The sequence below is a fragment of the Thalassophryne amazonica genome, chromosome 3 (assembly GCF_902500255.1).
Source record: "Thalassophryne amazonica chromosome 3, fThaAma1.1, whole genome shotgun sequence".
In the NCBI taxonomy this organism is placed as follows: domain Eukaryota; kingdom Metazoa; phylum Chordata; class Actinopteri; order Batrachoidiformes; family Batrachoididae; genus Thalassophryne; species Thalassophryne amazonica.
The window spans coordinates 59,916,927-60,135,486 of NC_047105.1; the positions used below are offsets into that span (position 1 = coordinate 59,916,927).

The following is a 218,560-nucleotide window of genomic DNA, read 5'->3' on the forward strand; positions in this document are numbered from 1 at the left end:
ACAGCAGGAATGTCAACCAGAGCTGTTGCTCGTGTATTGAATTTTCATTTCTCTACCATAAGCCATCTCCAAAGGTGTTTCAGAGAATTTGGCAGTACATCCAACCAGCCTCACAACCACAGACCACGTGTAACCACACCAGCCCAGGACCTCCTCATCCAGCATGTTCACCTCCAAGATCGTCTGAGACCAGCCACTCGGACAGCTGCTGAAACAATCGGTTTGCATAACCAAAGAATTTCTGCACAAACTGTCAGAAACCGTCTCAGGGAAGCTCATCTGCATGCTCGTCGTCCTCATCGGGGTCTCGACCTGACTCCAGTTCGTCGTCGTAAACGACTTGAGTGGGCAAATGCTCACATTCGCTGGCGTTTGGCACGTTGGAGAGGTGTTCTTTTCACGGATGAATCCCGGTTCACACTGTTCAGGGCAGATGACAGACAGCGTGTGTGGTGTCGTGTGGGTGAGCAGTTTTCTGATGTCAGTGTTGTGGATCGAGTGCCCCATGGTGGCGGTGGGGTTATGGTATGGGCAGGCGTCTGTTATGGATGAAGAACACAGGTGCATTTTATTGATGGCATTTTGAATGCACAGAGATACCGTGACGAGATCCTGAGGCCCATTGTTGTGCCATACATCCAAGAATATCACCTCATGTTGCAGCAGGATAATGCATGGCCCCATGTTGCAAGGATCTGTACACAATTCTTGGAAGCTGAAAATGTCCCAGTTCTTGCATGGCCGGCATACTCACCAGACATGTCACCCATTGAGCATGCTTGGGATGCTCTGGACCGGCGTATGCGACAGCGTGTACCAGTTCCTGCCAATATCCAGCAACTTCGCACAGCCATTGAAGAGGAGTGGACCAACATTCCACAGGCCACAATTGACAACCTGATCAACTCTATGCGAAGGAGATGTGTTGCACTGCATGAGGCAAATGGTGGTCACACCAGATACTGACTGGTATCCCCCTCAATAAAACAAAACTGCACCTTTCAGAGTGGCCTTTTATTGTGGACAGTCTAAGGCACACCTGTGCACTAATCATGGTGTCTAATCAGCATCTTGATGTGGCACACCTGTGAGGAGGGATGGATTATCTCAGCAAAGGATAAGTGCTCACTATCACAGATTTAGACTGGTTTGTGAACAATATTTGAGGGAAATGGTGATATTGTGTATGTGGAAAAAGTTTTAGATCTTTGAGTTCATCTCATACAAAATGGGAGCAAAACCAAAAGTGTTGCGTTTATATTTTTGTTGAGTATATGTACGTACGTACGTATGTATGTATGTACGTATGTATGTATGTATGTGTACGAGGTCTATTAGAAAAGAAACTGACCTTTTAATTTTTTAAAAAAACTATATGGATTTGAATCACGTGCGATTACGTCAGACAAGCTTGAACCCTCGTGCGCATGCGTGAGTTTTTTCACGTCTGTCGGTTGCGTCATTCGCCTGTGGGCAGGCTTTGAGTGAGCACTGGTCCACCCCCCTCGTCGGAATTCCTTTGTCTGACTTCTTCCTGAGAGACTGGCGCTTTGCTTGATCAAATTTTTTTCTGAAACTGTGACACATCCAAGTGGACACCATTCAAGAAATTCAGACAGATTTCGGTGAAAATTTTAACGGCTGATGAGAGATTATGGAGTGTTACTGTCACTTTAAGGACTGCCCACGGAGCCGGACGGCGCCCCGAGCCACTGTCGTCAGCCTGTTTCAAGCTGAAAACTTTCAAATTTAAGCCTCTGTTTACCCAGGACGTCGTGAGAGAACAGAGAAGTTTCAGAAGAGCTTGGGATCAGCAGTTTATCCGGACATTCCACTGTTAAAGGAGATTTTGTAATGAAAGACGTGCGGACGGATTTGCGCGTCTGCACCCAGCCGCTCATGGCGCGGCGCCACAGCAAAACACCTCCATGTTGATAACCATTCGTAAGAATCAGGCGGTTTTCAATGGCTTTCAGTCGAGTGAGTATCCGAGAAATTGTTTAACAGCTGGGCATGTTCAAACTTGTCCTGTAATGCTTCCAACGGAGGTGTTTTGCTGTGGAAAACCTCCGTTGGAAGCCTTAAGGACAAGATGGAACATGCCCTGCTGTTAAACAATTTCTCAGATACTCACTCAACTGAAAGTCACCAAAAGCCGCCTGGATTTTACAAATGGTTATCAACATGGAGGTGTTTTTCCTGTGGCGGGCACACCGCGCCGGCTGCGAGCCGACGCACCAATCCGGCCGCACGTCTTTCATTAAAAAAATCTCCTTTAACAGTGGAATGTCCGGATAAACCGCTCATCCCGACCTCTTCTGAAAGTTCTCTGTTCTCTCACGACGTCCTGGGTCAACAGAGGCTTAAATTTGGAGGTTTTCAGCTTGAAACAGGATGACGACGTCACCTCGGAGCGCTGCGCGACGTCCCGCTCTGTGGGAAGTCCTTACAGCGATAGAAACAATCCAAAATCTCTCATCAGCCGTTAAAATTTTCACTGAAAACCAGCTGAATTTGTCGAATGCTGTCCACTCGGATGTGCCTCACAGTTTTGGAAAAAATTTTGATGAAGCACAGCGCCAGTCTCTCAGCAACTTCTCAGACAATGAAAATCCGACGAGGGGGCTGGACCACTCCTCCAACAAGGCGTGCTCACAGGCGAATGACGTCACCGACAGGCGTGGAAAAACTCACGCATGCGCACGAAGGTTCAAGCTTGGTTGACGTAAAAACATATGAATCAAATCCATATAGTTTTTTTAAAAAATAAAAAGGTAGGATACTTTTCTAATAGACCTCGTATATGTGTGTGTGTGAGTGTAATCCCTAAGTACATCCTTGTCATTATATTGGTGGTTTGTATGTCATGTGTTATTGATCATTTGTCCCATTTGCCATTGTGTTCCATTTACCGTGCAGATTTGGTTCCATGCGTTTTGTACCATTTTACACCCTGAACACCACGCACTCACACTAGTGGTGACGGCACTTAGCTAACAAACTAGCCGTTCCTGGAAAGCCCTTGTCCTGTATGTTTTCCACATCATCCTACTCAACTCACACCTGTTTTTTTTTTTTTTTGTAAGTGGTGTCTTCCAGCTTTTGATTGGCTGAGCACATCTGATAGAGTTAATTGCCTGGGAGTGGAACAGGGAGAGTTAGAAAACATGCAGGGCAGGTGCCCTCCAGGAACAAAGTTGGTGACCCCTGATCTAGATGATTCAGAGAAGGCATGGGAGAAGGTCATGTGGGCAGATGAGACAAAAATAGAGCTGAAGCATGGGGGTGGAAACATCATTTTTGGGGGTGCTTTTCTACAAAGGGAACAGTTCGACTGCACTGTATTGGAGGATGGCTTGGGGACAGGTGTCTTTTATACAGGTAACGAGTTCAAACAAGTGCCATTAATACAGGTAAAGAGTGCAGAATAGGAGGACTTCTTAAAGAAAAACTGACAGGTCTGTGAGAGCCAGAATTCTTGGTGGTTGGTAGGTGATCAAATACTTATTTCATGCAATAAAATGCAAATTAATTATTTAAAAATCATAAAATGTAACTGAACATCTCGGGGTCTTGTTCACGAGTGAGGGACGGATGGAGCGTGAGATCGATAGACGGATCGGTGCAGCATCTGCAGTGATGCGGTCGCTGTATCGGACCGTCGTGGTGAAGAGAGAGCTGAGTAGGGGGGCAAAGCTCTCAATTTACCGATCGATCTACGTTCCGATCCTCACCTATGGTCATGAGATTTGGCTCATGACCGAAAGAACGAGATCGCGAGTACAAGCAGCCGAGATGAGTTTCCTCCGCAGGGTGGCTGGGCGCTCCCTTAGAGATAGGGTGAGGAGCTCGGTCACTCGGGAGGAGCTCGGAGTCGAGCCGCTGCTCCTCCACGTCGAAAGGAGTCAGTTGAGGTGGCTCGGGCATCTTTTCCGGATGCCCCCTGGACGCCTCGCTGAAAAGGTGTTCCGGGCACATCCCATTGGGAGGAGGCCCCGGGGAAGACCCAGGAGACGCTGGAGGGACTACATCTCTCAGCTGGCTTGGGAACGCCTTGGGGTTCCCCCGGAGGAGCTGGAGGAGGTGTGTGTGGATTGGGAGGTCTGGGCGGCTTTGCTTGAGCTGCTGCCCCCGCGACCCGACTCCGGATAAAGCAGAAGAAAATGGATGGATGGATGGATGGATGGAAAATGTAATTTTGGGATAATTTTTTTTTTGATTCTGTCTCAAAGTTGAAGGGTACCTAGGATAAAAATTGCAGACCTCTCCATTCTTTATAGGTGGGAAAACTTGTAAAATCGACAGTGGATCAAATACTTATTTGCCTCATTGCGTATATATATATATCTATAGATATATATATCTATAGATATATATATAGATAGATAGATATATAGATATATATATCTATATATATATATCTATAGATAGATAGATACATTGTGTGTGTGTGTGTGTGTATAAAAATTAGATGTTAAAACTCCGCTTTTCTTTTTAAAGAAGTGTATTTATCATTTGCCACTACTATGTTTTTCTTCTTAGGAAACGTTAGCAGCCAGTGCAAATGCAGCGTTCAAGCTCTTTGAGTCACATCAATATGAAGAAAGTGATTTGCTCTTCAAAGATGCAACGCAGTGTTTCGTCCACACAAGTCACCTGGATCTGCGATCCATCCTCGGAGAGGAGTTTTATGCTCACACAGAAACTGTATTCAACTGCACGCATTCTGGTACTAATGTTAGAACAAAATTCACACACTGGCATGCTGTGGGTGTAATGACTTTGTGTTTGTATCTGTTTCCCCTACAACAGATATCTTGGAGTTTTGCAGTCAGGACGTGTGCAGTACAATTTAATGGCTGAAACCATCATCCACATGTTTAATCCAAACCTGAGGACCGTGCAGGTCATCTTGGTCAACACCAGAGATCAGACAGATCTTTGCTTCTGGTCTGCTTATGCATGCACAAGGCCTGGATTTCTCTGCAACATGAAATTGGTGTTCTTTGAAAAGCTAAAAGGTTTTTGTCAGTCATGACTTTTGCAGGATATCAAATCTCACACAAAGACTTTGAGATGCCACCTCGCATTAAGGTCATTTCTGTGCCACAAAAAGAGATGCATGCACTCATATAAAAGTGTGTAAACTAGTTCCGGTATATGAGAAAAAGTTTATTTATTTTATGTGTGTGTGTGTGTGTGTGTGTATATATATATATATATATATATATATATATATATATATATTAGATAAAGCGGTCATGTATAAACCAGTTTTTTCATACCCACATTTGAAAATAAGACTAAAATAAATAACAGGGGTGTACCCTCTGAGCACTTAATTTATATTTGCTGAAAACGAAAATTCAGTCTTCTGAGGCTTTAAAGCATCATTTTTTAAAATATTTTCTGTTGTTTTTTAATTGTTCTGTTTATTTAAATCAATCAATCAATCAATTTCTTTATATAGCGCCAAATCACAACAAACAGTTGCCCCAAGGCGCTTTATATTGTAAGGCAAGGCCATACAATAATTATGTAAAACCCCAACGGTCAAAACGACCCCCTGTGAGCAAGCACAGAAGAAAATTTGAATGAATATTTGTTGAGTCCACCTTCAGTGAAACTGAAAGTTGGTTGGCACTGGATATGTATGAGTACAGCACTCGTCCAGGGGTGGGCAACAAGGGCCAAGACACTGCAGGTTTTCCTTGCATCCAATCACCTCAGCAGGTGGGTTTGCTGATGAGCTTCCCACCTGAACATAAGCACTTGATCATAAATGAAATCACTTGCCGAGGTGACTTGTAGTAAGGAAAACATGCAGCGTCTCGGCCATTCATGGCACGATTGCCCACCCCTGCCCTAGTCGGAAAGACGAGTTAAACATACGGACGCGGGGTAAAGTAATTATTACCATAGTTCCTTACTGATTTTTGCCTCTGGTGATATTAATTTCATGTGAATAGATGTCAGTAATATCCTCTGGGAATGAGATTTTCCACTGTATGCCTGATGTATGGAGGCACCAGAAAGAGCTATTTGGAAGACCATCACTGCACCAGCAGCTGAGATTTTTCTGTTCGCTCATGACTTTTATTTATGCAGAATGTCTGTATCAATCTATTCACACATCACGACTGTGAAAACGCATCATCTTGTCTATGTTAGCGCCTTACCTCTGTGCATTTCCCTACTATGCATCTTTGGATCACCTGCTCTGCTTTTGCTTTACATTTGTTTTTGTACTTTGCCAGACAAACAAGAGTCATCAGGAGAGGACATATCTCCCCGGTCCCCACAAATCAGTAATGCAATGTGCTAGGGGATCACCCCTACACACTTAGACTAAATATGAATGAAATTGGTCAACTGGGTCTTGAGATATTGTGCTAACAAGGGTGGTAATGACATTATCTTGACTATCTTGCTGTGACCTTGAAATTGACCCCAAGGTCACCGTATTTGACTAGTGTCAGGGATCACCCAAGTGCACCCTTCGGCTACAGTAAATATGAATGAATTTGGTCAACTGGTTCTTGAGATATCACACTAACAAGCGAAAAATGACGGAAAGACGGACATGCTGATCGCTATATCACCCCATATATCATACCAGGGGGATAAAAAGTGAAGCCGACAGATGATAGAGGTAGGTAATCCCGGGTTCAAAGGCTAAAAGTCTTGCTATGTATTGTTTCTACTGGTGCACCTAAAAAAGGTGATTTCCCTGATTCGACCTGCTTCAAAAAAATATGTGGTCGGACTTTTACTCATTGAAGCCGGGATGACCCACCTCTCTGCAGATAACTAGACAGAAGTTAGAATGTGGCTGTAGAGACCAATCCATTCTGTTGAGTAATTTTCTGCCTTTGTTATTTGGAATGTGCAAAACAGGTAGCTTAGAAGATAAGGAGCTAGCTTGCCAATATGTTGACCTGGATTCAAATCCTGTTTGTGCTACCTGTCTGTCCTTGATGAGACATTTAATCTGCATAGTCTGTCTATCCAGCTGTAAAATGGCCTTGGCTGGGAAGTAACCTGCGATGGAGTGGTGTCCTGTCCAGTGGGAGTCATGGACTCCTATGCTGCTTCACGCCACATAAACTGGAGATAAGTTCAGGACCAATAAGACTTATTTCTGTTTGAGGTGTGATGGTGATGCATCAGACTGTTTAATAAGTATCCATTCTCATTTCTGTCATTTATACCATGCTTTCTCATCCCATGATGTGAACTTGCCATAAATACAGACATCCCAGCTTGTCTTTTTTGTGTAGAATTTGCATGTTCTCCCCGTGTTCACATGAGTTCCCTGCAGGTGCTCCAGCTTCCTCCTACTTCCAAAGACATGCAGGTTAGGTGAACTGGAAACTTGAAATTTACGGTAGGTTTGAATGTGCTACAATAGTCTGGTGTCCAGGGTGCACCCTGCTTCTTGTCCAGTGACTGCTGGGATAGGGTGTAGCTCCCCCATGACCCTTAATTGGTATAGAAAATTAATTATGTTTGCGTCTGTCACAATAAGTAATAAGTATATTGTACAATTTGTGGGCATGACCATGATCGTTTTTCTGACCAATATAGCCTGTTTTATTTGCATGCATTTGTTTACATAAGATTCTCACCGGCAAATTGACAGAATAAACAGCATGGTTGGTTTTTTCGACCATGGTGTGCCTCGTTTTTTTAAACCCCACAGCATGTAAGATAAATGAACAGAAATTAAATAGACACGTTGCTGTCATTTTTTGCTGTGCTGCTGTTGCTGTCACCTGTTCAGTACTCTGTGTCAGTTTCATGGCAGGTGACACACACACACACAGAGATAATGTGGTAATGCTCATAGATGTGTTCCCGATAACAACATATTAAAACCAAAAACTTTGGAAGAAGTCCAAATGAACTTCATTTCAAACCCCATAGCTGCAAGAATTATTTTTTTTGGGGGGGGGTCACTTAAGAAAAGAGAGCTTAGGGGCAGATGGGTGATGGTACTAGTATACTCAACAAAAATATAAACGCAACACTTTTGGTTTTGCTCCCATTTTGTATGAGATTAACTCAACGATCTAAAACTTTTTCCACATACACAATATCACCATTTCCCTCAAATACTGTGCACAAACCAGTCTAAATCTGTGATAGTGAGCACTTCTCCTTTGCTGAGATAATCTATCCCAACTCACAGGTGTGCCATACCAAGATGCTGATTAGACACCATGATTAGTGCACAGGTGTGCCTTAGACTGCCCACAATAAAAGGCCACTCTGAAAGGTGCAGTTTTGTTTTATTGGGGGGGATGCCAGTCAGTATCTGGTGTGACCACCATTTGCCTCATGCAGTGCAACACATCTCCTTCGCATCATCCGTGAAGAGAACACCTCTCCAACGTGCCAAACGCCAGCGAATGTGAGCATTTGCCCACTCAAATCGGTTACGACGAACTGGAGTCAGGTCGAGACCCCGATGAGGACGACGAGCATGCAGATGAGCTTCCCTGAGACAGTTTCTGACAGTTTGTGCAGAAATTCTTTGGTTATGCAAACCGATTGTTTCAGCAGCTGTCCGAGTGGCTGGTCTCAGACGATCTTGGAGGTGAACATGCTGGATGTAGAGGTCCTGGGCTGGTGTGGTTACACGTGGTCTGTGGTTGTGAGGCTGGTTGGATGTACTGCCAAATTCTCTGAAACGCCTTTGGAGACGGCTTATGGTAGAGAAATGAACATTCAATACACGAGCAACAGCTCTGGTTGACATTCCTGCTGTCAGCATGCCAATTGCACGTTCCTTCAAATCTTGCGACATCTGTGGCATTGTGCTGTGTGATAAAACTGCACCTTTCAGAGTGGCCTTTTATTGTGGGCAGTCTAAGGCACACCTGTGCACTAATGGTGTCTAATCAGCATCTTGATATGGCACATCTGTGAGGTGGGATGGGTTATCTCAGCAAAGGAGAAGTGCTCACTATCACAGATTTAGACTGGTTTGTGAACAATATTTGAGAGATGGTGATATTGTGTATGTGGAAAAAGTTTTAGATCTTTGAGTTCAACTCATACAAAATGGGAGCAAAACCAAAAGTGTTGCGTTTATATTTTTGTTGAGTATAGTAAGCATGAGCTCCCAACAAGAAGTTCCCTGGTTTAATTTTAAAGTGAATTGGCGCTATATAAATTAATAAATTTGAATTTGAAATTTAAAGCCACCTCTGCCCAGACATCTGGAATTGCATCAAGAATGGTAAATGGACTGCATTGATATCTCCCCTTTCCATCTAAAATCAGAAGCGCAAAGCGCTTTATAATGATGCCTCCCATTCACCCACTGTCAGGATGCTGCCATGCAAGGTGCTCACTACACACCAGGAGCAATGCGGACATTAAGGACCTTGTCCAAGGGCCCTTAGTGAATGGTTTGGACTGAGGATCCTCTGGTCTCAAGCCCTACACTAAACCACCTCCCACCAGTCATCCAGTGCAAAATCAACATGTGGGTACCATATGTGCTGTTGTGACTCCAGGCAAAATAGGCAATGCCATAAAGAAAAAGAAAGCAGAGTACATTGCATGAATGAGCCAGTATTGACACTTTAGCACTTTTAAGTGTAATTTTTGTTAGGCCATGGCTATTCGCACACTGGCTGTGTCCATAACTCTCATTTCACTATTTGCATGGTAAGACTCTGGTGGAAAAACTTGGAACTACTTGTATAAACAAACATACTGCATTCAAGATGTCTTAACTCCTTTAATATTTTTCGATTTTGATGATTTTTTTTTTTTATTTGGCCGTGTCCCTAACTCTCAGTATTCGCACGGCAAGACTGGTGGCAAAAGGCCGACCCTATTCGAACGGCGGCCGTGTCCATAACTCTCATTTAATGCAGTATGTTTGTTTATACAAGTAGTTCCAAGTTTTACCACCAGAGTCTTGCTGTGTGAATAGCCAAATGAGATTTATGGACACGGCGGCCGTGCAAAATAGCCACTTCCTTTTTGTTAACAGCATGTCTATTTTGTTTTTGTATGGGGTATTTTAATATTTTTCTAAATCCCACTGTCACCTGTCATTACTGTTTGAAAGGGTCTACTTGCATAAAACAGTCTAAAATTATGTTCACCCACCGCAATTATTTGGAACGCTATAGCGATGCCTATGTATTAAAGTGAAACTGAATGAGCTTTAAAAATTGAATAAATAACCTCTATGGCAATGCATTTTGTAACTCTTTTCCTCCACTCAAAGTACTATACTAACTGAAGGTAATAACCGTAGTTTGTATGAGATAACAGAAATGCATGTTGTATGTATGTTTCACAAACGCACAACACGATCGAAAAACCTTCTGACTACATTTCCCAGACTACAGTGCGAGTGTATTTGGTACACAGAGAAATAGGTTACTTCCTTCTCGTGTTATGTTTCTGTTTTGTATTATTCAACACTCTTCAGTTATTGTCGCAATAACGTCAAACTACTGATAAATCACAGAAAAGGTATGAAATAAACTTGCTAACGTTACTTGGCAGCTAGCTAAAACTAACGTTAGCGTGAGTCAGCTGTTATTTACAGCTTTAGTGTGTCTGCGGGTGTTCCTTGTTGATATAAAGTTATGTTACAAGTAACTCAAAGGTTAACACTACTGCATAATATTTTCAGCGGTAGCTGTTGGTTAAAGATGATAGCGTAACGTTTGTCTGGAAAGTGAAGCTACCTGACCTCCGTGAGATTACTTAGCAGCCTTACTACAAACAAGGCAAACAGGAGCAGATCAATTATGCTTAGGAAATGTCTAATACCAGAAAACAAAAAATATGTTGGTGTGTTTCAATAAATGTACTATTTGTGCAAAGCAAATCTTTCCAGAGTTCAGTTTAAGTAGAAAGGCACTGTAGAGTTTATTTCAGGCTCATAAAAAGATCCTTATTAACAAATAACAGAGGCCTCATGCAAAGACTTGATTTTGGTATTGATCCGATACCAAGTAAATACAGGCCCAGTATCGCTGATATCGATACCGATAGATACTTTTTCATATTTAAGCTTCATAGATCCAAAGGATCCAAAAGATCTAGGATAGAATTTCGCTAAACATTGTACGTGACAACAAAATACTTTATTATCACAACATTTTTGTTTAAAAAAATATCACTCAACACAACTTAAAACAAAATCGCCTGAGGTAGAGGAGAGGGCTGAGTGGGCGGGCCAGGCCTACCTGCATGGTTGTTGGCTGGCGCTGCTGAGCCACGTGACGGCACAACAACAAAAGACCAGAGGGGGGAGGGTGCGCTGCTCCGTGTTGTGTGACACAGCGCAGCGCTGCTCTTACACAGAGCAGACTTTGATGAATCTGCATGCGCAGCAGTCAGTGCGTGCGGGAGAAAAAAAAAGCTTTAGTATCGATCTTTTTACACGAGGATCGTTCAGTATCAATACCAGCGTTGTTATCGATATTAGGATCGATCCGCCCACCTCTACCAGTAAGGCCACTTCCATTCCACAAAAAAGTAAAAATTCATATCTTTATGATGTTAAAATATTAACAATGTTCATGAATAAAGGAGAAACAGTGTTAAGGAAGCGGGTAAAAAAGAAAATGTTTTGGGACAGATCCTCATCCCAAGCAACAGTCAGCTCTTCAGTGCCCAATAGACCAGCTCCTTATAAAGTATCATTGAAATCCAACAACCACCTTTTGAGCTGTATCTTGCCTTCAGATCAGTTAGCAAAGGTAATATAGTACAATTGCACAATGTTATGAACCACCAAGTATTGTACAACCCCTGGCAAAAATTATGATCTTAATCCAATTGAAAATCTTTGGTGGCAGTTGAAGAAAATGGTCCATGACAAGGCTCCAACCTGCAATGCTGATCTGGCAACAGCAATCAGAGAAAGTTGGAGCCAGATTGATGAAGAGTACTGTTTGTCACTCAAGTCCATGCCTCAGAGACTGCAAGCTGTTATAAAAGCCAGAGGTGGTGCAAAAAAATACTAGTGATGTGTTGGAGCGTTCTTTTGTTTTTCATGAATCCATAATTTTTTCCTCAGAATTGAGTGATTCCATATTTTTTTCCCTCTGCTTGGTCTAAAAAAGTAACCATTACTGACTGCCACAATTTTTTTTTCCTGATTTCTTTTAGTGTTTCTTAAAGCCAGAAAGTTGCCATTTGAAATGACTTTAGTTTTGTGTCATGTCTGTGATCTGCTTTTTTTCTACAAAATTAAACAACTGAATGAACATCCTCCGAGGCCGGTGATTCCATACTTTTTGCCAGGGGTTGTACATCATTTTTGTTCAGACTGCTTTTTCACTTGATATGGATTGTCTTACATGCAGTCAGATTCCATTTAGACCGCAGTATATAAAGCTCTTACTATTGTATTGCTTACATATACACGAGAACCCCAAAATATGGAAACATATTGTGATATCCTGACATTTTTTGTATTTAATTATCAATACTTACTTAATGCAATAAAGTTAAATGGCACCACAAGCCTGCACCCTCAAAAATATCAATGAAGAGGAATTGACACCTCTCTGCTACAAAGTGTCACAATTAAAGGATTGTTGGCTTCTTTTATACTACAAGAAGTACAAGTGTGGATGTTGCTCTGGTTATTAAATAAGAAATTCTGAATACATTGTAATGTGTAAGTAAATAAGGAAAGTGCAATATGAAATACCTAAAAGAAATTTTAATAACTGATTTTTATAAATAATCATTAACCGTGTTTCTATCATGATGTAGATGAGGCTACCTTGCTGGACCTTTATGTTACAAACAAGACCTGGAAAAAGGGCATTCTCTGTCCCTGTGGGCATGTTGAATTTTGTCCCTCCCTGCGAAACCACTGATGCTCGTTCACTGGACCTTCTCGAGACTTTTGTGTCCCATTCCAGACACCTGTTTGTCATCAGTGGTGCCGGACTGTCTACAGAGTCAGGAATCCCTGATTATCGGTCAGAGGCCGTTGGGTTGTATGCCCGTACCAAGACGCGCCCTATGCAGCTAGCAGAATTTTTGCGCAGTGCCAGATCTCGCCAGCGCTATTGGGCTAGGAACTTTGTTGGTTGGCCAAAGTTCTCCACCCATGAGGCAAACCCTGCACATAAGGCCCTGCAGCAGTGGGAGGAGAAAGGCAAACTTCACTGGTTAGTCACACAGAATGTGGATGCACTTCATTCAAAGGCAGGACAGAAAAGATTAACAGAGCTCCACGGCTGTACGCACAGGTAAGGGAGCATGTCATGTGATTTTTAATTTTTTTTTTTTAAATAAAAATGATAATTAACTTCCTGATGTGTTTGACATTGAAATAATATTCACAGGGTCCAGTGCCTTGGCTGTGGCACAGTTACAGCAAGGGAGGCTCTCCAGAGGAGGTTTATAGCCTTAAACCCGGAATGGACAGCACGGGCAGATGTTGTGGCACCAGACGGTGATGTCCACTTGGAGGAAGAACAGGTTCTACATTTCAGAGTTCCTTCCTGTGAGGCCTGTGGAGGCATACTGAAGCCAGAGGTTACATTTTTTGGAGACACTGTTAACAAAACAACAGTGCAGTTTGTGCACAAAAGGCTTGCTGAATCAGATGCTGTGCTTGTTGTGGGATCCTCATTACAGGTACGTCTTCATAGAATTATAACAAGGACCTCAACTGGGATTTGGTTACCATTGGCCTAAAATAGAACATTCATTTTCCTGAAGTCATGCATTTAATTAGTTGTCTTCCTAACTGATTTTTTTTTTTTAATCCAAATTTTTCCCCGAAAGGTATATTCAGGATACAGGTTCTTACTGGCAGCAAGTGAAAAGAAAATCCCTATTGCTATCCTTAACATTGGGCCAACAAGAGCTGATCATCTGGCCCATTTGAAAGTGAACGGACGTTGTGGTGAAGTGCTGCCAGTCATTCAACCCTTCTGACTGTCTCAAATGCTGAGGTATTCTACATTTCCAGTGGTTGTTCCAGGTGTCAAAACTATCTCAGTTTTAACCAGGTAATAACTACTTAAGGACAACCACTCTAGTCTTTCAGCATTTATTTGATAATGAAAAAAAAATCCTACTTGAACAGTCATGCATTTTACTCGTTTGTACAGTGATACATGTGAATTGTCTAGGGTGCTAGTCTCAAGCTATGGACTGCTGTAACTATAACACATACTGTTTATGGAACAACTGAATGTGAAAGGTTGCTGTCATCCTGTCAGCATAGATGGACAGGAATGTGCTACAACCCCTGGCAAAAATTATGGACTCACCGGCCTTGGAGGATGTTCATTCAGTTGTTTAATTTTGTAGAAAAAAAGCAGATCACAGACATGACACAAAACTAAAGTCATTTCATATGGCAACTTTCTGGCTTTAAGAAACACTATAAGAAATCAAGAAAAAAAATTGTGGCACTCAGTAACGGTTACTTTTTTAGCCCAAGCAGAGGGAAAAAAAATATGGACTCACTCAATTCTGAGGAATAAATTATGGAATCACCCTGTAAATTTTCATCCCCAAAACTAACACCTGCATCAAATCAGATCTGCTCGTTAGTCTGCAACTAAAAAGGAGTGATCACACCTTGGAGAGCTGTTGCACCAAGTGGACTGACATGAATCATGGCTCCAACACGAGAGATGTCAATTGAAACAAAGGAGAGGATTATCAAACTCTTAAAAGAGGGTAAATCATCACGCAAGGTTGCAAAAGATGTTGGTTGTTCACAGTCAGCTGTGTCTAAACTCTGGACCAAATACAAACAACATAGGAAGGTTGTTAAAGGCAAACATACTGGTAGACCAAGGAAGACATCAAAGCGTCAAGACAGAAAACTTAAAGCAATATATCTCAAAAATCGAAAATGCACAACAAAACAAATGAACGAATGGGAGGAAACTGGAGTCAACGTCTGTGACTGAACTGTAAGAAACCGCCTAAGGAAATGGGATTTACATACAGAAAAGCTAAACGAAAGCCATCATTAACACCTGAACAGAAAAAAACAAGGTTACAATGGGCTAAGGAAAAGCAATCGTGGACTGTGGATGACTGGATGAAAGTCATAGTCAATGATGAATCTGCATTGGGCAAGGTGATGATGCTGGAACTTTTGTTTGGTGCCGTTCCAATGAGATTTATAAAGATGACTGCCTGAAGAGAACATGTAAATTTCCACAGTCATTGATGATATGGGGCTGCATGTCAGGTAAAGGCACTTGGGAGATGGCTGTCATTACATCATCAATAAATGCACAAGTTTACATTGATATTTTGGACACTTTTCTTATCCCATCAATTGAAAAGATGTTTGGGGATGATGAAATCATTTTTCAAGATGATAATGCATCTTGCCATAGAGCAAAAACTGTGAAAACATTCCTTGCAAAAAGACACATAGGGTCAATGTCATGGCCTGCAAATAGTCTGGATCTTAATCCAATTGAAAATCTTTGGTGGAAGTTGAAGAAAATGGTCATTTCTCAGAGACTGCAAGCTGTTATAAAAGCCAGAGGTGGTGCAACAAAATACTAGTGATGTGTTGGAGCGTTTTTTTGTTTTTCATGATTCCATAATTTTTTCCTCAGAATTGAGTGATTCCATATTTTTTTCTATCTGCTTGGTCTAAAAAAGTAACTGTTACTGACTGCCACAATTTTCTTTCCTGATTTCTTATAGTGTTTCTTAAAGCCAGAAAGTTGCCATTTGAAATGACTTTAGTTTTGTGTCATGTCTGTGATCTGCTTTTTTTCTACAAAATTAAACAACTGAATGAACATCCTCCAAGGCCGGTGATTCCATAATTTTTGCCAGTGGTTGTAGATGTATTGATTTTTTTAGAGTTCAAGAGCACTTGCTGAACTGCATTAGTTTTGCATTTGCTGCTGTACATTTTAGTTTGGCAGGTTTTGTAGACTATCATCTTAGTGTGTTGAGATGTTGGTGGTTATATACTAACAACACAACATGGTGTACCATGATGACATGATAATTGCATGACTGTTCACTGACACTGTAGTAATTTATTTTAATAAAAACTATAAAGAGCAATGAAAAAACGTTTAGCCCCTCTTTATGGAATGAGTGAGGCAAAACTGTAAAAGGTTTGAGGGAATGCAAAAAAAAAAAATTGAAAAAAAAAAATGTACTCAAATCCATTGTGCTGGTTTTAAAGGGGTCATATGATGCACAATTGCAAATATGTTTGGTTTTAACCTTCCTCAGAGTCCCAAGTCTACAAATGTGAATTTAGACATTTTCCCCTGTACACAAATTTAAGCCTTAAATGGATAGTTTTACAGTTCATTCGGAAGATATTCATATTCTTCCACATTTTATGTTACAGCCTTATTCCAAAATGGATGAAATAAATTTTTTTTCCTCAACATTCTACACACAATACCCCATAATGAATTCCAAATTCATAAAAAAAAAACCAAAAAAAAAAAAAACTGAGAAATCACATGTACATATGTATTCACACCCTTTGCCATGAAGTTCAAAATTGAGCTCAGGTGCATCTCATTTCTGCTGATCATCCTTGAGATGTTTCTACAGCTCAGTTGGAGTCCACCAGTAAATTCAGCTGATTGAACACGATTGGACAGGCACACACCTGTCTACATATAAAGGTCCCACAGTTGACAGTGCATGTCAGAGCACAAACCAAGCATGAAGTCAAAGGAATTGTCTGTAGACCTGAGACAGGATTGTCTCAAGGCACAAATCTAGGGAAGGGTACAGAAACATTTCTGCTGCTTTGAAGGTCCCAATGAGCACAGTGGCCTCCATCATCCATAAATGGAAGAAGTGAGGATCCACTAAGACTCTTCCTGGAGCTGGTCGACCGTCTAAACTGAGCAAAGGGAGGAGAAGGTCCTTAGTCAGGGAGGTGACAAAGAATCTGATGGTCACTCTGTCAGCTCCAGCATTCCTCTGTGAAGAGAGGAGAACCTTCCAGAAGAACAACCATCTCTCTAGCAATGCACTCTCAGACCATGAGAAACAAAATTCTTTGCTCTGATGAGACAAAGACTGAACGCTTTGGCGTGAATGCCAGGTGTCATGTTTGGAGGAAATCAGGCACCAACCCTACAGTGAAGCATGGTGGTGGCAGCATCGTGCTGTGGGCATGTTTTTCAATGGCAGGAACTGGGATACTAGTCAGGATTGAGGGAAAGATGAATGCAGCAATGTACAGAGACATCCTGGATGAAAACCTGCTCCAGAGCGCACTTGACCTCAGACTGGGACAATGATCGTTAGGCACACAGCCAAGATATCAAAGGAGCAGCTTCAGGACAACTCTTTGATTGTCCTTGAGTGGCCCAGCCAGAGCCCAGAACCGAATCCAAAAAAGCCAAAAAAGTAGAAAAGGGGGTGTTCACAATAATAGTAGTGTGGCATTCGATCAGTGAGTTCGTCAGTTTTGTGTAACAAACAGGTGTGAATCAGGTGTCCCCTATATAAGGATGAAGCCAGCACCTGTTGAACATGCTTTTCTCTTTGAAAGCCTGAGGAAAATGGGATGTTCAAGACATTAAGATAAGAAAAGCCTTTATTCATCCCTCAATGGGGAAATTTCAGTGTCACATCGCAGCATAGAACAGTAGGAATAGAAGGGCATGCAACAAAACAAGCATCTCTCAAAAACAAGAACCAAAAAAAAAAAGCACTGAGTGCCGGGTAAAGCTGAGGCTACCATTGTTCAGTTCAATGCTGCACTGCCGGGATGATATACACCGTCGGGTGTGAGAGTGATCAGGTAAAATGACTTCAGAGTGAAATGTACGACAAGTTACTCTGATATTTACAGTATGGGCAGGTCAAATATAAGTAATATATATATGTAATATGTAGTGTAATATATGTAAAGTGACTTGAGTGCACCATAAGTTAAATTATTGCACTAATAAATACAGCAGGTAGTGACAAGATTATTGTCCTGGTTGCTATGGTTACTACAGTACTAGCATTGATCATTGTACAGTCTGACAGCAGCCGGGAGAAACGATCTACGGAATCTCTCCCTCACACAGCGAGGGTGGATGAGTCTGTCACTGAAACTGCTCTCCAGAGCAGACAGAACGTCCAGCAGGGGGTGACACTCGTGGTCCAGCATAGATTTAAGTTTAGCCAGGACCCTCCTGTCCCCCACCTCCTGCACAGAGTCCAGAGGACAGCCCAGGACAGAGCAGGATTTCCTGATGATCTTATCCAGTCTTTTCCTCTCCCTCTCTGTGATGCTGCTGCTCCAGCACATCCACACCATACAGGATGGCAGATGCCACCACAGAGTTGTTCAGAAGAACAGCGTTGTTTGATTAAAAAGTTGATTGGAGAGGGGAAAACGTATACGCAGGTGCAAAAAATTATAGGCTGTTCATCTACAATGATCTCCAATGCTTTAAAATGGACAAAAAAAAAAAAAAAAACAGACACGTGGAAGAAAACAGAAAACAACCATCAAAATGGATAGAAGAATAACCAGAATGGCAAAGGCTCACCCATTGATCAGCTCCAGGTGTTGTGAAAGTGTCGTGACACGGACCCACAACAGGGGGCGTTAATGAACGGACAATGGATAAGCCAAAAGTAACAATTTAATGTTGTGAATCGCACAACGACGTACAGACAATAACAATATGGTGGACTCTGAATTATACACCACGTGACGTGTGGGCAGGCTCGACGATAGAAGACGCCTGGCGAGAGAAGAGCCGGATCCCACACAGCTTCCACCACCAACGGAGCTGAAGAACACCGGAGTCGCCAAGCCCTGCGCCCCAGGTGGCCGCTGTCTTCAGCAGTCAGACCCGGTACTGCTGGCAGAGAACAGAGACAGTCCTGATGAGTGTGAGTTCGCACACTCAGTAATCCCACAGTCTGTATACAGTTAGGAGGGAGAACCTCCACCTCCAGAAACAATTTCACCCGTGCAGCTCCTGTTAGTCTCTTCCCTGTATGGAGTGAGAGGCGAAGACCATCGCACTCCCACTATCCGCCAATCCAGCTTCAGACTGAGTCCACAGGAAAACGGCTGCACACAGAACAATGTTTAGATACAACAAAATCACAGCAGAGAAGGTTACCTGAATAGTAGCTGATTTCTCGGCGGGGAGGTGGAGTTGCAGTCCGGCCTTTATGGTGGTGGTGATGAGTAGTGGATGAGTGACAGCTGGTACGGATGATGAGTGACAGCTGTCACTCCTGGTCGCTCCGACGCCCTCTCGCGCTTGATGCCCGCACTTCAAGCAGGGCGCCATCTTGTGGTGGTGGGCCAGCAGTACCTCCTCTTCAGCGGCCCACACAACAGGACCCCCCCCTCAACGGGCGCCTCCTGGCGCCCGACCAGGCTTGTCCGGGTGACGGGTGTAGAAGTCGGCCAGGAGGGCCGGGTCCAGGATGAAGCTCCTCTTCACCCAGGAGCGCTCTTCGGGGCCATAACCCTCCCAGTCCACCAGATACTGGAACCCCCGGCCCTTTCGACGGACGTCCAGGAGCCGGCGTACCGTCCACGCGGGCTCCCCGTCAATGATCCGGGCAGGAGGCGGCGCTGGTCCCGGGGCACACAGTGGTGAGGTATGGCAGGGCTTGAGTCTTGACACATGAAACACGGGGTGTATCCGCAGTGAAGCTGAAGCTGCCAGCTTCACTGCGGCCGGACTGAGGACTTTGAGTATGGGAAATGGTCCGATGTACCTGTCCTTTAGTTTGTGGGATTCCACCTGCAGGGGGATGTCCTTAGTGGATAGCCAGACCTCCTGCCCGGGCTGGTATGCAGGGGCCGGGTAACGCCGGCGGTCTGCATGGGCCTTAGCCCTCGTCCGGGCTCTGAGCAGGGCAGAGCGGGCGGTACGCCACACCCGACGGCACTTCCTCAGATGGGCCTGGACCGAGGGCACCCCGACCTCTCCCTCCACTAGCGGAAACAATGGGGGCTGGTACCCCAAACACACCTCAAACGGGGAGAGGCCGGTGGCAGATGAGACTTGGCTATTATGAGCGTACTCGATCCAGGCCAGATGGTCACTCCAGGCCGTCGGGTGCGTGGAGGTCACGCAGCGGAGGGCCTGCTCCAGTTCCTGGTTCGTCTGCTCTGCCTGCCCGTTCGTCTGGGGGTGGTACCCAGACGAGAGACTGACGGTGGCCCCCAGTTCCCTGCAGAAACTCCTCCAGACCTGGGAGGAGAACTGAGGACCACGATCCAAGACAATGTCTGATGGAATCCCATGCAGACGCACGACGTGGTGGACCAGGAGGTCTGCAGTCTCCTGGGCCGTCAGGAGCTTCGGGAGGGCCACGAAGTGGGCCGCCTTGGAGAACCGGTCCACTATCGTTAAGATGGTGGTGTTGTCCTGGGACGGCGGGAGGCCCGTGACAAAGTCCAGGCCAATATGAGACCAGGGGCGACGAGGCACGGGCAGAGGCTGGAGGAGGCCTTGGGCCTTGTGGTGGTTGGCTTTGCCCCTGGCACAGGTGGTGCAGGCCTGGACAACTCCCGGACGTCGGCTTCCATAGACGCCCACCAGAAGCGCTGCCGGACCACTGCCACGGTCCTTCACACCCCTGGATGACAGGAGAGCTTGGAACCGTGACAGAAGTCAATGACCGCAGCCCTGGCCTCTGGTGGGATGTACAACTTGTCCTTCGGACCTGTCCCCGGGTCCGGGCTCCGTGTCAGGGCCTCCCGGACGGTCTTCTCCATGTCCCAGGTGAGGGTGGCCACGACAGTGGACTCGGGGATGATGGTGTCAGGGGGGTCTGACGGCTCGGTCTTGACCTCCTCTTCATGCACCCGGGACAGGGCGTCAGATCGTTGGTTTTTTGTCCCGGGGCGGTAGGTGATCCGGAAGTCAAAATGCCCGAAGAACAGCGACCAGCGGGCTTGCCTGGGGTTCAGACGCTTCGCGGTCCGGATGTACTCCAGGTTCCGATGGTCCGTGAAAACCGTAAATGGTACCGATGCTCCCTCCAAGTTCCCGATTGCCGACTTCATACTTCCGTTCAGCTGGGGTCAACCTGCGGGAAAAGTAGGCACATGGATGGAGAACCTTGTCTGACTCCCCGCTCTGGGATAGCACGGCTCCTATCCCTGAGTCAGAGGCGTCCACTTCAACTACGAACTGGCGCTTGGGATCGGGCTGCACCAGAACCGGTGCAGTCGAGAACCGGCGTTTCAACTCCCTAAACGACCAGGTGAAGGGGACTTTTGTGGAGGTCAGGGCTGTCAGGGGGCTAACTACCTGACTGTAGCCCTTGATGAACCTCCGGTAGAAATTTGCAAAACCGAGGAACTGTTGTAGTTTCCTACGGTTCGTTGGTTGGGGCCAATCTCTCACCGCCGCAACCTTGGCCGGATCAGGGGCGACGGAGTTGGAGGAGATTATGAACCCCAGGAAAGACAAAGAAGTTAAATAAAAGATGTGCAGAAGAGGTTACAATTTGCCAAAGAACACATCAACTGGCCTAAAGAGAAATGGAGGAATATTTTGTGGACTGATGAGAGTAAAATTGTTCTTTTTGGGTCCAAGGGCCGCAGACAGTTTGTGAGACGACCCCCAAGCTCTGAATTCAAGCCACAGTTCACAGTGAAGACAGTGAAGCATGGTGGTGCAAGCATCATGATATGGGCATGTTTCTCCTACTATGGTGTTGGGCCTATATATCGCATACCAGGTATCATGGATCAGTTTGGATATACCAAAATACAAGGAATCAGTCGCAGCAATAGACACGACATCTTCCTCCTGCTGAGTAACTACATTGGTTTGATCAGCCTCATTAGGGACAACAGGAACTGTCACTGCATCCCTAGGCTGTAGATTCAGAAGCAAGGACTTAATCTGAGCAAACTCAGAAGTCAACGTTTCGACCTTTTCAGCCAAAGCATGGTTATGAGTAACCTTCTTAGCAGAAGGGGCTCCTGCATGTGGGCGTTTACGGTGCTTTGGTTCCTTCCTGGGGCTGGAGGCCAAAGTCACACTAGATATTCCACTTTCCAATGCCGCAAGTCTAGCAGATCTCTCTGCCAGTGGCATGCTGGCACAATTAAGGCAGGCATCGCCAGTCAGGGCTTCCCTCAGGTGTCCGATCCCAAGACACGAGGGGCAAAACATATATCCATCATCTGAGCTCAAGGGAGCCAAACAGGTACTACAGCCATGCAACAAAGGCCCTGTCAACATTGTGGACTGTGTGCAGATGGCTAACACAAGCCCTGACGGTTACAGATGGAAAGACAAAGCGTGAATCACACGCAGTGTAAATAGTAACACGAGGCACGGAGTGTGAAGCCCTCACAGCAGTCAACTTGACACGAGGCACAGAGCGTGAAGCCCTCACAGCAGTCAACTTGACACGAGGCACAGAGCGTGAAGCCCTCACAGCAGTCAACTTGACACGAGGCACAGAGCGTGAAGCCCTCACAGCAGTCAACTTGACACGAGGCACAGAGCGTGAAGCCCTCACAGCAGTCAACTTGACACGAGGCACAGAGCGTGAAGCCCTCACAGCAGTCAACTTGACACGAGGCACAGAGCGTGAAGCCCTCACAGCAGTCAACTTGACACGAGGCACAGAGCGTGAAGCCCTCACAGCAGTCAACTTGACACGAGGCACAGAGCGTGAAGCCCTCACAGCAGTCAACTTGACACGAGGCACAGAGCGTGAAGCCCTCACAGCAGTCGACTTGACACAAGGCACGGAGCGTGAAGCACTCACAGCCGTCGACTTGACACGAGGCACGGAGCGTGAAGCACTCCAGCCGTCGACTTGACACGAGGCACGGAGCGTGAAGCACTCCAGCCGTCGACTTGACACGAGGCACGGAGCGTGAAGCACTCCAGCCGTCGACTTGACACGAGGCACGGAGCGTGAAGCACTCCAGCCGTCGACTTGACACTAGGCACGGAGCGTGAAGCACTCCAGCCGTCGACTTGACACTAGGCACGGAGCGTGAAGCACTCCAGCCGTCGACTTGACACGAGGCACGGAGCGTGACGCACTCCAGCCGTCGACTTGACACTAGGCACGGAGCGTGAAGCACTCCAGCCGTCGACTTGACACTAGGCACGGAGCGTGAAGCACTCCAGCCGTCGACTTGACACGAGGCACGGAGCGTGAAACACTCCAGCCGTCGACTTGACACGAGGCACGGAGCGTGAAGCACTCCAGCCGTCGACTTGACACGAGGCACGGAGCATGAAGCACTCCAGCCGTCGACTTGACACAAGGCACGGAGCGTGAAGCACTCACAGCTGTCGGCACGAGGCACGGAGCGTGAAACACTCAGTGTAAAAGCTAATACAAGGCACGGAGCGTGAAACACTCAGTGTAAAAGCTAATACAAGGCACGGAGCGTGAAACACTCGCAGCCACAGTAATAACACGATGCACACAGCCGAAAAACTCACAGCCCAAGTGCTAAGTCACTTAGAGCAACGACAACAACACTAGCTGCTAGCGGAGCTGTTAAACGTAGCAAAATGGCGGCAGTGCAGACGAAGTACTTCAAGGAGTGGAAAACACTCACGGCAAGCCCAACACAGTACACTATACTGGTTCTGATACACACAGTACCACGTAGCTAACGGGGTTAGTGACACAACTAAACAAATAGCCAGCTTTCATCGAAACAACACAGCTAATGTGCAGAGGAAAATACCCAGCAGGGCAGCGGCAAAGGCACGCACCCGGCATTGAGGAAGGTGTACTCACGACAGGCGTCAGTCAAAGAATACAAAAAACGGTGAAGCTGTGTCTCGCAGCCTCTGGAGGACGTGTGCAGTGTACGTAGCTCCAACCGAAGGTGGGTTGCGAGGCTACAAGTGAGAGCGGCAATCGCAGCTAAATGCGTTCTCAACCTCTAAGAATGCGAGAATGTAGAAAAGAAGCGAGCGCTGGGTGCATCTGGTATATAAAGACAACCAGTGACGTCACCCAGGTCATATCCAATGGCGTGACTTTGTTGGTATATATTCTCGACCTCTGTGCTGTGCACATGTAGTTATCCAGGTGCTAAAGCACTGCCCTCTGGTGGTCAGGAGGAATGAAATAGTACCTCATTCCAAGCTCTCAACCTAGAATCAGAATTTTCAGTCGAGTTGGACATTAACAGGTTATGTAATTCTGATATAGCACCTTTACTCAAACTGTTTTTTGAAAGTATTTTTTCCAAAGCTGTTTTTTGAGGTTTGATTAGATTATTCTGATTAGTTCTGATAAAATTTCTGAGTTGAAGAAATTTGAACAAATACTTTTTATCTATACTGTACTGGCTTGTTATTTCCTCAAATGACAGAGTATTTGAATTTGTCATGTACAGGTCCTGTGTCGTTTTTAATCCCTTTAAAGCCCACTGTTGAAAAACAGCGTCTGCCCTTCCTGGAGTAAAACATTAATTACCCCAAATCGGAGTATATGGAGACAGGTTACAAGGCTCAGATACATATTTACAAACTTTAAACCAAATATTAATCATGTTTTTAATAATTGGGTTTTTTTTATTTACTAAATTAGATAGCTTGTCAGAGTATAACAATTGTGGAAATGGTACATTCAGACCCTCAGACTCCATTTCCTTCCACTGTGGGACATTTTTAGTTTCAAAATAAAATTTAATTGACCGCAGTTGTGTGGCCCAGTAATACCAAATTATATTAGGGCATTTTAGTCCTCCCTTATTATATGGCAATTGTAGTAAGGACAATCGGATCCGAGGTTTAGCATTTTCCATATAAATCCTAAAAGTAACTTTTTAGTCTTTCCAGAAAAATCAGCTGGTGGAGGCAAAGGCAAATTATGAAATATGTATAAGATTTTGGGGAGCATTCATTTTTTATAACATTAATTCTACTAATCAAAGACAGTGGTAGAAACATCCATCTCTCAACTAATCCAGTAATATCATTCATTAAGGATTCATAATTTGATTTGACAAGTTTAATTTGCGCCTAATTTCTATGCCTAGATACATAAAGTGATCAACCACTTTAAATGATAAAGTTTGTGGAGCAGGATTTTCAGCTTCTTTCTCATTAAGCAGTAAAATAGGGGAGGTGATGGTCTAGTGGTTAAGGTGTTGTACTTGAGTCCAGAAGATCATGGGTTCAAATCCCCGCCTGACTGGAATATCACTAAGGGCCCTTGGGCAAGGCCTTTAATCCCCTATTGCTCCCGGTGTGTAGTGAGCGCCTTGTATGGCAGCACCCTGACGTTGGGGTGAATGTGAGGCATAATTGTAAAGCGCTTTGAGCGTCTGATGCAGATGGAAAAGCGGTATATAAATGCAGTCCATTTACCAAAATAGATTTGGTATTATTTATGGTATAACCTGAGATTTGACTAAATTCACTTATCAGATGTAGAATGATTGGAATTGATTCATTCATGTTTAAAATAAACAGAATAATGTCGTCTGCATGAAGTGCAACTTTGTGTTCAGTATTGTAAAGCCTTATTCCACCTATTTCAGTATTTTTCCTTATAGCAATTGCCAGAGGTTCTATTGCTAAGGTAAACAATAGAGGCGAGAGAGGGCAGCCCTGACATCAGGAAGGGCATCCAGCTTGAAACTTGTGCTAAATCAACATATAGCTCCACCTCAGATCTGTTTTTGCGACCCAGAGTGAAAAACAAGGGAGCAGCCAAAGGGACTTACTTAAATTGGTCATCACCTGTACCTATCAAAATACTTTTTGAGGTAAATATAGATACTTTTGACTGAGTTATGGAATTGCTTCCAGACCTGCTCACTCACTGGCTCATTCCATTAACTCTGTTTACCCTGCTAACTGTAGGGAAAACAACACGGTGGACTACAGAATGTTCGGACAGGAGTGTGATGATGCAGAGCTGAGCCTGGAGAAACCCATGATTCAAATCTTTCCTCTGGTGCCCCCCTTGAGGCAGAATAAGTGAAGTGATCTGAAAAGCATTTGGTCATATATTCTCATGGCAACTGTATGTGCAGTTTGACACTGGTCTTAAAGTATCTAGATTTGTCTTCACCTGACATTAATCAGAGACGAGACAGACAAACACAGAAGAACAGATTCTGGGATTAAGTTTATCACTTTAATCAGTTACTATTGTCATAATGCAAGTTGGAACAAAACTAGAATGCCTGATGGCACAGTCAACATGAGTTTATAATGTAAACCTGTTTTGACAGTGACAAAAATACAGATATTACACAGTTATTTACTTTGAGAATACAACTTGTGATACATGCATCACAAACAGACTGAAGGTAGGGTGACTGTGGACTGAGACACAGTGAGATCTGTCAGGACAGTTTGCTGCTGAAATCTTTCATGCAGGTGAAGTTTCCAGTTTTCTAGTTTAGCCTGAGTCTCATTAAGCAGGACTGCTGGGATGCTGAAGGAGTACAAGCAACATCTACCACTTGCGTAGTTTTCCCGCCATGTTGCTGAAGCGGTCGTCACCATCAGGGGCATCATTGCCAGGCAGTTTTCAAAGCTCTTGTTCTGATCAAACCAGTATGTGACAGGGTAATCCAACAATGTGCCAAAGACTGTGCAAAGGTTCCACGTCTCAGATTTCTCCCCAACAGAAAGAGGTTTATCAGACTCCTCCAGCTGTCCAAACTCTGCCAGAATAAACAGGACTTCTTCTGCTATGGTCTTCAGCTCTTCTCTGAGTTGGTCCACAATTGTGGGCTTTTCCAGTGAGTGACCAACGTCAATCACAGCCACACTGTTACCATTAAGGAGCTGCTTTAGATTTGATATTGTTGTAAATGGATTCATAATTAGAGCATTGCCATTTAAATCTAGTGTAAGAAGTGATTTTGACACAAGCCCTGAAGACTGCAGTGAGCGCAAATATTGCTGAACTTGCTCTGCACTGGCACCATTACTGTCATACAGCAGAGCTGGTTTCACTCCCAAATCAACAGCCAAGACCTGAGCTGCCAGATCCAGACTTACAGGAACAGAAAGAGGTTTTTTTCCAGTAGACAGACATTTACAAGCTGCAGAAACAAAGAGCTCCCGTGTAGACATGGCTGCCAAGATCACCTCAAAATAAATTTGTCAATGTGCCCCCATAAAATACTTCAGTAACTGAAGACAACTCATGCACAACCTTAAAACAGCCTTCAACTGATTTAACTGTCCACTAGATCTGAAATTCATAATGTTTCAAAACCTATTGTTTAAAGTCAAGTGGAACAGAGACACTGGTTTCAATGTAATTAAATATTTTCAACCTACAAATAACATAATAGTAATGGTACACAAAAGTAAAGCTAATTTAAAGTAACCACATTGTTTGGTGTCAATTAGTAGTAATACATGATTTTAGGTACTCATTTCTGTTGCACAACACTGGTCCAAGACACCTAAAGAGAGAAAAACTCCATGTCAGTTACAAACATTTTCTTCTCCAACATCAAAAAGAAGTTTTAAACATTTTCCAAACAATTCAAAAGAGATTGTGTAAGCTAAAGTCAAAATTTCCATCTCTAAATTAAATGCCCTGCATCACCTATTGCAAACTTTTCTAAGTTTTAAAATGTGGGTGCACTGCACTTAACTTGGGTCTTTCCTAAGGATGAAATTATTAAAAACTATATATATATATATATATATATATATATATATATATATATATATATATATATATATATACATACACACACACACACGACATGGCTCTAGATTAATCTACGTATCCCAAAATATTAATTTTACAAAAAGAGGCTGTCCCATGATGACAATCATTCTGTCTCTTGTACCTGGAGCCAGTCCCCTTACTTTTTAATAAACCACTCTGCTACAGTAAATTATCTGCAACAAACGTAATAATTGAATGAGTGGGACTCCGTGGCAGTGGTTAGCAGGTGAGACTGCTGCATCAGTGGCCCAGATTCATATCCTGGTGTCATGTACTGAGATTACCCCTATACCAGATTTGCATATGTGCGAAAAATGGGAAGTTTGTTGTGTACTGAGTTTACACTTCAAGTTTTTCACACATGCTCAGATAGCGAGTATCAGGGCTAGAGATTGCCATTTGCCCGCTGGCCTGGCGATGATTTGGCCCACTTTCAGGCCACTACAATTTATAAAATGGTGGCCCGCTGGGGCCACTACAAATATTCGCAAAATTCTATTTATTTTACCTTTTTTTTTTTCCTGGGCGGCAAAGTCAAATTTCTTTACATCTCAGTGTAATCCAACTTCAGCAAGTCCGCCATGTTTGCTTTTCTCTCGCACCACGCTCCACTGAGGAAACGACATTTCACGTTAAAGAAATGTATGTTGATCATGCTTGGTGCGTGCACTGAACAGGGTTATTCAAGAGAATATAGTTCAGTGTAATTCCCCCCCCCTTTTTCCTCCCCTCTTTCATCTTCACAATTCCTTATTAATTTAGCATATGACTGGAATCCATTAATGCTCTACACCCAGTTTGTGCCGGTAATGCACCGTGATGATTTGCAAACTGCTTTGTCCCTTCAAGGCCCAAGCCAAGGCTTTGTCGCCCAGAATGACAGATATTCGCCCGAGTTAGATGGGGGCGAATATCTGTCATTTTGGCCGACAAAGCCTTTGGGGCATCCATCAATCAATCAATCAATTTTTTTATATAGCGCCAAATCACAACAAACAGTTGCCCCAAGGCGCTTTATATTGTAAGGCAAGGCCATACAATAATTATGTAAAACCCCAACGGTCAAAACGACCCCCTGTGAGCAAGCACTTGGCTACAGTGGGAAGGAAAAACTCCCTTTTAACAGGAAGAAACCTCCAGCAGAACCAGGCTCAGGGAGGGGCAGTCTTCTGCTGGGACTGGTTGGGGCTGAGGGAGAGAACCAGGAAAAAGACATGCTGTGGAGGGGAGCAGAGATCGATCACTAATGATTAAATGCAGAGTGGTGCATACAGAGCAAAAAGAGAAAGAAACAGTGCATCATGGGAACCCCCCAGCAGTCTACGTCTATAGCAGCATAACTAAGGGATGGTTCAGGGTCACCTGATCCAGCCCTAACTATAAGCTTTAGCAAAAAGGAAAGTTTTAAGCCTAATCTTAAAAGTAGAGAGGGTGTCTGTCTCCCTGATCTGAATTGGGAGCTGGTTCCACAGGAGAGGAGCCTGAAAGCTGAAGGCTCTGCCTCCCATTCTACTCTTACAAACCCTAGGAACTACAAGTAAGCCTGCAGTCTGAGAGCGAAGCGCTCTATTGGGGTGATATGGTACTACGAGGTCCCTAAGATAAGATGGGACCTGATTATTCAAAACCTTATAAGTAAGAAGAAGAATTTTAAATTCTATTCTAGAATTAACAGGAAGCCAATGAAGAGAGGCCAATATGGGTGAGATATGCTCTCTCCTTCTAGTCCCCATCAGTACTCTAGCTGCAGCATTTTGAATTAACTGAAGGCTTTTTAGGGAACTTTTAGGACAACCTGATAATAATGAATTACAATAGTCCAGCCTAGAGGAAATAAATGCATGAATTAGTTTTTCAGCATCACTCTGAGACAAGACCTTTCTGATTTTAGAGATATTGCGTAAATGCAAAAAAGCAGTCCTACATATTTGTTTAATATGCGCTTTGAATGACATATCCTGATCAAAAATTACTCCAAGATTTCTCACAGTATTACTAGAGGTCAGGGTAATGCCATCCAGAGTAAGGATCTGGTTAGACACCATGTTTCTAAGATTTGTGGGGCCAAGTACAATAACTTCAGTTTTATCTGAGTTTAAAAGCAGGAAATTAGAGGTCATCCATGTCTTTATGTCTGTAAGACAATCCTGCAGTTTAGCTAATTGGTGTGTGTCCTCTGGCTTCATGGATAGATAAAGCTGGGTATCATCGGCGTAACAATGAAAATTTAAGCAATACCGTCTAATAATACTGCCTAAGGGAAGCATGTATAAAGTGAATAAAATTGGTCCTAGCACAGAACCTTGTGGAACTCCATAATTAACTTTAGTCTGTGAAGAAGATTCCCCATTTACATCAACAAATTGTAATCTATTAGACAAATATGATTCAAACCACCGCAGCGCAGTGCCTTTAATACCTATGGCATGCTCTAATCTCTGTAATAAATTTATGGTCAACAGTATCAAAGCAGCACTGAGGTCTAACAGAACAAGCACAGAGATGAGTCCACTGTCCGAGGCCATAAGAAGATCATTTGTAACCTTCACTAATACTGTTTCTGTACTATGATGAATTCTAAAACCTGACTGAAACTCTTCAAATAGACCATTCCTCTGCAGATGATCAGTTAGCTGTTTTACAACTACCCTTTCAAGAATTTTTGAGAGAAAAGGAAGGTTGGAGATTGGCCTATAATTAGCTAAGATAGCTGGGTCAAGTGATGGCTTTTTAAGTAATGGTTTAATTACTGCCACCTTAAAAGCCTGTGGTACATAGCCAACTAACAAAGATAGATTGATCATATTTAAGATCGAAGCATTAAATAATGGTAGGGCTTCCTTGAGCAGCCTGGTAGGAATGGGGTCTAATAAACATGTTGATGGTTTGGATGAAGTAACTAATGAAAATAACTCAGACAGAACAATCGGAGAGAAAGAGTCTAACCAAATACAGGCATCACTGAAAGCAGCCAAAGATAACGATACGTCTTTGGGATGGTTATGAGTAATTTTTTCTCTAATAGTTAAAATTTTGTTAGCAAAGAAAGTCATGAAGTCATTACTAGTTAAAGTTAATGGAATACTCAGCTCAATAGAGCTCTGACTCTTTGTCAGCCTGGCTACAGTGCTGAAAAGAAACCTGGGGTTGTTCTTATTTTCTTCAATTAGTGATGAGTAGAAAGATGTCCTAGCTTTACGGAGGGCTTTTTTATAGAGCAACAGACTCTTTTTCCAGGCTAAGTGAAGATCTTCTAAATTAGTGAGACGCCATTTCCTCTCCAACTTACGGGTTATCTGCTTTAAGCTACGAGTTTGTGAGTTATACCACGGAGTCAGACACTTCTGATTTAAAGCTCTCTTTTTCAGAGGAGCTACAGCATCCAAAGTTGTCTTCAATGAGGATGTAAAACTATTGACGAGATACTCTATCTCCCTTACAGAGTTTAGGTAGCTACTCTGCACTGTGTTGGTATATGGCATTAGAGAACATAAAGAAGGAATCATATCCTTAAACATAGTTACAGCGCTTTCTGAAAGACTTCTAGTGTAATGAAACTTATTCCCCACTGCTGGGTAGTCCATCAGAGTAAATGTAAATGTTATTAAGAAATGATCAGACAGAAGGGAGTTTTCAGGGAATACTGTTAAGTCTTCTATTTCCATACCATAAGTCAGAACAAGATCTAAGATATGATTAAAGTGGTGGGTGGACTAATTTACTTTTTGAGCAAAGCCAATAGAGTTTAATAATAGATTAAATGCAGTGTTGAGGCTGTCATTCTCAGCATCTGTGTGGATGTTAAAATCGCCCACTATAATTATCTTATCTGAGCTAAGCACTAAGTCAGACAAAAGGTCTGAAAATTCACAGAGAAACTCACAGTAACGACCAGGTGGACGATAGATAATAACAAATAAAACTGGTTTTTGGGACTTCCAATTTGGATGGACAAGACTAAGAGACAAGCTTTCAAATGAATTAAAGCTCTGTCTGGGTTTTTGATTAATTAATAAGCTGGAATGGAAGATTGCTGCTAATCCTCCGCCTCGGCCCGTGCTACGAGCATTCTGGCAGTTAGTGTGACTCGGGGGTGTTGACTCATTTAAACTAACATATTCATCCTGCTGTAACCAGGTTTCTGTAAGGCAGAATAAATCAATATGTTGATCAATTATTATATCATTTACTAACAGGGACTTAGAAGAGAGAGACCTAATGTTTAACAGACCACATTTAACTGTTTTAGTCTGTGGTGCAGTTGAAGGTGCTATATTATTTTTTCTTTTTGAATTTTTATGCTTAAATAGATTTTTGCTGGTTATTGGTAGTCTGGGAGCAGGCACCGTCTCTACGGGGATGGGGTAATGAGGGGATGGCAGGGGGAGAGAAGCTGCAGAGAGGTGTGTAAGACTACAACTCTGCTTCCTGGTCCCAACCCTGGATAGTCATGGTTTGGAGGATTTAAGAAAATTGGCCAGATTTCTAGAAATGAGAGCTGCTCCATCCAAAGTGGGATGGATGCCGTCTCTCCTAACAAGACCAGGTTTTCCCCAGAAGCTTTGCCAATTATCTATGAAGCCCACCTCATTTTTTGGACACCACTCAGACAGCCAGCAATTCAAGGAGAACATGCGGCTAAACATGTCACTCCCGGTCCGATTGGGGAGGGGCCCAGAGAAAACTACAGAGTCCGACATTGTTTTTGCAAAGTTACACACCGATTTAATGTTAATTTTAGTGACCTCCGATTGGCGTAACCGGGTGTCATTACTGCCGACGTGAATTACAATCTTACCAAATTTACGCTTAGCCTTAGCCAGCAGTTTCAAATTTCCTTCAATGTCACCTGCTCTGGCCCCCGGAAGACAATTGACTATGGTTGCTGGTGTCACTAACTTCACATTTCTCAAAACAGAGTCGCCAATAACCAGAGTTTGATCCTCGGCGGGTGTGTCGTCGAGTGGGGAAAAACGGTTAGAGATGTGAACGGGTTGGCGGTGTACACGGGGCTTCTGTTTAGGGCTACGCTTCCTCCTCACAGTCACCCAGTCGGCCTGCTTTCCCGGCTGTTCGGGATCTGCCAGGGGGGAACTAATCCATGCCCATTTTGGCCGAATGGGCATGGATGGAGGGACTCTGAAAATGCATACCGCCCTCCAAAAGCATGTTATTGTATTAATATCAATACCTGACATCAGCCAGTTGGCCATGGCTGAGATTTGTCCACTGGTGTTTCAGAGTGAGGTGATATGCCTGCATCAAACAGTAATAGGCCCCAAGTGTACTGTAATTGCCACCTGTCATGGACTCTACTGGACATAAATCTGAGGATTCACCTATAGTGTCTATATGAAGGCTTTCATAGACTAGCCACATTAATCATCTTCACAGCAATCTATTCTGAAATACAGGTTAGCCCTGTTAACTCGTGCACACGTAAGTCGCGATTCGGCTTTACTTGCGGTCAAGTTATAGACCTCGAAAATTTAGACTACATATGAAAGGCCATTTTGATATGACCGGTTTTGCTAGGGATCGTCAGTAGAGACAATTCTGGATGATGATTTCTTCTTCATCCGGCTGCTGCAGGTCAGCGATGAGGGCAGACAATTCCTGTTCGGAAGATTCCACCCAGCGGCTGCGTGTAAAATATATTTTTATGTTAATAAATGATTTACATTTTTTATGAACTGTGCCTTATCTTTACTTTGTCAATCACATTTCTGTCATAACACATTAAATACAATTGCTTCAAGGTTTATTTAGGAGCATTTTTAAAACTATTAAAAAAATTAACGGTATTAAGAATATTGTATACTCCCCATTAAAAACTACACAAAACAGCAGTCTTTCACAGCAAATCAAGTATTCTGAAGGAAAAAAAAAAATTAAATGACCTTTACACAATTTTACCATCTCAGTTGTATTTTTACAACCCTCAGATAAATCTGATTTCAAGACACAGTAAATGGACTTATAAAACAGAACAGGGGTGGCCAAGTTCGGTCCTTGAGAGCCACAGTCCTGACACTCTTTGTTGTCTCTCTGCTCCAACACACCTGAATCCAATGAAAGACTCGTTTGCAGACTTTTAATGAGCCTTTCATTGAATTCAGGTGTGTTGGAGCAGGGAGACAACTAAGAGTGTCAGGAATGTGGCTCTCGAGGACCGAACTTGGCCACCCCTGAAATAGAAGTTTTAATTAAAATACAGTTACCACAGGATATAGCTAACATTTTCAAAATTGAACAGGTAATACTTTCATTTGCAAATGCACATAAGACTGAAGTGTGTGTAGTTTGGAGATTGATATGCTTGTGTCTCCAGGCAGATTATATAGGTCAGAATTTATCTTGTGTGGATACAATGAATTATTTTACCAAAAATAAATTGAAAACCACACTCCTGCCATGAGCCACTGCCGAGTTTGAAAGAACAAAAAAGGCCCCCGTACTTTCTGACAGTACTTGAACGCAGCAGCGATGGCCTCCTGCGTGCACTTATTATTTTTTATAATAATATAACAATACGAGTGTAGGAATGACAATCCAGCCCTTCTTTACGTGTGGAAACAGGTAGGCAACATATTATGCTACAATGATAACCTTTATTAAACACAGAAACTACAGTGATCTGTAAAAAAAAGAAAAAAAAAAAAAAACCACAGCGGGTTTTGTTTTCCAGGTGTCCTGCGCACTCAGATGGCGATATGCTTACACTTATTATTTTTTATTAGATGTAACAATATAAGTTTAGGAATGACAATCCAGCCCTTCACATGTGGAAGCAGGTAGATGATTCAGATGATTATACAGTAGTGTTCATAATAGTAGTGCTATGCGACTAAAGATTAATCCAGATTTTGAGTATATCTCTTATTGTTTCTTATTTTTAGTCACATAGAACTACTATTATTCTGAACACTACTGTATAAGAGCTGTTCTGGAAGGAAGAATTCCCATTGTGGATCAGCGGCAGCTGCACCTGGTGGAAATAACCGCACATGGACTGATCAGTTTACTGTGCTGATTATATATTCAATCATCTTTACACTTATATTTATTCCCCCTTTTGACAGATTTGTGTTAAAAATCAATATGGCTTAGTAACATAATACAGAACACAGCAGCCACCACAGCACACCAGCAGGTTTTTTTTTTTTTTCCAGGCCTCCTGCGATATTTTCAGCTCCTGCACCTTTCAGTCCAGCTGCCACGCATTGACTCCTCATACCGATCAATTTACTATTCCGATTATATATTCAATCATCTTTACACTACGGCACACCAGCAGTTTTTTCCAGGTCTCCTGCGATATTTTCGGCTCCTGTGTCAGTCCAGCCGTCTCACGCGAGTTAACGGGGCTCATCTGTATTTTATGTTTAACTGAGCAGAGTGCAAGCACATCCCTCTAAAACAAGGAACACAAACTTACCATTACCCTGCTTTGACAATGCTGAATTTTGATCAAATTATGTCACAGGCTGAGGAGACATTAGGTCAAAATCAGACAGATTTCTGGCAACCCAAACACCAGCTGCAAAAAGGCCCACATTGACCAGAAGATTCCTGTGGAAAAATATGTAGTGAATTACAACTGAGGATGTACACATAAAAAAGTTATATTTCAAACAATTCTGAGTAAAATGAGGACAACAATAAAAATTGACAGGTAACCACAAACTGTACAGATAGCTTAATAAACCCGATTCAACAAGGACAAACCTCTGCTGCGCTAACGTTAGCTATCGGGTTATCTTACACAGATTATTATCCACTTAAATACCAACCTTCTGAAGTCGTTTCTGTCTGTTACAAAGCGACACGCTGAACTAATCCAGTCAGTAATACCGGACCGAGCCGAAGATCCCTTTTTGATGTTTGCTCCGCTCATTTTTTAACATGCGCTAACGCTAGTAGTAACAACGAGGACAGCGCAGAGCGGGAGCGGTTTACATGTAACACAAGTACGGAAGCCAATAAAGACCAAACCTCTTGACACGAAGCATTTTCACAAATGGCTGCTACCAGGTACCGTCGGTTCCTGAAGTTGTGCGAGGATTGGCCCCGGGATGTGTCCAAGACAGGACCTGATTTGGGTATGTTTCTACGGCAGCGGGTAGCAGCGGCGTTCCGCGAAGGCGAAAACACACAGGTACTGTATTTTTATGACGGTACCTTGTGCTACATAACTAAAATGAGATTAGCTAAGATTAGCAAATTGCTTAACACCAGTAGGGGTCTTCTGTCGTGAACTGTGTTTTTTTTTAAGGCTTTGGATTATTGTGAACATTACAGACTGGTATTAACGGACAACATTCGTGATTTACAACTGCATTAATTTTACCTCCAAAGTTTATGACATTGGCAAAAGGGCTGCGGGCACTGATTACGGGCATCAGATGGACTGCCTCTGATTGGCTGGCTGGCATCACGTGACAACGTCCGTGCCGTTTGATTCGTTAACACACTGGAAATTCTTCCCCTGTGTATACAAGTGTTGTCCTCGAAATCATGTTTTAAGACTTGGCAAAAAAAAAAAAAAAAAAAAAAAACGGCTCATCATATGTGTTTTTTAAAGAACCTGTTGAACTGTCAGTTTCCTATATTTCATTTACATTGGCCTTTCATGTCAAACGTCCTGAAAATTTAGGCCTTAAATAATTTGTTTTAGACTTTAGTGACATATGTCACATGTAATGGCAGTGGTACTTTACCTCACATTCTCAGTTTCAGTGTTGTCATTCCCAAAAATGAACACTGGCCAACCACCTGTAAAGCTGTATTAACACATTTATCATTTATACATACGAGTATATGAGTGTGTATTAATAGGGGCTGTTTTTATGACAAGGTGGAAATGACCAACAAAGTTTATTTTGCCATACAGGGATAACTACCACTGGTCTATTGGCAGCAATGATAATTTGATTTGTTTACTAGTAGAACTCTAATTATACCAGTTTTTAACAAAATATCTGTCATTTCATTTCCATGATGTCTAATTTTGATTGGCTGCCTGAACTATTATTTCTTTAGTAGGTAACCACTAAATGGACTAATTTCCCTATCAAAGCCTACTGTATAACAATCTAACTCCCAAGAACATTGCCCAGTGAGGAAACATCTTGAAACAGATATTCAAAAATAAAATGTCTTGTCTGTCAACAATGTCCTCTCCGGAAATAGAGTGCATTTCAAACTCAAGCATCAGTGTTATGTGAATAACGATTTTTTGTTTGAAAGACATAATCACTATCTGTGATGCCACAAAAGGATGTGTACCTAATTCACTCAAATGTCTTTAATATTGGGGTGTAACTCTCCATCTTGTCAAAAACTGTCCTCTTCAGAAATATTTATAGTCCATCACTATTTCAGAAAGCAGAAACAAAATAGCAGTTGCATACTCTGAGTACATACTTACCATCAACTGTTTTTAGTAGTTAGTATATATGGGTAGATTGCACTAATCTTAGTCTGTATCATTTACACAACAACTATCTAAAGCCCATATCACACATAGCAAGACTTTGCAGAAACCATGCCTGACACGGCAAATATTGCCATAATCTGATGCAGTCGAGAGGAAGAGAGGCGTGGTCAGCAGTGTCAGAACGCATCTGGATTACCTCGTCCACACCTGCAAGATGGCATCCAAAGCGCATGTAGACAATAGGTAGATGACACAGACTTCCATCAGACGCCAAAAAAGGCACTGATGACTGCCCGATGTCCAAACATCTGGATGGCAAACACGGGCCCAGAGTGGGAGGGAGCGCTGTGTTCCTCACGCACGTGAGTGTGCAGCACGCGTGTGTTGGCGTGGCACACGTGCGCACCGCGCAAACGCATGGGGTTGCAATTATCACTCAGCCATGTGTATATGTGTGTGTATGCATATGAGCCACTAAGCACGGGGCACACTAAGTTTGCAGGCAGTGGGCCATGCTGTCCCATGTGTCAGACACAGCGCCTTTCCAGGGACCTTTAATTTCTTTTTTTGCTCACTTCAGCAGCACAACACAACTCTGGACACCACGATGGTTGGATTATCACATGGGATGTATTTTTTTATTTTGGGTGAGAGGATTCTAACCACAGGCTGTGGTCCGACTCCACATTCATGTCTGTGCTGTGAAACACTCCTGGATCGCTGTTGGTAAGATTCATGTTTATTAATGCTGTAACGGCCTGGCACAACAGTCCCATGTCATATCTCCTACAGAGTTAGAAGTTGATCATATATTTCAGCAGTCAGATCCATTCTGCTCTGAGCCTGACGCATGCAATGACACATTACTGTGCACCACGGAGAGGTGCAGCTGCTCCTGTTATATACAGATATGATGGAGACAACATTCACATTATTTACATCACCCATGGGAAGGAATGGACAAATATCTGTAATGTAAAGTCTATTGTGGATATAACAGCCTGTTCAGATTTGCAGTGGTGTGTGCACGGTGCTTTCATTTTGATAGCTGTTGTTCACATTCACTGAACGTGATAGTAATTCATAATTATTATTATGATGAAGCCTGCCACATACATTTCAACAGGTCTTTTTTGCACTCCAGGGGTGGGGGGGATGGGGGACATTATTGTACATGGCACGTGCAGGTCATACTGGCAGGCTTTTGTGCCAGATCCATCCCAAGGTTCCATCATATGCGCTCAAATCATTTCGGATACTGTTTTTTTCGTCATCAGAATATGTAAATTGCGGTCAGATGGTCCTCAGACTAAACATGAACCGCTGTCGGATAGGTGTCCCATCTCGACGGCACCCGGAGGATTTTGAACATGTGCGTCTCACTTGGGGCCGCTGGCCAATTTTGACCAACTGTGTGAACTTCTGCAGATTGCTGTCAGAACGTTTTGGAACTGAAATCCGACACTTTTTGGATGTACGCCGATTTGTCTTTCTGGCGCCATTCTGCGTGATTCCATCTATGTGTGATGGGGTATTTGTAAAAAAAAAAAAAAAAAAAAAAAAAAAGTCCTCTCTGGGATGGCTGTACTTGTTTTCAAACTTGAAATAACCATATATGCAAACATCTAACAGGTCTGAAGCTTTGGGCATTTAAGTACTTCAGTCAGCAGTTAGATATGGGTTAGGCATGTGAATCTCATCACTGACGATTTGATACGCACCTCGATACACTGCCAGCGATACAATACATATAAAGTGAGTCACTCAATGACAGAGTATCACCTTGGCAAAAGTAATTTGAGATACTTTTCTCACCAGAGTTTTTCTGGAGTTCGGTTTACAATCTGAGGAGTCCAAGTGGAGCAGCAGTATGGTTTAGCAGCATGGCATTCTTTACAAACAACCTGCATCTTGTGAAGTTTCCCATGTTTTTTTTAAAACACCCACAGTATCTCCAAACACCTGATTTAAATGTTTTAGGTACGTCAGAAATCTCTAGCCGCTCGCAGACCTCCATTTTGTTGTGGTAGAAATGTGCTTTCTGGCTTCTGTCCATGTTCAAACAAAACGCAAAACAGGGATCGTGCACTGCATTCAGTGTGCCTCGGAAAAAAAAGTCGATGCAAGCACGCAGCAAGTGATGCGATCACGATTTCACCTGTCAATTGAATTGATGCACACCGAATCAATACACTCGCACTGCGCACGTTTGTATCTAGATACTAATTCATATCACTTAATCTCTGCATGCCTAATATGGGGGAATAACATGTCCAAAGTACAACCCCAATTCCAGTGAACTTTGGATGTTGTGTGAAATGTAAATAAAAACAGAATTCACTGATTTGCAAATCCTCTTCAACCTATATTCAGTTGAATACACCGCAAAGACAAGATATTTAATGTTCAAACTGCTAAACTTTATTGTTTTGTGCAAATATTTGCTCTTTTGAAATGGATTCTTGCAGCACATTTCAACAAAGCTGGGACAGGGGCAACTAAAGACTGGGAAAGTTGATGAATGCTCAAAGAACTCCTGTTTGGAACATTCCACAGGTGAAGAGGTTAATAGGAAACAGGTGAGTGTCATGATTGGGTAGAAAAGGAGCATCCACCAAAAGGCTCAGCCGTTCACAAACAAAGATGGGGCAAGGATCACCATTTTGTGAACAAGTATGTGGAAAAAAATAGTCTCAGTTTAAGAACGTTTCTCAGTGTTCAGTTGCAAGGAATTTAGGGATTCCATCATCTACAGTCCATAATCAGAAGATTCAGAGAATCTGGAGAACTTTCTACACGTAAGCGGCAAAGCTGAAAACCAACATTTAGGCTGAGTCTCAATTCTACACCTCGGCCCTTCCCCTTACCCCTTCCCCTCCGTTTTATGCGGGCACGAGCGACAGAGGGATGTCTCAATTCTCTTTTTGGAGCGAGGCAGAGGGGTAGGCGGAGGGCTTCAAACCCCTCCAAACGGAGTGAATCTGGATGCACACTCCGTTTGGAGGGGTTGGAAGAGCTTACTGCTGTCTCCGAAAAAACAAACATGGCACTGAACGAGCCGCACAAATGAAACGGCTTTCATTACAAATTACGCTGTTTAGAAAGTTATAACTTGCCAAAAAACTTTACAGGTAGTTGTCTATGACAGCAACGTGTGTGCTGCTGGATGCATGTTGCGTATATTGTCGTTCTGAAGAATATCGTAGCGTCGCTTATGCGCTGAGGCGTTATAATGCACATACACATGAACACTACAATAAGACACTTTTATATCTCACAATGGAGAAAATCATGATAAAGGATAAGCACGTTAATTTGTATGTTCATAAATCTTTGGATAATATTGTTCCCTGCTGTTGGATTTCAAGGTCTGTAACGCGTGTGTATTTAGTAAACAAACAGGGAGCCCTGAGCACACTGGACTTCTAATGAGCTTTCAGACAGAAAATGAGGAGTTTCATCAATGTTGGAAAATATATACACACACATGTATATGTGTAACACATAACCTGACGTCCTAATAGACTGCTATTATTTGTCAAGGAAATTTCTAAAGGAAATAGTGCTGGATGCAAAAAATGGGAGAATTTGAAAAAGAAATATCAGGTTAACAGAACTAGATGCAGCCCATGGCATACATACAGGTGCTGGTCATATAATTAGAATATCATGAAAAAGTTGATTTATTTCAGCAATTCCATTCAAAAAATGAAACTTGTATACATTCATTGCACACAGACTGATATATTTCAAGTGTTTATTTGAATTACTAATTAATTAATTACTAATCAATTGATTAATCAAACAATATTAATTATTAGTACGATTATTATTATTATTAGTAGTAGTAGTATTAACATCAATCAACTATTAATCCTATTAATTCTTATTATTATTATTATAAATTACAAATTAATTACATTAATTAACATGACATGATTACGATGCATCAAAGAAATCTGTGACTTCTTCTATTTCTTTGCATTTACACAGAAAGGCGAGAAAATAAAAAGAGCAAGCAGGCTACTGCAACAAGTTGCATTTCAGTTGCCATGTTAACAAACAGTGAAGACGGCAGTTTGACACAGACAGTTTTTTTTTTTTTTTTTTTTTTTGGTAAGGCAGAGGGGTGTCTCAATTCATAGGGCTAGAGGCATACCGCTTCGCCTTACCCCTTGTTTTAAAGGGGTAGGGGTAGGGCCAAAGGGAAGGGGTACAAAAGAGAATGCCCATGACTTTCGATCCCTCAGGCGGCACTGGATTAAAAATGTGAAGCTGCTTTTACTTCTCTCTGAACTTTCTCTAAAGGTGTGATTCTGCTATTACCATCCTGTTCACACCATGTGCGCATCGTATGCTGAATTTATGAGATCATGAGATGAAATAAACGGTCAAATAGCTTTAAAAACATATTTAAAAAATGAGAATATATGAATGAACTGAGCCACAAAAAAAGACAAAAAACCCTGACATGGAGAAGCTGTGGTGATGTTCAGATGCACAGATCACAAAAAGCAGGTGAGAACTCTGAACTTTAACAGCTGTTACTTTCCAAAGGTATTTATTTGTTCAGTATGGGCTTAATGCAGTGTTTAAGCACAAAACGTGACTGATGAGGAGAAACAATTTCAGAAATGCAACAGAAACAACCACAATTCAGAAAAAGTTGGGACTGTATGTAAAATGAAGATTAAAAATAAAAATGTTGCACCATTCCCAGTTTCTCCACTCACAGAAGCCAAACGTTCTTCCAGAGTTGTGTATTTATACTACAATAGTAGAATATAAAGAAGGGAACGGTGTCCACCTGGAGGTCTCTCACAGTTTCTGGAAAAAAATTGATGCAGCAAAGCTCCAAATCGTTCAGACATTTATTCGCAATAAAAAAAAACGATGAGAGGGGTGGACCAGTGCTCACACAAAGCCTGCTCACAGGCGAATGACGCAACCGACAGGCGTGAAAAAATTCACGCATGCGCACGAAGGTTCAAGCTTGGCTGATGCAATCACACGTGATTCAAATCCATATGGTTTTTGAAAAAAATAAAAAGGTCAGATACTTTTCTCACAGACCTCGTATATATAGGCCTATATATGATGTCTGGAAGCATATGCTAAAGAAGAATGTATGTGAAGTTCTGTGTATGTATGTTTTTGAGGGTGAGAGATAGAGAGAGAGAGGAGGATAAGGTCACTAACTTTTTTTTCCTGATTATGAGCCCTGGCCAGTGAATCTCAATGTGAAAAAAATATATATACGAGTATAGGACCTTTTTTATTTTTTCAAAAACTATATGGATTTCATTCATATGTTTTTACGTCAGACATGCTTGAACCCTCGTGGGCATGCGTGAGTTTTTCCACGCCTGTCGGTGACGTCATTCGCCTGTGAGCACTCCTTGTGGGAGGAGTCGTCCAGCCCCTCGTCGGAATTCCTTTGTCTGAGAAGTTGCTGAGAGACTGGCGCTTTGTTTGATCAAAATTTTTTCTAAACCTGTGAGACGCATCGAAGTGAACACGGTTCGAAAAATTAAGCTGGTTTTCGGTGAAAATTTTAACAGCTGATGAGAGATTTTGAGGTGATACTGTCGCTTTAAGGACTTCCCACGGTGCGAGACGTCACGCAGCGCTCTCAGGCGCCGTCGTCAGCCTGTTTCAAGCTGAAAACCTCCACATTTCAGGCTCTATTGATTCAGGACGTCGTGAGAGAACAGAGAAGTTTCAGAAGAAGTCGGTTTCAGCATTTTATCCGGATATTCCACTCTTAAAGGAGATTTTTTAATGAAAGACGTGCAGACGGGTCCGCGCGTCGGGACGCAGCCGGCGCGGTGCGGCGGCACAGGAAAAACACCTTTGTGTTAATAACCATTTGTAAAATCCAGGCGGCTTTTGATGGCTTTCAGTGGAGTGAGTATATGAGAAATTGTTTAACAGCTGGACATGTTCCAACTTGTCCTTAAGGCTTCCAACAGAGGTGTTTTTCCTGTGGCGGAGCGTCGCAGCGGCTGCGAGCCGACACTGCAATCCGTCCGCACGTCTTTCATTAAAAAAATCTCCATTAACAGTGGAATATCCGGATAAAATGCTGAAACCGACTTCTTCTGAAACTTCTCTGTTCTCTCACGACGTCCTGGATCAATAGAGCCTGAAATGTGGAGGTTTTCAGCTTGAAACAGGCTGACGACGGCGCCTGAGAGCGCTGCGCGACGTCTCGCACCGTGGGAAGTCCTTAAAGGGACAGTATCACCTCAAAATCTCTCATCAGCCGTTAAAATTTTCACCGAAAACCAGCTTAATTTTTCGAACCGTGTCCACTTTGATGTGCCTCACAGGTTTAGAAAAAATTTTGATCAAACAAAGCACCAGTCTCTCAGCAACTTCTCAGACAAAGGAATTTTGTATAAAATCATAGTTGCACAACACACGACAAGCAGTAGAGTAGAAATAAGATATTAGTTGGATTTGAGAAAGTGAAAGGGGGGGATGCCATAACTAACACGCACTAGCAATTACTTTAGACACATAGCACAGGTCGTCCTTGTGACAGTTCAAGACAAATGGAAGAGTTCTATATGCTGGCGCAACAATACAAGAGAAGTCAAAGTGTATGAAAATAAATCAAATGGGTACATGTTTGTGACTGATTTGAGAAAGTCAGGATGACGACTTAGTCTTAGTTTCAGGCAATAAATGGGAAACGAAACGCCGAAGCGGTGAATAGCTATACTGTATTGGCTAGCTACTAGCAAGTGTTGAGATGAATTCTAACCTCAATCTCTCCCTGCTGGGTCACGTCTCTCTCCGTCTCTGTCTCCTCCTCCTCCTGCTCACTCTCCACCATCTGTGCTCTCGACGCCGGTCCCGGGCTAGTTTGAAATGACGGACCAGCGGCCCCACTACCCGAACCTGAGGTCGAGCTTGTGGTTTTAAACATATGTGATTTTGGCACATTTTGCTGCATCGTCTTTTAATTTCTGTTTTCTTTTTTCCTTTCGCTTCTCAGCTCCACTCTTTTGCTTCTCCATTTTGCGCACAACTCTCCGTTCTCCACTCGAGCTCGGACCGACTAGCCAAAACTTTGAGTGATGACTTGGGTCAGGTGGGGGCCTGTAGGGAGCGGTGGGCCTTTGAGAACCAAGGAATTTCATTGTACTAGCCCAATGTGCCTCAGGAGAAGCATCCAGTGGGCCTCTGTCATTTTTTACCGTCGCAATCAATAAAAAATATAATTATATACATATATTTTTTAATGACAGACCTGAGGGGGCCCAAAATGCGCGAGGGCCCGGTGGGATTTGCCCGGTACACCAGATAACCAGTCCAGCCATGAGTGCGGATACTAGACTGGCCTGCCTACAGTCCAGACCTGTCGCCCATTGAAAATGTGTGGTGCATTATGAAGCGCAAAATACGACAACGGAAACCCCAGACTGTTGAACAGCTGAAGTTGTGCATCAAGCAAGAGTGGGGGAAAAATTCCACCTACAAAGCTTCAACAATTAGTGTCCTCAGTTCCCAAACACTTATTGAGTGTTGTTAGAAGGAAAGGTGATGTAACACAGTGGTAAACATACCACTGTCCCAGCTTTTTTGAAACGTGTTGGAGGCATCCATTTCAAAATGAGCAAATATTTTCACAAAAACAATAAAGTTTATCAGTTTGAACATTGAATATCTTGTCTTTGTGGTGTATTCAATTGAATATAGGTTGAAGAAGAGTTGCAAATTATTGTATTCTGTTTTTATTTACATTTTACACAACGTCCCAACTTCATTGAAAATGGGGTTGTAACCACTTTGATTTTTTTGGTGCCAGTGACACATACTTGTGTACACTGATTGTGATACAGCCTATATATATATATATATATATATATATATATCTCACACACTTAACAGTGCTCCATGTGTGCCTGGCAGTACAAATGGGTGGGCTACTAACAGCAGGTACTCACCCAGACTGGCTAACACAGGGCAGGACAATCCTGATCATTGAGGGACGCAAAGGGCGATGTGAAACGGATGCCAAAAATGAAACATGTTTAATTTTTTTTCTGTGTCGAGCACAGGACGCAGAAAGGAAGTAGTTTTCTCGCAAGTTGAGGCAACGGTGCTTAATGTAACTGAATGCCACACCCACAATATAACATTACCCAACTCCAATTTATGATTCCTGCTGTGCTCTATTGTTGCCGAGCCATGTCATGCAGGATTGTTGTCAGAACTTTTTAATACCGTGTACACAATGCAGTAAAACTCAAAGAGCACATGTGAACAATAAAAAAAAAAAAAAAAAAAAAAAAAGGCTCATTGCAGCCTGGCTGCAGCTCAATGTGCTCACCTCCTCAAGTTCTCTCACCATTGTGTTAGATAAAGTCCATAAATCCTGCTCACAGACTGATTGCCAGAGACAGAACATGTCCAAATCCAGTATACTCCTCACAGAGGACATCTCTGTGTCCACTCATGGACAGTTCGCATGCGCACGGACGCAGGCTGTAGCTCCGCTGTCACAGGAAAAATGATAAACTATAACAGAAATCAGAGCACAGACCTGCAACACTGCACAAAAAGAAATCTAAACTAGAAGAGAAATCAGAGCGCACACAGTCTGGCTGCAGCTCCTCTGCTCTCTCACCTCCTCAAGCTTCTCTGCCCCCCTGCTGCATGCAACTGACGCAGACATTCCTGCATTATTAGTTATGCAGCATATGCAACTTGAAGCAGGCCTGGTGTGAAAGGGGCTTAAGGCTAAAAGTAGCTCTTAGTGATATCATTCAAAGAAAAATCTTCCGCACTGACACCAAGTGCACTAACCACTTGGCTGACATCCCTGCTCAAACTCATTTATACAATTATTAATATTAAAGTATGCAATGTCAGCAGCCATAGCCTACATGGTAGCGTACAATAATTACCTGTTTGAGAAGAACTTCTGTTGTGTGCTGCAGTCACCACTCTCGCTTTGGATTGCAGTCTGTACCAGCACTTCTCACATTCGTCGCCTGTGCGCAATTACCAGCATGGAGGGAAAATATAACAATGAGCTAATCAATATAATAATCGGCATGTGAATGAGGAAGCTGTGTAACAATTTAATTTTGCAGAGTTTCATTATCATGACATTAAATTATTTTCATGATTACACATTTCTTAATACAGTCCAGGTTATATGATTTGTTAATTTTACTGTACATTCATAACTAGGAGTGTGGAACATGTTTTTTTTTTTTTTTCACTTTCCCTTTTTGTGATAACCAGTCACAGCTCTTAGAAGACTGCGTCATACCTAACAGCGGGGTCAACCCCACCTCCTCACAAAGATAAAAATTTTTGTCCATTCCTTGCTCAGAGTTGCTCTCAGGCACTTCCTGGATCACTCAGGCTGAGATTCCTTGCTATGAATCTAGGCTAAGTTCAGAACTCTCTGAGAGGACTCTGAGATTCTTTGTGAATACGGGCCCTGTACTCTTAGACCAGGCAGACCAACCTGAGCACAGCCTAAATTAACTGCAGGAACGCCTATGACTCAATGCCTCACACGTGGATCCTGGAGTGCTTGGCACTATGGAATGCTAATAGTGCAGTGATAACCTTTATCAAGAACTCAGTGGGACTGTGGATGACATCACCAGACGCCAACTCCAAGGCAGTCTCATGTCATCATTAAGTGTGGAACGTACCAAGATGATGCACTGTCCCTGCTGCTGTTCAGGATAGGCCTAAACTCATCACAAAGAGCGGCTACGGATATCGATTCAGGAGTGGAATAGCCATCAGCTACCTCCTGCAAATGGATGACATCAAGCTGTATGCCAAGAGTGATTGAGACATTGACTCATTGATCCACTTCACCAGGATCTACAGTGATTTACAGCGGATTGGATAAGTGTGGCTTAATGGTGGCAAAGAGAGAGAAGGTGATCTGGACTTAGGGGTGGAGTTGCCAGAAGGGAGGATGGTACACATACAGGACAACTACAAATCCTGGGAATCCCACAAACTCTGTTGCGGCGTGGCACCCCTAATCTCGTATGTGCACAATGACAAAGCTTCTAGTTTATTCATAAACCAATGGGAACCATGATGAAGATGCAAGAAGGTCAGCCACAGCCATATACCTCCAGAAGATGAGATGGGTGCTGAGATGCCAGCTTAATGGTAGAAATAAGATCCGAGCCATCAATACATACCTCCTACCAGTCATCAGATACCCAGCTGGAATACTAAGTTGGCCACAGGAGGAGATAGATGCCAGTGATGTCAAGACACAAAATCTCTTCAAAATGGGCCTCATGTATCAACGTTGCGTACGGCGATATTTGAGCGTATATGGGGTGTACGCCAAAACGGCTGCGCTACTTGGCATTTATCAATGTGGTCGTTGGCGTACGCTGTGCTGAAAATATACACTAGGTCGAGAGGTGGTGTAAATTATACACCAAAATGAACCAGCGCTGGAATCCACATAAAAATGAAGATGAACAACATGATAAACAGTGCCATTATACAAATCAATGCATATGTTACATAAATAACACTTTCCTGATTATACTACATAATAATACAAATCCCGCTTTTGCGGGATTGTTATGGAGCACGATCCGTGGCCACAGCGCTGACTGCAAAGACAGCACTGCTCGCCTTTTTCTTCAGACTTCGAGCCTGGAGCCAGAGCAGCGCTGAGCTTAACTTCATGTGGTGTGATCGTTTTAGACTATGAAATTGATAATAACAATTGTAGTTTCGTCATTCCCTTAATTCGCCCGTGCTGCAACCAGGTTTTGTCGTCTCCATTCGGTTGTCACAATAAAATAAATACAGAAATACATTTAAAAAATAAAGAAATCTGACAGATTAGGCATGTCTTATTAATTGAGCGAGCAAATATCCACATGTCAAGAATTATTGACATGTGAAAAGAGAATACAGTGGTCCCTCGCTATAACGCCATTCACCTGTAGTGGCCTCGGAGTCTCGCGGCGTATTTAGTCCAATTTTGCATGCCTTTTTTTTTTTTTACAGTGTTCTGTGTTCTGCGTATCTGTTTATAAGAATCTTGTTGCCCAGAAGAGAAAAGAGCGCCAACAACTACTCATAACTGTGTTTGTCACACGGACACAGACACCTGCTGCAGCGAGATGTGAGTGGGAAAAGGTGCAGCGTCAGGACGCAGAGGCCCGATCTGTGAAATACTGGTCAGTCACTATTAATAATTTCTTATGTGTCCGACCTCGTTCGTTGATCGTTAAAATTAATTCGTTAGTTCTAAATGCCATCATAATTATTTATAGGAAAACATTCTATTTTTATTTGTCAAACAAATGTTTAGGCCTGAAAACAGTTTGGTCTTATTTTCCTACTAAGGTTTGAACTTTGAGGGTGTTTACACATGAGAGAAAAGTGAGAAAATGTTCATGCCTGATTGAGAAAGTGTATAAACTGTGTAGTGAGGGGTTTTACAGCTTTGAAACGTCTATAATAATTGTAAAAAATAATGCTGACTACGTCGCGGTTTCGCGTATTACGGGCTATTTTTTAGAACGTAACTCCAGCGATTAATGAGGGACCACTGTAACACTTTATTGATTATATACTACAAAACAACTGATACGACGGCCGCTTTTGACGCTCTATTGGCACGCGTCGTGATTGGTGGAGTTCTTTTTCATTGCCGTCTTTCCGGCTTCTATGTCGTAAAATGAGGGTGTGTCTGAAGCGGAGTCTGAATATTTATGGGCGTGTTTATTATAATTACGATCGTTTCCACCCGCCGCATTTATCAAGATCACGTCAGGCGTACGCCAGAAATGGGCAGGTGCGCACTGCTTGATACATGTCACGGCGACTTTGGTGTATTTCAAGTTTACGCCGTAAATTTACACCACAAGTGCGCAACATTGATACATGAGGCCCAATGCACGGAGGTTTCCACCCAAAGTCCAGTACCCTGTGGCCCTATGAGCAACAGAAGGAGGGAGGGTGAGGATTAGTGAGTGTCAGAGCCACAATCTAGGATGAGATGAGGAGCATCCACAAATACATCAGAAAGATGGCTCCCCAAGATCAGCTGCAACAAGAAGGCCTCAGGCAGCTGAAAACATCCTGTGATAAGGAACAGGAGGAGGTATCATGGAAGACCAAGCCCCCCATGGGATGTAGCATGAACAGATAGAGGAAGTGGCTGACATCAAGAAGACCAGTGGCAAGAAAAGTCTGGCCTAAAGGTCCGCACAGAGCCTCTAATCATGGCAGCACAAGAGGGAAGGGAAAAAAATGTGAAAAAAGGAAAATGGTTCTACTCTGTGGCTTTTATGGTCCGGTCGCACGGCATACGATGATTCTTGAACAAAGAGGAAAAAGTAAAAAAAAAAAAAAAAAGTCATAAATCGTCAAGAAAAAGTGGACGAATGAGCTCCTGACTTTTCCCATCACCGAATAGCTGGAGAATCAAGACCGCAAAAGGAACGAAAGAGGAGGAAAACAAAACTGAAGCTAACGTTGACCTCCACACTTTAAACTAAACGTGCCTGGAGCCACTGCTGGAGCAGTGTTTGTCTGTGTTCCAGGACTTGGCGCTGCAGCACGCGATCCAACCCACTGTGGAGACCTGTGTGCATGTCGGTGGATCCACCTGCTCTGGTTCCTTGTCCAGAACAAAAGAGGGATTATCTCCTTTATCATCAGAATCCTCACTGTCTGGTTCAGACTGACGACATGAGTAATTCGATTACAAAAATTCGATTACATATGCCAGGCCTGTAGGTGGCACTGTAACGCTCCCACAAAAAACTGAGAAGACGACCGTAGAGCATGCCCATAACTAATGTAAGCACTTATCAATGTAGCAGGCGATGCTACAAGTTTACAAAGCCACATGCTGAGTAAAATAAAGCCTTTTAAGAGAAAGGGTCTGTGCTGATCATCTGAAACGGACTTATTATGCATTTAAAGTGAAGCAGCATTTATTTATATATATATATATATATATATATATATATTCTTCTTTGTCTTTTGGCTGTTCCCGTTAGGGGTCGCCACAGCAGATCAATCGTTTCCATCTCACCCTGTCCTCTATATCTTCCTCTGTCACACCAACCACCTGCATGTCCTCCTTCAACACATCCATAAACCTCCTCTTTGGCCTCCCTCTTCTCCTCCTGCCTGGTGGCTCCATCCTCAGCATCCTTCTCCCTATATACCCTGGGTCCCTCCTCTGCACATGTCCAAACCATCTCAGTCACGCCTCTCTGACTTTGTCTCCAAACTGTCCCACCTGAGCTGTCCTTCTGATATGTTCATTCCTAATCTTGTCCATTCTTGTTACTCCCAAAGAGAATCTCAACATCTTCAGCTCTGCCACCTCCAGCTCTGCCTTCTGTCTTTTTGTTAGTGCCACCGTCTCTAAGCTGTACAACATAGCTGGTCTCACTACTGTCTTGTAAACTTTCCCCTTCACTCTTGCTGATATTCTTCAGTCGCAAATCACTCCTGCCACCTTTCTCCACCCACTCCACCCTGCCTGCACTCTCTTCTTCACCTCTTTACCACACTCTCCATTACTTTGAACAGTTGACCCCAAATATTTAAACTCATCTACTTTCACCACTTCTACTCCTTGTAACTGCACTATTCCACTGGGCTCCCTCCCATTCACACACATGTACTCAGTCTTGCTTCTACTGACTTTCATTCCCCTTCTCTCTAAAGCATATCTCCACCTCTCCAGACAAGACTCAACTTGCTCTCTACTCTCACTACAGATCACAATGTCATCTGCAAATATCATAGTCCATGGGGACTCCTGTCTGACCTCATCTGTCAACCTGTCCATCACCACTGCAAACAAGAAAGGACTCAGAGCTGATCCTTGGTGTAATCCCACCTCCACCTTGAATGAGTCTGTCATTCCGACCCAGCATCTCACCGCTGTCACACTATTCTTGTACATGTCTGGCACTACCCTAACATACTTCTCTGCCACTCCAGACTTCCTCATACAATACCACAGCTCTTCTCTTGGCATCCTGTCGTAAGCTTTTTCTAAGTCCACAAACACACAATGTAACTCTTTCTGGCCTTTTCTGTACTTCTCCAACAGTATTCTCAGAGCAAACATTACATCTGTAGTACTCTTTCTTGACATGAAACCATATTGCTGCTCACAGATCTTCACCTGTTTTCTAAGCCTAGCTTCTACTACTCTTTCCCATAACTTCTTGCTGTGGCTGATCAACTTTATGCCTCTGTAGTTACTGCAGCTCTGCACGTCACCCTTGTTCTTGAAAATATTAACCTGCACACTTCATCTCCACTCCTCAGGCATCCTCTCACTTTCCAAGATTTTATTAAACAATCTGGGTAGAAACTCTACTGCCATCTCTCTGAGACATTTCCATGCCTCCACTGGAATGTCATCTGGACCAACTGCCTTTCCACTCTTCATCCTCTTCATAGCAGCCCTCACTTTTTCCTTACTAATCTCTTGTACTTCCTGATTTACTCTCACCACATCATCCAGCCTTTTCTCTCGCTGATTTTCTTTATTCATCAGCTCTTCAAAATATTCCCTCCACCTTCTCAGCACACACTCCTCACTTGCTAGCACATTACCATGTGTATCTTTTACCACCTTAACCTGCTGCACATCCTTTCCAGCTCTGTCCCTTTGTCTGGCCAATCGGTACAAGTCCTTTTCTCCTTCTTTACTATTCAACTTCTTGTACAGCTTGCAATATGCCTTTTCCTTCGCTTTTGCCACTTCTCTTTTCGCCTTACACTGCATCTCCTTGTACTCCTGTCTACTTTCTTCATCTCTACGACTATCCCAAAACTTTTTCACCAACCTCTTTCTCCTTATGCTTTCCTGGACCTCTTCATTCCACCACCAAGTCTCCTTGTCTTCCTTCCACTGTCCAGATGTCATACCCAGTACTGTTCTAGCTGTCTCCCTCCCCACATCTGCAGTACTTTTCCAGTTGTCCAAAATTGCTTCCCCTCCAACCAGTGCTTCTCTCACCTGCTCGCTAAATTTCACACAACAGTCTTCCTCCTTCAGCTTCCACCATCTGATCCTTTGTTGAGCTCTCACTCTCTTCTTCTTCTTTACCTCTAAATTCATCCTACAACTATCCTATGCTGTCTAATGACACTCTCTCCTGCCACCACCTTACAGTCTCTGATTTCTTTTAGCTTGCATCTCCTATAAAGAATGTAGTCCACCTGTGTGCACCTTCCTCCAATCTTACACTCAACAAAAATATAAACGCAACACTTTTGGTTTTGCTCCCATTTTGTATGAGATGAACTCAAAGATCTAAAACTTTTTCCGCATACACAATATCACCATTTCCCTCAAATATTGTTCACAAACCAGTCTAAATCTGTGATAGTGAGCACTTCTCCTTTGCTGAGATGATCCATCCCACCTCACAGGTGTGCCATATCAAGATGCTGATTAGACACAATGATTAGTGCACAGGTGTGCCTTAGACTGCCCACAATAAAAGGCCACTCTGAAAGGTGGTTTTATCACACAGCACAATGCCACAGGTGTCGCAAGATTTGAGGGAGCGTGCAATTGGCATGCTGACAGCAGGAATGTCAACCAGAGCTGTTGCTCGTGTATCGAATGTTCATTTCTCTACCATAAGCCGTCTCCAAAGGCGTTTCAGAGAATTTGGCAGTACATCCAACCAGCCTCACAACCGCAGACCACGTGTAGCCACACCAGCCCAGGACCTCCACATCCAGCATGTTCACCTCCAAGATCGTCTGAGACCAGCCACTCGGACAGCTGCTGAAACAGTCGGTTTGCATAACCAAAGAATTTCTGCACAAACTGTCAGAAACCGTCTCAGGGAAGCTCATCTGCATGCTCGTCGTCCTCATCGGGGTCTCGACCTGACTCCAGTTCGTCGTCGTAACCGACTTGAGTGGGCAAATGCTCACATTCGCTGGCGTTTGGCACGTTGGAGAGGTGTTCTCTTCACGGATGAATCCCGGTTCACACTGTCCAGGGCAGATGGCAGACAGCGTGTGTGGCGTCGTGTGGGTGAGCGGTGTTCTGATGTCAGTGTTGTGGATCGAGTGGCCCATGGTGGCGGTGGGGTTATGGTATGGGCAGGCGTCTGTTATGGATGAAGAACACAGGTGAATTTTATTGATGGCATTTTCTGAATGCACAGAGATACCGTGATGAGATCCTGAGGCCTATTGTTGTGCCATACATCCAAGAACATCACCTCATGTTGCAGCAGGATAATGCACGGCCCCATGTTGCAAGGATCTGTACACAATTCTTGAAAGCTGAAAATGTCCCAGTTCTTGCATGGCCGGCATACTCACCAGACATGTCACCTATTGAGCATGTTTGGGATGCTCTGGACCGGCGTATACGGCAGCATGTACCAGTTCCTGCCAATATCCAGCAACTTCGCACAGCCATTGAAGAGGAGTGGACCAACATTCCACAGGCCACAATTGACAACCTGATCAACTCTATGCGAAGTAGATGTGTTGCACTGCATGAGGCAAATGGTGGTCACACCAGATACTGATTGGTATCCCCCCCCAATAAAACAAAACTGCACCTTTCAGAGTGGCCTTTTATTGTGGGCAGTCTAAGGCACACCTGTGCACTAATCATGGTGTCTAATCAGCATCTTGATATGGCACACCTGTGAGGTGGGATGGATTATCTCAGCAAAGGAGAAGTGCTCACTATCACAGATTTAGACTGGTTTGTGAACAATATTTGAGGGAAATGGTGATATTGTGTATGTGGAAAAAGTTTTAGATCTTTGAGTTCATCTCATACCAAATGGGAGCAAAACCAAAAATGTTGCGTTTATATTTTTGTTGAGTGTATATGTTACCCTGTGCTCCTCCCTTTTCTTAAAGTAGGTATTCACCACAGCCATTTCTATTCTTTTTGCAAAATCAACTACCATCTGTCCTTCCCCATTCCTATCCTTGATACCATATCTACCCATTACTTCCTCATCACCTCTGTTCCCTTCACCAACATGGCCATTGAAGTCTGCTCCTGTCACCACTCTTTCATGCTTGGGCACACTCTCCACCACCTCATGTAACACACTCCAGAAATCTTCTTTCTCCTTCATCTCACAACCTACCTGTGGGGCATATGCACTGATAATATTCATCATCACCCCTTCAATTTCCAACTTCACACTCATCACCCTGTCAGACACTCGCTTAACCTCCAACACACTTTTAACATACTCTTCCTTTAAAATGACCCCAACACCATTTCTCTTCCTGTCCTCACCATGGTACAACAACTTGTACCCACCGCCGATGCTCCTGCTCTTACTTCCCTTCCACTTGGTCTCTTGCACACACAATATGTCTACCTTTCTCCTCTCCATCATATCAGCCAGCTCTCTCCCTTTACCAGTCATACTACCAACATTCAAAGTCCCTACTCTCATTTCCACCCTTCTAGTTTTCTTCTTCTCCCGCTGTTTGTGGAAATGTTCTCCTCCTCTTCTTCGTTGTCTTCGCCCAGCAGTAGCCCAGTTTCCACCGGCACGCTGTTGGGCAACAGCACCAGTGGCGGACATTGTTAACCCGGGCCGCGACCGATCCGGTATGGAAATTCGATTCTTAGTCTGCATAGTTAGGTTGGCTTGTTTTACGCCGGATGCCCTTCCTGACGCAACCCTCCTCATTTATCCGGGCTTGGGACCAACACTCAGAATGTACTGGCTGCACACCCCATATATTTTTTAAAATGTGGTTTGCTCCACTGGCTGCTCTCCACCTCCGCAGATGAAGCGAAAGGAAGCGCACTTTAAATTAATCATGTTGAACTATTTAAAAAAAAAATGGCTATATTCAGATTTGATAAGAGTTTTTAATCAACAGGCTGTAGAGTTATTTTATCAGTGCAGCTGTTGTGGAAATGTTGCACTCCACAGCCGTTTTTTCAAAGGCATTGTTATTCACCAGGTATCCACAGAAAACAAGGAATTTGACTTCGGTTTGAGCTGCTCTGTACGGCATGTAGAAATATAGACTAAACACTGAATAAATCATAGCAGTAATAAAAAGTGCAAATGAAATGTGCAATAAAAAAAAAAAAAAAAAGATTGTCCTGTCCGCAGACTGAAGATTTCGCAGAGCGCCTGGGCTTATGGTTTGGCAAAGCTCCAAAACTCTTTATAATGTGAAAAAATAAATAATTACCTGGGAAAACAGAGAGAGAGGGAACAACCTAAACTTAAAAATCTGCATGATGGCACAGCGACATTGTGCCGTTGCTTAGGGAGAGCCCTGTCACTACTGATATTGTTTAAAAATACAAAAGTACTTTTTTATCCGATTACTCGAATAATCGTTAGATTACTCAATTCCAAAAACATTCGATAGCTGCAGCCCTAGTGTTCAGTCTTGACTCCAATTTATTAAAAAAAAAAAAACAAGAAAAACAAAAAATGCTGGTATGCTGTGGTGCTGCTGAATCACTGTATTATGTTACTAAGGTATGTATATTGATTTAAAGGGGGAATACTTATATAAGTGTAAAGATGATTGAATATATCAGAGCAGTAAATTGATCAGTCCGTGTGAATACCACGCATTGACTCCCCATGTGCGGTTATTTCCACCAGCTGCCACTGAACCACAACGTGTATTCTGCCTTCCAGAACAGCTCTTTATAATCTTCTGAATTCTCTACCTGTTGCCACATGTACAGAAGGGCTGGATTGTCATTCCTACACTCATATTGTTATATTTAATAAAAAATAATAAGTGCACGCAGGGGGCGATGGCTGCTGATGCTGCATTCAAGTACCATCAGAAATTACATGACTTTTTTTATTGTTTCAAATTCAGCAGTTGCTTATGGCAGGAGCGTGGTTTTCATGTTATTTTTTGGTAAAATAATTAATTGTATCCACACAAAAGATTAATTCTGGCCTATATAAGATGCCTGAGCCCAGTGAAGATGCCCCCCCCCCCAATTTAGAAAACAAACAAAACAAGCAAACAGGCTGAGTTTGCCCGGTAGTTTCCGACTGTACATGAACACAGCGGCAGTAGCAGCGCTCACAAACCGGCTTCTGCACTGTATGAAAACATTCAGCTGGTCAAACGAAGTCTAACTAAATGCTAATGTTAAAAAAACTAAGCAGACAATAAAAAACGTCAAGCAAAACAAAATACGGATGAATTGAGGTTTTCGGCGGCATTCGTTCAAAATTTTCGACAGTTTAAAAATCCTGACAAAGCACCAGTTGCAGGAACGAAGCTGCGCAAAGGTTAAACGATGCCAACGAAAGTCCAGATTTCTTGTTTTGTTTGGGCTTCGTTGCCCTTTAAGTGCTGTGTGCCCGGGCCTTAAGGTAAGATTTTCTTATAAATCATAGATATTAACTTCATGTATAAATTGACATCTTTGATACAGAAGTTGATCAGGTTGTTAATTCAAACATTTCATTACAAAAGATTCACTGGCACAAAAATATAACGCATGCAAGCAATTACTATGGTAGAGTGGGGGGGGGGTGACATTTTGGAATCTTACTCAGGGCTCTAGTTCAGGTGAAGTTTTGTGCTTCGTGGCACCTTTTATCAATTTGCTTTGGTTTATTCTTTTGAAAAACACAAGAATTTTTAAACTGGAGTCTAACCACCAGTGCTCTGTTCTGGTGTGACACTTAAGTTCCAGTGTATTATTATAATTATTATTGTTGTTGTTAACCAAGATCTGTGTTTTTGTTGTTGTTTCTGTTTTTTAATTAGGTCTCCGATCCAGAGAAATGTGACCAGATGTATGAAAGTTTGGCCCGTATTAACAGCAATGTGTACAGACAACGAGTACGTGTATTAAATAATCTTGCATGTTTTTCTCACTGAATTTGGAGCTAATTTTGTCATTATTCTGTGTATGCATGCAATGCTGTGGCATGACATTCAAATTTTACTAAACTTCTTTCTGCATGCAAGAGGGTAATCCCATGGTAACGGATTTACAGCGGCTGCAAAATGTGGCAGTATTTGAGCTTGCCAATAAAAAATGTAGTAATTCTGTTACTGTAGAATTACCCTTTGGTTATGAGACTCCTCCCAAAATACTTCTGTCCTTTTCAAGCCTATGACAAAGACAAACCATGACATTGTTTTTCAGCAGTTCTCTGAATATGATCTCACCCTACATATACAAGAAAGACCTCTTGCTTTTTTTTTTTCTTTTTTTTTAACAAATATGGTTGATGTGAAGCTTGAGTTTTTGTGGCCTTCTTGTGAGCTTCAAGTGTCATCTTTCTCTAAGACTTCAGTAACAAAGGTAATTTTATCAGAACTAATGCTAAATGAATGAGCTTTAAATAGAAAATCTTTATCTGTAAACTCTAGAGACTGCTGTGAGTGAAGCAGGTTTTTGAGTTGCTTGAACCCAGTCTGGCACAATCATTGTGTGGTTAAAGTCCCTGAAATAACATTTGTTCCCCATTCCAGTATTTTGTTTGAACAATTGAAATGTTAACTCTGCATGTCTTTGTGCATCAGTTTTCAACCCAAAGCGTATTTGACTTTCCTTGTAAACCTCAGAATATTGTGCTGTGTGGGGAAAAATATAGTGTATATACAAAAAGCTTCACTTTTTTTTCCTCCCTGTATCTGATTGCAGTTTCCTCGTGTAAGAGACACAAGCTTTACTGGAGTTACAGTGGAAGAATGTAAAATACTTTTCTCAGGTATGGAGTCTACAAAATCACAGCCACTCTATTAACCCCCAACACCATTGTTATAACCCTCACAAGTCGGCTCATCGTTAAAGTTATCATAAATTTGGCATATACACTTGAAATGGAAGGTAAAATTCAGTTTAGTCACACCTCTATTGTTTGTGCTTATGTTTGCTATTAGGAACTATTTATTATTTATTATCTTTGGTTTTCAGCCTTATTCTGACATGTGACAGGACTAATTAATGAATGTATAATGGTTACATTCCAGTTAGCTGTCAGTTCTGGGTTTGGGGCATTGTGTCTGTTATGGCTAAAAAATGCACCTAAAGTCATAATTAAAATGTTCTTCATCTGTATTTACAGGCAGTGGCCAGCAGATGGATGAAGAAAAAAAGGGTTTGTGGAAGACGTTAATGAAACGGTTCTCCTCCAAGTCACCAGATGATGATCCAGAGAAGCCTCCTGAAAAATAAATACCCCCCCCCCCCCCCCAAAAAAAAATGTCTTCCGAAATAAAGTGGATATATATTGACTTGATTTTTTTTTTTAATTCTGCAAAACTAAAATACAACAAAAGTGAGAAATGATCTCTTCACATACCATTTGATTAAATGATGTATTGCAAGACATGCACCCACAATGGTGTTATTGTACCTATTTATGTGCATCTCTGGCAAGATACTTCAAATTACAGTGTTTGCATGATCTGAATTTGTTGAAACCTGTCTGGGCCAGGTATCCTGTTTTATTCTGAAGTACTTCTCATGCAAATATTTTCTGTTTGGATTGTGCAGCTATTACTGAGATAGCAGCTGCTTTGTTCATCAAACTGATACACATTTTGTGTACATCTCTAATATATATATATATATACATACATATTCCCATACAATTGACACATGCAGACATCCTACATGCAAAATTCTCCACATATGACCAGGCCAATTTTCTGAAGAATGTGCAGTATTTTAGTTGAGAAATCATGGCACTTACTTTTCCTCCTGTACCTCTGCTACACAAGTGGTGTTAATTAAAATGTTTAGTACAGATCAAAAAACGTGGAGTCATGACAGGACGTTACTGGCAGTAGTGTTTGGTGATGGTGGTGTCTTTGCAGGATAATGGAGGTCTAAGTCTTCAGGGTCCTCATGCTTCCTGTCTGTTGTGAGACCAGAGGCCTCATGTACAAGAACTTGTGTAGATTTCCTATTCAAACATGGAGTACACCAAAACCCAGAAACTGGTGTAAGTGCATAAAAATTCAGATGCATCAAAGTATGCGTACGCATGGATCCGCGCACATTCGGTTTCTACATCACAATCAAGGTGGAATTGAGCATACATATATACACACACACACACACCCTGAACTCCTCCCTGGCAACACCGCCATCTGAATATGCAAATTTATTAAAATAATTTTGTGTTGTGCTGACTGTACCATGTGTGAGGTGTAGTGTGTGATGACATCCTCTATTGTCTGCATTGTGGCCCTGTCACAGTTCTCTCACGCAGCTTGTTGCAATGTAAAATGAAATGAGTGTGTCCATATGTGTAAATGCTAAGCTCAGAGCAGCGCGCGCGCACACACACACAAAGTAAAAATAAAAAAACATAAGTGCCTGCTGGCTGACTGTGTGTGACATTCACATTACACAACACTTTTATTGACAAATACTGAACTTAACAAAAACACATTCATCAAGTTATGGTGCCTTTATAGCAATATGTGCAGTCAACAGCTCAGATTACATTTGGGAAACTGGCTCTTGCTGCAAGCTGCACTTTAATGTTGGAATGTGATGTACGGTACCTTAATGACAACTGGCATGGCTCTGCATAAGGTTTACTGGCACACTCCTGCTCCTGCTGGAATGCCCCTGTCGCCAGGAAGCCCAGCGTGGTCAGCACCTGTGTGGGCACAGACAACTCCTGGCTCCTCGCCGTATTGTGCTCTGGGTCTGCTGCGTTCTGCATGCAATTCCAGTAACACCTGCTTTGGTATTCGGAATCAATTTATGAGCCAATTATTGTAATTTGGAAGTAAATCTTTGCGTTCCCTGATTACATGTTCACGTCAGATTGCGCCATTTGCAAGGTCCTCAAACAACACTAACACAGCCACTGTTAGTGCTTTTTACGCATCACTTTGCACATGCTTTTACATCCACCCATATAATTGCAAATACATGGGTGTGTTAATTGCTCATCTGTGTTGCTGATGTGCACATCACTCTGATGACTTCATGTTTTCACACTTAACAGTTCCCAGCATCACCTGTATGTGTTGGCAGTGGAACAATAGCTGTAGAAAGGTGCGTACGCCAGCCAGGAATTTTGCATGACGCACCGCACATTTCCACGGCCATTTCACTTTTGACACATATGAACACTGGCTTGAAGGATGTATGCCACATTTTTGTGCGTATGCACGCTTTGTACATGAGACCCCAAGACTTTAACAAATGACATAAATTCACAGGTGGGCGTCTTTGGTCCTGTGTCTTTCCATAGAATCTTTGAAGTATTTTTGTAATGGGAAGCTCAGAGGAGTTTTACCATTTTCAATGTGTGGGAACGTTAAACTATCACTGCTGCCACTTCCTCGAACATGATCGAGGACACAGGTGCCTCAGCACAGGACTGATACAACTAGAAACAAAACATTGGACATCCATATCGCATAGCAGATAGCTTCATTTGATGGGTGGGGGGGGATGGTGGACTGGTGGGTTACCTGGGTGACTGTCAATCAGGACTTGGAGTGTTTCTGTAATATGCTGGATATGACTATGTACAGCATCAATGCATGCTCCCCCACTTGGTTTTAGACATTACTGTGGCCTATTCTGGGAACTCTTCCTATCCCCCCCCCCCCCCCCCCCCCCAAAAAAAACAACATGGGTCCAGAACATACACTCAACAAAAATATAAACGCAACACTTTTGGTTTTGCTCCCATTTTGTATGAGATGAACTCAAAGATCTAAAACTTTTTCTACATACACAATATCACAATTTCCCTCAAATATTGTTCACAAACCAGTCTAAATCTGTGATAGTGAGCACTTCTCCTTTGCTGAGATAATCCATCTCACCTCACAGGTGTGCCATATCAAGATGCTGATTAGACACCATGATTAGTGCACAGGTGTGCCTTAGACTGCCCACAATAAAAGGCCACTCTGAAAGGTGCAGTTTTATTACACAGCACAATGCCACAGATGTCGGAAGATTTGAGGGAGCGTGCAATTGGCATGCTGACAGCAGGAATGTCAACCAGAGCTGTTGCTTGTGTATTGAATGTTCATTTTTCTACCATAAGCCGTCTCCAAAGGCGTTTCAGAGAATTTGGCAGTACATCCAGCCAGCCTCACAACCGCAGACCACGTGTAACCACACCAGCCCAGGACCTCCACATCCAGCATGTTCACCTCCAAGATCGTCTGAGACCAGCCACTCGGACAGCTGCTGGAACAATCAGTTTGCATAACCAAAGAATTTCTACACAAACAGAAGCTGTCTCAGGGAAGCTCATCTGCATGCTCGTCGTCCTCATCGGGATCTCGACCTGACTCCAGTTCGTCGTCATAACCGAATTGAGTGGTCAAATGCTCACATTCGCTGGCGTTTGGCACGTTGGAGAGGTGTTCTCTTCACGGATGATGCGAAGGAGATGTGTTGCACTGCATGAGGCAAATGGTGGTCACACCAGATACTGACTGGTATCCCCCCCCCAATAAAACAAAACTGCACCTTTCAGAGTGGCCTTTTATTGTGGACAGTCTAAGGCACACCTGTGCACTAATCATGGTGTCTAATCAGCATCTTGATATGACACACCTGTGAGGTGGGATGGATTATCTCAGCAAAGGAGAAGTGCTCACTATCACAGATTTCGTCTGGTTTGTGAACAATATTTGAGGGAAATGGTGGTATTGTGTATGTGGAAAAAGTTTTAGATCTTTGAGTTCATCTCATACAAAATGGGAGCAAAACCAAAAGTGTTGCGTTTATATTTTTGTGTAGTATATTTGGGATTCTGGATTTGCATGTACATTGTTTTAAATGTACATGCCAAGCTTCTTAAAAAAAAGAAAAATCAGTGTAATTATGCTTGGAACGGATTCAAATGAATTTTCTTATATCCTGAATACATTACAGTAACAATTATTCCTTTTTTCAAGAAAAAAAAAATTCAGCACAAAAACCCTTTCATATGTCATACAGACACAAATCTAGTGTCATTTTCTATGAATCCATCCAACCACAATTATATACTGATTAAAAAACTTGGCATGATATATAACAATGTCTGCATGAACTGCACAATAGTTTTGTCTGTCCTGCTGTTTTTAACTTCCAATCTCACAGATCTTATTTTTGATTGTGCAAATGGTTCTCGTACATACAACTGTCTAAAAACATTTGATCTTTATCATTTATTGACAGAATTGTGAAATGTGTGCTCAGATTTCTCAACTCTACAGCTTTTACTGGTAAAGAAGGAATATGAAACCATCAAATTCAACTTGCAAATAAAATCATTGACCTAAGATACATTAATTTGGTCAAAATTAAAGAGGAAAAGAGTTTTTTTTTTTTTGGCTCCTCTCTTTTTACTGTGGGTTGCTACAGCAGATTTGATACATATGATGATTTGGCATAAATTTTATGCTTTCCCTTTCTGATGCAACTCCACATTACATGGAGAACGAACGCACACACGTGGTCTTGAACCAGGAACCTTCTGTTTTGAAAGGACGCGCAAGAGTACTTAAGAAATTACATTATTTCCAGGTGGGTCTGGTGTAGGGTTGGGTATCGGAAACTGGCTCCCGTTTAAGAACCATTAAGAAATGGTTTGATCCACTGACATCAATAGCCTTTTTGGTTCATGAGTCCCTTGTCAATCCTTCAGTTGACATTATGCCAGAGTGGCTGTTATTTCTGAGAGTGATTATCGGGGAAAATGATAATTTCTCATTCTCTACTTTGATTGCGTACCCACTGCAGAGTGGGTCTGCTTGAAGCTTGAACCAACCAACCAGCACTTCAACTCGCTGCTTTGTTGGTTCTCTGCTTCGCTTTTTTTTTTTCTTTTTCCAGAAACGGAAGGTCCGCCATTTCTTCATTAACCCCTCTCAAAGCCATTTAAATATGTCAATCGTGAGTCACTTTTGTGCGGATTAAAGTCACTAACTGGGACACGTCTTGTTGCGGGCAAAAAATGAGAATTGTCCCTCTGTTCCTAGACCTGGGCGATTTGGCCTAAAAATAAAATCTCAGATTTTTCCAGAAAAAATTTGACTTTCGATTTTTTCCCCTACTTTTTTTTTTTTTAAGAAAACATTTAGTACAAATGACTGAGATAACTCAAAACAAGTTTTGCTTTTATTTTTATCAAAAACAGGCCATACTGCTTTTGTTATATGTGAGATGCGCTCAGTACATGTAGTAGGGGCAGGTGCGGCATCTGGTGTTCGAGAGATGAAACTTCAATTAATGGGTCAGCTCCATTTCGTTAAGTTTTACCCCATTTCATTATTATCAGTCCCCATTTCGTCCAAAATAGCAAAATAAATAAATAAATAATAAAAGCACTTAATTGAATCATATTTAGAGTCAGTCTGCTCCATTTCACTACATTTAACCCCCATTTCATTATAATCAGTCCCCATTTCGCTCATTTGCTTAAAATAACTAAATAAGAGTAATTAATTGAATCACATTTGGACTCAGTCTGCTCTATTTCATTACGATTTACCCCCGTTTCGTTATCAGTTCCCATTTCGCTTAAAAATAATTAAAAGTAATTAATTTAATCATATTTGGAGTCAGTCTGGGTCAAGCTTCCCATTTTGTTATTTTTTTACCCCCCTTTCACCCCATTTGGGCAAATGATTCCATCAGAGTAAGTTGCTTTTTAGCGGGAGTTTGTGCTCTTGTTACCCTCGTAAAGTGTGGCATTTCTCCCACGCAGCTGGATGCCTCTGTTTTACAGTAGATGCTGGAATAAGTTTATTGTGCTGCTGCATTTTGTTGCAGTGGGCTTTAGACAAACTTTGCAGTGTGCAATCACTATGTCGCAGCAATCCCAAACTCACTCTCCATTAACGGTTAGCCATGTTTGTTATTGTGTGAAGGAAACGGGATGGGGAGGGGGGAGCTACAGAAGGTCCTGGGGTCAAAAAAGTGCGCTGCAGCAAGAGGAGAACAAAATTCAAATTTTTAATTTTTTAAATCGTCCGCAACAAAACACTCAAATTAATCGATAAAATGATATATCGGCCAGGCTTATCTGTTCCCGTTTTGTGAGACTAAGTGCACAGCTCCAAACGCTCAAGTTGGATAGAGTCCGGTCAGAAATAATAATTTCAAACCGAATTGCCATTTTATATCAAATGACACCTCTTTACAAACGTACAGAAAACAAACTACAACTGACCTAAACTGTGTTTTTTTTTTCTCTCCCAAAATGAGATGTCCTCAGCGCAGCCGGCTGCAAAAGCTCAGGTCAGAGGGAGTTACATTTGTGCCATTAATATCTAAAATCAAATGCATTTGACAAAAACTACAGATTGTGTTTATTTCTATTTATGTCCAGAGATCAAGGGTCCAATGACCAATTTCACATTTATTTAAGACTCAATAAAATGTTATTGACATAGAAAACTTGTAAAGCCTACTTTTAGTACACAGAAAATTCACAAGCGGTATTGATAAGGGAACTGATCAAGAATCGGATCAATAAGGGGAATCGATAATGTAATGGCATCGATATTGATAAAATCTTATCAATACCCATCCCTAGTCTGGTGTTATGAGAGACATAGATTAACAACTCTGCTGGAGGAATTGGCAATTTAAGATGAACTTGTTTTTTTAAATGCACCTTCCTTTGACGAGACACTATTGTCATACTGGACCTCGGCTATATTGAAATGGTTAAAAACAAAGAAACTGTTGGACTTAGCAATTCAACTTTAATAAGGCATCATTCAAATCCTGTATGTTTTATTCAAAGTCTGAAAAACAAGATTTTATTTTAATTTGTACTACAATCAGCAGCACCTACACACACCTACTGCAGCACCTTATTTATGGTTTGTTCAAAGGCCATAAAGCTGTCTCCTACTCATCTTTCTTCTCAGGATTGTCTCTCCATATGCAGTAGTTAAGGGAGGTGGCGAGGCACAGCCAGCAGAAATAAGGTGCCAAGAGCAGTGTGGCAGTGCGGTTGATAGGATACCATGACCACATGGTGGCGCCGACGGTAGCAGTTAGCATCACAATCTCTATGAGTGCCTAAGATGGGCAAAGAGATGGGGATTATTGGACACAGAAGTAGAATATCACCTTGTTTTACAACTCTTGTCATCTAACCAAAATAATCTGCTTTTTGGGTTACCAATTTGAGCTTGTGTGCCCCAAAGAAAATCGGTGTCCAGGCCCAGTTCAGACCAAGCTGTAGCCCATAAAGGCCCAGTGGTACCAAAGCATCTTCAGTGAAACCTCCAAGCTCTTTCCACACCAAGTAGGAGCCATACCTGTGCGATACATTTAAAAGTTGGATAAGAAATATGCATCACTCAAACTGAACTGGCAAGGCCATTACAAAAGTGCTTACCCCATGCTTGTGTACAGGCAGGTCCACACTACAGGGAATGCTCCATTTGGTGGCCGCCATGATGGTTTCTGAAGAGTTGGGTACCAGGTCTTCACCTCCTTCCGTGTGATGTAGCCACCGTAGAATCCTCCCAGGTGTGGCAGAGCCGTGAATCCAAGCATATGAAGCCACATGTCGTCCTGGCATACAAAGATGGTTTACTCTGATGTACAATGTTGAATTTCTAACACATACTTCAGTGAGGGACTCATCTCAAGCAAACATGGCTTCAGGAACAAAAGGGTAATACTGCAGTAGATTATTATTATTATATTTCTTCTGTTTTTCTTGTTGATTAATGCTCGCAAATTATACAGTATTTTTTGTCTTTCTGATGCCTGATTCTGTTTTTTCTCTCTGTTTAAGGTGCAGCTCCATCCAGAGATGGGAGTTGTGTTTGTGTTGGCGATCCTCCTGTCCTGTGCACCAACAGCAATTCTTGTATATTCGTCCGTGAACTGTTCTGTGAATTATTTCTGTAATTTATGTTTGTAGCATGGCCCAAGCAGAGGGTCACCCCTTTGAGTCTGGTCTGCTTGAGGTTTCTTCCTCAGAGGGAGTTTTTCCTTACCACTGTTGCTCTGGGGGTTGGTAAGGTTAGACCTTACCTGTGTGAAGCGCCTTGAGGCAACTCTGTTGTGATTTGGCGCTATATAAAGGAAATAAATTGAAATTGAATTATGTTGATAAATACAGTAAGTTAGGGTTGCAAAAGGCCAGTGCTTCTAAACCGAGTCCTCACAGATCTTGAGCATTGTTCATTTTGTTTCTGTTGTTCTCTCGATCAACCGGCTCCAGAAGTACAGTTATCTCGCTTTGAATATGTCAGACCAGAATTAGTTTCCTTCATACGCATTTTCATATGGAATATCATTATTGTACAAAGTTTCAAGTCATTAACTTAAAGGATTCATTAAACACCAAATTTTAATTACTGAACCTGTTGGACCAGAATTATGTTCCTTCATGGACATTTTCATACAGAGGTCTACCACTGCTTAAAGTTTTACTAAAATCCACCATATGGTTTAGGGAGAGTTGTGCTAGATGTCTGCCAAGGCGCAATAAACCCATCAACCATATTAACCCCAACAAATACTATAACCATTTGATCTACAACCCTATGAACTATGCATTGAAGGCTGGGCAATTAACTGAAAAAGTATTAAAAAAACAGGTCTCAAAGACTTACTCATACTAATGTTAGGTAATGGTGAATACGTCAGGGCTTTCATAAGTGTTTGACCTCTACTCTACAGATTTTGACACTTGTCAACATAAAAAGTTGGACCTGCAAAGATAGTGATGTCACCGAACACCCAAACCTAGTTGCCTCATGACTCCATAAGCTCCTCCCAGGAAGTCTTGATTCCAAAACCCGAAGACCCACAGGCACGAAGGTCAATGCTGAGATAAGTGGAATGCAAACCCAACCACTCCAATTCCTCACTCAACATATTCAAATCAAATCAATTTTATTTATATAGCGCCAAATCACAACAAACAGTTGCCCCAAGGTGCTATTAAATGCTACAATCAGGGCACCCACTGATTCTGCAAAGATCACAGCCTGGTTTGAGAAGTCAAGGCTGGGTTGGGGGGCTTGGGTGAGTGGTTAAGTCATGCAGTGTGCGGTGTCTCTCCCTGTCTCTGACCCTGCGTTTCCTGTCTCTCCCCATTCATAAAGATGGAAATGCCCCACCCCAAAAAAACCAAAGTCAAGGACAGTAAACATTTGCTTTTTAGGATTTAAAATTAATTGTTGCAGTTAGTGTAAGAAACACACGTCTAAATGTCCGCAGTGTTACAGCTACAGCAAAATTAAGAAGTGGCCACTGCCACAGTACGTCACGGACGTAACCTGTCTCGTGACACAGCACCAATCAGATGCTGCCATTTCTTCTGTGCCAATAAGTGACTCTGCTACATAAATCATTCTGCCCATTCTGTCTGTTACTGACTTCTTACCCATGTAAAGTTTGAGAACAGAGAATAGGTTCCATTTTTTTAACATTCATTCATAAATCCATTTTCAGATGTGACACACACTGGCACACTATACTTATTGACACAGTACTGTGGCAGTGGAGTAACTGGATTGGGATTGCTTACAGTCTACGTCTGATGTAATGCGGAATATGATTGGCTCTGTGTCAGTGGACAAATGGAGCTCCTATTGACACAGTACTGTGGCAATAGCCACTTCCTTAAACAAATTAGAAATTGCAATAGTATAGTTTCCCCAACTGGACATAAGGTCAGAAGAAGTGTGTGTGTGTGTGTGTGTGCGTGTAGCAGTCACACTTTCATGTACCCACAATAACAAATGTGAACTGTAATTCCTTTTATTATATTGTGTGGGATTTTTCCAACTTCTGATTGGCCCATTCGCCACTTTCTGAGCTGTACACATGCCGAGTTGACTGCTGGTGGAGCCGAGCAGACCGGGTGTGCGAAACGAGTACAACTCACATGCAGCGTAGCGCCAGGTAATCGAGCGATGCCTATCGATAACGACCAATCAGATAATGCAATGCAACGCCTACTTTGGCTGTCAGTTTGTTGACAAGATGGCAGAAGACAGGTTTGCGTCCGTTAGCAACGCTGACTTAAAACTAATTTTACACGAAAAAGATGCGAAGAACACCCGCAGAAATACACAGTCAGCAGCCAACCTGTTTCGCAAGTACGTCACTGAAAAGGGACATGCGCCCAACTTTGAAACTTATGACAGATGGATGCTTGACGGAGTACTCAGTCGATTTTACGCTGACGCTAGACAGGCGAATGGCGAACTTTATAAGAAAACAAGCCTAATGCCTCTTCGTCACGGACTTAACAGGCATCTCCAGTCGATCGATGGGATGTCAGTTGGTGCAGTATGACAGTAAGGATGGGGTTCACCAGGTCCGCATAATCACGGGTACACCAAAATCAAAACTCTATAATTGTATATCAACAAGCTTGAATTTGAATCTGATTAAGTTGCACCAAGATCCTCCAAGTAATGCCCACTTCAGAGTTTTCTGCCCATAAATATTTGCACAAAACTGATTAGATTATCACCAAATTTGAACTGCACATCCCAAAGGAGAACAGTTCAAATCTGGGCATGTGGGTGTTACTGTCACCACGACCGCCCGATCAACCACAGTCATCGATATTTGGTTGACACAAATGATCAACTTTCCATCTTTAAAATTTGAAAGCATAACTGCCAATATTCAGTTTCCACAAATGTGGCAGCGTTGATATGTCCGCAAAACAGTTTTTATTTCTAAAAATCTGTCAAAGTCATCAGGAGATACTCAAAGGTTTTCTTATTTCCACATATTATTTGCTGCTAACACTTACCTTTAACGGAGTTCCTTCAAACTGCGATATTAAAAGTTTCGCTGTTTGTCAAAACTGTGATATGAAGCGTTTAGAAAGGACAGGGTTTTCTTATCAGCGTGGGGCGGCTAAACGTTTTACGACTACTCCCAAGAACACACACACACTCAAAAATTATACAACGCCGACTAGTTTTCAAGTCCAAAAGTCTGCACACAGCCTGCTTTATCCCTTCTTACAAAACGAGTGTAACGTGACCGGAAAAGCAGAAACGAAGAGTCGACGTTGCCAGATTTTGTTTAAACAAGCACTCGTGCCTGTGAAAACCAGCCCACAAAAAGCCCAGTATAAACAACTTTCTAAAAGCATTCTATTTTACCATTATGTAAATTAGATTAATTCATCCATCATTATATAGAACCAAACAGTAATACAATGATCACAACAAGTAATAATAAACAAAGGAATCTACCAGGAATAAGCCATACAATGGTACGAATATTTCATGAGGTGAAAGCTGGTACAAAACATTCAACGAGGTGAATGGTATATTTTTTGTGTTAGAAGAATTAGCACGAGCAATTAGCGCATTGAAATAGTCTGTCAGCAAAATAATAATAATAATAATGAGAATTTTCATGATTTTCCTTTATAAATCATTGGTTGTCTGGATCAGAAATTTCAGTCAAATATATCATATAGCAGATGAACACACTGATATCTAAGACATGAAATGAAGTTTCTAGTATTTACAGAAAGTGTGCAATAATTATTGAAACAAAATTAGGCAGGTGCATACATTTAGGCACCCTTGTCATGTTATTGATTTCAATACTTTTAGCACTAATTATTGGAACACAAAACTGGTTTGGTAAACTCACTGACCTGCTTAAACAGGTGAATCCAATCATGAGAAAGGGTATTTAAGGTGGCCATTTGCAAATGTCCCCTCTTTGCATCTCTTCTAATGAATGGCAAAATGGGAGCCTCTAAACAACTCTCAAATGACCTGAAAACAAAGATTGTTCAACATAATGATTTAGGGGAAGGACACAAAAAGCTATCTCAGAGATTTCAGCTGTCATTTTCCACTATAAGGAACATAGTGAGATAATGGAAGACCACAGGCACAGTACTAGTTAAGTCCCGAAGTGGCAGGCCAAGAAAAATCTCAAATAAGCTGAAGCGAAGCATGGTGAGAACAGTCATATTCAACCCACAGACCTGCTCCAAAGACCTACAACATGATTTTGCTGCAGATACTGTTTCTGTGCATTGTTCAACTATACAGCGCACTTTGCACAAAGATGATGCTGTATGTATGATGCTGTAATGCAGAGGGAGCCTTTTCTGCGTGCAAGCCACAAACAGAGTTGCTTGAGGTATGCTAAAGCACATTTAGACAAGCCAGCTTCATTTTGGAATAAGGTGATGTGGACTGATGAAACTAAAACAGAGTTATTTGGACATAACAAGAGACAGTATGCATGGCTGAAAAAGAACACAGCATTCTAAGAAAAACACTTGCTACCTACAATAAAATTTGGAGGTGGTTCCATCATGCTGTGGGGCTGTGTGGCCAGTGCAGGTACTGGCAATATTGTTAAAGTTGAGGGTCATGTGGATTCCAGTCAATATCAGCAGATTCTTGAGAACAGTGCTCATGAATCAGTGACAAAGCTCAAGTTGCACTGGGGCTGGATCTTTCAACAAGACAACGACCCTAAACACTGCTCAAAATCTACTAAGTCATGAAGAGGAACAAGTACAATGTTCTGGAATGGCCATCTCAGTCCCCAGACCTGAATATTATTGAAAATCTGTGGTGTGATTTTAAGCGGGCTGTCCATGCTCGGAAACCAACAAACCTGCGATGTTTTGTATAGAAGAATGGTCCAAAATACCTTCAACCAGAATCCAGACTTTCATTGGAAGCTATAGGAAGCATTTAGAGGCTGTTATATCTGCAAAAGGAGGATCTACTAAATATTCATGTATTTTTTTCTGTTGGGTGCCCAAATTTATGCACCTGCCTAATTTTGTTTAAATAATTATTGCACACTTTCTGTAAATCCTATAAACTTCATTTCACTTCTCAGATATTACTGTGTTCATCTGTTATATGATATATTTAACTGAAATTGCTTATCCAAACAACCAATGATTTATAAAGGAAAATCATGGAAATCATCAGGGGTGCCCAAACTTTTACATACAACTTTAAATGGTCCATTAAGACAAATAACCACACACTAAGCCCGAAAATGTAGGATGCTTTTCCATCTTTCGTATTTGGAAAAACCAACATTTCTCAACATTGCACCCAATGAGTCAAAATTTCACACATTCTTGAGAAATGCTGGTTTCTCAGAATGCAGAAAATGAAGAACCACATCCTACTTTTTCTGGGTCAGACTCAAAACATCTCATCCCCTTTTATATTTATTTGTAATAAAATGGTCAGAAAAGACTGGCACACACTGCTAATCTGTGTGGCTCACGTGCCTCAGGGTCCCATCTATGGCACAAAATTGTCACTCAAGGTGACCACGATGCTGCCTGATCATAAATTTATTAAATGTATTTTTATCTTATTTTAATATTTATTCATCTTATTTTAATTTAATATAATCAAGTTTGAGAATTTCGGTAGGGGGCACAAAAATATATTTGGACAGGCATTGCTCCCACTATGCCCCCTGCAACACGGAACAGTGTGTTGTGTTTTTACATTTTGCATTTTATGTTGATGTTGAATGTCCAAATAAATCAAACCAAATCAAAAAAAATGTGTGTACAAGGTTTCACCTTGATATTCAATGTATTTTTCCAAGTACTGCATACAGAACATTCCAAGATGTCCTCTGGTCACAATTGACACTGAAATGCAACCAATGTCAAACTTGTCCAAGTTCTTAGTGAGATGACCTTATGTAAGAATTTTCACCTTTATATACAAAGTCTTTGTCAAGATATCACATACACATCATCCACTCAGACTCAGATGTTCTGTGGAGTTTGCAAATTGTAACTGTATACGGTCCATACCAGAACTGCACTCCTGCACAAGACACCCGGAAGTGTGCAAAGTCATGGTCCAGAAGCAGATGGAATGTTCAAATTTCCAAACATGTTATGTATTTCACAAAAATGAACCACTAACCCATATCCAAATCATAACCCTAACCCATGTAAGATATTTGCAAGGTTGCTAGGCTGCTGAGATATTAGTTCTGGACACTGGTGGGCACAGCTAACCAAAAAGTTAGCTTTGATAACCGCAAAGCCGTGCTAGCTAGGTTAAGCCATTTTGTGTTATGCATCATGTAACAATCTTACATCCGCTTACTGAAAAGTTAACTTTTATAACGCTAAACCGCTAAAATTTTAGTGGAAGTTACAGCTTACTGCTAACTTTTAGTATTGACTCGGCACACTGTCAGCTACTGATAAGCCAGTGTCTAGTTTAAGCACCGCAGAGGCTTCTGAGTAAAATCAAAGGCAATCACAAACCCAAAACAAACAATGAGCCAGAGCTTTTCTCTTTATTCATTTACTTTTAACATACAACACAGACAGTGGCACAACACATCAAATGCAAAACACTTTTCAGTCATAGTTTCATTCATAAACAAAACTAATTCTGGACAGTTTATCAACATTAATGGCAACTCTGTCATTTTTACAAAGTGAAAATATCACACATATCTTTTAAAGTAATGCACGAATTCTGAAGGTTTGAGCGTTAACCAACACACAAAGGCATTATGGGAAATGAGTCCCCTCTCATCACATCCTCCACCCCCGTTGAAATGCATAGAACACTGCCATCTACTGGATGGGAATGTGAATAGTGACCAATGATGTGCTGAATCAGACTTCATAAACCGAATTTTCAGTTTTGCAAATGCCTTTTTTTAATCCAAAAAAAGGAGACATATTTACAAATACACATTTATTTGTAAAAACCATCACACAAGTTCCAAATCAGAAATTTGTGTTTGTGGATCGCACAACACCTGTACAAATCAAGAACGACGCCACGTGGAAGCAGCCCAGTGCCGAGACGATGTAGCTCAACGCCAGAACATCGCGAGAGACACAAAGGATGAAGCTAATCGGACGCCAAAAATTAAACATGTTTACATTTTTTGTGTGTGTTGTGTTCGATGCAGAAATTAAGTGGTTTCAGCGCAAGTCAGAGCAACGCGACGGCACACAACATGACTGGAAGCCACACCCTCACAATACAACGTTACCCGACGCCAATTTATGATTCCTGCTGTGTTCCATTGTTCCCGAACTATAAATCACGCAGGATTGTTTTTATACTGTGTACACAATGCAGTAAAAACTATAGGCTCAAAAAGAGCACAGAAAAAAATGCTGCTGCAGCTACTCGGTCTTAAATTCTCTCACAACTGTGTTTAAATAAAGTCCATAAAAGTCCTGCTCACAGACTGACTGCCAGAGACAGGACATGTCCACATCCAGTAAAAAGTCCGGACATCTCCAGTCCACTCACGGACGATTCGTTCATGCGCGCACATGTGACCAGTTACAAGAAAACAAAATACTGTCTGGCTGTGGGCAGTTCCTCGCTCTCCTCTCTCATAAAGTGGCTAAGGATACGTACATCCGTATCTTCTGCGGGACTGCTAAAGGTACGGACCGAGGAGAATTACGGCCATAGGATAAACTATAAAAGAAACAAATAAACACTACAGGATCATAAATAAGTGTTAAGATGAACAATAAAATACAGATAACAATAAATATTATAAACAAATTGCAAGTTTTGAGCAACTACTAAATATTTGCATTTTAATGATTTTTTTGAAAGATAGCTCTACGGGCAGTCTGTACCTTTAGTCAGTACATTGAAGATACGGACAATGGGGAAATGTACGGATGTGCTCTGCCGTACCTTTAGCTGCATGTGGTATGTCATCGGGGAATACCCTCCGTATCTTTAGAACGGTATCTGTAGATACGGGTCCGTACCCGTAGCCATAACCTTAAATATAGGACAAAAAAGGACATAAGTCCTGCTCACAGACTGATTGCCAGAGACAGGACATGTCCATATCAAGTATAACTCCAGACATCTCCACATTTACTCATGGACAGTTCGTTTGCATGCTCACACGTGCATGCAGCTCACGGTCAAAGGAAGAAAGATAAACTATAACAGAACTCAGAGCGTAGACCTGCAGCTCAGCACAAGAACAAATATAAACTAGAAGAGAAGTCAGAGTGCACAGTCTGGCTGCGCACCTGATCCAGACATTCCTGCGTTGTCATGACGCCACATGAAGCAACTTGAAGTGGGCCCGGTGTGAAAGGAGCTTTAGACACACAGGTGAATCCACATCAAGTGTTATTTATTTTTTTTAAGGGGGTGGCCAACAACACTGACACAAGTGAACCTCACCACTTCAGTTGAGTGACTCAAAGTAACCCGAGTCCATAAAATGAGCAAAGTTTACCACTACTAGTCAGGAATGCAACATTAAAGTGGGGCCCCCACGTGACTTGGGGGCACTGGACGTCAGCCAAGGCGAGCCCGTGCGTTAATCCACCCGTGGTTTGAGGTAATCACGTTCCTCACGCTGAGTTGTATGGCGTAACAGTCTTTCTGTAAAAGCCCAAAAATCGGAGGGGAAAAATGCTTAAACAAACGTTAGACAATTAGCCGTTTTGAGAGCTGCTGAGCGGCGGCTGCTCTCGCTCCTCCTCGGATGATCCTCCAGCGTCTCTTACCTTCTTGCCGCCGCGGAGCCTCGTTGTCTGGCGGTGAACTCTCACCCTGCTGCTGGCTGGGGAAATGTCATCCAGGCACAGAGAGGCCCGTGCTGCAGTCAGGAGGAAAAATAACATTTTACTCCTCGCTGTGTGTGTGAGCGCCTCACTGCCGCTATCAGCCGCAGTCCCGCCGCTCGTGAGGCGCTCATAGAGGAATCCGTGCCAGACATGTGAGTAGAAAAGCGTGTGTGTGTGTGTTCACATTATAGCCTCAAAGCGGCGGCAGCGAATCGAGCCTTGTGTTTAGTGTTTGACGGTGTTGTGTTGTTTTTTGTTTCGGTGATCGGTTGTAAAAAGCACAGATGTGAGGGAAGCCCGTGTGTCCTGTAGCTTAGCTGTTAGCTTGTTCGCACTGATTTTCACAGTGTGGAGTTCAGCCTGCTAAAACCAGCCCGTCAGCTGTGGAGGCCCAGGTTAGAACAGGTACAACAGCATCCCAAAATATGTCTGAGTCTGAGCAGAAATCACACGCGAGCGCAACAAGAGCAATATTGCTGCTGTGTTTAAGGCCACAGATGTGTGCATGCTGATCTTTATGGTCTTTTTCTTTGTGGTTGTTGATCTAATGTAGGGCTGCAAAAATAAAGACTCCAATCATTGTAGGTTAATCCGTTTTTTTTTTAAATAAAGAGGTTTTATTATAGAGCTCAGCAAAATTGTGTAGCTCAAAACGGGTATGTTTCTATCTAAAACTTTACCAGCAAGGGGATGAATCCTTAAAAACAATTTTTTTTAATGTTGCTGAAACAGTGCTTCTGTTCTATTGCTTTAAATGGAAAGGAACTGCTTGCCTCGCCCCCTTTGCCTTCATTGTGCTGCATTCACATGTTGGCTGTAAAGGCACCTTGACACTTGCACAAACTTTGTTTTGATTGCATGCCAGTGAGTAAACTCGTTGTAAACTGTTGTGAACTGCGTGTGAACTGTGCACGCCTGCAAGCCAGTGTGCAAGGAAAACTGAAATGTTCAAAACTGCTGACACGCATTCAGTTTGTGAACTAGTCGTGAACATCACCCAACCCATTCGAAAAGACTGCGCAGATCTTCTGAACAATTATGACCAGATGTTGCCATAATAAACATCATTTATAATTTATTTAAATGGTAAATGGACTGCATTTATATAGCGCTTTTCCATCTGCATCAGATGCTCAAAGCACTTTACACATCATTGCCTCACATTCACCCCAATGGATGAGATTTATTGTCACTGTCATTACACGAGTGCAACAACAACAAGATTACGTCCACACTCCAATTACCACAGACAAGATACAGCAATTAATCTACAATTATTACTTGTTTACCGTAATAATGGCACACATTAGAATTAAAGACAACACATATACATTTGACATTGTTTATGTGCACTAAACTTTGAAATAGTCCGTTTTCCAAATTGAGGCGACGTGAGTGTGGGGGGGGGGGGCAACATGTAGTCGCACTGCCACCAGCTTGGGGGGGTGGAGAAGAGATGTGACTGCCCTCGCCACAGTTCCAAGCTGAAGTCAGGCTGCTGCCATGCAAGGTACTTACTATACACCAGGAGCAACTAGGGGATTAAGGACCTTGCCCAAGGGCCCTTAGTGATTTTCCGGTCAGGCTGGGATTTGAACCAATGATCCTCTGGTCTCAAGCCCAACGCTTAACCTTTAGACTATTACCTCTCCAAACTAATGAGAAATAATGAAAATGCAACTGTTTTACCAATTCATCCATTACAGTGTGTGTATATATACATAATTTCCTTTGAGACAGTTCCAAATGCATTCTTCACCACACAATATGCACGAGGCAAGCTGGAGCTGCAGATAATTTCTCGGTGTTTCCGGGAGCGATGAGAGATGATTTCATCAGCCAAGTTCTGAGAGTAAATGCCTCCATCCGGTATGAAATAATTATTTTATATAACGTAGTGTCAAACGGGAGAAAGGGCGGCCAGTGTCCAGGGGGACAATGTAGGTCGCATTGGCGTGATGAATTGCCTAGCAGTGCGGGGATCAAATTTGTGCAAGTGTAAAGGTACCTTAAAGGTGTTGTGACACTATGACAGAATGAATAAACTGATTAGTAATGGATTGAAATAATTTGTCCAGTGACAAAATGTCGCTTAACCCGTCAGTCTCCAGTGGATTTGATCTGATGGACAGATAATGTCACATTTCCACTGGCAACACAAACAGCCGCATCCAGCAGAGCGATTTTCCCAGTTTCAAGATGTATATGTGTGCTGGGAGAGCCGTATTTGAGCGGGATTCGCAGAGGTCTGAACACAAATGTGCCTAGAATCCGCCTAGGTCGGAGATCATGAAGTCATACTTCCTCACTTTGTTTGTGCATGTCCAGAACCACACATATGTAATTATTCTGTGTTTCCCTTCAGTTAAGTCTGATCTTGGCTAAATGAACAGCCGTGCTGCATGTTGTTATGTTGGGAGCTATCCTCTCTCCTCTGTTGCTGAATTCATACCCTGCACCAGAGGTTTAGCCAATCAGAAGCCCAGTCTGAAGCATTGGACAACCACAGGATATGAACGCATTAGTATAGTAGAAGTAACAAATAAATATAAGACAAAAGGATAAACAAATGTGCAACCACTGGGAAAGCTCTCCATCTGCTGTCCGCTCAAAGTTTTGAGCATGCACATAACTTTCCGATGGACTCGCCGGATATCAACTAACAAAGAATGCATTAACGAATGAGGAAGGACTTGTACAGAACAAAAACGGACCCGAATGGATGGGACCATTTCATATAAGTCACTTATACATTCCCTAACTTCGTCATTGTGTGACAGACACTTAAATGGTAAATCTGGAATCTATTGTTTTCAGCAAAAGAATGATGGAAAATTACACCAATGCTGGCTGTGAGAGCAGTGCACTACACACTGCAACAAGACATGCTATGAAAAGATAAAACATTTCAACTTTTACCACCTGCTGCAGCGACAAGGACAAACTGGATGTTGTTGTTACCTTTAATTTATGTAGTTAAAGGCAGATTATCGGTCAAAATATGTGACATAACATTTTTTTCAGCATGTAAACCAATCAATATCTAGTTCTAGACTACAAGATAAAACTCTTGCCCACTGTGACTAATATCACAGGTGTGTGACTAAACGAGATATTGGCGAATGATCCAAAGTGGCTGTGACATTTATGGGGTAACTGAGCACAGATTAATAAATTGACAGGTCCAAAATACAGAATTCAAAACCACTTAGAACTAGGGATGGGTATCAAAAAAGGTTCCTGTTAAGAATTGATAAAAAATGATTCGATCCACTGACATCAATAGCCTTTTTGCTTAACTATTTGTTGGGAAAGTGTAGGAACACGGACCCACAACAGGGGGCGCAAATGAACGGACAATGGAGTAAGTCAAAATAACAACGCTTTACTGTTGTGAATGTGCACAACGAATACAACCAATTACAGAAATGGACAACAGTCAATTCACAAAAGTGTCGTGTGGGCAGGCTCGAAGATAGGAGACGCCTCTCCAAGGTAAGACCGGAACCACACGGCTTCCTCCGCCACAGGACCCCGGGAATACTGGAGCCGCCAAGTCCCGAACTCCCAGGTGGCCACTGCCTCCGCGTGTCGGACCTGGTACTGCTGGCGAGGAACAAAGAACAGTTAGATGGGGGCGCGTTTGCACCCAGAACTCCGAACAGCAGGAAAGGTACCTCCACCTCTCGTTGGAACAGTAATCCAATAAACTAGCTCAGTCCAAAAATATGTACTCTGTTTGCTTCGATATGTTACCTCTCCGGTAGAAACGATATCTCGGCGATGAGGTGGAGATGCCGTCCTGCTGATATACCCCACTGATGATTGCCGTCAGCTGTCTCAGGTGATGGGTGACAGCTGTTACCGAGGCTGCTCCTGTGAGGCGGCGGCGCCCTCTGGTGCCTGGAGCCCGCACTCCAGGCAGGGCTCCCTCTGGTGGTGGTGGGCCAGCAGTACCTCCTCTTCAGCGGCCCACACAACAGGACCCCCCCCTCAACGGGCGCCTCCTGGCGCCCGACCGGGCTTGTCCGGGTGGCGACGGTAGAAGTCGGCCAGGAGGGCTGGATCCAGGATGAAGCTCTTCTTCACCCAGGAGCGTTCTTCGGGACCATACCCCTCCCAGTCCACCAGATATTGAAAGCCCCGGCCCATCCGTCGGACGTCCAACAACCGGCGCACTGTCCAAGCCGGCTCGCCATCGATGATCCGGGCAGGAGGTGGTGCCGGACCGGGTGTACAGAGGGGCGAGGTGTGATGGGGCTTGAGCTTCGACACATGAAAAACTGGATGGATCCGCAGTGAGGCTGGAAGCTGAAGCCTCACTGCGGCGGGATTGATGACCTTGAGGATTTTAAACGGTCCTATGTACCTGTCCTGCAGTTTTGGGGAGGCCACTTGTAGCGGGATGTCCTTTGTGGACAACCACACTTCCTGCCCGGGGCGATACGTAGGGGCCGGGGTCCGCCGCCGGTCTGCATGGGTCTTCGCCCTCATCCGGGCCTTCAACAAAGCAGAACGGGCGGCACGCCACACCCGACGGCACTTCCGCAGGTGGGCCTGGACCGAGGGCACACCGACCTCTCCCTCAACCACCGGGAACAATGGGGGCTGATACCCCAAACACACCTCAAAGGGGGAGAGGCCGGTGGCTGATGACACTTGACTGTTGTGGGCGTACTCGATCCAGGCCAGATGAGTACTCCAGGCCGCCGGGTGCGCGGCTGTCACACAACGCAGTGTTTGCTCCATTTCTTGATTGGCCCGCTCTGCTTGCCCGTTGGTCTGGGGGTGATACCCGGACGAGAGACTGACCGTAACCCCCAGTTCCCGGCAAAAGCTCCTCCAGACATGCGAGGAGAACTGGGGACCGCGATCGGAGACGATGTCTGATGGTATCCCATGCAGGCGGACGACATGGTGGACCAGGAGGTCCGCTGTCTCCTGGGCCGTTGGGAGCTTCGGGAGGGCCACGAAGTGGGCCGCCTTGGAGAATCGGTCCACTATCGTGAGGATCACGGTGTTTCCCTGGGACGGCGGGAGGCCCGTGACAAAATCCAGGCCGATGTGGGACCAGGGGCGATGAGGCACGGGCAGCGGCTGTAGCAGTCCCGGAGCCTTGCGATGGTCGGCCTTGCCCCTGGCGCAGGTGGTACAGGCCTGGATATAGTCCCGGACGTCGGCCTCCAGGGACGCCCACCAGAAGCGCTGCCGGACAACTGCCACGGTTCTTCGCACCCCTGGATGACAGGAGAGCTTAGAGCCGTGACAGAAGTCCAGGACTGCAGCCCTTGCCTCTGGTGGGACGTACAGTCTGTTCTTTGGTCCAGTCCCGGGGTCCGGGCTTCGTGCCAGGGCCTCCCGGACGGTTCTCTCTACGTCCCAGGTGAGGGTGGCCACGATAGTGGACTCCGGGATGATGGGTTCCGGTGGATCCGACAACTCCGCTTTGACCTCGTCTTCGTGTACCCGGGACAAGGCATCCGATTTCTGGTTCTTGGTCCCGGGCCGGTAGGTGATGCGGAAGTCAAAACGGCCGAAGAACAGTGACCAGCGGGCTTGCCTGGGATTCAGCCGCTTGGCGGTCCTGATATATTCCAGGTTCCGGTGGTCAGTGAAAACTGTAAATGGCACGGACGTTCCCTCCAACAGGTGTCTCCACTCTTCAAGAGCCTCTTTCACCGCAAGGAGTTCTCGGTTGCCGACGTCATAGTTCTGTTCAGCCGGGGTCAACCTGCGGGAAAAATAGGCACACGGATGAAGGACCTTATCGGTCTTCCCGCTCTGGGACAGCACAGCTCCTATCCCTGAGTCCGAGGCGTCCACTTCAACCACTAACTGGCGACTAGGATCGGGCTGCACCAGAACGGGTGCAGACGAGAAGCGCCGTTTCAACTCCTTGAACGCGGCCTCGCAACGATCCGACCAGGTGAAGGGGACTTTTGGTGAGGTCAGGGCTGTCAGGGGGCTAACAACCTGACTGTAGCCCTTAATGAACCTCCTGTAGAAATTCGCAAAGCCGAGGAACTGTTGCAGCTTCCTACGGCTTGTGGGTTGGGGCCAGTCTCTCACCGCTGCAACCTTGGCCGGATCAGGAGCGACGGAGTTGGGGGAGATGATGAACCCCAGGAAGGACAAAGATGTGCGGTGAAACTCACACTTCTCGCCCTTAACAAACAGCCGGTTCTCCAATAACCGCTGCAGGACCTGACGTACATGTCGGACATGGGTCTCAGGATCCGGAGAAAAGATGAGTATGTCGTCTAAATATACGAAGACGAATCGGTGCAGGAAGTCCCGCAAGACATCATTAACCAATGCTTGGAACGTCGCGGGAGCATTTGTAAGACCGAACGGCATGACCAGGTACTCAAAATGACCTAACGGGGTGTTAAATGCCGTCTTCCACTCGTCTCCCTTCCGGATCCGAACCAGGTGATACGCATTCCTAAGATCAAGCTTGGTGAATATCTTGGCTCCATGCAGGGGCGTGAACACCGAATCCAACAAGGGTAAGGGGTATCGGTTACGAACCGTGATTTCGTTCAGCCCCCTGTAATCGATGCATGGACGTAATCCGCCATCCTTTTTCCCCACAAAAAAGAAACCCGCACCCATCGGGGAGGTGGAATTCCGGATCAACCTGGCAGCCAAAGAGTCCCGGATGTAGGTCTCCATTGATTTGCGTTCAGGTCGTGAGAGGTTGTACAGCCTGCTGGACGGGAACTCAACGCCTGGAACCAAATCAATGGCACAATCATACGGGCGGTGCGGGGGAAGGGTGAGTGCCAGATCCTTGCTGAACACCTCCGCAAGGTCATGGTACTGCACCGGCACCGTCCCTAGATTGGGCGGGGCTCTGACCTCCTCCCTGGCCTGGGAACCGGGAGGAACCGAGGAACCTAAACATACCCGATGGCAGGTCTCGCTCCACTGAACCACTACCCCGGACGGCCAATCGATCCGGGGATTGTGTTTTAACATCCAGGGAAAACCTAAAATCACACGGGAGGTGGCCGGAGTCACAAAAAATACTTCCAACAGAAACTTCTTTCAGGCCTATTCTTCTAAATTCTGAGAGCTTTTTTCTCTGGAATATTTATTGCAATACATGAGGACATCCCTAATCACCAAAACAATGTCCTAAATAAGGTCTTGCTGACTCCTGGATGAACCTGTCCCAGAGATCTGGGATCCAGTGACCATGTACAGATTTTATTTATTTTTATTTATGTCCAGAAATCAAGGATCCAGTGACCAATTTCAAATTTATTTACTTTAAGACTGAATAAAATGTTGTTGACATAGAAAACGTTTTTCTACTTTTTGTACTTTATGACATAATAAGTATTGCGTAATTATAATTTATTACAATTGAGGCACTAACACTAAGGGACTCCAGGTTTTCAGTCTTTCAAGGTCCCCATATTCAGCATGCATTTGGCATAGTTCTGGACTCAGTGGTGGCTGTGTTAACTGGTGTTATGGCGTTAACATTTACATTATTTCAACTTGCCTTTTTATTTCCCCCAAACTATTAAACTAACATTTGTATAAAACCCTCTGTGGCTGTATGAGATCCATCTGCTGCATGTGAGTATAGGCAACATGTCACTGCGGACAGGACAGGCAGGGATGGTGACCAAGCGGCCCCGGTTCAGCGCCACTCTCCATGTAATGTGCCGTTGCATCCAGAATGGCATCAGGCGTAAAACTTGTGCGAAATCATCATGCAGATCCACCTTGGATCGCCTGTGGCGATCTTGAGTGGGGGAAAAAAGGGTGAAGCTCAAGGGACTTATTTTATTGCAGACAACAGTGTACGGAAAAGAGTGGCTTTATTTGCCTCCACCTCCAACGCAATTATTTCACTTACCACTGTTGTGAAAATCTTCTATTTTTATTAACGGCGGCATGTCATTGTGTAGATTTCTGTCAGTTTAGAATGATTCTGGTTCACAAACATACACGTGTTATGAATCTTGCGGTAAGTTTTCACATGCATTTATTTTGTGCAGAGAGTAAGAAAATTTCTGTGCACATATTCATGAATGAAGCCCACCAAGTAGTCAAACACAGCACATTTGGTCTTAGACAAAACATGGAGAAGCACATGTGCAAACTTTGAAGTTCACGTTGTATTCAGCGGAAACTGACAACTCAGTATTTCCTACTTGGATCTAGGAAAAACACATTCTCATATACTCTGCTCTAAACTAAGTCAACTAACTCGGTGTAGTTGAACATTTTAATGATGGCAACAAATGATGAGCATCGTGATCAGGTTTATTTAATCCATTTGGTCAGTGCATTATTTAATTTAATTATTTATTTACTTTAATTATATCAAAATAAGTTAATTAAATTATTGAGAAATTATTTTGCTCTTAATATACTGTGCCTTTAGTTAAAACAGTGTGTTTTTATATTTTCTTGGACAAGTGGGCCTTCATCATTTGTGCATATGCATGGTCTGAGGAAGTTTGAAATTTATCTATAGAGTATGAACAACTTTAGGTTTAGATAAGGACACATTGATGAATCCCAGATTTGTGTGTAAAACGTGTACATATGTTTAAGCACAGATTTGTGTGTGCACACTGTTTGGGAATGGGGCTCAGTATGTACTTTAGTATCAAACATTGGTTTCGCACATGCTGTCTAACTGTTACTGTGCTACATACTAGAAGTAAATGAGAGACTAGTAGGGACACAATTCAGACATACTACACCGCTGCCATTTTACCTGCTCTTTGATGTTTACAGTTGCCACATACAGTGGGGTAAAAAAGTATTTAGTCAGACCCTGATTGTGCAAGTTCTCCTACTTAGAAAGGTGAGAGAGGTCTGTAATTTTCATCATAGGTACACTTGAGAGACAAACTAAGAAAAAAAAAATCCAGGAAATTACATTGCAGGATTTTTAAATAATTTATTTGTAAATTATGGTGGAAAATAAGTATTTGGTCACTCACAAACAAGCAAGATTTCTGGCTCTCACAGACCTGTAACTTCTTTATGAAGCTCTTCGGTCCTCCACCTGTTACCTGTATTAATGGCATCTGTTGGAACTCGTTATCTGTATAAAAGACACCTATCCACAGCCTCAAACAGTCAGACTCCAAACTCAACCATGGCCAATACCAAAGAGCTGTTGAAGGACACCAGGAAGAAAATTGTAGATGTGCACCAGGCTGGGAAGAGTGAATCTACAATAGTCAAGCAGGTTGGTGTGAATAAATCAACTGTGGGAGCAATTGTAAGAAAATGTAAGACATACAAGACCATTGATAATCGTCGATCTGGGGCTCCACTCAAGATCTCATCCCATGGGGTCAAAATGATCATGAGAACGGTGAACAAAAATCCCAGAACTACACGGAGGGACCTGATGAATGACCTGCAGAGAGCCCGGACCAAAGTATCAAAGGCTACACACTACGCAGAGAAGGACTCAAATCCTGCAGTGCCAGGCATGTCCCCCTGTTTAAGCCAGTACATGTCCAGGCCCGTCTGAAGTTTGCCAGAGAGCATGTGGATGATCCAGAAGAGGATTGGAGAATATCATGTGGTCAGATGAAACCAAAATAGAACTCTTGGGTAAAAAACTCAACTCGTTGTGTTTGGAGGAAGAAGAATGCTGAGTTGCATCCCAAGAACACCATACCTATGTGAAGCATGGGGGTGGAAACATCATGCTTTGGAGCTGTCTTTCTGCAAAGGGGACAGGGCGACTGATCTGTGTTAAGGTAACAATGAACGGGGCCATGTATCATGAGATTTTAAGCCAAAACCTTCTTCCTTCAGTGAGAGCATTGAAGATGCAACATAGCTGGGTCTTCCAGCATGACAGTGATCCCAAACACACCACTTGGGCAATGGAGTGGCTCCGTAAGAAGCATTTCAAGGTCCTTGAGTGGCCAAGCCAGTCTCCAGATGTCAACCCCATAGAAAATTTGTTGAGGGAGTTGAAAGTCTGTGTTGCTCAGTGACAGCCCCAAAACATCACTGCTCTAGAGGAGATCTGCATGGAGGAATGGGCCAAAATACCAGCTACAGTGTGTGCAAACCTGGTGAAGACTTACAGGAAACGTTTGACCTCTGTCATTGCTAACAAAGATTATGTTACAAAGTATTGAGTTGAACTTTTGTTATTGACCAAATACTTATTTTCCACCATAATTTACAAATAAATTCTTTAAAAAATCCTACAATGTGATTTCCTGGATTCTTTTCTCATTTTGTCTCTCATAGTTGAAGTGTACCTACGTTGAAAATTACAGACCTCTGTCATCTGTCTAAGTAGGAGAACTTGCACAATCAGGGACTGACTAAATACTTTTTTACCCCACTGTATACGCACACCCACATATGATGTTAAAATTTCTATTTTGCCACAGTCGACTTCAGGATGTTTCACTATTTTCATGTATGTCCACTATCTTCTTGGGAAGTTATTTGGTTATCAGGCTGTAGCTACATCATGGGATGGCATAGTGTAGTCTGTTGGCACACTATGGAGGTCACAGATCATCCAGGTTACTTCTGAATGCATACTGTCTCTACCCCCACCAGCAAATACTTTTAACAGCAATAAAATTAGCTGTAATTATGCAGTATACCAAGAAAAAAAAGAGGGTATTTTGTAATAGATTTCAGACGGGTAAATGTAGTCAGTTTAAAAAAAAATAAATTTAAATGGACTACACTTATATATATAATTTCCAGAAGAAAAAAAATTACATTTGTCATGAAAGTAGAAAGAGTGATGCATTAAGTTAGACAACAGACACTGTAAATTAAGTTCACACAAAGAATCAAAGGCACATTTTCTTATCCAGACTCTGTTGTCATAACATTACAATACAGAGCCGCTGAGCCAAAAGTGGAAATTACACCCTCGGGTAAGGGGCGCAACATGTGCACAGTTAATTGTGAATTGTTGTTTCCACTTTGGTCAAGTGTGTCCTGTGAGTCAAACCACAGAGAGATTGTGGGTGTGTTGTAATGATCATAGGTAGATCAGTGGGCGGGTCTCCCCATGACGTCAACAGTTTGGATGCAAACCTTAGCGAAATATGTCTTAGAACTCCATATTTGAATGAATTAATTTGTTCAGGCCAAAATGATGCTTATAGCAGCAGAGTTTGTGTGTTAAAATAAATAAATATATAAATAGGTATGGTGCATCCGTAAAGTATTCACAGCGCTTCACTTTTCCCACATTTTATTATGTCACAGCCTTATTCCAAAATGGACTGCATTCATTTTGTCCCTTAAAATCCTCCTCACAACACCCCATAATGACAACATGAAAAAGTTTAACATTTAATAATAAATTAAAATTGATTAAAAATAAAAACTAAGAAATCACGTTGGCATAAGTATTCACACCCTTTGCTCAATACTTAGTTGATGCACCTTTGGCAGCATTTACAGCCTCAAGTCTTCTTGAATGTGATGCCACAAGTTGGTGCACCTATCTTTGGGCAGTTTTGTCCATTCCTCTTTGCAGCACCTCTCAAGCTCCATCAGGTTGGATGGGGAGTGTCGGTGCACAGCAATTTTCAGATTTATCCAGAGTAGGATTGAAACAATTAGTCGAGTAACTCAAATATTTGATTACAAAAAAATGTTTGGGGCAAATTCTGTGCCTCGAAGCTCTGTTTAACATTGTAGTACATATGTCAGGCTTGTGTGTGGCGCTGTAACGTCCCCAGAAAAAAACAGAAGAAGACTAGAGCATGTGCATAAGCCGTGTAAGAGCTAATCAATGTAGCACCAAAGCTACAATTTTCCAACACCACACACAGAGTAAAATAAAGCCTTTAAAGAGAAAGACGGTCCACGCTGATCATCTGAAATAGACTTACTGCGCATTTACAGCAAAGCAGTGTGTTTGTCTGTTTTTAAAAACACACCGTTTGGTCCGCAGGCTGCTCTCTGCTCTACATGGGGAGTGGCTATTTGCCCGGCTGCTGCCTCTCTCTGCCCGGTGTGAGGGGCTCAGCACTCCCCTCACACCAGGCGAGTCACAGCTCTGTCCCCAGCCACACTGACAAACAGTCTCTGAAAGAAGATCCTCTCAGCAGAAGTCCACTCTTTCATCTGTGTTTTGTTCAGACTCGCACCGAGTATTTCGCTTTTTAATTTTGGCTTTTTTGGGCAACACACAACGCTTCACAAACATTTTAACTTAAATAATAAAATAATAATAAAAAAACTGACTGCGAGGCTTGCATGTTCAAGCTCCAGCTGAAATGCATCTGCTGAGAAAGAGGGATTAAAAAAGTAAATATTCATGCAGAGACCCAGTCCACCAACCTTAAAAAAAAAAATAAAAAAATAAAAAAAAAACACTTAAAAATGGTTAAATTTTACAAGTTGGGGAAAAACCAAAAAACAGAAAGCCACATCAACAAAATGTCAAGACTTTGGCCCGACTTTGGCTGAGTTCCTGACACAGAGAAAGATCCAAAATTTGTAAGACGTGAAAAATAAATAAATACCCAGGAAAAAAGAAAGGGAAACACTAAATTGACAATCTGTGTGATGGCGCAGCGACATTGTGCCATTGCTTAGAGAGAGCTCTGGACTGTTGATGTTTAAAAATGCAAAAGTACTTTTTATCAGATTACTCGATTAATCGCCAGAATAAATGGTAAAATAAATGGACTGCATTTATATAGCGCTTTTCCATCTGCATCAGACGCTCAAAGCGCTTTACAATTATGCCTCACATTCACCCCGATGTCAGGGTGCTGCCATACAAGGCGCTCACTACACACTGGGAGCAGTAGGGGATTAAAGACCTTGCCCAAGTGCCCTTAGTGATTTTCCAGTCAGGCGGAGATTTTGAGCCCAGGATCTTCTGGTCTCAAGCCCAACACCTTAACCACTAGACCATCACCTCCCCTAACCTAGAATAATTGATAGAATACTTGATTACTAAAATAATTGATAACTTTAGCCCTACTCCAGAGATTTTCAGTGAGATTTGGGTCTGGGCTCTTGGTAAGGTTAGATCTTACTTGTGTGAAGCGCCTTGAGGCAACTTTGTTGTGATTTGGTGCCATATAAATGAATTGAAATTGGCTGGGCCACTCAAGGACATTCACAGAGTTGTCCTGAATTCACTCCTTTGATTTCTTGGCTGTGTGCTTAGGGTCATTGTCCTGCTGAAAGATGAACCGTCACACCAGTCTGAGGTCAAGAGCGCTCTGGAGCAGGTTTTCATCCAGGATGTCTCTGTACATTGCTGCACTTATCTTTCCTTCAATCCTGACTAGTCTCCCAGTTCCTGCTGCTGAAAAACATCCCCACAGCATGATGCTGCCACCACCATGGTTCACTGTAGTGATGGTGTCTGGTTTCCTCCAAACATGACACCTGGTATTCACGCCAAAGAGTTCAATCTTTGTCTCATCACACCAGAGGATTTTGTTTCTCATGGTCTGAGAGTCCTTCAGGTGCCTTTTGGGAAACTCCAGATGGGCTGCCATGTGCCTTTTACTAAGGAGTGACTTCCATCTGGCCACTCTACCATACAGGTCTGATTGGTGGATTGATGCAGAGGTAGTTGTCCTCCTGGAAAGTTCTCCTCTCTCCAGAGGAATGCTGGAGCTCTGACAGAGTGACCATCAGGTTCTTGGTCACCTTCCTGACTAAGGTAAACTTCAGGCGGGCTGCCATGTGCCTTTTACTAAGCAGTGTCTTCCGTCTGGCCACTCTACCATACAAGCCTGATTGGTGGATGGGATCTCCACAGAGGAATGCTGGAGCTCTGACAGAGTGACCATCTGGTTCTTGGTCATCTCCCTGACTAAGGCTCTTCTCCCACAATCGCTCAGTTTAGATGGGCAGCCAGCTCTAGGAAGAGTCCTGGTGGATCCAAATTTCTTCCATTTATGGATGATGGAGGCCACTGTGCTCATTGGGACCTTCAAAGCAGCAGAAATGTTTCTGTAACCTTCCCCAGATTTTTGCCTCAAGGCAATGCTGTGTCAGAGGTCTACAGACAATTCCTTTGACTTCATGCTTGGTTTGTGCTCTGACGTGCACTGTCAACTGTGGGACCTTATATGTAGACAGGTATGTGGCTTTACAAATCATGTCCAGTCAACTGAATTTAACCCAGGTGGTCTCCAATTAAGCTATAGAAAAATCTCAAGGATGATCAGTGGCAAAAGCTGTGAATACTTTTGCGCACGTGATTTCTTTTTTTTATATATATAAATAAATTTGCAAAAAAAAAAAAAAAAAAAAATGTTTTTCGCCTTGAGATTATGGGGTATTATGTGTGGAATTTTGAGGGAAAAAATTAATTACATCTATTTTGGAATAAGGCTATAACATAATAAATAAATAAATGTATAAATAAATAACACAAGCCTTCGCACTTGTCTTTGATAAATGATTAATGGGTTGTCAAAAGAGTTTTTTTTTTTCCTGTTGTTGGACTGATTGGAAAGTTGAGTAATTATTTTGCACTTGGTGATTATCAGGATATGGAAGATAGTTGCTGATATATTTAAATGTCTGGGTTATTATATCCTTGCGAACAAAAACTGAAGGGAAATGGGCAGAGAGGATCATCATGCATTACGTTGAATGAATCATGTATGCTCAACTCCTTCTTCTCCTGGTGTGTGTGTGTGTGTGTGTGTGTGTGTGTGTGTGTGTGTGTGTGTGTGTGTGTGTGTGTGTGTGTGTGTGTGTGTGTGTGTGTGTGTGTGTGTGTGTGTGTGTGTGTGTGTGTTTTAATACATAGGATGACCAGATTGTTAATTCAGTTTCATCACAAATGATTTACTATCACTGGTTCATATAATACATGCAAGCAACTAGTGTGACACATCAGTGGGTTTCATTTTATCAGTTAACCAGTGATCTGTGATCATGCTGACAACATGATACCCCCTGGCTTGCCAAACTTTAATGGGTTCTACTTGATCATCAATTTTATATAGAAATATGTGAAGTTAATTATCTTGTCTTTTTGGACTCTGCAGACAGCAAGTATTTAGAAAATGTCATCTTGCACTTTGTAAAAACTGATAGAAATTTATTTCTTTTTTTAAACCAGTTCTTGATGCCTTATACAATAATCAAGTGGTGAACATGATTGAAAATTATTGTTTGCTGAACTGCTTCATTGGTGTTTTAGATTGTTGTTTGGACCAAAAACTAATTTTGACACCTAAGAAATTGGAAGTGGCATTTTTTCAGGCTTCTTTTTAATTGAACTAAGAAACTTATCACATTTATTTTGAAAACAGCTTAATTGATGAATGGAAGTAACCAGTTATTGAAAACTTAAAAAAAAAAACCTTTGAAGTTAAATGTTTGTGTCTTGGCTCTTGTTTGCCTATATAGCCACACCATTTCCAGTTTTTATGAACAGTAGTTTCAGGCTGGGGTCAGGGTAACGGTTTGGGTATTCCTGACTGTATTGGCACTCTATACAGCCAACTGGCAGCACCGTCAGTCAGTAGGAGAGCAATAGTCTGTGTGATGTATCTGGAAACTGAAAAGTGCCAAATGAAAAGCTGGTTTGTGATATGTTTTAGTCCTTGACCCTGACATTAGCCTGTTTTAGTCTTTACTGATAGCAACATCCTTAATGATATGAAGGCTCTGAATCTATCACTCATGTCTCAAATACTGATAGTCAGTTGAAAATTGGTGAATAATGTTAGCTAGCTAAACACTACAGGCTAAGTTATATTTGAGGCCTTCTACACTGGTAGCTTTTTTTTTTTAATTCCCCACATAAATAAAAAGGTAGTGACATAAAAGTTAGCCCCATATTATGATATAATGTACAGATGAACTGAATGACCGTCATTGTTTCAGGGAGGAGAAAATTATGCTTCTCTGGAATATGACAGCCCAAAAAACTAACTGGCTTGTGACCACGATGCCCAGTATAAGATCCTGGGATTGAGACGTGAATCCCTTCTACTGATGGCCTGGATTGAGTAAGTGGATGTTCCTTGTTTAGTCTTTGTTGGATCAATAGCATCAAGTAGACATTAAGGACTGTGTGGGTATTATTTTGTCCATGTCAGGTTTCAGCTGGCCTGCTGAAGCTATGGGGAGCTGTTGGAGCTGTCTGTACAGAGACCCCATCCGAGACAACCACCTCACTAAATTAAGGTTAGAAAAAGTTGGACACACTCTGTATGTGTATGCAACTGTGTATGCATGATCTGTACAATTTATTCTCACATTACATGTTGTAATACCTACCTGCCCTAGGTCACCAATGTGGATGATGAAGGCAATGAGCTGGGCTCTGGGATCATGGAGCTCACACCAGACTGAGCTTATCCTTCACACACGCAAGAGAGATGCCATCCGGTGGCCATATCTCTGCCTGCGCCGCTACGGCTATGACTCCAACCTGTTTTCTTTTGAGGGCGGTCGCCGCTGTCAGACGGGGCAGGGTAAGGAACTTGCTGGCTGGTCATTTACCTTATGAGCCTGTCATACCTTGATGATTTAGCCAGTGTATGCCGACATATGAAAATTTGGCAAATGCGCTGGCGTGTATTGATTAAGTTATGGATGTTTTGTATAAGTTGAGAGCACAATGAAGCATGCTGTTATACGTCATAGTACGGTGAGGTCATCCAAAAAATTTTGCACATGCACAATATTGTCATCGTATGACTTGTACGTCCCGCATACGTGGGCAATAAGTTGTAGTTAAGACTTAAGTTACCCATAAGTCGAAATACATTGAGATATTGTCTAGCGTACCCAAAACGTATTTCTAACCTAGCAGTAACGTGCTTTTTACCTATGTGTAACTTGTATTGAACTTATCTCCTACGCATATTGACATATGTAGACGCATTTGATGTGTTCCAGACAACCACAGAACTTAGTAAACGTGTCAGCTACAGTATAATGGCGTATTGGCAGCATTTTTTGAACTGTCGGCATACGCTGGTTAAATCGTCATGATGTGACAGCTGCATAACTTATTCGACGTAGCAGCGTATTCCCCAAATTTTCCATTAGTCGGCATGCGCTGAGTAAATCGTCAAGATGTGACAGGCCCATTAGGTTTACATGTGTGCACAGTGTTGTGACTGTGTGGTGTGTCTTCTAAGGGTGTTGTGTTTTTATTTTTGTTTGTTTTTTAGAGATCAATTTCAATTTATGTAATTTATATAGGGCCAAATCACAACAAAGGTGCCTCAAGGCGCTTCACACAAACAAGGTCTAACCTTACCAACCCTAGAGCAGGGGTATTCAACTTGTTCCAGAAAGGGCCGAGAGGGTGCAGGTTTTCTTTGCAACCACCCACTCCACCAGTTGATTTCACTGATTAACTGATTCCATCTGCGCAAAGTGATGTTAATCACTGAAATCACCTGGTGGAGTGGATGGTTGCAAAGAAAACCTGCACCCTCTCGGCTCTTTCTGGAATGAGTTGAATGCCCCTGCCCTACAGCAAGCACACAGGTGAGAGTAGTAAGGAAAAACTCCCTTTGATGATATTCAAGAAAAAACCTTAAGCAGACCAGACTCAGAGGAGTGACCCACTGCGTAGGCCATTCTAATAGGTAGGTTTTACCAAGTTTTACAAAGGTGAAGAAACAGAAAACAGGAATCAAAACAACATGACATAACAAAAGAATATGTATTTGACGAGAAGTCCACACAGGTGGTTTTGCCACAGGTAGGAGTCTTCCAGCATTCCTCATGCCGTCATTAGGCCTGTACCCGTGGCAATGTCTATACCAAACGCAGACTGCAGTGTGAAGTCTGTCAGTCCAGTGTCGCAGACTGAACGGTCCCACCTAAAAATCGGTCCATCCTGCCTTCACGGCACATGCATCATTAGCCACGGTTCACTGATTATCACCTCGTTTCTGCTTCAAACTGCACTCCAGTCATCATTTATCTCAGCGACAGATATCTGAAGCTTTTGTACAACAATCATTTATACATAAATTCAGAATTATTTCATCTTAAAAGAAGGAGGAAGTGATCAGAGTGCCGTGGCTACACGAGCTGCTAGCTGATGCGTTCACTGCGCGTCGGTCATTGAAGACGTCACAGAATAGCTTCTCGGTTTCTGCTTAAAACTGACTTTAGAATGATTTAAGAGGTTTTACCCTGTCATCTGATGGTTAATAATCCCATTAATCCATTTAATTACTTTGGATGAAGAGAATTTTTAGGGGGGACCGTTCGGTCTGCAACACCGGCACCCTTTGTTCAGTAGCTATCCCACTAGCTGTACTTCGGACAGAGAGAAAAATAGCACAGTTAATCTCCCGGAAAAATACACTTAAGGTTTAATACATCCATCCATCCATCCATCATCTTCTACCGGCGTAGTCCAATTAAGGGTCGCGGGGGGGCTGGAGCCTATCCCAGCTGTCATAGAGTGCGAGGCGGGGTACACCCATCAGCAGTAAATGACAGGCAAGCAGAGAAATACTAAGGTGATCACCGGCCGCTAGCCCAAAGCTTCTCTAACAGACCCAGAATTTTGATAGAGTTGAGGGGGTCAAGCAGACCATACTCAGAGGAGTGACACATTGTTTAGGACAATCTGACAGTAACAGCCAGCATGAAATGAAGTACAAATGGGAAAAAAAAAAAGACAGAAATGTCTTCAGCATGCAAAACAAAGTCCAGATCAGTTCTGATTCTAAAAAGGTCCAGTTTTAGGTCACTGTTAAAAATCCTTCTTGCCAGTTGTCTCGGGTGAGTGAGTGATTGTCCAGTGGTCCAGCAGGCTGCTACAAAGTCCCAGGTGCAGTTTCAGCGACAGCACTTCAGACGGAGAGAAAGAGAGCAGAATCATTCGCTGGGAACTAACAGCACCTAAAGCAATAGTTCCCAGCAGTAAATCACGAGAGAAAGCACAGAGGGTACTTATGTGTTTCTGGCAGCTAGCCCTTTGCTTCACTAATAAACCCAGAATTTAGATATAATAAAGCTGACACCTGCTCTGTTGTTAATAACACAACTTTTGAAGTAGAGGAAAAAAAATGGTGGATGCATACTACGCAGTATGCTAACCATACGAAAGGGAAAATGGATGAACGGTAAATGGACTGCATTTATATAGCGCTTTTCCATCTGCAGCAGACGCTCAACAGCACTTTACAATAGTGCCTCACATTCACCCCGATGTCAGGGTGCTGCCCACAAAGCAATGAGATGAGTCTTTAATCTGGTTCTTGAATTACTCCAGAGAATCAGACTGTTTTATCTCTGCAGGTGTATTGTTCACAGAACAGGCGCAAGATAGGAGAAAGCTGTGGCATGCTGACTTCTTTATAACCTCACAGACACATACTGTAGTGATCCTGTGTCTTGAGGAATGCAAAATATGGGCCGTTATGTAAGGTTTAATTAGGTTGAGCAGGTAGGGAGACGCTAGTCAATGAAGGATTTGTAAGTTAGTAACAAAGCATTAAAATCAGACCTTGCAGGGACCCAAAGTCAATGAAGGGAGTCCAAAATCAGGGTGATTTGGTTAATCTTTCTGCTTCTAATCAAAGTTCTAGCAGCAGCATTGGGAACCAGTTGGAGACCTCTACTGCTGTACTGTGGTAACCCAAAGAAGAGGATGTTGCAGGAATCCAGTCTGAAAGAGACAAAGGCATAATCAGAGTCTCTGGCGTCAGCCATAGACAGGATAGGACAAAATCCTTGCAGTATACGGAGGTGGCAGAAAGCAGTCCTCATGAGTTCTCTAATGGGTAGGTTAGGTTTCTTCAGAATTTTTTTTAATCACTGCAGATTAAAACATTGAGGAACAGAACCCGAGGCTAATGACACTTTAATCATTTTCAACATAGTAGGCCCAAGTGTAACCCACAGGTCATAAACAGTTCAAAAAGACAGGTTGTTCTTTAGTGGAGGTACAGGTTTCATCAGCGTATCCAGCAGAATATCCTATCAGAGATGGTTGCCACGTCAGTAGCAGGATCTGTTGGTGGAATCAGAGCATGCTGGGATATATTTGACCTAATATCTTCTATTTTCTCTTCAAAGTAATCGAAGAAATCCTGAGCTAAAATGGAGAGTGACTTACAGGTGGCTGACCTTGAATAAGTGTAGCCACCATGTCAAACAAGAACTTTGAATGATGCTTTTTTGATTCTCAAATCAGTGTATAGAACCACTTAGTAGCCAGTAGTGCATGTTTATAGTACAGAATAGCATCATGCTATGCCGAAAGGAGAAGAAGAGAAGACAAGGCCATCTACTGATTGATCATGGGCAGAAAGTGATGCCTAAGATATCAGGCAGTCTGTCAACAAGTTCATTTATGGATGAGGACCTTATGTGGTGCTGAGATGTATCTCATCTCAGTGGACAGGGTCATGAAACTGCAAACTTATAAGTGAGTGATCTGAAACGTAAGAAACACAGCAAGTACACCACTCATGCCTTACGTGTTTGACAGTGATTCATGCACATTAATTTTTTGTGAAGCTGTGACACCATATGTTTTGTGTGGTCTTGACCTTTGATCAGCTTTGTCCAATATGGACCCACATGATCTTTGACTGACACACAACCTTAATTTGAGTTAATCAGTTATGCCCGTGATTTTGACTTTTCCAATGCACCCAGTATGAAAGGTCATATTGCCAAAAGCAAATGTGATGCTTTTTATTTGTGTCTAATAGTATAACTGTAGTTTTAACCAGTTCCTTGAAATAGTCATTCCCCTGTAAATATCCTCTACATGGATGCACTGAGCTGATACTTTGCCCTTGAACTAAATCCGTTTTCCCTTGGCTGACCCTCACTCCTTTCACCAGGTTTGTTTGAAATTCTCTAAAAAGTCTATGTGTTGCACGCAAACATACTGTGCATACAGAAAGTATTCACAGCACTGTACCTTTTCCACATGTACATAAGAAATCCCATGTACATACGTATTCACAACCTTTGCTATGAAGCACAGAATTGAACTCAGGTGCCTCCTGTTTCCACTGATCATCCTTGAGATGTTTCTACATCTTAATTGGAGTCCGCTTGGGGTAAATTCAGTTGATTGTACATGATTTGGAAGACACACACCTGTCTACATATAGGGTCCACAATGACAGTGTATGTCAGAGCACAAACCAAGCATGAAGTCAAAGGAATTGTCTGTAGACATCCGAGACAGGATTATCTCAAAGCACAAATCTGGGGAAGGGTACAGAAACATTTCTGCTACCTTGAAGGTCTCAATGAGCACAGTGGCCTCCATCACTCGCAAATGGAAGAAGTACAAATCCACCAGGACTGTTCCTAGAGCTGGCTGCCTGTCTAAACTGAGCGATCGGGGGAGAAGAGCCTTAGTCAGGGAGATGACCAAGAACCAGATGGTCACTCTGTCAGAGCTCCAGCATTCCTCTGTGGAGATCCCATCCACCAATCAGGCTTGTATGGTAGAGTGGCCAGATGGAAGACACTGCTTAGTAAAAGGCACATGGCAGCCCACTTGGAATTTGCAAAAGGCATCTGAAGGACTCTCAGGCCATGAGAAATACAATTCTCTGGTCTAATGAGACAGTGATTGAACTCTTTGGCCTGAATGCCAAGATCATGGTAGGAGGAAACCAGGCACCATCCCTACAGTGAAGCATGGTGGTGGCAGCATCCTTCTGTGGGATGTTTTTCAGCAACAGGAACTAAGAGACTAGCCAGGATTGAGAGAAAGATGTATGCAGCAATGTACAGAGACATCCTGGATGAAAACCTGCTCCAGAGCGCTCTTGTCATCAGACTGGGGTGACAGTTCATCTTTCAACAAGCCTAAGCACACAGCCAGAGAGATCTGAGAGATCTGAAAAATGGCTGTGCACCAATGCTGTCCACCCAACCTGATGGAGCTTGAGAGGTGCTGCAAAGAGGAATGGGCAAAACTTCCCCAAGATAGGTTCTCCAAGCTTATGGCATCATATTCAAGAAGACTTGAGGCTGTAATTGCCAAAGGTACATCAAAAAAGTATTGCACAGAGGGTGTGAATATGATACTGTATGTGGTTTCTTAGTTTTGTTATTTTTAATAAATTTGCAAAAAAAAAAAAAAAAAAAATCATATGTCATTATGGGATGTTGTGACGAGAAATTTTGACGGGAAAAATGAATTTGCTCATTTTGGAATAAGGCTGTAACATGACAAATGTGGAAAAAGTGAAGTGCTGTGAACTACTTTCTGGATGCACTGTATAGGACACAAAACTATACTCACCATATTGCAGTACTTTTGGGTGTGGACTTTCCAAGTTGATGAATTGTTGAGTATTTTACAGTCATCGTTCAGGAATGCAAAACAGTAGGCAATGTATGGTAAATCTGTATGGAGTAGACAGTCTCAAACACTGAGTGAGTGTACAAGGAGGAGACTGAGAGAAGCCGCCAAGACACCCCTTACAAATGTGGAGGAGTAATATAATGGGGATCTGTAGCTGTGATTGGAGAAACTGTAAAATTAAAATTCCAGCCGCAGTTTAACCAAAAAAGCACTTGGGAGACTCAAGCCCAGATTTCTTGAACAAACTCCTTCTCTGCTCTACTCCACTACAAAGCTATGTAAGATTTTTGTAAAAACTTTGTTATAAGAAAAAAAAACATTTTTGGTGTTGATCTAAGTTGTATCCAGGAGTTATTCCCACGTGCAACCATTGCATCTTATTGCGGTTCATTTTTATGACATGTCCTGTGTTAGTGATATAATGCCTCAGTGGCGCTATCTGTTGTTACAAACGCTGTCTTTGCTGTTTCCTCCTCGTGGCATAAGTGCATGGGATTTATGGGTGGAGAGAACTGCAGTCTAACAATGTTATTATTTTTCTGTTTGGTCAGGATCTTTGCATTTAAGTGTTCCCGGGCAGAAGAGATCTTCAATCTGCTTCAAGAGCTGATGCAGTGTAACAGCATCAATGTGGTGGAAGAGTCGATGAGGATGACTCACAGTGGTCACACACCAGACATGGACATGTCTCGCACACCACAGACTCCCAACAGTGAGTCATAGACACACACACGGTCAGTGGTGGGCACAGATAACCAAAAAATTAACTTCGATAACAGATAATCAGATAACTGAAAAGTTGTCTTTGATAAATAGAAACTGTAAACCACCCAAAAATGTATCGGAAGTTAGAGATAACCGATAAATTCCAGTGTTGTCGCTGGTACATTTGCAACTACTAACAAGCTGAATTTGAGTTTTAACACAACGATCGCTTTTGGAAGCAACAAAAGACTCAAACAATGAGTCAGCATTCAATGTTTGAACATACTGCCCCCTGCTGGAAGCTACCTCTGCTACAGCACTGAAGCACCCTAAGAGCAGTCCACAAAAGCCACTCTCTACCAATCACAATGCTCCGGTCAGGCGGAGGTCTTGAAAAATAAAGGCATCCTGACTTATGGTTTTGTGTGAATACTGATAGAAGAACTCCATTAATGTCAATTCTGTCATTTTGTACAAAGTTAAAATATAACATATATCTTTTAATGTTGAATAATGCACCAATTCTGAGGTTTGTAACACACACAGACAGATCGCAAAGGATTCTGGGTAAAATGTGCCTCTGCAAAACACGATTGTTCAGTCATTCATTATGTAAACCAACACGTTACTGTGACGTGTGTCGTGTGTTGGTGTTTACAGATAATTGAGATAAATGTGCTTTTTGTAAAAATATTCCATTTTTTATTTGTAAAAACAGGCATTTTTACGGAGCCTGGAAGTGTCATCACAAAATGTTTTACATGTGGAGAGAATGTGCACACGTTTTATGATGTAAACGTGCACTTCAATATTGTTGACACATAAATGTTGGCTTTACACTGTGCGAGAGAATTTTTTGGACCGAGTTTCAGTTTAATCGCGCGTCCTGCATCGTGTAGTGTACATGGAGTAACAAGCTGCGTTTAACATCTGACGACCACCTCCTGATCGCCGATCGTATGGTCGAATGAAAATCAAACTTGTTTGATATTATTCTGGTCGGCCGTCGTGAGGGTATCCTGCTGCTACAGAGCTACAAGTGTCCAACCGCTCGCACTGTGCCTGTGCAAACACCGCAGAGCTGTCTTGTAATGTTTTTTGTTGTTGTTGTTTTGTTTTTAAACTTAATTTGTAAATAAATAAATAAATAATACTGCCATGAACACCACTGGCCAGTAGATGGCAGTAGAGGCCTTGAAATCTTTCCAAAACAAAATCCCAGATAATCCGTCTGCTACATTTAAGATGCGTGGAATTTAACAAACACAAATACAATAACGTCTATAAACCAGAGAATATATTCACGAGAGTTTTAGGCACTAGAGTTTAATGCTGCTGTCCGTGGAGCCTGAACAGAGTGTCTGAAATGCATTTGTCCTGTCATGACACTCTGTTCTACCCATAATGCACTGCTGGGCTCAGCATGTGCTCACAAAACCTTAAAAATTAGCACATTATTTTAAAACTAAAACATACGAGGTCTATTAGAAAAGTATCCGACTTTATTATTTTTTTCGAAAACCATATGGATTTGAATCACGTGTGATTGCGTCAGACAAGCTTGAACCCTCGAGCTCATGCGTGAGTTTTTCCACGCCTGTCGGTTACGTCATTCGCCTGTGAGCAGGCTTTGAGTGAGGAGTGGTCCAGCCCCTCGTCGGATTTTCATTGTCAGGAAATGGCGGAATGATTTGGGCTTTTTTTCCATCAGAATTTTTCAGAAACTGTTAGAGACTGGCAGCTGGAAACCATTAGAAAAATTTATCTGGCTTTCGGTGAAAATGTTACGGGCTTGGTAGAGAATAAGGAGTGTTACTGTCACTTTAAGGACGGGCCCCCAGCGGCTGTGGGGGTATTCTCTACCAAGCCCGTAACATTTTCACCGAAAGCCAGATACATTTTCTAATGGTTTCCAGCTGCGAATCTCTAACAGTTTCTGAAAAAATTCTGATGGAAAAAAAGCCCAAATCATTCCGCCATTTCCTGGCAATGAAACAATCACGAGGGGGCTGGACCACTCCTCACTCAAAGCCTGCTCACAGGTGAATGACGCAACCGACAGGCGTGGAAAAACTCACGCATGTGCACGAGGGTTCAAGCTTGTCTGACGCAATCACACGTGATTCAAATCCATATGGTTTTTGAAAAAAATAAGGTCGGATACTTTTCTAATAGACCTCGTATATCTGATATTGTTACTTTATAAAACTTCAGACATGACAGTAATTTTAAATAACTTGTCCAAAATTAGTTTTGTTAAAAATTTGAACCATAAGTTAAAAATGTATGCCTCTGGATGACTTCGGTGATATTGCCAGCGTATCAGTATGGTATTAAAGGAAATTATTTATTTATTTTTTGTGTGTGACTAGTTCTCCTTTGCCTGCAGAGGTAGAGTGGTTTTTCCTGGAATTATCTCTCTACTGTTTGCAGAGGGTAGAACTATATATACTCAACAAAAATATAAACGCAACACTTTTGGTTTTGCTCCCATTTTGTATGAGATGAACTCACAGATCTAAAACTTTTTCCACATACACAATATCACCATTTCCCTCAAATATTGTTCACAAATCAGTCGAAATCTGTGATAGTGAGCACTTCTCCTTTGCTGAGATAATCCATCCCACCTCACAGGTGTGCCATACCAAGATGCTGATTAGACACCATGATTAGTGCACAGGTGTGCCTTAGACTGCCCACAATAAAAGGCCACTCTGAAAGGTGCAGTTTTGTTTTATTGGGGGGGGATACCAGTCAGTATCTGGTGTGACCACCATTTGCCCCATGCAGTGCAACACATCTCCTTCGCATCATCCGTGAAGAGAACACCTCTCCAACGTGCCAAACGCCAGCGAATGTGAGCATTTGCCCACTCAAGTCGGTTACGACGAACAACTGGAGTCAGGTCGAGACCCCGATGAGGACGACGAGCATGCAGATGAGCTTCCCTGAGACGGTTTCTGACAGTTTGTGCAGAAATTCTTTGGTTATGCAAACCGATTGTTTCAGCAGCTGTCCCGAGTGGCTGGTCTCAGACGATCTTGGAGGTGAACATGCTGGATGTGGAGGTCCTGGGCTGGTGTGGTTACACGTGGTCTGCGGTTGTGAGGCTGGTTGGATGTACTGCCAAATTCTCTGAAACGCCTTTGGAGACGGCTTATGGTAGAGACATGAACATTCAATACACGAGCAACAGCTCTGGTTGACATTCCTGCTGTCAGCATGCCAATTGCACGCTCCCTCAAATCTTGCAACATCTGTGGCATTGTGCTGTGTGATAAAACTGCACCTTTCAGAGTGGCCTTTTATTGTGGGCAGTCTAAGGCACACCTGTGCACTAATCATGGTGTCTAATCAGCATCTTGGTATGGCACACCTGTGAGGTGGGATGGATTATCTCAGCAAAGGAGAACTGCTCACTATCACAGATTTCGACTGATTTGTGAACAATATTTGAGGGAAATGGTGATATTGTGTATGTGGAAAAAGTTTTAGATCTGTGAGTTCATCTCATACAAAATGGGAGCAAAACCAAAAGTGTTGCGTTTATATTTTTGTTGAGTGTACATCTGTTAGGAAACTTTTACCAGGTAGGTCTCAACTGATTTTAAATTTTAAAAATGTTTGCTGTTGTTCAGCTGGGTTTACTGCGTTATCGGTCTAAAAGCTATCGGAGGACAACTCATCGGAAGATAATTAGTCCGATAATGGTTTTTAAAGTTATCTAAAAAGATAATCCGATAACGAAAACATTATCTTCGATAATTATCTGTTATCGGATTATCGGAAGTGTGCCCACCACTGCACACAGTCCAGCAAAAAAATACATTTCATTGGACAATACTTGTTAAACTTTCATGCAACAGTACAGCAGCATAACTGGCAGATTTTTTTTCTTATTAATAGACTTGATTCTTGTCAGAGCATCTGCGTATCACCAAGTGGCTCAGCAGCCATTCTGTGTTACATATTGCAATATTGCTAGGTACACTGTATTAAATAGGTTCAATGTTGGTGAACTCACAGCATGTTTGCTTATATATATTTTCAAAAAAAAAAAAGAATAAATAAATATATATATATATATATATATATATATATCAGGGCTGTGAAAATTCCGCAGATTTCATCACGGGGAGGCGGGGCGGGGTGTTAGTGTTGTACTCTTTAATCGTGAACATCACTGAGTTTTTAAAATGCTTATCGCAAAGCGTTCTCTTTTTTACGACACCGTGTAAGTTTTATAAGTCCGCGGACACTGATCTGTGTGTTACAGATACAAATCAGTTTCCTCGGACCCGCGGAGTTTCACGGAGGAAAAATGCCACTCAAAGCGTAAACTCAAAGCAGGACTGGTTGTTTGCTGCGGCGACGCTGTGTGGGTCCTGTGCGCCGCTTAAGCTAAACGTAGCATGTGGACATCCCAAACTTTTAGTGCTTTCAAGTTTTTAAAAGAAGATTTGTGCAGCATGTCTGTGTCACGTACTGATGTCGCACAGAGAGAAGATGGCGGAAAGACTGTTTAAAAAAGTCTTATAAGGAAGGACAAGAATCCGTGGAATTGTCGCTGGCTTCATCTACACACCTGAAAGATAAAAGAAACGGGAAAAGTGAACTGTGCCCTCTCTGGAAAACACGGTAAGAATTTTTCTCTCCCTGGAAAATAATTCTGCTGTTCAAACAGGATTTTAGACAAGATTATGTGACTTTTTTCACTAATCTAGACTTTCTTTCATTGTAAAAAAAAGACATTGTGGCTTTGAATGGATTTAGGCTGCATGAATTTACACAAAAATATGACTTTTTACTATAAGGTATGTTATTGATATTTTACCATGATTTTCCAAATATTCTACAAGCTTTAGCTGTGGTTTTTGAAATGCTGTAACAGTCTTCATAAATTTCATGTAGTTTAATTGTTCTGAGTTAATGTGTAATTTGGTTTACAATTAAAAGGAAAATCATTCCAGGTCCTGCTTCCATGTCATATTCTGTTATTTCAACATCATCATTGACAGGTCAAAAGGTTGAATGTAGGATCATTTAAATATCCACTCATTTTGAGAATTGTTCTTCCAGGAGATGCTGAAAAAGTATCATTAGATAAAATTTAATATATATATGAGCTGAACTCAAATATCTAAAACATTTTCTATACAGTGGTTACAGTGGTACATTTTAAGGCTGTAAAACCCCTCACTACACACTTTATACACTTTTCTCAAACAGGAATTAACATTTTCATTAACATTAGTCCAAGTCCATTGAATTTGGATTCTGCTGCAACACAAATGTTATTTTGACCCATAGTGATAAACATACATTTTCATGCTTCCAGCTCCAGCATTCCCTGTCCCAATGTTTCCCAATGGATACCCTGGTTGTCCAATCAGAGGTGAAGCCTCCCAACCATCTCTTGCTGATGATCATGGACGTGGTCTCATGAGTTTTGGAAGACCAGGTATGACCAATCCATGCCTATTCTTTCAATTCTGCTCATCATGGTGTCAGTGTGAGTGTGTGAGTTCACAGTCTGAGCCTCTGTTCATGTTCCCTAACAGACTCACACATACGTGAACACAGTTACTATGGAGGGCGATCTCTCGATGCGTCACTGTGTTCACTCCCCTGCCTGAGGTGCGGCCCAGCTCGTTCCCTGAAACAGCACGAGGAGCCATGCCGATTGGGGGCCAAGGTAGCGCACCGTCCAACATGCGGTGCTGTCCCCTTGAGGAACACAAAGATCCTCAGGTGTTCTTGCAGCCATCGTCGCAGGAGGTCAAATTCATGCTGGGCCCAACTCCAGCACAACGCCATCTGCTGGAACGGGAGCGAGAAAGGGAGAGACTTGGGCACAATCCTCATAACCTTCAGCCAGTAGAGGGTGCAACAGGCTCAGAGACAGAAGGAGATGAGCCTTCTTTGCACATGTGCAATTCTCACTCTTATCACCATTTCCATCACCACATGCACCGGCATCCAGGCCACGAGCACTCAGAGGAATGCCAGAGTGGCGAACTCACTTACGAAAACATCAATGGTCTGAGGAGCAGCCGAAAGCAAAGGCTTAGTCCCAGTAGCGTGTCCCAGTCTGTGGCATCAAGTAGTAGCAGCAGCACCACCGGGGACAGCCATTCGCACTCCATACTCCACTCACTTGCCCATGGCCCTTCGTCATTACCAGTGCAGGGCTATGCATGTGAGAGGGGTGCGGGTGGAGGTCATCGTCGGACTACCCTACTTAACTATGAGAACTTGCCCTCTCTACCCCCAGTGTGGGAGTACAGTGCTCTGCATCGAGATGATGAGCAGGAAGAGGATGATGATGAGCAAGATGACGATGAATATGAAGAAGAGGAGGAAGATTTTGATGAGTACGAGTTCTCTGAAGGCCCTGGGACACCCAATGGTTACCATCAGGATGGCAGAGGTATCCACAGAGATGCCCTGCAGCATTATGTCAATACAGAGCAGGTCCAGCCACCCCGTCTTCGACAACGCCTGCCCCCCACATCCACGGCCATGTGAGCCAGACAGAGGGGGGCAATATTTAGCTTTGATTTCCGCAGGCAGTCAAGGGCAGGGCCGGGAGGCTGCGAGCATGGTCACATGCCCCCAACACGGCAGCTTAATTATATCCAGGTGGACCTAGACGGTGAACCACCCTGCCTCAGCAGTGGGGGTGCCCAAACACAACCACAGCACCAGCGTCTACCACCCAAAAAGTGTGGCCAACAGGCACCCCGGCGCAGTGAATGCTACGCAGTCATTGACCTTAAGAAAACAGCTGCCATGTCCAACCTGCAGAAAGCTCTGCCCAGAGATGATGGGACTTCCCGGAAGACTCGCCATAACAGCACAGACCTGCCTCTGTAAGTGGTGTTCAGACTGAAGCGGAAAGATGACGACAGATGAAGGCTTATCCTCCTTTTAGCACACTGGACCCTTCACTGTCATCTATCCATTCTACTGTTGGGCTGACTGATACAGTACAGGTACCTAATTAGAAAACTTAATGAAACCTATCTGTGTATATAAAAAGAAATGAGGAATCTCTAAGGAGAATTTGCTATGTATTTCCAAGTTATTTATTAGATGTGGTGTGAAGCTCTCTTGGGTATTCGCAGTATCTGCAAATTTCAATGCATAGAGCTACAACCTCTTTTTTTCAGTGGAAGTAATCATTGCCAAATTTTGTTTTCTTAAACTCATCTCCACTCAGAAATGATATTTTACTGTTTCTGTCATTTACTTATTTAACATAGTGAGTTGGAGCATTTCCTGCATCCATGTGGTTCTACATTTAAGAAAGTCAAAAATATCATTATTACAGAAGATAGTAGTGGTTGGCACGAATGAAGATGAACAATTCAGCCAAGATACTTCATACCTCATCAAAAGCATAATTATTAGAAGAAACATTTATGTGGTATATGCTCATACAGTATTTTGCACACAGTCCTTTTGAGTTGTACATATAAGTCATGTTTTAGAAATAGTTTTATCCAATCAGTTTGAGCATTGGTTACAATTTAAAAACTAAATTGAAATGCTTGGCATTCTCACCAAATGGCAATATTAAGTTGGAGAATTTAAGCAATGCGATTGCAGTTAATAGTAGCACATATGAATAAATAAGCTTTAGCACCATCCTGTCCACATGCAACATATGGAAACGTAGCATTTCACCCTTCATGCAGACTGGTAGGAGTTTGATGCTTGTCACATTGCACTTTTAACATATGGAAATTAAATGCTTATTACGGGGGGGTGGGGGAGGGTGTCACTCTTCCCACTTAACTGGAACCATCACGACGGCTGTTTTTTGTTTGTTTGTTTAGTTTTACCGAAAGCTCGGGGCCAAATATTTCATGGACATTTTTACTCGTTGTTGTAGATAGAATTTATTTAAAGGCTTCATGCAGACATGGATGACCTCAGATAGTGGCATTAAGCTATAACCTCGCATATAATGTGCCAATTCCACAGTTTGTCACTTACCAGTTGTGTACGGTTCTCTTTAAAGGCTAATCCAGTATACTGAAAAGTCAGTCAGGAAATGTTTTGTGAGGCTTTTTAATCAATATTTTTTTAAATGGATATTTATTTATTTATTTATTGCATTATTTATTTATTCATTCTTTTTCTTTTAGTTATATAAACTATTTCAGTTTTTAATGTGATAACCAGCTTTTTTCTCAATCCAGTTGGTGATACGGAGACCAAAGTTTCACCTCACATTATCACCCGGATAGTGGTGCATTACTGTTATAACTGTGCTTGATCCTTTTTTAAAGAGAAATACTGGATTTACATTTTAAGTGCCAAATCTTACTTGCAAACTATATGATGATCATAAGCAAACGTGCCATAAGAATTAATAAGAAATAAGTAGTTTCTATAAAGAAAGACAGAAAGGTGGGGTTACAAATTTTAACATAACATCAGAATCCAACTTTACATGGATAAGTACAAATAAAATGAAAAAAAAATTGTACCTTCGTCCTTGTTCACATCAACACAACAGCCACTTGGAGTGAGATAAATTGTAAGAATGGTATTGTTGTGCTCTGATAATCACAGCAACTGTGTTTTTATGCTGCTACATGTAGATATTATTATTAGCCGATGTAAAGTACAGGTCAAAATAGAAATTAAGTGTTTGAATGTACCCGATGTCAGCTCTTTTGCCATATTGTTAGCTAATAGAAGTGGCATTGATGTGTTGTTTGCGTGCATTCTAATAGATCAGACATTAGACAGTGATTCATTTAAGCAATTTTGGAATTTCAAAAAGATCATTTTAATTAACAAATTAGCTGTTTAGTAGAAGAAGGAACAGAAGCACAACCTAAATAATACTGTAACCACAAGCCCATTTTTTTATTCAGTAGGTCAATAGTGAGATGAGTATGAGACTCAAATTCTCAACTTCTGATGACTTTTTGTTGTTGTTGTTCTTTTTTTTTTTTTTTGCTTCTGTGTCACAAGAGAACAGCAGTTAAACTGATATAAGGTGGGGGTGTGTATTATTACGCTGTAATAATGCGGTTTAATTTCATTTTTGACCCAAGTGAAAAAATGATCCCCAAATTTGCTATGAATACAATATAGATTGTAATATCCCAGAGTTACCCTTTAAGTAAAAGTTGAAAGTTTCTTAACATTTGCCCATTTTAAATTTTGTGACCTTTTTTTTTTTTTTCCACAAATGACTTGATAACACCTTGTTTGCTAACATACCACTCAGAAATTCTTTGCAATTCTGTTCTTCACTTGCCATGTCCCTGTTGGACAGTGATAGACATCAACAGCCTTTTCTGTTTATTTGTCCTTGATTCCATTCAATGGATTTGGTGCTGCAGCTTCACCGCAGTCAGACTTGGCACATGGGTTCACACACCAGGGTGCCATGACAACACTGACTAATTTCCATATTGATTAGGTCATAAGGTCAAAGAGTGCATTCAGTGGTGTGAATCATTATGATTCCTGCTGGCAGCAGCAGAGGCTGGAATGATTACGTACTTGAAGAACTCGAGTAATTTGTGTTTAATAAAAAATCCTCATAGCATAAAATTTGACGTAATTAGGAACACGAGCAATGCATGAGAATATGCACTGATGTAGTAACAGCTGTGTTGGCGTGTTTTCACTGTAGCATTAAAATGGGTCCGATCATCTATTGAATCTTTTCAAACTTTTTTTATCTGTTGTCTATGCTTCCTTTAAAAATGTATATTTTGCCATATGTGGCATAGGTTCGAAGCTAACTAATGCTAAGGCCCTCGCCACATACATGTAAACTGTATATTATTTATTTATAACAGCAATTGGCATAATACTTGATTCTGAAAGTATCTGATGGTTGTAGCCCTGCCAGCAACATCATCAATAATGATGAAACCAATATCCAGCATTGGAAGATAAACTGCTAACATTGGTTAGCAGGCTAACTAATTAGTGTGTCAGATGTAATATTCTGAACATCTTAAAAACTTACCTGCAAATATCAGTATCACTCAGATTAGTTGCTAAATGATGTCAGGTTATGTTTCTTTCCTTCAGAACACCCCAAACCCCTGTCCTTGTTTCTTCTTCTTTTGGTTTATTTTCAATTAATTATTAAAATTATTATTTAATTATTTAAAAATTTAAATCCATTATTTAAAGGCTATTAAATGAATCACTCCATATATATATATATTTACGATTGGGGCTATGAAAATATACTTACTGTGGTCATGTTATAATTTTATAGCGAATTTCTGGGCAGTTAAAACTTTATTATCAATAATGATTATTATCAGAGAATCTGGCAGGTTTTTAGGCCTGACTGGGCAGAATCATGTCAATAATCTGCTAACATGATTTTTGATGTATCTTAAAAACACCTTTTTCTTCTTTAAATGGTAAAACATAAACTTGCCAGGATTTAACTGTGAAAGCAGAGTTTTCTTGCACATTAATGTTTAGCGCTTAGATATTAAGAATGTAGTGGATATCAAAAGCTTCAGAATTCAATCAGTGAAATGATAAAAATCTTAAGATTTATAATGTTTTGTCACTGGTTTGAAAATTTCAGTAATTTAAAATTGGCCATTCTAATTTCTTCTATACATAGAAGCCATACATTAATCAAAAAATATATATTTTTTGAATTTCCTAGATATTGTAGTCTTCATCTGATATGAAATTTATTTTCTAAATGAGGAGGCCAGCTTTTAGATAAATACTCACATCCAATATGTGACTGTATTTGCAAAGATGTCATGAGACATCACAATGATGTTTATAGTTTGCAGTAATAAGTAAATTCTTGTTTTGTCAGTCAAAATCAAGTTTCTAACCAATGTTGTGAACTGTGAAATTTAAATAGTAGTCCATGGAGCAGCGGGCTTAATGTATTTAAGATATTTTTGTAGAACATCATTTATGGTTCCACTTTTATGGTACAGATTTAATTATGGAAGGTAAAATACATTATATTATATTCTAATAGCCTGTTTCCATGATTTGTCAGATCCTGTGTTTGGTTAAATTCACGTTGACAGGGCTGTATTCTACATGACCATTTGGAGTAAGTGAATTAAATTGTGTTTGCTGTATTAAGTTCCACTTATCAGTGGCACTGTGTCATACATCAGTAATTCATTTCTCATGTTATTGTTACATGTTTTATTGTCATTTAAAAAAATTCTGTTGTAAAAATGTGTTAATTATAGCTGTTTTTGTTATAACACAGTAACCTCATCACCACCAGTGCAAACTTAAACCGTGTCAATATTATCACATTTACTGTTTACCAGTTACAGTTTAGTGAGAGAATGGGTTGTAGGTCGCTTGCTACATTTTCTTCTTGTCACATTTATTATTTATTTTGAAGATGTTTGTCATGTTTGTTTGGTTGCATGTGGTGTGGCATGCAGGGGAGGGGCCATTATTTGAGACAGTCTTATCAATAAATTCCTCATAATGAATTTATTGATCGGATTGTTTTTCACTGCATTTACTGTACAAACATAAAACATACCTTAATGTTCATCTAAGGGAAGTTTTCAGTGTGCCTTTCATATTCAAGCTGAAAACCCATTTTCACTTCTGTATATGAGGGCTGCCTGTGGCTTGTTTCTTTTCTTTGGGGTGGGTGGAGGGCATATTTGTAGTTTAAAGAGGCTTTAAGTGGTCATTATAGTTTAGTACTCCACATTACTTGAAATTGTATTTGGCTTTTATGAAGAGTGCCAACTGCTCTGTGATGCACTCTCCTGTATTTGATAATTATGTTTATTAAGATTTAGAAAGGAAAAACCTACACAATGCAAACAACACATATTCTTAATCTGTTTAGTGGTTTAGAAATTTGATTTAAGAGAAGGTTTTGGGTGTGATCTGAATGACATTAATCATGAGTTCATTGTCATCATAACATCATATGGTGCACTGCAGCAGTTCTCTTTATAGTGCTGATGAATGTGAAAATAAAGTGAATTTAAGATTTCTGGTGCAGTTTTCCATTTTAAAACTACCTTTTGGAATGTACTGAAGATGGTAAGGGTGGTATAGTTTGCGCCAACAAAACTAATCGTTGCTGCAATAGTGTCTCCCACTGGATATTGGTGGGATTGCCCAGTGAAGTGAAAAACGTCTGGCTGCACCTCTTGCAGATTTTGTTTAATAGGGTTAGGATTTTACACACCTTTTCATCAAGCTAAGATCTGAAAGTCAAACAGATATGAACATTTGTAGCCCATAAACTTTATCTTTAAGCAGTTTTAATTTTTTTTTTCTGCCTGTTTTTTTTCCAAATGTGAAAGAGCCCTGTGTGTAGAACATATGAAGGTCGTGATCCCTCATATGTAAGACAAAAAGGAATATTGTGTCATAAATAGTGGAAAACTCCTCTTCAGACCAGGTTTTTGGTCATCTGCAGTGCAATTGCTTTTTGCTGCCTCATGATGGTAATGCACTATCACTGCATATGCCTGCACGTCATTGTTGAGACCAGCATATCCATGGTTGCACAGATGGGTGTAGGTACATTTTCATATTATACAACAAGGGCACTGGGTGTGATCAGGGTAAAACCCACCTTTTTGCATAGAAGCTAGCAGTGATACTCACATTGGGTGGAAGATTGGGCCCAAAATATAGATTTCTACAATATCTCACCAAAGTCTTAAATGAGCCAATTTAGACTTAAATTTTGCTTACAGAGGAGAATGCTACCAAACAGCAAACCTGGAAAACGGCATGTTAGTCCATGGGTCATGCAGGTTTTTGGTACCACTGAAGTTGACCAAACTACACAAAATGTATGATAGCCATCCCAAGGTGGTAGCTGTAGCCAAGTAGGGGTCAATGAAGAATACACAGAGGTCAAAAGGTAAAATGCTCCAATCATGTTGAAAACTATATCGCATTATTTCTCTGATCATAACAATTCCAAAAAGGTATAGTTTGGACCATCTGTGATGGAATGTTCTGGAGTTACGGGGTATAAACAACAAAAATGATGACAAAGGTCAATTTCAGTTATCATTCAAATTATTGTATGGGATGATAGGGTTTTAATAAGGAATAGTTTGCACCTTCTGTCAAGCTTAGTTATCACGTTACAGGGTAACATATACCACCTATCATTGAATTCAATGGACGTCGACCTTGTTTGAGCTTTACTTTGGAGACCAAACATTCAGCATAATCAAAACTATTCCATAAGGATATGATTCCTTCTTTATGTTCTCTAATGCCATATACCAACACAGTGCAGAGTAGCTATCTAAACTCTGTAAGTGAGATAGAGTATCTCGTCAATAGTTTTACATCCTCATTGAAGACAACTTTGGATGCTGTAGCTCCTCTGAAAAAGAGAGCTTTAAATCAGAAGTGCCTGACTCCGTGGTATAACTCACAAACTCGTAGCTTAAAGCAGATAACCCGTAAGTTGGAGAGGAAATGGCGTCTCACTAATTTAGAAGATCTTCACTTAGCCTGGAAAAGAGTCTGTTGCTCTATAAAAAAGCCCCGTAAAGCTAGGACATCTTTCTACTCATCACTAATTGAAGAAATAAGAACAACCCCAGGTTTCTTTTCAGCACTGTAGCCAGGCTGACAAAGAGTCAGAGCTCTATTGAGCTGAGTATTCCATTAACTTTAACTAGTAATGACTTCATGACTTTCTTTGCTAACAAAATTTTAACTATAAGAGAAAAATTACTCATAACCATCCCAAGGACGTATCGTTATCTTTGGCTGCTTTCAGTGATGCCGGTATTTGGTTAGACTCTTTCTCTCCGATTGTTCTGTCTGAGTTATTTTCATTAGTTACTTCATCCAAACCATCAACATGTTTATTAGACCCATTCCTACCAGGCTGCTCAAGGAAGCCCTACCATTATTTAATGCTCGATCTTAAATATGATCAATCTATCTTTGTTAGTTGGCTATGTACCACAGTCTTTTAAGGTGGCAGTAATTAAACCATTACTTAAAAAGCCATCACTTGACCCAGCTATCTTAGCTAATTATAGGCCAATCTCCAACCTTCCTTTTCTCTCAAAAATTCTTGAAAGGGTAGTTGTAAAACAGCTAACTGATCATCTGCAGAGGAATGGTCTATTTGAAGAGTTTCAGTCAGGTTTTAGAATTCATCATAGCACAGAAACAGCATTAGTGAAGGTTACAAATGATCTTCTTATGGCCTCGACAGTGGACTCATCTCTGTGCTTGTTCTGTTAGACCTCAGTGCTGCTTTTGATACTGTTGACCATAAAATTTTTACAGAGATTAGAGCATGCCATAGGTATTAAAGGCACTGCGCTGCGGTGGTTTGAATCATATTGTCTAATAGATTACAATTTGTTCATGTAAATGGGGAATCTTCTTCACAGACTAAAGTTAATTATGGAGTTCCACAAGGTTCTGTGCTAGGACCAATTTTATCACTTTATACATGTTTCCCTTAGGCAGTATTATTAGACGGTATTGCTTAAATTTTCATTGTTACGCAGATGATACCCAGCTTTATCTATCCATGAAGCCAGAGGACACACACCAATTAGCTAAACTGCAGGATTGTCTTACAGACATAAAGACATGGATGACCTCTAATTTCCTGCTTTTAAACTCAGATAAAACTGAAGTTATTGTACTTGGCCCCACAATCTTAGAAACATGGTGTCTAACCAGATCTGCTTTTTGCATTTACGCAATATCTCTAAATCAGAAAGGTCTTGTCTCAGAGTGTTGTGCAGAGAGTAAGAAAATTTCTGTGCACATCATGAATGAAGCCCACCATAGTCAAACACAGCACATTTGGTCTTAGACAAAACATGGAGAAGCACATGTGCAAACTTTGAAGTTCACGTTGTATTCAGCGGAAACTGACAACCAGTATTTCCTACTTGGATCTAGGAAAACACATTCTCATATACTCTGCTCTAAACTAAGTCAACTAACTCGGTGTAGTTGAACATTTTAATGATGGCAACAAATGATGAGCATCGTGATCAGGTTTATTTAATCCATTTGGTCAGTGCATTATTTAATTTAATATTATTTACTTTAATTATATCAAATAAGTTAATTAAATTATTGAGAAATTATTTGCTCTTAATATACTGTGCCTTTAGTTAAAACTGTGTTTTTATATTTTCTTGGACAAGTGGGCCTTCATCATTTGTGCATATGCATGGTCTGAGGAGTTTGAAATTTATCTATAGAGTATGAACAACTTAGGTTTAGATAAGGACACATTGATGAATCCCAGATTTGTGTGTAAAACGGTGCATATGTTTAAGCACAGATTGTGTGTGCACACTGTTTGGGAATGGGGCTCAGTATGTACTTTAGTATCAAACATTGGTTTCGCACATGCTGTCTAACTGTTACTGTGCTACATACTAGAAGTAAATGAGAGACTAGTAGGGACACAATTCAGACATACTACACCGCTGCCATTTTACCTGCTCTTTGATGTTTACAGTTGCCACATACAGTGGGGTAAAAAAGTATTTAGTCAGACCCTGATTGTGCAAGTTCTCCTACTTAGAAAGGTGAGAGAGGTCTGTAATTTTCATCATAGGTACACTTGAGAGACAAACTAAGAAAAAAAAATCCAGGAAATTACATTGCAGGATTTTTAAATAATTTATTTGTAAATGGTGGAAAATAAGTATTTGGTCACTCACAAACAAGCAAGATTTCTGGCTCTCACAGACCTGTAACTTCTTTATGAAGCTCTTCGGTCCTCCACCTGTTACCTGTATTAATGGCATCTGTTGGAACTCGTTATCTGTATAAAAGACACCTATCCACAGCCTCAAACAGTCAGACTCCAAACTCAACCATGGCCAATACCAAAGAGCTGTTGAAGGACACCAGGAAGAAAATTGTAGATGTGCACCAGGCTGGGAAGAGTGAATCTACAATAGTCAAGCAGGTTGGTGTGAATAAATCAACTGTGGGAGCAATTGTAAGAAAATGTAAGACATACAAGACCATTGATAATCGTCGATCTGGGGCTCCACTCAAGATCTCATCCCATGGGGTCAAAATGATCATGAGAACGGTGAACAAAATCCCAGAACTACACGGAGGGACCTGATGAATGACCTGCAGAGAGCCCGGACCAAAGTATCAAAGGCTACACACTACGCAGAGAAGCTCAAATCCTGCAGTGCCAGGCATCCCCCTGTTTAAGCCAGTACATGTCCAGGCCCGTCTGAAGTTTGCCAGAGAGCATGTGGATGATCCAGAAGAGGATTGGGAGAATATCATGTGGTCAGATGAAACCAAAATAGAACTCTTGGGTAAAAAACTCAACTCGTTGTGTTTGGAGGAAGAAGAATGCTGAGTTGCATCCCAAGAACACCATACCTATGAAGCATGGGGGTGGAAACATCATGCTTTGGAGCTGTCTTTCTGCAAAGGGGACAGGGCGACTGATCTGTGTTAAGGTAACAATGAACGGGGCCATGTATCATGAGATTTTAAGCCAAAACCTTCTTCCTTCAGTGATAAGCATTGAAGATGCAACATAGCTGGGTCTTCCAGCATGACAGTGATCCCAAACACCACTGGCAATGGAGTGGCTCCGTAGAAGCATTTCAAGGTCCTTGAGTGGCCAAGCCAGTCTCCAGATGTCAACCCCATAGAAAATTTGTTGAGGGAGTTGAAAGTCTGTGTTGCTCAGTGACAGCCCCAAAACATCACTGCTCTAGAGGAGATCTGCATGGAGGAATGGGCCAAAATACCAGCTACAGTGTGTGCAAACCTGGTGAAGACTTACAGGAAACGTTTGACCTCTGTCATTGCTAACAAAGATTATGTTACAAAGTATTGAGTTGAACTTTTGTTATTGACCAAATACTTATTTTCCACCATAATTTACAAATAAATTCTTTAAAAAATCCTACAATGTGATTTCCTGGATTCTTTTCTCATTTTGTCTCTCATAGTTGAAGTGTACCTACGTTGAAAATTACAGACCTCTGTCATCTGTCTAAGTAGGAGAACTTGCACAATCAGGGACTGACTAAATACTTTTTTACCCCACTGTATACGCACACCCACATATGATGTTAAAATTTCTATTTTGCCACAGTCGACTTCAGGATGTTTCACTATTTTCATGTATGTCCACTATCTTCTTGGGAAGTTATTTGGTTATCAGGCTGTAGCTACATCATGGGATGGCATAGTGTAGTCTGTTGGCACACTATGGAGGTCACAGATCATCCAGGTTACTTCTGAATGCATACTGTCTCTACCCCCACCAGCAAATACTTTTAACAGCAATAAAATTAGCTGTAATTATGCAGTATACCAAGAAAAAAAAGAGGGTATTTTGTAATAGATTTCAGACGGGTAAATGTAGTCAGTTTAAAAAAAATAAATTTAAATGGACTACACTTATATATAATTTCCAGAAGAAAAAAAATTACATTTGTCATGAAAGTAGAAAGAGTGATGCATTAAGTTAGACAACAGACACTGTAAATTAAGTTCACACAAAGAATCAAAGGCACATTTTCTTATCCAGACTCTGTTGTCATAACATTACAATACAGAGCCGCTGAGCCAAAAGTGGAAATTACACCCTCGGGTAAGGGGCGCAACATGTGCACAGTTAATTGTGAATTGTTGTTTCCACTTTGGTCAAGTGTGTCCTGTGAGTCAAACCACAGAGAGATTGTGGGTGTGTTGTAATGATCATAGGTAGATCAGTGGGCGGGTCTCCCCATGACGTCAACAGTTTGGATGCAAACCTTAGCGAAATATGTCTTAGAACTCCATATTTGAATGAATTAATTTGTTCAGGCCAAAATGATGCTTATAGCAGCAGAGTTTGTGTGTTAAAATAAATAAATATATAAATAGGTATGGTGCATCCGTAAAGTATTCACAGCGCTTCACTTTTCCCACATTTTATTATGTCACAGCCTTATTCCAAAATGGACTGCATTCATTTTGTCCCTTAAAATCCTCCTCCAACACCCCATAATGACAACATGAAAAAGTTTAACATTTAATAATAAATTAAAATTGATTAAAAATAAAAACTAAGAAATCACGTTGGCATAAGTATTCACACCCTTTGCTCAATACTTAGTTGATGCACCTTTGGCAGCATTTACAGCCTCAAGTCTTCTTGAATGTGATGCCACAAGTTTGGTGCACCTATCTTTGGGCAGTTTTGTCCATTCCTCTTTGCAGCACCTCTCAAGCTCCATCAGGTTGGATGGGGAGTGTCGGTGCACAGCAATTTTCAGATTTATCCAGAGTAGGATTGAAACAATTAGTCGAGTAACTCAAATAATTTGATTACAAAAAAATGTTTGGGGCAAATTCTGTGCCTCGAAGCTCTGTTTAACATTGTAGTACATATGTCAGGCTTGTGTGTGGCGCTGTAACGTCCCCAGAAAAAAACAGAAGAAGACTAGAGCATGTGCATAAGCCGTGTAAGAGCTAATCAATGTAGCACCAAAAGCTACAATTTTCCAACACCACACACAGAGTAAAATAAAGCCTTTAAAGAGAAAGACGGTCCACGCTGATCATCTGAAATAGACTTACTGCGCATTTACAGCAAAGCAGTGTGTTTGTCTGTTTTTAAAAACACACCGTTTGGTCCGCAGGCTGCTCTCTGCTCTACATGGGGAGTGGCTATTTGCCCGGCTGCTGCCTCTCTCTGCCCGGTGTGAGGGGCTCAGCACTCCCCTCACACCAGGCGAGTCACAGCTCTGTCCCCAGCCACACTGACAAACAGTCTCTGAAAGAAGATCCTCTCAGCAGAAGTCCACTCTTTCATCTGTGTTTTGTTCAGACTCGCACGAGTATTTCGCTTTTTAATTTTGGCTTTTTTGGGCAACACACAACGCTTCACAAACATTTTAACTTAAATAATAAAATAATAATAAAAAAACTGACTGCGAGGCTTGCATGTTCAAGCTCCAGCTGAAATGCATCTGCTGAGAAAGAGGGATTAAAAAAGTAAATATTCATGCAGAGACCCAGTCCACCAACCTTAAAAAAAAAAAAAAAAAAAAAAAAAAAAACACTTAAAAATGGTTAAATTTTACAAGTTGGGGAAAAACAAAAAACAGAAAGCCACATCAACAAAATGTCAAGACTTTGGCCCGACTTTGGCTGAGTTCCTGACACCGAGAAAGATCCAAAATTTGTAAAGACGTGAAAAAATAAATAAATACCCAGGAAAAAAGAAAGGGAAACACTAAATTTGACAATCTGTGTGATGGCGCAGCGACATTGTGCCATTGCTTAGAGAGAGCTCTGGACTGTTGATGTTTAAAAATGCAAAAGTACTTTTTATCAGATTACTCGATTAATCGCCAGAATAAATGGTAAAATAAATGGACTGCATTTATATAGCGCTTTTCCATCTGCATCAGACGCTCAAAGCGCTTTACAATTATGCCTCACATTCACCCCGATGTCAGGGTGCTGCCATACAAGGCGCTCACTACACACTGGGAGCAGTAGGGGATTAAAGACCTTGCCCAAGTGCCCTTAGTGATTTTCCAGTCAGGCGGAGATTTTGAGCCCAGGATCTTCTGGTCTCAAGCCCAACACCTTAACCACTAGACCATCACCTCCCCTAACCTAGAATAATTGATAGAATACTTGATTACTAAAATAATTGATAACTTTAGCCCTACTCCAGAGATTTTCAGTGAGATTTGGGTCTGGGCTCTTGGTAAGGTTAGATCTTACTTGTGTGAAGCGCCTTGAGGCAACTTTGTTGTGATTTGGTGCCATATAAATGAATTGAAATTGGCTGGGCCACTCAAGGACATTCACAGAGTTGTCCTGAATTCACTCTTGATTTCTTGGCTGTGTTGCTTAGGGTCATTGTCCTGCTGAAAGATGAACCGTCACACCAGTCTGAGGTCAAGAGCGCTCTGGAGCAGGTTTTCATCCAGGATGTCTCTGTACATTGCTGCACTTATCTTTCCCTCAATCTGACTAGTCTCCCAGTTCCTGCTGCTGAAAACATCCCCACAGCATGATGCTGCCACCACCATGGTTCACTGTAGTGATGTGTCTGGTTTCCTCCAAACATGACACCTGGTATTCACGCCAAGAGTTCAATCTTTGTCTCATCACACCAGAGGATTTGTTTCTCATGGTCTGAGAGTCCTTCAGGTGCCTTTTGGGAAACTCCAGATGGGCTGCCATGTGCCTTTTACTAAGGAGTGACTTCCATCTGGCCACTCTACCATACAGGTCTGATTGGTGGATTGATGCAGAGGTAGTTGTCCTCCTGGAAAGTTCTCCTCTCTCCAGAGGAATGCTGGAGCTCTGACAGAGTGACCATCAGGTTCTTGGTCACCTTCCTGACTAAGGTAAACTTCAGGCGGGCTGCCATGTGCCTTTTACTAAGCAGTGTCTTCCGTCTGGCCACTCTACCATACAAGCCTGATTGGTGGATGGGATCTCCACAGAGGAATGCTGGAGCTCTGACAGAGTGACCATCTGGTTCTTGGTCATCTCCCTGACTAAGGCTCTTCTCCCACAATCGCTCAGTTTAGATGGGCAGCCAGCTCTAGGAAGAGTCCTGGTGGATCCAAATTTCTTCCATTTATGGATGATGGAGGCCACTGGCTCATTGGGACCTTCAAAGCAGCAGAAATGTTTCTGTAACCTTCCCCAGATTTTGCCTCAAGGCAATGCGTGTCAGAGGTCTACAGACAATTCCTTTGACTTCATGCTTGGTTTGTGCTCTGACGTGCACTGTCACTGTGGGACCTTATATGTAGACAGGTATGTGGCTTTACAAATCATGTCCAGTCAACTGAATTTAACCCAGGTGGTCTCCAATTAAGCTATAGAAAAATCTCAAGGATGATCAGTGGCAAAAGCTGTGAATACTTTTGCGCACGTGATTTCTTTTTTTATATATATAAATAAATTTGCAAAAAAAAAAAAAAAAAAAAAATGTTTTTCGCCTTGAGATTATGGGGTATTATGTTGTGGAATTTTGAGGGAAAAAATTAATTACATCTATTTTGGAATAAGGCTATAACATAATAAATAAATAAATGTATAAATAAATAACACAAGCCTTCGCACTTGTCCTTTGATAAATGATTAATGGGTTGTCAAAGAGTTTTTTTTTTTCCTGTTGTTGGACTGATTGGAAAGTGAGTATTATTTTGCACTTGGTGATTATCAGGATATGAAGATAGTTGCTGATATATTAAATGTCTGGGTTATTATATCCTGCGAACAAAACCTGAAGGGAAATGGGCAGAGAGGATCATCATGCATTACGTTGATGAATCATGTATGCTCAACTCCTTCTTCTCCTGGTGTGTGGTGTGTGTGTGTGTGTGTGGGTGTGGTGTGTGTGTGTGTGTGTGTGGTGTGTGTGTGTGTGTGTGTTGTGTGTGTGGTGTGTGTGTGTGTGTGTGTGTGTGTTTTCATACATAGGATGACCAGATTGTTAATTCAGTTTCATCACAAATGATTTACTATCACTGGTTCATATAATACATGCAAGCAACTAGTGTGACACATCAGTGGGTTTCATTTTATCAGTTACCAGTGATCTGTGATCATGCTGACAACATGATACCCCCTGGCTTGCCAAACTTTAATGGGTTCTACTTGATGATCAATTTATATAGAAATATGTGAAGTTAATTATCTTGTCTTTTTGGACTCTGCAGACAGCAAGTATTTAGAAAATGTCATCTTGCACTTTGTAAAAACTGATAGAATTTATTTCTTTTTTTAAACCAGTTCTTGATGCCTTATACAATAATCAAGTGGTGAACCATGATTGAAAATTATTGTTTGCTGAACTGCTTCATTGGTGTTTTAGATTGTTGTTTGGACCAAAAACTAATTTTGACACCTAAGAAATTGGAAGTGGCATTTTTTCAGGCTTCTTTTAATTGAACTAAGAACTTATCACATTTATTTTGAAAACAGCTTAATTGATGAATGGAAGTAACCAGTTATTGAAAACTTAAAAAAAAAACCTTTGAAGTTAATGTTTGTGTCTTGGCTCTTGTTTGCCTATATAGCCACACCATTTCCAGTTTTTATGAACAGTAGTTTCAGGCTGGGGTCAGGGTAACGGTTTGGGTATTCCTGACTGTATTGGCACTCTATACAGCCAACTGGCAGCACCGTCAGTCAGTAGGAGAGCAATAGTCTGTGTGATGTATCTGGAAACTGAAAAGTGCCAAATGAAAAGCTGGTTTGTGAGATTTTTAGTCCTTGACCCTGACATTAGCCTGTTTTAGTCTTTACTGATAGCAACATCCTTAATGATATGAAGGCTCTGAATCTATCACTCATGTCTCAAATACTGATAGTCAGTGAAAATTGGTGAATATGTTAGCTAGCTAAACACTACAGGCTAAGTTATATTTGAGGCCTTCTACACTGGTAGCTTTTTTTTTTTTTAATTCCCCACATAAATAAAAAGGTAGTGACATAAAAGTTAGCCCCATATTATGATATAATGTACAGATGAACTGAATGACCGTCATTGTTTCAGGGAGGAGAAAATTATGCTTCTCTGGAATATGACAGCCCAAAAAACTAACTGGCTTGTGACCACGATGCCCAGTATAAGATCCTGGGATTGAGACGTGAATCCCTTCTACTGATGGCCTGGATTGAGTAAGTGGATGTTCCTTGTTTAGTCTTTGTTGGATCAATAGCATCAAGTAGACATTAAGGACTGTGTGGGTATTATTTTGTCCATGTCAGGTTTCAGCTGGCCTGCTGAAGCTATGGGGAGCTGTTGGAGCTGTCTGTACAGAGACCCCATCCGAGACAACCACCTCACTAAATTTAAGGTTAGAAAAAGTTGGACACACTCTGTATGTGTATGCAACTGTGTATGCATGATCTGTACAATTTATTCTCACATTACATGTTGTAATACCTACCTGCCCTAGGTCACCAATGTGGATGATGAAGGCAATGAGCTGGGCTCTGGGATCATGGAGCTCACCCAGACTGAGCTTATCCTTCACACACGCAAGAGAGATGCCATCCGGTGGCCATATCTCTGCCTGCGCCGCTACGGCTATGACTCCAACCTGTTTTCTTTTGAGAGCGGTCGCCGCTGTCAGACGGGGCAGGGTAAGGAACTTGCTGGCTGGTCATTTACCTTATGAGCCTGTCATACCTTGATGATTTAGCCAGTGTATGCCGACATATGAAAAATTTGGCAAATGCGCTGGCGTGTATTGATTAAGTTATGGATGTTTTGTATAAGTTGAGAGCACAATGAAGCATGCTGTTATACGTCATAGTACGGTGAGGTCATCCAAAAAAATTTTGCACATGCACAATATTGTCATCGTATGACTTGTACGTCCCGCATACGTGGGCAATAAGTTGTAGTTAAGACTTAAGTTACCCATAAGTCGAAATACATTGAGATATTGTCTAGCGTACCCAAAACGTATTTCTAACCTAGCAGTAACGTGCTTTTACCTATGTGTAACTTGTATTGAACTTATCTCCTACGCATATTGACATATGTAGACGCATTTGATGTGTTCCAGACAACCACAGAACTTAGTAAACGTGTCAGCTACAGTATAATGGCGTATTGGCAGCATTTTTGAACTGTCGGCATACGCTGGTTAAATCGTCATGATGTGACAGCTGCATAACTTATTCGACGTAGCAGCGTATTCCCCAAATTTTCCATTAGTCGGCATGCGCTGAGTAAATCGTCAAGATGTGACAGGCCCATTAGGTTTACATGTGTGCACAGTGTTGTGACTGTGTTGGTGTGTCTTCTAAGGGTGTTGTGTTTTATTTTTGTTTGTTTTTTAGAGATCAATTTCAATTTATGTAATTTATATAGGGCCAAATCACAACAAAGGTGCCTCAAGGCGCTTCACACAAACAAGGTCTAACCTTACCAACCCTAGAGCAGGGTATTCACTTGTTCCAGAAAGGGCCGAGAGGGTGCAGGTTTTCTTTGCAACCACCCACTCCACCAGTTGATTTCACTGATTAACTGATTCCATCTGCGCAAAGTGATGTTAATCACTGAAATCACCTGGTGGAGTGGATGGTTGCAAAGAAAACCTGCACCCTCTCGGCTCTTTCTGGAATGAGTTGAATGCCCCTGCCCTACAGCAAGCACACAGGTGAGAGTAGTAAGGAAAAACTCCCTTTGATGATATTCAAGAAAAAACCTTAAGCAGACCAGACTCAGAGGAGTGACCCACTGCGTAGGCCATTCTAATAGGTAGGTTTTTACCAAGTTTTACAAAGGTGAAGAAACAGAAAACAGGAAATCAAAACAACATGACATAACAAAAGAATATGTATTTGACGAGAAGTCCACACAGGTGGTTTTGCCACAGGTAGGAGTCTTCCAGCATTCCTCATGCCGTCATTAGGCCTGTACCCGTGGCAATGTCTATACCAAACGCAGACTGCAGTGTGAAGTCTGTCAGTCCAGTGTCGCAGACTGAACGGTCCCACCTAAAAATCGGTCCATCCTGCCTTCACGGCACATGCATCATTAGCCACGGTTCACTGATTATCACCTCGTTTCTGCTTCAAACTGCACTCCAGTCATCATTTATCTCAGCGACAGATATCTGAAGCTTTTGTACAACAATCATTTATACATAAATTCAGAATTATTTCATCTTAAAAGAAGGAGGAAGTGATCAGAGTGCCGTGGCTACACGAGCTGCTAGCTGATGCGTTCACTGCGCGTCGGTCATTTGAAGACGTCACAGAATAGCTTCTCGTTTCTGCTTAAAACTGACTTTAGAATGATTTAAGAGGTTTTACCATGTCATCTGATGGTTAATAATCCCATTAATCCATTTAATTACTTTGGATGAAGAGAATTTTTAGGGGGACCGTTCGGTCTGCAACACCGGCACCCTTTGTTCAGTAGCTATCCCACTAGCTGTACTTCGGACAGAGAGAAAAATAGCACAGTTAATCTCCCGGAAAAACTACACTTAAGGTTTAATACATCCATCCATCCATCCATCCATCTTCTACCGCTTAGTCCAATTAAGGGTCGCGGGGGGGCTGGAGCCTATCCCAGCTGTCATAGAGTGCGAGGCGGGGTACACCCATCAGCAGTAAATTGACAGGAAAGCAGAGAAAATACTAAGGTGATCGCCGGCCGCTAGCCCAAAGCTTCTCTAACAGACCCAGAATTTTGATAGAGTTGAGGGGGTCAAGCAGACCATACTCAGAGGAGTGACACATTGTTTAGGACAATCTGACAGTAACAGCCAGCATGAAATGAAGTACAAATGGGAAAAAAAAAAAGACAGAAATGTCTTCAGCATGCAAACAAAGTCCAGATCAGTTCTGATTCTAAAAACGTCCAGTTTTAGGTCACTGTTAAAAATCCTTCTTGCCAGTTGTCTCGGGTGAGTGAGTGATTGTCCAGTGGTCCAGCAGGCTGCTACAAAGTCCCAGGTGCAGTTTCAGCGACAGCACTTCAGACGGAGAGAAAGAGAGCAGAATCATTCACTGGGAACTAACAGCACCTAAAGCAATAGTTCCCAGCAGTAAATCAAGAGAGAAAGCACAGAGGTTACTTATGTGTTTTCTGGCAGCTAGCCCTTTGCTTCACTAATAAACCCAGAATTTAGATATAATAAAGCTGACACCTGCTCTGTTGTTAATAACACAACTTTTGAAGTAGAGGAAAAAAAATGGTTGGATGCATACTACGCAAGTATGCTAACCATACGAAAGGGAAAATGGATGAAACGGTAAATGGACTGCATTTATATAGCGCTTTTCCATCTGCAGCAGACGCTCAAAGCACTTTACAATAGTGCCTCACATTCACCCCGATGTCAGGGTGCTGCCACACAAAGCAATGAGATGAGTCTTTAATCTGGTCTTGAATTACTCCAGAGAATCAGACTGTTTTATCTCTGCAGGTGTATTGTTCCACAGAACAGGCGCAAGATAGGAGAAAGCTGTGGCATGCTGACTTCTTTATAACCTCACAGACACATACTGTAGTGATCCTGTGTCTTGAGAATGCAAAATATGGGCCGTTATGTAAGGTTTAATTAGGTTGAGCAGGTAGGGAGACGCTAGTCAATGAAGGATTTTGTAAGTTAGTAACAAAGCATTAAAATCAGACCTTGCAGGGACACAAAGTCAATGAAGGGAGTCCAAAATCAGGGTGATTTGGTTAATCTTTCTGCTTCTAATCAAAGTTCTAGCAGCAGCATTGGGAACCAGTTGGAGACCTCTACTGCTGTACTGTGGTAACCCAAAGAAGAGGATGTTGCAGGAATCCAGTCTGAAAGAGACAAAGGCATAATCAGAGTCTCTGGCGTCAGCCATAGACAGGATAGGACAAAATCCTTGCAGTATTACGGAGGTGGCAGAAAGCAGTCCTCATGAGTTCTCTAATGGGTAGGTTAGGTTTCTTCAGAATTTTTTTTAATCACTGCAGATTTAAAACATTGAGGAACAGAACCCGAGGCTAATGACACTTTAATCATTTTCAACATAGTAGGCCCAAGTGTAACCCACAGGTCCATAAACAGTTCAAAAAGACAGGTTGTTCTTTAGTGGAAGGTACAGGTTTCATCAGCGTATCCAGCAGAATATCCTATCAGAGATGGTTGCCACGTCAGTAGCAGGATCTGTTGGTGGAATCAGAGCATGCTGGGATATATTTGACCTAATATCTTCTATTTTCTCTTCAAAGTAATCGAAGAAATCCTGAGCTAAAAATGGAGAGTGACTTACAGGTGGCTGACCTTGAATAAGTGTAGCCACCATGTCAAACAAGAACTTTGAATGATGCTTTTTTGATTCTCAAATCAGTGTAATAGAACCACTTAGTAGCCAGTAGTGCATGTTTATAGTACAGAATAGCATCATGCTATGCCGAAAGGAGAAGAAGAAGACAAGGCCATCTACTGATTGATCATGGGCAGAAAGTGATGCTAAGATATCAGGCAGTCTGTCAACAAGTTCATTTATGGATGAGGACCTTATGTGGTGCTGAGATGTATCTCATCTCAGTGGACAGGGTCATGAAACTGCAAACTTAATAAGTGAGTGATCTGAAACGTAAGAAACACAGCAAGTACACCACTCATGCCTTACGTGTTTGACAGTGATTCATGCACATTAATTTTTTGTGAAGCTGTGACACCATATGTTTTGTGTGGTCTTGACCTTTGATCAGCTTTGTCCAATATGGACCCACATGATCTTTGACTGACACACAACCCTTAATTTGAGTTAATCAGTTATGCCCGTGATTTTGACTTTTCCAATGCACCCAGTATGAAAGGTCATATTGCCAAAAGCAAATGTGATGCTTTTTATTTGTGTCTAATAGTATAACTGTAGTTTTAACCAGTTCCTTGAAATAGTCATTCCCCTGTAAATATCCTCTACATGGATGCACTGAGCTGATACTTTGCCCTTGAACTAAATCCGTTTTCCCTTGGCTGACCCTCACTCCTTTCACCAGGTTTGTTTGAAATTCTCTAAAAAGTCTATGTGTTGCACGCAAACATACTGTGCATACAGAAAGTATTCACAGCACTGTACCTTTTCCACATGTACATAAGAAATCACATGTACATACGTATTCACAACCTTTGCTATGAAGCTCAGAATTGAACTCAGGTGCCTCCTGTTTCCACTGATCATCCTTGAGATGTTTCTACATCTTAATTGGAGTCCGCTTGGGGTAAATTCAGTTGATTGTACATGATTTGGAAAGACACACACCTGTCTACATATAAGGTCCCACAATTGACAGTGTATGTCAGAGCACAAACCAAGCATGAAGTCAAAGGAATTGTCTGTAGACATCCGAGACAGGATTATCTCAAAGCACAAATCTGGGGAAGGGTACAGAAACATTTCTGCTACCTTGAAGGTCTCAATGAGCACAGTGGCCTCCATCACTCGCAAATGGAAGAAGTACAAATCCACCAGGACTGTTCCTAGAGCTGGCTGCCTGTCTAAACTGAGCGATCGGGGGAGAAGAGCCTTAGTCAGGGAGATGACCAAGAACCAGATGGTCACTCTGTCAGAGCTCCAGCATTCCTCTGTGGAGATCCCATCCACCAATCAGGCTTGTATGGTAGAGTGGCCAGATGGAAGACACTGCTTAGTAAAAGGCACATGGCAGCCCACTTGGAATTTGCAAAAGGCATCTGAAGGACTCTCAGGCCATGAGAAATACAATTCTCTGGTCTAATGAGACAGTGATTGAACTCTTTGGCCTGAATGCCAAGATCATGGTAGGAGGAAACCAGGCACCATCCCTACAGTGAAGCATGGTGGTGGCAGCATCCTTCTGTGGGGATGTTTTTCAGCAACAGGAACTAAGAGACTAGCCAGGATTGAGAGAAAGATGTATGCAGCAATGTACAGAGACATCCTGGATGAAAACCTGCTCCAGAGCGCTCTTGTCATCAGACTGGGGTGACAGTTCATCTTTCAACAAGCCTAAGCACACAGCCAGAGAGATCTGAGAGATCTGAAAATGGCTGTGCACCAATGCTGTCCACCCAACCTGATGGAGCTTGAGAGGTGCTGCAAAGAGGAATGGGCAAAACTTCCCCAAGATAGGTTCTCCAAGCTTATGGCATCATATTCAAGAAGACTTGAGGCTGTAATTGCCAAAGGTACATCAAAAAAGTATTGCACAGAGGGTGTGAATATGATACTGTATGTGGTTTCTTAGTTTTGTATTTTTAATAAATTTGCAAAAAAAAAAAAAAAAAAAATCATATTGTCATTATGGGATGTTGTGACGAGAATTTTGACGGGAAAAATGAATTTGCTCCATTTTGGAATAAGGCTGTAACATGACAAAATGTGGAAAAAGTGAAGTGCTGTGAACACTTTCTGGATGCACTGTATAGGACACAAAACTATACTCACCATATTGCAGTACTTTTGGGTGTGGACATTTCCAAGTTGATGAATTTGTTGAGTACTTTTACAGTCATCGTTCAGGAATGCAAACAGTATGGCAATGTATGGTAAATCTGTATGGAGTAGACAGTTCTCAAACACTGAGTGAGTGTACAAGGAGGAGACTGAGAGAAGCCGCCAAGACACCCCTTACAAATGTGGAGGAGTAATATAATGGGGATCTGTAGCTGTGATTGGAGAAACTGTAAAATTAAATTCCAGCCGCAGTTTAACCAAAAAGCATTTGGGAGACTCAAGCCCAGATTTCTTGAACAAACTCCTTCTCTGCTCTACTCCACTACAAAGCTATGTAAGATTTTTGTAAAACTTTGTTATAAGAAAAAAAAACATTTTTGGTGTTGATCTAAGTTGTATCCAGGAGTTAATTCCCACGTGCACCATTGCATCTTATTGCGTTTCATTTTTTATGACATGTCCTGTGTTAGTGATATAATGCCTCAGTGGCGCTATCTGTTGTTACAAACGCTGTCTTTGCTGTTTTCCTCGTGCATAAGTGCATGGGATTTTATGGGTGGAGAGAACTGCAGTCTAACAATGTTATTATTTTTCTGTTTGGTCAGGAATCTTTGCATTTAAGTGTTCCCGGGCAGAAGAGATCTTCAATCTGCTTCAAGAGCTGATGCAGTGTAACAGCATCAATGTGGTGGAAGAGTCGATGATGATGACTCACAGTGGTCACACACCAGACATGGACATGTCTCGCACACCACAGACTCCCAACAGTGAGTCATAGACACACACACGGTCAGTGGTGGGCACAGATAACCAAAAAATTAACTTCGATAACAGATAATCAGATAACTGAAAAGTTGTCTTTGATAAATAGAAACTGATAAACCACCCAAAAATGTATCGGAAGTTAGAGATAACCGATAAATTCCAGTGTTGTCGCTGGTACATTTGCAACTACTAACAAGCTGAATTTGAGTTTTAACACCACGATCGCTTTTGGAAGCAACAAAAGACTCAAACAATGAGTCAGCATTTCAATGTTTGAACATACTGCCCCCTGCTGGAAGCTACTCTGCTACAGCACTGAAGCACCCTAAGAGCAGTCACAAAGCCAACTCTCTACCAATCACAATGCTCCGGTCAGGCGGAGGTCTTGAAAAATAAAGGCATCCTGACTTATGGTTTTGTGTGAATACTGATAGAATAACTCCATTAATGTCAATTCTGTCATTTGTACAAAGTTAAAATATAACATATATCTTTTAATGTTGAATAATGCACCAATTCTGAGGTTTTGTAACACACACAGACAGATCGCAAAGGATTCTGGGTAAAATGTGCCTCTGCAAAACACTGATTGGTTCAGTCATTCATTATGTAAACCAACACGTTACTGTGACGTGTGTCGTGTGTTGGTGTTTACAGATAATTGAGATAAATGTGCTTTTGTAAAATATTCCATTTTTTATTTGTAAAAACAGGCATTTTTACGGAGCCCTGGAAGTGTCATCACAAAATGTTTTACATGTGGAGAGAATGTGCACACGTTTTATGATGTAAAACGTGCACTCAATATTGTTGACACATAAATGTTGGCTTTACACTGTGCGAGAGAATTTTTTGGACCGAGTTTCAGGTTAATCGCGCGTCCTGCATCGTGTAGTGTACATGGAGTAACAAGCTGCGTTTAACATCTGACGACCACCTCCTGATCGCCGATCGTATGGTCGAATGAAAATCAAACTTGTTTGATATTATTCTGGTCGGCCGTCGTGAGGGTATCCTGCTGCTACAGAGCTACAAGTGTCCAACCGCTCGCACTGTGCCTGTGCAAACACCGCAGAGCTGTCTTGTAATGTTTTTTGTTGTTGTTGTTTTGTTTTTAAACTTAATTTGTAAATAAATAAATAAATAATACTGCCATGAACACCACTGGCCAGTAGATGGCAGTAGAGGCCTTGAAATCTTTCCAAAACAAAATCCCAGATAATCCGTCTGCTACATTTAAGATGCGTGGAATTTAACAAACACAAATACAATAACGTCTATAAACCCAGAGAATATATTCACGAGAGTTTTAGGCACTAGAGTTTAATGCTGCTGTCCGTGGAGCCTGAACAGAGTGTCTGAAATGCATTTGTCCTGTCATGAACACCCTGTCCTACCCATAATGCACTGCTGGGCTCAGCATGTGCTCACAAAACCTTAAAAATTAGCACATTATTTTAAAACTAAAACATACGAGGTCTATTAGAAAAGTATCCGACTTTATTATTTTTTTCGAAAACCATATGGATTTGAATCACGTGTGATTGCGTCAGACAAGCTTGAACCCTCGAGCTCATGCGTGAGTTTTTCCACGCCTGTCGGTTACGTCATTCGCCTGTGAGCAGGCTTTGAGTGAGGAGTGGTCCAGCCCCTCGTCGGATTTTCATTGTCAGGAAATGGCGGAATGATTTGGGCTTTTTTTCCATCAGAATTTTTTCAGAAACTGTTAGAGACTGGCAGCTGGAAACCATTAGAAAAATTTATCTGGCTTTCGGTGAAAATGTTACGGGCTTGGTAGAGAATAAGGAGTGTTACTGTCACTTTAAGGACGGCCCCCAGCGGCTGTGGGGTATTCTCTACCAAGCCCGTAACATTTTCACCGAAAGCCAGATACATTTTTCTAATGGTTTCCAGCTGCGAATCTCTAACAGTTTCTGAAAAAATTCTGATGGAAAAAAAGCCCAAATCATTCCGCCATTTCCTGGCAATGAAACAATCACGAGGGGGCTGGACCACTCCTCACTCAAAGCCTGCTCACAGGTGAATGACGCAACCGACAGGCGTGGAAAAACTCACGCATGTGCACGAGGGTTCAAGCTTGTCTGACGCAATCACACGTGATTCAAATCCATATGGTTTTTGAAAAAAATAAGGTCGGATACTTTTCTAATAGACCTCGTATATCTGATATTGTTACTTTATAAAACTTCAGACATGACAGTAATTTTAAATAACTTGTCCAAAATTAGTTTTGTTAAAAATTTGAACCATAAGTTAAAAATGTATGCCTCTGGATGACTTCGGTGATATTGCCAGCGTATCAGTATGGTATTAAAGGAAATTATTTATTTATTTTTTGTGTGTGACTAGTTCTCCTTTGCCTGCAGAGGTAGAGTGGTTTTTCCTGGAATTATCTCTCTACTGTTTGCAGAGGGTAGAACTATATATACTCAACAAAAATATAAACGCAACACTTTTGGTTTTGCTCCCATTTTGTATGAGATGAACTCACAGATCTAAAACTTTTTCCACATACACAATATCACCATTTCCCTCAAATATTGTTCACAAATCAGTCGAAATCTGTGATAGTGAGCACTTCTCCTTTGCTGAGATAATCCATCCCACCTCACAGGTGTGCCATACCAAGATGCTGATTAGACACCATGATTAGTGCACAGGTGTGCCTTAGACTGCCCACAATAAAAGGCCACTCTGAAAGGTGCAGTTTTGTTTTATTGGGGGGGGATACCAGTCAGTATCTGGTGTGACCACCATTTGCCCCATGCAGTGCAACACATCTCCTTCGCATCATCCGTGAAGAGAACACCTCTCCAACGTGCCAAACGCCAGCGAATGTGAGCATTTGCCCACTCAAGTCGGTTACGACGAACAACTGGAGTCAGGTCGAGACCCCGATGAGGACGACGAGCATGCAGATGAGCTTCCCTGAGACGGTTTCTGACAGTTTGTGCAGAAATTCTTTGGTTATGCAAACCGATTGTTTCAGCAGCTGTCCCGAGTGGCTGGTCTCAGACGATCTTGGAGGTGAACATGCTGGATGTGGAGGTCCTGGGCTGGTGTGGTTACACGTGGTCTGCGGTTGTGAGGCTGGTTGGATGTACTGCCAAATTCTCTGAAACGCCTTTGGAGACGGCTTATGGTAGAGACATGAACATTCAATACACGAGCAACAGCTCTGGTTGACATTCCTGCTGTCAGCATGCCAATTGCACGCTCCCTCAAATCTTGCAACATCTGTGGCATTGTGCTGTGTGATAAAACTGCACCTTTCAGAGTGGCCTTTTATTGTGGGCAGTCTAAGGCACACCTGTGCACTAATCATGGTGTCTAATCAGCATCTTGGTATGGCACACCTGTGAGGTGGGATGGATTATCTCAGCAAAGGAGAACTGCTCACTATCACAGATTTCGACTGATTTGTGAACAATATTTGAGGGAAATGGTGATATTGTGTATGTGGAAAAAGTTTTAGATCTGTGAGTTCATCTCATACAAAATGGGAGCAAAACCAAAAGTGTTGCGTTTATATTTTTGTTGAGTGTACATCTGTTAGGAAACTTTTACCAGGTAGGTCTCAACTGATTTTAAATTTTAAAAATGTTTGCTGTTGTTCAGCTGGGTTTACTGCGTTATCGGTCTAAAAGCTATCGGAGGACAACTCATCGGAAGATAATTAGTCCGATAATGGTTTTTAAAGTTATCTAAAAAGATAATCCGATAACGAAAACATTATCTTCGATAATTATCTGTTATCGGATTATCGGAAGTGTGCCCACCACTGCACACAGTCCAGCAAAAAAATACATTTCATTGGACAATACTTGTTAAACTTTCATGCAACAGTACAGCAGCATAACTGGCAGATTTTTTTTCTTATTAATAGACTTGATTCTTGTCAGAGCATCTGCGTATCACCAAGTGGCTCAGCAGCCATTCTGTGTTACATATTGCAATATTGCTAGGTACACTGTATTAAATAGGTTCAATGTTGGTGAACTCACAGCATGTTTGCTTATATATATTTTCAAAAAAAAAAAAGAATAAATAAATAAATATATATATATATATATATATCAGGGCTGTGAAAATTCCGCAGATTTCATCACGGGGAGGCGGGGCGGGGTGTTAGTGTTGTACTCTTTAATCGTGAACATCACTGAGTTTTTAAAATGCTTATCGCAAAGCGTTCTCTTTTTTTACGACACCGTGTAAGTTTTATAAGTCCGCGGACACTGATCTGTGTGTTACAGATACAAATCAGTTTCCTCGGACCCGCGGAGTTTCACGGAGGAAAAATGCCACTCAAAGCGTAAACTCAAAGCAGGACTGGTTGTTTGCTGCGGCGACGCTGTGTGGGTCCTGTGCGCCGCTTAAGCTAAACGTAGCATGTGGACATCCCAAACTTTTAGTGCTTTCAAGTTTTTAAAAGAAGATTTGTGCAGCATGTCTGTGTCACGTACTGATGTCGCACAGAGAGAAGATGGCGGAAAGACTGTTTAAAAAAGTCTTATAAGGAAGGACAAGAATCCGTGGAATTGTCGCTGGCTTCATCTACACACCTGAAAGATAAAAGAAACGGGAAAAGTGAACTGTGCCCTCTCTGGAAAACACGGTAAGAATTTTTCTCTCCCTGGAAAATAATTCTGCTGTTCAAACAGGATTTTAGACAAGATTATGTGACTTTTTTCACTAATCTAGACTTTCTTTCATTGTAAAAAAAAGACATTGTGGCTTTGAATGGATTTAGGCTGCATGAATTTACACAAAAATATGACTTTTTACTATAAGGTATGTTATTGATATTTTACCATGATTTTCCAAATATTCTACAAGCTTTAGCTGTGGTTTTTGAAATGCTGTAACAGTCTTCATAAATTTCATGTAGTTTAATTGTTCTGAGTTAATGTGTAATTTGGTTTACAATTAAAAGGAAAATCATTCCAGGTCCTGCTTCCATGTCATATTCTGTTATTTCAACATCATCATTGACAGGTCAAAAGGTTGAATGTAGGATCATTTAAATATCCACTCATTTTGAGAATTGTTCTTCCAGGAGATGCTGAAAAAGTATCATTAGATAAAAATTTAATATATATATGAGCTGAACTCAAATATCTAAAACATTTTCTATACAGTGGTTACAGTGGTACATTTTAAGGCTGTAAAACCCCTCACTACACACTTTATACACTTTTCTCAAACAGGAATTAACATTTTCATTAACATTAGTCCAAGTCCATTGAATTTGGATTCTGCTGCAACACAAATGTTATTTTGACCCATAGTGATAAACATACATTTTCATGCTTCCAGCTCCAGCATTCCCTGTCCCAATGTTTCCCAATGGATACCCTGGTTGTCCAATCAGAGGTGAAGCCTCCCAACCATCTCTTGCTGATGATCATGGACGTGGTCTCATGAGTTTGGAAGACCAGGTATGACCAATCCATGCCTATTCTTTCAATTCTGCTCATCATGGTGTCAGTGTGAGTGTGTGAGTTCACAGTCTGAGCCTCTGTTCATGTTCCCTAACAGACTCACACATACGTGAACACAGTTACTATGGAGGGCGATCTCTCGATGCGTCACTGTGTTCACTCCCTGCCTGAGGTGCGGCCCAGCTCGTTCCCTGAAACAGCACGAGGAGCCATGCCGATTGGGGGCCAAGGTAGCGCACCGTCCAACATGCGGTGCTGTCCCCTTGAGGAACACAAAGATCCTCAGGTGTTCTTGCAGCCATCGTCGCAGGAGGTCAAATTCATGCTGGGCCCAACTCCAGCACAACGCCATCTGCTGGAACGGGAGCGAGAAAGGGAGAGACTTGGGCACAATCCTCATAACCTTCAGCCAGTAGAGGGTGCAACAGGCTCAGAGACAGAAGGAGATGAGCCTTCTTTGCACATGTGCAATTCTCACTCTTATCACCATTTCCATCACCACATGCACCGGCATCCAGGCCACGAGCACTCAGAGGAATGCCAGAGTGGCGAACTCACTTACGAAAACATCAATGGTCTGAGGAGCAGCCGAAAGCAAAGGCTTAGTCCCAGTAGCGTGTCCCAGTCTGTGGCATCAAGTAGTAGCAGCAGCACCACCGGGGACAGCCATTCGCACTCCATACTCCACTCACTTGCCCATGGCCCTTCGTCATTACCAGTGCAGGGCTATGCATGTGAGAGGGGTGCGGGTGGAGGTCATCGTCGGACTACCCTACTTAACTATGAGAACTTGCCCTCTCTACCCCCAGTGTGGGAGTACAGTGCTCTGCATCGAGATGATGAGCAGGAAGAGGATGATGATGAGCAAGATGACGATGAATATGAAGAAGAGGAGGAAGATTTTGATGAGTACGAGTTCTCTGAAGGCCCTGGGACACCCAATGGTTACCATCAGGATGGCAGAGGTATCCACAGAGATGCCCTGCAGCATTATGTCAATACAGAGCAGGTCCAGCCACCCCGTCTTCGACACGCCTGCCCCCCACATCCACGGCCATGTGAGCCAGACAGAGGGGGGCAAATATTTAGCTTTGATTTCCGCAGGCAGTCAAGGGCAGGGCCGGGAGGCTGCGAGCATGGTCACATGCCCCCAACACGGCAGCTTAATTATATCCAGGTGGACCTAGACGGTGAACCACCCTGCCTCAGCAGTGGGGGTGCCCAAACACAACCACAGCACCAGCGTCTACCACCCAAAAAGTGTGGCCAACAGGCACCCCGGCGCAGTGAATGCTACGCAGTCATTGACCTTAAGAAAACAGCTGCCATGTCCAACCTGCAGAAAGCTCTGCCCAGAGATGATGGGACTTCCCGGAAGACTCGCCATAACAGCACAGACCTGCCTCTGTAAGTGGTGTTCAGACTGAAGCGGAAAGATGACGACAGATGAAGGCTTATCCTCCTTTTAGCACACTGGACCCTTCACTGTCATCTATCCATTCTACTGTTGGGCTGACTGATACAGTACAGGTACCTAATTAGAAAACTTAATGAAACCTATCTGTGTATATAAAAAGAAATGAGGAATCTCTAAGGAGAATTTGCTATGTATTTCCAAGTTATTTATTAGATGTGGTGTGAAGCTCTCTTGGGTATTCGCAGTATCTGCAAATTTCAATGCATAGAGCTACAACCTCTTTTTTTCAGTGGAAGTAATCATTGCCAAATTTTGTTTCTTAAACTCATCTCCACTCAGAAATGATATTTTACTGTTTCTGTCATTTACTTATTTAACATAGTGAGTTGGAGCATTTCCTGCATCCATGTGGTTCTACATTTAAGAAAGTCAAAAATATCATTATTACAGAAGATAGTAGTGGTTGGCACGAATGAAGATGAACAATTCAGCCAAGATACTTCATACCTCATCAAAAGCATAATTATTAGAAGAAACATTTATGTGGTATATGCTCATACAGTATTTTGCACACAGTCCTTTTGAGTTGTACATATAAGTCATGTTTTAGAAATAGTTTTATCCAATCAGTTTGAGCATTGGTTACAATTTAAAAACTAAATTGAAATGCTTGGCATTCTCACCAAATGGCAATATTAAGTTGGAGAATTTAAGCAATGCGATTGCAGTTAATAGTAGCACATATGAATAAATAAGCTTTAGCACCATCCTGTCCACATGCAACATATGGAAACGTAGCATTTCACCCTTCATGCAGACTGGTAGGAGTTTGATGCTTGTCACATTGCACTTTTAACATATGGAAATTAAATGCTTATTACGGGGGGGTGGGGGAGGGTGTCACTCTTCCCACTTAACTGGAACCATCACGACGGCTGTTTTTTGTTTGTTTGTTTAGTTTTACCGAAAGCTCGGGGCCAAATATTTCATGGACATTTTTACTCGTTGTTGTAGATAGAATTTATTTAAAGGCTTTCATGCAGACATGGATGACCTCAGATAGTGGCATTAAGCTATAACCTCGCATATAATGTGCCAATTCCACAGTTTGTCACTTACCAGTTGTGTACGGTTCTCTTTAAAGGCTAATCCAGTATACTGAAAAGTCAGTCAGGAAATGTTTTGTGAGGCTTTTTAATCAATATTTTTTTAAATGGATATTTATTTATTTATTTATTGCATTATTTATTTATTCATTCTTTTTCTTTTAGTTATATAAACTATTTCAGTTTTTAATGTGATAACCAGCTTTTTTTCTCAATCCAGTTGGTGATACGGAGACCAAAGTTTCACCTCACATTATCACCCGGATAGTGGTGCATTACTGTTATAACTGTGCTTGATCCTTTTTTAAAGAGAAATACTGGATTTACATTTTAAGTGCCAAATCTTACTTGCAAACTATATGATGATCATAAGCAAACGTGCCATAAGAATTAATAAGAAATAAGTAGTTTCTATAAAGAAAGACAGAAAGGTGGGGTTACAAATTTTAACATAACATCAGAATCCAACTTTACATGGATAAGTACAAATAAAATGAAAAAAAAATTGTACCTTCGTCCTTGTTCACATCAACACAACAGCCACTTGGAGTGAGATAAATTGTAAGAATGGTATTGTTGTGCTCTGATAATCACAGCAACTGTGTTTTTATGCTGCTACATGTAGATATTATTATTAGCCGATGTAAAGTACAGGTCAAAATAGAAAATTAAGTGTTTGAATGTACCCGATGTCAGCTCTTTTGCCATATTGTTAGCTAATAGAAGTGGCATTGATGTGTTGTTTTGCGTGCATTCTAATAGATCAGAACATTAGACAGTGATTCATTTAAGCAATTTTGGAATTTCAAAAAGATCATTTTAATTAACAAATTAGCTGTTTAGTAGAAGAAGGAACAGAAGCACAACCTAAATAATACTGTAACCACAAGCCCATTTTTTTATTCAGTAGGTCAATAGTGAGATGAGTATGAGACTCAAATTCTCAACTTCTGATGACTTTTTGTTGTTGTTGTTCTGTTTTTTTTTTTTTTTGCTTCTGTGTCACAAGAGAACAGCAGTTAAACTGATATAAGGTGGGGGTGTGTATTATTACGCTGTAATAATGCGGTTTAATTTCATTTTTGACCCAAGTGAAAAAATGATCCCCAAATTTGCTATGAATACAATATAGATTGTAATATCCCAGAGTTACCCTTTAAGTAAAAGTTGAAAGTTTCTTAACATTTGCCCATTTTAAATTTTGTGACCTTTTTTTTTTTTTTTCCACAAATGACTTGATAACACCTTGTTTGCTAACATACCACTCAGAAATTCTTTGCAATTCTGTTCTTCACTTGCCATGTCCCTGTTGGACAGTGATAGACATCAACAGCCTTTTCTGTTTATTTGTCCTTGATTCCATTCAGTGGATTTGGTGCTGCAGCTTCACCGCAGTCAGACTTGGCACATGGGTTCACACACCAGGGTGCCATGACAACACTGACTAATTTCCATATTGATTAGGTCATAAGGTCAAAGAGTGCATTCAGTGGTGTGAATCATTATGATTCCTGCTGGCAGCAGCAGAGGCTGGAATGATTACGTACTTGAAGAACTCGAGTAATTTGTGTTTAATAAAAAATCCTCATAGCATAAAATTTGACGTAATTAGGAACACGAGCAATGCATGAGAATATGCACTGATGTAGTAACAGCTGTGTTGGCGTGTTTTCACTGTAGCATTAAAATGGGTCCGATCATCTATTGAATCTTTTCAAACTTTTTTTTATCTGTTGTCTATGCTTCCTTTTAAAAATGTATATTTTGCCATATGTGGCATAGGTTCGAAGCTAACTAATGCTAAGGCCCTCGCCACATACATGTAAACTGTATATTATTTATTTATAACAGCAATTGGCATAATACTTGATTCTGAAAGTATCTGATGGTTGTAGCCCTGCCAGCAAACATCATCAATAAATGATGAAACCAATATCCAGCATTGGAAGATAAACTGCTAACATTGGTTAGCAGGCTAACTAATTAGTGTGTCAGATGTAATATTCTGAACATCTTAAAAACTTACCTGCAAATATCAGTATCACTCAGATTAGTTGCTAAATGATGTCAGGTTATGTTTCTTTCCTTCAGAACACCCCAAACCCCTGTCCTTGTTTCTTCTTCTTTTGGTTTATTTTTCAATTAATTATTTAAAATTATTATTTAATTATTTAAAAATTTAAATCCATTATTTAAAGGCTATTAAAATGAATCACTCCATATATATATATATTTACGATTGGGGCTATGAAAATATACTTACTGTGGTCATGTTATAATTTTATAGCAATTTCTGGGCAGTTAAAACTTTATTATCAATAATGATTATTATCAGAGAATCTGGCAGGTTTTTAGGCCTGACTGGGCAGAAATCATGTCAATAATCTGCTAACATGATTTTTGATGTATCTTAAAAACACCTTTTTCTTCTTTAAATGGTAAAACATAACTTGCCAGGATTTAACTGTGAAAGCAGAGTTTTCTTGCACATTAATGTTTAGCGCTTAGATATTAAGAATGTAGTGGATATCAAAAAGCTTCAGAATTCAATCAGTGAAATGATAAAAATCTTAAGATTTATAATGTTTTGTCACTGGTTTGAAAATTTCAGTAATTTAAAATTGGCATTCTAATTTCTTCTATACATAGAAGCCATAATTAATCAAAAAATATATATTTTTTGAATTTCCTAGATATTGTAGTCTTCATCTGATATGAAATTTATTTTCTAAATGAGGAGGCCAGCTTTTAGATAAATACTCACATCCAATATGTGACTGTATTTGCAAAGATGTCATGAGACATCACAATGATGTTTATAGTTTGCAGTAATAAGTAAATTCTTGTTTTGTCAGTCAAAATCAAGTTTCTAACCAATGTTGTGAACTGTGAAATTTAAATAGTAGTCCATGGAGCAGCGGGCTTAATGTATTTAAGATATTTTTTGTAGAACATCATTTATGGTTCCACTTTTATGGTACAGATTTAATTATGGAAGGTAAAATACATTATATATATTCTAAGAGCCTGTTTCCATGATTTGTCAGATCCTGTGTTTGGTTAAATTCACGTTGACAGGGCTGTATTCTACATGACCATTTGGAGTAAGTGAATTAAATTGTGTTTGCTGTATTAAGTTCCACTTATCAGTGGCACTGTGTCATACATCAGTAATTCATTTCTCATGTTATTGTTACATGTTTTATTGTCATTTAAAAAAATTCTGTTGTAAAAATGTGTTAATTATAGCTGTTTTTGTTATAACACAGTAACCTCATCACCACCAGTGCAAACTTAAACCGTGTCAATATTATCACATTTACTGTTTACCAGTTACAGTTTAGTGAGAGAATGGGTTGTAGGTCGCTTGCTACATTTTCTTCTTGTCACATTTATTATTTATTTTGAAGATGTTTGTCATGTTTGTTTGGTTGCATGTGGTGTGGCATGCAGGGGAGGGGCCATTATTTGAGACAGTCTTATCAATAAATTCCTCATAATGAATTTATTGATCGGATTGTTTTTCACTGCATTTACTGTACAAACATAAAACATACCTTAATGTTCATCTAAGGGAAGTTTTCAGTGTGCCTTTCATATTCAAGCTGAAAACCCATTTTCACTTCTGTATATGAGGGCTGCCTGTGGCTTGTTTCTTTTCTTTGGGGTGGGTGGAGGGCATATTTGTAGTTTAAAGAGGCTTTAAGTGGTCATTATAGTTTAGTACTCCACATTACTTGAAATTGTATTTGGCTTTTATGAAGAGTGCCAACTGCTCTGTGATGCACTCTCCTGTATTTGATAATTATGTTTATTAAGATTTAGAAAGGAAAAACCTACACAATGCAAACAACACATATTCTTAATCTGTTTAGTGGTTTAGAAATTTGATTTAAGAGAAGGTTTTGGGTGTGATCTGAATGACATTAATCATGAGTTCATTGTCATCATAACATCATATGGTGCACTGCAGCAGTTCTCTTTATAGTGCTGATGAATGTGAAAATAAAGTGAATTTAAGATTTCTGGTGCAGTTTTCCATTTTAAAACTACCTTTTGGAATGTACTGAAGATGGTAAGGGGTGGTATAGTTTGCGCCAACAAAACTAATCGTTGCTGCAATAGTGTCTCCCACTGGATATTGGTGGGATTGCCCAGTGAAGTGAAAAACGTCTGGCTGCACCTCTTGCAGATTTTGTTTAATAGGGTTAGGATTTTACACACCTTTTCATCAAGCTAAGATCTGAAAGTCAAACAGATATGAACATTTGTAGCCCATAAACTTTATCTTTAAGCAGTTTTAATTTTTTTTTCTGCCTGTTTTTTTTCCAAATGTGAAAGAGCCCTGTGTGTAGAACATATGAAGGTCGTGATCCCTCATATGTAAGACAAAAAGGAATATTGTGTCATAAATAGTGGAAAACTCCTCTTCAGACCAGGTTTTTGGTCATCTGCAGTGCAATTGCTTTTTGCTGCCTCATGATGGTAATGCACTATCACTGCATATGCCTGCACGTCATTGTTGAGACCAGCATATCCATGGTTGCACAGATGGGTGTAGGTACATTTTCATATTATACAACAAGGGCACTGGGTGTGATCAGGGTAAAACCCACCTTTTTGCATAGAAGCTAGCAGTGATACTCACATTGGGTGGAAGATTGGGCCCAAAATATAGATTTCTACAATATCTCACCAAAGTCTTAAATGAGCCAATTTAGACTTAAATTTTGCTTACAGAGGAGAATGCTACCAAACAGCAAACCTGGAAAACGGCATGTTAGTCCATGGGTCATGCAGGTTTTTGGTACCACTGAAGTTGACCAAACGACACTTAGAATCCAGCCTCAGTGTACCATGACCTACACAAAAATGTATGATAGCCATCCCAAGGTGGTAGCTGTAGCCAAGTAGGGGTCAATGAAGAATACACAGAGGTCAAAAGGTAAAAATGCTCCAATCATGTTGAAAACTATATCGCATTATTTCTCTGATCATAACAATTCCAAAAAGGTATAGTTTGGACCATCTGTGATGGAATGTTCTGGAGTTACGGGGTATAAACAACAAAAATGATGACAAAGGTCAATTTCAGTTATCATTCAAATTATTGTATGGGATGATAGGGTTTTAATAAGGAATAGTTTGCACCTTCTGTCAAGCTTAGTTATCACGTTACAGGGTAACATATACCACCTATCATTGAATTCAATGGACGTCGACCTTGTTTGAGCTTTACTTTGGAGACCAAACATTCAGCATAATCAAAACTATTCCATAAGGATATGATTCCTTCTTTATGTTCTCTAATGCCATATACCAACACAGTGCAGAGTAGCTATCTAAACTCTGTAAGTGAGATAGAGTATCTCGTCAATAGTTTTACATCCTCATTGAAGACAACTTTGGATGCTGTAGCTCCTCTGAAAAAGAGAGCTTTAAATCAGAAGTGCCTGACTCCGTGGTATAACTCACAAACTCGTAGCTTAAAGCAGATAACCCGTAAGTTGGAGAGGAAATGGCGTCTCACTAATTTAGAAGATCTTCACTTAGCCTGGAAAAAGAGTCTGTTGCTCTATAAAAAAGCCCTCCGTAAAGCTAGGACATCTTTCTACTCATCACTAATTGAAGAAAATAAGAACAACCCCAGGTTTCTTTTCAGCACTGTAGCCAGGCTGACAAAGAGTCAGAGCTCTATTGAGCTGAGTATTCCATTAACTTTAACTAGTAATGACTTCATGACTTTCTTTGCTAACAAAATTTTAACTATTAGAGAAAAAATTACTCATAACCATCCCAAGGACGTATCGTTATCTTTGGCTGCTTTCAGTGATGCCGGTATTTGGTTAGACTCTTTCTCTCCGATTGTTCTGTCTGAGTTATTTTCATTAGTTACTTCATCCAAACCATCAACATGTTTATTAGACCCCATTCCTACCAGGCTGCTCAAGGAAGCCCTACCATTATTTAATGCTTCGATCTTAAATATGATCAATCTATCTTTGTTAGTTGGCTATGTACCACAGTCTTTTAAGGTGGCAGTAATTAAACCATTACTTAAAAAGCCATCACTTGACCCAGCTATCTTAGCTAATTATAGGCCAATCTCCAACCTTCCTTTTCTCTCAAAAATTCTTGAAAGGGTAGTTGTAAAACAGCTAACTGATCATCTGCAGAGGAATGGTCTATTTGAAGAGTTTCAGTCAGGTTTTAGAATTCATCATAGCACAGAAACAGCATTAGTGAAGGTTACAAATGATCTTCTTATGGCCTCGGACAGTGGACTCATCTCTGTGCTTGTTCTGTTAGACCTCAGTGCTGCTTTTGATACTGTTGACCATAAAATTTTATTACAGAGATTAGAGCATGCCATAGGTATTAAAGGCACTGCGCTGCGGTGGTTTGAATCATATTTGTCTAATAGATTACAATTTGTTCATGTAAATGGGGAATCTTCTTCACAGACTAAAGTTAATTATGGAGTTCCACAAGGTTCTGTGCTAGGACCAATTTTATTCACTTTATACATGTTTCCCTTAGGCAGTATTATTAGACGGTATTGCTTAAATTTTCATTGTTACGCAGATGATACCCAGCTTTATCTATCCATGAAGCCAGAGGACACACACCAATTAGCTAAACTGCAGGATTGTCTTACAGACATAAAGACATGGATGACCTCTAATTTCCTGCTTTTAAACTCAGATAAAACTGAAGTTATTGTACTTGGCCCCACAAATCTTAGAAACATGGTGTCTAACCAGATCTGCTTTTTTGCATTTAGGCAATATCTCTAAAATCAGAAAGGTCTTGTCTCAGAGTGATGCTGAAAAACTAATTCATGCATTTATTTCCTCTAGGCTGGACTATTGTAATTCATTATTATCAGGTTGTCCTAAAAGTTCCCTAAAAAGCCTTCAGTTAATTCAAAATGCTGCAGCTAGAGTACTGGCGGGGACTAGAAGGAGAGAGCATATCTCACCCATATTGGCCTCTCTTCATTGGCTTCCTGTTAATTCTAGAATAGAATTTAAAATTCTTCTTACTTATAAGGTTTTGAATAATCAGGTCCCATCTTATCTTAGGGACCTCGTAGTACCATATCACCCCAATAGAGCGCTTCGCTCTCAGACTGCAGGCTTACTTGTAGTTCCTAGGGTTTGTAAGAGTAGAATGGGAGGCAGAGCCTTCAGCTTTCAGGCTCCTCTCCTGTGGAACCAGCTCCCAATTCAGATCAGGGAGACAGACACCCTCTCTACTTTTAAGATTAGGCTTAAAACTTTCCTTTTTGCTAAAGCTTATAGTTAGGGCTGGATCAGGTGACCCTGAACCATCCCTTAGTTATGCTGCTATAGACGTAGACTGCTGGGGGGTTCCCATGATGCATTGTTTCTTTCTCTTTTTGCTCTGTATGCACCACTCTGCATTTAATCATTAGTGATCGATCTCTGCTCCCCTCCACAGCATGTCTTTTTCCTGGTTCTCTCCCTCAGCCCCAACCAGTCCCAGCAGAAGACTGCCCCTCCCTGAGCCTGGTTCTGCTGGAGGTTTCTTCCTGTTAAAAGGGAGTTTTTCCTTCCCACTGTAGCCAAGTGCTTGCTCACAGGGGGTCGTTTTGACCGTTGGGGTTTTACATAATTATTGTATGGCCTTGCCTTACAATATAAAGCGCCTTGGGGCAACTGTTTGTTGTGATTTGGCGCTATATAAAAAAATTGATTGATTGATTTACTAATACTTTTATTTCAACCAATAATTAGCATAACATTTTACTGAAATTGGAGCAACTTTAACTTTTGACCCCTGTACAAACTGAAACTGACTTTTGTCACCTTTTTTGCTGTTTTGACCCCATAACTCCAGAACATTCTGTCACAGATGGTCCAAACTATACCTTTTTGGAATCATTATGATCAGACAAATAATGTGATATAGTTTTCAACATGATTTGAGCATTTTTACATTTTGACCTCTGTGTAATTCTTCATTGACCCCTAGCTGGCTACAGCTACCACCCTGGGATGGTTATCATAGATTTTTGTGTAAGCCATGGTACACTGGCTGGATTCTAAGTGTTGTTTGGTCACCCTCAGTCAGGTCAAAATTGATGACTGGCTCCTGGATTAAGTATTGGTTAATCTCAGAAAGATTGGTCATGGTGTTTGCACCATAGAGCTAATTTTCATCTACATCGGTGACTTTCATCATTATCATTTCAGTTATATGTTGCTCCCCCACCACCACCAAAAAAAAAAAAAAAAGTCAAAAATGCTGAAAGTATCAGAAAGCTGGATTGATTTTTATTTAGTAAAATCAGTGATACATTATATATATGTGCATTAAAATTCACAAGGATAACATAAGAAAGTGACAAATACACTTATTTCCATTGTGGTCCTTTAAGAACTCTAACCCCTGATTATGTCTTGTGTTGATTTGAAGAGGATGTACCTGTCATTAGAGCTTTGTGTACGTTCGAGTCTGAGCTGAACAATTTTGTGGCAGATTTCTGTGGTTTACTGGTTGTATTGATCAAAATTTAGAAATGACCGATGTAAATGAGAGTGCCAAATATTTTGGAGTGGGATGAAATCTGGTGTCTACAAGGGACTGTTCTTCCCCTTTGTGCTAGTGTAGAATCAGCCTGTGATATGAATGCCCAACTACAAAATGTATCATGCTAAATGTTTTAATCGGAGGTGGAAGCATCTTTGTGTTCTGTCTCAGTTTCACATTTGATGATGGTCTTATCATTTGTCTGAGAGGTAAATGTAAAATTCTGCTTCATTTACAATAATGCGCTACTCAACCTGACAAAAATTTTATTCAGAATTTTACACATTATAAAGTGTAGATGAGTCTGAAATTTAAACTCAGAAGCCAGTTACAAACATATTTTAATTTGCACTAAGTGGTAAGGATGGTGGCCAAGTGGTTAGTGTGCATGGGTTCAGCGCAGAAGGCTCCTGGTTCAAGCCCTAACCCTGCTACATTTCTCCATGTAACGTGGAGTTGCATCGGGAAGGGCATCCGGCGTAAAACTTTTGCCAATTCAACATGCAGATCCACCTTGGAGCTGCTGTTGTGACCCAGAATGAAAACAAGGGAGCAACTGAAGGGTTTTACAATAACTCATCAAAAAATTTGTAAAATACATTTGAGGAAGTAAAGCATTTTTCTTCCAGGTCTTGTGTTGTTGTTAAATATTCACCATTGCAGGATATTTTTATTGTATTACTAGAATATTTTTATAAAGGATATATAAATAGGCTGCTGAATAGAATGGTACAAATAGATTTGTTTTTTTTTCTTTTTTCAGAGCGACAAATGTTTGATCTTGACAGTATATGTGAACATCAAAACATTTCGGCTGTTGATAATCAAATCTGATCGTTGCTGGAGGTAACACTATTTTTTTTGTCATTATTTCCTTAAGACACTTCGGAGACAGATGTGAAAATACAACATTGTGTGGATAATCATTCTTCCTGCAGCTAATAACTGAGTTACAGGATGTCTGTACAGTGAGCAAATAAATGAAGTTGTCACATTTTTTGAAATACATTTTAAACTTTAAAAAAAATAATAAAATAAAAATTGAGAGAGGGAGACAATATGTACAAATGTTTGTAGCTCAACATGCCCAGGAGTAAGTGGACATTTCATTTCATTCAAGTGGACATTTTATGCCATTTTTGCTTAAAACACAAATGAATTTGTGATTTATTCAATAATTTTTTTTTTTTCTTTTTTGGCAACTGAATATCAATTTGTTTTGTGCATGTACTTGATGTCTGCCTGTGTGTAACAATTTTAATAATTTGATATACAGAGAGCATGGTCCCTGTTGGCTCTAGAGATTTACAGCAAACTGTAAATACATGCCTTAAATAGTAGCCGTCTTGTCTTGTGTTCGTTATGTCTGTCTTGTTTTATGGTTATTGAATTATTGTATCAAAAGAGGAACCACACAAATAAAGCAGAGCTTTTATTGTTTCTACTCTATTTGGTGTCGGTAGTCTTAAGTCTTGGTGCGAGTTTGAACTTGAAGAGAGTGCTCAGTGGTGTAAATGAATGAACACCTGACAGCATGAAACTCTGCCATTTGGATGCTAGATCCCTGCCTGAAGAGGATATGTCTCAGCTGAAATATGATCCTGTGAATTTTCCAGTTTCTCCTGAGTTTTTACTGTAAATACTTAAGCTGCTTCACAAGATACAAGAAGGAACTATACACAAAAATCAAATCAATTTTATTTATATAGCACCAAATCGCAACAAACAGTTGCCCCAAGGCGCTTTATATTGTAAGGCAAAAGCCATACAATAATTACAGAAAAACCCCAACGGTCAAAATGACCCCCTGTGAGCAAGCACTAAGGTCACCAAAAGAGGTCAATTATACAGTGGTTTCTGAAATACAAAGCATTAGTCAAAATGTAAATTGCCTTAGATGAATTCTGCACATCGGCTTGCAGGACACGGTGCCCAACATAGAGGTCTTGGAATGTGCCAACATGAGCAGCATGTTCACCATTCTTGGCGTAAGTTGCCTTTGTTGGCTTGGCCATGTCAGAAGAATGAATCATGGCTGCATTCCTAAAGAGCTCCTGTGCAGTGAGCTAGCAGGGTTGACCACGCCTGCACTTCAAGGATGTCTGCAAGAATGATATGAAAATGTGCAGCATCAGTGTCAACAGGTGGGAGCAGTGCAGAGGACCGTGCAGTCGGGAGCCTTACTGTCAGAACAGGTGCACAGAGGGCTGAGCAGGAGAGGAACCAAGGCCTTGCTGAGCAACAAGCTAGGAGGGAGGAGGGACAGCGGCAGCCTCAGCAGGCATCACAGTACACATGAAACAAATGCAGCAGAGATTGTCACTCACGCACTGGACTGATAAGTCATTCGCGCAAGTGAAAAAATTTCCTGTATATTTGTATTGTCAACTGTGTTGGTAGCATGGCCCAAGCAGAGGGTCACCCCTTTGAGTCTGGTCTGTGAGGTTTCTTCCTCAATTCATTGGAGGGAGTTTTTCGTTACCACTGTTCCCTGTGTGCTTGCTCTAGGGGTTGGTAAGGTTAGACCTTACTTGTGTGAAGCTTCCTTGAAGCAGCTTTGTTGTCATTTGGCACCATATATGGGTGATTCTTAGACTACGGGCACTTATTATGTCCTTTGATCATATTGTATGACAAACAAAAAAGGGGAGATTTCACACTTTTATAGTTATCTTTACAATGAAATTGTGTTAAGAAATTTGTTCTAGTAGTCTATAATGACTTTTTCACCTTTTTTCAGCATCATTATATGCAAATATTGCCGTTTTGTGCTTGTCCCACACCCAGACTTTTGATCTTCAATGATAAAAATGAATGGTAAAGAAACGTTTTTTTCTAATGTTTTAAAATATCTCTGAATAAAATATCAGTAAAATAATCAAAACATAATTGGGGTATTCAATGTCATACAACTGTTGTGATTTTTTTTAAACAAAATGTAGTTGTCCCACACTATTGCCATAATTTCCACCACAATACTGTAATGTCCCTTTAAACAGTTTGTATGAAAGATTGTTTGGATAGTTTCTATGGAGATAAACAGTGACATCAGAGCACATGTATATAGCGCCAAATCACAACAAAGAGTTGCCCCAAGGCGCTTTATATTGCAAGGCAATGGTGTGGTGGAAATTACATTTACAAGGCCAATAGTGCCCGTAGTTAAAGAATCACCCATAAATGAAACTGAATGCAAAAAGTGTAAAAACAAACAAACTGGACGCTACACCATCGTCTCCTGCAGACAGATGGATGCCAGGAAATTGCAGTAACTATCTCTAAGTGACAATTTGTTTTGCAGGCAGTACTTGTAGTCAACCAGTTTAGATACATTACAGTATCTAATACATAGAGTACCTTATGCACAGATCATCTTGTACAATACCCATACAGACTCACCACAAATCATGAAAATGGTGTTACTCAACAAAAATATAAACGCAACACTTTTGGTTTTGCTCCCATTTTGTATGAGATGAACTCAAAGATCTAAAACTTTTTCCACATACACAATATCACCATTTCCCTCAAATATTGTTCACAAACCAGTCTAAATCTGTGATAGTGAGCACTTCTCCTTTGCTGAGATAATCCATCCCACCTCACAGGTGTGCCATACCAAGATGCTGATTAGACACCATGATTAATGCACAGGTGTGCCTTACACTGCCCACAATAAAAGGCCACTCTGAAAGGTGCAGTTTTGTTTTATTGGGGGGGGGGGATACCAGTCAGTATCTGGTGTGACCACCATTTGCCTCATGCAGTGCAACACATCTCCTTCGCATAGAGTTGATCAGGATGTCAATTGCGGCCTGTGGAATGTTGCTCCACTCCTCTTCAATGGCTGTGCGAAGTTGCGACGGCGAACTGGAGTCAGGTCGAGACCCCGATGAGGACGACGAGCATGCAGATGAGCTTCCCTGAGACGTTTCTGACAGTTTTTGCAGAAATTCTTTGGTTATGCAAACCGATTGTTTCAGCAGCTGTCCGAGTGGCTGGTCTCAGACGATCTTGGAGGTGAACATGCTGGATGTGGCGGTCCTGGGCTGGTGTGGTTACACGTGGTCTGCGGTTGTGAGGCTGGTTGGATGTACTGCCAAATTCTCTGAAACGCCTTTGGAGATGGCTCATGGTAGAGAAATGAACATTCAATACACAAGCAACAGCTCTGGTTGACATTCCTGCTGTCAGCATGCCAATTGCACGCTCCCTCAAATCTTGCGACATCTGTGGCATTGTGCTGTGTGATAAAACTGCAGCTTTCAGAGTGGCCTTTTATTGTGGGCAGTCTAAGGCACACCTGTGCACTAATCATGGTGTCTAATCAGCATCTTGATATGGCACACCTGTGAGGTGGGATGGATTATCTCAGCAAAGGAGAAGTGCTCACTCTCACAGATTTTGACTGGTTTGTGAACAATATTTGAGGGAAATGGTGATATTGTGTATATGGAAAAAGTTTTAGATCTTTGAGTTCATCTCATACAAAATGGGAGCAAAACCAAAAGTGTTGCGTTTATATTTTTGTTGAGTATATGAACATCAGAAAGAACAAAGGACAGTGTGAACCTCCACCACAATTCTAGCATCTGAAACTCTGCATGTAATGGATACTCAAGGCTGAAAAAATTCCTGAGCCATTAATACAACCCTAATTCCAATGAAGTTAGGATGTTGTGTGAAATGTAAATAAAAACAGAATACAATGATTTGCAAATCCTCTTCAACCTATATTGTATTGAATACACCAGAAAGACAAGATATTTAATGTTCAAACTGATAGACTTTTTTGTTTTTGTGCAAATATTTGCTCATTTTGAAATGGATGCCTGCAACATATTTAAAAAAAAGCTGGGACAGTGGCAACAAAAGACAGAAAGTTGAATACTCAAAGAACACTTGTTTGGAACATTTCACAGGTGAACAGGTTAACTGGAATGGTCTGCAATGGTCTTCCCACACACACACACACACACACACACACACACACACACACACACACACACACACACATATATATATATATATATATATATATATATATATATATATATAGCCTCTACTGGTGGTTGGCTCTCACTGCGGTATTGTATCACTTCCTGTTCCGGAGCACAGCGGTGTTTTGCTGTATCTGTTAGCTGTTTAATCTGCGCAGTTAGATTGATCTAGTTAACTAGATAACGATTTGTTTCACAGTGTAATCTTCACGTGCCTTAACTAAAGCACTCCCTCTGCTGAATCACCTCTAAATTATTTACACATTATTCACTTTGTGTGTTTTTAGGAATCTGCTAGCTTAGCGCAGCTACTAGCTCTTAGCCGATTTAGCATGGCGGCTTCTCTTGTCTCTCCCGCACTTTTCTGCTCTGGGTGTGAAATTTTTAGTTAGTCCTCGGCCTTCTTTAGCAGTAATGGTACTTGTAATAAGTGTAGCTTATTCGTAGCTTTGGAGGCCAGGCTGGGCGAATTGGAGACTCGGCTCCGCACCTTGGAAAATCCTACAGCTAGCCAGGCCCCTGTAGTCGGTGCGGACAAAGGTAGCTTAGCCGCAGTTAGTTCCCCTCCAGCAGATCCCGAGCAGCCGGGAAAGCAGGCCGACTGGGTGACTGTGAGGAGGAAGCGTAGTCCTAAACAGAAGCCCCGTGTACACCGCCAACCCGTTCACATCTCTAACCGTTTTTCCCCACTCAGTGACACACCCGCCGAGGAACAAACTCTGGTTATTGGTGACTCTGTTTTGAGAAATGTGAAGTTAGCGACACCAGCAACCATAGTCAATTGTCTTTCGGGGGCCAGAGCAGGTGACATTGAAGGAAAATTGAAACTGCTGGCTAAGGATAAGCGTAAATTTGGTAAGATTGTAATTCACGTCGACAGTAATGACACCCGGTTACGCCAATCGGAGGTCAATAAAATTAATATTGAATCGGTGTGTAACTTTGCAAAAACAATGTCGGTCTCTGTAGTTTTCTCTGGGCTCCTCCCCAATCGGACCGGGAGTGACATGTTTAGCCGCATGTTCTCCCTGAATTGCTGGCTGTCTGAATGGTGTCCAAAAAATGAGGTGGGCTTCATAGATAATTGGCAAAGCTTCTGGGGAAAACCTGGTCTTGTTAGGAGAGACGGCATCCATCCTACTTTGGATGGAGCAGCTGTCATTTCTAGAAATCTGGCCAATTTTCTTAAATCCTCCAAACCGTGACTATCCAGGGTTGGGACCAGGAAGCAGAGTTGTAGTCTTACACACCTCTCTGCAGCTTCTCTCCCCCTGCCATCCCCTCATTACCCCATCCCCGTAGAGATGGTGCCTGCTCCCAGACCACCAATAACCAGCAAAAATCTATTTAAGCATAAAAATTCAAAAAGAAAAAAATAATATAGCACCTTCAACTGCACCGCAGACTAAAACAGTTAAATGTGGTCTATTAAACATTAGATCTCTCTCTTCTAAGTCCCTGTTAGTAAATTATATAATAATTGATCAACATATTGGTTTACTCTGCCTTACAGAAACCTGGTTACAGCAGGATGAATATGTTAGTTTAAATGAGTCAACACCCCCGAGTCACACTAACTGCCAGAATGCTCGTAGCACGGGCCGAGGTGGAGGATTAGCAGCAATCTTCCACTCCAGCTTATTAATTAATCAAAAACCCAGACAGAGCTTTAATTCATTTGAAAGCTTGACTCTTAGTCTTGTCCATCCAAATTGGAAGTCCCAAAAACCAGTTTTATTTGTTGTTATCTATCGTCCACCTGGTCATTACTGTGAGTTTCTCTGTGAATTTTCGGACCTTTTGTCTGACTTAGTGCTTAGCTCAGATAAGATAATTATAGTGGGCGATTTTAACATCCACACAGATGCTGAGAATGACAGCCTCAACACTGCATTTAATCTATTGTTAGACTCGATTGGCTTTGCTCAAAATGTAAATGAGTCCACCCGCCACTTTAATCATACCTTAGATCTTGTTCTGACTTATGGTATGGAAATTGAAGACTTAACAGTATTCCCTGAAAACCCCCTTCTGTCTGATCATTTCTTAATAACATTTACATTTACTCTGATGGACTACCCAGCAGTGGGGAATAAGTTTCATTACAGTAGAAGTCTTTCAGAAAGCGCTGTAACTAGGTTTAAGGATATGATTCCTTCTTTATGTTCTCCAATGCCATATACCAACACAGGGCAGAGTAGCTACCTAAACTCTGTGAGTGAGATAGATTATCTCGTCAATAGTTTTATATCCTCATTGAGGACAACTTTGGATGCTGTAGCTCCTCTGGAAAAGAGAGTCTTAAATCAGAAGTGCCTGACTCTGTGGTATAACTCACAAACTCGCAGCTTAAAGCAGATAACCCGTAAGTTGGAGAGGAAATGGCGTCTCACTAATTTAGAAGATCTTCACTTAGCCTGGAAAAAGAGTCTGTTGCTCTATAAAAAAGCCTTCCGTAAAGCTAGGACATCTTACTACTCATCACTAATTGAAGAAAATAAGAACAACCCCAGGTTTCTTTTCAGCACTGTAGCCAGGCTGACAAAGAGTCAGAGCTCTATTGAGCCGAGTATTCCTTTAACTAGTAATGACGTCATGACTTTCTTTGCTAATAAAATTTTAACTATTATAGAAAAAATTACTCATAACCATCCCAAAGACATATCATTCTCTTTGGCTGCTTTCAGTGATGCCGGTATTTGGTTAGACTCTTTCTCTCCGATAGTTACTTCCTCCAAACCATCAACATGTCTATTAGACCCCATTCCTACCAGGCTGCTCAAGGAAGCCCTACCATTAATTAATGCTTCGATCTTAAATATGATCAATCTGTCTTTATTAGTTGGCTATGTACCACAGGCTTTTAAGGTGGCAGTAATTAAACCATTACTTAAAAAGCCATCACTTGACCCAGCTATCTTAGCTAATTATAGGCCAATCTCCAACCTTCCTTTTCTCTCAAAAATTCTTGAAAGGGTAGTTGTAAAACAGCTAACTGATTATCTGCAGAGGAATGGTCTATTTGAAGAGTTTCAGTCAGGTTTTAGAATTCATCATAGTACAGAAACAGCATTAGTGAAGGTTACAAATGATCTTCTTATGGCCTCAGACAGTGGACTCATCTCTGTGCTTGTTCTGTTAGACCTCAGTGCTGCTTTTGATACTGTTGACCATAAAATGTTATTACAGAGATTAGAGCATGCCATAGGTATTAAAGGCACTGCGCGGTGGTTTGAATCATATTTATCTAATAGATTACAATTTGTTCATGTAAATGGGGAATCTTCTTCACAGACTAAGGTTAATTATGGAGTTCCACAAGGTTCTGTGCTAGGACCAATTTTATTCACTTTATACATGCTTCCCTTAGGCAGTATTATTAGGCAGCATTGCTTAAATTTTCATTGTTACACAGATGATACCCAGCTTTATCTATCCATGAAGCCAGAGGACACACACCAATTAGCTAAACTGCAGGATTGTCTTACAGACATAATGACATGGATGACCTCTAATTTCCTGCTTTTAAACTCAGATAAAACTGAAGTTATTGTACTTGGCCCCACAAATCTTAGAAACATGGTGTCTAACCAGATCCTTACTCTGGATGGCATTACCCTGACCTCTAGTAATACTGTGAGAAATCTTGGAGTCATTTTTGATCAGGATATGTCATTCAATGCGCATAATAAACAAATATGTAGGACTGCTTTTTTGCATTTGCGCAATATCTCTAAAATTAGAAAGGTCTTGTCTCAGAGTGATGCTGAAAAACTAATTCATGCATTTATTTCCTCTAGGCTGGACTACTGTAATTCATTATTATCAGGTTGTCCTAAAAGTTCCCTGAAAAGCCTTCAGTTAATTCAGTTAAATGTACTGACAGAGACTAGAAGGAGAGAGCATATCTCACCCATATTGGCCTCTCTTCATTGGCTTCCTGTTAATTCTAGAATAGAATTTAAAATTCTTCTTCTTACTTATAAGGTTTTGCATAATCAGGTCCCATCTTATCTTAGGGACCTCATAGTACCATATCACCGCAATAGAGCGCTTCGCTCTCAGACTGCAGGCTTACTTGTAGTTTCTAGGGTTTGTAAGAGTAGAATGGGAGGCAGAGCCTTCAGCTTTCAGGCTCCTCTCCTCTGGAACCAGCTCCCAATTCGGATCAGGGAGACAGACACCCTCTCTACTTTTAAGATTAGGCTTTGTGCTAAAGCTTATAGTTAGGGCTGGATCAGGTGACCCTGAACCATCCCTTAGTTATGCTGCTATAGACTTAGACTGCTGGGGGGTTCCCATGATGCACTGAGTGTTTCTTTCTCTTTTTGCTCTGTATGCACCACTCTGCATTTAATCATTAGTGATTGATCTCTGCTCCCCTCCACAGCATGTCTTTTTCCTGGTTCTCTCCCTCAGCCCCAACCAGTCCCAGCAGAAGACTGCCCCTCCCTGAGCTTGGTTCTGCTGGAGGTTTCTTCGTGTTAAAAGGGAGTTTTTCCTTCCCACTGTCGCCAAGTGCTTGCTCACAGGGGGTCAGTTTGACCGTTGGGGTTTTTCTGTAATTATTGTATGGCTTTGCCTTACAATATAAAGCGCCTTGGGGCAACTGTTTGTTGTGATTTGGCGCTATATAAATAAAATTGATTTGATATATATATATATATATATATATATATATATATATATATATATATATATATATACTCAACAAAAATATAAACGCAACACTTTTGGTTTTGCTCCCATTTTGTATGAGATGAACTCAAAGATCTAAAACTTTTTCCACATACACAATATCACCACTTCCCTCAAATATTGTTCACAAACCAGTCTAAATCTGTGATAGTGAGCACTTCTCCTTTGCTGAGATAATCCATCCCACCTCACAGGTGTGCCATACCAAGATGCTGATTAGACACCATGATTAGTGCACAGGTGTGCCTTAGACTGTCCACAATAAAAGGTGCAGTTTTATCACACAGCACAATGCCACAGATGTCGCAAGATTTGAGGGAGCGTGCAATTGGCATGCTGACAGCAGGAATGTCAACCAGAGCTGTTGCTCGTGTATTGAATGTTCATTTCTCTACCATAAGCCGTCTCCAAAGGCGTTTCAGAGAATTTGGCAGTACATCCAACCAGCCTCACAACCGCAGACCACGTGTAACCACACCAGCCCAGGACCTCCACATCCAGCATGTTCACCTCCAAGATCGTCTGAGACCAGCCACTCGGACAGCTGCTGAAACAATCGGTTTGCATAACCAAAGAATTTCTGCACAAACTGTCAGAAACCATCTCAGGGAAGCTCTTCTGCATGCTCGTCGTCCTCATGGGGGTCTCGACCTGACTCCAGTTCGTTGTCGTAACCGACTTGTGTGGGCAAATGCTCACATTCGCTGGCGTTTGGCACGTTGGAGAGGTGTTCTCTTCAACTCTATGCGAAGGAGATGTGTTGCAGTGCATGAGGCAAATGGTGGTCACACCAGATACTGACTGGTATCCCCCCCCCCCCCCCAATAAAACAAAACTGCACCTTTCAGAGTGGCCTTTTATTGTGGGCAGTCTAAGGCACACCTGTGCACTAATCATGGTGTCTAATCAGCATCTTGGTATGGCACACCTGTGAGGTCGGATGGATTATCTCAGCAAAGGAGAAGTGCTCACTATCACAGATTTAGACTGGTTTGTGAACAATATTTGAGGGAAATGGTGATATTGTGTATGTGGAAAAAGTTTTAGATCTTTGAGTTCATCTCATACAAAATGGGAGCAAAACCAAAAGTGTTGCATTTATATTTTTGTTGAGTGTATATATATATATATATATATATACACACACATACCTGCATACAGGTGCTGGTCATATAACTAGAATATCATGAAAAAGTTGATTTATTTCAGTAATTCCATTCAAAAAGTGAAACTTGTATAATGTATACCGGGGATGGCCAAATTCGGTCCTCGAGAGCCACATTCCTGACACTCTTAGTTATCTCCCTGCTCCAACACACCTGAATCCAACTAAGAGTGTCAGGAATGTGGCTCTCGAGAACCGTACTTGGACACCCCTGATGTATACATTCATTACACACAGACTGATATATTTCAAATGTTTATATCTTTTAATTTTGATTATAACTGACAACTAATGAAAACCCCAAATTCAGTATCTCAGAAAATTAGAATATTGTGAATAGGTTGAATATTTAAGACACCTGGTGGCACACTTTAATCAGCTAATTAACTCAAAACATCTGCAAAGGCCTTTAACTGGTCTCTCAGTCTAGTTCTGTAGGCTACACAATCATGGGGAAGACTGCCGACTTGATGTCTTGCCTGGGCTAAAGACAAAAAGGACTGGACTGCTGCTGAGTGGTCCAAAGTTATGTTCCCTGATGAAAGTAAATTGTGCATTTCCTTTGGAAATCAAGGTCCCAGAGTCTGGAGAAAGAGTGGAGAGGCACATAATCCACGTTGCTTGAGGTCCAGTGTAAAGTTTCCACAGTCAGTGATGGTTTGGGGTGCCATGTCATCTGCTGGTGTTGGTCCACTGTGTTCTCTGAGGTCCAAGGTCAACGCAGCCGTCTACCAGGAAGTTGTTGAGCACTTCATGCTTCCTGCTGCTGACCAACTTTTTGGAGATGCAGATTTCATTTTCCAACAGGACTTGGCACATGCACACAGTGCCAAAGCTACCAGTACCTGGTTCAAGGACCATGGTATCCCTGTTCTTAATTGGCCAGCAAACTCGCCTGACCTTAACCCACTTAGAAAATCTATGGGGTATTGTGAAGAGGAAGATGTGACACGCCAGTCCCAACAATGAAGAAGAGCTGAAGGCCACTATCAGAGCAACCTGGGCTCTCATGCCACCTGAGCAGTGCCACAGACTGATCGACTCCATGCCACGCTGCATTGCTGCAGTAATTCAGGCAAAAGGAGCCCCAACTACGTATTGAGTGCTGTACATGCTCATACTTTTCATGTTCATACTTTTCAGTTGGCCAACATTTCTAAAAATCCTTTTTTTTCTACTGGTCTTAAGTAATATTCTAATTTTCTGAGATACTGAATTTGGGATTTTCATTAGTTGTCAGTTATAATCATTAAAATTAAAAGAAATAAACAGTTGAAATATATCAGTCTGTGTGTAATGAATTAATGTAATATGCAAGTTTCACTTTTTGAAAGGAATTACTGAAATAAATCAACTTTTTCATGATATTCTAATTATATGACCAGCACCTGTATACACACACCCATGATGAAGAATACCAAAAAAAGTGTGCAAAATTAGTCAATGAACTCAAATTTACAAAACACATCCAGACAAACAATGGCGCACAACACACAATCCCGAAAGCGCTAACAAAATCAATAAACCTAAGTCCTCAAACTATAACATGGAATTTTACTATTCTTGTAATGCCTTTTAAAGCCTACTAAAGTACCAAGTACTTTAATATTATCAGGACAGTTATTCTAGATGTTAACACCTTTATCAGAAACACAATGACTTTTAGCAGTAGTTCGGATCCTTAATTTCTTAATTTAAAAAATAAAACTCCTCTCAAATTGTAACTGGAGTTCCTCAGTTTAAACAGATCCTGGACATGTTGAAGCAAAAGTTTATTTTTAGCTTTATACATAATTTGTATTGTGATGTACTCAACCAAGTCCCAGAATTGTAGAATATGTAAACAGGCAAACAATGGATTTGTTGGCTCACAATATGATTTGTTACAAATAAGTCTTATAGCTTTCTTTTGCAACAAAAATATTGGATTAGTTTTATATGTATTTCCCCAAACCTCAATACAGTTGCGCATATATGGAACGAGCAATGAATGATATCAAATCGTTAATGAGAATTGGGAAATGAAATCTTGTGCTTTCTGCAAAATTGCAATGCTTTTGACATTTTAGATTTCACAAAGGTAATAAGTGTTTTCTAGCTCAGTGTCATGCTCGGCCCTGATCGGGGTTATTGTTTAATTTTTTCCCCTTTCTTTGACCCACCTTCTGCCCCAGTTCTGTTTTATTAGTTATTTATCACGTGTTTATTCTCTGTTCTATTTTGCTTTGTCACTTTGTTTCTTTGTTACTTTTCATTCTTTAGCCATTGTCCAGTTCCATTCTAGTTCTGCCAGATTGTGTTTTCATTGTTTATCATTTAGTTGTCATCTGTTAATTTTTGCTGTTCTCATTTCTGTTTTCTGTTGTTCTTTAATATCGGATTTTGCTTTTGGTTTATTATGTCATCTTTTCTTGTTGATTTTGTCATCTGGTTGTGGTTATCTTTATTGTATTCTTCAGTGATTTGTCAGTTCCAGTTTAGTTTTGTCTTTATGTTGAAGGAATATATCTTAAATGTGCTTAAATATGCATTAACCTTTTGTGCTTTTTTCTCCATGCTGTATCATCATAATATTATTTATCTTTTATTGAGCTAAAAATATATTTTTACATATATGAGTGTGTTTTAATGTTTAGAAGTCATCATTTATATATTAATAGAGCTTGTTGCTGTTGAAGAATATATTACTCATATGCTCATAGTGACCAATATTTATCAGTGCTTATTAAACATGTAATCAATAGCTAAGGTTAATTACATGATATCTATATATTCAAATACTTTTGAGTTATATGTTCGAATGCTGTTGAAATGTGTATTGTGTCTACCTAATTAAAGGTATGTTATGTTTATGATTACATTTGCTTTTGCTCAAATATTAGTTTAGTTTCTTAGCAAGCTGTCATGAAGATATGTTACTTATACAAGGTCTCTTAGATAATAAACCGACCCTTTTATTTTTTTTTTTAACTATATGGATTTGAATGACATGCGATTACACCAATCATGCTTGAACCCTCGTGCGCATGCGTGAGTTTTTTCACGCGTGTCGGTGACGTCATTTCCCTGTGGGCAGGCCTTGAGTGAGATGTGGTCCCGCCCTCTCGGCTGAATTCCTTTGTTTCACACGCTGCTCGAGACGGCGCGCGTTGCTTTATCAAAAATTTTTCTGGACCTGTGAGGAATGTCCGAGTGGACACTATTCGAGAAATTAAAATGGTTTTCTGTGAAAAGTTTAACGGCTGATGACAGATTATGGGGTGTTTCTGTCGGTGTAAGGACTTCCCAAGGAGCGGGACGTCCTGCAGCGCTTCCAGGCGCCGTCGTCGGCCTGTTTCGAGCTTAAAACATCCTAATTTAAGGCTTAATTCACCCAGGACATCGTGAGAGAACAGAGAAGATTCAGAAGAGGCCGGCATGAGGAATTTATGCGGACATTCCACTGTTTAAGGACATTTTTTTAATCAATCAATCAATCAATCAATTTTTTTATATAGCGCCAAATCACAACAAACAGTTGCCCCAAGGCGATTTATATTGTAAGGCAAGGCCATACAATAATTATGTAAAACCCCAACGGTCAAAACGACCCTGTTGTGTGGGCCGCTGAAGAGGAGGTACTGCTGGCCCACCGCCACTAGAGGGCGCCCTGCGTGGAGTGCGGGCTCCAGGCACCGGAGGGCACTGCCGCCTTACAGGAGCAGCCAGGATGACAGCTGCCACCCATCACTGGAGACAGCTGATCCCAATTTACAAGGAGGTATATCAACAGGACGGCATCTCCACCTCATTTGCCGAGATATCGCCTTACCAAAGAGGTAACCATCTCAGCCTGCACACACGTGTGACTTTAATTGTATTCTCGTTTGATTATCTGTAGGACAGCTGACTACTAGACAACATTCGGATAAGTACTCACCTTCCTACATTGTTGTTGACGAGAGGTGGAGGTGGACTCTCCACCCTCCGTGTTGCTGGGTGCAGCCGCATCCACACCTGACTGTTTCTGTTTCTTGCCAGCAGTACCGGATCCGACGAGCGGAGGCAGTGGCCACCTGGGAATTCGGGACTTGGCGGCTCCAGTATTCCCGGGGTTCGGTGGCAGAGGAAATCGGGTTGGTTCCGGTTCGACTTGGACAGACGTCTCCTATCGTCGAGCCTGCCCACACGACACCGTTGTAATTGGACTCCATTTCAATATTGTAATCGGTTGTATTTGTTGTGCCTGTTTCACAGCAGTAAAAGCAGTGTTATTCGACTCCTCCATTGTCCGTTCATTTGCGCCCCCTGTTGTGGGTCCGTGTTCCTACACTTTCACAACAGGATATCTCGGCCAGCGTCATGGATCCCGAGGGGCATCAACCGGCTGTTGAACGGCCAATGGAAGAACAGGATGCGCAGGCGTCCGCAGGAGGGGTAATCGGTGAGTTGCAGCGGATCCTCTCCGCTTTCACGACTCGGTTAGATTTGATGACCGAGCAGAACGTCCTCCTGAACCGCAGGGTGGAGGCTCTCGCCGCGCAGGTGGAAGCGCGCCCTCCGGGCGCCGCTGCGGCTCTCCCTCCCGTAGACCTGGTGCGTAACATTGACGTTCCACTGGTCGTTCAACGACCCCTCCCACCTTCCCCGGAAGCATACATAAGCCCCCCAGAGCCGTACGGAGGCTGTGTGGAGACGTGCGCGGATTTTCTTATGCAGTGTTCGCTCGTCTTCGCACAGCGTCCAGTCATGTACGCGACCGATGCTAGCAAGGTAGCTTATGTAATAAACCTGCTTCGCGGCGAGGCACGCGCTTGGGCTACAGCGCTCTGGGAGCAAAAGTCACGGCTCCTTCAGACATATGATGGGTTTGTGAGGGAGTTCAGAACCGTGTTCGATCACCCCAATAGAGGAGAAACCGCTTCAACCGTGCTACTGTCGATGAGACAGGGGCGTCGGCGCGCAGCTGCCTATGCAGTCGACTTCCGCATCGCGGCTGTGAGGTCCGGCTGGAATAGCACTGCCCTCCGCGCCGCCTTTGTAAACGGACTGTCGTTGGTTCTCAAGGAGCACCTGGTGGCTAAGGACGAACCGCGGGATTTAGACGGGCTCATCGATCTTGTCATACGGTTGGACAACCGGTTAGAAGAACGTCGGCGGGAACGAGACGAAGGGCGTGGCCAGGCACGCGCCGTCCCTCTCCCTTCCGGATCCGACCGCGCTCCGCCTTCCCCACGCTCCACGGCCCCTGCGCTCCGTGGGGCCACGGCTCCCCCTGCTGACGAAGCTAAAGACACGAGTAGGGCAACATTTAGGGCACCAGATGCACAGAGGAGGCAGGCCCACGGAGCTTGTTTTGTTTGTGGCTCGACAGAGCACCACGTAAGAGACTGCCCCGAGCGGTCAAACTCCAAACGCCCGCTCCTAGAGACTGGGCTAGGGGTGGGTCGAGACATTCACGTGGGACACACCCACATTGCTACATGACTCCCAGTCACGATCCTGTATGAGGACTCAACCCTGAAGGCCCCAGCACTGGTGGACACGGGCTCTGAGGGGAATCTGTTGGATAGCAGATGGGCTAGGGAGATAGGGCTCCCTCTGGTGGCGCTTACCTCGCCTGTACAGGTTCGGGCACTAGATGGCTCCCTTCTCCCTCCGATCACGCATAAGACACCACCTGTAACTCTGGTGGTGTCAGGGAATCACCGGGAGGTGATCGAGTTTTTTGTGACTCAGGTCACCTCCCGTGTGGTTTTAGGATTTCCCTGGATGTTGAAGCACAATCCCCGGATTGATTGGCCGTCCGGGGTAGTGGTTCAGTGGAGCGAGACCTGCCATCGGGTGTGTCTAGGTTCCTCGGTTCCTCCCGGCTCCCGAGCTAAGGAGGAGGTCAGAGTCCCGCCCAATCTGGGGGCGGTGCCGGTGGAGTACCATGACCTTGTCGACGTGTTCAGCAAGGATCTGGCGCTCACTCTTCCTCCCCACCGTCCTTATGATTGTGCCATTGATTTGGTTCCGGGCAGTGAGTTCCCGTCCAGCAGGCTGTACAACCTCTCACGGCCTGAGCGCGAATCAATGGAGACCTACATCCGGGACTCGTTAGCTGCCGGGTTGATCCGGAATTCCACCTCCCCGATGGGTGCAGGTTTCTTTTTTGTGGGTAAAAAAGACGGCGGTCTTCGTCCATGCATTGATTACAGGGGGCTGAACGAGATCACGGTTCGCAATCGATACCCGTTGCCCCTGTTGGATTCAGTGTTCACGCCCCTGCACGGAGCCCAAATATTCACTAAGCTCGATCTTAGAAATGCGTATCACCTGGTTCGGATCCGGAAGGGAGACGAGTGGAAGACGGCATTTAACACCCCCTTGGGGCACTTTGAGTACCTGGTCATGCCGTTCGGTCTCACAAACGCTCCCGCAACTTTCCAAGCGTTGGTTAACGATGTCTTGCGGGATTTCCTGCACCGGTTCGTCTTCGTATATCTGGACGATATTCTCATCTTTTCTCCGGATCCTGAGACCCATGTCCTGCATGTATGTCAGGTCCTGCAGCGGTTGTTGGAGAACCGGCTGTTTGTGAAGGGCGAGAAGTGTGAGTTCCACCGCACGTCTTTGTCCTTCTTGGGGTTCATTATCTCCTCCAACTCCGTCGCTCCTGATCCGGCCAAGGTCGCGGCGGTGAGAGACTGGCCCCAACCCACAAGCCGTAGGAAGTTGCAACAGTTCCTAGGCTTTGCCAATTTCTACAGGAGGTTCATTAAGGGCTACAGTCAGGTAGTTAGCCCCCTGACAGCCCTGACCTCTCCAAAAGTCCCCTTCACCTGGTCGGATCGTTGCGATGCCGCGTTCAAGGAGTTGAAACGGCGCTTCTCGTCTGCACCTGTTCTGGTGCAGCCCGATCCTAGTCGCCAGTTAGTGGTTGAAGTGGACGCCTCGGACTCAGGGATAGGAGCCGTGCTATCCCAGAGCGGAAAGACCGATAAGGTCCTTCACCCGTGCGCCTATTTTTCCCGCAGGTTGACCCCAGCCGAACGGAACTATGACGTCGGCAATCGAGAGCTCCTTGCGGTGAAAGAGGCTCTTGAGGAGTGGAGACATCTGTTGGAGGGAACGTCAGTGCCGTTCACGGTTTTCACTGACCACCGGAACCTGGAGTATATCAGGACCGCCAAGCGGCTGAATCCCAGGCAAGCCCGCTGGTCACTGTTCTTCGGCCGTTTTGACTTCCGGATCACCTACTGTCCCGGGACCAAAAATCAAAGATCGGATGCCTTGTCCCGGGTACATGAAGATGAGGTCAAAACGGAGTCGTCGGATCCCCCGGATCCCATCATCCCGGAGTCCGCTATCGTGGCCACCCTTACCTGGGACGTGGAGAAGACCGTCCGGGAGGCCCTGACACGAGACCCGGACCCCGGAACCGGACCGAAGATCAGACTCTACGTCCCACCAGAGGCTAGGGCTGCGGTCCTGGGCTTCTGTCACGGTTCTAAGCTCTCCTGTCATCCTGGGGTGCGAAGAACCGTGGCAGTCGTCCGGCAGCGCTTCTGGTGGGCGTCCCTGGAGCCGACGTCCGGGGTTACATCCAGGCCTGTACCACCTGTGCCAGGGGCAAGGCCGACCACCGCAAGACATCGGGTTTGCTACAGCCGCTGCCTGTGCCTCATCGCCCCTGGTCTCACATCAGCCTGGATTTTGTCACGGGCCTCCCGCCGTCCCAGGGAAACACCGTAATCCTCACGATAGTGGACCGATTCTCCAAGGCGGCCCACTTCGTGGCCCTCCCGAAGCTACCAATGGCCCAGGAGACAGCGGACCTCCTAGTCCACCACGTCGTCCGTCTGCATGGGATACCATCAGACATCGTCTCCGATCGCGGTCCCCAGTTCTCCTCGCATGTTTGGAGGAGCTTTTGCCGGGAACTGGGGGCCACGGTCAGTCTCTCGTCCGGGTATCACCCCCAGACCAACGGACAAGCAGAACGGGCCAACCAGGAGATGGAGCAGACCCTACGCTGCGTGACAGCCGCGCACCCGACGGCCTGGAGTACCCACCTGGCCTGGATCGAGTACGCCCACAACAGTCAAGTGTCGTCAGCCACCGGCCTCTCCCCTTTCGAGGTGTGCTTGGGGTATCAACCTCCGTTGTTTCCGGTGGTTGAGGGGGAGGTCGGTGTGCCCTCGATCCAGGCCCACCTACGGAAGTGCCGTCGGGTGTGGCGTGCCGCCCGTTCTGCTTTGTTAAGGGCCCGGACAAGGGCGAAGAACCATGCAGACCGGCGGCGGGCCCCGGCCACCACGTATCGTCCCGGGCAGGAAGTGTGGTTGTCCACCAAGGACATTCCCCTACAAGTGGACTCCCCAAAACTGCAAGAACGATACATCGGTCCGTATAAGATACTTAAGGTCATCAATCCCGCCGCAGTGAGGCTCCAGCTTCCGGCCTCACTGCGGATTCACCCAGTGTTCCATGTCTCTAGGATTAAGCCTCATCACACCTCACCCCTCTGCACTCCGGGTCCGGCGCCACCTCCTGCCCGGATCATCGACGGAGAGCCGGCTTGGACCGTGCGCCGGCTCCTCGACGTCCGACGGATGGGCCGGGGTTTTCAGTATCTGGTGGACTGGGAGGGGTACGGCCCCGAAGAACGCTCCTGGGTGAAGAAGGGCTTCATCCTGGACCCGGCCCTCCTGGCCGACTTCTACCGTCGCCACCCTGACAAGCCCGGTCGTGCGCCAGGAGGCGCCCGTTGAGGGGGGGGGTCCTGTTGTGTGGGCCGCTGAAGAGGAGGTACTGCTGGCCCACCGCCACTAGAGGGCGCCCTGCCTGGAGTGCGGGCTCCAGGCACCGGAGGGCGCTGCCGCCTTACAGGAGCAGCCAGGATGACAGCTGCCACCCATCACTGGAGACAGCTGATCGCAATTAACAAGGAGGTATATCAACAGGACGGCATCTCCACCTCATTTGCCGAGATATCGCCTTACCAAAGAGGTAACCATCTCAGCCTGCACACACGTGTGACTTTAATTGTATTCTCGTTTGATTATCTGTAGGACAGCTGACTACTAGACAACATTCGGATAAGTACTCACCTTCCTACATTGTTGTTGACGAGAGGTGGAGGTGGACTCTCCACCCTCCGTGTTGCTGGGTGCAGCCGCATCCACACCTGACTGTTTCTGTTTCTTGCCAGCAGTACCGGATCCGACGAGCGGAGGCAGTGGCCACCTGGGAATTCGGGACTTGGCGGCTCCAGTATTCCCGGGGTTCGGTGGCAGAGGAAATCGGGTTGGTTCCGGTTCGACTTGGACAGACGTCTCCTATCGTCGAGCCTGCCCACACGACACCGTTGTAATTGGACTCCATTTCAATATTGTAATCGGTTGTATTTGTTGTGCCTGTTTCACAGCAGTAAAAGCAGTGTTATTCGACTCCTCCATTGTCCGTTCATTTGCGCCCCCTGTTGTGGGTCCGTGTTCCTACACTTTCACAACAGACCCCCTGTGAGCAAGCACTTGGCTACAGTGGGAAGGAAAAACTCCCTTTTAACAGGAAGAAACCTCCAGCAGAACCAGGCTCAGGGAGGGGCAGTCTTCTGCTGGGACTGGTTGGGGCTGAGGGAGAGAACCAGGAAAAAGACATGCTGTGGAGGGGAGCAGAGATCGATCACTAATGATTAAATGCAGAGTGGTGCATACAGAGCAAAAAGAGAAAGAAACAGTGCATCATGGGAACCCCCCAGCAGTCTACGTCTATAGCAGCATAACTAAGGGATGGTTCAGGGTCACCTGATCCAGCCCTAACTATAAGCTTTAGCAAAAAGGAAAGTTTTAAGCCTAATCTTAAAAGTAGAGAGGGTGTCTGTCTCCCTGATCTGAATTGGGAGCTGGTTCCACAGGAGAGGAGCCTGAAAGCTGAAGGCTCTGCCTCCCATTCTACTCTTACAAACCTTAGGAACTACAAGTAAGCCTGCAGTCTGAGAGCGAAGCGCTCTATTGGGGTGATATGGTACTACGAGGTCCCTAAGATAAGATGGGACCTGATTATTCAAAACCTTATAAGTAAGAAGAAGAATTTTAAATTCTATTCTAGAATTAACAGGAAGCCAATGAAGTGAGGCCAATATGGGTGAGATATGCTCTCTCCTTCTAGTCCCCGTCAGTACTCTAGCTGCAGCATTTTGAATTAACTGAAGGCTTTTTAGGGAACTTTTAGGACAACCTGATAATAATGAATTACAATAGTCCAGCCTAGAGGAAATAAATGCATGAATTAGTTTTTCAGCATCACTCTGAGACAAGACCTTTCTGATTTTAGAGATATTGCATAAATGCAAAAAAGCAGTCCTACATATTTGTTTAATATGCGCTTTGAATGACATATCCTGATCAAAAATGACTCCAAGATTTCTCACAGTATTACTAGAGGTCAGGGTAATGCCATCCAGAGTAAGGATCTGGTTAGACACCATGTTTCTAAGATTTGTGGGACCAAGTACAATAACTTCAGTTTTATCTGAGTTTAAAAGCAGGAAATTAGAGGTCATCCATGTCTTTATGTCTGTAAGACAATCCTGCAGTTTAGCTAATTGGTGTGTGTCCTCTGGCTTCATGGATAGATAAAGCTGGGTATCATCTGCGTAACAATGAAAATTTAAGCAATACCGTCTAATAATACGGCCTAAGGGAAGCATGTATAAAGTGAATAAAATTGATCCTAGCACAGAACCTTGTGGAACTCCATAATTAACTTTAGTCTGTGAAGAAGATTCCCCATTTACATGAACAAATTGTAATCTATTAGACAAATATGATTCAAACCACCGCAGCGCAGTGCCTTTAATACCTATGGCATGCTCTAATCTCTGTAATAAAATTTTATGGTCAACAGTATCAAAAGCAGCACTGAGGTCTAACAGAACAAGCACAGAGATGAGTCCACTGTCCGAGGCCATAAGAAGATCATTTGTAACCTTCACTAATGCTGTTTCTGTACTATGATGAATTCTAAAACCTGACTGAAACTCTTCAAATAGACCATTCCTCTGCAGATGATCAGTTAGCTGTTTTACAACTACCCTTTCAAGAATTTTTGAGAGAAAAGGAAGGTTGGAGATTGGCCTATAATTAGCTAAGATAGCTGGGTCAAGTGATGGCTTTTTAAGTAATGGTTTAATTACTGCCACCTTAAAAGCCTATGGTACATAGCCAACTAACAAAGATAGATTGATCATATTTAAGATCGAAGCATTAAATAATGGTAGGGCTTCCTTGAGCAGCCTGGTAGGAATGGGGTCTAATAAACATGTTGATGGTTTGGATGAAGTAACTAATGAAAATAACTCAGACAGAACAATCGGAGAGAAAGAGTCTAACCAAATACCGGCATCACTGAAAGCAGCCAAAGATAACGATACGTCTTTGGGATGGTTATGAGTAATTTTTTCTCTAATAGTTAAAATTTTGTTAGCAAAGAAAGTCATGAAGTCATTACTAGTTAAAGTTAATGGAATACTCAGCTCAATAGAGCTCTGACTCTTTGTCAGCCTGGCTACAGTGCTGAAAAGAAACCTGGGGTTGTTCTTATTTTCTTCAATTAGTGATGAGTAGAAAGATGTCCTAGCTTTACGGAGGGCTTTTTTATAGAGCAACAGACTCTTTTTCCAGGCTAAGTGAAGATCTTCTAAATTAGTGAGACGCCATTTCCTCTCCAACTTACGGGTTATCTGCTTTAAGCTACGAGTTTGCGAGTTATACCACGGAGTCAGACACTTCTGATTTAAAGCTCTCTTTTTCAGAGGAGCTACAGCATCCAAAGTTGTCTTCAATGAGGATGTAAAACTATTGACGAGATACTCTATCTCCCTTACAGAGTTTAGGTAGCTACTCTGCACTGTGTTGGTATATGGCATTAGAGAACATAAAGAAGGAATCATATCCTTAAACCTAGTTACAGTGCTTTCTGAAAGACTTCTAGTGTAATGAAACTTATTCCCTACTGCTGGGTAGTCCATCAGAGTAAATGTAAATGTTATTAAGAAATGATCAGACAGAAGGGAGTTTTCAGGGAATACTGTTAAGTCTTCTATTTCCATACCATAAGTCAGAACAGATCTAAGATATGATTAAAGTGGTGGGTGGACTCATTTACTTTTTGAGCAAAGCCAATAGAGTCTAATAATAGATTAAATGCAGTGTTGAGGCTGTCATTCTCAGCATCTGTGTGGATGTTAAAATCGCCCACTATAATTATCTTATCTGAGCTAAGCACTAAGTCAGACAAAAGGTCTGAAAATTCACAGAGAAACTCACAGTAACGACCAGGTGGACGATAGATAATAACAAATAAAACTGTTTTTTGGGACTTCCAATTTGGATGGACAAGACTAAGAGACAAGCTTTCAAATGAATTAAAGCTCTGTCTGGGTTTTTAATTAATTAATAAGCTGGAATGGAAGATTGCTGCTAATCCTCCGCCCCGGCCCGTGCTACGAGCATTCTGACAGTTAGTGTGACTCGGGGGTGTTGACTCATTTAAACTAACATATTCATCCTGCTGTAACCAGGTTTCTGTTAGGCAGAATAAATCAATATGTTGATCAATTATTATATCATTTACCAACAGGGACTTAGAGGAGAGAGACCTAATGTTTAATAGACCACATTTAACTGTTTTAGTCTGTGGTGCAGTTGCAGGTGCTATATTATTTTTTCTTTTTGAATTTTTATGCTTAAATAGATTTTTGCTGGTTATTGGTAGTCTGGGAGCAGGCACCGTCTCTACGGGGATGGGGTAATGAGGGGATGGCAGGGGGAGAGAAGCTGCAGAGAGGTGTGTAAGACTACAACTCTGCTTCCTGGTCCCAACCCTGGATAGTCACGGTTTGGAGGATTTAAGAAAATTGGCCAGATTTCTAGAAATGAGAGCTGCTCCATCCAAAGTGGGATGGATGCCGTCTCTCCTAACAAGACCAGGTTTTCCCCAGAAGCTTTGCCAATTATCTATGAAGCCCACCTCATTTTTTGGACACCACTCAGACAGCCAGCAATTCAAGGAGAACATGCGGCTAAACATGTCACTCCCGGTCCGATTGGGGAGGGGCCCAGAGAAAACTACAGAAAGACGTACGCGCAAATTCGCCGAGTCGTTTCCGTGACGACTCGGCAAATCTGTGTGCGCCGCGACAGGAAAAACACCTCCGTGTTGAAAACCATTTGTAGAATTGAGGCGGCTTTTAATGGCTTTCAACAAGTGAGTAACTGAGAAATTGTTTAACAGCTTGGGCATGTTCCAACTTGCCCGTTAAGATTTCCAACGGAGGTGTTTTTCCTGCCGCGACCCCCCGCGGTCGGGTCCAGCCCGACATGCGACTCTGCCCGCACGTTCTTTCATTACAAAATGACCGTTAACAATGGAATGTCCGAATAAACTCCTCATGCCGACTTCTTCTGAAAGTTCTCTGTTCTCTGACGACTTACTGCGTCAACAGAGCCTGAAATGTGTAAGTTTTCAACTTGAAACGGCGAGACGCTGCCGCCTCGAAGCGCAGATCGCCGTCAGGCGCCGTGGACCGTCCTTAAAGCGACACTACCAGACCAAAATCTCTCATCAGCCGTTAAAATTTTTACCGAAAACCAGCTGAATTTATTGAATGGTGTCCACTCAGTTGTGCCTTACAGTTTTGAGAAAAAATTTTTATCAAACAAAGCAACAGTCTCTGAGCCATTCCTAAACAATGAAAAAAATTGACGAGCGGGTGGACGACTCCTCACTCAAAGACTCCCCACAGGCGAATGACGTAACCGACAGGCGTGAAAAAACTCTCGCATGCCCACGAGGGTTCAAGCATGTCTGATGTAATCACACGTGATTCAAATCCATATGGTTTTTGAAAAAATAATAAGGTCGGATACTTTTCTAATAGACCTCGTATAATTATTTTCAAAAAGTCTTGTAAATGTGATGTGTCCCTGTTTCAGTGAGGCCCTGAAGATATATTAAGAAATCCAAACCATCAGAGAGGGAGACTAAACTGTTTGTTAGAAGGTTGTGCAATTTTGAAATGTGTAAACATTCTTGTGGTATAACCGTGTGATATGACATGCTAACAGTTTTTCAGTTAGGAGTTGTTGCCCAAAATTTCTTATCAGGTCAAGACCAGAAGACTTTACAGTGCATGTGGGCAGGACCATGCCACAAAATAGAGGGATCAAGACCACCCAGATGAAGGACAACGCCCAAGATTAGCAGAAAAACATTGTAGTAGCATAAGGGTATAAATACAGGGCCAGCCCACTGTTCAGGGTTCCTCCTTGCTGTCAGCTTGCTGGAACACCAGATTGCTGGTTGGAGGCTTGCAGCTCCTGGGACCCTCAGAACTTCTGGGTATGTTTTCCTTTATCTCACTCATTCTGTAAAACTTAAATTCTGTCAAAATTTGTGTCATTTAAATTCTGTTTAATAAATCTCTGAGTGGTGGACTAGCCCTCAGAGTAATTGTGTTCAAATTTAAATGACTGGTTAATACCTTCTTTCAAATCAACGGAAGCACGGGATAAGAGAGGCAGGGGGAGGCGAGGTCACAGGAGACCCCAGAATTATCTCAAGAGTGTTTACCTTCTTATTTTTCCCTGATCAGTTCTCATGTTCTTGGCCGGTTCAGTGTTATATTTTATTCTGGCTTCTGTTTTGCCTGGTTCATAGTTCCCTGTTTCACTCCACGCCCTGCACCTGCCATTATGTCTTCATCCCTCTCGCATCTCTGTTTGTGTTGTCATGTCATGTCACTTCACCAGCTCTGTGCCCTCCTCTCACACTTTGATCCAGTCTGCTTTGTGTTTTCATTTTCTCCCGCTCTTGCACCAGCTCACGTGTCTTTGTCTATTACATCACTCCACTTTGCGCACTCCCTTTCTCACTATCTTGCCCCATCCATACTCTTTGTCCACCAGCTATGCCTCCTTTCTAGATCCTCCTCCTCATGTGCACCTTGTTCACACCTGCTTATTTAATCTCCTCCCAGGCGCCACACCTTTGCCAGTTTGTCGTCGCCTCTAGCACACATTCCAGCCTTTTGTATTTAGTCCTGATTTGTCTTGCCGTGCACCAGTATCTTACTCCGTGTTTCTTGATTGTGCCTTTTGCCTCAGCCCTGATGTCAGTGTTTACTCATGCCTCTGACCCCTGCCTGGATATGACTGCATTTTTGCCTTACCCTGTCTGTACCTCTGCTCCGTTACCTGACAACCTGTGTACTGAATCTCAGCCTAGAATAAACACGACAACTACTTTTACTCCAAAGCGTGGTCTAGGAGTTTTTATTGTGGGTTCATCCTCTCTAGGTGCTGGGCTTCTGCCCGGCCTGACACTCAGTTTATCATCAATAACAACACCAAGAAATGTAGTATCCGTTACAATTTCAATTTCAATATCATTTAATGATAGATTTCTGCAGAAATTCCTGGACTTGTTTCCAAATATACACTTTGTTTTACCAAAGTGGAGCGATAATTTGTTTGAATCAAACCATTGTTTAAAGTTCTTTAGCTCCTTCTCCATCATGTCCAAGGTCTGTCCCAAATGATCCCCACTACAAAACACTGTTGTATCATCAGCAAACAAAATACAACTGTCGGACTTGGAAACTAAACATATGCCATTAATATATAGAAGAAACAACTACGGACCCAGAACTGAACCCTGGGGCACCCCACAAGTAATTTTCATGAATTCAGAGTTTGTCCCACCAATATGTACACACTGATACCTATTGTATATATAGCTAGCTTTCCAATCGTGTGCTAATCCCCTGATACCATGCCTCTGTGGTTTACCCAATAGCACATTATGGTTTATACACTCAACAAAAATATAAACGCAACACTTTTGGTTTTGCTCCCATTTTGTGTGAGATGAACTCAAAGATCTAAAACTTTTTCCACATACACATTATCACCATTTCCCTCAAATATTGTTCACAAACCAGTCTAAATCTGTGATAGTGAGCACTTCTCCTTTGCTGAGATAATCCATCCCACCTCACAGGTGTGCCATATCAAGATGCTGATTAGACACCATGATTAGTGCACAGGTGTGCCTTAGATTACCCACAATAAAAGGCCACTCTGAAAGGTGCAGTTTTGTTTTATTGGGGGGGATACCAGTCAGTATCTGGTGTGACCACCATTTGCCTCATGCAGTGCAACACATCTCCTTCGCATAGAGTTGATCAGGTTGTCAATTGTAACCTGTAGAATGTTGGTCCACTCCTCTTCAATGGCTGTGCGAAGTTGCTGGATATTGGCAGGAACTGGTACACGCTGTCGTATACGCCGGTCCAGAGCATCCCAAATATGCTCAATGGGTGACATGTCCAGTGAGTATTCCAGCCATGCAAGAACTGGGACATTTTCAGCTTCCAAGAATTGTGTACAGATCCTTGCAACATGGGGCCGTGCATTATCCTGCTGCAACATGAGGTGATGTTCTTGGATGTATGGCACAACAATGGGCCTCAGGATCTCGTCACGGTATCTCTGTGCATTCAAAATGCCATCAATAAAATGCACCTGTGTTCTTTATCCATAACAGACGCCTGCCCATACCATAACCCCACCGCCACCATGGGCCACTCGATCCACCATTCTGACATCAGAAAACCGCTCACCCACACGACCCCACACACGCTGTCTGCCATCTGCCCTGGACAGTGTGAACCGGGATTCATTCGTGAAGAGAACACCTCTCCAACGTGCCAAACGCCAGTGAATGTGAGCATTTGCCCACTCAGTTCGGTTACGACGACGAACTGGAGTCAGGTCGAGACCCCGATGAGGACGATGAGCATGCAGATGAGCTTCCCTGAGACGGTTTCTGACAGTTTGTGCAGAAATTCTTTGGTTATGCAAACCAGTTGTTTCAGCAGCTGTCTGAGTGGCTGGTCTCAGATGATCTTGGAGGTGAACACGCTGGATGTGGAGGTCCTGGGCTGGTGTGGTTACACGTGGTCTGCGGTTGTGAAGCTGGTTGGATGTACTGCCAAATTCTCTGAAACGCCTTTGGAGACGGCTTATGGTAGAGAAATGAACATTCAATACACGAGCAACAGCTCTGGTTGACATTCCTGCTGTCAGCATGCCAATTGCACGCTCCCTCAAATCTTGCGACATCTGTGGCATTGTGCTGTGTGATAAAACTGCACCTTTCAGAGTGGCCTTTTATTGTGGGCAGTCTAAGGCACACCTGTGCACTAATCATGGTGTCTTATCAGCATCTTGATATGGCACACCTGTGAGGTGGGATGGATTATCTCAGCAAAGGAGAAGTGCTCACTATCACAGATTTAGACTGGTTTGTGAACAATATTTGAGGGAAATGGTGATATTGTGTATGTGGAAAAAGTTTTAGATCTTTGAGTTCATCTCATACAAAATGGGAGCAAAACCAAAAGTGTTGCGTTTATATTTTTGTTGAGTGTAGTATCAAATGCTTTCTGTAAGTTAAAAACAAAACAAAACAGAATATGGTTTATTTTCAATTGCATTTGTAATCTGTTCAACAAAATCAATTACAGCCAGTGAAGTAGTGCGATTTTTTTTTTTTCTGAAATCATATTGCTGTTCGCAAAGTATGTGATGTTTAATTATGAAATCATTTACAAATACCTTTTCCAAAAATTTTTAAAATTGTGGTAGGAGGGAGATTGGCCTATAATTTGAAAAGACACATTTGTCACCATATTTAAACAACAATTTCACTTTAGCTGATTTCATTCTGAAAGGAAATTTCCCAGTCATTAGTGACAAGTTACAAATAAACGTGAAAGGTTTAACAATAGAATCAATAATACTTTTAATCAAAAGCATATCAAAATTATCTCTATCAGCTGATTTTTTTCCCTTTAGTTTATGAACAATGTCAATTATTTTATATTCATTAGTTTCTTTAATGAATATTGGATCCTGAATTTTATTAATTGTTTTACTGTAATCCAAAGAGCGCACTCCAGAAGATACAATTGAATTTGCTAAATTTTTACACACATTTACAAAGCAATTATTAAAGTAATCTGCTATAGCTTTATTTTCCTTTATAACTATCAGTATTTGTGTAAAAGAAGGCAGGGTATTCTTTAACACCTTTTCTCTTATTTATGATTTCATTTAAAAGCTTCCAAGTACCCTTAATGTTTGTTTTATTGTTTCACTAAATTACTATAATAGTGCCTTTTACAAGATTGCATAATGTTTGTTTTTATATGTCTTATATCTTTTCTCAGCATCAAATGTTCTTAGCTTTAAAAACTGCTTATACAGAAAATTCTTCTTTTTACATACATTTTGCAGTCCCTTAGTGATCCAAGGTTTGTCAACATTTTGCTTATTTCCAACTTTTAACACTAAAGGGCAATGTGTATCATATAAATTGGAGATAATAGAAATTAATTATTCTCATCATTATTCTTATTATTCTTATTACCTTCGCCAAGAAGGTTATGTTTTCGGTCACGTTTGTTTGTTTGTCTGTCTGTTTGTCAGCAGGATAACTCAAAAAGCTTTGAACGGATTTTGATGAAATTTTGTGGAGTAGTTGGAAATGACAAGAGGAACAAGTGATTAAATTTTAATGGTGATCCAGATCCGGATCCCGATGCTAACACGTTAGCATGTCTATGGCATTTTCAATGTTAAAAGTTAGCATTAAGCAGTTGCAGCTGTCATCACGTTCGGGTGCATTTGTTTTCAAATTGTAATATTTCTTACATTTATTTTTGTTCATATATTAATAATCTAATGATTGTTATATACAGTTTTAGAGAAAGAGACAAAAAGAAATAGATCACTGTGCCAAGGAGGGAATCTCTTTAGGGTCAGTGACCCTATGGCCTTGTTTAGAGAAGTGTTTCATAAATGTTAAAAAATTCATATATTTGCAGTTTAGTTGAATAATAAATTGAATTTTGTCTCTTATTTGTTTTTCTCTATAAGCACAATCAATATCAGTATCAGTGCTCAGATGACAGTAGCTTCTGGGAAAGGTGCAAGTTGCAATAAACTGTGATGCGAAGCGCTAAGGATACATGCTGTCCAGTCACAGCAGATGAAACTTTTTTTTACTACTGAGCAAACATCATTGTTAGACTTTTTTAGGTTCAATGATTCCACGGCGTGTAGATGTTATGGCGTCAGTGACCCCATGGCCTTGGCGGAGGTTTGCACTCTCTGAGTGCTTCTAGTTATCAATGTGTTGAGTGCTGAGCCCAGTGCAGAGTCTCTGTGTGACGATGTGGAGCGCTGTACCATCCTGCAGAATGTGGCGCTGTGACATACCAGACTGGTGGAAGTTGGTGTTACAGCTGGAGGATGGTACCAGCTAGTTGACTATACAGTCCATGCTACTGCTGCTGGTACAGGCCCCCTTAACTCTGTGAAAGGCAGAAATATAAAACACATTACATTGTGTATATATACGAGGGCTGTCCGTAAAGTATAGGTCCTTTTTATTTTTTTCTAAAACTATATGGATTTCATTCATATGTTTTTACGTCAGACATGCTTGAACCCTCGTGCGCATGCGTGAGTTTTTCCACGCCTGTCGGTGACGTCATTCGCCTGTGAGCACTCCTTGTGGGAGGAGTCGTCCAGCCCCTCGTCGGAATTCCTTTGTCTGAGAAGTTGCTGAGAGACTGGTGCTTTGTTTGATCAAAATTTTTTCTAAACCTGTGAGACACATCGAAGTGGACATGGTTCGAAAAATTAAGCTGGTCTTCAGTGAAAATTTTAACAGGTGATGAGAGATTTTGAGGTGATTCTGTCGCTTTAAGGACTTTTCACGGTGCGAGACGTCGCGCAGCGCTCTCAGGCGGCGTCATCAGCCTGTTTCAAGCTTAAAACCTCCACATTTCAGGCTTTATTGATCCAGGACGTCGTGAGAGAACAGAGACGTTTCAGAAGAAGTCGGTTTCAGCATTTTATCCAGATATTCCACTGTTAAAGGAGATTTTTTTAATGAAAGACGTGCAGGCGGATTGCAGCGTCGGCTCGCAGCCGCCGCGACGCTCCGCCACAGGAAAAACACCTCTGTTGGAAGCCTTGAGGACAAGTTGGAACATCTCCAGCTGATAAACAATTTCTCATATACTCACTCCACTGAAAGCCATCAAAAGCCGCCTGGATTTTACAAATGGTTATCAACACGGAGGTGTTTTTCCTGTGCCACCGCGCCGCGTCGGCTGCGTCCCGACGCGCGGACCCGTCCGCACGTCTTTCATTAAAAAAATCTCCTTTAACAGTGGAATACTTTACGGACAGCCCTCGTGTATATATATATATATATTATATATATTATATATATATATATATATATATGAAGCAGCAGGACCTTCGTGGCCGGGACGATGGTGGGGGATCGAACCCACGCGGCTCGCACCAAAAGACCGTTCCTCTACCAGGTCAGCCAAAGGGGAACTCCCCCATTAGCCAAGCTAGCGGGAACGTCTTTTCAATTGGGACCCGGGACCTTCATCCCGCATACACATCTCCCCACCATTTTTGACTTCGTCCCGAAGTCACAGGTGCATGTTAGCATACTCTGTGATCCACATCCTGTTCGTGATGCCAGATTGAAGCAGCAGGACCTTCGTGGCCGGGACGATGGTGGGGGATCGAACCCACGCGGCTTGCACCAAAAGACCATTCCTCTACCAGGTCAGCCAAAGGGGAACTCCCCCGTTAGCCAAGCTAGCGGGAACGTCTTTTCAATTGGGACCCGGGACTTTCATCCCGCTACATACATATATATATATATATATATATACACTCAACAAAAATATAAACGCAACACTTTTGATTTTGCTCCCATTTTGTATGAGATGAACTCAAAGATCTAAAACTTTTTCCACATACACAATATCACCATTTCCCTAAAATATTGTTCACAAACCAGTCTAAATCTGTGATAGTGAGCACTTCTCCTTTGCTGAGATAATCCATCCCACCTCACAGGTGTGCCATATCAAGATGCTGATTAGACACCATGATTAGTGCACAGGTGTGCCTTAGACTGCCCACAATAAAAGGCCACTCTGAAAGGTGCAGTTTTATCACACAGCACAATGCCACAGATGTCGCAAGATTTGAAGGAGCGTGCAATTGGCATGCTGACAGCAAGAATGTCAACCAGAGCTGTTGCTCGTGTATTGAATGTTCATTTCTCTACCATAAGCCGTCTCCAAAGGCGTTTCAGAGAATTTGGCAGTACATCCAACCAGCCTTACAACCGTAGACCATGTGTAACCACACCAGCCCAGGACCTCCACATCCAGCATGTTCACCTCCAAGATCGTCCGAGACCAGCCACTCGGACAGCTGTTGAAACAATCGGTTTGCATAACCAAAGAATTTCTGCACAAACTGTCAGAAACCGTCTCAGGGAAGCTCACCTGCATGCTCGTCGTCCTCATCGGGGTCTCGACCTGACTCCAGTTCGTCGTCGTAACCGACTTGAGTGGGCAAATGCTCACATTCGCTGGCGTTTGGCACGTTGGAGAGGTGTTCGCTTCACAGATGAATCCCGGTTCACACTGTTCAGGGCAGATGGCAGACAGCGTGTGTGGCATCGTGTGGGTGAGCGGTTTTCTGATGTCAGTGTTGTGGATCGAGTGGCCCATGGTGGCGGTGGGGTTATGGTATGGGCAGGCGTCTGTTATGGACAAAGAACATAGGTGCATTTTGTTGATGGCATTTTGAATGCACAGAGATACCGTGACGAGATCCTGAGGCCCACTGTTGTGCCATACATCCAAGAACATCACCTCATGTTGCAGCAGGATAATGCACGGCCCCATGTTGCAAGGATCTGTACACAATTCTTGGAAGCTGAAAATGTCCCAGTTCTTGCATGGCCGGCATACTCACCGGACATGTCACCCATTGAGCATGTTTAGGATGCTCTGGACCGGCGTATACTACCAATATCCAGCAACTTCACACAGCCATTGAAGAGGAGTGGACCAACATTCCACAGGCCACAATTGACAACCTGATCAACTCTATGCGAAGGAGATGTGTTGCACTGCATGAGGCAAATGGTGGTCACACCAGATACTGACTGGTATCCCCCCCAATAAGACAAAACTGCACCTTTCAGAGTGGCCTTTTATTGTGGGCAGTCTAAGGCACACCTGTGCACTAATCATGGTGTCTAATCAGCATCTTGATATGGCACACCTGTGAGGTGGGATGGATTATCTCAGCAAAGGAGAAGTGCTCACTATCACAGATTTAGACTGGTTTGTGAACAATATTTGAGGGAAATGGTGATATTGTGTATGTGGAAAAAGTTTTAGATCTTTGAGTTCATCTCATACAAAATGGGAGCAAAACCAAAAGTGTTGCGTTTATATTTTTGTTGAGTGTATATTACCATGAATCAGTTGTCATATTACCTTTTTCCTGTCTTGCATAATAAAGCATATATTTTAGCTAATATACATTTGTCAGCATTGGACTGTACCTGCTGGAGTGAGAAGGACTGCTGATCCATGTTTGAAGGGCTGGAGGAATTGGATCATGACCATACTGACATGGCCCCATGCTAATTTTGGGACAAGCAGCAGCTCTGTCTCCAGGTAGTGGCAGTAAGAATATGAATCAAAGTAAAAAAGAACTTTATTAATCCCGAAGGAAGTCATTTGCCATAGTGCCGAAACAGTACACATTACTTCTTTTTTTTTTTTTTATTAAACAATGAGAACAATGAGTACAACATATTTATGCAAAATGACTGAAGACACAGGCACAAGATGTTTGCACAGCCATGTTCAGATCTCTCCAGAGATATTCAATCTGATTCAGGTCTGGGCTCTGACTGGGCCACTCAAGGACATACACAGAGTTGTCCTAAAGTCACTCTGATATCTTGACTGTGTGCCTAGGGTCATTGTCCTGCTGAAAGATAAATGGTCATCCCAGTCTGAGCTCAAGAGCGCTCTGGAGCAGGTTTTCATCCAGTATGTCTATGTACATTGCTGCATTCATCTTTCCCTCAATCCTGATTAGTCTCCCAATTCCTGCAGCTAAAAAACACCCCCACAGCATGATGCTGCCACCACCATGCTTCACTGTGGGGATGGTGCCTGGCTTCCTCCAAACATGAAACCTGGCATTCATGCCAACGAGTTCAATCATTGTCTCATTAGACCAGAGAATTTTGTTTCTCATGGTCTGACAGTCCTTCAGGTGCCTTTTGGCAAACTCCAGATGGGCTGCCATGTGCCTTTTATGAAGGAGTGGCTCTGTCTGGACACTTTACCATTTAGGCCTGATTGGTGGATTGCTGCAGAGATGGCTCTACTCTCTCCACAGAGGAATGCTGGATCTCTGACAGAGTGACCATTGGGTTCTTTGTCACCTGCCTGACTAAGGCCCTTAACCCCTGATCATTCAGTTTAGATGGGCAGCCAGATCTCGGAAGAGTCCTGGTGGATCTGAACTGCTTCCATTTACATGTGATGGAGGCTACTGTGCTCATTGGGACCTTCAAAGAAGCAGAAATGTTTCTGTACCCTTCCCCAGATTTGTGCCTCTAGACAATCCTGTCTCGGAGGTCTATAGACAATTCCTTTGACTTCATGCTTGGTTTGTGCTCTGACATGCACTGTCAACTATGGGACCTTATATGTAGACAGGTGTGTGCCTTTCCAAATCATGTCTTATCAACTGTTTTTAGACCAGGTGAAGGCTAATTAAGCTGTCAGAACATCTCAAGGATGATAACTGGAAACAGAATGCACCTGAGCTCAATTCTTAGCTTCATGACAAAGGCTGTGAATACGCCAAGCTTGTAGTATCATATTCAAGAAGACTTGAGGCTGTAATTGCTGCCAAAGATACATCAACAATGTATTGAGCATAAAGAGTGTTGATATTTATGTCCATGTGATTTCTTAGTTTTTTATTTTCAATCAATTTCAAAAAACCCTTTCTCACAGTGTCATTATGGGGTAGTGTGTATAGAACTTTGAGGGGAAAAAATGAATTTCATCCAATTTGGAATAAGGCTATAACATAAAATGTGGAAAACTGAAGCGCTGTGAATACTTACCGGATGCACTGCAATTTATGTTGTTGCATTCCAGTCACATGGTCTACTGTAAACCCATATGTTCAAATTAATTAAAAAGATTAAGTAGTGTAAACTCAGTTTTAAGAAAACATTATATTTACTTAAATATTTCAAGTTTGTGTAACATTGTCCTGCCTTTTTAGTAAATTAAACTCAGAATTTTTGAATGACTTGAACTAACTGTATATTAAGTAAGCAAAACTTCAAAGCATAACATAAGTGCAACTTAAAAGAATTAAGTAACTATATATGGAAAATATCTGAGCTAATGTACACTTTAGCAGGGTTGGTGGCCAAGTGGTTAGTGCACTTGCTTTTGCCTCAGAAGGTTCCTGGTTCAAACCACCCCCACCACATTTTTCCATGTAATAGGGAGTTACGTTAGGAGGGGCATCCATTTTAAACTTGCGCCAATTCAACATGCTAGATCCACCTCGGATCTGCTGTGGTGACCCCAAGTGAAAACAAGGGAGCAGCCGAAGGGACTAAAGCCCCTTTTACACCGGGCTTGCATACAGTTACGTTGTAATCCATATGGAGTACACTGGAAAATTGCACAAATTTGGCGTAGTCCCTTGTGTAGGCTGGTGTGTGAAGGCGCATGGTTGCGTTCCTAGTCTTGCTTACAGTTGCATATGGTTGCTTACTGCCACATATGTAGCCCTCTTCGCCGTTTTTCTGCCTCTCACAGTCCACTCCTGCCTACTTTTTGTTTTGTTGTTTTGGCATTGTGGAAATGCGCTTTGTTCTCAAAATGGTACATATAAAGCAAACAGTACTCACGTTTCCAGACATACAGCGGGACACAAGCTGCTGCCTTGTCACAGCTGCGTAGCTGTGCGCAGAGAGAGACAGAGAGAGAGAGAGAGAGAGAGAGCGAGAGAGAGAGAGAGAGAAAATCTTGCATGAAGAGGGGAGAACTTTGGCTCCATGAGCTGTTTACAGACTCCCTGGACACACAGACGGATTTGATACATTGGAAAAAGTCAGAATACATTATTTCCAGGAGTTGATGGACTTTGTTAATGTAACTCAGCCACATGGGGTGTGCAGCCAGTACATTCTGAGTGCCGGTCCCAAGCCCAGATAAATGAGGAGGGTTGCATCAGGAAGGGTATCCGGCGTAAAACAAGCCAACCCAACTATGCAGACTCAGAATCGAATTCCCATACCGCATCGGTCGCGGCCCGGGTTAACAACGTCCACTACCGGTGCTATTGCCCAACAGGGTGCTGGTGGAAATTGGGCTACTGCTGGGCGAAGACAACGAAGAAGAGGAGGAAAACGTTGCCACGAACAGCAGGAGAAGAAGAAAAATAGAAGGGTGGAAATGAGAGTGGGGACTTTGAATGTTGGTAGTATGACTGGTAAAGGGCGAGAGCTGGCTGATATGATGGAGAGGAGAAAGGTAGACATATTGTGTGTGCAAGAGACCAAGTGGAAGGGAAGTAAGAGCAGGAGCATCGGCGGTGGGTACAAGTTGTTGTACCATGGTGAGGACAGGAAGAGAAATGGTGTTGGGGTCATTTTAAAGGAAGAGTATGTTAAAAGTGTGTTGGAGGTTAAGCGAGTGTCTGACAGGGTGATGAGTGTGAAGTTGGAAATTGAAGGGGTGATGATGAATATCATCAGTGCATATGCCCCACAGGTAGGTTGTGAGATGAAGGAGAAAGAAGATTTCTGGAGTGTGTTACATGAGGTGGTGGAGAGTGTGCCCAAGCATGAAAGAGTGGTGACAGGAGCAGACTTCAATGGGCATGTTGGTGAAGGGAACAGAGGTGATGAGGAAGTAATGGGTAGATATGGTATCAAGGATAGGAATGGGGAAGCACAGATGGTAGTTGATTTTGCAAAAAGGATGGAAATGGCTGTGGTGAATACCTACTTTAAGAAAAGGGAGGAGCACAGGGTAACATATAAGAGTGGAGGAAGGTGCACACAGGTGGACTACATTCTTTATAGGAGATGCAAGCTAAAAGAAATCACAGACTGTAAGGTGGTAGCAGGAGAGAGTGTCACTAGACAGCATAGGATGGTTGTTTGTAGGATGACTTTAGAGGTAAAGAAGAAGAAGAGAGTGAGAGCTCAACAAAGGATCAGATGGTGGAAGCTGAAGGAGGAAGACTGTTGTGTGAAATTTAGCGAGCAGGTGAGAGAAGCACTAGTTGGAGGGGAAGCAATTTTGGACAACTGGAAAAGTACTGCAGATGTGGTGAGGGAGACAGCTAGGGCAGTACTGGGTATGACATCTGGACAGTGGAAGGAAGACAAGGAGACTTGGTGGTGGAATGAAGAGGTCCAGGAAAGCATAAGGAGAAAGAGGTTGGTGAAAAAGTTTTGGGATAGTCGGAGAGATGAAGAAAGTAGACAGGAGTACAAGGAGATGCGGCGTAAGGCAAGAAGAGAAGTGGCAAAGGCAAAGGAAAAGTCATATTGCGAGCTGTACAAGAAGTTGAATAGTAAGGAAGGAGAAAAGGACTTGTACCGATTGGCCAGACAAAGGGACAGAGCTGGAAAGGATGTGCAGCAGGTTAGGGTGGTAAAAGATGCACATGGTAATGTGCTGACAAGTGAGGAGTGTGTGCTGAGAAGGTGGAGGGAATATTTTGAAGAGTTGATGAATAAAGAAAATGAGCGAGAGAAAAGGCTGGATGATGTGGTGAGAGTAAATCAGGAAGTAAAAGAGATTAGCAAGGAAGAAGTGAGGGCTGCTATGAAGAGGATGAAGAGTGGAAAGGCAGTTGGTCCAGATGACATTCCAATGGAGGCATGGAAATGTCTAGGAGAGATGGCAGTAGTGTTTCTAACCAGATTGTTTAATAAAATCTTGGAAAGTGAGAGGATGCCTGAGGAGTGGAGACGAAGTGTGCTGGTTCCTATTTTCAAGAACAAGGGTGATGTGCAGAGCTGCAGTAACTACAGAGGCATAAAGCTGATCAGCCACAGCATGAAGTTATGGGAAAGAGTAGTAGAAGCTAGGCTTAGAAAACAGGTGAAGATCTGTGAGCAACAATATGGTTTCATGCCGAGAAAGAGCACTACAGATGCAATGTTTGCTCTGAGAATACTGTTGGGAAAGTACAGAGAAGGACAGAAAAAGTTACATTGTATGTTTGTGGACTTAGAAAAAGCTTATGATAGGGTACCAAGAGAAGAGTTGTGGCATTGTATGAGGAAGTCTGGAGTGGCAGAGAAGTACGTTAGGGTAGTGCAGGACATGTACAAGAATAGTGTGACAGCGGTGAGATGCGCAGTCGGAATGACAGACTATTCAAGGTGGAGGTGGGATTACACCAAGGATCTGTCTGTGGATGTCTGTGTATGTAGAGTGCAATGGTACCTGTCAGAGATAAACCTGGTAAAAGAGACAGCTCAAATTATTGCAGAGAATGACCACGCTAGAAACACTGGATTTCTTTCCTGATCAGAGCCGGCGGGCATGACCCTCATTACTAACCGCCAATCAGCTCTGAAGGGCCCGCCCACTCACCTCCTGAATTTATTGAAGCAAAGTTGCATACAGACATAGCAAAGTTGCATACAGACACATTACAGAAAACAATATACAAAACATAGCGGCGACTTTCGAGCCAGCCATTGGCCATCTTTGTACTCCTCATAGAAGCTGTGTGATGACGTGCGCAATGTGAGTGTCAAATCGGAATTGGTTCACCGTCACATGGTTTTTCAAAATCCAATTGTAGGGCAGATGTCCCCCACGTGAAAAATCAAAGATCGTTTTCAGGAGTGATGTGTTACTAGTTGGCCTGTTTGAATAGCCCTCTGGGTGCTCCAATGAGTACATACTATTAGTACATACTCAGTGTGCCCTGCGCCATTACGCACAATGATCAGTGGAAGCAGGAGCATACGGAGAGCCTCTGATGACAATCTCACATGCTCAAACAAAGAGTGTGTAACTATCAGGATTGCTCCACTAGTTTGCATATGAATGTTACTGGATAACGCTGTTGCTTTCTCTGTGTAAAGCACTGTTTACCATCTCAATGGACAACAAAACGCATAGACCATTTTGTATATATTGTTCAAAATGTGCATTTGTGTTTGAACCTTTTTGTTGTACAGACTTTCACACAAGACCTCAAATTACCTTTACAAAGTGTCAAAACAGTTGTTTATTATAGTTTGCTGTGTGTTTTGAATACATGTGTGTGTAAAATTATTTTTCGCTTTATTTTTTCCATGCCTATTTTTGATTGTAAACCTTTATTACACTCATAAAACACAACAAAACCATATATATTCTGAAAGCACAGGTTGTCCTGAAAAAAGAGACATAAAACATGATTGTGGGATGCAGGGAGAGCTGTTAACAGCAATAATAAAACATTTATGCCAGGCGAGTGAACTGTCCAAAAAATGCCCTCGGACCCCAGAGGGTTAATGCTGTCTCAACAAAAACCTGAGTTTTGAACTGAAGACACAGACTGTGTTTTCACTCTCAGTTGAGAAATTCCTAAGTCCATCTGGAGATCTGAAGATAAGCTTGGAGACATCCCCTGTGGGCCCAGACCATGGCTCACAGCAAAAACAGAAATGTAACTCAGAGTTCTTCAAAAGGAACCCTTGCCTGTATAACAGATAATTTCTGTCACTATGAATTACATGACATTATAATGGCTTCACGTCAGAATCTTAAATTTCCCAGGCCCAAAGAACCCACCTTTATGGCCTCACGCCAAAGCCAGAACCTTTCAAGACTGCAAGAGTATTCCCCCCCCATGATAAGACATGGCCATAAAACTTTAAGTCTTGGCAACCAGCTATTATTTTTAGGTCTAAGTGAAGGAAAAGACATTTGCTTAAAATAAAAAATTGCATCAGTATTCTTTTATTCATATATAAAAACTTGTAATGTTGTGTGTATTGATTAATCAAACAAAATGCTTTGCATGTATTCCATTTCATTGATACAGTAGTGTTCAGAATAATAGTAGTTCTATGTGACTAAAAAGATTAATCCAGTTTTTGAGTATATTTCTTATTGTTACATGGGAAACAAGGTACCAGTATATTCAGTAGATTCTCACAAATCCAACAAGACCAAGCATTCATGATATGCACACTCTTAAGGCTATGAAATTGGGCTATTAGTAAAAAAAAGTAGAAGATGGGGTGTTCACAATAATAGTAGTGTGGCATTCAGTCAGTGAGTTTGTCAATTTTGTGGAACAAACAGGTGTGAATCAGGTGTCCCCTATTTAAGGGTGAAGCCAGCACCTATTGAACATGCTTTTCTCTTTGAAAGTCTGAGGAAAATGGTACATTCAAGACATTGTTCAGAAGAACAGCGTAGTTTGATTAAAAAGTTGATTGGAGAGGGAAAAACGTATACGCAGTTGCAAGAAATTATAGGCTGTTCATCTACAATGATCTCCAATGCTTTAAAATGGACAAAAAAACCAGAGAAGCATGGAAGAAAATGGAAAACAACCATCAAAATGGATAGAAGAATAACCAGAATGGCAAAGGCTCACCCATTGATCAGCTCCAGGATGATCAAAGACAGTTTGGATTTACCCGTAAGTGCTGTGACTGTTGTGAAAGTGTAGGTACACGGACCCACAACAGGGGGCGCAATGAACGGACAATGGAGAAAAGTAAGAACAAGTTTTACTGTTGTGAAAATAGCACAACTGATACAACAATTAGCAATTTGTAAGCCGAAATCTGCTGGTGTCTTGTGGGCAGGCCCGAAGGTAGGAGACGTCCGTCCTAGTTGAACCGGAACCACCCAGATCTCCTCTGCCACCGAAACCCAGAAGTACTGGAACCGCCAAGTCCCGAATTCCCAGGTGGCCACTGCCTCCGCTCGTCGGATCCGGTACTGCTGGCGGGAAAGAACACAAACACACAGGTTGGGATGCGACCGCACCCAGTAGATGAGAGGGGCAAAGCCGCCTCCACCTCTTGTCACACTGAAGCAGGAAAGGTGAGTACTTATCCGAACACTTGGCCTTCCGCTGTCCTGAAAAGTTTATAAAGTATCACAAAGATACAGTATCTGTTGCAGAGGTGATTACCTTAAACTCAAGGTGATATCTCGGCACTGAGGTGGAGACGCTGTCCTGCTGATATACCTCCGTACTGAGTGAAGTCAGCTGTGTCCAGTAATGGGTGACAGCTGTCATCCTGGCTGCTCTCATCAGGCGGCGGCGCCCTCTGGTGCCTGGAGCCCGCACTCCAGGCAGGGCGCCCTCTGGTGGTGATGGGCCAGCAGTACCTCCTCTTCAGCGGCCCACACACAACAGTGACAGTTAGAAGACCCCTGTGTGAAGCTATTTTATTTGCAAGAATCCCCCGCAAAGTCCCTCTGTTAAATAAAAGACATGTGCAGAAGAGGTTACAATTTGCCAAAGAACACATCAACTGGCCTAAAGAGAAATGGGGGAATATTTTGTGAACTGATGAAAGTAAAATTGTTCTTTTTGGGTCCAAGGGCCGCAGACAGTTTGTGAGATGACCCCCAAACTCTGAATTCAAGCCACAGTTCACAGTGAAGACAGTGAAGCATGGTGGTGCAAGCATCATGATATGGGCATGCTTCTCCTACAATGGTGTTGGGCCTATATATCACGTACCAGGTATCATGGATTAGTTTGGATATGTCAAAATACTTGAAGAGGTCATGTTGCCTTGTGCTGAAGAGGACATGCCCTTGAAATGGGTGTTTCAACAAGACAATGACCCCAAGCACACTAGAAAATGAGCAAAATCTTGGTTCCAAACCAACAAAATTAATGCCTTGCAGATGTGAAGAAATCATGAAAAACTGTGATTATACAACTAAATACTAGTTTAGTGATTCACAGGATTGCTAAAAAAGCAGTTTGAACATAATAGATTTGAGTTTGTAGCGTCAACAGCACTTGCTACTATTATTGTGAACACCCCCTTTTCTACTTTTTTTTTACTAATAGCCCAATTTCATTTATTTGTTAGAGCCAAATCAATCAATGTAGATGTCAGAGTTGAACCTGGTAAAAGAGACAGCTCAAATTTATTACAGAGAATGACCACACGGGAAACACTGAATTTCTTTCCTGATCAGGAGAGAGAGCCAGCAGGCATGACCCTCGTCACCACTCGCCAATCAGCTCTGAAGGGCCCGCCCACTCACCTCCTGAATTTACTGAAGCAAAGTTGCGTACAGGCATATGCAGAAGACAACACACAAAACACAGCAGAGTCACACAGTCTATTCTCACATTGATATGAAATTATTATGACTTTCCACCTCGGAGTCTCACGGTCTGTTCTCAGACAGATCTAGCATTGTTCCCAGATATGAAACAAAACAACGCCAGCCCTGGGCTAGTGTACAGGGTGCAACATTCCTGCTCAAGGCCGATCTGTTAATTAAAATGTACATCTGTGCTCAGTTAAACAAGATTTATGCTCTCATACTCCTTAAGTCAGCAAAAGGTCATTTTACCATGTGAGTAGTTCAGTGGTTAACTTGGAAAGTAATATTAAGTAAAATCACACACACACACACACACACACACATATATATATATATATATATATATATATATATATATATATATATATACAAGGTCTATTAGAAAAGTATCCGACCTTATTAGCCCTTGGCATATCGCTGCGTAGGGGAGCAAAAACATGGTGTAGAGCTGCTTAAACTTGGTGTAGAGTTGCATAGCTCAGCGTAGTCCGTATGCCACAATATGCAACTCTACGTTGGCCCCAGTGTGAAAGGGGCTTTTCTTTAGCTGTAATCATGAGGTACAAGTAGTATGTAATCAAAACTTTTAAGTTCTGGGAACAACTGACTTGTAAGTTTATGAACTCAAAAATTTTGTGGCAATTGATTTCCTCAGTATTTTTGAGTTTTGCTAACTTGTTCAGGTTTACAGTGTGTGTAAAATACGTCCCAGGGCTGTTCACACATCTCTCCGACCCAGAATGTAAGATGCTCAATTTTTTTTCTCCAGTCACTCACAATGTAATTTCATGGGTCATCAATTCCTCACACAGTTTTCTCACAATTCTCATGTGTTTTAAATTGTGGAGACTACATTCAGAGGGATTCCCGATCCCCACAACTGTTCTGTGACTATTTGGTGAGGATATTTTTGACTCACCATTTTTGGTTTGTTCAAAATTCAAGCGACTCACAAGACAACCTGCAACTCACGCCATTCCTCCTCATTCAGTGACACCCCGTGAATGTCTCGCAAAATCATAGGCAAATGCCATTTGCAAGCTGTCGCTGCCCAGTAAGATACCACCCTTACCAAAACAGTCATGTTCCTTGTAAAAGTAACTACAATATCTTTGCAGATTTCCAAGGGAATGTTAGTCCCAGGCTCCAGTGCTGCTGTGCAAGTGCTGTGGCAATGAAGAGGAAACTTGCACCCAGGTGGACTACATTCTTTGCAGGAGACACAAGCTAAAAGAAATTAGCAACTGTAAGGTGGTGGCAAGGAGAGTGTAGCTAGACAGCATAGGATGGTGATTTGTAGGATGACTTTAGAGGTGAAGAAGAAGAGAGTGAGAACAACAAAGGAGCAGATGGTGGAAGCTGAAGGAGGAAGACTTGTGTGAAATTCTGTGAGCAGGTGAGAGAGGTACTGGATGGAGAGGAAGCAATGTTGGACAACTAGAAAAGTACTGCAGATGTGGTGAGGGAGACAGCTAGGAAGGTACTTGGTGTGACATCTGGACAGCAGAAGGAAGACAAGGAGACTTGGTGGTAGAACAAAGATGTCCAGGATATATAAGGAGAAAGATGCTGGCAATAAAGGAATTGGGATAGTCAAAGAAATGAAGACAGTAGACATGAGTACAAGGAGATGTGGCGTAAAGTAAAACGAGAAGTGGCAAAAGCTAAGGAAAAGACATTTAGCAAGCTGTACAAGAGGTTGAATAGTAAAGAAGGAGAAAAGGACTTGTACCAACTGGCCAGACAAAGGGACAGAGCTGGAAAGGATGTGCAGCAGGTTAGGATGTGAAAGTTGCACATGGTAATGTGTTGACAAGCAAGGAGAGTATGTTGAGAAAGTGGAGGGAATGTTTTGAGGAACTGATGAATGAAGAAAATGAGAGAGAGAAAAGGTTGGATGATGTGGAGAGAGTAAATCAGGAAGTAGAAGGAATAAGTAAGGATTAAGTGAGGGGAGCTATGAAAAGAATGAAGAGTGGAAAGGCAGATGGGGTGGTGATGGTCTAGTGGTTAAGGTGTTGGGCTTGAGTCCAGAAGATCATGGGTTCAAATCCCCGCCTGACTGGAAAATCACTAAGGGCCCTTGGGCAAGGCCTTTAATCCCCTATTGCTCCCGGTGTGTAGTGAGCGCCTTGTATGGCAGCACCCTGACATCGGGGTGAATGTGAGGCATTATTGTAAAGCGCTTTGAGCGTCTGATACAGATGGAAAAGCGCTATATAAATGCAGTCCATTTATGGTCCAGATGGCATTCCAGTGGAGTGTCTTGGAGAGATGGCAGTGGAGCTTCTAACCAGATTGTTTAATAAAATCTTGGAAAGTGAGAGGATGCCTGAGGAGTGGAGACAAAGTGTGCTGGTTCCTGTTTTTAAGAACAAGGGTGATGTGCAGAGCTGCAGCACCTGTAGTGAAAGCAGATAGCAGGTTGAATCTAGCCTGGAGAGGTGGAGATATGCTTTGGAGACAGAGCATATCTCTGGAGACAGGAGGCTGAGCTGGAGGTGGCAGAGCTGAAGATGTCCCAATTCTCTTTAAGAGTGATGAGAATGGATAAAGTTAGGAACAAACATATCAGAGGAACAGCTCAGGTGGGACGGTCAGAGAAGTGAGACTGAGATGGTTTGGACATGTGCAGAGGAGGGACCCAGGGTTTATAGGGAGAAGGATGCTAAGGATGGAGCCACCAGGCAGGAGGAGAAGAGGGAGGCCAAAAAGGAGGTTTATGGATGTGCTGAGGGAGGACATGTAGGTGGTTGGTGTGACAGAGAAAGTTACAGAGGACAGGGTGAGATGGAAACGATTGATCTGCTGTGGCGACCCCTAACTGGAACAGCTGAAAGAAGAAAAAACACTTTCATGCTCATATTAGATATCTGTGGTTATTCATGAGCAGTGGTGGGCACAGATAACCAAAAAATTAACTTTGACAACAGATAATCAGATAACTGAAAAGTTATCTTTGATAAAGATAAAACAATAAACCACCCAAAAGTATATCAGAAGTTACAGATAACCGATAACCAATAAATTCCAGTGTTGTCTCTGGTACATTTGCAACTACTAACAAGCTGAATTTGAGTTTTAACACCACGATCGCTTCTGATAGCATCAAAAGCGACAACAGACCCAAACAATGAGCCAGCACTTCTGCCTTTGAACCTCTTGCCCCCTGCTGGAAGCTCTTGTTTACTACATGGCTTCCAGCACAGATAGTCCAGCAGTTAAGGGATAGAATTGTGCACTTTTTTACAAAAGCGCCAAACTTTGTCCAGGGACTCTTTAGGTTATATTAAGTCATGTCAAAGCGGGAGACATTTGATTTTAGCCCTGTATCCTGCTTTTTTTTAAAAGGGTGTTTGCATGGTTATAATACAGTGTATATTTTGCTATTCATATGACAATACGATCATATGGTTATTATGTAGGGGGCCAGTGATCAAGATTGGACCTTGTTAAGCTGTAGAGAATGGCTACTGCAGCTAGTGCAAAGCTATACTGAGCTTATGTGATCACGTATCGTCCGTCGTGCAGCGTCATACGTCGTCGTACATCCTTATACATTAGCAGGGTGGTATGTTTCAAAATGTAAACTATGTTTAAGTGCATTTGTAACATACTTTCTTTTTCTATGCATGAAAACAGCTTTCAGTCACTTTAAGTAAATTAAATATAGAGTCATGATTTTATGTTATGGAAGATATAGCATAAGGTAAACTGAGTGTTTTAAATTGTAAACTAAATGGTTATGGCCATAAAAACAAAATTGATTTCTTGTAATTAATAAAAAAGCATTTCTTTCCGTTCAAACACTGTTGTTATTTTAGAGTGTAAATATGTTAGAGTGCATGAGTAGCATCTTTCCTTTGCCCTATGCTCGCAAACAGCTATATTGCATAGGTATATTGATATTCACAATGAGTTATACAATATTTAGTCACTTTCCCTAGATTAACGCTTTTTCTAAGAGTGTAAGCACACTGAAGTACATTCGAAGCATCCCTACTTAGCCTTAATACATTTTTCATAACCTTCAAGTTTATATTATAAACTTAAATAGACCTTTGGATAACAGTTTGTCATGAATTATATGCTGTAGAAGGTTGAAAATGGTTATTCGCTTAAACCCAAGTTTTTAGAGTGTAGACATTTATGGATTCAATGTCTCCCGATCTTATATACTTCAGGACACTATAAGGTACCTCTGATAAAGTTTTGGTGCTTTTGTAAAAAAGTGCATGATTCCCCTAAAATTTGTCCCTTAGCCGCCAGACTAAGAAGCCCGCTGAGAGGAGCCACAAAGCTCAGCTCTCTACCCAATCACAATGCTCCGGTCAGGCGGAGGTTTTGGAAAATAAAGCAATGCTGAGTTATGGTTTGGTGTATAAATAAAATGAATACTGATAGAATAACTCCATTAATGTCAATTCTGTCATTTGTACAAAGTTATAAAATAATAAATAATATATAACATATATATTTTAACATATATCTTTTAATGTTGAATAATGCACTAATTCTGAAGTTTTGTAACAAACACAGGCAGATTGCAAAGGATTTTGGGTAAAATGTGCATCTGCTAAACACTGATTGGTTGAGTCATTCATTATGTAAACTGTCAGAGTTGAAATCTGTAAAAAAGCAACTCAGTTAACTAAACACAAAGAATGATCACGCTGGAGACTGAATTTCATTTCCTGATCAGGGAGAGCCAGCGTGACCCCTCGTCACTGTCCGTCAGTCAGCTCTGAAGGGCCTGCCCACTCTGCTCCTGAATTTATTGCACACACACATATTACAAAACAATATACAAGGCACAGCTGCGTTTCTTCAGTCAATTCATACTTGTATCACTTCACACCTGGAAGGCGCCCTGCAGTCTTGCTCAGACTGATAATTGTTCTTCAAATTGAGACATTACAGTGCCAGCCTCGAACTAGTGTATAGGCTGTGTTCTTCTCTGCTCAAGGCCAAAATATTAATCTGTGCTCGACAAAAACACAGCTCTAGCAAAACAGTCTGCGCATTCATTCACCAACAAATGTTACTTTTCTTATGGGAGCAGTTGTAATCTTTGTTCAGCAAAAACATAGCTTTAGCAAAGCAGACTGCGCATTCATTAAGCAGAAGAACAAATGTTACTTCAATAGTTCAGTTTATATTACTGTTTTAACAATGAGAGAATATTTAGAAGAATAATGGTGCATGAACTCTTACATATGCATATATATGTATATATGGAAAACAGAGAACAGAATCAAAACAAGATGAAAGGCAGTTGATCAAAGTAAAGGGATCAAAGTAAAGACAAAGACATTAATATTTGATAATAATATTGACAATATATAGAAAACTCTATCATTATTCCCCCCTGTTTATCGAATTTAATGTCTACATTCTCAACATCATCACTGTAGAAACGTCAGTAAACTTACAAACAGAGTACCTAACCATCACTTTGCCCTGGTTGGATGGGGTGACATGATTCAGCATTCAATATCAGTAATGCAATATAGTAACGGGCCAGTAATAAGCCAGTAACTGTGGTGGAAATCATCCGTTGAGCCATTGATCAAGCAAGAGGCCAAATCACAATACTTAGTAAGCTAGTTACCCCAGAACATTCAATAGTAAGAATTTAAAGGAAGCAGATTCATCATACAACACAATTCAACATTTTCCATCAGATACATATCCGTCAAACACCCTTTCTTTGTATAAATATTTAAACTGATTGATATTTGGACATCCTTGGAGTTTCTCAGGTAGCTTATTCCAATTTCTTGGCCACAAATAGAGACACAGAAGCATTTCCTGGTCATCCTTGTGCCCGCAATTTTTAAAATGATACAAACCCCTTAAATTATATATTCCTTCTCGTTGCATAAAATATCCTTGAATTCTGAGAGGTACTTGCTTAATTTTTTTTCTTTTTTTTTTCTTACTTTATACATCAATTGAACAGTCTTAAATGAAATCATGTCACAAAGTTTTAAAATCTGTGATGTAATAAACAGTGGATTGGTATGATCTTGATAACCTGCATTATGAATTATTCTTAATGCCCTTTTGTGAAGGTTGAATAATGGTTGTACTGTAGTTTTGTAGGTATTGCCCCATACTTGCACCAAGTCAAGTAAGGTGCAGTCAATGTGGAATACAGAGTATGTAGTGATTTATCATCAAGAATGTGCTTTGCCCTGCTTTATATTGCCGTACTTTTTGATACTTTCTTTTGACTATGTTGAATATGTGCTTTCCAGTTGATCCTGCCATCGATGACCACACCTGACGACTTGTTCTCTTTGACAGGTTCCATATTTACCCCCTGTATGTTTAATTGTATTCGTCCATTTTTTATGGTTTCCAAATAACATTATTTTAGTTTTTAGACCAATTTAGTTAGTTTGTTCATATCCAACCATCTCTTCAACTTTATAATTTCTGATCCCAGATCATTTAGTAATTGTTGCAAATTATCCTCTGAACAAAATAAGTTTGTAACATCTGGAAAGAGGACTGTTCCAAACAGATCCGAGATGTTACATAAATCACTGATATACAATATGAATAACTTTGGTGCCAAAACATAACCCTGAGGAATTCCACAAACGATGTCCAGATATGAAGAACAGCAGTCCCCAAGTTTAACAAACTGTTTCCAGTTTTGTAAATAGCTTTTAATCCAATTCAAAGCCACTTCTCTGATCCCATAAAGCTCCATCTTTTGAAATAATATGTTGTGATTGATTGTGTCAAAAGCCTTTTTTTATGTCAACAAATAATACTATCACTATTTTCATTTGGTCCACATGTTTATTAATCTCTTCTATTGCATCTAAACCCATATTGACTATCATTAAGCAAGTTGTGTTGTTCAATAAATTTATCCAATCTGTTACTGTAAAGTTTTTTTCCAATATCTTTGAAAATTGTGACACTAGAAAGACACAGGCCTACGGTTAGTAAGAAGATGCTTGTCACCAGAGTTGAATAAAGGTATCACTTTCTTCTGGTCTGAATTGTAACATGGTTCATATATATATATATATTTTAATACCACCACACAGTAAATGCCACAATCACAACAATAATTGTCAAAATCAATCATCAGGGTGCAAAATTTGCATCCTGCTCTGTCAGCAAAGCTCTCCATAGCTAAAACAGTGTTTTGAACAACGTGTTGATATTTCTCTCCTTCTGTCTCTGTGTTGTTGTTGTTATTTATTTATTTATTTATTTATTTTGTCTTTAAAGGGGCAGAGAGAAACTACAGTTCTGATCTTAAAGATGTCTTGTTTCTTTGGTGACAGTTCAAAAGGTGCAGTTTGTCTGGGCTTAGGGGCTGAAGGTGACAGTTCACAGTCTCAGTCTCAGTTCAGCAAGGGACTGAGGGAATCAGCTGTAGTGCATAAATCTGTACTATCATCAGTATGTGTAAGGCATGCTGCAAGTGGAATTAAAATAATGTGTCATGTACTTTGTCCTGTGCCCTGATCTTGATGTTTTCTTCAAACACAGGTGCACAGGAATAGAACCGGATTCTCTTGTCTCCCATTCTCAAAGATGCAGTTTCGTCTGCTTCTTTCTCCTGGTCTGGTCATGTCAGTGCTGTATTTCAAGCTTGTAGTACGTCTGCTTCTGATCCTGGTTCAAGTTGACAGGCCTCTCCTTGGTCACAGCTGGTTACTCGTCTGCTTCAGGACCCTGGTATCTGCTTCAACCTCTGGTCTGTGTCTTTGTTCACTCCTGGTCACTCTGTCTCTGTTATGACGCGCTTCCAGCCGTTGCTGGGCCTATAGGCCATCAGGCGACACTGTTACACGTCGTCTTGTTCGGGATCTTTCAGGTATCTTTGTCTTTTGCAGTGGGATAGATGCACCCAAGATGACCTCTCTGCAATTTTCACTGCAGTGGGGGTGGTTAGCAGCACTTGGACCTTCCCACCTCGGAGATGACCAGTTCTTTCTCTTAATAGTCTTTATCAGCACCCAGTCGCCAATCTGGATCTGATTCTCAGGGTCCTGCACAGAAATAGGAGACTCTGGTATCTTGTTAGCGTGTATGACATTCTTATGGGATTACACACGTCTCATATAATCAACTAATCCCTCATCCTCACTATCAGGCCCAGCTATTTTCTGTAAACCTGGTATTCTGTAGGGCCTGCCATACAAGATTTCGAATGGCGTAAGGCCAGTCTCTGAGCTGGATGTTATATGCATGTACAGTTTTACCAAATCCAAACAATAAACCCAGTTTTTCCCTGTTTCTTCCATACATTTTCTGAGCTTACTTTTAATTGTCCCATTTGTTCTTGCCACTAAACCTGCACTTTGAGGATGGTAAGCACAATGTGTTTTTGCATTTATATTCAAATGTTCTATTAAATGTTGGATGATTTTATTTACAAAATGTGTACCATTATCACTGTACATTGTTTCAGGTAGTCCATGTCTCGGAATTATGTCTCTACAAAGTATCTTTGCAACTGTTAAAGCATCTGCATGTTTAACAGGGAACACCTCTACCCATTTGCTATATGCATCAATAAATACTAGGCATTATTATCACTTTAGCGGGGCGTTGCTAGGCCAGTATCGTAGATTTACGTCGACAGTATCTGGCTATACCTGCCTGCTGTGCGTAAACAAATGACGTCATAGCGCGCGTGCAGCCCAAGAACTGTCCGCAGAGGGGGGGGAAAAAAACTGTCCGCAGAGGAAAAGATTAAAAGGCGAGAAGTGTGTTTTGGTCCCAATATGGATATTCTGGATGATTTTCTCATGGATAGGTTGACAATGAACAGCAGCTAAAGCAGCCAGCTTGATGAGGACGCACTGCTGAATTTCAACAGCAGCGCGCGCGCCAGGCGGCAGAAGTTAAGTGCGCCAACTTTTTATGTACACTTTACGTGTTGTGTATCTCAGTAAAAAGTGATAATAATGCAAATAACATGCTGCTGTCGTGCGGCATGCATTTTCTGCATCCCTCCATTCACTGCCAGTCGCCCGCAATGACAGCTATTCGCCCTCGTCTAACTCAGGTGAATAGCTGTCATTTTGGGCGACTGGGCGTGAACGTCAGGCCTCTGAAAAAGCATACTGCCCTCCAAAAGCATGTTATTGTATTATTATTATCACTTTACCGGGGCGTTGCTAGGCCGGTATCATAGATTTACGTCGACGGTATCTGGCTATACCCGCCCGCTGTGCGTAAACAAATGACGTCATAGCGCGCGCAGCCCAAGAACTATCCGCCGGGGGGGGAACTGTCTGCAGACGAAAAGATTAAAAGACGAGAAGTGTGTTTTGGTCCCAATATGGATATTCCTGATGATTTTCTCATGGATAGGTCCACAATGAACAGCAGCAGCCAGCTTGATGAGGATGCACTGCTGAATTTCAACAGCAGCGTGCGCGCCATGCGGCAGAAGTTAAGTGAGCCAACTTTTTATGTACGCTTTACGTGTTGTGTATCTCAGTAAAAAGTGATAATAATGCAAATAACATGCTTTTGTCATGCGGCATGCATTTTCTGCGTCCCTCCGTTCACTGCCAGTTGCCCGCAATGACAGCTATTTGCCCTCGTCTAACTCGGGTGAAGCTGTCATTTTGGGCGACTGGGCGTGAACGTCGGGCCTCTGAAAATGCATACCGCTCTCCAAAAGCATGTTATTGTATTAATATTTTTTTCCCTTCACTTTGGTTCAATTCAGTAAAATCCATATGGATTATTTGGAACGGATATTGAGGTGTTGGAAATTTTCCTCGTATTGGCCTCTCATTCCCCTGCGGGTTGCGCTTTGCACAAATTAGACATGCTCTGCAGTAATGTTTTGCATATGCCTGAAATCCAAACGTCGCAAAGTGATTATTAACCAGGCCAACCATCCCAGCCGTAGAAACGGGACTTGGTCCATGACTTAAGACAGCTGCCCACTTGAAAAGGCTGCGGGGCAAGACTGGTTTGTTTGAGGATTAGGCATACACACCATCAGCGGTTTGGTGGACATTGTGACGCATTAATTTGCCAAAATTGATTGATTGGATGAATGATAAGCATTGATTAATATTGATTATTACGTGCAGGCCAATCTTAATATGACAATTCAATTCCTGACAATGATCCAATACTCCAATTAGATCAATACACTGCCTACCATGTAGGCATATGGGCAAATTTGACCCCACCACAGTACCCCAGTGCCATATCCTCATGTCCTAGTGAGTCAGAGCGTCACAGAGACAAGGTTGAGTAATCGTGACTGGGCCTGCCTTAGGTTGTCCCAGGGTTTAAGATGGGATCTTACCCGTCATGGGCTCACAGCCTTCCATACTGGCCAGGGGTTCCAAGGGGTGGGGGAACACCCATTAAGAGGTGTCATGTTAAAACAGCTTTAAATGCACATCAAACATGCAGGATCATTGAAAGTGAACTGAAGTATCTTTTAGCAATTTATCCCAGAATAGAACTGTTGGATTAATCAAATGCTTAAACACCAATAATAAATACAAATAATGACAGCGTCTGATACATAAACAATGTTTGGTTCGCAGGAATAACTATGGATCAGGATGGACAATAATCATGTGAAAGGTTGTCCAACAATCTCTATCCTTTAAGGCCTAACTTAATCTGCATACATCAACTAATAATTAATAAGCACCTCATTGGTCAATGTTTTATGAAAGCCTGCAGCTTCTTGTTTGATTTGCAGCAGGGGTTAGTTGCATCTCATGAGAGTTCACATTATTTCAATCGGAACACAGGATGATCAAAATATTGAGTTATTATTTGTTGTTTCTACATTGCTGTCAATTCACCCTCACCAACATTAATGCGTCTAACAGGAGCTCAATAAACACGTTACAGTCATCAACCCTGTTTTATGTCAACATTCTTAATCCAACTGTCACTTGCACATACATTCTGTCCACATATCATACAACCTTCTGCTCTGCTCTCCGGCTGGAGTGATAAATTGCACTTTGTGTCCAAAACAAACCACGGTTCAAAAAATAGAACACTGAATGTATTTGGTAAAGTCAATGCAACGTAATGCAAAACAACATTAAAGCTGGAATTGATTACATCAAATAAACAATATCTAAATTTAACAGTAACAAACACTTTTAAAACACTAGTATCAATTACATGCAAAACCCCTGTATCTTAAGTGTTAAAGCACAACAAAATATTGCTGCAGTGTTTCTCAATTTCACAAGTTGTGGGGCTGTGGAGCAGCAAGGAGAGGAGGAGGAGGGAAGTGAGCATTTAGAGCTTCCCTCAGCAGCTGTGTGTATACACGCTCCTCCAACACCCCAGACCAGGAACAGAATATCACAACTGCTACAACAAACAAGCAAAATAACCCAACTCTTCTCAAATAAAAACCCCCAAAAAACGTTCACAGGTCCAAAGAAGACCTGTGTTACATTACACGCAACATATTATACACACATGTAGATATGTAGAACTCAACGGAACTGTTAATTACAGTGAACTGATAGGAGACTTTTTTCTTTTTTCTCTTTCGCCAACCTTCTGTCAGGCTGTTTGGGGTCCGGAGGTCAAGAACCGGGTATGCAATCACAGTCTCACCATCAGTTTTTTTTTTTAGTCCTCAGAGAATCTACTACAACCACTGCTCCCTTCTGTCTGTTATGTCATCAAAAATAATTAGTGGATCAGTCAATTGACAATTTTTCAAACTTTTAGCAGTATTTAATATGTATACTGGGGAACTGATTCATAGAAATGTTTTATAACCCAAAGTCTTCATTGCCTAGATGAGCCTGTTTCCAGCAAGTTCATGAATACCCGCTGGAACTCATTGATCCAAGTGGTCAGTTCCAGCTCAGTAGCTCATTCATGATTACTGAGGCAAGATTGGACAAAAACTGCAATATTCAATTGAAGCAGTCAATCTGAATTTTCTTCTTTTCCCTCAGACAGAAAAGAATCAACCCACACAAATTTCAAACCAACACCACACAAAAATATATCACACAACAATAAATCTAATCATTAATCACTCTACTGAAATATAATCTTGATCAGCTTTGCTTAAAATCTGTTAAGTAGGTGAAACTAACCAACTTTTACACCTTATCCAGTGTAGGAAAATCAACCATATTTTAACCACTTCATCCCAGTTACATGATCATTCAATATGGAAAGTAGGAAGACAATAGTATTTATTGTCTTTGAGTTATCATCTTAACAAGCTGAAAAGTTTTATTTCATCAACAGATCTATTTCAGAATTCTCCCTCAAAATACTCTCTCTTTTACCCTGGACACCAACTCACACTCATATACATGTACAAAATTGATTAATGTGCACTTATTTCTCAGTATCTTAACTCCACACTTTAAAATGTTTGAGGAGCCAGCAACTGTGACCTTGACAGTTTTATCTAAAACAATTCACAATAATTACACACAATCTGTCTACAAACCCCTGGCAAAAATTATGGAATCACCGGCCTCGGAGGATGTTCATTCAGTTGTTTAATTTTGTAGAAAAAAAAGCAGATCACAGACATGACACAAAACTAAAGTAATTTCAAATGGCAACTTTCTGGCTTTAAGAAACACTATAAGAAATCAGGAAAAAAAAAATTGTGGCAGTCAGTAATGGTTACTTTTTTAGACCAAGCAGAGGGGAAAAAATATGGAATCACTCAATTTTGAGGAAAAAATTATGGAATCACCCTGTAAATTTTCATCCCCAAAACTAACACCTGCATCAAATCAGATCTCCTCGTTAGTCTGCATCTAAAAAGGAGTGATCACACCTTGGAGAGCTGTTGCACCAAGTGGACTGACATGAATCATGGCTCCAACACGAGAGATGTCAATTGAAACAAAGGAGAGGATTATCAAACTCTTAAAAGAGGGTAAATCATCACACAATGTTGCAAAAGATGTTGGTTGTTCACAGTCAGCTGTGTCTAAACTCTGGACCAAATACAAACAACATGGGAAGGTTGTTAAAGGCAAACATACTGGTAGACCAAGGAAGACATCAAAGCATCAAGACAGAAAACTTAAAGCAATATGTCTCAAAAATCGAAAATGCACAACAAAACAAATGAACGAATGGGAGGAAACTGGAGTCAACGTCTGTGACCGAACTGTAAGAAACCGCCTAAAGGAAATGGGATTTACATACAGAAAAGCTAAACAAAAGCCATCATTAACACCTAAACAGAAAAAACAAGGTTACAATGGGCTAAGGAAAAGCAATCGTGGACCGTGGATGACTGGATGAAAGTCATATTCAGTGATAAATCTCGAATCTGCATTGGGCAAGGTGATGATGCTGGAACTTTTGTTTGGTGCCGTTCCAATGAGATTTATAAAGATGACTGCCTGAAGAGAACATGTAAATTTCCACAGTCATTGATGATGTGGGGCTGCATGTCAGGTAAAGGCACTGGGGAGATGGCTGTCATTACATCATCAATAAATGCACAAGTTTACGTTGATATTTTGGACACTTTTCTTATCCCATCAATTGAAAGGATGTTTGGGGATGATGAACTAATTTTTCAAGATGATAATGCATCTTGCCATAGAGCAAAAACTGTGAAAACATTCCTTGCAAAAAGACACATAGGATCAATGTCATGGCCTGCAAATAGTCCGGATCTTAATCCAATTGAAAATCTTTGGTGGAAGTTGAAGAAAATGGTCCATGACAAGGCTCCAACCTGCAAAGCTGATCTGGCAACAGCAGTCAGAGAAAGTTGGAGCCAGATTGATGAAGAGTACTGTTTGTCACTCATTAAGTCCATGCCTCAGACTGCAAGCTGTTATAAAAGCCAGAGGTGGTGCAACAAAATACTAGTGATGTGTTGGAGCATTCTTTGTTTTTCATGATTCCATAATTTTTTCCTCAGAATTGAGTGATTCCATTTTTTTCCCCCTCTGCTTGGTCTAAAAAAGTAACCGTTACTGACTGCCACAATTTTTTTTTTTCTGATTTCTTATAGTGTTTCTTAAAGCCAGAAAGTTGCCATTTGAAATGACTTTAGTTTTGTGTCATGTCTGTGATCTGCTTTTTTTCTACAAAATTAAACAACTGAATGAACATCCTCCGAGGCTGGTGATTCCATAATTTTTGCCAGGGGTTGTATATAGTGACAGCAGAATAAAAGTAAGGAAAAATTGCTAAGTATAATCTTCTAGAAAAGAAAGAACTGCAACCTTATATGTACATAAACAAAATTCATGCTGAAAATGGAGGACTCCTTATCTTTGTGAGTGTGTACATTCACACGCAAAGTGTCCATTCTTCCCACACTTCCAACATGTCAATTTCCTCTTTATCTCACACCCACGGGCTTTGCCTCTGGCCGATCTGCGGCGCTGACCTTTGCCCTTTCCTACAAAATACACTTTTTCCTCACACATCAGTATGACTGCTCTGGCAGGTTTAAAAACTGCTGTGTTTGGTGCAAAAGCATGGTCTGGTGTACTTTTCACTCCACATCTCTCTTGCCTTTTTGTAAAATCACTGGTGTTCTCTTTTATGGTATCATATACATTGTTGTGGAGTTTAAGTGTAATTTTCCCAAGAAGTTAACTGTCTCTCGCCACATTTTTAAGTGTTCAGGTGATGCTGGATCTTTGGTCATCATCGTCTGTGGTCTGGTGAGTGTAGGGAGGTGGAGGAGGCACACTTGCTGTAGCTTCAGCATTATCTGCGGCTGGGTAAAGGGCTGTGTCTGCATTCTGCGGAGGGGGCCTCTGGCTCCCTCCCGGTGTCTCGTTATCAATTTCATTTTTATTATAAAAGATGCTCTTAAGATCGTCTTGTCCCTGCTTCAGTTTGTTTTTGACTTTATTCTCAGAATCACGCCGCCTGTAGGCTTCACTTTTCCACTTTAGTGCATTTTCTAACCCACACTTTTTTTTTGCTTTTTTGCAGAGTCCTTAACTTTCTTCTTTATATTATCCACTAATTCTGTTGTTGTTTCTGGCTGTAATTTCCCTGAGAAATTGAACTGTTTTTGCCACATGCTTAAATGTTTAGATGACCCGCGAAATTTAACCTCCATATACCTAAAATCATTAGACTGTGGCTGTGTGTCATGTTTACTGTGAGAACAACAGCATTTACCCATTTTAGGTGTTTGTGGGGTTATCTCATAAGTAGATCTAAACGAACAGCTTGTTCTTTTTTTATTGTTTGGTCACCGGTCAGTCTGAAAAGTGTCACCACTTCGACCTCTGAGAGGTGGGTGACCTTGCTTATGGCTTCTTTCCAGACTCGTAGGTTCACAAACAGGTGTGGTGCGTATAGAATGTCCACAAATTACTTCACAGTTCAGGTGGCTTCGTTTAATGTCTGCCGGTTAAAACAGATGCCAGGCCCCCCGCGATTCTGTTGTGTACATTCTCAGTCATAAAAACACACACATTCACACAAATACATTCACACTGTTGGGCTTCAGCTGTTATCACGTTTTAGCTCCGCCGTTATCACGCTTTCTGCTCCAACCGGTTTCTATACCAGAATTTATATAATATATTTATATAATATATCAGAATTTTACGGCTCGCCCACCGAAGGTTTCCCCGACCTAACACTGTACAGTTTTTTACACGCTGTTCCGGACCCGGAAGTGGTCTTTCTCTTGTTTCTTTTAATTGTCAATTGTAACCGCTGCCGGCTCAGTCTGGAGCCAACAGCCACATCAGGTGTCTGACACAGCGGGAATGCAATGCGCGCACGTGGCTCCATAACAGATGGTCTTTAACCGCTGTGCCACCTGACTTTTCTCTTTCTCTCCCAGAGAGTAAAATTTAACGCTTTACAGCCAGGCGTTAGCCTCACACCTTACAGTGTTTAAGCCAAGTGACAAACCAAAAAAGACATTATGGGGTTTTTCCTCGCAGCGGTCCTGGCCACACGCACACATGTGCACATAAAGAAAAGCAGACTCACCCGTGATCAGACTTTGTCACCACCGCTGAAGTCCATAAGCCTTCACCCCGTTAGGCGCAGACCCGTTAGGGAGGAGACCCGTCCCCCCTGTCCGATCCCACTACCTAGATACACGGCACACGCTCACCCTCCGATGAGTGTGGTTGTGTAAAACCAGCTCTCCGTCTCTGGGGTCCGACCTTCGTGTCTCCACGGGTATTACCCGGCAAGGCTACACAAAGGCTATTTAAGCTGGTGTCGAGGAGATTCGTCTAGCTGCTCACTGCCTCCATCCGGACGTCCACCCCGCTGAAGCTGGTCTCGCACCCCGGTTGAATAGCCTCCTCAGGAACCAGGATACGAACCGGCCACGCCCGTTAACGGCAGCTCTCCTCTTATGGATCAGGGCTCTTGGAATGTTGCTAAATTTTAAATTTAGTGACTCGTACAGCGAGTCCCCAGGATGTGTTATTTTTATTGAAAACCAGACTAACCTTTTAGAGCACTTTGATGTTGTGCACCCAATAAACTTAACTTTCACACCTTAAGAAGCATCAATAATCCAATGTCCGAGCCTTAACACTTTGACTGCATGCTTGGAGTTTTATTGCAGGTTTTGCAAGGGCCGATAACATATTCATCATGGGTTATATGGTGATGATTTCACAACAGTAATACAAATATAATTAAAATAATGATTGGCTGAGATTTATTATTATTATTATTATTATTATTATTATTATTATTTATTTATTTTTTTTTTATAATACAATAATTCTGACTGATCTTGCTTTGACTGGGACTGGATTGATTTCTTAACAAATTTTCCTGGGAGTGAGGGAGGAAGGTTTTCGAGGTTAAGGTCCCCAGCTCGATGAACTTGATTTCCTCTTCATCAGCTATTAGTCGTTGGCTGACCACGATCCTTGTGCGATATTGTGATCCTTCAGCAAGGTTAATCCACATAAGATATTATTCCATCTTCAGTCAACCACAAGTTGATCTAATCCATTCTGGTATGCTGTGATATTCCTTGAGAGAGAAATCGTTGAACATTCCCCACTCAGACTTAAGGCCAGTGGTTATCCTCCATCGTTCTGCTACTCCGTAACTGGACGGCCTGAGTGGGCGTCGTAATATCTCTCAAACAACTCTGCATGGCTCTAATCCTCTCACTCCACGATTCCAATTGATGCTCACAAGATGGTCAAGTCTTATCTTCTCGTAGCAGGGGAGTAGTGGCAACAGCACCTCTCCCTGGAAGAATAACCCCGTTTTCTGGTGTTTCAACAAGTTATATATGTTCCTGACTCCAGTCGTCCTCAGATGATCTTGGCTACCATGTGGACACTGTTGACTCAAAACCTCCTCCCTTCTCCTTCTGCTTTACTGAATCTCCGCAGCCCCTACAAGTAACTTATTTCTCAAGTTCCTCTTTTCTGTTAACACTTCAGCTTTTCTGAGAATTCATTCTTTTAAATCATTTCTTCAAAATCACATCAATCATATTCAATCATTTCATTACAACTCTCTTTCACATAAAAACAATTCATATGATCATATACAAACATTCTCATTCCTTATTATTCATTTCATATTTTACCAACATCTTAAACATTTGGTCAATTGTTTCACATCAGTTTTTCTTGCCCCACTTGCGACATCTTCTTCACTCCCTCTTTTTCTCTGACTCTGCACTCTTTGTGAAAAACAACTCATATAATCATTCATTTCACTTATTTGTAAAATACATCTTCTAATCAACTCTTAATTTTAACACATTACTACTTCATTTGATCATACTTGTCATGTTAGAATCATTTTTACATATATTCCCTCGTCTTCACCACCGAGTTCATTCCGTGGACCTCCCCATTTGCAATGGAAAAGTCCGGCATGACCTCACTTACTCCTGGAAGGTACCAAAAACTGTGCAGTTTAATTCAACAGCATGTATATTAATCCCATGGCACGTATTATACTCCAAGATGAAAACAAGCTGAGAGCAAGCTTAAAGTCATCTTTCCTGACACCCCCTCCATGACTTGAAGCTCCGCCGATCTCTCTATACCTCCATAAAAACATCCTCGTCGTCGTCGACAGGATGAAGGGTGAGCACTTCTTTTTCATCCACCATTGGAGACAGAACAGGAGGAGCTGGAGTTGAACGACACTCATCCAGCACCACATACTCCTCTCCTCCCACTTGTAGATTGCCATCACTGTCAAAAGGCTGCCCTTCCAGTAGTGGTGATTGTGATGGTAATCCCAAAGGAGGCGGATTTACCTCATATTCCCGAGATGATAATCCGTCAGGGAACAATGGTGCACATGGTGAAGTGGGGTGATGGGTGTATAACACGATGTAACTGGTGTAGATGGCCGCGGTGATGTATCCTTCATTCGAGGTGAAGCCTCAGCGAGAATATCCTGGGACTTCATCCAGGAACACCTGCGTAAGGGCCTTCAAACACCAGTTCATTTCCTCGGTTTGCACCCCAACCTCTGTAGTGCGCCATGGAGGTGAACGTGGAACTGGTGGTAATGAAGGACCAATGGCCACGATCCGGCCATCGGCGAGATGAGCTGTGGAGAATCTTATTCCCGTAGGATACATCCACATTTTGGTAAACACAGGGCAGTACATATATCCCTCTGGAGACACTATGGTGTCAGCTCGTAATTGATCAATCAAGAGAGAATGCCAAATCACGTCAGCCTCGACCTCAATTTTTAAGTATGCTTCCGATGGTACCTGGGGCAGAAAAGAAGTATCCTTCCGTCCCACTATTCCCCGCGCCACTTGAACAGGGAAGTTGTTGCCGTAGCACGTCGGGCACCACAGAGTCGGTGTTATCTCCCAGAAGTAGAGCGCTTGCTCCAGGGTGGCTTGACAATGAATACATCTTATATCTCCCTGTAGTGTAAGAGGAAACATTAGTCTTTTAACTGTTATATTGCAAGCAAGCACAAGTGTTCGCCGGGATTATTCAGATGTACGCCAGAGACGCCTCATGATCACCATAGGAGAGTGGGACTGTGGTGACGTTGTCATTCCCGCTGTAGCTGAAGGAGCCGTACGCGGGAAGCAAGCATCATAGGTCGTAAACCATAACAGCAGGAGTAATTGACTAACCATGGACAGCCAGTATAAAGCTGATAATATTCCCCATTCTAAGCCCCAAATTATGATAAGTCCAAGTTTGTAGAGCCAGGGTTTCTTGCGTTGTACGGCTCCAGTTAACGTAGCTATGTACGCTAACAGGGTCAAGGTCATCACGGCCTCACACACAATGTCAGCTATCACTGCCAGGGCGTAAAAGATTGCTGTCATATCTATCACCATCCAAATTGTAATTGATGTGTACTGCCATATTCCCCAACAGTCAAACTGGAGAGTAAAGCGACCGAGGACGTGAGTGACGAATAGAGACAACCCTAAGTCACCCTAAGTAGTGCAGATTGATGATCGCCAATCTGACACATCCATGTAGTAGCGTTACTATTCGCAGTGGTTGTCGTAAGTCCCAATGGCCGACACAGCAGTATAGCAGCCATACTAACAGTAATGCAATAAACTCCACTCTACTCACTTTGAAGATGGTGTCATTTACGTCGCCAGTATTGTTGGACATTGTGCTCTCTTATTCTTTTTACTTATCTCCTTAAGTTTGTACGCTGTTATGTAGATGCTTCTTCTTTCTTCACTCCCCCAAGTCAAAATGAACAGGGCGTGTCTCGGCGTCGGGCTTTGTAGGCTTCATCGCTCCTCCCCCACACAAGTGCAGGGCGGCTGCGAAACTTCCTTTTAACAAAACATATTCAATCACTGCAGCAATAATAAGTCCTATTATGATTAACAGATAGGGCTAAAGATATCCAAACAAATGTCCAATCCAACTAGTCACCACTTCGAGACCTTCTTTAATGACTTCTCCGGTCTCTGCAGCGAAAGTGGTGATGATTCCTCCAGCTATTATTTGCGTTCTTTCCCACCAAGAACATTCATGCCGACCTCTTCCTTTCCCACAGCTCAACCAATGTTCTGCAGGTGATTCACATGTACCATTATTGTAAATCCGATTGGCTCCCAACCATTCGTAACCGACAATTTCTCGTCCTTCGCATAGACTTTTATTGAAGGCGTATCCTTCCTCAAGCATTATCAAAGCATCACCAACAAATGGCACTATGCGGCCTAGGACCTGCTTCCTTTTCGACATTCCATGTCCCAGGACAGCCTTGGCACATCCAACGTTGGGTGGAAAAGCTCTTATCCATGCGCCAGCTCTGTTCTTCTCCCAAACTGTTTGATGGCCGTAAGTGTCATACTCGTCGTCATAGTAAGCGTCACAATATCCTTCCCAGCCGGGAACATTCCTACAATTTTGGCGGGCAAGGCTTATCGTGCACGTGGTATTAAGTCTGTTACAAATCATTTTCCAGGGCCATGGCGTAACATAAGGGTTTGGTCTCCAGAGTACACTGGACCAAGTAGCTCTGTCTCTGGAGTAGACCGTGGCGATGTATTGATATTTAACCCAATAATTATTACTTTGATCCAAACAGGGGAATACCCAATCTTCAACTTCATATTCCTCCATTCCCCACCAGGTGACGTCCTTACTACGTCTAACTTCTTCCTGCCATGCTTGAAGGGTCCCCTTAATGGTTGGAATCTGTAATAACTGTGTACCCATCTTAGCCAATTCCCTGTCTTAATTTGGTCTATGGGACATCGGGGGGATTTACCAGAACCTTCGGCCAAATTACTATGGTATTCTGTCTCATGTAAGTTTTCATAAATGCTATTCACCACACATTGATCAATCTTTCTAAAATCCTCCTGAGGTACTGACCTTAGCTCATCAGGCTTTGGTAGTTTTTGCACATAGAAGTTTGCTATATGTGGACCCCGCAAACTATGCCCAGTCCACGTGTATCCCTTCGGAAAATTCCCCTCAAAATGTATCAGTGGAACGCTCCAGACCCACGGAAAGGTGTCGTTAAGCCATTCATCATGTTTTGCCTCCTGTTTCTGTTTCCAAGTAATCCTGTCTATCAAATCGATGACTGGTGCAAGCACCATGTAGTTTTGAGATTTACATCCAATAGGTCGATTCCAATTACATCTATCTAATTTTGCTACTTTTTCTTTTACACAATAATCATGAATCTTCTTCCATCTTTTTTTAGCCGCGTTATCAATACTTTTAACTTCTGGTTCTAATACTTGCTGGGTATCTTGTGTTGGCGATGTAGGGAGTGGTTTGGTTTTTCCCTGTGTTGGTGATATCTTTGTGGATCCCACCGATGCTGCTGGTGGGATGGCGGTTAGTTCGGAAATAATATCCCTACTCCCATGCCGGTAGCGTTGTTCAACAGAGGGACTGTTGTAGATATTGTATCCACTTTCGGCACTCTGCTGCGGGCGTTGTCACAGGTGAGGTTATAATTACCCCAATGTTTCCAGGTAGGCATTATCATTCTGCAAACATCATGTCTTGGTAATGCTGGAAAAACAGCTTCTTTTTCCCAATATCCTGCTCGATAGCCTAGTAGTACTCTGCATCCCCATGAGCAATACCAGGCTGGCTCACCAGGTTCAGGTCTTATCCAGGTGCAGCCTACTTCTCTTCGCTCTTTTTCTTTTAAACGTAAGATGGTTACCACGATGACCTCTTGATCCCTTATTTGTAGGTTTTGAAGGATATCTGCTCCGGTGGTCAGGTTGTAATTGGTGGTGACGGTTGGAAATTCCCCACTGTCATTCAAGTATTGCAGCCACTTATTCTTTAGCATCTGCTGGGTTAGGTTCTTCATCTTTGCCCATTTCTCTGTAGAATTCTGGTCCCATATTATGAAGATGTTTCTTGATTCAACTCCCCAACATATCTGTTGGAAAGTTTTAGTTGTTGCGTACTGGACCCTGATATGGGTTAAGGTCCAGGGCGTACTACCATAGTAGTACAGGATAGCTAGAAGTACAGCAACGCCGACTAACAATGCTGTAATTTTAGCCATCCAACTCCAACATTGGAGGCACTTTTTCTTTTGCGGCTGGCTTTGTTGCTGCTGCTTTCTTCCAACATTTTCGTAGTAGAATTCACTTGGTACTGGTGGCAGCGGCTCCAGCTTTTGGGGTCGTTGCAGTAGTGGCATTTCTATGCCAAACTCCTCTTCTCTTGGTCTTTCGTTGGTTCTTTGAGGTTGCGTGGTGATCACGCTGTTTTCCCGTGGTCCTTCCATCTCAGAGATAGATGATCTTAGGTGCTATTGTTTGTCTTGTGTTCCCAACAGAAACGCTTGATGCTCGTTGCTGAAGAAGGGTGACTAACAAGGGAGATGGCCATGGGAGTCTAATATCTAGTCCTCGCCACGCCCATTTCCAAGTGACGACTGTTACCTCCTTCATTTCAGGCGGTGGTCCTTGGGGTGTGTAGAAACACTGTGAAGGTGCAGGATTCAATTCTCTACGTAGGTGCAAGATATCTTCATAGGCGTCCCGATATGCCATTCCACTGTAGACATACTGCACCATCACAGAGTACAGAGGAGTCAATCTCCGGAATAGTCCTCTTCCCGACTTTATGCTAAGTCGTATCAGTATAGCCCTTGGGGGTTGCCAAAGCCCCACTAGTTCTCTGATTTGCCGTCCGCTTCTAATAGGTGGGAAACATCTGCCATTCTCGATGTCAAGGTACTGTACCGTCGTGCATATTGGCAAAGTTTGGTTCTCAATCAAATAGAAAGTTGAACGTGCCTCTTGTAGTTGAAGTCTTTTAAACATATAGGGACTACTGGTCCAGATCTGGAAAGATCCAAGCCAAATATCCACATACACTCCCTGTAATGGATCAACATAATTAGGTCCCCACCTCATTTTAAACCTGTAGCCCCTTTTTTGTACATGCACTACGTTCAAGATGCAGGGGTATGAGTCTGGACACCGGGGAATTGGGTAAAACTTCCATCCGACCCTAGGGCAATACCAGTGTTGTCCAACCTTGTCCATAATAACTTCCAGAGGAGTGTATAATCCAGGCTCTGCAAGGTCAGCAGTCCTTTTATACGAATCATTATCTACAAAGTATCCTCCTGTTCCCAGCACCCATCCTTTCTCTTTGTAATCCTTTTGTGGCCAGTTTAAACATATTTTCTTGTAGGGTAATTCCAAGTATGGTGTAAGTCAGGGGTAGGCAACCTGTTCCAGAAAGAGCCATGAGGGTGCAGGTTTTCTTTGCAGCCACTGACTCCACCAGGTGATTTTACTGATTAATATCACTTTGAGCAGATGGAATCAGTTAATCAGTGAAATCACCTGGTGGAGTCAGTGGCTGCAAAGAAAACCTGCACCCTCATGGCTCTTTCTGGAACAGGTTGCCTACCCCTGGTGTAAGTCCTCCATGCCTGGATCGTAGACTATTTACATTATTTACATCCAGTTTGAAGGTCCGCGGCATGATTCAGAGTGAGTTGTCACTCCGCCATCGGTTTCATTCTCTTTCTGCCAAGATGCACCACCATGGGGAGTAGTTGTTGTCTCTTAAAGAGATGAGTGTAGATGGGAGATGGGTGCTTAAGTTCTGAGTCCATTCCTTTCCACACCCACTTCCACATCGTAACAATTATCCTGTCAAGTTTAGGGAGGGGTCCCTCAGGGATCCTCTGCCCCTGATGTGGGGGTACATAGTTCCATAGATCTTGCCAATGCTGCCAAAACAGTTTTCCAGAATACCGGGTCTGTGATAAGGCTAGATAAAGAGGAACTATAGGCTTCTCCTCTTGATCCTTAGATTCAATTTGAAGCTGAATCTTCCTTACTTGACAACAGTTCCAGACTCCTTTTTTGTACAGATAAAAGAAGTCTTGATTTACAAAAATTGTTGGTATCGTTGGGGGTAGGCGGCTCATACAGGCCCGAGGTTGATCGATTACTCTCAAATTTAATGTCTGGTTATCTAAAACGTAATATCTTGGGTCTTGCAGTCGTCTGTACATTTGATGTCGCATGTTGGGGCTCGTTGTCCAGATCAAGCACTGGTTAAGGTATATTTCAACATAGACTCCTTGGAGTGGCTCAACGTAATTAATCCCCCATCTCAATGTGAATCTCAGGTCTTTGAGTTGTAGGTAAACCACATTTAATATCCAGGGGTAGGTGTTTGGACATCTTGGAACCGATTGGGGTAGTTTTCTGCGTCCTATTATGTACCAATGCCGCAGACTTTCCTCACTAAGCACTCGTTCCGCAAGTAATTTTTGTCCTGTTGTCTCTGTTAAGTCAGCATCTCTTTTATATTCATACTTTGAGACATAATATCCGTTAGATGCTAGTTCCCAATCTTCTTCATCAAAATCTTTTTCTGGCCAATTTAAGTATAGTTTCTCAGCACCAATGCCACATTGTATATAGGGTCCAAATCTTCCTCGATTATTAATAATGGGTACTCTATTTACATCTGGTCCTTGCGACATTTTGCAAACAGCCGCTCTTTTTACTTCTTCCTTATCCCGCGGAAAATGGAGGAAAGCATCCAGGGACTCTGAGGCTTTCCTGATTTTTCCTCACCTTGAGTCGGTTGGTGTAACGACTGCCGCTGTTCCTCCAGGAGGTCAACATGTGCCCCGACAGAGTAAACCCCCACATAGGGGACCAACACCACCAGCACTGTGAGCCGCACCCTAAGTGTTTGGTCTGGCCTACTAGGAGTGTCTGCTCTGCTAGCCACTCCCCCCAAAGATTGTATCCTCCTCTTTCTCACCCATTCTTCGGGTGTCACGTGGTACTTGGCTGACTTCTTCTTCGGTTTTGCTGCTTTATTTCCCCAGGCGTCTAGTCCAGTGGTAAAATAATGCATGAGGGTTTCTCTGCCCCCTTTTTCTTGTGGCACCTTTTCTGCATCTTCCAGTGGAATTTCTGGGTTTTTTAGAACTTCTTCTATCAATTTGGCCCAAGTTGTCAATTCCCAAGGGCCAATCCATCCTTCTTCTTGGGCTTTTTGCTGTTGATCATCTGTCAGTCCTCCCATTATGTCTGTATATCCGGGTCGCTCCGGATTTCTATACACTCTGAACACCAGTGGAATTTGCACTGTGTCTATTGGAGGGTCATAAGTTTGCCCATACTCTGGATCATGGGACCAACTTTGATGTATAGCTTTATGCAACAAAGACGGCTTCCGCTCACCACCTCCTGCAGCTTGGTTACTTCCTCCTGCTGTAGTTGTTTCCAACATCAAATAGACACTTAGTGCCGTTGGACTCACGTCACCGCTGCCTTGATTCCCTTCAGCTTGATCAAGTGCAACTGTTGCTGCAGGATTAGCTCAACAGGCTTCATCGGTGTGAAAGGTCCTCAGGGGGTCCAAAAACCTTCTCACTTGCCATCCTTCTGCTCTTGCCACATGCAGAATTCTTCCCATATGAGTTTTTGCTTTACACACCAGGCAATACTCGATCGCATGTCCATTCCAATAGCATGAGCACACCTGCATATCCACATCGTCTCCATGTATCTCCCACTGGGTGTAAAAGACCATTCTTGGCAACTGGGCTAGTTGGCATGACCCACATACAAGTGCATCCAAAACCTTCACCGGCTTGTGAAGTATTTGCTTGAACTCATGTTTTGCCCCACTTGGAATTGGGGGTTTTCTAATCTCAGGTCCCGACCATTGGACCGTCAGCGGTACTTCTTCGTGGCAAATCACACAGTGATTCTCAACTTTTTTCCATTGTATATCTCCTTTTCACAAGATAAAAATCCTTTCTTTGCATGATATAGTTTTCTCAGGGCTCTGCCTGCCCAGAGGTCAGTTTTTGTTCTTCTTAAGGCAACCACCCCATTGACAGTGGCCACTCTGACGAAGGGTGAAAGATCTTGGGTGTTTTTGGCCATGTTTAGCTCCTGGTTTCGTCTAGTTAGGAGTTGGCTTCAGCTGCTCTACTCCTTGGATTCCCTTCTTCTTCAATTCTACTGTGTTGCTGTCCAGTATCTTCACTACTGTATCTGTGGTCTCATACTTAGGTTTAACAGCAGTGTTGGTTAGGTGATCTCGAGCTCTCACCTACACGTTCTGCCCAACCTTAAATGGGATCTTTGGTTCTGGTTCTCCGTCCCTTTTAGTCTGACTCCGCCCCACTTCCGGTGTCGAAAATGGGCGTTGGTTCAGTTCTTGCGAAGGGGTGGGCCTGCCGGCACGATGGCGGTCATTCAGGGCCTGTCCAATTTCCAGGGCCTTAGTACTCCATTCCCTTGTGTTAGCATTCTTCCCAATCCAGTTTTTCACCAGTCCAATAGCCCTTTCTACGACTCCATTTGCTTGAGGGGTGTATGGGGGCGAGTAAATTCTCATTACTCCATTTTCCTGGCAAAACTGGTCGACCTGAGCATTACGGAAATGTGTCCCATTGTCCGTTCTCAGCTCCCTAGGTATCCCCAGATTTGAGCACACTTGATCCAACATGCTGATCACACTGCTGCCTTTGGCTTTTCTCACAGGCTTAACAGTCACATAGCCCGACATAGAGTCCACAAGCACCAACAGATACTTTTCTCCTTTCTTACCGGTCACCCCCATGGGCCCAGCAACATCCTTGCATACTGATCCCCATGGAACAGTACTCTTTATGGTGAAACCATCCACCCTTTGTCCTCATCGTCCTGCATTGTATCGACCACATACTTCACAGTCTTTGAGGACTCAGCAGACTTGGTTTCTCGGAATCCAAAGTTGCAGCTTCTCCAGCTCCTTCCATGCGGGAATGGTGCCTGCATGGCCAAGCGCTTCATGTACGGCCAGCACCACCTCTTTCACGGACTCTTTTGGAACTACCCTTCCCTTGGGTGTCTGTTCCCACTTCTCGATCCATATGACACAAATCCATATGAGCTACAGGCTTCCCCTTAGCTCCCTCGAATCCGTTTTCTTCCCAAATGGATAAGTCCTCTTTCAGGGCTTGTGCACAGTAATGACTGTCTGTAACCACTTTAGCCCTTTTTACTCTCCTCTTGGTTAACTCCAAGATTCCTTCCAGTATTGCTGTAACTTCTCCAGCTTGGGCACTCCCTGGCGTTTGACCTTTTTGACGATATTTCTCTTTATCTTGATACTTCAGAATATAGCCCCAATAAGCTATATTGTCTATACCCTTCTTCGACCCATCGGTGTACATAGTCCAGTCGTATGGCTCCATAGGGAGTTGCCTCTCCTTCGGCAACTTCTTTGTCGCCGCCTGTTTTGGCCCAATTTCCAGCTCAGGGTCTAGCAGGATGTCCTCCCACCTTCCCCATCTGGCATTTGTGGCTTTAGTACTCTCAATAGTTCCTTAGGAACCGGTGGCCTTGGCTTTGAGTGATAACTTTTATTCCCTGACCTTGTGCAAGTTCTTTTAACGCACTCCAGTATCTAGCCAGGACTGCTAGTTACCATACCCCCTCCTTCATTGCTCACTTTTACCACCGAATCCTCTTCTTCACAACTTATTTCGGCTAGCAGACGAGTAGTCAGACTACGCGGCTCCAGCCTAACTGCGTCTTGAATGGCTTTCTTTAGCTTTTCCAAGCAATCCTGATCTGTAGCTGTCCAAATCCATTGCTTTTGCTCTTGTCCATTAGGTTTCTTCTTGAGACGAGCATAAAGGGGCTTTGCGTATCTCTGATAGTGTGGAATGTGATCTCTCACATAGTTACATAATCCCAATATTTTCTGTAGGTCATTCTCAGATTGCGGTGGTTTAATCTGACTCAATTTTTCTCGGTATACTTCTGAGAGTCCCAGGTCTGATGATACCTGGAATCCCAAATAGTTAACCTTGAATTGTCCAAACTGACATTTCCTCAGGTTGAGTTTTAATCCCGCTTCTGTGAGCTTCTGTATCACCTTTTGCAGCCGCATTAGGTGTTCATTTTCATCATCATCTGCGATAAACACATCATCGATGTAGACTGTTACTCCTAGATCTTTTAATATTTCCATTACTGCTGCTTGGAACACATTTGGTGAATTTCTGTATCCCTGCGGGAGTCGTTGCCACACATAACTTTTCCCTTTATGTGTGAATGCTGTTTTCCCTTGTGAGTTTTCTTTTCATTTGTCGCTCAATCCACTCTTCTGGGATGTCATACCCAGTTTGCACAACTTCTGGAGCATAGGTTTGTCGCTTATCTCGGGTCTCCACTGGGTTGACCCTGATATCTCTTGCAATTCTCTCTGATGCTACACGCACATTATACACCCCAACTCCTTTCTTTCGTCCTCTGTAGTGTCCAGTTCGTAGTTCTGGGTGTGAGACTTCTCTTTTCCCTACCACAGATAGCGGTTCATCCTCTTCCGAGTCTTGTGGATTGATCTCCTCTTCAGACTCTCTTTCCTGGTCGTCATCCATATCAGATTCATGGGAAGGACGTGGGTCTCGTGGTTGAAGCTCCCTGTTTTGTTCCGACTTTTGGGGTGACCCGGATGCTTCGGCATCTCCGACAGGTAGAGGAATGAATATAGGATCCTCTTCTCCATTATCCGGTGGAGGAGCCTGGAAAGTCTCTCTCATCCGAGATTGGGAGCTTGTGGGGTGTATGATAGTCTGGAGCCCACTTGCAACTCGTTTTAATGTTGGTCATGGGGTTTTAATCCTTAGTTGCTGCACTCCCACAGCATGAACTGATCTTTTCTCACTTGTCGCCGTGGGGATGGACTGCATCACTAGCGGGGGACTAGTTGCCACTCCACTAGCTCCAACTGCACCCTTCCTTGGACCTGCTCTACTTGGTCCTAGGTTCACCGCTTCAAGTGCCCTTCTCACTCGATCTTACTCCTGCTCATTGCTAGTGACCACCACAATGTCTGTCATTGATCCCCATGCTCCTGGGGTATGCATGTGTAGGTTCACGGCTGCCATGGCAACCTCTTCTGCCTCTTCCCATGTCATATGTCCAGATCGTAATCCGTCCACACATATCACCACCCGCCAATGCTGGCGTTCTTTGGCCAAATCAATAGCTGTTCCCAGAGTTTTCAGCATTTCCTCCATGTATTCGATCGAATTTTCTCTCCCTGGGTAGCTTTCAAAGGGCACATGTATGAGTGCATGATAAGTCATTCGTGGTGTGCTTGTTATCACCATCGATCTTCCGTCCAGATCTCTCCCCTTTATATTCTTAAGCTCTTCTTGGTATTCTCTGCCTGCCCGCTCCTTGAGCTTTGCTCGGAATTTTCGGTTGGCAATTTTCAGTCTGGGATTTGTGAAGACAATGAGACTATCTCCATCTATATCCCAAGGACTGCCAAAATAATGATATGCCTGTCTTCCGTCTTGGGCCACCATTTTTTTGGTTCCTTCGGGCATAGGGTCCAATTCCTCCATGTAGTCAGATTCAGTGTATACATGGTGGGTTTTTGCTTTAGATTTTCTAAAGATCTCCTGCGAACGCCCTTCCTCTTTAATATGGTAACTCGGTCCGGCAACACATTCTTCAGCTTTAAGCTGTCCCAAGCTTCTCGGCCCACATTCCGGCGATTGATGGAATATCTGTCCAGACACTCCCTGAAGGCTTCTTCGTCTTTTATCCTGCTCAACCAGGCGTTCTGTCTGTTTTCTAACTGTTGAGGTTGTTCCTCTCACACTTCTTAGGGGCAATTTTGGCCACTCTGGGTCAAAGCTTGTGCGGAGCTGGTCCGGGCTTTTATATTCTTGACCATTTCCCCCAGGATTAGGACCTCCCGGGGATATCGATTCAGCTCCACCTACCTCTGGGTTGTGTTCCTCATCACTTTGTTTGGATTCGGCCTGGGAGTCTATCTTGCCTTCGTCTTCATTATCGAGGATCTGACTTCCACTTATATCTTCCATTATAGGATATTGTTCCTTAAGCATTCTTCCTAACCCTTTTAGCCGTTCTGCCGTGGACTTAAACTCAGCATATACGGACGCTGATTTTGCTTTAACATCAACCAGGACCGTCTCTACTTCCAACAACCCAGCTGTCATTTTTACTACGGAGTCATAACTTTTCTCGGGGCTTATTAAGGTGGTGATTTGTCCTCTTTTCCACTCTTCTCCGAGAAGTTTACACCACCATACAAGCCACTCTCTGTTCCCCATCTTGTCCTTTGGGACTGGTGGGCTCTTCAAAACGGCCAGGATCTGCCCCTCCTTATGCTTACCTGGATAGTATATCCCTAATGTGTGTATAATTCCTGCCATGTCTTCTTTGAAACGTTCTTCATCAGTTTCCACACTTTGATCTATGACATATTTCTGAACTGTTTCTGCCCAAGTATCATATTCTCGTCCATACAATACCACTCTGTGTGGCCGGAAATCCACTTCTTTTTTCCCTTCATGTTCGGATTCAGGGTTTGCTACGGGTCCTGGCTCTCCTTCGGCCATATTTTCACTGCTTGTTCTTAATACTAAACTTACTGTTTCGTAATGATTGCCCTCTTTTTATTCTCTCGGTTGCTGAGATTGTCGATTCCACCACTGTCGTCTCCTTGACTTCAGCTATGGTCTTTGTCGTCTCGAGTCGTCTGCCTCTCAAAGCCTCTCTTGGTGCCTTGAGTCAGGGATGAGTGACAGACTACTTGGCTATTCAATGCTAATTCCAGAGGTTAATTCCAGATCAGCTGCTCTTTTCCCCGCTTCTCCCCTCAGGAACCTCACGGGGTGATGATCCTATTCTCTCTTGTAGATCACCATTTTGCACGGTATACTCTCATACCTGCTTTCTTGACGATCCGATCCAGCAGGCTCCCTTGCCTGCTTCCCTTCCTCGTCGTTTAATGACGATCCAGCAAGCTATCCCCGTCTGCTTCTCGTCCCCGAGCCCAGCTCCCTGGGATAATTACTCCTGTTTCCTTTACTTCGTCCTTCTGGTGGGTGCCTCCAAATTTTCACACCTCTGGAGGACAGATATGTTTCAAGCCGTTACTGGAGCTATACAAGCCATCAGCCAACACTCTCCACAACACTGTCCTCTTTGGTGATCTATTCAGGGGCTTTCCACCTGCCCAATGGCAAAGACTCTCCTTTGGCCAGGATTCTTCCTCGGACCCGACTACACTTTGTCTGGTCCCTGTTCGGGCGCCACGTGTCCGATCCCACTACCTAGATACACGGCACACGCTCACCCTCCGATGAGTGTGGTTGTGTAAAACCAGCTCTCCGTCTCTGGGGTCTGACCTTCGTGTCTCCACGGGTATTACCCGGCAAGGCTACACAAAGGCTATTTAAGCTGGTGTGGAGGAGATTCATCTAGCTGCTCACTGCCTCCATCCGGACGTCCACCCTGCTGAAGCTGGTCTTGCACCCCGGTTGAATAGCCTCCTCAGGAACCAGGATACGAACCGGCCACGCCCGTTAACGGCAGCTCTCCTCTTATGAATCAGGGCTCTTGGAATGTTGCTAGATTTTAAATTTAGTGACTCGTACAGCGAGTCCCCAGGATGTGTTATTTTTATTGAAAACCAGACTAACCTTTTAGAGCACTTTGATGTTGTGCACCCAATAAACTTAACTTTCACACCTTAAGAAGCATCAATAATCCAATCAATCAATCAATCAATCAATTTTTTTTATATAGCGCCAAATCACAACAAACAGTTGCCCCAAGGCGCTTTATATTGTAAGGCAAGGCCATACAATAATTATGTAAAACCCCAACGGTCAAAACGACCCCCTGTGAGCAAGCACTTGGCTACAGTGGGAAGGAAAAACTCCCTTTTAACAGGAAGAATCCTCCAGCAGAACCAGGCTCAGGGAGGGGCAGTCTTCTGCTGGGACTGGTTGGGGCTGAGGGAGAGAACCAGGAAAAAGACATGCTGTGGAGGGGAGCAGAGATCGATCACTAATGATTAAATGCAGAGTGGTGCATACAGAGCAAAAAGAGAAAGAAACAGTGCATCATGGGAACCCCCCAGCAGTCTACGTCTATAGCAGCATAACTAAGGGATGGTTCAGGGTCACCTGATCCAGCCCTAACTATAAGCTTTAGCAAAAAGGAAAGTTTTAAGCCTAATCTTAAAAGTAGAGAGGGTGTCTGTCTCCCTGATCTGAATTGGGAGCTGGTTCCACAGGAGAGGAGCCTGAAAGCTGAAGGCTCTGCCTCCCATTCTACTCTTACAAACCCTAGGAACTACAAGTAAGCCTGCAGTCTGAGAGCGAAGCGCTCTATTGGGGTGATATGGTACTACGAGGTCCCTAAGATAAGATGGGACCTGATTATTCAAAACCTTATAAGTAAGAAGAAGAATTTTAAATTCTATTCTAGAATTAACAGGAAGCCAATGAAGAGAGGCCAATATGGGTGAGATATGCTCTCTCCTTCTAGTCCCCGTCAGTACTCTAGCTGCAGCATTTTGAATTAACTGAAGGCTTTTTAGGGAACTTTTAGGACAACCTGATAATAATGAATTACAATAGTCCAGCCTAGAGGAAATAAATGCATGAATTAGTTTTTCAGCATCACTCTGAGACAAGACCTTTCTGATTTTAGAGATATTACGTAAATGCAAAAAAGCAGTCCTACATATTTGTTTAATATGTGCTTTGAATGACATATCCTGATCAAAAATGACTCCAAGA

At 42.3% G+C, this 218,560-nt stretch overlaps 7 protein-coding genes, 2 long non-coding RNA genes and 1 pseudogene across 11 annotated transcripts in view; 7 read left to right on the forward strand and 3 right to left on the reverse strand.

Moving 5' to 3' along the window:
* The window catches only part of LOC117506809, a 9,482-nt gene extending 6,486 nt beyond the window's left edge, over positions 1-2,996 (forward strand). Inside the window, exon 3 of the long non-coding RNA XR_004559553.1 lies at positions 2,832-2,996. This is a non-coding gene — a long non-coding RNA (uncharacterized LOC117506809). The remainder of the gene's footprint in view (positions 1-2,831) is intronic.
* The window catches only part of zgc:172271 (uncharacterized protein LOC100000381 homolog), a 31,994-nt gene extending 26,911 nt beyond the window's left edge, over positions 1-5,083 (forward strand). For both annotated transcript variants that reach the window (XM_034166434.1, XM_034166435.1), the window contains 2 exons: positions 4,543-4,729; positions 4,813-5,083. In XM_034166434.1, the coding sequence (XP_034022325.1) occupies positions 4,543-4,729; positions 4,813-4,856 (231 nt within the window). In that variant the 3' untranslated portion in view covers positions 4,857-5,083. The remainder of the gene's footprint in view (positions 1-4,542; positions 4,730-4,812) is intronic.
* Positions 5,084-10,382: 5,299 nt separating this feature from the next.
* sirt4 (sirtuin 4) lies at positions 10,383-14,346 on the forward strand. Its single transcript, XM_034166437.1, has 4 exons — positions 10,383-10,500; positions 12,763-13,247; positions 13,344-13,638; positions 13,789-14,346. The coding sequence occupies exons 2-4, from the start codon at positions 12,763-12,765 to the stop codon at positions 13,939-13,941; spliced, it is 933 nt and encodes a 310-aa protein (XP_034022328.1). The 5' UTR covers positions 10,383-10,500; the 3' UTR covers positions 13,942-14,346.
* An 11,720-nt stretch (positions 14,347-26,066) lies between these two features.
* On the reverse strand, positions 26,067-27,344 carry c3h1orf74 (chromosome 3 C1orf74 homolog). Its single transcript, XM_034166438.1, has one exon. The coding sequence runs from the start codon at positions 27,033-27,035 to the stop codon at positions 26,244-26,246; it is 792 nt and encodes a 263-aa protein (XP_034022329.1). The 5' UTR covers positions 27,036-27,344; the 3' UTR covers positions 26,067-26,243.
* Positions 27,345-27,347: 3 nt separating this feature from the next.
* On the reverse strand, positions 27,348-35,637 carry tomm6 (translocase of outer mitochondrial membrane 6 homolog (yeast)). 2 transcript variants are annotated; one of them, XM_034166440.1, is made up of 3 exons: positions 35,442-35,635; positions 35,087-35,220; positions 27,348-27,373 (listed from the first exon to the last, which is right to left on the reverse strand). In XM_034166440.1, exons 1-2 carry the CDS (start codon positions 35,543-35,545, stop codon positions 35,124-35,126), a joined length of 201 nt encoding a protein of 66 aa, XP_034022331.1. In that variant the 5' UTR covers positions 35,546-35,635; the 3' UTR covers positions 27,348-27,373; positions 35,087-35,123. The 2 variants fall into 2 exon arrangements, with proteins under 2 accessions (XP_034022331.1, XP_034022332.1); XM_034166441.1 differs by lacking the exon at positions 27,348-27,373 and having other exon boundaries at positions 35,113-35,220; positions 35,442-35,637.
* Positions 35,630-58,297, forward strand: LOC117506814 (ubiquinol-cytochrome-c reductase complex assembly factor 2). Its single transcript, XM_034166439.1, has 4 exons — positions 35,630-35,806; positions 56,861-56,935; positions 57,747-57,813; positions 58,171-58,297. The coding sequence occupies exons 1-4, from the start codon at positions 35,669-35,671 to the stop codon at positions 58,278-58,280; spliced, it is 390 nt and encodes a 129-aa protein (XP_034022330.1). The 5' UTR covers positions 35,630-35,668; the 3' UTR covers positions 58,281-58,297.
* Positions 58,298-64,775: 6,478 nt separating this feature from the next.
* On the reverse strand, positions 64,776-69,067 carry tspo (translocator protein). Its single transcript, XM_034166443.1, has 4 exons — positions 68,830-69,067; positions 65,437-65,615; positions 65,218-65,356; positions 64,776-65,114 (listed from the first exon to the last, which is right to left on the reverse strand). Exons 2-4 carry the CDS (start codon positions 65,607-65,609, stop codon positions 64,941-64,943), a joined length of 486 nt encoding a protein of 161 aa, XP_034022334.1. The 5' UTR covers positions 65,610-65,615; positions 68,830-69,067; the 3' UTR covers positions 64,776-64,940.
* Positions 69,068-74,518: 5,451 nt separating this feature from the next.
* LOC117507768 lies at positions 74,519-104,683 on the forward strand (annotated as a pseudogene).
* A 15,456-nt stretch (positions 104,684-120,139) lies between these two features.
* Positions 120,140-135,066, forward strand: LOC117506817 (fibroblast growth factor receptor substrate 2-like). Its single transcript, XM_034166444.1, has 6 exons — positions 120,140-120,286; positions 120,377-120,465; positions 120,568-120,754; positions 127,162-127,323; positions 132,659-132,780; positions 132,881-135,066. The coding sequence occupies exons 2-6, from the start codon at positions 120,400-120,402 to the stop codon at positions 134,192-134,194; spliced, it is 1,851 nt and encodes a 616-aa protein (XP_034022335.1). The 5' UTR covers positions 120,140-120,286; positions 120,377-120,399; the 3' UTR covers positions 134,195-135,066.
* Positions 135,067-144,443: 9,377 nt separating this feature from the next.
* Positions 144,444-150,541, forward strand: LOC117506818. Its single transcript, XR_004559555.1, has 3 exons — positions 144,444-144,725; positions 145,490-145,497; positions 150,530-150,541. It is a non-coding gene; the product is annotated as an uncharacterized LOC117506818 (long non-coding RNA).
* Positions 150,542-218,560: the final 68,019 nt, after the last annotated feature.

Excerpts from the sequence above, each read along its gene's own strand:
- sirt4 (XM_034166437.1), top strand. The coding sequence starts at position 12,763 with ATGAGGCTACCTTGCTGGACCTTTATGTTACAAACAAGACCTGGAAAA. Across the intron at positions 13,248-13,343 it reads CTCCACGGCTGTACGCACAG|GGTCCAGTGCCTTGGCTGTG; the intron begins GTAAGGGAGCAT and ends TAATATTCACAG. Across the intron at positions 13,639-13,788 it reads TTGTGGGATCCTCATTACAG|GTATATTCAGGATACAGGTT; the intron begins GTACGTCTTCAT and ends TTTCCCCGAAAG.
- c3h1orf74 (XM_034166438.1), bottom strand. The coding sequence starts at position 27,035 with ATGTCTACACGGGAGCTCTTTGTTTCTGCAGCTTGTAAATGTCTGTCT.
- tomm6 (XM_034166440.1), bottom strand. The coding sequence starts at position 35,545 with ATGAGCGGAGCAAACATCAAAAAGGGATCTTCGGCTCGGTCCGGTATT. Across the intron at positions 35,221-35,441 it reads GACAGAAACGACTTCAGAAG|GAATCTTCTGGTCAATGTGG; the intron begins GTTGGTATTTAA and ends ATTTTTCCACAG.
- LOC117506814 (XM_034166439.1), top strand. The coding sequence starts at position 35,669 with ATGGCTGCTACCAGGTACCGTCGGTTCCTGAAGTTGTGCGAGGATTGG. Across the intron at positions 35,807-56,860 it reads GCGAAGGCGAAAACACACAG|GTCTCCGATCCAGAGAAATG; the intron begins GTACTGTATTTT and ends TTTTTTAATTAG. Across the intron at positions 57,814-58,170 it reads ATGTAAAATACTTTTCTCAG|GCAGTGGCCAGCAGATGGAT; the intron begins GTATGGAGTCTA and ends CTGTATTTACAG.
- tspo (XM_034166443.1), bottom strand. The coding sequence starts at position 65,609 with ATGTGGCTTCATATGCTTGGATTCACGGCTCTGCCACACCTGGGAGGA. Across the intron at positions 65,357-65,436 it reads TGCCTGTACACAAGCATGGG|GTATGGCTCCTACTTGGTGT; the intron begins GTAAGCACTTTT and ends TGTATCGCACAG. Across the intron at positions 65,115-65,217 it reads GGGCACACAAGCTCAAATTG|GCACTCATAGAGATTGTGAT; the intron begins GTAACCCAAAAA and ends TGCCCATCTTAG.
- LOC117506817 (XM_034166444.1), top strand. The coding sequence starts at position 120,400 with ATGGGGAGCTGTTGGAGCTGTCTGTACAGAGACCCCATCCGAGACAAC. Across the intron at positions 120,466-120,567 it reads ACCACCTCACTAAATTTAAG|GTCACCAATGTGGATGATGA; the intron begins GTTAGAAAAAGT and ends TACCTGCCCTAG. Across the intron at positions 127,324-132,658 it reads CACACCACAGACTCCCAACA|CTCCAGCATTCCCTGTCCCA; the intron begins GTGAGTCATAGA and ends TCATGCTTCCAG.